Here is a 270,177-nt window from a genome sequence, read left to right as displayed (position 1 = left end):
GTAAGGGGTAAGTGAGTTCCCAAGGCGCACAGATAGTAAGCGGTCAAACCTGGCTGGCCCGGGGACCCCTGATTCCACGTCAAAGGTCTGGTTCACTATGCTCCCACCCTCTCGCCACACAACTGCCAGGAATTCCTCTCCGCTGCCCACCTTACAAGGGCAGCCTTTGCTCAAGAAACCACAGAGGCCCCCCTGCAAAGACAGAACTCCTGGCCTTGGCCTGCAGAGCCTTCCGCGCTCTGGTCCCTTTCCAGCCTCTGCTCTCACCCCAGCTTGAACTTGACACCTTCTGTGCCAGCCTCTCACACTAGCCCTGGCCCTTGACATTCTCTCTGGGCTCTCAGTCTTTGCACATTCTGTTCCCTTAGCTTGGGACAAATGCCCTTAACTTTCCCACCTGCCTACCAAAATCCAGCTTAGGTCATGACCAGGTCATGGATCACAGTATGCTCGCCTTTTCACACTCATTTAGCCTCGGCGCGTCATGGGCTGGGGGGTCTAGGCACTGGAGGAAAAGCCAAGCAAAGATGGTCTCTCACTTTTACCAGCTCTTTGGGGCTGATTAAGAATGGCTGCCATTCTTTACTTTCTTTTTTTTAAATAATGTTGGGTCCTGTACTAAGAAAATGTAAATGAATTAGCTCGCTCAAAGAAAAACCCCGTAAGATAGGCAGTTATCATCGTTTCTGTTTCAGATGAGAAAACGTGCTTGGAGAGGCGGTCACTTGCCCAGGGTCACACGATGACAACTAGCACGTGCATGGAACCCACCAGATGCCTACGGCACGAGAGTGAGACCCCCTCGGTCCTTACAACAACCAGATCAGTAGCAGCTCCGTCCGCATTACAGACGGGGAAAACCAGGGCCCAGCGTTTAGTAAGCACTCCAGATCACAGTTGTCATGGCAATAAAGAAGGGAGCCAGGACTCAAACCCAGGCCCTCTGGCACCAGCAGCCCGCACCCCACTGCCGCACTGTTGCCGCTGATTACACCAGGCCTCACACATCTGTCCAAGCTCCCTGTCCTTCAGAGGAAAACACGGGTCTGGTGAAGACTGTGGCCAAGGTCACGCAGCTTAATGAGGGAGTGTGGACTGAAACCTGGTTCTTCTGCCTTTGTGCTTTTTCCTTATCCCATGTGGCCCTTCGTGATTCCTTCCGGACCCCCCAGCCCACCCGCCTCCCCGCCTCCCTGCCTCCCCCAAACACGCTGAGCTTCTGGTCTGCAGCCTCTCAGCCAAACCTGTGGCTTGCCTTTGGGCTTTGTTTCTGATGGAGCCCCCTTGCTCTCTTAGCCAGACTGTATCAAATCGGATTCCCCTTTTCTGTCTGCTTCCTGATGGCCCACTGAGTGACCCCGGCTGGGCTGAATCCTGGGGGACGGAGGTGGACCCAGCCCTGACCCCCAGGAGCTGGATGACCCAGGGCCCTTGGCACGCATCCCATCAGAACTCTCTGAGCTCTGTGGGCCTGGGCCCCTGGGCTGGACGGATTGATGGCAGAGGCCCCTGCCATGGTCCTCACGACGGCAGGACCCACGGGAAGGAGGCCTGGACTTACTGGAGCCTTCTGCAGTCGCGCCCGCCTCAGGATGGCAGCCCTCCTCAGCTGCGTAAAGGCTGCCCTCTTCCTCAGGAGGTCATTGTAGAGGAACAGGGTCCGCTTCTTCTCTCGCTGGGGCCAGGGAGAGGAGGTCCGTGGTAGCGACAGTGCGCCCCGCGGCCTGGGTGGGGGGAGCTGGGTGCAGGCCTGTGAGCTTGGGAGGGTGTACCTTGGGGAAGTAGAAGGCGGCGATGACCCTCCGGAGCCGGTAGGCGAAGGCTTGGAGCAGGCAGAGGGGGAGCAGCAGGCCGATGGGGAGCACGGCTCTCACGTACGCGCTGGCGTCTAGGCGCACGGGCTGGGGCAGGCAGGCTGGGGTATGGGAGGGCCTGTCAGGGCTTGGCCAGGGCCCTGCGCTGGGCCGGGGGTGCAGGTTAGGTCTCTGACCACACTGCTGTCCTCCTGCCCCGCCCAGCCCCTGCAGAGTGGCACCGTCCACCCCATAGCTCCCAGGCTCAGGAGGCTCCGTGCCTGACGTGACACAGACGCGGGGGGTTCCCATCATGGCAGAAAGCTCTGGGGACAGCGCAGCTCTAGGGTGCTGGGACCCTCTGCCCCAAGGCCCCAGCCCCTACGGCCCTCTATCAACTTCTAGCAAGACACTCACGGTCTAGGGGAGGCCAGAGGGGCGCCCAAGGAGCATGGGTGGTTGGAGGGCAAGTCTGACTTGACGTTTCCTGCTCCGATCCCTACAACCCCAGCATGTTGAGCCCCCTCTTGCCATGCTTTGGAAAGACCCCGGCCCCCGCCCTCAGTTCCTGGGCGCAAATTTTCAGCATCGCTCACGCATGTTATTTGATTCCACCACTGTCTCTGAGGACGAGTTCAGGGCTCCAATGGTTTTCCGAAGAAGCCGGGCAAGCATGGAGTCCCCCCCGACTTTCACCTCCAATTTGTGGCTGCCTGAGGCCGTGGGGGTCAGGAAAGGGTTGCTGTTTAGGGGGTGGGGCAGGATGGGGACTGGAGGTTGCGGGGGCGGGGGTCAAGGCATAGAAATCTGCTGCATGGGACCTTCCGTCTGCTCACAGAATGCTAATCCTCCCTGTTGCAGATATAAGGGAGGCTTGGAAACCGAGGCCCCCAGGGGACAGCTGTCAGATTGCAGGGCTGAGATCTGACCCCAAGCAGATCATGGAGGAGCTGGAAGAAGTGGCTGCATGGGGAGGATGGGGGGCTCACTGCGGAAGGAGTACTGCAGGAAGGAGTGGTGGCGGATGGTGTCGAAGATGGAGTAGAGAGCCCAGTCCAGGCCACAGAGCAGCAGCAGCAGGAGCAGAACGGGCAGCGTCTCCGCAAGCTCCCTCACCTGCCGGAGGAGCTGCAGGGGCTGAGTGGGCCATCGTCACCCGCCCTGCATGGGGCCCTCTCTGCTGCCTCTGCCCTCGCCCCGAGAGGCCTGCAGGTAGATGCACGGGCCTGCCCCCATGGCCTCCTCACCACATTTCTCATTTCCGAGGCCTGCACGGAGGGATTGCAGGGGAAGATGACGGTTTTCTCCTCGGCTTTGCGGAGTGCCAGCAACGTCCGCTTGCCCTGGATAGGATGTCCAGCCAGTGAGGGACACCAGGGCCCTCTCCCCTTGCCCCTTTGCCCTCCCGGAGTGTGAAGTCACAAAAGACACGCGGCAGGGCGTTGGGGCGGGCTGTGCCCACTCACCAGCTTCTTCCTGCGCTCATCAATCTGACGGAAGTAGGTGCTGATGTAGATGTTGTCGAAGCGGATGTCACCATTATAGCTGTCCGTGTAGGAGAAGGACCTGCGCGCGAGGACATCTCCGTGTCCCCCAGCTTCCCCTCACCCACCCCCCACCGCAGGCTTCCTGGGTGCTGGGGAATTCCCCAGACCACCCAGCATGCGCCGAGCGCCATTTGTGCTCTAGGTGGGGACACCCCGCCAGCCGCCGGCCATCTCGTGCAGGGCGGGCGCCCACACAGGTGAGGAGACACAGGTGAAAAGGCATGGGGGTGGGGGGGGGTCACGTGCCTGAGCGGGAGGGGAGGTTTCCCAAGCAAGGATCCGCTGGCGGGATCTTGAGCAGAGGAAACACCAGGAGCAAAGGCACAGAGAGGTGGGAAGCCCCTCAAGGCTGCAGAAGCACCAGCCATTACGAGTGACTCCCACATCCACCTCTCGACCAAGCTGGCAGAACATCTCCTGGAGGTCACTTCAAGCAAAACTCACGCCCCCACCTATATTTCCCTTCTCCCCAACACACCCTCGAATATGGCAGTGTTTTCTGCGTACATAAGTGGCTCTCTGTGCAAGTCCCCAAGTCCCACATATGCTTCGGTTTCCTAAGGAAAACATGTTAATTATTGGAGATGTGTTTAAAGCTGCAAGTTGCTTTAAATGAGCTCTGTGACCTGTGAACCCTAAGTTCCAGGGGTTCTGGGACCCTGTACAAGTCCTCATCGAGGCCTCTGACACAGAACAGTCACTGCCAGGCCAGCCCGTGAGCGCCCCCATGTGGAAAGACCGGCGTGTGCCCTGCCTGTCCCGCCCTCGCGCCAGCTCTGCCCCCAGCCAGTGACCTCACCCAGGTTGAAAGCCTGGAAGCGGACTCTGTGCCTCCTTCCTTCCCTCCCCGAGCTGGCTTTGAGACCTGCTGCACCTTTCCCCTTCCTGCCTCCATCTCAGGCCGGCTTCCTGCCACGCCCTGCTCCGCCAGGCGCCCTAACCTCTGACCCACCTGGGCCTCCCAGCCTCCAGCCCTCAGGGCTTTGCAGACTCTTCTGGCCATGCCTGCGTCAGCCCAGTCCTTCAGCCCAGCCTCTGCCCTCCTCAGCCCACAGAAGCCTTGATCCCTGCCCAAGAGAACACCTTTCCTCTCCTTGACTGTGGCTTCCCATCTGCAGCCTTTTGAAACTCACGTATGGCCCTTGCAGGGGCCCGTCCTCAGCTCCCACCCCTGTCTTGGGAGCCAGGCCGTCTCACAGCCCTCAAACCGCCATGCCCCTTGGGCGCCCCTCTGGCCGCCCCTAGACCGCGAGCGTCTCGAGCGCGGGAAGAGAGCTGCTTCACTCTGTCTTCCCGCGGGGCCCTCAGCACACACACAACCGCTCGCTCACCTGCCCTACAGACAGAGCAGGAGCCCCCCCACCCCGCCGACCCGCAGCCCTTGCCTAGCCCCTGCCCATCTCGGGCATTTGGGGGTGGGGACAGGAAACAGAGGGTCCAGAGGTCAGCAGGGGAACAGAGCGAGGCTGGGGCAGCCCAGCTGGACGCCAGGCTGGGTGGGGTTGAGGACTTTGGTCCAAACGGAGGGAAAGTGGCTGCCAAGGCAGCAGGCGGCAGAAAATGAAAGCAGGGCTGGATGGCGGAGACGGGCAAAGTCAGAGCCAAGGGGAGTGCGCAGGGCGGGGGAACCATCAGAAGTCGGAGCTGAAAGGAAAAGAAGTCGGCGCTGGGATAAAGGCCGAAGGAGGCAGATAAATGAAGCCCGCTCTCTTTCAAGGTGGCGAGCACAGGACACGCATCTTCCACAGCGAGGCATCTCCTTCACTTCAACAACCCACATTCCGGCTCGGGGGTTTGGGCTGGGCTGCCAGCTGGCCAGGGTGGGGCCCCACCCCAGGGAGGAAGGGGCTGGGGGCTTGGGGGCGGCAAGGCTCACGCGCGGAGGACCAGCAGGAAGGTGCAGGAGAACAGCACATGCAGCAGCCCCAGGGCCCACTCCAGGCGGGCCTCCTGGTGGCGGACATAGTCCCGCAGCTCGGTGTTCACGTGCTCCCAGCTCCTGTTCAGGCCCAGCACGGCTGCCTGCTTCTCTTCCTGGTGGAGGTTACAGGTGCAGACACGGCCCTTCTTGGCGTCTCTGCCCTGGCGCCCCACTCCTGTCCCCCAGCTCTTCCCAGGACCTTCGGGACCCCCGTGTGGAGAGACAGAGTGCGGCTGGGCGCCTCACCCTCCTCCTCGAGGTCCTGCTCCCCTGCGACGCCCGTCTGGGTTGACATTCCCTCTTACATGGCTGGCCCAGAGTCAGGTCCCTGCCCCCTACAGGCTTGGCACTGCCCCTCTCCCTGTCCCCCGGCACCAGTACCATTCCTTCCGTGTCCCCCTCCGTCCTCCCTGTGCCCTCCTCCCACTCCCTTGCTCCCCCCAGCCCATCCACCCCTGCCTCCTACCTTGAGCTCAATAGTGGCCGAAAAGTCCCCCTCCAGGTCATGAATGGACTGGTTGAGGGAGTCATACGTCTGCCCAAAGTTGCCTTCCACGGGGATCCGTCTGCGGCACCACACCTCCATCGCTGCCAGAGTGGGGGGGCAGGTCAGGGGCCTGTGCCCGCCTCCCGCCTCCCTTCCTATCCCTGCCCCCCCCCATCTGCCTCTCTGCCCATGACCTCCTTCCATGCTGAGGCTTTCCCCTATCTGCGCTCCATGAATCCCATGTCCCGGGAATAAGGCCTGATTGTCCCTCATTTTTCTCACCTGTTTGTAACCATGCCAACTACTAATAATGATAGCAACGTTTATGAGAAAATGCCTTTGTGTGTCAGCTGTTACTTGCTTCACATGTATTCCTGCCTTAAATCCTCAGAACCCCCTAATGGGATAAGTACTATTATTAGGCCCGTCTCTCAGATGGAGACGGAACCAGCCCTGCTGTAGACCTTAGCTGGGGGTAGAGCCTGCTGGGGGAGGGGCTGGGCTCTCATGCCCCCGAGCCCTGCCCACCTGGTGGCTTTCCTGCCCCGCCCGCGACGCCCCAGCAGCCTCCCCGGACTGCGCTCCTGGCCCCCGTGCCCCGCCCCCCATCGCCTGCCGACCCTTGGCGATGCCACAGAAGAACTTGAACGTCATGGGCAAGCAGACCAGGTGTTTGAGCAGTGGGACCCAGACGCGCTGCAGGCACTGTTCGTGCTTCCGCTCAAACCAGCGGCGGCAGCTGAGGATGCCCTGATCCACCACGTCTGCGGAAGGGCAGGGGCAGGTGAGGCCGGCTGGCCTGGAGCCCCCGCCCCAGCCTGCACCCCGTGCCCCCCGCCCCCCCCCGCCCCAGCCTGCACCCCGTGCCCCCCGCCCCCCCGCCCCAGCCTGCACCCCGTGCCCCCCGCCCCCCTGCCCCAGCCTGCACCCGTGCCCCCCGCCCCTCACAGGAGCAGCGCAGCTTGGTCTTCAGCTCATACATCTTCTGCGTAGAGAGACGGCGCTTGGGAGGTCGGGCTCCGTGGGTCTCCGCACCGCGGGCTGTGCCCTCGGAGCCCGTGGTGTTCTCGAGCGTGAAGCCAGTGTCACTGTTCACCTGGGCATCCAGATCCTCGAAGGACTTGGAGATGTTCTGAGTCTTGGCTTTCAGTGACTCTTTGCTGCCCTGGGGTTGGGGGGTGAGGAAGGAGCGCTTGGGGGGATAGCAGAGGAGCCTGTCTCGCCCCTTTGGCCGAGCTCTGGGCTCTTCCCTCAGGCCAGGCGGAGCCCAGGCCCCGAGACAGCCTCTCACCCCGTGCTGCAATGTTCAGTCCTGGGGAACCCCCCACCCCCACCCTGCAACCTGTTGCTTCCGCTCTGCCCGCACCCAGCTCCCAGCTCCTCCGCCAGCCTCCATCTCAGATCCCCGCTAGTGACAGAAGGTTCCCTAGGCCCTGGGACTTCATTTAACCTCCCAGACCACTATGCCATCTCCAAGGCCCCAGTCCCGGTGTCCCCGATGTCAGCCCGTCTCCCCAGCTCCTCAACTCTCCAATTCTCCCACACTCCCAGCCTCCAGTCCTCCACAGCCCAATTCCGCAGTCCCCTGGGCCTCCAGGCTTCCTGAGTCCTCAAGGCCACGGCCCCCGATTTCCTGACATTCTAGTTCAGCGGCCCAGAGTACCGCCTACCCAGGTGTTTGGAAATGGGGGGTGCAGGTCCCGTGACTGGGGGCGGGGGCTTTCCCGGCATCTAGTGCCCAGGGCACGACCCGCAATGTCTGAGGACCGTCCAGCAAAAAACGCCAGTGGTGCCCCGTTGGGAAACTGAGTCCAGGGTCCCAGCTCCCAGCTCGTCACGCCGGCCCCCCGGGGAGAGGGGCGCAGGCCCTGGCGCACAGGGTCCTGACCAGCAGGTCCTTGAACACTGCCCGCAGTGGGGCCGTGGAGACGCGCCAGGCCGCCCGGGTGTTGTTGACCTGCAGCTCCACAGTGCAGCCCAGCGACGCGATGACCTCGTTCAGGTTGTAGCGCAGGTTGGCCGCGGGTCCTGGGGGAAGACGCCCAGCGGGTCTCCCTCCGGAGCTAGCCGCTTTCCGAAGGCCCCCTTTGCTCCCGCTGTGCATACGGTGACCACCTTCCAGAACCACGGGGCCCCGAAGCCCGGGAGAGGGCAGCCCATTCCTCTCCTGATTGTTTTTACCCGTGTGCAGTAAGGAGGCCCAGAGATGTGGAGGAACTCTCTCGGGGCACACAGCAAACTGGAGCACTTGGGATTACACTCCCATTCTTTCCCCTTCACCCGCCTGGGTCTCATCGGTGGCCCACCCAGGACCCTGTGTCAGTCACAAACTGGTCCCCGGGGACACACGCTCACCCTCGTAGATGGCAGCCAAGGCATATCCCAGCACGAAGAGCCGGCCCTCTTTGCCCAGCGTCTTGGGTACGAGCAGGAGGCTGGCACAGCGGATGTCCGGGGAGGTCCCCCAGCCCACGGCCCCCAAGCCTGTCAGGAGAGACCAGCAGCCGGTGAGTGCGCTGCCTGACCTACCAGGCTGAGCAGGGCACCCGCCCCCAGCTTCTTTCCGGAACCATCGCCGTACTGCCTTTGCCCCGTGTTCCACTCCGGTAGGCCTTCGAGGCCACGCACGCATGTGCTTCTTGCATAGCCATTTACGGAGTTCAGCTGTGCGGCAGCTCTGCAGGGGTGCGGAGGGGCGCCAGAGGTCCAGGAGCCCTGGCCAGTGACTGAGTGTGTGTGTGTGTGTGTTCGGGAAGGGGGGCTGAGTGTGTGCGCACGCGTTGTGTGTTCGGGAAGAGGGAAGCACTGCTCTTCTCCAGGCTGGCTTCGCACGCATCCCAGGTGCTGATGGGCCAGGGAGTGAGATTTTGGGAACCAGTCGCTGGTGCTCAGAGCCGCCTCCCTTCCCCATGCTCTGACCCCATCCCACTCACCATCTCCGTCCCTAATTTTAGCCTTAATCATGGACCTCCTGGTGTGTGTTAGCAGTTTCACGGGTGTCTCCCTGTGGTCTCCGCAAGGAGACAGAGAGCTCCTTGGAGCTTGTAATGCAGGGAGAGAGACAGCGAGTAAACAGATGACTACAGCCCCAAGTGCTAAGTGCACAAGGGAGGCGCTTCTCCGGGGCTGTGGGAGCTCGGCGGCGGGGGCGGGAGCGCGGGCGTGTCTGTGGGGAGGGTGGGGCTGGGAAGGCTGGACGAAGCGGCTGACGGCTGACGTGTTGGCTGGGGCTGGAAGATGAGTAAAGTGTAGTTAGGAGGCAGGACGGCCTTCCAGGCCAAAGGGACAGCATAGCTGGGCAGGAACCCGGCAGCTTCCTGCGGGATGGAGCGCTTGCCTTCGCCAAAGCAAAGTCCCTCCGCTTCTTCCTTCCATCTCTCTGGCCCTGCGGGGTCCCCGTAGCCTCTCATGGGGGCTGACTGGTCCCCTGCTTCCCCTCTGTACTCAGGTTTTCACAAAGCAGCCAGAGTGACCTTGTAAACACATCCTTCTGACCCTGTCCCTTCTCTGCTTCAAACCAGCCACGGACTTTCCACCACAGTTGGGATCCAATCCAACCTCCCTTAGCATGGTCCACGGACCCCGTGATGGGGCCCCTGCCTAGCTTCTGCGGGGCCACTAGCCCTTCGCCTCCCCCCCCCCCCCCAGGCCCGTGGCCGGCCCTGGAATCTGCCTCATTCTGGAAGCTCATTCTGCCTCTGCCAGGAGCGCTGCTCTTCACCTGGCTGGCTTCACCTGGTCCTACAGGTTTGCTGTGAGCCCTGTCTGGTGCCACCCGACGGGTGTCTGCCTCCTTCCTTGCTAACACAACTTGAGTTTCGTTCCAGGCCAACTGCCTGTCCCTGCCCCAGCCCCTGGGGGTAAATCTGGCTCTGTCTCACCCAGTCACGGTATAACAGGACATCAAAAGGGGTTTGTTCCGTGGTCTTGGCCTTCTGGCCCGGACTCAAGCTAAGGCAGTTGGCAAGTAGTTGCCCTACTTTCTACGGAGAGCCCTGCGGGGCTGCAGGCACCCTCTCTGGGCTCACCAGCAGGGCAAAACTAGTCTCTGGCCCTGTACCAACCAGTATACACAAAGACAAGACCAGAAATTGGAATTTTCTGGAAGAGAAGCAGTTGGAGTAGGCAGACATGGGAGGCGAGTGTGAGGAGAGGACGGGTGCTACTTCCAGGCCAAGTGAGAGACCTCCTGGACCGGCAGAGGCAGAAGCAGAGGGGCCTCCTGCTGGGCGCAGCACCCAGAGGCCACCGCTGGGCGGCCACCGGAGCCCAGAGTGGGGGGCGAGGTCAGGGCGGTGCTGGCAGGGCCTCTGGGAGGGTGGGGGGACATGACCTGGGATCCTTGCTTGCTTCTCAGCATGGCAGGGTTTTCTGCTCTTGCAGCCTGGCAGCCCTTTACACGAGGCCCCCACCCCAGTGCCGCCTCCAAGAAGCCTTCCCTGACTACCAGCCCCTTTCCCCTTCGCCCCCAGCTTCCTCTCATCATGCCCACTTGTCACCATCAGAAATGCTCTTGTTCCTTTCTTGTCCTTTTCTGCCAAACTGTCTCCACTGGGGGCCCCTCGACCCTGTTCACTGCTGAAAGCCCCAAGGCGGCTCAGTGAGTGCTGAATGAACGAACGAAGGAGTGAATGAATGAATGAACAGACTCTATCAGGAGGAGCAAGCGGCAAGGTCAGAGAGGTCAGGAGACATGGGCGCTGGGGTCTGACGGCTCCCGTGGGTCACATGGAGTCCTTCCGGCTTGGGGGGAGGGCCCTAGAGCACAAGGACTGGGTTTTCTTCCATAGACCGGGGCCTCTTCTCCCTGGATCTCCCCTCAAAGCCCAAGAGGAGGCTGGGGCCGGGAGGGTTCTTGGGTACAGAAGAAACAAGATCAGACCTCTCCTGGGCACCTAGGACTGTCTAGGCCTGCTCCACAGGCCTCCCGAGTGTCCCCGTCCTCGGCCAGCGCTCACCCACCAGGCTGTACAACGCCACCATCTTCTCGTCTTCGTAGATGTCCATAGGGTTCACCAGGAGCTGAAAGAGACCTGAGGGTGCAGGGTCAAGCCGAAGGCCCAAGACGGGTCCTACCCCGACTTCTGCCCCACACTCACCCATGGCCAGGAGCCCTCCAGTGCCTGCCCCCAGCAGGACAGCGGTGACGGGAAATGTGCCGGGCTGGCGCTGCAGGAACCGGCTGCAGGGGGCAGGCAGCCCCCAGCTCAGGAGCCTGTGCACTGCTGGGGGGCAAACACAGTGGGGCCAGCTTCTGGCTGCGACGTGCTTCCTTAGGGTCAGGGGCTTGCAGGGGGAGAGGCTGGGGGACCCTGGGGACCCAGGGCAGATGTGAGGGAGAGAAGAGGAAGGGGCTTGGCTAGAGGGGGCACTGGGGAGTGGGTGCTGGGGGACCCACGACGGGGGGAGGCTTGGGGTCCGAGGGGACAGACTGGATGAGAGGCCCTGAGGGGCTGGGCAGCCTTGGGAAAGGGCGGGGTCTCTGTGACTGACTCACTGGTGTGGGGGAGCTTCCTTCTTTGCCCCGTTGCTCCATCCTGATGAAGTGTGGTGGCCATGAGTCTGCTTTGGGGACCCTCTCTTGTCCCACAGTTGTCCTCAAGGATGTCCTTGGGTGCAAAGGTCTGCTTCTGTCCCCTCTGCTGCCCCCACAGCCTGGGTGAGGTCTGTCTTTTGCTCTCTGTGCTCTGAGACTTGGGAAAGAAGCTTAGAGGCGAGTCCCCCTCTCCAGTCCCGCAGCCGGTCAGGCACTCCGAGACGGATACAATGCAAGCCTCCGGAACCTTAGAATGTGGTGAGAAATTCCAGGACCCTGGCAGGGCCACAGAACCTGGTGGGCATCTCCTGGAGACGGGCCGACATCGGGTCTGAGCAGCCGCGCCCAGAGTCACGAAGGACACCATGCAGCCCTCGGGGGCAGCGGAGTCCAGCATGGCGCGGGCGGTGGTCTGCAGCCTGGGGGGGTTCAGCCTGGGCTTGTCCCTGGCCACGGCCTACGGGCTCCTGGAGCTGCTGGTGGAAGGACACAGCCCCTGGGGCTGCCTGGTGGGCACCCTCACTCTGGCCGCCTCCCTTAGCCTGGGCATGGGGTTCTCGCGCCAGGTCCGGGTCACTGTCTTCCTGCTGTTGCCCCAGGCCTTCTCCAGTGAGCGCGGGGTACCGGGGGTGGGGCGGGCCAGGGGGGTCTCGGGGTTTGAGGGAAATATTCTGGAAGCTTCTGTGAGAGGCCTGCAGACGCCCGTCGTTGTGTGTGCGAGGCCGTGGTCCTGTCCCGAAGCAGCTGTCTCCCCCAGAGCAGGGCCGGACGCTGCTGTTGGTGGCGGCCTTCGGGCTGGTGCTCCAGGGACCCTGTGCCAACGCGCTGCACAACTTCACCCGGGCCAGTGAGGCCGTGGCCTGTGGGGCCGAGCTGGCCTTGAATCAGACCGCCGCAGTGTTGGAGCGGGCCAAGCAGCCCCTTGTCAGTAAGGCCCCCACGGCCCCCTGGCGTGTGTGCTCGGCAGCCCTCCCTGCTGCCGGCCCCGGACCCTCGCCGCCAAGCGCCCAGTTAGACCCCCTACCCTTGCTCACTGGTCCACCCGCTGCAGACCACCTCCCAAATCCCCCAGGCCGCAGCCTCCTCTCCACTCCCTACGGGGAGCGGGGAGCGGTGGGGACGGCCAGCCCCACAGCGCCTCTGCCTCCACCCCTCAGGTGCCCTGAACAAGATTAAAGCCATCGCCCAGAAGGCTAAAGAGGTGGCTGACCGGGTCCGCAAGTTTTTTCGGTCAATCATGGACGGCGTGAAGCACGTGGGTCAGCACATTCAGCATGGCGGGGGTGGTTTTCTTTGGGGGGGGGTCAAAATTCACCCCGCCTCTTCACCCCTGCTCCGTCTGGGACTGGGGCCCCTCCTGGGTGCTGACTAGTCCCCGCTGGATACAGCACAGCCAGGCCCCTGACCATAGGCCTCTCCCGCTCTTGGTGCTGCCCCGGGTTCCCCACGCCTGGGGATGCGGGGGGGGGGGGCTCCAGGCCCGGTTACCAGCCCCCAGCTCTCCCCAGCCAGGGCCCTGCGGAACGTGTGGTTCTGGCTCCTGCATATCGGCGACGTGTGCAACGCGGAACTGGGCAACCCTTACCTCAAGTGCGCGCGGGTGTTCGAGGAGGCCAAGGACAGCTGCATGAAGGTCATACCGCAGGCCTACCACCTGTGCTACGTGCTCATGCCCTTCAAGCTCGTGCTCTGCGGACTGGCCAGCGGTGAGAGGGCGGGGAGCCCACACGTGCACAGTCGTTCGCAGGGCCCGGCCCGCTATGGGCCGGTGGGGGAGACGGAGGACCCCGTGTGCGGGGTGGGGTAATAGGGAGAAGCCGGAAGGTTTGGAGCCGGTGCAGAAGTCGGTAGGAGGAGCGAGAAGCCAGAAGACCCCGGAGGCAGCAGGGATCACGTGTCTTCGCCACTCCTGATGCTTAGTCTCCGGGTCCCAGTGGTCCAGGTGTTCTGCGTCATCCCCAAGTACGTCCAGCCCTTCCTGCGCAAGACCCTTGGCACCCGTGAGTGGCCCCCTCCCAGCCCTGCAGCGGGGGGTGCTCCTGGGCAGTGTCCCCTCACCAGGCCTGGAGTGCTCCCAGTCCTGAGTGAGAGTGCGGGAGCCAGAGGAGAGGTGCTGGGAAGGGACCCAGGAAAGCGAGGCCCAGCCAGGGGAAGGTGCCTCAGCAAAAGCTGGGCATTAGAGCGGGGGCGGGGAGAGGACCAGGGCCTCCTGCCCCGCCCCCTGCGCCCCCGCCCGGGGCAAGGCACTGAGATGGATGGTTACAGAGGTGGGGCCGTGGTGCCAGGCCTGCGGTGGTGGCAGCATGCACCGTGGGGGCTCTGTCCCCTCCTTCTCAGGGGGGTCCCTTGTCTGTGAACTGTGCTCGGGCCTCCCCCTCCTAACTCTTCCGGCTCCCCACTCCCCTGCACCTGCTGGCCCCAGCTGTGAGGAACTTAATTAACCGGGTGCGTGGGGAGTTCGAGTTCAACGTGACAGCCGCCCACCACTTCTCCGTGGACCTCAACGCCTCTCGGAGCCTGTCCCAGGTGGCCCTGGACCTCCAGGAAGCCGTGGGCATGAAGCTGCACCGTGTGCAAGAGGCCCGGGCTCTGATGGGCTACACCACGCCTCTGCTGCTCTCACTCCTCTACCTCCAGTGAGGGGCTGGGGGTGCCGGCGGGGGGCTGGGGCTGCAAGGCGCCAGCTCACTCCCATGGCCTCCCGGGAGGCCGGAGCTGGGGGCAGGGGTGGGGGCTGGGGAGGGTGGTGCCCTGCGGAGTCAGTGTGGTCTGGGGCGCTAAGGGTCCTCACGTGTACCCCACCAGAGCTCTGTTCTACCGGTACCGTTACCTGAACTGGGTCAGTTACGACAACGTGTACATCACCAGCCGATTCCTGCACATGGAGGCCGTCCGCGCGGCGGCGGGGCTGCCCACGGTGCTGCCACTCAGCGCCCACGAGGCCAGACACTACATCCAGCCAGGTGAGGGCCCCGGGGACCGGACAGAGACAGGGATGGAGGCCAGGGCCTCCCCTCCCCCGCAGCCCTGACCCTGGGCCCAGCACTGTCTCTGGGGAGTCCTCGGTCCAAAAGGGGAAAGGAGAGCGCCTCCCTGTACACAGACAGAAGGGCAGATGATGCTTCCGGGAGCCCTGGACATTCCGACAGAGGGAGCAGAGGCGGGGAGCGGATGCCAACCAAGGGAAGTGGGGCTTTGGGGGTGAGGCCAGGAGTGTAACGTGCTGACACATAGCCATGGCCTGGGGGGCTGGGCCAGCCATGCCCAGGAGGTAGGGCTCCTCTGGCCTCAGAGCCCCTTCCCACCCTCGCCCAGAGGCCCGCACAGCTGCCAGGCCAGATGCACAAACAGGCCCCGGCGTGGAATGGAGGGCACTGCCCCGGGGGGATGGGGGAGCACTCTCCTCACCCCCCACCCCCCACCCCTGCGCAGGCTCCGTGTACCTGTCCCGGTGGGAGCAGATCTTTTACGTCCTGGCAATCTCCGACCTCGTCCGGCACCTGCTCCTCGCACTGCTGCTGGTCTTCCTGGACTACGCTGTGTTCTGGGTGCTCGACCTGGCCCGGTACCAGCTGCAGGGGGAGATGGTGGCCCGCAGTGAGTGCCCGCAGGCCCCCCGCTGCAGCCCCCTTGGCCGGCATCCTCCCCATCCTCCCGGGTCCTGGGGGATCGCCTGGCTGTCCCAAGTCACCTTACCCATCAGTCCCGATTTTGCCCCCGCCAACTCTCTGCTCAGCCTGGGGACCCCTGTGTCCGCCTCCCGGTTACACCATACAGAGGAGTTAAACACACAGGGTGTGGAGGCAGACTGGCTCAATCCCAGCGGTGCCCTCTGTGAGGGGAGGACCTCGGGCCTGTTCCTGACCCCCCAGGGCTTCAGGCTCCTCATCTGAGCTGGGATGCTGGCCGCAGCAGCTCAGGTCGCTCTGAGGGCCACATGACACCATGTGTGGGAGTGCCTGGTAGGCCACTGCCAGCCTGCCTACACCACAGAATGCGGTTAATCTAATCCTAGGCCCACAGGCCCACAGAAGAAGTTTAAAAATGCCCAACACGATCATAACGCACTCAGTCCGGTGCCTGCTACACACGGCCCCGGACACATCGGCAGATGCTCGAAAACGAATGCTTCTGGGCAGTCGTGGAGGCAGGCATGGCCTCGCAGACCATCAAGGCCGTCTCAGATGGGGTTCTGGGGGCCAGGGGGCCCTGGCTGGGGGCCCGGGGCCATCTTTACGAGCTGCCCTGTCCCCACCGCCACCCTCCGGCACGCGTGGCCTTCCTGCCGCCCCGTCACGGCCCCTCACAGAGTGCCCTTATGCCAGGCCCAGTGTTGGTATCCATCACGGTGGAAGGCACTGGCTACGCAGGGAAGATTTACCACGACCTGGTGTCGGCATTTGATGTCCTGCAGCAAAGCAACATCAGTATCCTGTCCCAGCGCTGCCTCCTGCGCCCCTCGGAGCCCGACAGCACCGGCTATGTCGTCATCGGTACCAGCCTTGCCCCTGAGGGCACTGGGGGCACAGACTCCGTTCAGGGTGGGAGGGGCGCCAGCCGGCGAGGGGCGGTGTGGCTGGCACCTTGCGCCCACAGACGGCGGCTCACGGCACCTGCTGGGCCCCCAGGCATGATGTACGGTCTGTGCTTCTGCGTCACGCTGCTCGGCAGCTATGTCAGTAGGCTGCGACGGGTCATCTGTGCCGCCTACTACCCTTCGTGGGAGCAGGTGAGCGTCCACGGCCGGCCGCCGCCCCCTCTCGCCCAGGCGCTAAGCGCGTGGCTGTCTGTCTTGGTCTCGGGGAGCTCAGAGTCCTCACGAGCGCCAGTCCTCTCTCCGCTGGCTGAACTCCCGCACAGCACGTCCCCTGCACCGTGCTCTCCGGGCCCCAGGTGGGGCTGAGAGAAACGGCGCTTCTCAGGGCAGCGTTTGCTGAGAAGGAGCTTGCCCCAAGTTTTGTTAAGAGCATGGGGGGTGGGGTGCGTGCTGGCAGGTTGAGGTGTGAATGGAAACTCAGGGTCGTGCGCCCATTCACGAATCCTTCACTGAGCGTCTCGTGTAGGCCAGTCACTGCGCTGGCCCCTGGACGCCAGGATGAAGCAAACAGTCCGGGGCCAGACAGGCTTTTAACAGGGCATCGCAATTAAAAGGTGTTTTTATGAAGGAACGAATAAAGTGCTATGAACACGCAGAGGAGAGAATAGGTCACTCCACCTACAGGAGCCCAGGGGCTTCCCAAAGGGAGGGGCATTTGAGCCAAGCCTAGAGGGATCCATAGGAGTGGACAGAAGGCAAAGGCAGGGAGTGGGGATGGGTGCAGAGGGCATTCCGGGGAGAGGAGACGGGATCGAGGGGGATCGCAGCCCCGATCTCCCCCCACCAGGAGAGGACCCTCTACCTCTACAACCTACTTCTGAGCCGCCGAACCAGCCTGCCGGCCGCTCTGCAGCGAGCAGCGAGGCGGCGGGCAGCTGACCAGGGCCACACGAGTGGCCTCCAGGTGCTGGCCAGGCGGTGAGCCCACTGTCCTCCCTTACAGAAGTGGGGCAAGAGGGGACAGAAAAAGAGCTAGAGGTCAGAATGGATCACTGTCCTTCCTAAGTGTCCAGAGGTTTGGCCGAAGAGGGTGCCCATTCCATGCAATCCACGTACTGAGAGGGAGAGTTAGGGCTGAGAATTCTGGGGGGTGGGGAGTGAAGGGGGAGGCGGGCAGGACACAGAGGTTGCTCCTACAGGCACAGGGACGGAGGTCAGGCTGCAGCAAGGCCTGCCCCCGCCGCAGGGTGGTGTTGGGTGTGGGGTCCGCTGGCGGGGTGGCCGGCTCAGCGTCTGGACCCCCGCCCCAGGTTCCCCTGTCTGGGTCCTGTTGTCAGCCACTTCTGGAAGCTCCAGGACTACTGTCTGGGCTGCGGGCAGCCCCACGACCAGGAGGACACGGAGAGCTTTGTGTCCTGCAGTACCCCGGGCTGCCGAGGTAAGACCCCTGGGGGGTGTGCTCTCCCTGCGGGGACTCCCCCCAGTTGCGTGTGCGTGTGACAGTCAGCTGTGGTCCTTCCTCTGTGGACTTCCGGAACTCACCTTTTGGGCCCCTCCCTTCATTACTTCCTTCATTACTTCACTGCATGTTCTCACGTACAGAGAACCGTGAGGAGCTCATTTTCCCCGTGTTTGCCTCAGTTCTCCTGGTGGTGACAATTGGTTCACAAGTGGCATTGCAGCCTGTCCCTGGCTTGCCCCTCCACGAGGACGGTCCCCCCAGGGCTGGAGGCGGGGGAGCTCGGTGGGTGGGTGGGCTAGCTCAAACGCCCTTCCTGCCCTCCTGGCGTCTTGCAGGTCTCTTCTGCTCCACCTGTTTCCGTCTCCTGGACAATACCTGCTCTGTGTGCGCGGCTCCCCTCTCCCAGCAGGGGGGCCTGGACCTGGAGCTGTGAGTCTCCAGAGGGATGGGGTGGCTGTAGTCCTGGGGGTGGGGGCAGGAGCTGCCACCTGATGGGCGGCTTCTCCAGGGACTCCAGTGACGAGGAGGGCCCCCGGCTCTGGCTGGCTGCTGCTCGGACGAAGGGCCCTGAGCAGGAGTGGTTACTGCGGCAGCGGCTGCAGGAGGCCCTGGGCAGGACCCTCACTTCGGAGTCCAGCCCCGAGGTCAGGTGAGCGGAAAGCAGGACGCAGGGCCTGGGAGGTCTGAGCCTGTCTGTCATGTGTGCAATGGGCTTCTGGGGTGCCCGGCCCTCTGCTAGAGCTGCAGACAGAGGTGAAGGGCAGGGACGGAGGGGGATTTGTCCAGCCCCTGGCCTGGAGGAGCCCACCAAACAGTGGGCAGTGATAGCCGCACACAGGGATTCCCGGCCATGAGAGCGGTTGGTCAGGACAGGCAGTGGACAGAACGACGGGTTTGGAGGGGGTTTGTATTAATGAAGGCTTCAGGGAATAGGTGAAAAAGAGGTGGGTTTGGGGGCCAACCGGGTGTCCCTTGGGCTGAGGCGCAGAGGAGAGCATTCCAGGGTGGGGGGGAGCCAGGTGAGCTTGCAGAATGGGAAATATTTGGGGGGGAGGGGAGCCTAAGGGAGGCCGCGTGTGTCTGCTGAAGTCAGGGGCGGAGAGCCAGCTGAGTTCCCTACTTGCCGTCCGAAGATCCCCAGGAAATGGGCACATTCAAAGCTGTCTTCTAAGACAGTGAGCTAAGAAGGCAGTGAGAAGGTCGTGGGGCCTGAGGACGGAGGTGCTGAGGGTGGGGGTGGGTACGCTTGGCCTGCGTGGTGCTGGTGGAGAGGAGGGGCAGGTTCTGGGGAAAGAGGAATGGCTTAGCTGGAGAGCTTTGGGGTTTCTGTAGGGAAGCTTGCTGAAGATGTCCAGGGGCCAGTTACAAAAGGCCTGGGCTCTGGGCCTGGGCTTGAGTTATTAACAGGCTGTAGGGGAGAGGGGAGGTGAGGGCAGGGCAGGAGAGGCGAAGGGGAATGGGTGGAACCCTGAGGGGCTCAGGCACAAACCAAGCCTGGGAGAGGCCCCAGCAGGCGGAGCCGAGCACAGTACTGCTGAGATGGGCGACCAGGAGGAGGCCGCTGAAGCCTGGCCAGCGACTTTGGGGGGCTGAGAGGTCACTGGAGTGGCTGTGGGAACAATTCTCGTGGTCCCAGGAAAGCCCAAAGCAGGCCGGACCCTAATGGGTTGAAGGCTGATGGGTAGAGAAGACTCAGAAAGAAACAGCACATGGCCCAGTATCACGGCCCCAAGAAGCTTGATGATTCTCTTTGCAATGTAACGGCTGCAGTTGAAAAAGAGGAGGAAGTTAGCGCCACACCACAGGGGCAGGGCTGGCCGGGCAAGAGGGTTTAGGGTTAGCCAAGGAGAGGGAGAGCTGGGCCCTCCGGAGGTGAAAGAGGGGCACCCAAGGGATGGGGTCTGGGCCAGGTGGCCAGGCTGACCTTGGGGAGAGCAGCGTTCCTCTGAGCAGAGTGAGCCCCTTCCAGTCTGGGGGCCTTGCTTTTCCCTGGGGGGTCAGAGGGAAGGGAGCCCTACGGAGAGCACGAAGAAGGGGCTGAGAGTGGAAGAAACGTTTCAAGGAGTGGGTCTGGGAGGGCAAAAAACCTGCCTTGGGAGTGTGGGAGGCAGCTGGCTGGGGAGGTGAAGGGACTGGCAGGTGGCCTGAAAGGCCTAGATGACGCGTGAACCACAACTTGTCAGGACTGACTCCAGGATGCTCCGCGATGCGGCTTTCTTCAGGAAAAGTGGCACCATGAACAGGACTTGAGGGCTGAAGGCTTTTTCTGGGTGGATGGGGGGAAGCACAAGATGGGGAGAGAACTGGGGTATCTGCAGTAAGAGTGTTTGATGTGACTGGCCTTGGGGCAGAAAAGGGCCTGACACCCGGGGGAAGTCCAGGGTCTCTGTCTCCATGAGGCATTAGAGCAGGGTTAGTGGCCAGGAGGGACACAGAATGGGTCATGGTCAGGGAAAGTTCTGGGATAAATCCAGAGGGTGGCCAAGGTTGGGGGAGGTCCCAGGAGGAGCAAAGGCAGAGGACTTTATGGCCACGGAGGTCAAGGACCAGAAGGCCCGAGGGGTGGGGGGCCCCCCGTGAGGAAGGTGGGGGCCACATAAGCAGTTAGTCTGGTCCCGGCACCCTGCGTGAGTGCAACAGGTGTCCAGGGACATAGCTGTGGCCCCCAGGGAACGGGGTGCAGCTGCCCTGGCCTTTGCGGTGTGCCCTGTACCAACCAGCAAGTTTGAGAAAGACAAGCAGCCCCCACTTGGGAGGTCTGCATGGAGCCTGCTGCGGGTGCGTGCTGGTGTGAGTGGGCCGGCCGAGCGGTGAGCTGCAGGTTCGAGGGCAAGTGAGGCCCTATCTTCAGAGGATCCTGAGGCTGCACTGAAGTTAAAAGCAGGGGCATGGGGGTGGGGGAAGCGAGTCCTGAGCAGGTAGGCGTACCTCCAAGGTCACTACTGCCTCTGCCCTTACTAGCCATGTGACCTTGGGCAAGTGACCGCCCAAGGGTCCCTCAGCATCTGCCTAAGACTGGGGTCTCTCCAGCCACGGGCTGGTATCCGTGGGGAGCCAGGGGAGCAGCAGAGGCTGGTCAATCTGGACAGGGCGGGAATGCACCTGTGCAAACAGCATCGCTGACCGCGTCACTCCCTTGCGCTCCTCACTAGTGACCTGGACGAGGAGAAGGGGCCTCGGCAGAGGACACACAGGTAGCAGCCCCCACCTGAGGCCCAGTCTCTCAGGATTCCCAGCCTGCCTTGGCCCTCACTGACATCCTCAGAAATCCTCTGCCCTCAAAGCAGTCCCCCTCCAGCTTCAGAAGCCCAGCCCCTCAGTCTGTCCTCTCCTGATCTCTCCCACCTACCCCCAAAATAAAGGAACCAAAGGCAGACACAAGTGTGAATCTTAAATTATTATTATTTCTTCCTGTCCTTTACACCCGAGGTGGGGCAGGGGAAGAGGAGGGGAAGAGGAGAGGGGGGAATTGCCTCCCCCCCTAAGGCACTGAGTGGAGAAGCCGCAAGGGGGGAGGGGGGAGGTCACATTGTCCTCACTATCTGGGGCTAGGCCCCAGGTCTCCCCAGCCCTGGGCTCCCCCATCACCTGAAATGCTAAGATGAGGCCCAGGGCAACCCGACCTCCCCCAACCCCAATATATTACATCATCACTTTTTAAATAGATACAGGGACTGGTCCCGCTACCCCCCTCCCTGTGACACCCCCCTCACTATTGGGGGTACCTGGGCAGCTGTGCAAATGGGCATGAGGGTGCACGGGAGGAAGGGAGAGCACCGGGCCCCTTAACCTGCCCCTTTTAAGGAGGGGGAGGGGCCGCCAGGCCAGGGAGGGGAAATAGTGCAAGGCAGAGCCCAGGCCGCGACGGGGGCCAGCACCCAGCGAGGAAGGGGGCAGATACCCCCACCCCCAGCAGAATTGGGTAGTTAAAAATCTGAAACTAGATTTCAACAAGACCAACAGAAGAGGCTATGTACAGAACCGGGGTGGACTCAATCCTAAAGGAAGAGTGAGGGGATTACTCTCCGCGGCCCAACGGGCCGCCGGGCCCGCAAGGGACCCCCCCCTCCCCCAGCCCTTCCGCGCTTTCCCGGCGGAGCGCCCACTGCCCCGGCGCCCGCGGCTCAAGGGAGCGGCCGCCAGGGGGCGCCCGCCCCCGCGCTCCGCAGGCCCGCAGCCCCTCACCCCGTCCCCCAGCCCGCGCCGCGCCAGCCCGGGGGCGGCGTGAGTCAGGGGCGGCCCGGCGGCGGCTCCAGCTCGCACCTGGGCGGGAGGAGGAGAGGAGGGTAGGAGCCACCCGGCCCGCCCTGCCCTCTGGCCCCGGGGAGGGAGCGGCGGGAACAAGACATTCCCTGCCCGGGGACGCGGGAGGGGAGGGCAGGGCCGGGGCGGAGAGCCGAGCGGAGCGGGCCCCTCCCGCTGCCCCCAGGGGCGGGCGAGCCACTCAGGCCACCCCGCCCCCTTCTCCTCCAGGACCCCGTGACTCAGCGCTCGGAGCCTGGCGGGGGGTGGGGTGGGGTTGGGGGTGGGGGGGCGCGAGGACGGCTCCTTCCTGCAGGCCCAATCCCCCAGGCTTTCCAGATTCTACCTCGGTCTCCCCCACCTACCCTTCCTTCGCCGCCCCCCTTTGCATAATTCACTGCCAGGAAAAAGGAACAGAAAGCAGGAAGGAGGGGTCTCGGAAGGGAAGGGAGGGGCGGTCCTTCACCCCCTGACACAGCCAAACCCCTGGGGGCATGGGGGCGGGGCGAGGCTTTGGTCCCAAGCCCTCCACCCCCTAGAAACCCGCATAGCCGAAGAGGGACCCCACAAATCAGAAATACATTATTGCTTCTACTCCCCAGGAGCAGCCGGGGACAGGGACCCCACCTTTACAACAAACAGAGCTGTAAATAGAGACATACTATCATGTATCACTCCTTGGGAGATCACCCCAATCTGGGGAGCCTCGACCCCAAAACCTTCTCAGCTTGGAACTGGAATGAGGGCTCTGGGGGGGGGGGGAAGGGGCGAATTGCTGAAGCCAGGGAGGCCCAGCGCCCTGACCCCAGCTGTCCGTCCCGCATACTCCCACTGCTTGGCATGGGCGCCCCGGCCTGGCGCTGCTCCAGCCCAGCCACTCGGCCCTCTTTAAGAGGACTCCTCCATGGCACCTTCAGCCTGAGGCGTGCTGGGCGCCCCCTCCTCCTCGTCGTCATCAGGGGGTCCCAGGGTGGAGACCGGGGGCCCAGGAGGGGCCGACTGCTCCCAGAATCGAGCCAGAGAGAGGCGGAAGGTGTCCAGGTGGCCGTTGGAGAGGTCGAGGCCGGCAGGGGTCGGGGCGGCGGCAGAGGGCGGCGGGTAGTGGGGGGGCGCATCGTCCTTGCGGCGCCGCCGGGTGCGCACCTCCAGGCAGTTCTGGCCCTTGAGGTGGCGCTGCAGGTGGTCCTCCTTGGCGAAAGCCTTGTGGCACAGGTGGCACTCGTAGGGCCGGTCGCCCGTGTGCAGGTGCATGTGGTTCTTGAGGTCGTAGCTGTGCAGGAAGCGGGCCGGGCAGTGCGGGCAGGAGTAGGGGCGCTCTCCTGTGTGCTTCCGCATGTGGATCTTCAGCTTGTCGTTCCTGGGGGGCGGGGGGCGACAAGGGGGCCAGTCAGGCCCGCCAGCACCCTCTCCTGTGCCTCCAACAGCAAAGCTTTCCCGCGCCAAACCCACCCCCCTCGCCTTTCTTTCTACCGGCCTCCCACCTTGGGTGTCTCTGGTAGCTCTGGGAACCCCCACACCCCCAGTCCTGCCAGGACCACCTCCCCCCCCCCGTTGGCCCCTGCCGGGTCCCTTCCCCCCTGGTGCTCACCGGGTGAAGCGCACACCGCAGACTTCACAGGCGAAGGGCTTCTCCCCCGTGTGGGTCCTCATGTGGCGTGGCAGCTTGCCTGCCCCGTGGATGATCTTGTGGCAGACCGGGCACTCCTGGGGCATCTGGGAGCGGCGCTTGCGCACCAGCTTGTCCTGGCCGTCGAGGCCCGGCGCCAGGGCGTCCTGGTGCAGCGAGCTCAGGTAGGCCATCAGGTCAGGATCTATGGCGTCCTCATCAGAGCCCAGCTCCTCCGGGGACAGCGGGGGCCCACCTCCCTGCGCCATCCCGTAGGCAGAAGGGTACACCAGCTCCTCTTCTTCTTCCTCACCCTCGAAGGGCTCGTAACTCAGGGGCCCCTCAGGGGGTGAAGCAGTCCCCGCTGGAGGGCTGTAGCTGTCCCCCAGCCCGCTGCCCGCAGCGCCGCCCACTCTGCCCGCCACCTCCTCGTCCTCGTAGGTCAAGGGATGGGCGGGCGCCGTGGGCGCCTCGGGCACCAAGTGGTTCGCCCGCGCCCCCTTGGTCTGCAGGAAAGCTTTTCTGGGCTTGCGGCTGCGGCGGGCGACTGGCCGAGGGGGCGGCGGGGGGCGGCGGCGGGGGCGGGAGGGGCCCCTGGGGCGGGCTGTCTTCACCGCTGGGAGCTCCCGGGGCCGAGGCCGTGGCCGTGGCAAAGGCCTCCAGGTACTGGCGGGCGCGCTCGCAGTCGTCCTCGTCGGGGCCCGGAGCCTCGAGGCCGCTGCCCTGCAGGATCTCCACGCAGGCTGCGATGACGCACGGGATCTCCAGCAGCCGCGCGGCCTGCAGCACGGCCGGCATGTTGGCGCTGCTGGTGGTCAGCGTGGCCGTGTAGGCGAACTCCAGCAGGGCGCCCAGGGCCTCGGGGCCCACGAAGTCCAGCTCGCACACGCCGGCGCCCGCCCCCGCCGCCGCCCCGCCGCCGCCCCCCGGCCCCGCCGCCGCCCCGCCGCCCCCCTCGGTGAAGAGCTTCTTGAAGTAGTGGCTGCAGGCGGCCAGCACGGCCCGGTGCGTGCGGTATTCCAGGCCCTGCGTCCGGATGGTGAGGTCGCAGAGGTGGCCCAGCTGCCGCTGTTCATTGAGGCAGCTCAGGAGCTCACTGCTGTGGTCGGGGAATGGGATCCCGATGAGGTCGTCCTCAGGGCTCCCCATGTTTTCCTGCAGGGTGGTGAGAGCGGCAGGTGAAGGGCACTCAGCCCTGTGAGGGGCTCCAAGGGAGGAGCACCAGCCTTGGCCAACACTTCCCACCCGGGAGACTGCGCGCCAGCTACCCTCCTCAGGGCTTTACACCCAGCTCATCTTCCAGAACCCTCTGAAGGACTGATCAGCAGCCTTCTCACAGACAGGGAACTGACGGCACAGACAGGGGAGTGACTTTCCAAGTGAGGTCCAGCAGGGCGTTCAGACCCAGACCGTGGGCCCACAGTCGTGTCCCCAGCTGCTCTGCACAGTCCTGCCTGCCCCTGCGCATGCGTGGGAGCCCTGACCTGCTGGAGCCCCATCTGCTTGGCCTGCTCCACTCCCCATGCCTTCACAGGGAGCACTGGATGGGGAAACGGGTCCTGGCCCAGGCTTCGTGAAGGACTCAGGGCTCAATCATCTGAGAAGTGGGGTGACAGTCTATGATGGAGCCTCCCCACAGCCAGAGTGGCCAAGGACAGAGCTGAGACTCACGCTGGACCAAGGCCTGCTCCAGGCGCGGTCAGGTACATCAACCCAAGTTACCCCCACAGAGGGTCTGGCGCTCTGTAAAAGGCTCTGCAAACTCAGCAGCTTCCCAGCACCTTCACCTTCACCCTCCTCCTCCTCCTCCCCTCCCCCCCCCTACTAAAAGTTCATCTCCCCTTTTAGATTCCACCGCCCCCCCCCAGGCCAAAAGGGAAACACAGCTCCCAGCATCCCTCCCCCCACATCCTCCCCTCCCCCAGGGGGCCAAGGAGCAGCCACCCTTTGCTGGGGTGTCGCTGGCTGGCTCGGGTGCTTCCTGCCCCGCACAGATAAGCATCGTCCCCGCCCCCTCCCCCACTGCCAATAGGCCAAGTTCCAGTTCCACCCCTCCCCACTGCAGCTACCACCAGCACCTTCCCTCCCCATTCTTGGCCAGTCAGGAGAGCCCCCCTCTCCAGAGGGTCGTCTTCTACATGCTATGCTCTCCTCTTCAAGCTGCAGTACCCCAAGGCTGGTGCAGGGGCAGGAGGGCGATAGGTGGGCCTGGCCTGGAAGTGAGGAGAGCCGCTTGAGTCCTGGGTCTGCCGCTAGCTTGCTGAATGACCTTGGGTCAGTCCCTTCTGCCTGGGCATCGGTTTCCTCGGCTGTACAAGGAGTGGGTGGGAGTGGAGGTCCCAAGAGCTCAGCCCGTCGGCCTGGCATGGGGTAGGTGGGTCTGAGGCAAATGGAGACAGAGTTGGGGACCGGAAAGAGCGAGGCTCCGGAGTCAGCCAGGCTCAAGTCTGAACCCTCCATCTGTGGCCGACCAGCTTGGTGACTTACACACAGGAGCTAGTCTCTGAGCCTCGTTCCTAGCCTACAATAGGGGATAATTCCACCGGACCCGTAGGCTTGCGGTGACCGGTAAATGAGACCACGTGTGGGGGCCCAATAAACATTCTGGCCTTGGGAGGGAGAAACAAGGCCTCGCCCAGGGGCAGACTCCACTACACAGATGGCCTCTACTGGGAAACTGCTTGGGGACAGCTGGGTCTCCCTCCCTCAAATCACCCTAAAGAGTCAGGTTACCACCAGCTCCATGACCTTGGATCAGTCACTTCCTTTACTCAGGAGGCCGATTTCCTCCTCTGTAAGAGTAAAGGCTGACCGATGTGGTCCTTAGGGTGGGTCCCACTGACCCTGGTCAGTGTCTTCTTTGCCACTCCCAACAGCTGCTCAGACCTGGCCATTGAGGGAATAGGTTTTTTCAGGGAGCTGGGGAGTCAAGGACCACAGATTTCCCCTTTAGAACACAAGAAGTACATTGTTTCTGCCTGCCTCCCAGTCTGTCACCTTCTCTGTGACGCTGGGACTCCTGCATGGGTGCCCTCAGGGAGCAGCACCCACATGTCTCCCTTTTCCTGTATGTACACCCAAATGCCCTCAGCAAGCCCCTGCTCCCACCTGGAGTCCCCACACCGCTTCTCTCCCTGGGAGCAATCCCAGTTCCCTTTGGTTCTCCTGCCCACACTTTACAAACGGAGCAAGTGGCAAATGGCCCCAGGACTTAGGAACAAACAAAAACCGGGTGGGCAGCAGCAGCAGTGGGCACCCTCCTGGGCCCAGGCAGATCCTATCCCTCCCGAGGGGGATGGGTGGGGCTGTCCTCGCTGTCCATTGGCCTGGAGCTGGGCACCCGCAGGCACGTGGCTTGCCCCATCCCTCTCCCTCCTTCTCTCCCCACCCCACCCATTCCTGCTGCTGAGCCCGCCTCCTTTCTCCCACCCCAGGGCCGGTCTCCGCGGCAACTTGGTGTGGCAGGGTGCTGATTGGCTGACCCTGCTGTCAGGTCACAGGCTCAGGCTGGTTCACCACGCAGCAACTACACAGGGCGCTTGGGCAAGGGTGGGTGTTTAACCCCTTAGGCCCAACTCCAATGCCCATGGCCACGAGGTAGCAACAAAGGAGGGGAGAGGCAGAGGACACACTTAGGAAGGGGAGGTGTTAAGGTTCTCTAGCTTCTGGGAAACTCCCCCAGCCCTTACCCAGGGCTCTGGTGCCCATGCCAACTTAGGTGCTGCCTGGAACGATGCTGGTGCCAACCAGGCCAAGGGGGCAATCCTAGCCCCATCACCTGGGGGGTGGGGCACCAGTGCCAGGATGCCCACCCCACCTTGGGCACCCTTCCCACATCTGCATCCCAAAGGGCCCAGCCCCCTGACGCCCCATGAGGGCGGCCCATCCCCACCCAGCCTGGCATGCCCCCTCTTGCTAAGGCCTTGTGGGCATGGGTGTGTGTGGTGGTTGGGGGGGCAGCTGTGCCAGGGAACCGGGCAAGGTCTGTTTGGTCTGTTTGCCTGGTAGGGGGAAGAACTGGGGGCCCCGCCCCATCACTCCCCCTTTCCCGCCACCCCCCCAGGCTCCCCTCACTGTCAGGCCTGCTAGACCGGCCAAGCAGGTGGGCAGCTCTCTTGAAACTGGGCCCTGAGTCAACCCTGCCCCATCTTTGGTGGGGGGAAGACTCTGGGGCAAGAAAGGTAGGAGGGGGGCAAAGGTAGGAGCCCCTATCCCCTAACCCCTCAGTGCCCTAGGGCACACCTGCTGGGGTGTGTCCACCACCAAGAACCAAAAGGTGGAGAGCACTGGCCCTGACCTGAAGGGAAAAGGAGCCTGGAAGTCTTTGCAGGTGCTGACCTCAGGCAGTGTCCAGAGCAGGGCTGGGGCGCCAGGGCTGGGGCTCGAACCAGTGGAACAGCAGGGATACTGGCCCCCAAGGGGCAGATAGTGAAGCTGGCCCCCCTTCCCCACACCCTGGGGATTAGGAGAGTGAGGCTTAGTGTGGGGGGCAGCAGGCGGGACCAGGATTAGCAGCAGAGAAAATAGATATGGGGCTGAGACACAGGCACACAGACCCCCCCCACCACCACCATCTCCAGGTGCAGCCGCTCAGGGTGAGGGAGGGTGAGGTCTGTCTGTGACATCCTCCTCCAGGGTGATGGAGGCCTGTGGCGCTTCCCGGTGCCCACCCCCCACCTTGGCTAGCCACCCCCCCTTCTTACTTCTTTCTCCTTCTGCCCCCCACCCCCACCCCAACTCCAGCCTCAGGTTCTCTTCCTGTTTTTTTGGAGCTACGTTTGCACGCAGCCAAGGCTTTGGCCTGTGGCTGGACCAGGGGGGTGGGGAAGTAGGACAGCCAGTCCAAAGTCCTCAGGGACCCAGGAATCCTAGCTCCCCAGCTTCTCCTACGCTTCCCAGGGCCTCTGGAGCCCAGGGGCCGGAGCCACCTGGACTGCCCAGTTGGGAAGGGAGGATAAGGGGCTGAGGGAGTCCCCTGGAGGATGGTATGGGCTTGGAAGGCGAGGCCCCTGGCCCAGGGATGCCCCAGCATGTACCGAGCCCATGGGTCCGCACCCCAGCCCCTCTTAGTGAGTGCGTGCCCTACCCATCCCCCATATGCCGCTTCCCCCTCCTAACCTCACCACCCCCAGCACTCACACTTCCTGGGGGCCAGGCGGGGAAGGGAGACCGCAAGCCACGAAGGGGGAAGGAGGCCAGGGGAGTTGGCTGCTTCCCGGTGCTGTGGGGGTTAAGCCTCTCCTCCCTCAAAATCCCCAATTCCTGGTGCTCCCTGAAATGAGGCGATCTCCGTGCCGCTCCACATTTTCCTTCCCTGACACCTGCCTTAGCCCACAGGCCCGCAGGCCCGCACTGCGGGGTATGAGGGAAGATGGTAGAGGAGGGAAGGGGGGCAACTCCTTTCCCCAGCCTTCCTCCTTCACCTTTGGGGATGCTTGCCCAGCAGCCACTGTCCACTCCTGGCCCCCATTCTCAGCCTCCTCTTGCTGTCCCCTTGCTGACTGGCCAACCCTGTACCCTCACCACGACCATCCTTCGCTTTCCTCCCTTCAGCGGTGTCCAGCCTCCTGCCTCCACTCTGGGCATCCATGGCCCTTGGCCCCCAGGAGCCGCCTCGCAGCCCTCTCCTCGCTTTTCCCTCGGGTCTCCACTCCAGACTCTCCGGCTTCCTCCATTCCACCCTGCTCCCAGCATCAGTTCTCTTCTCCCCAGGGTGGCGGGCACAGAGAGAGGGGCCCGAGGAATCAAATCAAGGAGCCAGGCCTGCCTTCCAAGGCCTGGTCTTGCCATGGGATGGCTGTGTTCAGGGCACCCATGCCACCCTTCTGGAAGAAGCACAGGATTGAAATTTGGGGGCCAGTTGGGGAGGATGGGTGGCGGTGGGGGGAGCCGGTGTGGAGAGAGCGGATGTGGGGTGGGGTGGGGGGGACAACCTAGGCCTCTCTGCCCGTCAGAATTTCCAGCCCTGGAGGTGCTGGGCTTTCCCCAGAGGGTACCCACCCTGGGCCAGGCAACTGTGCACCTGGACAGACCCTGGCCATCAGGGTTCCCAGCGGGATCTGCCTGGGCAATGCCAGCTCCCCTTAGGGCCTGAGGAGACGGCACAAGGTGCCAGGGTCTGCCCTGGGCCCACCCCCTCCCCCCAGCCTAGCGTCTCCGGCTGGGTAACAGAGCCGGCTGGTAACCCCACACCCGCCAAGCCGCGGGCAGAAACCTGAGCCCCCCAGCCCCAGAGGACACCCCAGCCCGATCCCCGGAGCCCGGCTCCCTGCCAGCCTGTCCAACCTCCTGTCCTGGCCCAGCAATCCTTCGGCTCCTGTAGGCCCCTTCTGCTGCCCTGTCCTCCTGGGGCCCCTGAGTGCTGAAGCTTCCCCACACTTCAGCTCCTCAGACCCTCAGCTCCCTCAACCTTCCCGGAGAAGCTTGGACACACTCTTCCTAGCCTGTTTTTCAGTCCCTCTCTGACCCTTGGCCAATTCTAGGCCTCCAAGCCTCCCCTGGGGCCTGATCTCCCAAGCCAGAGCAGGGCCTACTCACCTGAACGCTGAGGGGCCTTGCCGGCAACTCCTCTTGGCCCCTGGGGGGAGCAGGTTGGGAGGGGTGGGGGAGGGCCGGGCTGGGGGGGGAGGTGGGGTGGCTGTTCCCCGCTCCAGCTCCCTCCTTCAAAGGGGCCGCCCACGACCTGGCCCAGCCCCTCCCCCCTACAGTCTTAACCCTCTGGGTGCTGTCCCCCCTCCCCCCAGCTTGGAGGGAGGGGTTACCAGAGGGCTGGCAGCGTGGGAGAGGGCCTAAAGTCTCTGCCTTCGGTGCCCGAAGCCCCAGCTGTACCCACCCCCGCTCGTCCTTACTCAGTCCTGAAAGGGGAAAAAGGTGAGTGTAGGCAAGGTAGGAGCTGGGACAGTCCAGGAGGACAGAGGTGAGGAGGAGCCACGGGAGAGGCTGCTGGAGGTGGGACCAGGAGAAGGAAGAAGGGAGGGGAGGGGACAGGAGGCGGCAGTGGCCAGAAGAGGGAGGAGGGGAACCCTGGACAGTCAGTGCCAGGGGTGACAGGTGCCCAGGTCCCAGCCCCTCGGGGCATGTGGCACCATAGGGGGCCACAGGGAGGCCCTCCAGACCCCAGTAGGCCCCTCAGACCCCTGGGAGCTGACCGAATTCTCCCCACCCTGTACTGGGCTGGGGCCCTCAGGGGCTGGGCAAGGCAGCACCCCGCCCTCCCCATGCCTCACCCCAAACCCACTCACATACCACAGTTCCTTGCCCGGGCGCCAGCCCCTGCCAACCAGGCCAGGGGGCAGCCCTTGTGCCAGCCCCCAATGGCCAGGGGGATCAGGGGGACGGAGCTGGCCTGAGGGGGGTGGACAGATGAGGGGAGCTGTGGGCACCGAAAGAGGAAGGAGCCAGGAGGGGGCATCTGCTGGGAAGCGCCTAGCCCCACCCCTTGCGCAAGCCGCTGCCACCCTGGCCGGTTGGGTGGGACCCGCCTGGGCCTGAGGGGCAACTCAGGAGGGCTCGGAGCCCAGAGATGGGTGGGCCACAAAGTTCCACTTAAGCAACTTCTAGGGTCTCTTATTCCTGGAATAAGGGGTGCCCTAATGTTCTGTAGACACTGGGCCAATCCAAGTCCTCCTGGGTTGGGGAGGACCACCGAAATGCCCCCTAAAACATCCCCTCCTCTTTCCCCCCAACAGCTGCTGGCTCAACGCCGCTGGCCTGCTGCCCCTCACCAGCTCCCGGCCCGGTTGGCACCTACCCACCAGGATGCTGGCAGTCCTGCCCTCCTCTCCCTCCTGCCCCCCTGCTACCAGCGCCCCATGCCAACTGTGGGCCTGGGTGGGGGAGGGTCACCCCTGTGCCTTGGTGCCAGTCAGGCGGGTCCAGTCCCCTAGGTCCTACAGATAAGGCCCAAGACCCTGTTCTTGAGCCGTCTCCTCAAGAGGCAGCACACAAGTCAGGGCCTCCACGGAGAGCCCAGGAGACTAGGGACAGCCCGGTGAGCACTTACGGAAAGCTCCGTTCCCCAAGGTGGGTGCCAGCCTCCCAGGATTCCCTCTGCCTAAGCATTTGCTTGGGCACCAAAGTCCCCGCAATTCCTGAGAGCCCTGGTGCCCACAGCCTGCAAGGGAGTGGGGTGGGGCTGCTCTCTGCCCTTTGATCCCCATAAAGGCAGGGAACCAGCCTGGAGGGCAGGGGGCAGGGAAGGGGTTCATGGGGCCCCTCCATTTCATCCCTGCCAGGGGCAGCAGGGCAGGGTGGGGGCATTTCTTGGGTGGGGCTCCAAGGTAAGAACGGTAGCACGTCCCAGAGGAGAGGGAGGTTAATCACGGGTCCTTGGTGTCACGTGGGCACAGGATGGTGAGAACAAGGTGGCGGGGGCGGGGGGGATGCAGAGGGTACCCATGTTCCAATTCATCCCAGTCCTGGCTTTTACTCCCATCTGGCAACATTTCCAGACTTCACCAAATTGAGAGGGCAAGGCCTACAACTCCCACTATGCACCACAATTGTTCTGCATGTACCTTGGGAGCTGTAGTTCCCAAGAGAAGTCCTGTGTTCTCTTCCCCAGAGCCTTGCTGATGGGAGTGGACGGAGGGCAGACCAGACTTGCTCAGAAATCTCCTTCGTGGAGGAGGTTAAAGGCTAGGAGGTCCATGGTGCAGGGGGAGAGGACCCCTTCTCCCAGGCAAAGGGGAGGAAAGGAGGAAGGAAGGAGGAGAGGATGTCTGTTGAAAGGGGCATATGGGTGGGGAGGAGTTGGGGGGGGTGGAAACAGGAAGGAAACTGAAGCCAGAGAAACATGAGGTCGAAAGCAAAGGCCTGGTGGAGCCTCACTCCGAAGCCTGGCAGGGACTGGGAAGGCATAAGAGGAATTAGGGATGCCAACTGGTAGCAAACTGGTGTGTTCACTGGGGTCACTGGCTCCATTTGCCTGCCACAAGCCCTCTTTGGCCTGGGGCACCCCCACCCCTGGAACCGGCACAGGTATTTGCTGGCTGGAGAGCTCTGAAGACCGACTTGGTTCTGGGATGCTAGCAGGCAGAGGTAGAGGTTGGGGGAGGTCGGGGCCAGGCCTCATGGGGAGTGTGGTGGAGGGAGGTATGTGTGGGGTTAGGCCCAGGTGTGAGTTGAAGGAATTGTGCTGGCAAATGAGGATGCGACCTTCCATGGTGGGGGGGGGGCAGTGAAGAGAGGGCTAAGTTGCCAAGGCCACCAGCCTCCCACCCACCTCAACTAAAGGGTGCAGTGAAGAGGCAGCCCTCTTTGGTCTGCCTGCGGCATTTGCTAAAGGTAGCTTTCCCTCTGGGCCAGGCAGCCTGTGAGCGTCAGAGGCGGCAACTCAGGGGGCCAGATGGCAGCTGGGTGCCTTTCCTTAGTGGGGGTGGAGGTCAGAAGTGGGCAGAGGCTCTGTTTCGAGGCCACTTTCTCTGGGCTCCCCAAGGCTCTGAGACAGATGCTTACAGGCCCCGGCTAAGACTCTTGCCAAGACCTGAGTGCACTGGGTGGGTGGGTTGGGGGGAGCCTTCCTTGCCCCTCCAAAGCCCTTGATAGTGGACAACAGTAGCTCTCACCCCTTCCCCCCAGTCCCCCAGGCCCGCCTTGGCGCTTGGCCGTCTGTGTGTTGGCAGGACTGGGGGTGGGGGGGCAGCAAGGCAACTTCAAACTGTCCGGGCAAAACGTCAAGTTTACTCACGAGTTTACTCAGCAGAAGGAGGGGGAAGAGGCTAGAGCGGGCACACCCCATGCCAGGGTCCTATCCGTCTCCTGTCCCCACCTTCCTACCCCCACTCTCCCCTTCAGCCCTAGGCCAAAACAGCCACAGGCCCCAAGGCCTGGTGGCAGGTCAGTCTTAACTCTCAGAAGGTCATGGAACCAAGCAGGCTGGAGGCAGGAAGCCCCGAAGCAGGTCCAGAGGCTCCTATCAGAGGGCAGTGCCCTGCCTGGAGCCCATTTACTACCCATCTTAGGGCCTTGGCCTTGGACCAGAACTGGGTCTCTTAGCCACCAAGAAGGGAGCAGTACCAGGCCAGGCTTCCTCCATGTGAGCAGTCCCCTGGGCAGTGACTTCTGACCCCAAATGACCGATCCTAGGCAGTGCCCCAGGCAGCGTGGTGCCATCTGGGAGGCCTTACGATCAGGGGTTGGTTCTCTCAGCCTTGGCTTGGAATGGGGGGCCAGCACCCTATCTGACCTACTTCCCTTTCCTCCCCACCTGCTTTCATTCTCTGCTTCTCTCCCCCAGCCTTCAATGTCCCCACCCCAGAGGCGCTCCGCCCCCCATGCCCGCTGGGCCCCCTCCCCCACCCTCCCCAGGGTGCCAAGTGCAAGCACACAAAGGACCCGATGGTGCATTGTTAGCCCAGCCCCCGCTGCCCGCCGCGCCCTCCCAGGGCGGGCACTAAGCCAAGGAGGAGCTGGGGGCCCTGGGTGCCAGGGGGCACCATGGGGAAGGGGGAAGAGGTCAACATCTGTCTCCCAGACACTGGGGTCCATATCAGCCAGAGCTGCGTAGTGATGAGAGTGCCCTATTAGAACAGGCCTCTGTCCCTGACACCTGAACCTGGTGGGCACTGCCTTCTTCCTTCCCTAGAGCCCCTTTCAGGTGACAGTGACCCCTTTCTGACCCCTGTGCTAAGGCTGGGGGATGTGGTACCCAAGGGAGGGGACAGTGTCTGGGGGTGCCAGCACGCTGCATCATGCCTGCAGCAACCACGTAACGGAGGCACGCTGGGGGAGCTGGGGTCCCGGGGGCCAGGGACAGGAGGCACTGACAGAGATTTCTTCTTGTTTCATCAGCTGCTCCAGGGGGAGCCCCCTGCCCTTCTCCCCAGTCACCACTGATGAGAAGCAGTAACTGCCACCCAAACTCAGTCACAAATACGTCCCTCTCCAGCCCTGCACAACACTCCTTGTGCCCACTCTCCCCTCCCAACCTGATGCCCACTCCATGCCAGCTATGCCAGCAGTGCCAGGCAGGTACAGGGGTGACCAAACCAGTTGGTGTGGGGGGGGGAGCAGGAGGCAACCCCATAATCCTCCAGGCCTCACCCCCCCCACACACGTACCCTCTGGGAACAGAGAGTCCCCATCCTGGTTTAACCCTTCACCGCTCAGTCTGGCTCCCCCAGCCCCCGCTGAACTGCCTCCGTCCTCTGGGAATAAGCTGGGGGAAGGGGAACGGCTGCGCTGACTCACTCCCGTTCTCAGCTGCAGCTAGGGGTCTGCAAGGCGCTCAGGCGGGGGTCAGTTCAAGAACGCCCTCCACCTGGCCCGGAAGCCAGGACAGCCTGCTGGTCTCCCCCTCTCCTCAGCACCCACTTCCGGTGTCCCAAACTAGGTCAGCAGCGCTCGTTTCCTGTGGGTCAGCTAGCACCCGCGCCTCTGCCCCTCCCCTGCTCCGGACCCAGGCTCCCCGCCCCCCCCCCCAGGGCGCCCCGAGGTCTCACCACGTCTCAGCCGCCCTTTGATACGTGGGGGTTGTGCGGGGCGGGGGGCAGGGGACCCGCCCTCTCTCCAAACACCAGCAGGGCCGGGGCGCCTGGGCAGGCACGTGTCCGGGCACAACCCGCTGCCCACGCCGCCCCCCCACTCCCGTTCCCCCCCCTCGCTCTGGCCGGGACACGTCGCTCTCTTACTTGGGGTGGGGTGGGAGGAGAGAGCGAAAGCTGGGAATGGAAAGCAGCGCCCCCCACCCCTTTGAATGGCAGCCCTCTGCCAGCGGCGCTCCCAGTAGCTTCCACGACTACACAGTAGCGACCCCCACTCTGTGGAGGGGCAGGTGCGCGCGCGCCAGCGGGGGGACGGGTGGGGGCAGAACTCCTCCCGGTCACCCGCCCTCGCTCTCGGGTTCTGGGGGCACGAGCCGGCCTGGGAAGGGTGGCGGCGGGACCGGCGCCTGAAGGAAGGGACTGGGACTGAGGGGTCGATCTGTGTCGCTCGGAGGTTGTCGCCGAGCCCCACTACTGGAGAGAGAGCGCGGCTCCGGAGGCGCAGGAAACCGAATAGTCCAGCCGGTAACTTTCCCCCCAGCCGCGGCTCCTCCTGCGCTCCCCCCGCCCCCAGTGCCACTGGCCCGGGTCCAGCCCACCGCGCCAGGGGGCGCGGGGGGGGCGCCTTGTCCTAGTTAGAGTCCGTCAGCGTTTCCATTCCCTCAGCTCGGGCGGGTCGGGGGTCTCCCCGCAAGTCACGGAGGAGACTGGGGGAGCGCTCGGCGCCGCCTCACCCTCTCTCCATCCCGGAGCAGCCGGTCTGTCTGATCCCAGAAGTGCAGAGAAAGTTTCTGGGGACCCTCCGCCCACCTTTCCTCGCAGTGAAAATCAATTCCAAAGATCCGGGGTTCCGGGAAGGCACAGGGAAGGGGAGTGGTGGGAGTCTGGTCTGCATGCGTGTGTGTGCGCGCGTGGGGGGGGGTCCCACTTACAGGACAGACGAAGGACACTGCAGTAGTCTCGCGTCTGGGGGACCCCGAGCCGGAGACAAAAGTAGGGTACACTCACCTCTCCGCCTTTGGGTCCGCCGGCCGGAACTGCTGAAGCACAGGGTGTGGAGACAAGCGCGTCCCCCGCAGGGCCCGGGGGCTTGGGGCCCTGCTCCGGTCCTGGTCAGAAGGCCGCGGTCAGTCGCTCGCTGCTCTCTGCTGGGGGGCTCCTCCTCCGCAGCCCTCGGCCTCCTCCTGCCGCCCGCCCCCCCCTCGGCCGCCGAGAACCGTACATTCACCTGGCTCCCACCCGCCCCCCCCTCAGGGCCCGCCTCACCTGTCCTGCTGTCTCACCTGTCCTCCCGCTGGCTTTCCCCCCATCCCTCCCCTCCCTCCCCCCGCCCCCTGCCACCCCCCAAACTCCCCCCCCAACCCTTAGCAACACCCTCTGTCACTTCCTGGTTTTTCACCCGCCCCCCCAGGTCCCCCTCCCTCCGCCCAATAAGGATATAAACTTCAACCCCTCGGTCCAGCCAGTCCCTGCAGGGCGCAGATGGGTCCCTCCCTCCCTTTTCGCTCCCTTCCTCCAAGCTTTTACTTTGCTTTCCGAGCCTTTCCCACCCTCCTCTTTTTCCCTCTTTCTTTCCTACGGTCTCTTTCTCCCTCCACCTGCCGCGGTCCCTCTCCCCCTCCCTCTCCCTCTTTCTCCTCTAGCCCCTATCTCTTCCAGTCCACCTTAACTCGGGCTCCGCCCCCGACCCCCATCCAGCCCTCCGCTGCGGCTCCGCCCCGCCCCCTGCACTCCACCGCCCTGCCCGCCCATTGGCCTGCGCACCCGCCCATCTCAAGTGGGTCCTGCCTAGCGTTCCGCCAGGGAGGGGGCGGAGCCGAGGGGCTGGCCTGAAACCTGGAGGAGGGAAAGGGGGAGGGGGCAGTGTCCGCAGTGGCCCGGGAACCCAGCGCCCCCATCAAGGGATCTGTCTCCGTGAGGGGCTTTTGTACGGTCACCTCCTCGGGAGGGAAGGGTATGAGAGGTTAAAGATAGGCTAGGTGGGGGTGAGGCCGGGACTTAAGGGATTGAAGGAGGGGGGGGGGTCCCGTGAGGGGCTATAATCAGGTCAGTGCCCCGGGAGGTAGGGGGAGGGGGAGCCACCAGGCCATCAGTTCCAGCTCCTACGCCCCACCCCGACTCTGAGGGAGCGGGGGAGTGGAAGCTGCGGGGACCCTGCGTCCCTCCCCACGCGTGACGGCGCCCCGCGGGGAGGGAACGGCGCCCCGGGCAAGCAGCCTCTGCGCTCCAGCCGGTGCCCGCTGCGGCCTTGGCATTGTCGGAGGGGAGGGGCCGGGTCCGCGAAGGGGGAAGGGGGAGGCGGAGGCTCACTCTCGCTCCTGCACCCCGCCTCCATCCCGCCTGTTCCCTAAGTGGAGAAACTGAGTCCGCGCGAAGGTGGGAACCTCTGGACCGGGATTCGTCCGATAACCCAGGTGGCCAGGGAAGCCTGGGTGTTTCCAGATGTGTGTGTGGGTTTGGGGGGGGGGTAAGATACGTACTTCAGTGCCCCCACAAGTGAGGAAGGTAGCCTGTGACGGACGCCTCCAACCCGGCTTGCAGCGCTAAGTACCCCGGAGAGCCCCTCCCACTAGTGTAAAACGGAATCAAATCCGGCTACCGCGGGCCAGGTTCCGCTCCCCGCGGCCGGCCGGGCCGAACCGGGTCCGACTCGCTTTCTCCTCCCCAGCCCCCTCCGCAGGGGGCCTCCCTCCCTTTCCAGCAGGTGGCTCCGCGGGACACCAGCTCAACCTGTTGGACCACAATGGGCGGCGCCAGGGGGGCCCTGGCCCTCACCCGGGCTGACCCGGGATCCCCGCGCAGGGGGAGGGGCGGAGTCCCGGTCCCTCCCTCCCTCCCGCTCCGGCCGTGACTCAGCCTCGGGGCCGCTGCCCTGCGCCCCAGCCAGGGGCGGAAAGTGTGAGGCGCCCCTGAGGGCCCAGGCCAAGCCAAACAGCCCCCCACCTCAGACATTATCTCACTGGAGAATTAGGGGGGCTGTAGGAAGGAGGGGGTAGCAGCGGGCCTGGGACGCTCCCGCTCGCTGAATCCGCTCCGGGTTTTCCTATCGTCCCTGTCCCCCTTGGGCCCCGAGGCCGGTCACTGCTCCAGGTTTTCTTCTCGGCCCCGCCGGACCGAGTCTGGTCGGTGAGGGCCCGGAGCCGGTGGGGTCCAGGCCAGGGTTTCTCTCTCCCTTCTCCAGCCGTCGGGGTCGTGCTAGCCTGGGGAAGAGTCGTGCGGGGGGCTAGACGGCAGAGCCAGCTGTGCACGCGTGAAACGGAGAGGGGGCTGCTTCGTGGAGGAGGGGGCACGGCCCAGGAAAAGGAGGGCGGGAAAGTGGCTCAGGGAGGGCAGAACCTGGGCCTCCGGAGCCAGTCCAAGGCCGGGCGTCTTGGCACCAGCCCCTCGGTACAGAGAAATGAAAGGCGCCCAGTGCCTCGGGCCCGCCCCGTCCCTCGTCTCTGAGGGTCGCCTCCGGACTCTTGCTGGACCCAGTCTGGATCTGTAGGCCAAGGGAATGCCACTCTCCACTGTCTGGACAGTTCTGGAACCTCCGGTTTGTTCCTCCGTGACACACCACCACCACCACCACCACCACCCACGTCTCTCTTCTGGTCCATACAGCTTCCTTCCTGGCTCAGAAGTCGGAGGGGGAACCCCGACTCGAAATTCCCGCCTCCCCTCCATCTCCTGGCCCTTACCGCGCCAAACCACAGACAGCCGCAGCCAGGAAACGCTGACTGGGGGCTGTGCCCCCTCCCACGAAACCCTGGCTGGGCCCCAGGGGCCCGCTGCCACCCCCGCCCGCCACCAGGCCTGGACTGGCACTGGGGTCTGGGGGGCAAGTGTGGGGCCTTGCAGGGGCCTCCTGGAGAGAGCAGGGCATCCCAGAGCCGCGCGTTCAGACATACATCTCAGGCGACCAGCTAGACCTAACTTTTGAGGGGAAAGTAGCAGGAGGTGGGTAAATACCTGGAGAGTGAGTGGTGTTTGGCCAAGGAGAAGGACGCCAGCCCGGGCTGGGAGTTAAGCCCTCCTAGGGAGGGCTGTGTACCTGGGGCTGGGGACAGCGGTTCTGAGTGACAGCCAGGTGCCGGGACTGCCTGGGCCACGTGCGCTCGGGGCAGCTGCAGAAGTTAGACGCTTGCAGAGCCTGGAGGGAGAGGGTTCTGGCGGAAGAGAGGCAAGGCTCTCTCTGGGCGGGGTCCTGAGTGAGTGGGTCTGGGGGCCTGTTTTGGAAGTGGGGGGGGTGCTGAGTTGGAAGCGGAGCGTCAGCCTGCCTTGGGCGCCCACCTCTTCCCCGCTCCCCCCTTGCCCGGGCTGCCTCCGCTTCCCTCGAAAAACCCGCCGCCCAGGAAACCGCCGGGGGCGCTCAGACCGCAGCCCCCCCCCGCCCGCCGCCCCCCGGCGCCCCCACCGCGACCGCCCAACCCACCTGAAGGGGCCGTGGCTGCCAGGGTTGCCCCCTCCCGCCGACTCCCCCCACACCTGCGGGCGCACTATTTATAACTCAGCGCCTATTCCGGGCCTCTGGGCGGGAGCCGGCTGCGACTGAGCGCTAATCGTCTCCGGGATCTCTGCGCCCCCCAGGGCCGGGGGAGATAAATTTAGCCTCAGGAAGCTCGGGGAACATTTTCCAAAACTCCACATCCCAGAGAAGGCGAAACAGAACCCCTCTGCCCTCAGCCTCCCTCCCGCCAGCCAGCAGGCGGCGCACGTGTCTCGGCTCCTCGAACCCAGCGGGGGTTTCGGGTGGCCGCGGAGAGGCTGGGACAGGTGAAGGACCGAAGGTACCGGGGGCGGCGGCCAGAGGGGCCCGAGAGTGGCCGGAAGAACCGGCACGTCTCCGAGGCTGGCAAAGACGGGAGCAGAAAGTCTCAGCTGGGAGTAACCGAGAACGGGGTTGGGGACTTTTGCCTTTCAAAGGGGAAATAACTGCTATGCAAACGAGATGCAAATAGGAATGCGAGGAAGAGCTTGTGCCCTTGGGGGTCTGCGCTCCAGCGCGGTTGGGACGACTGCCGCACCCCTCATCCCGCCCGCTTCTGAGTGTTGCTGGGAAAACACAGGGCCCAACTGAGATCATTACAAAAAAACCCGGTTTAGTGCGCGCCGCTCCCAGACCACTTCGCCAGGACCCTTGCCCTCCACCTGCCTTTCGCACACCATTGAGGGTCTAATATCCGACGTAATTAGTTAGGAATCCCGGGTATCAGACCGCACTTCCCAGTGCTGTCGCATTTGGGGGGGTCCCTTCCAGCTTCGCGGAGGCTCCTTCCCCGTTTTACCCCGCCCATTCCCCTACCCCTTGTGGCCACTGGAGGGCCCCTGAGCGCCCAGGGGTAAATAAGATCTTACTCGTCCCTCCCTATCTTGGCACTCTGCTCCCCTCTTCGGCTACCCTATGAGAGTAGTTTGACCACTCCAAACCCGAGCTTACTCTAGATGGGAAGAGAACCTTCCGGGGAAGTTGCTGCATCTGGAGGAGTGGGGAGGTGTAGACCAGGGAACCATCTCCTGGCCTGTGTGGTGTCGGTGAAAAGGACATAGCTGGGACCCTCAAAGGAGCCAGGGAAAGCAAGAGCAAGAGCTGCTTGGAGTTGAGGTGGGAGTCGGAATTGTGGGGTGGGTGCAGTGTGGGGGCGGTAGTCCTCTCCACACCTTGGCCTGCCCAGCCCCCCCTCCCAGGCACCGCTGCAGAAGAGGAGGGCTGGCTGGTCCAGAGAAGCCCTGAATCTGAGATGGGAACATCGGGGTTCACCAGCTGACTACCCCCACTGCAGTGTGCTGTGCACATGACACTTCTCATCTCTTGGCCCGTTTCCTTCAAGCTATCGTGGGAGGATTGCCCTCGCCCTGCCTGATTCTGAGGTGGACGTGTGTCAGTCTCCAAGCACTTTGTAGCGTGAAAAGGGCTCTCAGAGGGTGTGCAAGCTTTTCCTTGTTCTCCCCATCCCTCTCCTCAGCCTCTCTACCTTCAGGGCTCTCTGGACAGCTGACCCTGTCCTCGGGCCACCGCAGGTTGCTCCTCTGTTCCCTCTTTCCACTTCCTGGGCCCTGCCTCCACCACTTTCCCCGGGGGTCTTTGCCAGACACCCCCATCCCTGGCCAAGGCCCTTGCGCTCAGAACTCTCAGACTCCAGGCTCCACCTCCAGGGACCGTCCCATCTGGGTGGAAGTGGGGCCCAAGAGAGGAAAAGGAGGCAGGAAGCCAGAGCTTGAGTCAGGGTGGGGTTGACCAAGCAGGTGCAGGCTATGAGGGGGAGGCGGGAGCCCCACCCCCTTGTGGGAAAGTGACTTCTGTGTCCACTGCCACTGCTGACCTCTTTCTGGTTGAACCTTCCCCCTTCACCGCTGTGCCCTGGCATGAGGTGGGGCTCTGAAGGCCAGGCAAGAGCACTGATCTGATTGTGTGGGTGCCTAAGATCCCAAGCTGCTGGAATCAAAAGTAATCTTGAGGTGCGCCTGGGTGGTGCAGTCGGTTAAGCGTCAGACTCCTGGTCTTGGCTCAGGTGGTGATCTCAGGGGCGTGAGATGGAGCCCTGGGCAGGCTCTGCACTCAGCAGCGAGTCGGCTTGGGATCCCGCCCCACCCCCATGCTTGTGCTCTCGCTCACTCTCAAATAAATAAATCTTAAAAAAAAAGTCTTGAGCTGGAGTACTGTGGAGTTCTATGCTACCGCGAGAAAGAGGGCGCAGGCTCTTCGTGTGCTAATATGGAATCCTGTATGGGGCATGTGGAGGGAGACAAGCAAGATGCGGGGCTGTGTGCAGAGCACACATATGGGCTTAGGGTGCCTGGCTGGCTCAGTCTGTAGAGCAAGCGACTATGTTTTTTTTCCCCCTAAGTGGGCTCCACACTCAGCATGCAGCCCAATGCAGGGCTTGAACTCAAGACCCTGAGATGAAGACCCAAGCTGAGATCAAGAGTCGATGCTTAACTGACTGAGCCACCCGTGCGCCCTGAGTGCGTGATTCTTAATCTCAGGGTTATGAATTTAAGCCCCACATTGGGTGTACAGATTATTTAAAAATTAAAAAAATCTTAAAAAAAGAAAAAGAATGCGTATGCATTCATGGGGCGCCTGGGTGGCTCCATTGTTAAGTGTCTGCCTTCAGCTCAGGTCATGATCCTGGCATTCTGGGATCGAGCCCCGCATCGGGCTCCCTGCTCAGCGGGAAGCCTGCTTCTCCCTCTCCCTCTCCCCCTGCTTGTGTTCCCTCTTTCACTGTCTCTCTGTCAAATAAATAAATAAAATCTTAAAAAAAAAAAAAAAGAATGTGAATGCATTTAGGCCAGCCGCTACTCTCCACTACTCTGAACCACGGGCACTGGCCCGTTGGGCCCAGATTGTGCCTGTGGCTTCCTGATTGGGCTCTCCTGTCCAAGCCTTGCTCCCCAAAGTCTGTTCTCCACACAGCAGCCCGTGGGAACACCTGCAACAGCTTTCTCATTTCACTCCGCATGAAGCTCAGCCCTGCTTACCCTGGCTTGTGAGGCCCTCCACGACCTGCCCCACACCCTCCCACCTCAACGGTTTCTCTTTTCCAGAGCACCTATCACCTAATAACATCTCTACACTTGTCGTTCTGTTTATATTTTATTTCCTGGGTCTGTCCACGAGAACAGAAGCCCCCTGAGTGGCCAGGGGCCTGCTGTGATCACTGCCGTACTCCAGCACCCAGACCAGCGGACGGTGGGTGCTCAGTGACATTTGTTGAATGAACGAACACACGAAGATGCAGTCTGTGCTGCATAGACTGTCTCTGGAACGCTCTTCAAGGGACTGGTCGAGCTGACTAACTCCTCGGAAGAGAGCTGGGGGCGGATGGGGGGCAGGGGGAGAGTCGCTTCTCACCAGCACCACTCCTTACTCTGGTTCTATGTTACCTTTACAAAAAGAGACACCGTGTGCCCAGAGAAAAAGGACTTAACTCAGAAGTCGGGGGAAAAGCTGGTCCCTGGGAGTGAGGAGAGAGTTCCCTACACCATCTTCAGGCCTGCGCACCAGGAGAGGAGGGAGGGGCCTGGGCATGCCGGCTCTGAGGCTGTGGGGGCCTGTGAGTGGGCATGCCACCAAGCGTAAGCCGGGTACCGTAAGCGGCTGATTTACCTGCCACTAGGTGGGCATACTGCAGGGGAAGCACGTGTCAGGGGCCGCCAGGGGGAAGCGGAGTCAGTTCGGCTCCTTCTGGCTGTCTGTGCCTGTGCACTGTACTAAGCCTGAGGAACCCGCGTGGCCACACAGGCGCCTTTCTCTTGCAGCCTCCTGTGCGAGCTGGAGGAGCAAGGCTCAATGTCCTCTGTGAGCTGCGGACTAGCATCGGCCGTGCTTCTCCCAAGATCCTCAGAAGCAGGGAGCTGGCCAGACCGGGTCTTCTCTTGGGGTTCCCGGCCTAAGGCACAGGTCCTCCCAGAAGAAGGCCCCACCCAAACTGCACCCCTCCCTATCCACCAGTTGGGAGGAACCTGGCCTTTCCACCCTCCACCCTCCCCACCCAGGCACCAGTGACTCAGAAAACCTGGTTTTCAGTCTCAGTTCTATCCAGGACAACCTTCTTCCCTCCCTGGTCTGTACCCTGGCTCCCAGACCCTTCGAGTGCTGAGTTTTCCTGATTCCCTTTCAGACATTTAGAACTCTAGGCCTCAAGGCCTATTTATTTTACACACACACACACACACACACACACACACACACATCTATGTATGTATATATACACACACACATACATAGTTCAGTGATTCTCAAACAGGGCTAGCAGGGGCAGCCGATTCCTGGCACTAAGAGAGTATGGAGAAATCAACCATCTGGGCTGGTGGGCTCACTGTGCCAGGCTTGGAGAAATGCCAGCTCCTGCGGCAGTCTTCCTGGGGTCCCCGGCCTGCTGGCCGAGCTCCTGTGCCCCAGGGGTCCACCAGAGGTGGGGGCTGGGGATGGAGGCCCAGGCAGGCCGGACTGGCAGATGGCACACACCAGAAGCAGGGTCCGACTTCCCGCTGTGTCTGTGGCCCATCCTTGGGGGGGCATCGCTGGCTCTGGGAGTCCTGATGGGGGCTGGGCTGGGCACTAGAGCAGAGAATGGGAGGCTGAGAGGTGGGGTGGAGCACAGAGAGGCAGCCAGGCTTCCTGTCTGCCCCGCCCACCCCGCCCACCTGAGCCAAGCGCGGCTCCCTAATCCAGCAGCTGCTTGATGCACCAGCAGCACAGAAGGATGTAGACGACCTCCTTCAGGGTCTGCTGCAGGCCCTCCCATCCTGTGCCCATCTTCCAGACAGGCACCGGGAGCCCGGTGTCCCGCAGGGCCCTTCGGAAGGAGAACGGCAGGGCCTGTGCCAGGGGCTGTGTCCGGGGCTGCATGTGGGGCGGCAGCTCTGAGGCATGTGGGAGCCGCCTCCAGTCTTTTATCAACAGTGTCCCCACCCCCTCAGACCTCATGACTCTGGGGACAAAGGCCCCCGGGTCAGCACAGGGAAGGTTCTGGGCCCAAGAACGGGCTGAGTCAGCCTCTATGGACAGGGATGGAGGCTGGGGTTAGGAGGGGGAGGGAGGGCCCAGCCACGGCATCCTCCGTCCTCTGCAGCCAAGCCCGCTCAGCTTCCAGCCTGCGTCTCAAGACCTCGGGCCCGGCCTGTGTTGCCTGCCCCCCCCCCCCCGCCCCCGTGCTTGGCACAAGTCCCTGCTCCTGCCCTCTGGTGGGCTCCTGCTGAGGCTGGCATTCAGAACCTTCAGTGTGGGCTCCTTTCCAGTCTGTCCTCCACGCACCCCCCACCCCTGGCCCCCCGCGCGGGAGCACTGCCAGCTCAGAGGTGACAGAGCCCAGTGCTCTCTTGCTTCTCCCGTCCCCTGGCACAGGAAGACAGCCAGAACAGCGGCACACGAGAGGTACAGTTTATTGACCATTGACCGGCGACAACCCAGGACAGCCTCCTTCCCCGCTCCTGCAGGGGGCAGGCCTGCGAGGTCAAGTACGGGAGTTCCGCTCCTCATCCTCGTTCTCCAGTAGGTAGGCTGGGTGGTAGGTGGGCTGTCCTCCCGGGGTCAGGTACTTCAGGGCCGGGTTCCGCACCGTATTCTCCCGGCCCCCCAGCGACGTGTAGCTGGAGCCGGGAGAAGGGAGGCAAGTGTGGGGGGTGGCTCTCCCTCCCCCAGCACCCCGTCTTCCCCACAGCCGTTCTCCCCCAACACCCTTACCCTCGGTCGTACAGGATACAGTACGGGACAAACAGCTGACGCAGGAAGTCCCAGATATCTCTGTAGGTCCAGTCCTGGGAGGTCAGAGTGGAGTCACCAACTCTCCCTCATTTACCCCTTTCCACCTGGGAAGGGGCCCACCTACGCCCCTTCTGCTTCTTGGCCCCCAAGGGAGGGCCCCTATCAGATTCTCTGTCGGCCACGCAACGTGAACGAGAAAGCCTTCATCCTGCCCCCCAGCACCCTCCACGGCGTGTGTCCGTGTGAGGCAGCAGGACACACCACGCGGCGAGGGAAAGGGGCTCTAACTGCCCCGTCTGACGGGGGACCTGAACGTGCTTGGTGCGGTCAGGAACTGAAGGTCGAACTTTCATGGCCACAGAGTTCATCCTTTTAAAGTCCACCATTTAGTGGTTTTTGGTAATTCCTTATTTCACTCTAGCAAGCTGCACTCTGAGAAGCGGGTGGCTAGCAGCCACCATACGGGACAGCACAGACCTAGCGGGAGAAAGCACAGGCCTGCCCTCGGTGTTCAGTAAAGAACGCCCAGCAGGCTCAATGAGCCGACGGCACGGCCTCCCTCGGAAGATGGGGTTCTTCATCTGAGCCCCAGGCTCCAACCTCTCCCACGTGGGGAAGCCAGGGCGCACGATGGACAGGGCTTGGGATTGGAGGCCCCACAGCCTCTGCCCCGTTACCAGCAGTGGGCTGACGCGCATGAAGGCCGGCCAGCCAGGGTCGGTGGGGCTGAAAGGGCAGAGGCTGCGGGAGTAGGGGTCCGTGCGGCGGGTGCCCATCAGGACAGCCTCCAGCTGGGGGTGCCGCGTCTGCAGCTCGCTCAGGGCCTGCTTCATGTCGCCCTCGGCCTCCAGGACCTGCAGGTTGTACCTGGAAGGGAGAGGGCTGTGGTCAGAAGTGGGCACTGCGGAACCCCCCTCGGAGCCCCAGCCTCCGGGCCCCCGAGTACCTCTTGATGGTGTCCTGTAGGAACTGCTCCAGCTCTGGGAAAGGAGAGACGCTGCGGACATACAGGATCTGGAGGGGTTCCTGAGCACCAGGGCATTTCCTGGGTGGGAAGGGCACACTGGCTTGCGAGCGGGCAGGGAGATGCTCTCACACCGTTCACACTGTTCCCTCTGGCACCCCCCCGATGGACAGCCTCCCATTCTCTGCTCTCCGTGTCCTTCCCATCCAAGAGAACCCGCTTCCTCTGGGAAGCCCATTCTGAACTCTCACTTCTCAGATCGGGAGCACATAGCCCCATTTCGGGCATGTGAATGTCACCTCCCCAACAGGACTGTGACCTCCCAGTGGCTGGTCAGGATGGTGGCCTTCACGTCCACACCCAGGGCCACACACATGTCAGAAGCTCAATAAATGTGGTGGGGGAACAGAACTGGAGGTCACCAGTTCACCCTCCCAGCCCCCATCCAGCTGCCCTTTCCCTCCCTGCTTCCTCGGGTGAGGAGCTAGACGGGGGCAGATGGGCACCTCTGAGGTCCCGCCCCCAGGGGTCGGCTCACCGCTGCACGGCCGCGTGGAAGAGGTGCAGGAGTGCGGTGCAGTCCTTGCCTCCGTTGAAGCCCACGCAGAGGCGGGTGAGGTCGTACCGAGCCAGCGCAGTCTCGATGGTCTGCAGGGCGCCTGCCACCTTCTCCCCCAGAGAAGACCCTGCGAGCACACAGACAAGAAGCCATCAGATGGATGCACGTGGCTGTCAGAGGACAGTGCGGGCCACGCGGCTCTTGCTTAAAGTCTCCGTGGCTTCCCAGTGTCGGGGCGCTGGCTGGACTCCCTCATGCCCTTCAGGGTGTGCCCCCACCGGCCCTACAGCCCCACCTCAGTGCCTTCCCTCTGGGGGCCCTGGTTTCCTTCCACTCCCCTAATTTGCACACGGTTTGCTCTCGCCAACCTCCCGGTCAGGCCCAATCCTCCTTACCACTCCACTCACAAGGCACTTGCCCACTAGATTGTATGTAATATGTACCCAGGTCAGAGCTGACCTCCTGGCCCTGGAGGCCCCTCGTCACCGACATCTCGTGCCCGGGTACCTTTCTTGTTACGCGCCTGGCCCAGAAGGGCACGGTGTACGACTGTCCTGTCGAGCTACGCCCCTCCTACCCAGCACGGTGCTTCAGACAGCACACACGCGGCCTGCATTTACTGCGGGGCCATCTGCCACCCGCTCCCGGATTTGCAGGAAGCCTCCAACAGCCCCGGCGTTCCTGAGGCCTAGGGAGTCCCCCGGCCTGCCGCAAGCAGCCGCTCCCCACCAAGGCCCCTACCTGATTCTGCGAGTTTGTACACGGCCTCACTGGCCTGCTGCACGGCGTCGGGCACGTAGGGGACCAGAGACCCCGGGGGCAGACGGGCGGTCAGGTAGGCCAGGCATTCCTCCAGGGGCCCTTCCTCCTCTGCGTCCAGCGTCAGCTTCACCTGATAGTAGTTGCTGCCCCAGTCAGGATAGGAGCCCAGGCCGAGCCTGCGTCCAAAGTGGGCCTGGGCCTCGGCCAAGATGGGGGCGATAGAGGCCTCGTCGGCGGCCACATAGAGCTCCCGCAGGTGGAACTGCACAGCTGTGTTTTGGAACAGCCCCTTCAGCCCCTCCAGCACCCTCCGCAGCAGCTCTGGAATGCCTGGGAAGAGGTAGACGTTTCGGACGGAGACCAGCGGGAATTTGAAGGGCCGGCCTGTCTGAGGATCTGTGCCGTAGTGCAGGCGGGCGGAGGAGGGCACGAGAGACAGCTTCTCCCAGCCCTTCCCTCCGAGGGCCTTGATGGCGGCTTCCAGCTCAGGGTGTGGCTTGAGCTCGTCCCCAAAGGCCTGTGCTACTGCCTCGAAGGTCACGTCGTCGTGAGTGGGGCCGATGCCCCCTGCCGTGAGGACGTGGGTGAAGCGGCTGGAGAAAGAAGTGACCTCAGCCGCAATGGTGGCAACCTCATCAGGCACAACAGAGACTCGGCACACTTGGACCCCCAGGGAGCGCAGTGTCCGGCACAGAAAGTAGGTGTTGGTGTCCTGAGTGTGTCCCTGAGAGATGAGACGGGGACGGTGAGTGTCAATGCCGTGGGGATGAAGCACAAAGGGAGGGGGCAACAGATGCATCTGCCTGATGCTGGGGCACTGTGTTCTTGGGGGGGAGCTGCCTTGGGGGACCACACAGCCTGGACTGGGCACGGGAGTGAGAAAACCACGGGAACAGTCAGGGATGGCATGATCCACCTTGGGCCTCCCTCTCTGCACTTTGACCTTGACCTCGACCTCGTCTCTGCTCATGGATTCCATGGTCAGTTCTCTGTGGACAATCGCTCAGTTCCTCACCAACCCTGACAGTGTAGTCCCCTGGCTCCACGGACTTACTCGGCATCTCCACCATATTCCTGGCTGTTGTCACTTTGGTCAGTGGCTCCCCACTGTCCACAGCCAGTCGGGCCCTGCTGCTGTCAACTCTACTGAAACGTCTCCCCGTCTGCTCTCTTCTCTCTGTCCCTACTGCCACCACGCAGGTCCCTGGCACCTTATATCTGGACAGTGGCGATAGCCCCCTGGCCAGGCTCCCAGCCTCCAGTCACAGCACTCTGCCCCAGGCCTCCTGACTAACCTTTCTAATGTGCTGCCATGATTGCTCCACTCTTGGGCTCAAAAGCCATGTGTTGTTTCCAACCATGTACAGAATAAAGTTCAAATTCCTTTGCAGAATTTTTGAGGCTGTCTGTCTCTGGTGTGTATCCAACGTTCCTTCCCAGCCCCATCTCCTTCTACTTCTCTACAGGGAGCTTAGCGGGTAAGGGTTACTCTGGAGGAAGAGAAAATGGGGTTGGAATCCCACCTCCACCAGTCCCGAGCTCTGTAGTCTTGGGCAAGCTTCTTGGTCTCATAATCTATTAACTGAGATTTATAATAAAAGTATTAAACCTCATGGGAATGTTGTAAGGATCAGAAAGACCGCATATGTGATCTAATCAGCACACTGCCAGACGCTAGTAAACACTCAAAAGAGAAGGGTCAATATTGCTATTACAAACCTGATGCCTACCATGACTTCTCCTGAGACTTCCCTGATTGTTCAAAAGGGATTTCTTCCATCTAGTACTTTCCTTCTATTTTGCTTACTCACTCTGCTGAATGCCTTGGGTCATTTTCCCAACAGACTGGCTAGAACTCTTCCATGAGAGCACTGCACCCACACCTCCTTTACCCCATGGACTCACGTGGTTTCTGTAAAGCCCCTCCCACCGCTATAAACTGCTTGGCAAATTTTAGCAACTTTGCTACAAGTTTTCAACAGAGTAACTGAAAGAACGAGGGGTCACTTTCCCTCTAATAGGCTGGACTCACTCCAGGACTCTACTGCGGCAAGGGGGCTCCCACCCGGGGCGGCCTCCCCTCAACAGGAAGTGCAGCAGGCTCTTAAGGACAGGACCGCACCCTCCCCCCTCTTCTGGCCCAGACACACCTTGAGGATCTCATCTCCAACAATGATGATGCCCGCCGTCACGCTGCGCCCTGGGGGAGGTTCAAAGGCCCTAGATGCCATGGTCCTGCCTTCTCTGCCCCTCTGCAAGGCCCTCCAGGAGCCACCCAGGGCCCCAAATAGGGGTCGAAAGCACGGGAGTCGCGCCAGGTCTACAGGGCACTGGGGGCCATAGCCTGAAAATAGGGGGTTCTGGGGTCAAGGGAACCTGGAGGAGCCAGAGAGGACAATGGGGGAGCAGGAGTGCACGTTCGTCCTTAGAGGAAGACCTCGCAGGCCCTTGACAGGACTCCTTTATCCCCGCCTGTAAGAAACGTGTTCTGAAACCCCAGCCCTGTCCTCTTCACGCCTTCTAAGCTTGGCTCTAGGCTCCCTTAAATGTCCTGCTCTCCCGAGCACCTACCCCTTTGAATATGTCTTCTGCGCGCCGAGCTCGGCTCCTCTAGTCGGCTAGAGCTCGGCCATCTGCACCTTCAAATGCCTCCTCTCCTTGGGGCACCTGTTCCTTTAAGTGTCTCGACCCCTTTTAAACTACCCCCCGTTCCCGCTCCGCCCCGGACCGGAGCTCAGGCGCCTCTCCCGCAGGCGTCCGCACCCTTTCTGGCCTGGAGTCCCGACTCCCGGCCACGGTGCAGCCCGCCTCGCTCTCCCAGGTCCCCACCTGCCTCTCGGGCCCTTCCCCGGCTCGTGCCCTCTGCTCCCGCAAGTACCGGGCGGCGTCCGCACGCAGAGTCCCGCCTTACACCCGTACCTGCTCACAGCAGTTGGTCACCTTGGCTGTCGCTCAGACGACTTCCAAGGGCCTATTGGTGCAGCCGGCTGTCGCTCGCCCGCCTTAGCTAGGGGGCGGGAGGAGCGCCGGGTTGTCATTGGCGACAAGCACGTGGTCACCCCCACCCGGAACTGCGGGGGCCGGGCCGCCGGCGGGGGGCGGGGCGGGGCCCCACGGACCTGGGGCGCGGAAGGGGCGGTGGTGGGCGGTGCTCCAGGGACTTTGGGGTGCGCTTTGTGGGGCTGCAAGTAAAGGGAGGCGTGACTCTCACTTCTGTCCTGTTTTCAAATTCTTGTGTGCAGGTGCTGTCAGGCACTAACCCTAATTCTAGGCGCAGGGGCTGTTGCCAGAGGGATTTTACACTGTGCGGCATGCAAGTTGGAGGGACACCAAGTGTCAGCACTTATGAGGTAGGAAGATCTTGGAGGTGAGTTTTCATTCACCTCTATTATAAACGATAAAGCTATATATTTAACCCTCTTGACAAGAAAAAGCCTTGCCGCCCCCCCCCCCCGCCCTTGCTCTAGGATAGTTCTGTTTGAACATCACCTTTGCCCAATTACTGGTCTTACAGGCTCAAGTGAGGGCAGCCAACTAGGCCGTGCTGTGTATCCACTCGGATTCTTACATCGTCCTAGCTTACTCTCATTTCACTTGCCTTTGGTCTAAAAGTGCTTCTTAAAGTTTAACGTTTGATCTGGGACCTTTTTAAAAAATTTTTTTAAATTTGTAAGTAATCTCTATGCCCAAGGTGCAGTTTGAACTCACGACCCAGAGTCGAATGCTCTACCAGCTGAGCAAGCCAGGTGCTCCCATCTGGGACCTTCTTAATAGGCTGATTAGATCTCCCCCATTCAGGAAGTTTGGGGTAGAAGCCTGAGATCTGCATTTAACAAGCTCTCCTGTCATGCTGATGCTTCTGGTCCCTAGACTTTTTTCTGTAGTAAACCTCTAAAATTTATTCATCACTTGGAAAACAGCTGAATCACACCACCCTCCTTTTACTCTTCTAAAGCCCAAGATAGATGATGCCCATTTTAGAAATGGGCAACAGGCTAAGAAATGTTAAGGGATGCCACACAGCAACAACACTAAAGTGAAAGGAAGAGCCAGGCTTCTAGACCATTCTTTCTCAAGTAATAAACCCTGTGTGTTTTTTTTTTTTTTCAACAACCCCCAGATCAAGAGTTGCATGCTCTATGGACTGAGCCAGCCCAGAGCCCCTAAAAAATTTTTTTTCTAAAAAAGATTTTATCTATTTATTAGAGAGAGAGAGAGAGAGAAAGAGCACACAAATGGGGGGGGGGCAGGAGTTACAGGCAGAGGGAGCAGACTCCCTGCTGAGCAGGAAGCTGGATGCCAGGCTTGATCCCAGGACCCTGGGACCAGGACCCGAGCGGAAGGCAGATGCCCAACCAACCGAGACACCCAGACATCCAGTAAAAATTTTAAAGGCAAAACAAAAGTCCCACTTGTCTAATGATATGTCACATGATCCCTTATCTTTACTAGTAGTACGGGTAATATTTGGCCACCCCTCCCACAAAAATGCTCTGGTCCAATTCTTTATCAGAGGGTTCTCAAGCTTGAGTGGTCACCAGAATCACCTAGAGAGCTTGTCAAAACCTTGCTAGGTCCAGCCCTGAGTTCTGATTCAGTAGGTCTAGTGTGGAGTCCAGTAATTTGCATTTCTAACAAGGTTCCAGTGATGTGGATGCTTCTGGCTCAGGGACCACAACTGAACAACCGCCGTAGGAATAAATGGATGGAAGCTAGGGAGAAGGGTAAGATGCATTTCCTTTATTTTGTACTGTTATTCTCTCCACCCGACATGGGGCTGGAACTCTGCAAGCCTGAGATCGAGTCCGCTGCTCCACGCATTGAGCCAGCCAGGCGCCCCCTGGAGAAATGTTTTCTTGAACAACTACAGCTTACACCTGTTTTCTCAAAGTTAATACTCCAACTACCTGCATAAAAATGCTTGAAATTCCCCACCCGCCAAATGCTTCAAATTCCCACATCCAGGCCCCACCCCAGACCAATTAAGGCAGTATCTCTAAGGAATGACTTAGGTATCAGTACTTGCCACTAAAAACAGCCCAGGCTCCCCCCCACCCCTCCAGGCCACAGGTATGCCTGAGCCATAGGCCGGGCAGGAGGTGGAGCACAGGAGCAGCCTAGGGATGACAGCCTCCTCCCTTTACCCTCTTGTGACCTTCAAATATCAGGACTGCGCTACAGGCAGCATCCCTGACTGTAGGAAATGGTTAATGTGTTTTGATGAGATGATGTCTCTACATACTCTCTTCCTCAGGCTAACAGAGCCACATATATTTCAGAAATTTGACAGAAAGTCTGCTTAAAGTAGATTAAAAACCAGTTACCTGAATGTTGAAATAAACCTCATTATGAGCAAAGAGCTGAACTTCATTATCTAACCAAAAGGAATATAATCAGAAACATGATACTGAGTGTAATGCTCACCCTGATAGGGGAAAAAAAACGTTACAATTAAGGAATCAGATTATAAAAACTTCCTCTTTAATCAAGGCTTTTTAACATGGAACAGATTTCTTGAATAAAATGAAAAGTTTCCAATACATTGAAACAAACCACCGTACATACAACACCTGGCAGGAAACAAAACAAAACAGCAAGTTTACACAATCCCTGTAACAGCCATAGCTGCCTTCTCAGATGCTTCCTCCATCTACCAAGTGTGTTCTGCTGGGTACAGAGCTCAAGCATGGTTTCTGGGGTAACACTCAGCTGAGGCTGCAGCCCGAAGAGCGCTCATCTGGCTGGGCCATGGTGCTGTTGGCTCTGCTCAAGCAAAGCAGTCAGCAGCACAAACAGTGTACTGAACATCCTTTAAATATCAAAGTGAGAAACAAGAAGGCAACATAATGATGTCATCAGGAAGATGTTAGCAAGCGAGAACAGCTGTGTCAAGCTCGAGGCTGGACAGGGTGGCCAGCTTCATTTCTTCGGCTTCTTGGGCAGTGGCCGCCGGAACAGCAAGATGTGAGGTTCTGGAAGAGTGAATGACATCGAAGAGACACACTCGCCCTGGGCTCTGCACTTCCCAGATATCACCCGCTCAGATCTTTATGACTAAATTAAGATTTAAGCATACGGCCTTAGAAGCAGAGCCAGAAGCTGGGCCTGTCCGCCAAGCGGAGAACTGTTAGTGTCAGTTCCTTTGTTGTGTCTCTACAGCCCCAGGGATCCTGTATTAGCTTTGCCTGGCAGCTTGGGGTCTGGTGTCTTATCAAGGCATATGCTTTCCTTGGCATGTTTGGAACACATCTGAGAGTTCGCTTTCTGATGGAGAATGATGCAGGGGACACAATAGCTATGAGGGTATATGTGGCCTTAAGACAAAAAAGGGTACACTCGGACTGAACTAGAGATTAAAAGAGGTTTTTCAGGGACAGGCTGTCTCTGAACTTCCCAGATACTTTCCTTTTATTTTTGGTCACTCCAGTTTTTCTAGATGGCTGGTGAGGAGCCAATAAAGCACCCTTACCACCCCCCCCCCATTTCTCTGGGTTATACGATCTCATCATTCCGTGTTCCCCTCAGGGAAGGAGCCCTCCCTCCATGGTTACATTCAAACATCATACCAACCTGGTTCGTGGATCATGTAATGGACCCATCCCTGACTTTGCTGAACGCCAAGATTCCGCCATTCCGATTCAGACATCAGGTGGGTTTTAGGGACCAGCTTGGCGATATCCTTGGGCAACATAACATGCCTATTAACAGAAACATGGAAAGATGGGGGGAATTCACATCAGTACTGGGTGCAGTCTGTTAGACAAGAGCTTGCATACAAAGCTGAGAGGATAGAAAAGAAAAAATTGGTTTCTGATGGTAGGGAGTTTATATAATCTTATTGTGGGGTAGAGGCAACTAGAAATAAAGGCCAATTATGTAAATCCTCACCAAAGCATGTTAAAAAGCACACATTGATGAATAACTCAAGTGAGGGAGCACCTGTTTTCCTGCCTTACCGTAGAATGATAGAAGGGCAGCCCCACGGCACACACAGTGTTAATAATTAAAAGTAGTTTTGAAAAGGATTGGTTTGTGGAAGAAGGGCCTCTTGTGGAGCACCCTGTGGAAGAGCCATCACAAAGGATGAAATGTAAGTGTCTTACCCTCTAAAATCTACCCTTGATTTCATTTTCCTAACTTTGAAGAGAGTTGCCGTGACACTTCTTTTGGGAAACCCCGTGTTCTCCTAACCAAGGATAAGTCTCCTTTCATGGCAAAAAATTATTACTCTGACATGAATTGGGCTTATCCAGATAAACTCCATCATACTCAGTGAAAATATACTAGATGCTCTCCGTACTAGTAGCGGAGATCCTTTGCAAAGGCATAATTCTAATCTAAATACGTGAAGTGAGCGGCCATTCCGACAAGGCCCTGGCACAGGGACTGTCTTCAGTACCTAATCAGATCAGACTGACAACGCCACCAACAAACCCTGGCAACAGCCACCCCTGTCTTAAACCAAGACAGCATTGCCAGGACTTAAACTTCCAGGGCGATGAAGCTAGCCCTGCAAAGGGGTGATAAGCACGGAGTTTAGTTAGCGAGTTCAGACGTGGCTAAGAAAGCTAACCCGCCCACGGTCCAGTATGGGTCAGCACACACCGAGTCCCCGGAAAGCCCGGAGCCAGTCGGCTGGAAAAGAAACCCAAGCCTGGCAAGTCTCCATTCTATGTTCTTCATGGTGGAAGACGAGACACCAACTAGGCAGTCCGTGTAAGCGTCGCACTGAATGCCTGGAACGCCGGCTCGAGCAGTATTGCTCGTCTCCGATCTTCCGGCCTGGAATCGCGGCGCTGCATCTGTCAGACGCAATCCCGCAGCGAGTGCTACTTCCCCACACCGGTCCCTGTCCCAGCACAGCACCACCGCCTCCTCCCGAAACCCGGCAGGCTCTGCTCCGACTCTCTGGGTCGGGAGAGGCAGGGACCGTGCGCAGTGCTCACGCTCCGGGTCAGCTCCTGAGCCCGCGGCACCCCGGCGCCGGGTAAGACATCGCAGGTGCATCCAGAAGGGGCATCTAGCAGGCCCCCTCCCCAACAAGCCGCACACCCAAGCCCCCCGTGCCCGGGGAAGCTCAAAGAACGCTCCAGAACCCCGCCAGGGTGGAGGGGGTCAGCCTTGAACTCTAGCCACACCCCTCCTCTCGCTCCACAGCTCAGGGCCGACTTCGACTTCGCCGCCGCCAGGCCCTCGCGCATGCGCCCTGCTCTTCCCGCGACCGTCCCCGCCCGCGTCCCGTGAGTCTCTCGCGCATGCGTCGGTCCTATCGCTTCAGCCCCGGTGACTAACTCCTTTTGCCCTCACTTGTCAAAGTTCACGACCTCATTATGGCCCCCACGCCGGCACTAACCGGTACTCGAACTCCTCGTCGTCGTATTTGTCCGAATAGTAAATCTGTTTGTGCGACATGATCGATCAGTCTGAGGACCGTCAGGCCCGCGCCGCCAACCTCCAAACAACTCCCAGCAGCACGCGCTCCCACCCACTTTGGCCTCGCTTTCAAACACGCCGCCCGCGCTTCCTATTGGTCCCATTGGTTTAAGGTGGGACAACTCCACCTTCAAGCCTCGGATTGGCTTAGATTTGCTTCTCCTCGAGTCCTTATTGGAGTATACTTCTTACGTTCGTCAAGAACGAGCGTAGGTGAAAAGTACGCCTCTAATTGGCTATCCCTGCCCCCGTGCGCGTTCTCGCGCTGCCATTGGCTAACTCGGGAAAAAGTGGGACGGCTGAAGGAGGGACGCTGAGGTAGAGGGTCAGGGGTTAGTGAGGCCGGAAGTGAGTGCAATAAAGTTTCTTCAAGGAGGCCAGGCCGGGGAGAAAGTTGGAACGGCGACCTAAGGAGACAGTGGCGTGATCCGGAACCAAATCGAGCCGCGGTGCGGTGCGGAGACTCCATGAGGCCCTGGTGAGTTGGTCTTCTCCCTCTCTTTAGGTGACCCATTCCTCCACCCCGGAACCCCTCTCCCAGGACCCTACTTCCGGTCCTTATTCGTAAGTCCCGCCCCCTGAGACCCCCTCCCCGGAAGTCCCACCCCCATCTTCAGGGGGCTCCCCGAACCCCGACTTCTTTTCTGTTTATTGTCCACGACCCCACCCTGCCGCCCAGCTTTCCTGGAAGTCCCACCCCCGGACATGCTTCCAAGCCTTACTGCAAGAAACCTGACGGTAGTTCTTCCAATTCCCCGAGACCCCGCCTCCTGGCGACGGGTCCATCAAAAAGACTATCTCCCAGAAGGCCAGAGCCCCGCCCCTCGGCGGACGGGCCGGGCGCGGGAGGCCACGCCTCCCCAGGGGCCCCGCCCGAGGCCCCGCCCCTTCCCTGACCACGTCGGGCCGTCCGGGAGCCTCGCCTCCTGGAAGTCCCCGGTGCACGCGACTTAGGGGCCACGCCCCCTCGGGAGCGTTCCGAGTGGGACCCGGGTCCCCTCCTCAGAAGCGCTGTCTTGGGTCCCGAAACCCCTTGCAGACAGAGTTCCCTTTTCTCGTTTGGGCCTCGGCCCAGCTCTCCCAAGCGCTTCTGCTCCGGCAGGTGGGAAGGCCAAGTGCTCCGCCCGGTTCTGAGCAGTGCGAGGTCCGAAGCAGCCCTCTGTCTCCCCCTGCCCCCTGCTAAGGGTGGGCCCGCTGGAAGGGGGCTGGACTTGGGGTTTGGCGCGAGAGGGGGAGAGAGGCTTGCCCCTGGGTTCCCAGGCCCGGAGTTTCTCTGCCTAGGACCGACTCCGCCCCAGAGACAGCTGTAGGTCTCACACCTGCACCTCGGGAGCTGGTAGGGCCATGGGTTTGTTGGCGTGTGACCTGCGGGTGCGACAGGAGCGAAAGTTCTCTGCTGCCAGAAAACGGTGGCTTGGCGTGGGTGGAGGGGATAGTGACCTTTTTGCTGTTTGATTTTTTTTTTTTTGGAAGGGACTCCCCAGCCTCCACCGTTTCTTTGGCTCTTCCCCTCCCCCTAACCAGCGTTCTTGTCTGGGCATTCCTCCTGGTCCCGCTCGCCCAGCCTTCCCTTCTGGAAACATTCCTGAGGCTTTCGCCATTTCCTGCTACTTGCCTCCTCCTCCCTGCTGGGCCGAGAAGCCAGGAGCAGCTTCTCCCCCACACCCAGCCACCCCGACTTCCCAGTAGGCAATCTTCTTTCCTATGCAAATTTAAAGAGCCGACTTCCTCTTTCTCTCCTTCCAAACGCCCACACCTGTTGGTTGTTCCCTGCTCAGGATTGTGCGGGCTCCCGCAGGAGGAGGACGTCCTGGCCTGTGTGTGTGTGTGGGGGGGGGGGGTGCCAAGCCAGGGCAGAACTGCCTCCTTGATCTCTCTAGGCCTGAGCGCAGAAGGCCTGAGGAAATGGAGTGACTGAGACCAGGGAAATGAGTTTAGCACAGTATCGAGCACCATTTAAGCGTTAGTATTATTAATCGCTATAGTTTGCATCTTTGTATCTTCTGAAGTTTAAGAATAGGTAATACCAAGGTGAGCGTGGGGTAGTATGTATCTTCTACTACTTCTTGTTTGGTGACTTTGCCGGTTCCTCCACCAGAGCCATGTCTGGGAGCCGTGTGTGGAAGGCACGGGCTGCAGCTGTTACTGTGTCCAGCGCGTCCCTGGCACCCCTGGCACAGACTTGGCCTCTGCTCTCTTTATCCCTACATGGCCTGTAGCCCCCACTTCTCTTGGAGAACTGTTTCACTCTCTCACCTCCTCCAGCCGGAATCTGCCCCTGGTGTTGGGGGGCACTGTGCTCCGTGGTGGACACCTGTACCTTCCCTAGTCACCACTGCCGGGGGGGGGGTATGAACCTGCCTGGCAGGTCAGAGAGCTGCCACCTATCCGCCTAGCCGCCCTTGACAGCTGGGTTTGCTGACTAGGTCTGTGGAAGGGGGCACAAAAGAGTGCTTGGCTGGGGACCGCTGCTCCTTGCGGTAGAGCTCCTTGCGGTAGGGCTCCATCAGCCTGTCCTCTACCCCAGCTCCTGCCTGGTGACTCTTGGGTATGCCATCCAAGTTGGACTTTGTTCCCCTTACTTCTCCAGCTTTGCTCTTCCTCTTGGCCCCTCTCTGTGTCCACTGGGACCATGTCCCTCAGGACAACGTCCATCCTTTCCCCTTTTCTTAACCTCCTGTCCACAGCTGTGGTAGCAGAGGGTGCTAATGGCCCAGGCTCCCTGGGGCCGCCACCCCACTGTGTGGTAGTGCTGGGGGGGGGGCGCTGGCCTGGAGGAGGGGGACATTTGAGTGTTCCACCGGGACAGGAAGGGAAGTGCTGAGCTCAGGGATCCCCTCCCTTTTCCACCCCCAGCTCCCTCTGTTTCCTCTCTCATTCCCCCTACCCTCCCGCAGCTTCCTGCTCCCTTTGGCCTGCCCATGTCCTGTGTGGATTGATCCAGACCTCCTCTTATTTCCCTCCTTTCTTTCTCATTTCTACATCCTTCCCTCCCACCCCCACTTTACTCCTCCCCAGATTACTGGTGGTTTGTCTGGGGGCGGGGGCGGGGGTGGCAAGGAGAGCTCTATCCCTGCCCGAGTTCTAGGCTGGGGCTGTGGTGGGGGCTTAGCCCCTTAGAGCCTGTGAGTCAGCACTGTCCTCGGGATTGGTCTCTGGCCTTAGCTCTCCGCCCCTGGGGAGGAGCCAGGCAGCTCTGGGTCCAGCCTGTTCTCTTCTCTGCCAGAGAAGAGGCTCCACGCTGGGCGGGGATGGGGCCCAAAACTCTCTGGGTCTGAGCTGGGGGCGCTGGCGCCACTTGTCCCTCTCCTTCCCCAGGATCCTTGAGATCCCTGGGCCCTAGAGGTCCGGTCAGACTAAGGGCCTGGGGATGCCCCCTGCCTGGCCCCCTTGCCCTGACTGGCAGGGGGGCCAGGCTGGGCAGCAGCCTCCCTCTCACTGCCGCCATGGATCTCCTGCCCCCCAAGCCCAAGTACAACCCACTTCGGAATGAGTCTCTGTCATCGCTGGAGGAGGGGGCTTCAGGGTCCACCCCACCGGAGGAGCTGCCTTCCCCATCAGCTTCGTCCCTGGGGCCCATCCTGCCACCTCTGCCTGGGGATGATAGTCCCACTACCCTGTGCTCCTTCTTCCCCCGGATGAGCAACCTGAAGCTGGCCAACCCAGCCGGGGGGCGCCCGGGGCCAAAGGGGGAGCCAGGAAGGGCAGCGGAGGATGGGGAGGGGATCGTAGGGGCGGCCAAGCCAGACTCAGGCCCCCTGCCCCTCCTCCAGGACATGAACAAGCTGAGTGGAGGCGGCGGGCGCAGGACTCGGGTGGAAGGGGGCCAGCTGGGGGGCGAGGAGTGGACCCGCCACGGGAGCTTTGTCAATAAGCCCACGCGGGGCTGGCTGCATCCCAACGACAAAGTCATGGGACCAGGGGTTTCCTACCTGGTTCGGGTGAGTGAACATCCTCCCATTCCACCCTCCCTCCTCCCTCCCAGACCCCTCCGGTTCCTTTGCTCTTTCCAGCTTTACTGGAGCGTCCTGTTTTCTGCTCTTCCCAGCACCTCCCTTGGTTTCAGGGTCCTGTTTCTCATACCTTTCTTGCTCTGCCTGCACCCCATCCTTCTTGTGACTCCCCCATCCTGCCATGCTTAGCACAAAGCCCAGCACGTTGCAGCCCCTTAGTAAGTGTTGGAATGAGTGAATCTTGATTGTGTTCTCCAGCCTCCTCCCTCTGGGGATGTCACTCCACTCCCACCCCTGCTCCCTCCCACCCCCAGTGTCCGTCACTGCCCTCCACATTCTCTTCCCAGATGCCCGAGGCCCTCCTAGCTTGCCCTTTCCTCTGCTCCTCATTTCCTGTGGTCTTGCACATTGAAGGGTGTAGCCGCAGGCAGTGGGCAAAACTTCTTTGCCTTTACTCTTCCTTTACGGAGCTCGGAGCTCGTAGGGAAAAGGCCCAGGGCTCTTTGTGAAGGGGTGGGGGGAGGCGGCTGACTTGTTCCCCTCCATCCCTCCCTCAGTACATGGGCTGTGTGGAGGTCCTGCAGTCAATGCGTGCCTTGGACTTCAACACCCGCACCCAGGTCACCAGGTTAGTGGGGAGGGGGCAGGTGGGGGGAGTCCAGGATTGGTGAGTGGAGCAGGGGAGTGGGCCTTGGTTGCTTGCTAGCCATGGGTTATCTTTAGGTAAAGGGGATTGAGAGAAAGTTAGGGGAGTGAGTTGAAGTCTGAGTGAAAAGAAGCACCTCTGGTCTGGATCCTTCTTACTTATGAGTCCTGTGAGTGATGGGGGAGGTGGCAGAGCCAGCTGGTAGCTGGAGCCTGAGTATAAAATGGGGTGGATGGAAGGTTGCTGCTGCCTTTGGGAAGGGAATGGGACATTTGGTAGCTGGAAGGGGGTGGGGCCAGACCCACTGAGGCCCTAACCCAATCAGCCAGGAAGTGGCCTCTCCGTGTCATCAAATATTAAAGGCCCTTAATTCAATCCACCACGACAAAGAGCCTGGAGTGCCCCTGGAGTCTGGCCTGGTCTTCCCCTCCCCCTGCCCTGTGGCAGCCCCAGCTGGGTGGGAGGCAGGCTCTGGGTCTGAGGACCCCTCTCTCCCCAGGGAGGCCATCAGTCTGGTGTGTGAGGCTGTGCCCGGTGCCAAGGGGGCAACAAGGAGGAGAAAGGTACCTGGGGCTGATGGGGCTGATGGGGCTGGGGGTGCTGGTGGGAAATGAAAGGGAGCAGGGGGAAGATAAGCATGGGACCTGTGGGGAGAAGGTCAAAAGGCGGAAGGTGGAGGATTCGTGGTGTGGGGAACCCCCCGCTTCTGAGACCCTTGGGCCCTTCCCTAGCCCTGTAGCCGCCCGCTCAGTTCCATCCTGGGGAGGAGTAACCTGAAATTTGCCGGGATGCCCATCACTCTCACCGTCTCCACCAGCAGCCTCAACCTCATGGCCGCAGACTGCAAACAGGTTGGTGGCGTTGGGCGAGGGGGCCAGAAACGCTGCTGGGAGGGCTGAGCAGGGACTTGGTTCCCAGGCCAGGAGCTAAGACAGGAAGGAAGGAAGAGCTTTAGGGGGACCTGGGCTAAGAAGCCAAAAGGGTGGGACTGACACTGCAGGGCTCTGGGAGGGGGCTGGGGGTACCCACGTGTGTGCCCACGTGTGGGCCCTGAGGCTGCCTGACCCATGTCGTTCCCTTCCTTCTCTGTCCCCTGCCCTAACCCTCAGATCATCGCCAACCACCACATGCAGTCTATCTCGTTTGCGTCCGGTGGGGACCCGGTGAGTTGGGGAACAGGGCAGTGGGGGGAGAGTAGGGGCCTCACCAGTTGGAAAAGAGGGTGTGCTGGGATCGAAGTGGTATCTGGAAAGGCCTGGGTTGTGCAGGGGTCAGGGGTGAGGTGGGCTGTAAAACTGAGCTAAGGGGCTGCTTCTGACCCTGCCCACCCCAGGACACAGCCGAGTACGTCGCCTATGTTGCCAAAGACCCGGTGAATCAGAGAGGTGAGGCGTGGTGGGGAGCGCTGGGTGGGGCCGGCTGTCCGTGAGGCAGGTGAGCAGGACCTGGGGAGCTAAGCAGGGGCTCCTGCCGGAAAGACAAGGGCCCCTGGTTGCGCCTCCTCCCAGCAGTCTGCCTCAGGGCTCATGGGCCGCCTCTGCTGTGCCCCCAGCCTGTCACATCCTGGAGTGTCCCGAAGGGCTCGCTCAGGATGTCATCAGCACCATCGGCCAGGCCTTCGAGTTGCGCTTCAAACAATACCTCAGGAACCCGCCCAAGCTGGTCACCCCTCACGACAGGTGAGCAGGTGCAGGGGGTGTGGGGCCGCTCCTGGGCGCTGGCCCAAACTGAGAAGGCAGGTCTGCTCCACTGCCCACACTCGAGCTCCGAGAGGGTCGGGGGTTGGGGGGATAACCTGTGTGCCTGTTTCCCACTTCCTGCCATTCTTATGTTTCCTGGAGCCATCGGGAAAGTCTGGCCAGGCCCTGCTGCAGCCCTGCTCTTCCTCTCGCGTGCCAGGCCACCGCGCTGCCGGCCTATCTCTCTTGCCCATTTCTCCATCCTTAGTTTTTCATTTTCCTGCCCGTAGGAGCCACCAAGAGTCTGGGTGAGGGAGGATGTCTTTTTCCTGAGATCTCTGCCTTTCTTTACCACCTTAGGGCCATTAGCTGTTGAGTATTTAGAGAAGATTAAAATATTCTGGAGCAGATACCTTCTTTCTACCTTGTGCTTTCCCTCCCTCTTGGGAGATAGCATGATACTCGAGGGCGCGAACTCTAAAGTCAAATCTGATGTTACAGCCCAGCTCTACCACCCTTTAATTGTGAAACCACAGGCCAGTTTCTCTGCCTCTGACCCTCATCTCTCATCTCTGTCACTGGAGAAGGAAGTAATAGCTATCTTGCAGGGCTGTCGGGAGGATGGACCGACTGTGTATAGAAAACAGCCAGCCTCAGGCCCACCCTGCAGGAAGTACCCAGCCCATGGCCACTGTCTGTGCCCTCCCTCCCTCCCTCCTGTCCCTCTCAGGATGGCCGGTTTTGATGGCTCAGCTTGGGATGAGGAGGAGGAAGAGCCACCTGACCACCAGTACTATAATGATTTCCCGGGGAAGGAACCCCCTCTTGGGGGAGTGGTGGACATGAGGCTTCGGGAAGGAGCCCCCCTGGGGGCTGCTCGGTCCACTCCACCTGGTGTCCAGACCCCCAGCCACCTGGGAGCAACGCTGGTAAGTTACTTGGATGGAGGTGGGCTGGGCCTGGGTTGGGAGTGGCCGGTTTGGGCTTCTGGTCTCATCTTATTTTTGTCCTTGCAGCCTGTGGGGCAGCCTGTCGGGGGAGACCCAGAAATTCGCAAACAGATGCCACCTCCACCACCCTGCCCAGGTGTGAAGGGAGCTGGGAGGGGAGAGTCGGGGATGCAGGAGGCAGGGCTGGGGTCACCGTGACGCCTCCCTTTCCTCAGCAGGTAAAGAGCTCTTTGATGATCCTTCCTATGTCAACGTCCAGAACCTAGACAAGGCCCGGCAAGCAGGGGGTGGGGCTGGGCCCCCCAATCCTGCCATCAATGGCAGCGCGCCCAGAGACCTCTTTGACATGAGTGAGTGCGCCTCTCTCCTTTTCTGCATTTCCATCTTCCCACTCGGTTCCTCCTCTTCTGCCCTGCTCTCTCCTTCCTGGCCTCCCCTTCCTGAAGGTCTGGGTCCTGGCCTGTGTTGTGCCAGTTGCCTCTCTCAGCCTTCTCTCTGAACCCCCAGAGCCCTTCGAAGATGCCCTTCGGGTGCCTCCACCTACCCAGGCCGTGGCCATGGCTGAGCAGCTCCGAGGGGAGCCCTGGTTCCACGGGAAGCTGAGCCGGCGGGAGGCTGAAGCACTGCTGCAGCTCAACGGGGACTTCCTGGTGCGGGAGAGCACGACCACGCCGGGCCAGTACGTGCTCACCGGCTTGCAGAGTGGGCAGCCCAAGCACCTGCTGCTGGTGGACCCTGAGGGCGTGGTGAGTGTAGCAGGGGTGTGTGTTGGGCGGGGTGGGGGGGGGCAGAAAGGGCGGTGCAGCACGTTCCTGTGTAGCCATGCATCTCCCCTCGCTGCCCCCGCTTTCCCTGCTTGCCATGTGCATATGGGCACCCTTACCGGCGGGATGGCATCCTTCCCTTCTCACACCCCTGAGCCTGAGCTCTGTTCCTTTCAGTCCTCAGTTCCCCAGCCCTGATTTGCATCTGAGCTAGGAGGTGTTCAACTTGCCTGAGCCCCTCTTTTGACAAACGAGGAAACCATCCTGGAGAGGTGGTGATGCCCAGCATGGGACAGTTAGAGTCTAGAAACCCCAAGTCTCCTTTTGCAAGAGGAGCCAGGGGCCTCCCCAGCATCTCCAGACTCAGGGCTTAGCCCAGCGTCCTGTCACCTATTTGCATTGCCCCACTGTCCCTAACTTTGGTCTCCTTTCTACAGCAATCCCAGCCTCCCTTCCCCATCTTTTTCGTAGTATGTGTTCTCCTCTGAGACATGCCACCTTCCAGGTCAGAAGAGTAGATGTCCCCCAGCTTCACAGTTTCTGGGGCTAATGTCCTCTCTGCCCACTCTCAGAGCTAGCTGTGGATTACCTTTCTAGAGAAGCCTCAGTGATCGGGACGACAGCGCTCCCAGTCCTTTTCCCCTTCCTCAACCCCCTTGAATATTCCCATTTCTGCAGTCTTGGGGCAGAGGTCTTACTTGACTCCTCACCTGAATTAACCCCTTCCTTCCCACTCCTCAGGTTCGGACAAAGGATCACCGCTTTGAGAGTGTCAGCCACCTCATCAGCTACCATGTGGACAATCACTTGCCCATCATCTCTGCAGGCAGTGAACTATGTCTACAGCAGCCCGTTGAGCGGAAGCTGTGATCCATCTCAGTGCTTTCTCCCCGAAGGGGCCCGCCCACCCCTTCCACCCTATTCCTTGATTCTCAGGACCTCATTTGGGAGTGTTCTGGGGGCTTGGCCTTGTGTTGGAGCCAGGGATAGTGTGGACATGGCTCAGCATCCAGCTGAATGAGAGGGTTTGTCAGAAGCCTGGGGTAGAATCCTGTTTCTCCCCGAACTTTACCAAAGTATTACTGTACAGAGTGGCTCCCTTCCCTGGGCCTTTCCTGTGCCAATCTGATACCCCCTTCCCCAAGAAGGTGGGTGCTGGAGGCCTAGGCAGCGTGCCTCCTTGAAGTGAGAAAGGCCTAATGGGGCAATCACCTTTCCAGGGAAGGGGGAATGAATCACACCTTTCGTCTACCCCTGGGCTCAGGGTACCCCCGACTCCTCTCAACAACCCTCCCTCCCAGTGGTTAAACTTTGTGCCTTTGACCATCTCCTAGGTCTGAAGATATTTTATGCAAAGAGTTTTGAGCCCCTGAGGTCGAGGGTGGGGGTGCTGACACCTTCTTGGCTTCTGGGACCCTGTCCTCTCCTTGCTCAGCATCCCCTCCAGTTTAGGTTGGGAGAACAGAGGCAGGAATGGCAGCTGTCCCCTTTCCCTGGGGATAGGCAACCCTTAGAGATTGCCTCAGAGCCCCCCTTCCTGGCCAATGGGGAGATGGACCCCTCCCTTGCTCAGTGCCTCCTGGCCAGGAGGTGCCCCTCACCCAAGGGGTCTGTATATACATTTCATAAGTCGTTCCGTTCCCCCCCCCATGTTGCATGCATCTTATACTCTACAGCCAAAGCATAGCCCTTGGTCCTGCAGCCTCTACCCCTGCCTCCTCCTGCTGGGGTGGGGGGCGGTGACTGGATTCCGGCTTCCTGAACTTTTAACTCTCCCAGGTGGATTTGTGGAGGCAGGAAGGGGGACATGGAGGCGAAAGCAGTAGACAATCCCCAAATACCATCTGTAGATTTGGGAAGGCATTTATTTTTATTTTATATGCATATGTTTTAGGGCTGTAGGTTTATTTTCCTTATTTGTTTTCCATGGCTTGAGCACAAAATGACAATAATCAATTACGTGTACACATCACCTCTGACTTGTCGAAGCCCTTTTACAATGATTGGCATTTTCTCCTCCCAGCCTTTGAGGCAGTTGGGCCGACAGCATTCTCTTTTCTGCCAGAGACCTGGGGCTCTGAGCCGCAGATCCTGAGCTAGGACTGGAAGGAGGAGGTGGGAGGCCCCAGGGCTGTGACGGGCCCTGGTAGAGGCCGCCTGCGCCACCTCGCCAGCCCGGAGCCCGTCCTGCCGCTGCGAGTTTAGGTCTCGGTCCTGGCCTTTTCGTTTCGTTGGGGTGTCTCCACGGGTCTCACTTATACCAAAGGGAAATCCTCTTCATTAAAGTCCCTATTTCTTGTACCTCGGCCTCGTAGTCCTTGTCGCTGCCCGTACTCGACCGCGGCGCCGGTCCCGTGGAGGGGGCCGGTGGGGGGGCGGCCCCTCCCGCACGGACGTGTCCCCGCATCCAGCCCCGCCCCGGGCCGCGCCGCGCACCCCCTCGGCTGCCCGGTGGTCCGGCCCAGGCCCCGCCCCCTCGCCGCGCGGTGGTGGTGACCGCGCCGACTTCCGCTTCCGGCTGCCGCTGCCGCCGCCGCCGCCGCTGCTGCTGCTGCTGCTGTGGCCGCGGGCAGGCGGCTGGCGCTCCGCTCGCCGCCTGGCCTGGCCGCTCCTCGCGGGCGCCCTGACTCCCCTCCCGGCGATGGTGCCGCCCGAGGGCGCGTCCGTCCCCCGCCGCCGCTGACCCCGGCCCCCCCGCCCCATGGCCGCCTCGGCGCCGCCCCCACCGGACAAGCTGGAGGGAGGTGGCGGCCCCGCACCGCCCCCTGCGCCGCCCGGCACCGGGAGGAAGCAGGGCAAGGCCGGTGAGAGCGCCGAGGGGCTGGGCCCGCCGAGCTCTCGGGGGACCGCGGGGGGGGGGGAGCTGGCGGGCGGGGGGCAGATGGGGGTTCCGGGGGCCCGAAGGGAGGTTCGGGCGGGAGGGGCGGGGGTCGGGGGTCGCAGATGGAGGACCCCGGGTTTGGGAGACACCCGGATCGCCGGAGCCCCTGGGGAGTCGGGGGGGGGAGGTCTCTGGTTTAAGAGAAGAGGCGGCCGAGAGTGTGGTCGTTGTGGTCGTGCAGCGCGTCTCGTAAGGCACCTTTGTTCGTATTTGTGAAGTCAACGGGCAAGCGCTCGTCCAAGTTAGGAGAGCTCCTCCGGGCGCGCCCGGGAGGCTGGAGGTGGGGGCAGCCTCAGGGAAACGTGTTTGTGTGCCGCGCTTCCAGGTCTGCAGATGAAGAGCCCGGAGAAGAAGCGAAGGAAGTCAAACACTCAGGTGAGTGCTGCTTGCCGGTGGGGTCGTTCCTGGCCCCCACTGCCGTGTGTGTGTGTATCTTGCCTCAGGTACAGCGGGCAGAGAAAGCTACTCTGCTTCTGGCCGTTTCCCTCCACTTCTAACAAATGTGTGTGTGGGGGGGTGAGGCCGTGGGACCACTGACCTTATCAGTCAGGCCTGGAGCCTCCCCCCCCCCCCCCCCCCCCGTCTTTCCTGTCCTGGTTCCCTCCTGGGAGATGACAGCTACCGTTTACTGAGGTTTTTTTCTAATGACTTCTCCGGCACTCTGTGCTAATGGTGCTTTAACAGTTTTGGGAGAGAGGCATTATTCCTGTTTTACAGATGAGGAATCTGAGGCTTTAAAAAGCGGAATACCTGCTCGGGGGTCTTGAGTTTCTTCAGAGACAGACCTAGGATTTCGGCACAGTTCTGCCTGCTTTCTCCACCCTCTGTTTCTCTGTTACCGTCTGAGGTCTGTCTCTGTGTCCGAGCTGGCTGTTAGGAGCCCGAGTCCAGAACACGTTCTGTGTTTCTGCTGCTCTCCTGGTTTTTAGCTCTTTCCATCCTTGACTCTCTGTCCCTCATTTGTTCCCCACTAGGGCCCTGCATATTCACATCTGACGGAGTTTGCACCACCCCCGACTCCCATGGTGGATCACCTGGTTGCATCCAACCCTTTTGAGGATGACTTCGGAGCCCCTAAGGTGGGGGGTGCAGCCCCTCCATTCCTTGGCAGTCCTGTCCCCTTTGGAGGCTTCCGGGTACAGGGGGGCATGGCAGGCCAGGTACCCCCAGGCTACGGCACTGCAGGTGGAGGGGGCGCTCAGCCTCTTCGTCGACAGCCGCCCCCTTTCCCTCCCAACCCTATGGGCCCTGCTTTCAACATGCCCCCCCAGGGCCCTGGCTACCCACCTGCAGGCAACATGAACTTTCCTAGCCAACCCTTCAACCAGCCTTTGGGTCAGAACTTCAGTCCTCCTGGTGGGCAGATGATGCCAGGCCCAGTGGGGGGATTTGGCCCCATGATCTCACCCACCATGGGACAACCTCCCAGAGGGGAGCTGGGTCCCCCTTCTCTCCCCCAACGCTTTGCCCAGCCAGGAGCACCTTTTGGCCCTTCTCCTCTCCAGAGACCTGGTCAGGGGCTCCCCAGCCTGCCCCCCAACACAAGTCCCTTCCCTGGCCCAGACCCTGGCTTTCCTGGCCCTGGTGGTGAGGATGGGGGAAAGCCCTTGAATCCTCCTGCCCCCACTGCTTTTCCCCAGGAGCCTCACTCAGGCTCCCCAGCTGCTGCTGTTAACGGGAATCAGCCCAGTTTCCCCCCAAACAGCAGTGGGCGGGGTGGGGGGACTCCGGACGCCAACAGCTTGGCACCCCCCAGCAAGGCGGGTGGGGGCTCGGGGCCTCAGCCTCCCCCAGGCCTGGTGTACCCATGTGGCGCCTGTCGCAGTGAGGTGAACGATGACCAGGACGCCATCCTGTGTGAGGCCTCCTGCCAGAAGTGGTTCCACCGTGAGTGCACGGGCATGACGGAGAGCGCATACGGGCTGCTGACCACCGAGGCCTCTGCTGTCTGGGCCTGTGATCTCTGCCTCAAGACCAAGGAGATCCAGTCTGTGTACATCCGTGAGGGTGTGGGGCAGCTGGTGGCTGCTAATGATGGGTGACGCCGGCCAGGGGGATGGTTTCCAAGTCTGGCTCTTGGTCCTTGTTTCCACTGGCTTCCCATCCCCCTGGGGCAGAAACACAGTGACTCCTGGGGGCGGAGAAGGAACTGAGGTGGGCAGGCGGAAGAGCCTGGATTGCTCACTTTTCTGGAAACTTAGATGTACATGTTGAGATCGACAGATCCAGGGAACCAAAGCCCTGCCGAGCATTGTGGTGGCTCCAGTCCCCGAAAGGCCGAGGGGTGTGGCTGCAAGAGAAGAGAGGCTGGAGGAAGATCTGGAGGGCAGGGGTCTCCTCCGTGCAGATGATGGATACCGCAGCACCCGTGCCTGACGCGCCTAGCTAGCCCCACAGCTGCAGCCTTAGTGTTTGGAGTGACGTGTTAAAGGGTTCTGGCCAGAGGAGTTGGGGTCCCATCCCTGCAGTAGCCTTTTCATGGGCTTTAGGAGACAGCTTTAGGGAATAAATGGGGAATTTTCCTTTTTCTCACCCTCTTCCCTCATCCCAAGACCTACCCAAGTCCTACCCCCTCAGAGAACCAAATAGCTTGAAGGGAGAACTCTTGGCTGGGGCACTTTCTCGGTGATTGGGGCTTCAAGACCGTGGGTAAGAGATGCTGTCCGGACATGTGTCCCTCATACCAAAGCCACTGGCCCTTTCTCAGCCTCTCTTGGGCTTTTCTCCTAATGACCATATTTTTGCCAAAAATTGGGATATGCGGTCTGGCAGACCGGGATATTTGAAGTTCAGACTGTCCTGGAGTGTGGACTCTGCTTGAACGGCCCTCCGCGCCTTGCCCATTGTTGCGCGGTCCTGCCCGCACTGGTCTAGAGCTTTTGGGATCTGTATTCCTCTGCCTCCCTGGCTCGATTGAAGGAAAGCTTGGAAAGGCACAGAACCCTTATACCTCATCTCCTGATAGAAGGATCCCTGTCCCAGCCCGTGGGTAAGGGAGGCAGTGGGACGGTCATTGCTGTGGTCCTGAGATGCAGTCCAGAGTCTGGGTCTGTTTTGCTTCTCTTTCCCTGCCTTTCTGTCTTCTTGGGCCCAGTGATCTAGCGGTTACTCCTCTCAGCCAGAGGCCTGCACTGGGCTTCATGTGTTCATATGTTATTTTTTAGGCACTGCCTGCCAGAGATGGGCTGGGGGCCTGGTAGGAACCCTGCACTGCAGCTCAAGCACACATTCCTCAGTGGGGTGGGTAAGGCAGGCACAGGTGTGGCCCAGAGAGGAGCTAGTGGTCCTTGGTCCCCTGCCCCCTTCTCTTGGGACCCTAGGCTGTGAAGACTTAGCAAATGTACCCGCAGAATGTGTTTGTCTGCCCAGGTGGGGCAGCCGCTTTGAGGCTGTGGGAAAGAAGGGAGGGGTTTCTGGGCTTCTCTCTTCCAGCCCGGGGTGGGGTGGGGACCCCCGAGCTTTGTGTTGTGTTTGTGGTTCTGTTGATCCTTTTTTATCTGTTGCTATTTTTGTGATGTCTTCCTCCCCAATCCCCGTCTCTGCCTTTTGTAAGTGGCTCCTGGGGGAGGGGGCCTGCTCAATCCTTCTCTCCCTCTCACTCCACTACTTTTTGGAAGAAAAGGGGGGGCGGTGGCAGAGATGTGGTGGTTGGGGGTCTTTTGTACGGTTGGATTAATAAAAGGACTTGAAAACCCAGACAAGGACTCCTGCTGATCTGCGCACAAAGGTTGGAATGAGCCTCTCACCGGTGGGAAGGATGCTCGAGGGGCGAGGATATGTATGTGCCCCAGGGCTCCTGGCAGCGGGACTGGCAGAGATTCGGGCCCCTGAGCTGATCCTGGTACTAGTCGAGGAGCCCAGGGAGGCCCGGGTGCGCCAAATCCCCGCCCCCCTCCTCCCGTCCCTGCTGTGAGAACGCGTTTCCTTTCTGGGCACATTCCTGGGCCAGGCCTGCAGCCAGGGCCTCGGGGACAAACGCTGTTAGTGCTTCTGGGTTTAGCGCCCCTTCCCCACATCCCCATTGTGGGCGTTAGCGGTCAAGTGTAGTGGGAAGGGGCTGCCCTTGGTCTAGCAGATTTCATTTGGGGACGCTTCCCAGACCCCCACAGCCTCCCCTTTTAGAAGCGTAGCAGTGGCATCCTTTGCACCGGAGCTGGGTGAGAACGGCAGGAGAGCTATTTCCAACCAGCGGCTGACCGTGTCCCCTCCCCCATCCTGCAGCTGTGTCTGCCTGTCCTACGGTCGACCTTGCCCCTTGGCCCTGCTGTCTCGGGAGGTGCGCCCCTCTCCCTTTCAGTTGGGTCTTCCCTCTAGAAACTGTCTAGACGCCGGGGGAGGAGGGGAGGTCTCCCCAAATGCAGTTTGCTGCGAGCCCAGTCCGCCCCGGGGACGTGGGCCGGGGTTCGGGCCGGTGCAGGTCCTCCTCGCCAGCCCTGCCTCTCAACGCCAGCTCTTATTGGCCGAAAGTTTCCGCCCCCTCAGGGAAGTTGACCTTCCATTGGCCAGTCCCAGTCACGTGAGCTTCCCTCCCTCCCTGCGGGACCGTAAACCCGCGGCGGCAGCAACAGGTCGGCCGAAGACCGAAGACGCGCTCAGGTGAGGCCCTTCGGGGCGGGGGCCCCCCGGACCCCCCGCGGGACCGGGGCGCGCAGCCGGGCGTGCGCTCCGCCGGGGACCCGGGCGCTGCGCGTCGCTGCTGGGCCGGGGCGGGGGGGGGGGCGCCCTGGGCGGCCGTCCTCGAGACGGGAACCGGCGCGGGTGCCGCGGGCGGGGGCTCCTCTGCTCTGGAGGTTTGGGGAGCCACTCGGAGGGGCTGAGTTTCGCCAGTCAGAGGGGGAGAGCTCCCCCTTTAGCTGTCTTTTAGAAATAGCAGAAGTGCCGACAAGCCCGAAAGTGTGTTTTTGTTGGATCCTGCCTGGGTGGGGAGGGGGTGGAGGCGGAGAGGTCGGCGAGAAAGAGATCTGGAAACAGCGCGGGGAGGGGTGGAGGTTAGACCGAGGAAGGAACTTCCTAATAAGGCAAAGAGATGCTGGCGGGGGAGAACGGGGCTAGCTTGTGGAGTCTCGGGTGAACTCAGCCGCGAGAGAGAGGTAGCCGAGTTCGGGACCCTGAGGGCAGGGGTTCCAGACTGTCTCCTTTTGGGTCTTGTTGACCCAGATACCGTAGCTGGTTTCCATGGAGACGGTGGGTCTGACATCACCCGGGTTGCCATGGTGCCTGGTTCTGGAGGACCGGAGCAGGCGGTACACAGCCAGGGATAAACAGGGACTGCAGCCCAGGCTGCTGCCACTTCCTTCCTGCCACCACCTGTTAGCAGTCACACGCAGCGGCTGGGGACGGGGAGACAATGACAGCCCAGTGTGTGTGTGTGGGGGGCGGCCGCTAGCCCAGTGTGTATGGGGCGGGGGCGGCCGCTCAGGGGATGCTGGCAGAAGCTGGCCAGGGCGTCCTGTGGGTGCTGTTAGTGCCAGGGAGGCATGGGTGTTGGGGAAGACACCGTGAGCTGTCCTTCCCAGCCGTGGATCTCGAAGGGCCACAGGTCATTAGGGCCCCGTGCAGGAGGACTTGCACCAGCTCAAACAGAAGGGGGCCGCGTGGGGGTGTCATACTGCCATACTTCTTCCCAAGCCTCCCTTCCCTTCCTGGGGTGTGCTTACCGAGCCCTTTCCACTTGCCGCCCTTTTGGCCCCTCAGGAAACAGTCACTTATCATCCGAAGGACCACAGTCCAAGACTTGAGGGGATGGCTCATCTCCCCCTTGCCTAACCCTAACCCTAACCCCGATCCTGCCGAGTCAGAGTGGATCAGTGAGGGGCAGGCCCACAGCCGTGCTGTCTGCTGCTTTGCAAACTGTGACGTCTTTATAACAGAGTTGTCATGAAAGCCTTTCCCCATGGCCTTCACGTTCCCCGAGATGAAACTCTGCGGACTGCAGAGAAGGGAAACAGGGTTTAGAGTGGAGCGTCCACATGACAAGGAGTTTTACTAAGGGCACGTTCGGATGGAGCTAAGCTCTGCCTGTTCTCCTCAGGCCTGGCTGCACACGGGGACTGTCTGGGAGGGTTTAAAAAAGACCCAGGCCTGAGCCTGACCCTGAGACCAGTTGAATCAGACTCCAAGGGAATTCTCGTGTGCGGCCAGTGCTGGGGATCCCTGAACCAGACCGTGTATAGGGCTGGTGCTGGCTGGGAGGGTGGGCAGGAGTCCTGTCTTCTGGTCCCTGGCTGGGGAGGTGGTGATGGTGGGAGAGCCTGGGGTGGTTACTTTCCTCGCTCCTCTCCTCAGCTGCTCATCCTCGGCAAAGTCGAGTTAGCCAACCTGTATGGCCTTCATCTTCCCTGACTCTAATCTGAGGGCCTGGCCTGGTTGGCCCCCAGAGCCTTTCCAGCCCCGTGCTTTGACCTTTTGGGGTCAGCCCAGTCTCCCAAGGCCCCTTTGGTCCCTGGGAGGGGTACACTGCCCTGTGGCTGTTGGCAGGTTTTGCTTTTGCAAGGCTGCTACTGCCCAGAACAGTTGAGGTGGTAGGGCTAGAGGGTTGGTTTTGGAAGCTGCCGCCTGGCCCTGGGGACCCAGCCAAGGCTGCTCTCTGCATCCTGCCTTTGCTGAAGGGAACTGGGGTTCTGAAGAGCGCTTTTCTCCGCAGGCGGCAGCGACGGCAGCTTCAGGGTCCTCAGCAGCTATGGCTTCCTGCCCAGACTCTGACAACAGCTGGGTGCTTGCCGGCTCGGAGGTAGGGACAGCAGGCCTGGGAACCCCCGGAAGAGAGGTCCCTGCAGGCCTGGGCTGCTCCTGGGTCTGTGCCCTTCCTTGGTGCCTACGGTCACCTGCATCACCTCCTGCCGGCTGCTAGGGGAGCTCCAGGGGCAGGAGGAGGGAGATCAGGCCCCAGGAGTCAGGTGGCGGGACTTGGACTGGGTCTTGAAAGAAGGGTACCATGGGGTCACCTGCAAGAAGTAGGGGACTGGCGTGAGCAGGGGGTCTGGGGCAACAACAGGAAAGCCATTCTGAGGGAGACTGAGGCAGTCCACGGGATGAGGTGGCGAAGTGGGCTAGACTGTGTTGGAATGAAGCCGGGACGGAGCCTGGGAACCCCCAAAGACCCAGGCAGGCGGGCGTCTTCCTGAGGGGGACTCACAGAAGGGCTTTGGGTGGAAGCGACTCAGGACAGTCGTTGCCCTGGCACAGGGCCAGCCACCCTGTGGGTGGGGTGAACAGGGGAGCATTTTGAAGGTCCTGGGGTGTAGCTGGTGGTTGGCAGGGCAGGAAGCCAGTGAACTCCGGTGTCCCCAAAGCCACTGAGAAGGGAGGAGGGGGTCATCAAGGGCCCTGAGCCCTTGCAACTTGGTGTGTTAGCACTGCTGGGAGGGGAGGAGGGAAGGGGTGGGAGTGAGGAAGCTGGCCTCGGGGAGGTGCTGGGGGGGGCACAGGGCCTGGGGCACAAGGGCAGAGGAGAGGGACAGACACTCTCTTCCAGAGCCCTGGCCTCCTGTGGGGGCCTTTGCTGACTGCTGGACATTTTACCTCTCTGTCCTCCCCTGTAAAAAGGGGGTCGTGATCCCTGGCTTATAGGGGTGGCCACGAGAGAAATTGGAAATTGCAAAGAACATACTCAGGTGGAGAATGATTCTTGGAGGGGTGGCAGGAGCCCTGGACGGGGGAGCAGGTGGCCGGCCTGCCGAGGAGGGATGCGCAGGGAGGGAGAGCCTGGGTGGGGCTGGGGTGAGTTGTGTTCGGCCAGCGGCTGCCAGGAGAGGGGCATGTGGGGCAGGGGGAGAGGCTGGGAAAAGCCTGGGAGATGCAGGTGAGGAGGGCGGCCCGTGGTGTGGACAGCCACAGGGAAGCAGAGGGGGACGTGCCGTTGACCCTTAGGCACCCGGGGGCTTCGTCCTCTTGCTGTCCAGGCAGTCGCCAGGTTTCATTGGTGGGGGTGGGGAGACCCAGGCTTCAGCCGGCTTCTGTTGGGGGGGTGAGGATGGGGGCACCAGGTTTGTGTGTCATATAGTGTCTCGGTCCAGTGGCACTTTTTCACTGAACAGAAACAGCCCCGGAAGGTTCTGCACAGCAGCAAGTGAGATTAGGGAACGGCCCAACCCCACGTCCAGCCGACGCCCGCCACCCACCTTGCCTCAGCTCACCACTGCGTGTAGTAGATTTTTGTGAGATGTGGGTGGGGGTCGCCGAGCCGTGCGGCGGGGCCCGGGGACCCCAGCAGAGCCCCCCGTGCCCCTGGACTCGTCCTGCTGTGCTCCCTCTGCAGCAGCCTTCTGCCTGCACCCCTTCCCCCAGAGCCTGCCCGTGGAGACCCTGGGCCCGGAATCCACGGTGGACGCAGAACTGGAGAGTGCTCCCCAGGCCCTCGGGAGCCCCTCCAAGACAGCTGTGGGAGAGTTAGCTGGGGCTGAGGACGGAGGAGGTAACAGGGCTCCCGGGGGGTGGGGGCCCATTTCCTCCGGGAAAGGGGGTTTGGTCCGTCGTATTTCCTGGGTTGGTCGTGGTCTAAACCCTTCCTGCCGCGTCCTGTCCTGGTGTTTTCCTGCCGGTCCGGCCTGGTAGGGCCTGCAGGAGCCAGAGGGCTGTGTGGAAAGGTCAGTGGTGTTTTTCCTGGGTCTTCCTTCCTCCACAGAGACCGTTTTCCAGGGCGAAAGCGCCCAGTCTGGTCCCATTCTGCCAGAGAAGACTGAGGCTGAGGTGAGGACCCTCAGTGGCTGGGGGAGGGCAGCAGGGAGGGGCCTGGAGTGCTCATGGCCGTGTCTGCTCAGGATGACCTGGAAGGCAATGGCTGTACTGGGGGGCCCCTTGGCCCGGGAGACACACTGGTCCAGGGAGACTCGGACGAGGCCTCCGTGGCGGCAGGCCTGGGGCCGGACACAGAGGACCCGGAGGATCAGAGCCCCCCAGGTAGCCTGCCTTCATCGCCCAGCGCAGGTGAGATGTGCCCCTCTTTATTCTCCTTCTGGAAGGAACGGGGGCCGAGTGCTCGCTGCCGAGCATGGCTCTGGTCCAGGCCCTAGGCCTTAGCGGCTTCATGGTCCCCTCACGCTGCGTCAGTGAGTCCTCACCACTAGTCCTGAGATCCCTGAGGCTCAGAGAGGTTACGAGATGTGACCAAGGCCACATCGCTGGTAAGCGGCAGGGCCTGGGTCTGCTGGACTCTCTCCCCTCTGCTGCGGGGCTGCCTCTCCTCGTGCGTCTAGATTCAGCTGTCGTCCCGAGTCCCCGTCATGTGTCCGCTGGCCCAGGAGACGAGGGAGGGGGGTGCTGCACGGCCTCTGTGAGAGGCAGTATTGTCTGAGCCAAAATGCAAGTCAGACCAAGAGAGCAGGAGGAAGAGCCAGAATTACGGCGCCCCTCGGAGGGGGAGGGCGGTTCAGAGCGGGGGCGGGGGGGGGGCAGGTTGAGGGAAGGGTGAGGGGGCGGGTGCGCTTGGGGAACGGTTCACACTGGAGGGGATGTGGAGCGCAGCCTTGAGAGACAGCAGGCTCTGGGTCAGTGGGGTCGGAGGAAGAGAATGTTCCGGGCCAAGGCTGTAGCATCTGCAAAGGGATAGGGCCACCTGTCCTGCGCTAAGGAGCAGCATATGAACCCGTGTGTGTTGAGGGGTGACAGGTGGAGGGAGAGGCTGGGGCCACGTAGGGGACAAGTGCAGATTCGAGGCACGTGGTGTCAAGTTGTCTGGGTGTGAGGTGAACAGGGAGGGCTTAGGCAGCCAGACGGTAGCAGTGGTGCTTTCTCTGTGTGGGGGTGGGGCGGGGGCCGGACCCCAGAAGAGAACCAGCGTGGAGGACAGTGTGCTGAGAGTTTGGTCCCCGGTGACAACAGGCAGTCATCCAGGTCAGGAGCTACTGGCTGGGGGCTAGGAAGTCGGCGGTGGGGGGTGACAGCGTGCAGTGAGATGGCCAGTCCCCCAAGCACTCCCACCTTTAGGCCAGGAAGAGCCAGGAGGGCCCGAGAGGCAGTGGCCAGGCGGACGGGAGCTGCCAAGGGAGCTTGAGGTGAGGCACGTGGGGGAGGAAGGGGGCTGATTGAGGGTAGGGCTGCTCCTTGAGTTTGCAGATCCAAAGGCTGGTGCCCCCCACTCACCTGGGCGGGGCAGTCACAGCTGCTCAGGTGGATGTGCCAGGGTCCCCACGCGTCCCCGCCTGCGGTCTCTGCCTGCGTCGTTCTCCGGTTCCCTCACTGCCTTGTCCGCGTCCCTTGCTCCAGCGTGGTCCAGGGAGGAGACCCGCTGCTCCAGCAGCGAGGACGACACTGACATGGACGTGGAGGGTCTGCGGAGACGGCGGGGGCGGGAGCCTAGCGCCCCTCAGCCTGTGGGGACCCTGGGCCTGGAGGACCAGGCCAGAGGCGAGGGTGCAGGCTGGGAGCTGGGCATCTCCCTCAACTTGTGCCTCCTTGGGGCCCTGGTTCTGCTGGGCCTGGGGATCTTCCTCTGCTCTGGTGAGTGGCACCTCCCCTGCTGGGGCCCTGCCTGCTACACCGCAGCCCCCCCCCTTGCCCCCTACCCCGTCCTCTGTGGGCCTCACCACACTGCACTGTCTCCATCTCAGGTGGTCTGTTGGAGTGGGACAGTGGTGAGTGGGGACGGGGCCTGGCTTGTCCCTGCTGGGCCCTGAGGGAGGCTGCTGGGCGCAGTTCTCTGGGGTGGACGTCGGGGTGCTGGGGCTGGCCATCCGTGACTCAGTGATTGACCTTTTGGCTGTTCGTGTGGACACTGGGCCCCTTCCCTGCTGGCCGTCTTGGCTGTGGGGTCCAGGTCCGGGGCAGGAGGGCGACTGCGTGCATGTGTGGAGGGGAGGGAGTGGGCAGGGGAGGGGTCTGGTGTGCGCTGGGGCAGTGCAGGACTTGGCCCTCCTGTAGGGCCCGTGGAGGAAGTGGAACAGGTCTTCCCGGACACGGGGTTGGATACGGAGGTGCGGGACGCTGCGGGGGATGGGCAGGTATGCTCCCGTGTGCCCAGAGCGGGGCGGGGCCTGCTGGGGAGATCCAGGGCCGCCAGGGCCGTGGGGCAGGAGGGCATCACTGGCTCCTTTGCCCTCAGGATGGGGCCCCGGGACCCTCTGACAGTGTCCCCAGCCTGCAGAGCATGGCCCTGCTGCTGGACAGACTGGCCAAGGAGAACCAGGACATCCGGCTGCTGCAGGCCCAGCTGCAGGTGCGCACGTGCGGGAGGGCGCCCCCTCAGCCAGGTGCCGGCCTCGTGTCCTACCCCGGAGCTGTCTTTGCTCACCCCCACCTCAGCCCTCTCGGCCCCTGGAGAGCCTGTTCACACTCCTCCCGCCCAAGCCCAGGCCCAGGCCCAGGTCCCCGTGCCCGTTGCCCGAGGCTCGCCCACGCCGACTGGTGGCTCTGGTTTGCCTGGCGCAATGCGAGAACCTGCCTGGGCTCCAAGGGAGGGCAGCGCGTGATCACTTAACACTCTCTGTTCCGGGCGGGGGAGGCGGGAAGGGCAGGGAGGGCCACATTTGGCTCATCTCAGGTGAATCGAAGTGTGTGCTTGTAGGACACGGGAGCCGAGGTCTGTGAGGGAATTTGGGGGTCCCAGGCTCTGGGGCAGGTTGTGGGGGGCAAGGAGGAGAAGAACCAAACTCTCTGAGTGGCCAGGCCCCGGGAGGGGGTAGGAGGCCCTGGGCCGGCCCTGACAGGACCTCCTGTGGCCCCTTCCACCCCAGGCTCAGAAGGAGGAGCTTCAGAGCCTGATGCAGCAGCCCCAAGAGCTGGCAGAGGAGAACGCCCGGCTGCGCGGGGCCCTGCGGCGGGGCGAGTCCTCCCAGCGCGCCCTGCAGTCAGAGCTACAGCAGCTGCGGGCCCGGCTGCAGGGGCTGGAGGCGGACTGCGTCCGGGGCCCTGACGGGGTGTGCTCCGGCTGGGGCACGGGCCCTCAGGGTGGCAGGGTCGCCGAGGAGCGAGGCCCCAGGGAGCAGGAGCCAGGGCCTGGCTTCCTGGAGCAGAAGGAACGGCTAGAGGCTGAGGCCCGGGCCTTGAGGCAAGAGCTGGAGAGGCAGCGACAGCTGCTGGGGTCTGTGCAGCAGGACCTGGAGCAGAGCTTGAGGGGCGCGGGCCGAGGGGACCCAGCGCGTGCTGGCCTGACCGAGCTGGGCCACAGACTGGCCCAGAAGCTACAGGGCCTGGAGAAATGGGGCCAGCACCCTGGGGTCCGTGCCAATGCCTCAGAGGCCCGCTTCCAGAGTTCCAGGGAAGGGAGTGGAAAGGAGAAGTGGCGGGATGGGCCGGGGGACCACAGCGCTGAGCCCTGGAAGCACAAGAAGGAGGGGTCTGGCAGGGAAAGAAAGAAGAGCTGGCAGGGTGAGGAGGACAGGGAGCTGGCTGGGAGGGGGAAGGAGGAGGGTAAGCCACGGGAGGGGGAGCGGGGCAGCAAGAAGGATGGCAAGCGACAGGGCCCCAAGGAGCCCCCTAGGAAGAGTGGGAGCCCGCGCTCCTCCGCGGACAGGCAGAAGCACCCTCAGTGGAAAGAGGGGGCTAAAGACGGGCATGAGCCCCTGCCACTGTGGGCAGGGCTGTCGAGGCACAAGTACCGGGCGCCCCAGGGCTGCTCAGGCGTGCACGAGTGTGCCCGGCAGGAGGGTCTGGCCTTTGGTGTGGAGCTGGTCCCGGTGCGGCATCAGGAGCTGGCCTCTCTGCTGACGACTTACTTGGCGCGGCTGCCCTGGGCCGGGCAGCTGACCAAGGAGCTGCCCCTCTCGCCTGCTTACTTCGGCGAGGACGGCATCTTCCGCCACGACCGCCTGCGCTTCCGGGACTTTGTGGATGCCTTGGAGGACAGCCTGGAGGAGGTGGCTGTGAGACAGACTGGTGATGATGACGAGGTGGATGATTTTGAGAGTTTCATCTTTAGCCACTTTTTTGGAGACAAAGCACTGAAGAAGAGGTGGGCGGCTGGGCCCGGGGGTGGAGGGGGGGTGACCGAAGGAGCAGGGGCCCTGAGGAGGGGTCTGTTTCAGCCAGTTTCAACACCCAGCTGGCTCCCCTTGGAGCAGCATCTGGAGACTTGCCTGTCTTCTGGGAGGTCGGGGAGCTGCCCGTGTTCACCCCATGTTAGTCTGGGCGGCCCCTCCTGGGCCAGGGGGGATTTTTCCTCTCAAGTTGTTCTGTCCCACTCAGACCTGCAGCGTCCGGGGGGTAAGAGGGTTCCTTCGCCTTCCTGCCACCCTGACTGGGGACTTCATCCTGGGGTAGTGGTCTGGTCCCTTCTCATTGCACAGCATCGTCCTCTGAAGATCTCTTCCTGCCCCCACCCTGTGTCCCCCACAGGTCAGGGAAGAAGGACAGACACTTGCGGAACCCGGGGAGGGGCTGAGGCCTGGTGTCCCCTGGCCCCGGGGACCATGGAGTCTTCGTCTCCTCTGGCCCAAGGGGAGCGGAATCACTGATGCCACGGCTGCTGGGAAAAGGCCTTAGCGATCTTCCTGCCTTCTGTCTCTGCAAATATGTGCAACTGCGGGCTGTGACTGGGGGGGGGGGGGGGCGGCGGAATTCTCATTCTGCAGCCACAGCTCTCATCTTCCCGTGTGTGCGTGCCCCCCACGGTGGGCCCTTGGCTCCACACACGGACCTGTGCGCTTGGGGTGGGACTGGGGTTGCTGGCTGGAGGCCCAGCACGGGGACTTTCCCTGGGGTTTTGTTAGATGTGGAAGCAGCCGTCCCCTGTGGAGGGGGGTGAAGCCCCCTTTTTACTCCTTGCTTCTCACGTGGCTGCACCTCCCGTGTGAACTGTAGTCTCAGACCCCAGTTCAGTGCTGTTGGAGCTGTGGGGTGGGGTGGGGGCTCTGTCACCAGGGTGGTATTGGAGCACAGGGGCCCCCACACCCACCTTGTCCCCCACGCCACCCTCCCAGCCACGATGGGCCCTTGGGACTGGCACTCCCCACTCTGCTTGCACCCACCTTGGGGCCGCTCTGGGAGATGGAGAAAGTGAGCATGGGCTTTGGGGTGTGGTCTGGGTACATTCTTCCCCGGGAGCCTTGGGTTTCTGATCCTCAAAATAGCGGATTGGATGGCTGGGGAGAGATTAAATAAAGCAATGTAAGCACAATGCCTGTTCAGTGTTTGGCACTCAAAAGCTGTCAGTCTAGGGTGTGGAGGAGGGAGGCGGCCCCCCCAGGCTTCTGGGTTGGGTGCGCCGGGAGCCACTAGGTGGCGCCGTGCCTCCACGTTTGCTGTAGACCTCGCCTCCCCCACCACTTAGTGCCCTAACTGCGGACCCTGCCCCGCCCGGCCTGCGCGCTCCCAGATCCCAGACCCCGTTGGGCTCCTCCTTAGGAAGTCGTTCCCGACGAGCCCCCTTGATTGCCCTGGACGTCCCCCGGGCGTGTGTCTGTCTCCCCGGGTGGCCTGCCGAGGCTGCCCGGGCTGGGAAACCGCCGGCACCGGAGCCACATGATGCGGTGTGACTTCGGGCAGGGGAGAGGGCCTGCGGGTTCCAGGGCGGGGCTGGGGTGGATGGCAGGTGCTTCGCGGGGTGGGGCCCGCTGGCTGCTAAAGGGCTATAAGTCAGTGGGCTCATGGGAGGGGGCTGGGGGCAGGGGCCTGAACCCGGAGCGCGCCAGTCCGCGGCTATGAGGTCTGGGGTAAGAGGGCGTGTTAACGTGGCGCCCAGCGGAGCTGCGTTCTCCGGCAGGAGGGACTCGTTAGACCTAAGGAAGGCTCCTCCCAGGCAGAGGGTCAGTGACTGGGGCTGGCGGTCGTCAGGAAACGAGTCTTGTGGAGCGTGGTTGGGAGGACCCTGGATAGGCTGGCCTGTGTCAGCCTGTTCCCGTTCCTGGTCTAACCCAGGTGCTCAGAATTTACGCTGCTTCACAGCTTGACCGGTCAGCTTGGGCTTCCAGAGCTGGGATTCAGGCTAGAAGGGAGGCCAGGTTCCTCATCCTGGGGAGGGGGCACAGCCTGGCCTCCCTGGCTTCCCAGAGGGTCTGGGTGCTTTTGGCTTCTCTGCTTCTTTTCCAGGGCCCATTTCCTTCATTTGCATGACAAACTCAGGGAGGCTGGGAAGAGCCCCCAAGCCCCCCCTTCTTACCCGCTTGGAGAGTAGCAGTGCTGAGCTGGCTGTCTCAGAAACTGCTAAATCAGGGCGAACAAGAGAGAAGGGGAGCAGCCTGGCGGCCAGACGGTTTAGGTGACGGTTCAGGATTCTCCCACAAGCCCACCTGCAAGGCCACGGAGGAGGTTTGCTGGGGGGAGGGGGGAGGGTGCCACCGAGGGCATTAGGGGCAGGGCACCTGTATGAAGGAAGGTGCACGTAGGTGCTGTGTCCCTGGTGGAAGGGACCAGCTGTGAAACGGGGGTAGTTAGGAGGTGCCAGCCAACAGCCCAGGAGGGGGTAACGCAGGCCTGACTTGGACCATGCATTAGAGTGGGCCCTCCTTGGATGGGCCTAGGCCAGGGGACAGTGGAGGGGGTGTCGAGGACTCCAGCTTCCCAGCCCTGGTACAGGTGGGTGATCACGTCCCCCTGCAGTGCAGGGAAAGGAGGAGCTGGTGTCACAGGGGTGGGGTGGAAAGGGGGAAGCAGCGGGGCTGGACTTTGCAGGATATGGGAGATGGAGAGAGCCAGCCTCCCAGCAGGTCACCCACTACTCCAGACATGTGTGTGTCCCCTCTCCCCATTCCCTTCAAGGCAGGGCCCCTTGGAGAAGTTCTGACCACTGTCACTTAACCTTACTGAGCCTGAGGGGAGTGACTTGTCCCCTGAGGTCGTCACTGAGACCCTGTCCACAGTCAGAGGGGCGGTTGTCAGGCTGGGGCAGGGCAGACAGGAACCGAAGTCAGGTACTGTGGAGAGGAAAGCATCAGCCCCCTTCGGAAGGTCCGTCACCTGTGGGCCACGCAGACCATGCTTGCTGATCTAGACGGCAGCCTTGGGCCCTGGCTGAGGCAGCCTGTGGGGGCAGGCAGTGACAGAAACCGTGGCATGAGGCCCGCCCAGCAACAGGCTGCCCCTCTTATCCACTCGGGCTGAAAACTCAGTCACCTGTCCAACAGTTGTACGCGCAGCAGGTCCCTGGGCCCCCGGGCTGGCATCACCGCTGTGCTTGGCAAGCGTGAGTGTGGCGCTGGGGAGAAGCACAGGGAAGCGGCTCCCCGGGTGGCCTGCCGAGGCTGCCCGGGCTGGGAAACCGCCAGCACCGGAGCCACGCAAGCTCTGCTCCTCCGCTCACAGCTCCTGACTCTGAGGCCAGTCTGTTCACCTCCTTTAATAAAATAAAAACCAACCTGTGTCACTAAAAAAATGTGGAATGAAATCAGTAAATTACTTTCAGTGGCCATGGATGTGGGGTCAGTTCCCCAGCTCCAAAGCTGACATTCAGTGCACAATCTTCTAACAGAAGAACAAAAATAGTTCTCTAAATGATGAATCTTTAAAAAAATCTTGTGTAGGGGACGCCTGGGTGGCTCAGTTCGTGAAGCATCTGCCTTCCTCTCGGGTCATGATCCCAGGGTCCTGGGATGGAGTCTGGCATCCTGCATCGCATGGGGCTCCACCCGCTCCACGGGGAGTCTGCCTCTCCCTCTGTCTGCCGCTCCCCCTGCTTGTGCTCTCTCCCTCTCTCTCTGACAAATAAATAAAATCTTAAAAAAAAAAAAGGTCTGCCTTTTTAGTGAGGGGTGACTCTCCGGGGTGCTTGTGTTCCTGAGTCCTGGGGCCACTTCTCTGTAGTCCGAGGCCGGCACTGGCTTCTTCAAGCCTCGTCTTCTGCAACCCCCATGAGGCAGCGTGGTCCGGCATCTCCCAAGAACTCCGGCCACGCCTTCCTGGCTCATCTGTGCTTCTACCAGACCATCCCGCCCCTCCCCTCTTTGCTGCCTTACCCTCAGCAGCACCCCGGCCTGCAGACCCGGCCATCCACCTGAGGAGTGCCTCTGTTTGGGCAGAGCGGTACGGCTTTCAAAGGCTTTTCATGCATACTAACTTAAATTTGAATTCTTTTGGTTGTGGCAGGAAGGAAGAGCAGAGGAGCACAAAGTTTCAAGGGCTAGCGGTGTCCCTGCAAGGGAAGCACGGCTCTGGGGAGTAGGTGTGCGAGTGGCCTTGGAGAGCAGAGCGCCTGAGTGTGTGACTCCGCAGGCCGAACGGCTTCGGGTGACCACAAGGCCCAGGGTATTCCATGGGAGCTGGTGTCTGAGGAGGAGGAAGAACCCTCTGGCCATCTGAGGTCAAGGGTCACCATGCAGGCAATGAGGCCATGGGGAGTGGTGACAGGAGCCAGTGGCCAAGCTGCAGTGAGTGGGAAGGAGTCTTGGGATCGCTGGCTGTGGGCACTAATGAGTGAAAAGGCTGCCCAGCCAGGTGGTTAGGAGCCTTGCAGGGGCCAGAGTTTTCCAAGAGACAAGGGAATAAAGGGCAGGAAGCTGAAATGGGAAGGAGGGAGGCCGCAGACATGAAGTCTGTGCTGAGATATGAGGGTGGAGGGCAGTGGGCACAGTGAGATGCAGTTGGGGCAGGGGGCAGGAGGGGTACTCGCAGAAGCGGTTAGGAGATTTCTGATCACTATTGGGAATTCTCGGGAGCTCCTGACAGCAGGGACGGGAGAGGCACGAGTGTGATTTGGGTCAGGTGAAGGAAGGACTTGGGGCGGAGTCCTGAGTCCTTTCTAGTGATGGAAGAGGGATTTGAGCTTTCTGTGGAGCTCGGAATAAATGCGTACTGAAGGTGTGCTGGAAAATCGGATCCCATGTTGAATTCTAAAACCACAGAGTGCTCAGAATAAAGAGCAGCTCCACATCTGGATGATGCTGGAGAATTGACCTACTGTATTTTTCTCATTTCCTTCTCACTGCAGCCCTGTGAGACGGGCGTTATCAACGATGAGCTCAGAGTGAGTCGCTGAAGATCCGGAGAAGCGTCCGAGCTGGATTAAAGCCCCACTGTGTGCTGCCTTCTGAGCGCACGGATGAGTGCGGTAATTGCAGAGTGGCCACAAAACCAAACCAAACACAGGACCTTCCCGAAGCCCGTCCTGTCCGCATCCGGCCGTGCCCATCTCTGCTTGGCTTCTCGGTCTCGGGTTCTCCGCAGCAGGTGCCCACGCCGCCCCTCTTCCCTGACGGACTTCGCGGCTCGCAGTAGCGGACAAGCTCAGACATGCAGGCCCACGAGTCCTAGCTAAGGGCGACGGCGCTCACTGCTCTGGGCCGACCCTGCTGCGGGCTTTCGGGGAGCGGAGGGACCCCCGCATCTCCTGGCTGCGGACCGGACTCCGGATAACACGGGGTCGTCTGGCCCGGGCTGGCTCCCAAGCCCCTTCAGCGCATTGCACCGACGCCAGCGCGCCAGGGCCAGCTCCTTCCCACCCCCTCCAGCCCGCGCACCCGCCCGCGGCAGCTCCCGCGCCAGCTCGGGTGCCAGCAAACCCACGCGGCCCGCCCCTCCCGCGTGACGTCACTGACACGCCCCTGGCGCCACAGCTTCCAGCCCCTCCGGGAGGACCCACGTTCACCGCGGGGCACCGACGGGGTCTCTTTAGCACGTGCGCTTCAATGCTCACACAAGGACGCAGGCTTGAAGACCTGTTCAGCGTGATCGCGTTTGCTCTTTCCCCCTAGTATTTGCAGGGTTGCGTGGCACGCAACGTGAGGCTCACCTCCGGGCATTTCAAGGCGTCACCCCCTAGAAGGAGAATGGTTGTGTCCGGGTGACGTCAGGCTTTGGGCGGGGCGGCCGTGCCAAGGGAGCTCCGTGAGGGAGCGCCCTTCCGGCGGAGCCACGCCCTCCGTCGGCGTGCGGCGGCGGGGGGCGTGTCCGCGGACGGCCCTCTCTGCGGCTGCGCGGTCGCTGCCCCGGTGGGTCCAAGCGCGGGCGGGATCCTGCACGGCGGCGGGGAGGTGGCTTTATGGCTCCGCGGGGAGGCGTCCCGCGCCTGGTGCTGCTGGTTAGCGGGAAGAGGAAGTCCGGGAAGGACTTCGTGGCTGAGGCGCTGCGGAGCAGGTGTCTGCGGGGCGGAGGGGAGCCAGGTGGCGCGAGGGCTGGGCTCGGGGTGGCGTCCGCGGGCGTCCCGGAGCAGGTGACGGGTGCAGGGGCGGCCGCCCGGCTTCGTGGAGCCTGCAGGGCGGGAGTCCATCAAACCCCAGGACCCCTTCGTCAGGCGCCGGGTTGGGGTACTAGGCAGTAGTAGAAACCAGCCCCCATCCTGCCAGGGCCACAAAGGGATCCCCAGATCCAGGACTCAGATTATGCTTTCGTCCGGCTCCCAGGAGTGCGTCCCCTCGGCTCTAGCTCCCGGCCTCAGTGTTCTGTCTCAGCGAGGTGCTGTGGGTGGGAGCAGTTCTGCCGGATTGGGGGGGGGGCTCGACAAGGTCTTAGGGGGCTTCCACCAGGGACCCTTGGCTGCGTTTCTCCTTGCCGCCACACAAGAGTCAAATAGTGGCCGGAAGCAGTCTGTGCAGCTGCACCCCTGGGGTTCACAGCCTGACTCTCCACCTACTCGTTTGTGGTCTTGCGCGATTCTTACCCATTGGCATCTCTTGTCATCTGTGAAATGGGGTCATAATAGGCGCTTGTAAGGATTGCAGGAGTAATGCATGCAAGAGCTTACAACAGTTCTTGGCACCTAGTAAAGACACAGGAGCGGAGTGGTGGCTGTTATTTTCATTTTCGCGGTTTGGCATCAGTATTTACTGCGTTCCTTTGGGTGCGTGGGTTTGCACCCTCAGGTCCCTCCTCTGGGTGGTGGAGGTAAGAGCGCCTATCTCACTGGGTCTGTGTTGAAGAGAGCCCGTGAGCATCTCAAGGGCAGGGCAGGAGCCGTGTGGTACCCGGGTCCAAATTCTGCACCCCACGAATGGCTGATGGAGTATGTTGAACAAGGGAAAGAATGAGTGATTTACGTTGTGGTGACCACGTTTGTGGAGACCGAGGCTGAGGGCCCCCAGTAACCTCATCCAGGGAACATTGCCCGCATAATCCTAATCATGTTTGTCTTACTTGTTAGCCTCAGGACTGTTTGCACATTCCTGTTTTCTAATAATCCTGTAGGAGATGGAACATAAAGTGCTATCCCCGCTTTCTAGGTGAAGAGTCAGGGTCTGGGAGGAGGAGATGTGACAAGTTACAGAGATACTGTAGTAGAAATGCGATCTGAGAGGGGTGCCTGTGACTGGCTCTTGATCTCAGGGTCATGAGTTCAAGCCCCTAGGAGCCTACTGAAAAAAACAGAAAAAAAAAAAAAAAAAAAAAAGAAAGAAGGAAAGAAAGAAAGAAAAAAAGGAAAGGGGACCTCAATGCTCTGGACTTGTCGGGGGCCTGGAAACTAGGTTAACCGGGTTTGGCTCTCCCTGTCCTTCAGGCTCGGCGAGGATGTCTGTGCCGTCCTCCGGCTCTCTGGTCCACTCAAGGAACAGTACGCTCAGGTAGGTGGTGGGTCTGTGGCATCAGGTGGGTCGGAAGGTGCCAGCTAACTGCCTTCGGCTGCTGTGTTGGCTGTCGTCACGACCACGGTCCCTACGACCACGGTCGGCAGAGTGGTGGCCAGCTCTCGCTTTTCTGTGGCTCGGCCTTTTGGGCATTTTCACCTTAAGCTTCTGGCCACCTCCCCAGAGTGTGTTCAGGGAAGTGTGTCCAGCAAAGGCTGGAGAAATGAGTTGCCAGCTCTGAGGCCGGGTTATTAGTGAGGGTCTGGAATTCTTCCCTTAGACGTTGAATCCCCTGGGGCATCAAGATATATCATTAAGTGGAAAAGCAAGATATAGAGCCCCGCACAGAGAACGCTGCATTTGTATAAAAATGGAGAACGATCATAAATGTATTTGCTTATATTTTCAGCCACGTAACAAGTATTTATGGGGTGCTTGGCATGTGAGAAGCCAGGGCAGGGTACATCGGGGACTGTGTCATTGGCTGCCTCCAGGAAGGGGAGCAGTGGTGGGAGAGAGATCTTTCACTGTAAACAAAGATGTATCTTCTGAATTTTGAACCATGTGGATTAAAAAAGAGATTGTAAAAAAATAAATGGGACCTCTTAGAGCCTCAGCATTCAGACAGGAGGGTGAGACCAGCTTCCCACACTGTGAGGAGCGTTCGTTGCTTACATTTCTGCCCTTGACTTCTGAGTGCTTCTGTCCAGGGACCTGTGCTCACGGCCCCCTGGTCAGTTGGCCTGAGTTTGGGGTTCTGGGGCCACACAGAATGAATTTGTGTTCCTCCTTCCATGCATCAGTCCTCTATCCATGGGCAGTATTCTGTACCATTTGATCTTCTCCCACCAGCTAAACAGGCCCATTCATAGGATGGCAGCCTGGGGGGGGGGGTCCTGGGGAGAACAAGTGCAGGAATTTAAAAATTTTTTTAGTGGGAAATTTTCCCAGATGAAGTTGGATGAAGAAATTCCTTCTATCTAGTAGACAGACCGGGAGGGACTCTGATGGGGGGAGGGGCAGGGGGACAGAGGGGGAGGAGGAGGTGCCGAGCCTACCCACTGGGGCCTGGGCACTTCCGAGAACCCCAGGGCTCCAAGGAGCAGTTTGGAAACCACTGTTCTACTTCCAGAGTTCCCAAATTAGCCCCTACTCCAGACCTATGCGCCAGGCTGGCATGGGGGTCAGGGGGGCAGTGGGCAAGAGTTTTGCATTTTTTTTTTTTTTAAAGATTTTTTATTTATTTATTCGACAGAGATAGAGACAGCCAGCGAGAGGGAACACAAGCAGGGGGAGTGGGAGAGGAAGAAGCAGGCTCATAGTGGAAGAGCCTGATGTGGGGCTCGATCCCACAACGCCGGGATCACGCCCTGAGCTGAAGGCAGATGTTTAACCGCTGTGCCACCCAGGCGCCCCAAGAGTTTTGCATTTTTTAAAGAATGTTATTTATTTGAGATGGCCTGAGAGAGAGAGAGAAAGAGCACAAGAAGCGGGGGTGATGTGGCACAGGGCTCGATCCCAGGACCCTGGGATCATGACCTGAGCTGAAGCAGACGCTTCACCTACTGAGCCCCCCAGGAGCATCAGGAGTTGGCATTTTAAAACCTCAGTAGGTAACTGATAGGCCAGCCTAATCCCTACGACTCCCATTCCCATTTAAAAACCAATCACAGTGCCTGTTTGGCTTAGTGGGTGGAGCCTGAGACTCAATCAGTTGAGAGTTCAAGCCCCATGTTGGGTATGGAGCCTACTTTAAAAACCGTCCAAAATGAAATGTTAATGCATTGTTTTCTTAAGTCACAATGGGAAATATAATTGAAAAGCAGAACATAAGGCTCCTGGTGGCCACTCCTCCCCTGCGCTCAGGAGTACACGGGGAGCTAGTTTACCAAAGGAGGTGGCTGCTGGCCTCACCTTGGAGCAGGGCACGGGAAGGTGACTGGACCTGCGGGGTCACGGCCTTCCGTTTGCAGATGAAGAAACTGAGTCCAAGAAGGTCTAGCTGCAGTGAGTTAGGAGAGGAGCTGGATGCTGCCCTGAGTGACGAGTTTCAGACCCCTTTCTGCTCCGGGGCCCCCTGGGAGGACCCCTCCTGTCCTCAGTGTCCCTGGGGAAGGGAAGGCTAGCCAGGATGGTCTGAGTAGCCCCTCCTGCCCCAGGAGTGCCTGGAGCCAGATGGAGTGATGCTGTTTCCGCCGAGGAGCCAGGAACTTGGGGGTGGGGGGATAGGAGGGAGACAGGGAAGCCTGGAGCAGACGATGCCGGAGGGGCTGGGGGAGGACGAGGCATGCACCGTTTTCAGGTTTCTCACTGTGGTTGAAGGCTAAGCCTGTGCCCAGGGGATGCAGACTAATTTCGGGATTCGCTTAAGCCAGAAGTAATTGGGGAGGTAAAGCTGTTGCAAAAGAGAAAAACCACATCACACATTTTAAAGACAAACCGAAACAATTCTGGATTACCCTGAGCTTTTCTTCCATCTGCTGCTCTTTGGGATTTCTCAGTTTCTAGCATCCTTTCCCTGCAGACCTCGGTCTTGGTGGCAGCCTCCTAGTCCTTGCATCACCCCTGCAGGGGTGGGAGGGGGAGGGGTGGGGGTGGGGGTGAGGGTGGGGATGGCCCTTGCCCTGTTTCAGGAGAGACCGGTGAGGCGGAGGCTGGCGGTGCAGACACTGTGTGCTTTGGGCAGGAGCACGGCCTGGACTTGCAGAGACTCCTGGACGCCAGCGCCTACAAGGAGGCCTATCGGAGCGACATGATCCGCTGGGGGGAGGAGAAGCGCCAGGTCGACCCAGGCTTCTTCTGCAGGAAGGTTGTGGAGGGCGTCTTCCAGCCCGTTTGGGTGAGTGGGCTCGGGCACGGCCTTTGGTCTCTCGCTTTCTCCATCCACGTCTTCACTGCCTTTCTCTCCCGCGGAGTCAAACTGACAGTCTCAGCTCCTGCCCTGGTCCTGGCTTCCGCTCTCATCCCCTACGGTCCCTTCACCACCCAGCAGCCAGGAACAATCCAAGACAGGTCACTGCTCTGTTGAGAACCTTCGTCTGTTGTTCTGTTGAACCACACTGAAACCGTAACGCAGACTTCTAGGCCTCGAGTGATCAGGTCCTGCTGCCCTGTTAGCCTCCCTGCTCCTTATGCAGGGACCTTCTCTTCGTTCCTCAAGTCAGGCTCCTTCTGGAGTCAGGGCCTTTGTGAGTGTTCTGCCTGCTGGAGACACTGCTTCTTTCCCTCTTCACCGGGTTCACTCTAGTTCGGCTTCCATGCCACCTCCACCAGGAAGCCTTCCCTGATACCCGAGCCTTAAGTGATGCTTGCTGTGCGGTGCTCCCATAGCACCTCACCCCTTTCCGACCTCCTGGTTGGAACACTGGCGGCCAGTATTCTCTCCACATACCCAGCCCGGCTCCCGGTGATTTGGGGGTACATCAGTGCAAACATACAAGGAAGTTCCTGCTCTCAGGGCATTTACGGTATAACTGGGGCTGGAGGGAGGGAGGCCCTAAACAAACATAGAATATGTCAGGTGGGGGTAAATACTAAGGGGCCAAAACAAAGCAGGGCTGTGACGGCATTTGAGCAGGCCTGCAGGAGGTGAGGGACTGAGGCAAGCGGGTATTCGTGGGTGGGGGGGCAAGTGGCAGGAGGTGAGGCAGGTGCTGTGGAAGAGTGGGGCGGGGCTTATTGGAGGCACCTGTGCCCAGGAGAGGCGTGGCTGTCGGGAGGGGGCAGGAGAGGAATCAGAGGCCAGGGCGTGGGTCTTTCCAGCGGGGCGGAGGGGCTCCGCTTAGATGTGGGGACAAGGCAGGCTGTGCACAGGCTGTGGACCACGGGTGGGCTGGCTGCGTGGTGTGAGGCGGGAGGCAGTACCAAGGGTTTGGTTCTGAGCGGCCGGACAGATGGAGTTGTTGTTTTCTGAGCCAGGAAAGGTGTGGGGAGAGAACCGGAAGTTCTGTGTCACTGCTGAGCGCCGATCGCACTGCTGTGCGGGAAGCTGCCCGTTTGGCGCCTCTCTCTCCCCCTAGCCTGGGCTCTGAGGGCCTGAGCACCAGGTCCGTGCTGCTCCCCACGCCGGCCGAGCACCCACACACAGGTGTTTGCTATGACACGTATGTAGTTGTTGGGGAGTGAACATGTCAGCATCACGAGCAGCTGCTGGCCTCATCACTGCTTCGCTGGTTCGGGAACGCGTGCTCCTGAGTGCCGCGGGGTGCTGCTGGGAGTGACACCAAGTCCTTCCGTCGTGGAGCGCACTCCAGGGAGGGAGACACCGACCACGGACAGCCTAGTAGATAGTGGCCATTTCAGGGGTCCTTACTGCTTAGAGGAGGGTACATGCGTATCTGGCCCAAGGGGGCAGGAGGAGAGCCAGGGGGTAGGAAGCCTCCCATAGGAGGGACACCGGGGAAGAGATGTCCACCCGTGCGGGAGCCTGGCCTGTGCTTCTCCTCCATCCCCGAGGAGGACGTGGTTGGCGTGTTTGAGAGACAGGAGACCAGCTGGGTGCGGTGGAGGGAATTGGGGAATATTATGGGAAGTAGGTATCAGATTGTGTAGGGCCTTGGAAGCTGGGCATAGACTTTGGATTTTCTTAGAATGATGGGAGGCCTCTGAGAGGTTTAGGGCAGTGGCCTGACAAAATCAGACTCAGGTTTTAGACCGTGCTGGGGAGGTGGGGCCAGTTAGAGCATCTTCGTTTCTGGCCTCAGTATGTTCATCTGTAAAACGAGTGTGTTGGACCCGCTGATCTGACCTCCAAGCCTGAGGCCTCTTCTTCAGCTCAGCAGTAACCCCAGAACGTGGCGTGTCTGTGGAAGAGCCATGTGGGCAGTGCGGGCTGCGGCAGCCTGGAGGGTGGCCTGCAAAGTGGGGGGACAGTGGGTGGCCCTGGGGGAGGGGGCAACACCTGTCTGGGTTCGGCATCCCAGCCCTGTGTACCTGCTTGTGTGGAGGGGGACCGGGTCTTCCCGCCACCCCAGGGCCCTGTCCCTCTGCCCTGTGTCCTGTTGGTCACCTGCCTGTGCTCTTTCCTGCAGCTGGTGAGTGACACACGGAGGGTTTCGGACATCCAGTGGTTTCGGGAGGCCTATGGGGCTTTGACACAGACGGTGCGCGTGGTGGCCTTGGAGCAGAGCCGACAGCAACGGGGCTGGGTGTTTACTGCAGGTGAGCTGTGCACAGCCTTTGTCCCCGGCCACCCGCTCCCACGCTCTCCGTCTGCTCTCTTCCTGGCAGGCTGTGGGGGACTGAGTGAGGGAGTGTAACAGGGGATCTGGGGCCTGGGGCTCAGGACTGTCCCAGATTAGAGACTGGAGTCAGGTGGGGGAGGGTGTCCTTGGGGCTGATGGCTCCCCCCGACCTTGGCCTGGTGCCCTTGCCTGGGCTGTCTTCTCTAGGCCAATGGGACCTGCCGCTGGGTCCTTCCCCTCTGCTTTCCAGGTGTTTGATGAGCAGCGTGTCTGTGTGGGGTGGGCAAGCCTGGGACCTGCCCTTTGGCTTCTCTTGTGCCTAAGGTCCTGGGACCCAGCGGGCACCCCTCTGTATGGCTGCCATCCCCTGGGTGTCTACCATGGGCCGGGCCTTTGCTGGAGTTTTGTATGCGCAATCTCACACCACGGTCCGTAAACCTGGCCGGGAGACGCCTCCCCAGAGGATAGAATCAAAGGCTTCACAAAAAATGAGAGCCGCCTGCCCCGCTGGGTTGTCTGTGGTCTCAGAAGACCCGTCTACCCTCTGTGGCTAGTGACCAGTGAAGGGCAGAGTCAGTGGACACTCGGGGGGCTCAGGTCGCTGTGGGGTGGGTGCAGGTGGCTCTCTGGTGGCAGAAGGGAGGCCGGGAGGGGGCGGCTCCATCTGGGGCCAGCAGGCCTCCATGCCCGGCGTCCTCCCACATGGACGCGGCCTGACCTCTCCATGCCTCCTGCACAGGGGTGGACGATGCTGAGTCAGAGTGTGGCCTGGACAACTTTGGGGCCTTCGATTGGGTCGTTGAGAACCATGGGGACGAGCAGCGCCTGGAGGAACAGCTGGAGGACCTGGTGGCCTTTGTCCACTCCAGACTCTAGCGCCAGGTCCCAGGAGCACCGGGCGCCTCGCTTCTGCTGGACGCGGGGTCTCTGACGCTGCCTGAGGTGGGGAGCGCACAGAGGGATAGGTTTATGGGGTCCGGCCGATGTCAGACAAGTCAGGACACCCCTGGGGACCTTGTTTCTTTGTGCAGAGGACCGCCCTGCCTCTTCAGGAGGAGACTGAAGGCAAAGGGGGTCCCCGGTGCCACGGCCGTCAGTCTGTGCGGCCTGGCTCCCGTCTGGACACCCTTAGCCCAGGGCTCCCCTGTGTGGGTGCTAATAAACCCCCTGAGCACACACTCCGCTGGACGTGTCTCATTTCCTGGATGCCAACGCGGCTGGCGTGGGCTCTGAAGGGCTGGGGGCGTCCTGGGGGCTGTGGGCCCTGCTCGGTCTCCCACCTGGGCTGCCACATCCTGCAGAGGTTGGCCCGGGCCACGCAGGAGAAGGGCCTGTTTGTGTGGGAGGCAGGATTGGGGTCTGAGGGTCTCGTCTTCTGGGACGGCCCCACGAGAGGTTCCAGGTGCCACGGAAAGTGCCACCAGCAAGTACCCAGAGGGACTGAGGTACCACAGAGCCGCAGAGTGCCAGAGATCCACGGGCTCCTGGTAACCGTGGCATGGCCCGGGCAGGGCACATCACCGCATGGGGCCTCAGCGCACTCACACGTGGCTTTCGACTTGACCTGTTGTATTTATTTTATTTACTGATTTTTATTTAACTTATTTATTTTTCAAATATTTTATTTACTTATTTGAGAGCACGAGCAGGGGGAGCAGCAGACTCCCTGCTGAGTGCGGAGCCCGACGTGGGGCTCGAGCCCAGGACCCTGGGAGCATGACCTGAGCCGAAGGCAGATACCCACTGAGCCCCCCAGGTGCCCCTTAAAGCATTTTTAGAATCAATGAAAAAGAACAGACTGGATCAGAAAGTACTGACTGGACTTGGCGCTCTGAGTTGTGGCCTTAGCAGCCCCAGTGGCAGTGTAACGACCCGTGTCTTCAGGCTTGCTGTTTGCCACGCAGACGTGGGTGTTCTCATTCCCACTGCCCCGGAACAACCCGAGGGCCCCGGGACAGCAGAGCCAGCACGGGGCCAGCGTGTGTGCTGGAAGCCTGTGTTTCTCCGCCGTCCCCGGCACGGTCCTTCGGGTCAGGGACGCTGGCCACCTCCTCAGACCGGAGGGCGGCCGTCCCCGTGTGCACACGAGATTCAGAGCTCAGGAGGGGGTGCGCCCAGAGAGGGCTCGCGTGTGGTTCTTCCTCCCGGCTCAGTGACGTGGGATCCACACATGACCCCGTGTAGGGCGGCGACTGGATGCACAGATGTGTTGTGAGAGCGTCAGCACCCCCATCGCCGCACGTCATCCTCGTGTGTGCGTGTGTGAACCACATTTTCTGTATCTGTTCATCTGTCCGTGGACGTTTCGCTGTTTCCATGTCTTGGCTGCGGTGAGTGTGTGGTGCAGCTGTGTCCTTGGCGTAGGGCTTTCCTTCCCTACAGACACATGTCCAGCAGTGGGATTGCTGGGTCATCGCCGAGAGTACTTCAGTCTAACGTCAAGGAGGCAGGGATGGCGCACGGAGGGGGGCTGGCCCGCCTGACACGTCCCTGTCCCGGAAGCAGTGCTTACCTGGCTCCTGGCTCCGGGGAGTTTTGGAAGGCCAGCAGGTCCATCCCCCCCTTTGACAGGTTGGCACTGATGCCTCCTAAAATGGGAGGCCCCGGTGGCTAACCCGAGTCACTTCTGCTGGATTTGAAGTTCCTCTGTACTTAAAAAAATTTGGTATTTGTCTAAATATCAAAATCCAGAATAACCCTAACTTTTGGTTCTCTGTGAGGACGAGGGCTTTAGCTGCTTGATTTCAAGGCAGTCTCCCCACCCTGCTGGCTTTTGCGGACTTTGTGGTTATGGTATCAGCACGGCTCTGAAGTTGTTTTTTATGTCACCCGTTTGTTATTCTAACGATGATTCGTAGCCGTGACATTGTCTTAAACATTTATCCTATTCCATTTCTTTTTTTTTTTTTTTTTTAAGATTTTATTTATTTGACAGAGACAGCCAGCGAGAGAGGGAACACAAGCAGGGGGAGTGGGAGAGGGAGAAGCAGGCTCCCAGCAGAGGAGCCTGATGTGGGGCTCGATCCCAGAACGCCGGGATCACGCCCTGTGCCGAAGGCAGACGCTTAACCACTGTGCCACCCAGGCGCCCCTATCCTATTCCATTTCTAAGCAGCTTTGTTGAGATATAATGGGTTGTAGTAACCGTGAATAATTGAAGTGTACAATTTAATAAGCTTTGACATTTGTATAGCCAACAGAACAGTCACCACAGTCACGGTGGACACGTGGCCGTCACCTTCGTCCCCAGGCCACCGCTGATCGGCTTTCTGTCTCAATAGGTCAGTTTGCATTTTCAGTAATTGTGTATCAAGGAATCGTACAGTATACGTCTTTTTTGTCTCGTTTCTTTCCCTCAGCGTAACTATTCTGAGAGCCGTCACGTTATTGCACTGTCAGTAGTTTACTCCGTCTCGTTGCCGGTACGTGGTACGAATAACCCGCAGCTGATCTTTTCACTGTGATCATTTGGGTTGTTTCCCGTGTTTGGATGTGACCAATAAAGCGACTGTGAATGTTCCTGTGCAGATTTCTCTGTGGACGTGTGCTTTCGTTTCTGCGGGTTACACACCTGTTTTCAAAGCGGTCGCGGTGGTTTCCAGGTGCCGTGCCCTGGGCTGCTATGCCGAGCGCGAGCCAATTGCTTCCCATCCTCGCCGATACTTGGTATGGTCCGTCTGGTTGTGGCCATTCTGGTGGTGGTATCTCCATGGCATTTTATTTGCAGTTCCCTGATTAATCTGACACGAACCCCACGTTCAGTTTTGATCAAATCTAGCTGGGAACAGAGTGGGACATCCTCTACCGGATAGAGTACATTGACGACACCCCTGTGGCTTCGTGGTGCCAGACGGCGTGCCCCCCTCAACGTCTGTTCCTCGTGCTGCCGGCGGAGGTCCCTGTCCGTGCGGTACTGTAGGAAGAAGGAAAAGGCATCCGGATCGGGAGGGAAGAAGCAAAACTGCCTGCGTTCATAGATGAAGGGTCACCTGTGTGGACACTGGATGGAACGTCCAGGGAAGCTACTTGAGCCGGTGGGTGATTTCGGTGGGATTGCAGGGTACAAGCTCGCTTTATAAACATCAGCTGTACTAGATTTAGTAGCAGCGAACAATCAAAAATGGAAATAAATTATGGAATTACAATGGCATAGAAATGTGAAATAGGGGTGAGTCTGGTAGCAGATGTGCACACCAGAAACAGTGAAGCGTTGCCGGGAGATTGAAGGACCTGCGCGGACGGATGACACCGTGTCGAGAGACTGGACTCAAAGTGAAAATGCTCACTTTTGAATATCTTTACTGATCCTTTTAAACATTATTTTTATCAGGGCGCCTGGGTGGCTCAGTCAGTTAAGTGTTGACTCTTGGTTTCAGCTCAGGTCATGATCTCAGGGTCATGGGATCGAGCCCCACCTGAGGCTCTGTGCTCAGGATTCTTTCTCTCCCTCTCCCTCTGCCCCTCCACACCCCTCATGTGCTCTCTTTTTCTCTGTCTCAAAACAAAATAAAAACTATTTTTATTGAAGTATATCTGACGCTCAGTGTCACATCAGCTTCACGAGTCATTACAACACGACGGTGCCCCCGACTGCGCCCTGTGCTGCGCCGTCCATCCCCGGCTCACTCATTCCAGGGTTGGGAGCCTGTGCCTGCCTGTCCCCCCATATCACTCCTCCCCCCACGTCCCCTCCCAGCAACTTCACCCCTCCCCCGCTTCATCCCTCCCCCACACCCCCCCTCCTGCCATGCCACCCCTTCCCCACGCCCCCTCCCATGTACCCACCCCACCTCACCCCTCTCCCATCACCCCTCCCAGTGACTTCACCCCTCCCCCCAAGACCCCCTCCCCCCATCCCACAACCACCAGTTCCCTGCGTTTGTGGGTCTGTTTCTGGCTTTTGTTTGGTTTGTTTGTTCTTGATATTCCACATGTGAGTGAAATCACGTGGTATCTCTGGAATGTGCTGATCTCAGGTGTGCATTTCTCCACTTCCCGGTCAGTCCCCACCTCCTGGAGGCGTAGAACAGTTTTGCCTGTTGTAGAATTTCACATAAGTGGTTAACATCCAATTTTAAAACATGTTTAGAACAATAATTTATTTCTAAGATTTAACTGGTTTACTGCTCACTTTGGTCCTTTCATGATACCTCAGCTTCCCCATTTTTGAATTTTGTATTTTAATTCCTCTCCAGACAGTTGATGTGTCTTCAAAGATTTTTTTCACAAAGGGCGTGTGGGCGACTCTCTTCTGAACCCCTGTGAGTGACAGCATTGCTCCGTGTTGCCCGTGCGCATGGACGCTGCCGTGGCTGGCGTGGGGTCGTGACCTGGTTCCGCTGTCTGCCACAGTCGGTCTGAGGCCACCTTGACTTTTGTTCCTATGAAGGTAACTTCCTTTCTCCATCTGGATGCTTGTGGAAGTTTTTTTTACCTTCATTTTTGAAATTCAAATTCTGGCATTCTCCAAGGCAGAGCATGGACGTATCTTACGAGAAAAACGTTGGTGCTCATTGTTCCCTGTAAAGCGTGACTAACGAGATGGACGTCTGGATGGACCGCCAGCGGGCTTCTCGGCAGTGTGGCCTCTGCCAGGCGTCTGGATGCTCTTTGCATTGAGGAGCTGGTCTCCGGGATGGTGAATTCTCACCCTGAAACTGGATGTGGATTTTAGAATGAGCCAAAGGAGATTTGGTGCTAAGTTCCCGTGAGGGGACCAGGTGAGGCCCGTACTTTTTGGCGAGCATAAACGCTGCCTGTGATGTTAACTGCGCTAAAGCTTCCTGCAAGCCAGTTCTTAGGGATTTAAAAAGTTGTTTATCATCCGTGCCTCGGGGCCTTTGCATATGCTGTCCTCTGCTGGGAGTGCCCCTCCTGTGGCTCAGGCTTGGACCTGTCACTCCCAGAGGGTCCTGCTGTGTGTTCTCGCTGCCCCACCCCCCGTTAGCCAGGCAGGAAATGGTTTCCTGTTTCTTGACTCTGTGCTGATAACCGTGTGTGGAAATGGAAGACTTCTAGAAGTGTTGGAAACAATGCAGTGGCCTGAGCTCACTGCCCCAAAGTAGCCAACATTCAACAAGGCTGTCGCAAAAACATAAAGGCCCTGACCTTTAGTGTCGAACCGTCTGTGTGACGGACATGCTCCTGCTAGTGCCGATTTCACACCGCCAACGTGATGTCCACCGATGACACATGGGCTCTTGCAGGAGGGTCCCAGCGAGCTACCATATGAGCACACGCCTCCCTGGCTTTCCCGCCATGGGGCCCCGGCTTTCTGTGCCATGCGGCCCCCTGCGGTGATGTGTCCCCTGCTCCCGTCAGGTCATCCTCGTCCTCATTGCACAGCAAGCAGGAGGCCCACACCGGAGGCTTCTCCGAGGTGGCAGAGTTTCCCCGTCTATTCCTGGTTCATAATGTCTGGAGCTCGCTGGCCGCCCCCCCACCCCCCAAGGGGCCAGACAGGGCTCCCCCAGTCTTCACTGGGGACATCCCTGCGGGCAGCCAAGATGTGACCAGTGCTGGCCTTTGTCATGTTCACTGTGACCTGATGAACAGGTGACGGGGAGCTGAACCGCCTTCACGGTAGCAGATCCGTGGCTCCCGCTGTCTGACAGCCACATGAGGCCAGGAGCCCCTCTGTCCATCTTAGGGCTTTAACCTTTTTCTTCTAGGTGGGTCCAGAGCGCATCGAGACCAGGCGGAGTTCCTCGGGAGCACAGGCTGAGGGCCGCGAGGGCCCCAGGAGGTGACAGGCAGGCCTGCTGCCTGCGTCTGTCTGCCTTTGTCCTAAATGGCCTCAGCTGCGTGTGGGAGGTCTGTGCTAGGGGCTGTGTGAGGTTTCTGAGGGCGACCGAGACGTGTGATGTCACAGAATACACATATTTTAACGGGCCCGAGATCTCGCTCCATGTCCTTCGCTTACAGATGAGGAAGCTGAGGCCCCGGTAGGGGGACTGGTTCGCTCTCGGTCAGCTGTCAAGTGGTGGGACTCCAGGACCACGTCCTGGGGCTCCTGAGTCCCCAGCCGGGGCTTCATATCCCCAAGGGAGCCTGAGACTGGCCCCTTTCCCCCGCGGCGGAGACAGAGAAGGTCTGGCTTGAGCCCGGGGAGCTGGGGCTGGGTCCTTTTTTCCTGGGCTTTACAGACTCCCCCGAGGAGGCCGAGGCCGCTGGCGTGTCTTGTGTAGTGAATCAAGCTGTACAAGGGGCCACAGGGCCACTTCCTGGAGGGGACACTCCTGGCGTGCTGGGAGAAGGAGCGGAGAGACGGCCCGTCGGCGCTGTTCCTCAGGCTGGGGCTCGGGAGGCGGAGGCCCTGCCCTGCACTAGGCCACTGTCCGTCTGGGCGCTGAGGGTGTCTGCCAGGTCGTGACATCCAGACCCGAGCCAGCCGCACGGGGGTCCCTCGGGCTCGGGCTCGGGCTGCCGCGGCTGGCTGGTCCCAGAGAGGACTGCAGGTGGGGGCCGGGCACCGTTCCCACGGTCCAGGATGTGCCGGGAGCTGCACAGCGAGTCCTGCTGGGCATGGGCTGCGCGGGCCAGGACGGGCAGGGAGCCGCCCACAGCCACGTCAGCACCTGCCCCGTCACCGCCGGCACCACGCGGGGGCTCAGACCTTGCTTTTGCCGTGTGGGCATCGCGCTTTCCTGTTTACTCCGTGCGCTCAGAGGGTGATTTAAGTTCCCTTTTGCGATAGCGCTATTCTTGTTCCCATTTTAAAACTGAAGACGCGGGGGACACAGATGAGGGGACTCCGGGCAGTGCTCTCTGCGGGAGCTCGCACGAGTCAGGCCCCTCTGTGCCTCGGCCTTGCCCTGTGGGAGCGCTGGCCCCAGACCGTGCGGCCGGAAACTGGGGTGGGCTGGAATTGAGCTGCTATTCCGATTTTAGTGTTTCCCCCCCACCTAGTGGGTATTTGTGGGGCAAAGTTGGCATTTTTGGAAAATGAGCTCTTATTAAGAAGTAAAGGGAAACCCAGAAATACAGAAATGGGTGTGAGCACCAGTCAGAGGGCTGGCGCCAGGTCTGCGATGCTGAGCCTCCGATGGGCTGGCCTGGCCTCACCACACCTCCCCCTCAGCGCGTCTGGCTGGCCTAGACTTTCACAGCCCCCACCCCCCAGCAGGTCCCCTGCCACCTGCTCTGGGAGTGGGCCCGGAGCACGCGCCCCCTGACGGACTGTCTGAGCCCACCTTGACCTAGGAGGGTGCGGCCGTCCGGAGTCCGCCCCAGGGCAGGCTCCGCTGCACCCCTTCCCACCGTACGGAGCACGCCTGTGCTGTCCTAGTAACCGGCGAGCCGCGTCGGGGCTCATCTGTCTCGCGTTTCCTGCTGTCAGTCGGTCTCCACAGGCCTCACCTTCGTGACGTGGGTGGGATTGAACGCGACCAGCTTGGCAAGCAGTAGTCCATTATGCGAGCTCCTGCCAAGCTGGAGCCCGTTCCGCCCTCCTCTCCACATGTTCCTCACGGTCTCTGGCGGCCACGGCAGCCGGCCCCCGCTGGGTCAGGGTTCTGTTCGGCGTGTGCCATTCGGTCCTGGTCATGTGCTACCTCCATCCCTCTATGCCCCTCCCCAGGGCACGGCGTCCCGCAGACCCCTTCATCCAGCCTCGCAGCCCCCGATGTCTGCTCAGCAGTGCTCCCGGCGACTGTCTGCGCTCTGCAAGGTCAGGGCCTGGTCCCCTGCCTCACGCAGCCACCCACAGTTAGCACAGTGCCGATGGGTGGCAGGCGGGCAGGACATACCGTCGAAGAGGTGAATGAGACCGTGAACCTGAGGGGGTTGGGAGGCCATGACTGGGACCGCGGAGTGACGGGGCTCTGGGGCACACTGGTCCCTTAGCTCAGAGCCCAGACACACCGTGGTGGTGTGGCCATACCAGGAGGGCTGGGCAGCTGATGGCAGCCAGAGAGGGTCTGAGCCCCAGCCTGTGTCCCCAACGCCCCAACTAGCCTGCACGCTCCCTCCTGCCCCTCTGGCCTTGGGGTAGAGAGCCTGCCCTTGGTTCTCCCGCACACTTAGCTCCCTTGTGCCCGTACCCCCATCCGGGACTGTGCCGCCTCAAGTAGCCCCTCTCCCTCGGATTTCCCAGTCGCTCCGTCTTCCGCTGTCCTGAAAGGCTTCCCCTCTGTCTGCTGACCCACAGGCACCAGCTCAGTCCTCCCCTTTGCTCCTGAACACTTGGCAATTCGACCCCTGCTCCCAACTCTAGGAAGCAGCTTCTTGAAGGTCACCCGCCAAGGACACGGCGTTTCTGTCCTGCTCATGATTTGCGGGCGTCCCTGTGTGAGCACCCCCCCCTTGAATCCTCCCGCCTCCGGCCGCCTGGTCTGTCTGTGCCTCCTCCTCTCTTCTGTTCTAGGAGCGCGGGTGCTCCTCAGGCCCTGGGCTCTGTTCTGTCCCTTCGCTCACGGTGAGTGTGTCGTGCCGTGACGGGCTGGCTTCTGAGTGTCTTCTCCGCACGGGTGTCCGACTGGCTGTGCTCATGCTCGTCCTCAGAGCCGCTCCTGCCCTTCAGTGAGGGCTGCCGGCGCTCACACTGGAGCAGGGCGCCCGGCTGAGACTGAACCTGCGGATTTTTGGAACCTAGATGACTTGAGAAGGGGGAGCTGTCACCAGAGTCACGAGACGTCTTTGTTGTGTGACTTCCATTCCCTTTTGGATCAGGCAGTTCCCTTGTTTCAGGGAGATGGCCCAAAGGCGCCCTTTGCCTGCGCACGTGTGCAGTGGGCGCTCACCTGCTGCTCCTGGGGGCGAGCGGTCGTGGCCCTGGGCGCACTTGCTGTGGCCCAGCCTCGGACAGGCTGCGTCTGACAGCCTCGCGCTTTGGGGGCCGTGGGCGGAGATGTCTTCAGTCTGGGAATTGAGCTGCAGACAGTGTGTGCTCTGGGGTGCCGAGTGTGTTCTCGTCGGGCCTCCAGAGGCAGGTGAAGGGGCCGCTGGCGGGACCCCCGGGTACGTGAACTCCTCGCCTGGAGGAGAGACAGGCCAGAGCGGCTGGGCCCCGGGCACCTGCGGGACTGGCCGGGCTGTGGCGTCCGGCCTGTGTGAGTGTGTTGTTGCCTCTCACTGCAGCGGAGGCCGCATGAGGTCGGCCGAGCGCCTGCCAGAGCCTCCAGGTGAAGTGGTGCGTGGTCAGGACTGTGTGAGGCCACACGTGCGGCCACAGAACCACAGGACCTTCTCTTGGGCGAGCTGGGGTTTCTCCCACAGGACGCTCTTGGGTCAGGAAGGCAGGTTTTCGCCTGGTTATTGGGGAACCTCTTCCTTCCCTGTGCAGGCTGGCTGGGGGCACACTACCGAGGGGCCTGTGGCTCTGGGGGGGCTCTGCTTTAGCGGCGGGGTCGTCTGTGGTCTGCATGGGGCCCAGCCAGTGGGCCTGCCTGCAGGTTTGTGGGGTTGGGGCAAGAGGCCCACGTCCTGCATGTCCAGATATTGATGGGTTATAAATAAAACTAACAAACCATCAAATGAAGTATGTTCCAATCTCTTACTTTGACAAATATACTTTTATAATGACGAAATTGGAAAATACGTAACTCATAGTTGGCAGAATACTAAAATCGATTGCATTTAATTTTGATTATGCGTGTCTGGGTGTGCTGTTAGGGGCCAGAGACAACTGGATAGGTAATAAAGATAAACAGCCTTCATAACTGATGATATAATTTTCCACAATGTTTGCTTTTCTTGTCCTTATTTTAGCAAAAAAAATCACACATTATATTGACCAAGATTTTACCTAATTTGTGTGCTGTTGATCGCAATGATCTAAAAGATAAAAGTACAAAGAACACTTTCCAAAATACAGAATTTGAATTTTTCATTACAATGTAAATTGATGTAAACATAAGCATTAAAAAATTAAAATTAATTTCCATATATTTTCAAAGAAATTCCTTTTCTTCTAAAATAGTCATCTGCTAAATAAAAGGCAAAATACTCGCTTGAGTGAATTAATATAGAAAATTTAAAGCAAAAAAAATTTTTTTTTAGAAAGGGAAGGAGAGAAAGGGTGCGTGTGAGTGGGGGTGAGGAGTGGGGGAGGGGTGGAGGGAGAGAGAATCTCAAGGAGAATTCCTGCTGAGCCTGGAGACTTGACGTGGGGCTTGATCCCATGACCCTGAGATCATGACCTGAGCCGAAATCGAGTCGGACACTTAAGTGACAGAGCCACCCAGGCACCCCAAAGCAAAACTTTTTAATAAAGTTGATGATTTTGAGTTTTTATGAAAATTTAAGCCTTCTGAGATGCTTTTATAAAAGTGAAATTATTTGCCGTTCTGGTTTTCAGGGCTCATCCGGTAGCCAACATGAACAATCAGTCTCGAGCTCTATGCTTTTACAGCAGACCTACATATTTATAAATTTAGAGATTTTATTTATTTATGTAGAGAGAGCGGGTGAGCGGGGAGGGGTTGGAGGGAGAGAGAATCTCAAGCAGACTCCCCGCCGAGCGCAGAGCCTGACACGGGCTCAGTCTCACGACCCGAGATCATGACCTGAGCTGAAGCCCAGACTCAGAGCTTAACCGCCTGAGCCACTCCAGCTCCCCATATTTACAAATTGAGGAGCACTACGAACGACTTAAATTAGAAAGTATTCTCAGCCGCTGTGTGCACGCTCTTGCACAGTTGGGACTGAGACGGGACGGAAGCAGGGCGGCGCTGGGCTGCGGGGGACACCTGCTGCCTCATCTGGGGGAGGAGCCCGAGAAGCCAGTCCGTTTGCGCTTTCTTCCGCCCCGCGCTCCCCACGGAAGCCCGCCCTGCCCTGGACGCGGGTCCCTCCAGGCCGGCAGTCCACAGGACGCCGCCATCAGGTGGCGCCCGGGAAGGAGGGTGCCTGTGTGTCTGCAGTTATTACAGCAGCCACGTGACCGTGTTCACTTCCCACGCGGCTCACCCTTGAATGTGGACGCTTCTGTGGTTTGGGGTGTATCACAGCCTCGTGCAGCCGTCACCGCCCACTCCAGGGTTTTTGTCACCATCACAAGGAATTCTGTGCCCGTCAGCAGTGGCTCCCCGTCCTCCCCTTCCCCAAGTCCCTCCTATCTGTCTGTCCGGATCTGTCTGCATGGACATTTAAAATACTGGAATCCTCTACTCTGTGGCCTTTTGTGACTGGCTTCTTTCACCAAGAACGATGTTTTTGAGTCTATGCCGAAGCGTGTGCTTCATTCCTTCTGACGGCTGTTTGAATGGACCACATTTTGAGTCTCTGTCGTCTGTGGACTTTTGTGTTGTGCCCGTGTTTTGGCCCTCGTGAACGATGCTGCTGTGAACGTTCCTGTACAGTTTCTGTGTGGACGTCGGTTTCCTGTGCTCTCGGGGACGTTTCTGGGAGTAGACTCGCGGGGTTGCACGTGTGTGCACGAGTGTGTGCGGGGCCCAGGTGTGAGGGTGGTGCTGGCAGCCGGGTCTCTGCTCTGCAGGGGGGATCAAGGGAAAGGCTTTTGTCACCCTGGGGCTGAGTGGCCAGAGAAGGGTGTGGCCAGAGTGGAGGCCATCATCCGAGGGAGAGGCCAGTCATACTTGGGGTGTTGGCGTGAAGCGCGACCTTGTTTTGTGGTTCTAGTCTGCTGGTGTGCGAACACATTAGTCAGGAGGCCGTCATATCCAGGCTTCAGTTTTGTGGCACAGGTTCCGTGGTCCCTGCCTCCTGGTCCACAGACCTGCATCTTCCTCCTCCCTCCCCTCTGCCCTGGCCTGGGTCCTCCTGCCAGGCATGACCTCTCGTTTGCCCTTTGTATTTTCTGATGACGAAAGTAGTGCACGGATACACAAATGTTGTGGAAATACAAAGCATGGAAGGCAGAGCCCCCCATGCCGAGCCCCCCAGAAATAGCCGTCATTAGCGATTGAGTGTCTTCTCTCCCAAGGCGTATGCACACACAAACACACTATCGTTTCTTTTCAAAAACAGAAATAGGGTAGTGTTGTACGTAATGTTCGTCTTGTAACATGTTTTTTCTCCTTTATTGAAATACATGAGACGTCTTTCCATGAAAATGCAAATAAATCTGCCTCCTTTTTCTGTGTGTCCTCTGTTGTGCGGCCCTGCAGCAGCCCTGTAATCAGTCCCCTATTGTGGACATTTGGGACGTTTCCAAGTTTCTGCATCGCAAACAGTGAATGTCTTTGTGTACCTATCTCTTTACACAGTTGTGGGAGTTTTTCTTAGGATAAACTCCCAGAAGGGGGAATGCTGGGTGGGAGGACACAACCACTGCCTGTTTTAAGTAGATACAAAATCTCCATCTAAAAGCTTTGCAGACTTTGTACTGTCTTGGGCCGTTCACAGAACGCGCTCCCTGCCCTTCCCGGGCCGGGCGTTACGGGCGCTGCCGGTTTGTGTGGTCTTCGCCTGTCTCTGCGGGCTGTCCTCTTGTTCCGAAGTCCCCGCCACACCCAGCTTCTCTCCTTTTGCCTAATAATCTGTCCAGCACCAACGTTTTTGTTTGTCCGTTTGGGTTTTTTTTTTTTTTTTTTAGAGAGGGCGGGAGGAGAGGCACACAGGGACAAGGAGAGGGAGAATCTAAGCAGGCTCCACGCCCAGCACGGAGCCCGACAAGGGCTCCATCTCACCACCCTGAGATCACGACCTGAGCGGAAATCAAATCGGACGCTTAACCGACTGAGCCACCCGGGAGCCCCGTCCAGCACCGAATTCTAATTATGAACTTGCCAACTCAAAAGACCCGTTCATTCAATCAACAAACCGTTGTGGGCTGTTATTTCGTGTCCGGCCCCAACCAGGCCTAGCACCGTGCAAAGACGACGAGGTCCTGCCACTGTGGAGCTCACTTCCTGTCGCGGGAGACAGATGACAAACAGGCGAGGAAGCCAACGGCGGCCAGTGGCAGCGGCTGCCCGGAGAGCTGATGTAGGCCGTGCTGGCTACAGGCTGGTGGAGACTGGCTGGTCTCCAGAAAAGAATTTCTGGGGAAAACCAGGTCCGGGAAGATCACGGGAGGCGAGGGACAGTGTGTGCGGAGGCCAGAAGGTCGGAGGGAAAGGGGCCCGGGCGGCTGGCGTGGCACGGTGCGGGCGGGTGCCGGGAGGTCCCTCTTCCTGGGGACGCAGCATGGGTTGTAGCGGCAAGAGAGCAGGGAGGCCCGTCAGGAGGGACCATGGCGGCTTGGGCAAGGCGCAGGCGGTGCTGGGGGAGAGGAGTGGACGGAGTTTGGACGCGGTGGACGGTGGTGTCATTTGTGGAGGTGGGATGGACTGAGGGGGAGGACATCCAGACTTCTGCCCAAGGCGGCCTTTGAGGTGCTCGTTACACGCTCACATGGGGACACCCTACGGGCAGTTGGGTATTGAGTCGGCGGTTCCAGGGAGCCCAGAGCTCTAGGTTTGGAGCCACAAGTGTACAGATGGAATTTCCAACCTGGGAACAGGAGGCGGTTGGCCAGGGCGTGTATAGACAGAAGTGAGAATGGCCCTGGGCCCTCCAACGTGGAAAGGTCAAGCCAAGGAAGAAGAGCTCATGAAGTAGGAGGCTGAGGGGATCCAGATCAGGAAAATACGGAGTAGGGAGCCAAGAGAATAAGCAGATTCAAGGAGGGAAGGGTCCGCGGTGCAGCAGGCTGGCGGGTGGCCGCTGCTGGACCTGGGTGGGGGTGAGCCCTCGGACCTGCACAGCTAGTGAGTGGCGGGTGTGGGCCGAGTTTCACTGTGGATGGGAGGAGCGGGGCACTACCTGGAAGGCTATGAGGCCAAGGGAGGGTTTTCAAAGTTGGGGGACAGTACGGTTGGTGTGGACATGCTGACAGGTGGCTTGGGGGGGAAAGGAGAAATTGATGAGAGACAGGATGGGGCAGGAGCCAAGTCCTTGAGAAGTGAGAAGGGTCGGGCCGGGCCAGGAGGCTCCTCACAGGATCGGGGCAGAGGGTGAGCTGGGTGTGGAGGAGTTGGCGGTTTGCTGCAGAGGGATGAACGAGCTCCTGCCAGGTCGCACCAGGAAGCAGGAGCAAGGTCCCGGGTGAGGTGGGGGTGGGGAGGACAGTGGGGGAGACGTGCGGTGGGAGGGGCGAGGGACGGATGACCCGGGAGACGTCCTTCCAGGGAAGCGTATTGGGTTCACAGGGCAGGTGGGCCCCCACCTGGGATTGAAACCCCACTGTCCCCAGCTGTTTGTTTATTCGTGGGAAGCTCTGTCTTCCTGCCAGGACCAGCTTTTCCACGGCTCAAGCTTTGGTCCTTCCCTTCCTCGGTGGGGTGTCTGAGGTGGAAATCTGGGGTCCTGAGCCAGAGGGATGGAAGGAAGAGGGAAGCGAGGGCTGGGCGTGCTTCGTGGGTGCTGGGCTGCGGCAGGGGCCCTGGCTGGGCCCACCTGGGCCGCGCTGGTGGTGGAGCTGGCCTCCTGGTTCTCTTGTTCGGGTGAGGCCGGGCAGGAGAGAGGAGGAGGTTTCAGGGGTGATTCCCGTGTGGGAAAGGAAGCAGGGCTGCTGGTGCCGGGGGGGCAGAAGGCTGGGAGCTGGGAGCTCTGGCTCCTGCCGAGTGGTCGGCAGTTGCCCTTCCCCTGACCCCTGGACCCTGCCGAGTGTGGGGTCAGCTAGAAGCCCTGGGTCCCGCGCCCGTGGGGGGACCGTTTGCCCATGGCGGCGGCTGTCAGGCTGGCCCAGGGTGAGCGCCAGCCTGTGGGAGGAGCACAGACCAGCCCGAGGCTCCCCCGGAGGGATCTGAGGCTCAGACTCATCAGCACTTGCCCCAGGCCTCACTTTGGTAGCTGAGCCCCCGCAGGGTCCTCAGGGGCGGGGGGCCCTAGATTTCTGGAAGGACAGGACACCCTGCCGTTCAGTGAGGTTGGCTGCTGTTGGCGTGGTGGACAGGCCAGGTGGTGAGGATTGTTTTCTGAGAATCTGTAGACAAGGCAGTGCAGGGCCCAAGAATAGGCCCCAAAGCCTGTGTCACATCGCAGCTCTGGCGGGCGGCGGCCTGGTGACCTGGAGCAAGCCGTTCCGGGTCCCCATCTGCCGCCTGCTCTCAGGGCCGCCGCGGTCACGTGCGGGTGCTCATCACTGGGACACTAACAGGCCACGTCGAAGGCCAGATTTCGATCTCAGACCGAGGGAGAAAGGATGGCTCTTCTCCTTTCCTCCTTCTCCTTCTTCTTCTTCTTCTTCTTCTTTTTTTTAAAGATTTTATTCATTTATTTGAGAGAGAGGGAGAGCGAGTGCACAAGTGGGGGGCGGGGGCGGCAGAGGCAGAGGGAGCAGACTCCCCACCGAGCAGGAGCCCGAGGCGGCACTCGATCCCAGGACCCTGAGATCATGACCTGAGCCAAAGGCAGACGCTTAACCGACTGAGCCCCCCAGGCGCCCAGGATTGCTTTTCAAAAGGAAAGAGGATTCATTGTACTTATTTGGGGATTGCGTGACCATGTGGATTTGGGGTTGTCGGCTGGTCGCAGAAGGGCACAGGGAGGCTGTGGGTGAGGCCGCTGGCCATGTTCTTTGTGTCCTGGGGTTTCCCCCGCCGAGTCTCCTGGGTTCTTTGCATTTCCTGACAGAGGAGCCAGCTCGCTGGGTAGCTGCCATCTGCCCTGCCCAACGGGAATGGGGATGCGGGGGGTGGGGGTGGCGGCTGTAGGGAGGCGGGCACCCTCCAGTCACCTGCAGGTCACAGCCACTGCCCGGCACACTCAGCCTCCGTCAGTCTCCCCTTTCTGGATTCTTGGTGAACGCCTACTCATCTCATAGGTCAAAGCTGGAGGGTCTCCCTGTGGGAAGACACCCCCCCCCCGCCCCCGTGTTACCAGATGAGATTAATGGCCTTCTTCCTTGTTCCTGTGTCAGTGAGGATGCTCGACTGCAAGTAACAGAGGCAAATGAACTCAAATGCACTGACACGGTGAAGAGGATTTGTCATCTCGGATGACTGCGGATTTCAGGAGTAACTTGCTTCAGGCGCCGTGTGGTCTGGACACGGCCTGGTTGCCATCAGCTCTCTGGACTCCGGCCTCTGGTGTGTTGGCTTTGGTCTCAGATTGACTTCCGCCAGGGAGGCGTGATGGCCGCACATTCGTCCTGATTCCGTGCAGGCAGACAGGGAGCGCGTCTCCCCGCGCAGCCCCGGGCAGAAGTCCTGAGCCCCGCTGTGCTTGCGCTGGTCAGTGAGGGAAGCCCCGAGTGGACGGATGCAGGCCGGCGGGTCTTCCTCTTCCTGAACTAGGCAGCGTGCGGCACAAAAGCTGGAGTTGCGCCGGTGGGGACCACGTTGGGAGTGGCGGGGGTCGGTCTAACCCGACTCGGGGCTGCTGCGGAGGAGAGGCGGGGCTCCCAGAGGGAGAGCTTGGGGAGGAGAAGGGGCGATGGCTGCTGGGGGTGCCGCCCGCTCTCGGCCGGGAGCTGTGCTGTCCGGCCGCCGGCCCCTCTTCCCCTCGAGGAGGCCCCCTGTGTCGCGGGCTGTGCTTTCCGCGTGGTTACCGTTGGTTTATGGCTTCGGTGCCTTCCCAGTCCCAACTCCAGCCCAGCCCAGCATACGAAGACTCTCTCCCGTGTTCCCCGCTAGCCTGTGGAAAGCCTGTCCTCCGTCTGCCGAGCTGCCTGGGCCCGCTCGCTGGCATCCACACCCTCGCGGGTGTGGGGCTCTTTCTGGGATCGGTTCAGTGTCGTGGATCTTTTTGTCTGGTTTTGTCCCAGCGCCGCACTGTCTCAATGATTTCGGCTCGGTAACAGGTCTGGAAACCAGGTAGCGTGAATCCTCCCACTTTCTTCCTCAAGGTTGTTTTGGCTTTCTTAGGTCCTTTTCATTTCCGCGCCAGCTTTAGAATAAGCTCCTAAGTACTAGTGAAGAAGTGTGTGGCGGCTGCAGCGGGATCGCATGGACCCTGTAGATTGTTCTGAGAGCTGGGTTCTCACCGGTGTTGGGTCTCTGACCCGCGACCGTGGCGGACCATGTCCCTCCATTCATTCGTATCTTGAATTTCTCCCAGCAGCGTTTCATAATTTCTGGAGCACAGACGGTGCACGTCCTTTAGTAGCTCTGTCCCTATTTCATGTTTTTGATGCCATTGTAATTGGCGTTGTTTATTTCAATTTTTGATTGTTTATTGTTCGTATGTAGAAATACAAGTAAGTTTTGTATTTTGATCTTAGAGCCTGCAAATTTGTCAAACTCACTTACCAGTTCCAGTAGCTTTTTTGGAGAGTTTCTTCGAATTTTGTCCATAGATCATTATCATGACATCTCTGAAAAAAGAGTTTCACTTCTTCCTTTCTAATCTGGATGCTTTTAATTTCTTCTTCTTGTCTTGCTGAACTGGATGGAGCCTCACGTCAGGGAGGTCGTGAGAGTGGATGTGAACAATTCTCCATCTCAGGAGGAAGCTCTTACGTTGAACGTTAAGTATGCTGTTCATGGTAGGCTTTTCGTAACATCCTTTACCAGGTTGAGACAGTTTGTTCCATTCCTAGTTTTCTGAGTGTTTTCTTTTTTTTTTTTTAATCAGGGTTTTGCATTGCATTTTATTAAATACATCTTCTGCAACTGTAGTAGCATCTTATTTTTTTTTGTTTTAGTTTGTTAATAAAGTGAGTTATGTGGATTGATTTTCAGGCCTTAAGCCAACCTTGCTTTCCTTGGCTAAATCCCACTTGATCATGTGTTTTATCATTTTTATATATCGTTGGATTGAATTTGCTGTGTTTTGCTTTAGGATTTTTGTGCCTATGTTATGAGGAATTTTGATCTGCATTTTTTTTCTTATCATGTCTTTGTCATATTTTGGTGTCATGGCAATTCTAGCCTCACGGAATGAGCTACTAATATTTCCTGCTCCTCAGTTTTCTGGAGGTCGCCGAACCTGCCTAGGGCTGGGCTTTCCTTGTGGGAAGCCTTTAAACTAGAAATTCCACTTCTTTACTAGACGTAGGATTGTTCACGTTATTTATGTCTTCCCGTGTGACCTTTGGTAGTTGGTATCTTTCACACTAAGCTCTCTGTTGAGCTGACCAGTGTAGCATTGTTCACTGTCTCCCCAACGTCCCTTCTGTATCTGAGAATCCTTGGGGTGTTCCCTTCTCAAACCCGAGATCGACAGATTTTCGTTTTTTTTTCTGGTTGGTCTGGCTAGAGAGTCATTAATTTTTTTTAAAATTTCTCAAAGATCTGGCTTTTGATGCTTTTATGCTTTCTATTTCAGAGATTTGCACCCTGATATTCCTTTCTTTCGTTTACTTAGGATTATTTTGCCTTTTACTCCCTAATTTCTTTTTTTAGGATTTTATTTATTTATTTGGCAGAGGGAGAGAGAGCACAAGTAAGGGCAGCTGGCAGAGGGAGAAGCAGGCCCCACCCTGAGCAGGGAGCCCCATGTGGGACTTGATTCCAGGACCCTGAGATCATGACCTGAGCCCAAGGCAGACACTTCACTGACTGAGCCACCCAGGCACCCCTTTCCCTCTAATTTCTTTTTTTTAAAGATTTTATTTATTTATTTGACAGAGACAGAGACAGCCAGCGAGAGAGGGAACACAAGTAAGGGGAGTGGAAGAAGAAGAAGCAGGCTCCTAGCGGAGGAGCCTGATGTGGGGCTCGATCCCATAACGCCGGGATCATGCCCTGAGCCGAAGGCAGACGCTTAACTGCTGTGCCACCCAGGCGCCCCTTTCCCTCTAATTTCTTAACATAAAAGCTATAAAGTCACTAATCGAGACCTTCATTCTCCTGTAATACACGTGTTTGGTGATTCTGTGCAAATTATTATTTGTTGTGTTTTCTTTTCATTCAAAATACTTTTTTTTTAAAGATTTTATTTATTCATTCAAAATACTTTCTATTGTCTCGTTTGATTTCCTTCCCGACCCATGGGTCCTTCAGAAGTGTGTCGTTAGTTTGCAGATGTTGGAGGCTTTTGCCATCTTTCTTCTACTGATTTCTAATTCCGTCATCGTCAGAGAATACTTTGAGACTTGTCTGTGGCTCCTGATGGAGGCTGTGTGGGGCCTGTCACTGTCACCTGGGCTGGTAGAGCCTTGTTTGCTTCTGTACCTTTCTGATTTTTCCTTCATCTGCTTCATTCTTATTCCCTTTCCCCTCTTTTTTCTGCTTACTCCCTTCTTGCTCCTTTCCCCTCACGTGCCTCCTTCCCTGGGACATTTGGCCCCGTGGGAAGCCCCTGAGCAAATCTTGGGTTTGGTTCTAAGGAGGTAGGGGACAGTGGCTGTTGGGTCTGTTTCACCCCGTCTGACTGTCTCCCAATGTGGTCAGACATCTGAGCACGTCGGTGCTTTGATCAAAGCCTCCAGTGGCTTCCTGTGACTCCTGACTGAAGCCCAAGTCCCGCCTGCCTTTCCGGCCTCCTGTCCTGCTCCTCCCTGCCTCGCACCGGCCTCCTGGTCTCGGGCCTCCGTCCCACACTGTGCCTTCACACTGCAGCCAGAGCGCACGGCTGCCACTGGCTTAAATCCCTTGATGTTCTCCGCTCCCTGGTCTCACTGCCTGTTCTGCTCACCAGGCCCCTCACACCTGCCTCTCTGACCGCCTGTCCCGAGGACCCGCACACTCACGTGAGCCCAGCCGTGGGGGGTTAGCTCCACTCTCCCCGCGTGTGACTGGAAGCTTGCTCTCTGCCCGAAGTGAGACTCTCCTCACTTCTGTCCCAGCTGGCTCATGGGTCTTGGGGTCCTGTCTGTGGGAACCCAGCTTCACGGCCCCTGGAAATGCCCCCCCCCCCGGCTTCACGGCCCCTGGAAATGCCTCCCCAGCTTCACGGCCCCTGGAAATGCCCCTCCCAGCTTCATGGCCCCTGGAAGTGCACCCCCCCAGCTTCACGGCCCCTGGAAATGCACCCTCCAGCTTCACGGCTCCTGGAAATGCCTCCCCAGCTTCACGGCCCCTGGAAATGCCCCTCCCAGCTTCATGGCCCCTGGAAGTGCGCCCCCCCAGCTTCACGGCCCCTGGAAATGCCCCCCCCCAGCTTCACGGCCCCTGGAAATGCCCCCCCCAGCTTCACGGCCCCTGGAAATGCCCCCCCCAGCTTCACGGCCCCTGGAAATGCACCCCCCCCAGCTTCACGGCCCCTGGAAATGCCCCCCCCCCAGCTTTCCAGGGCTGAGCAGGTGCCTCTTCTCCCCGACGTCACAGCCCCGGCTCCGAACTGTATTTGTCACTAAAGGTTTTGGGACGCCCCTCTGCTCCAGGCCCAAGGAAGACAGGAGCCCACTCTCTGGAGCTGCTGCTTAGGGAGCGTCGGGTGGGAGGGCCCCCGGGCTCCGCACACACTGTGTTGTTCCCACCCACACGGTGCCAGGCAGGACAGGAGTGGACACCAGAGGCCCTGCCTTAACCTGTGAATGGCTTCCCTGCGGATGTGACAGTCCACGGAGGGGAGGACGGGGTGGCCAGGTGGGGTGGGAAGGTGGCTCCGGGAGTACAGCGTGGCCCAGGGGCCACAGGTGCACGAGGGAGGACTTGGCTTTTATCCCGAGAGCTCTGGGAAACTCTACGGGCAGAAGCAGAGAGGCAAGTCATCAGATTTGCATCTTCAGGGGATTTCTCTGCTGTTTGATGGAGGGGCTTTGAGGGCTGCAGGGGTGGCAGTGGGCCAGGTGGGTGTGAGGGATGTGACTGGACCGAGGGGTAGGGCAGCGGGAGGGCGATGTTGCGAGCTGTCAGGTGCTGGACACCCCTGCCGTCTGAGGGGCTGGGGCCCTGCCTGAGGGGGACGCTGGGCACAGGGTGGTGTGGGGAGCATGTCGGGAGCCTTGGGGGACAGAAAGGTGAGCTCCTCAAGGAGGGACACACAGTAGCACCCCTGATTCTCTGGCGTGGGGCCACAGGGGCGAGCGAACTACTGGACAGACGCTCCCGGGCTTGCCCAGCACACAAGAGCTGCCCTCGGGCCACGGGGAGCCCCCTTCTGTTCTTTCTCACCCAGCTGGCTACCCCAGATGAGAGTGGACAGGCACGGAGTAGCCGTGGGTGTGTGCTGTGAGGGAGGTGGGGGGGCCTTGTCGCTCCTTGGCATTTACCACCGGGCCGGGCCACAGTCTGCCCCGCGGTGCTCTGGCCCGAGGACTCGGAACACCGTGCCACCGCTAACACGTGACATTCCCAGGTTTCCCCAGAGGCTCTGGGTTCTGTTTTGCAGTGGTGGCATACAACACGCAGAAGGCACGGCTCACCCACCACCTGGCTGGGCCCCGTTTGTTCATTCGTTCACCCGCCACGTGCCGGCCTCCATGGAGGGCTCGGAGGGTCGTGGCGACAGGACGGGCTGGTCCTGCCCCTGGGCTCACTTCACATGCATCCAGACCCCAGCAGCGCTGTCTTTAGCGGGCGGGTTCCGGAGCACGTGATCCTCCCTTCCAGCTGTGCTGGCGGAGGTGTGGCCCCTCCAGAGTCTGTGGGTGGTGCTGCTGGTGGAAATGTCCTCTCCAGCCACACTCGCCTAGACGTTCCCAGCAATGACGCTTAGAGTGGCCAGAGGCTGACCAGTGCCTGGGTGTCGTGAATGGCTGAGAGCGCCACGCACCTGCGAAGGGGAGCTTGGCGTTCCCTGACAAAAACGCCAGGCATGTGGGATTATTGTTGATGTGTCATTGATTGTTATTGATTATGTCAATGTGTTAACAAGATGAGATTTAGTGTATCCGTGAGGTTTCCTATAATGAAGTAAGCAAAACACGACCTCTCAGGTTACGGGCTCATCGCAACCGCTTGCAAACCCGTGTTTGTGTGCTGTGCTTGCAGTTGTGCGAGGAAGACACAAGGCACAGCGAAGACTGAAGATGGCTGCATATTAACAATACTTGATTTATGCAGGTGGATTATACGTGATTTTTCTGCTTTATTGTTTTCTACTCGTTCCAAATTTTTATAATGAGCGAGCATTACTATGAAAATTCAGAAAAGTAAATAAAACACTGAAGCCCTGCTATGTTTGCCAACGGGCGTAGATTAGAAGAGCATTTCCTGGGTATAAGGAGAGCGTGGGGAGCACTCGGTTCTGTCGTCCGGCGTGTGGAATGACACACACTCCGGTGTACGAGAGGCAGGCTGGGCAGGCGCTCAGCGCGCTCTGGCCCCAAAGTCCCGGGATTCAGTGTGACTCCGTACGAGTCGAGAAGCTCACAGTCTAGTCAGGAAGTCAGACTGACTGAGTCACGTGTGCGTACAGAGGTCCTGTCGGTTCCCGGCGTCCCACACGCCAGGGCCACACACGTGTAGTTACGATGCCACGTGAGGCTCGGCAGCCAGGAAATGCGGATCAAACCCACCATGACGTAACACCTCACACCAGTCAGAACGCTGAGAGCAGCCACTCGGGAGACGACCGAGGTTGGCGGGGACGCGGAGAAGGCGGATCCCTCTTACGCTGTGGTGGGAACGGGCTGGTGCAGCCGCTCTGGGAAACAGTGTGGAGGGTCCTCAAGACGGCGAGAAGGGAGCTACCCTCCCACCCAGCAGTTGCACTCCTGGGTGTTTGCCCCAAAGATACAGACTAGTGACACGAAGGGGCCCCTGCACCCCAGTGTTCATAGCAGCAATGTCCACGATAGCAAACTGGAGAAGGAGCCCAGATGTCCGCCGACAGATGAGTGGACAAAGATGCGGTTCATACTCATGATGGAATACCACTCAGCCGTCAAAAAAATGAGATCTTACCATGGCAACAACGTGGATGGAACTCGAAGGTATTCTGCTAAACGAAGTCAGTCAGAGAAAGACAATTATATGATCTCGCTGACACATGGAGTTTAAGAAACAAAACAGGCTCGTAGGGGAAGAGAGGGAAAAATAAAACAAGACGAAATCGGAGACAGAGACAAACCATAAGAGACCTTTTTCTTTTTTTAAAGATTTTATTTATTTATTAGAGAGAGAGCGAGCGCACAAGCAGGGGGAGCAGCAGAGGGAGAGGGAGAAGCAGGCTCCCTGCTGAGCAGGGAGCCCGACGTGGGGCTCGATCCCAGGACCCTGAGATCACGACCTGAGCTGAAGGCAGACGCTTCACCGACTGAGCCCCCCAGGCGCCCCCCATGAGAGACTCTTAACTCTAGGAAACAAACGGAGGGTTGCTGGAGGGCAGGGTGTGGGGGCCGGGGTAACTGGGTGATGGGGGTTAAGGAGGGCACGGGGTGGGGCGAGCACTGGGTGCTGTGTGTAAGTGAGGGGTCACTCGCCTCTACCTCTGAAACCAGTAACGCAGTGTGTGTTGGTCAGTGGGGTTTAGTAGAAAAGCCAGTGCCACGTGCGAAGTCCCCGGGTGGCTCCACCAAGTGTCGAGGCCCCCGGCAGAGGAAGCCGCTGAGCCTGTTGGGGCTGCGAAAATCAGGAAGGGCCTGCACGGAAGGCTCATCGGTCTCGAGGGGCGGGTAGGAGCTCTCCAGGCAGCCTGCAGGGGGAAACAGAGCTCGCGCTGTGCCGGGCGTGATTTTCGGAGATGCCTAGCGGGCTGTGAGGGAAGACGGGAGGAGTGGACTGTGTCCTCAGCCCAGCCGTGGGGCGCAGGGGAAGAAGGTCAAAGGTCCCTGTGCTCGAGTTAGAACAGCCCTGTGCGCCCCGGCCGCTTCCTCCTCGGCCCTTCCCTACCGCCTGGTCCAGGAACTGGAAACATCTGGATCCTGCTGGCCTGGAAGGCCAGCGTGTGACCCCTGGATTTCTGTCCTCAGTGGCAAGGTGACCCACGGCTGGAAGTTCCCACGGTCACTGTTAGTGTTAACAAGAGTCCCTGAGAGGGAGGTAGTGGGGTCTGCCAAGCTCTGTGGTTCTTTCTCTTTTCTCACAGCCTCCCCCTCGGTGCCCTCCTTCCTCTGCCCTCCCCCTCATCCCCCCTTTGTCCGGCCTCCTCTGCCTGTCCCCTCTGCGCCCCTCGGCCTGCCTGCCGACTGCTGGTTCTGCCAGTGGTGCTCTATCTCCCTGGCTCCACGCACCTTTTTCTTTCTCACGTCCTGCCTGTCTCTGTGTCACTCCCTCAGTTTTCTCCAAAAGGGGAGCCCCAACTTGCCCCCGAGGGCATGTGGAGAGGGCAGGCTTGGTGGGCGCTCTGAACTCGTCTGAACTCCCTCGACAAGCATCTTTCTTGAAGGAGCCTGGATTCGTGGTGTGAAAATACAAAGGCTCTTTCACTCGGGCCCTCGCGTACCCCTGCTCGAGCGGAAACATCTCCAGATGGATCATCATCAGGTTTCCCACAGGAAATTAAAGACCTCGGCACCGTGCAGCTGCTCCCGTCACCTGCGCAGCCCGCCGGGCTTCACGACGGGCCTCGCGGCCCTGGCGTGTGCAGGCCACATCTTTAATAAGATTTCTTCCCCAGATCTGTCTAATGACGTTGGACGTGTGTGTCTTCTAGGTAAGCGAGCTCACAATAAGGCCAGCACCTCGCCCCTCCTTATCTGAGGCACAGAGACACTGAGGGGCCGGTCCTGGGGAGCTGCCTGGGGGAAGAGTCCTTACGATGACGGGCATCCAGTTCCCTGGCTGGTCTGGCCGACACAGTGCAGGGCTCACTTCTGCCTTGAATCCCCTCTTTGTCAACACTCGTCCTGTCAACATCTGGTTCACAGGAAGACAGGCCCCAATCTAGCCAACATGGCCATCCCAGCCCCCGTGGCCAGAGGTTGGCTTAGCTGTGAGTATGTAACCTGTTTTTGACCAGTGATACGGGAAGGATGGTTTTCCTCACTATTAAAAGGAAATCCAAGACAGGGTGTGTCTCTTTCTTGTTTCTGGACTTTGAAGGGTGGTGATGGGATGCCTGGAGGCGCCGCAGCCATCTTGTGATCTTGAGGGAGTGGCCAACGTGCTGAGGACAGTGGGGCAGAAAGTCGGAAACAACCTGTGTTCATGGTGACACATGCCACCAAGTGAATGGCCCCGGGAACTGTCTTACCTCTCAAGTTCTTAGTGTGTGGGGTAGTAAATGTCCTTGATTTAAACTCTCTCAAGTTGGGTTTTCTTTACTGGCAACTGAGAGCATCTCAGCGGATGTAGACGGAGGTCCCAGACGGGCCCGCCATGTTTTAGAGAAGTATGAGTTCACAGATGGAAGGCTGGGGTGGGGAAATGAGCCTTGGAACTGGGTTGCTTCACGTTGGAGTGGCAGCCTTGCTGTCCCCTGGTGTGACAAGTCACGGACAAGTCACTTAGGCTTCCTGAGCTGGAGCTTCCTTGGCTCGATGTGAGTGTCAAGAACCACACACTCAACAGTGGCCTGTCCGCCCCCCCCCCCCCGCCAGCCCCCATCTGTTTTTCTTTCAGCTATTTTTAAAGGGACCAAGAGGGGCCAGGCACAGAGAGCTGTTTAATGACGTTTCAACGCTGGGGAAAATTTCATGTGGAGACCGAGTCCCTTACCCACCGTCGCTCCCAGTACAAATCACGCCTCTAATGCCAGCGACAGCGCTGAGGGGGAGGCAGGTACACCCAACTCTCAGTTCTCCATGGTGATGAGGGCCGTGGATGGTTGGAAACGGCAGATAATCCCCGAGCCTGCTTTGAGTCACTGGCTTCCGCCGCCCCCCACCGTCACTTTTCTGGTGCAGCTGACAAACTGCCACGTGGACCCGTGTCTCTCTTCCCTCTTCCGGTGCATCCGCGGCAAAGCTGCTTCAGAATGGCCGAGGCCGGGCCGGTGGAGGGGAAGCAAGGGGTACAGGGGCCCTCCAGCCGGGAGCGGCCTGGGACCTGCCTGGCTGAGCGTGGCCTTGGGGTTAGGCTCCATGTATCCTGGTTAGTCTGACCCCACTTCCTCCAAGCTCGTTTGGAGCTCGAAGACGGGAAGTTGCGGGACCCTCCAGGCGGGAGTGCCCACCAGAGACGCAGGCTCCCCCCACCCCCCCAGGCGGGCCCTGTGCAGGCCGCTGCGCCCAGCTGAGGTCACGAGCCCTTTCGGTGCCTTTCCCTGCGCTGCAGTTTCCTGATCGGGCAGCAGGGGCCTTCCTTACTTACCTACACTCCCCTAACCTTCCCAGAAGAGGGAGGAAAAGCAGGAGAGATGGAAGAGAACGTTTGTTGAGGACCTAGCCCCTGCTGGCGGCTTGCTGAGGGCTCTCCCCACCCACGACGTCATGAGGAGAGCACGTCTTTCCAGGTAGAGCTGGTCCAGCCTTACATAGGACTCCTGGCTGCTTGCTTGTCTCTGGCAATCTGTTCTGGAAGATTCCTGCCTTGGTGCCGATAACATACAAATCAGTTTCCTGCAGTCCCAGACCTGGGGGGTCAGGTCTCCCCGGATCTCTTGTGATCTTGTCCTTTCTCTCTACACTGGAAGTCCCATCGGCCAAGATCGTGGGTCTGAGAGCGCTTGGTCCCCTAAAAGTCCTTTGCCGGGCCAGGGGGAGCTGGAGGCTTTCTCGGCAGATGTGCCCGCTGATGGAGTCGGTGCGGGGCAGAAGCAGCTCTGGGAAGGTCTTGGGGCTGCCTTCTTCCTTCCCTTCCCCGGCCTCCTGGCTGGTTCAGAGCTTCTCCAATGGCTGTGGAAGCAAGAAGTAAGTTCAGAGCCTCTGGCCTTTCTTGCGCGCCGGGGCTCACATTCGCCTGTTCCGGGAGGCTTAATCACTCGGTTTGCAGGAGGAAAAAGGCCTTGTGCCAAGAAAAGACGATTAGCACTCACCAGGCCTCCCAGGACACCCCCAAGGCCACAGGGGACGCCGGAGCTGCGACTGGACACAAACTGTGCTCTGCAAACACAATTCAGAAGCGAGAGGGGGCGGGCTTTCCTCCATTGTGGGGAGTCACCCCTAGTTAGAATAACGGCGGACTGTTGGCGCACATCGTTTCTGGATGGACAACCTCATCCCATTCCTGTCCGGAAAAAGTGACTTTCAAACGCCAGACGGGAAAATGGCCAAGACGAGGGTGCTGGGCCTTGAGAGTCTGAAGCTCAGGTGTTGAGTCTTGGGCAAGGCCACGGCCTCTCTGGGTCCCTGTGTCTCCTTCTGCTACGAGGGCAACAAGGAGTGCCTCACAGAGTGTCATAGGGTCCCGAATGCTGGCTGGGTCTGGGGACAGGGCAACAGATGGAGTGTCCTCCCGCAGCCCTCACCTCCCTCCTCCCCGTCTGATGACAGGCAACCTGGAAATGCCCAGTAAACATGTTCTCTCATGCCCTGACCCTCAGCATCTCCGGGGCCATGAGCAGGAAGATTCCCTGGGTGGAGGGCAGGGCCAGGTCTGGAAGGCCCCTTGCTCTCCCTGGGTCCCGTGCCCTCCAAGCTGCTGCTTGCTCTCTTTCCATGCCTGAGCCCTCCCGCAGCTGCCGTTCCATTCGAGAAACTTGCCAGGGGCTCCGCCGTGGCCTCGGGAAGTCCCAGGCCTGGGTGCGGTTCTGCCCGAAGGGGGTTCCTTCGCTGCAGTAAACACTGGGGCAGCAGGGCTGGGAGTCCCCCCCCCCCCCCCGTCTGAATGGCAGACCCTCCACTCTCCGGCCCCGACGCTTGCCACAAGGACTGTCCTTGAGTGTCCTCGTGGCCAGGACGGGCCGCGATGTGTGCTTTTATTGAGCGTGGGTCGGAGTTCTGCTCGTTACAAAATCGGTGCTGGAGTGAGTCACTGCTAGTGAATGAGCCTAGCAGGCTGCGTCGCACCCGCTCTCGGGGGCCTCTGGGGCCCTCTTTTCAAGGTTAGCTCTGGAACACCCGTTACAGAGTCTGGAGGAGGGACAGCTCTCTGTTTTGCTTCCCCGTATCTTATGGCAGAAATACAAACACGAGAGAGATAAATGTGGGGATTTGGCAAAATCTTTGATCCCACCCTCCGTCTGTCTCTACACGTATGCACGTGTATTCGTGTATGTGCCGGAGTTTGCGTGGACTTCCCCATATCTGTGTCTATCTCCAGGGCCTTTCGGATGGAGATGGGCTTCCCTGGTCTGTTCACATTCTTCCTCCAGGGTTAACGCACATGGGAAGGGGGTTTTTGCGGCAGTGGTCAGGGCGAGGGAAAGCTAACTCTGTCCTCCTTGTGGCTGCCCCTGAGTGAGGAGGTTCATGTGCCCAATGACTTACAAGGCCTAGCCTGCTTTCCCAGAAGCCCTCTCTTTAAAGGTTCCTTGTGGCTACCGGGATGCTGCAGGGGGAGGCCAGCCGTGCCCTGCCCAGTGGCACGTGGCCTTTGGTTGAAAACAGTGAAAGGGTGCTCCACATGGGACCGTCCTGTCCGGTTGGACCTGAGTCTGTGAGCGTGTGGAGTGTCGTGGTCTTGGTGACCTGGTCCAGTGTGCAGGTGGGCAGCTGTAGGACACGGATAGAGGCAACAGTATTGAGATTTCAAGGGGGGCAGTCCGGTGGCAGTGTCAGATCTCTTGGAGGGGACGTTCGTGGAGGTATTATGCTCTGGCCCTCGGGGCGAAGACAGTACTGGGGGGCACAGTTCTCTGGCCACACAGTGGGAGCTGACTGAGGGGTGCATGCTGCGTCCTTGTGCTGGGGAAGCCAGCGGTGTGGTGGCTATTGGACCTGCGGTGAGGACAAGGAAGGGGGCTGTGTGGCCGTGTGGAGCCGGGGAGCTCCTTCCACGGGGCAGCAGAGTGGCCAGCAGTCCAGCTCGGGAAAGCTCCTGGAGTCATGGCTGCTCTCCTGTGAGGGCAAAGGGCTGGCAAGGTCTTTCCTCTGCACGCCCTCCCTCTGCCCCGTACCCATGCCCGAGAGGTGCTGGCCGAGTGATTCGTGTACGATTTGATGGGCAGTCTGTTAAGACACTATTGCTTTTCTCATTCTGGCTAAACCAACTTTGGTTCTGCCCGGCTCCCTGCACAGGTCGAGCTTCTTGCTTCCCATTTTGTGCGATTTCCATTTTGTTGCTCCCCCTTCCCTCAGCTCATCTGAGACTGCTTCTCCTGCTGCTTGTGCCCGAGCTGCCTGCAAAGCCTCCCGCTGCCTCCCTGCCTCCGGGCCTGGCAGCCAGGCACGGGGACTCCAGCAGGGAGGGCTGCGGATTATTCCCGAGGAGGGACAGTGTCCATAGCAACCCTCCGGCTTCCACTCCATCGGAGACAAGGGGGCAAAGGAGGGAGGTGAGCCAGATGCCTGCCCTTCTGCATTATTCATATCGAAGTGCTGGGCCCAGAGGCCGGGTGTAGCTGGGGGCCTGGGCCCCCCGCTGCTCGTGGCTCGGGCTCCCTGGCAGGGAGGGGCAGGGTGGGCTGTGCTCTGGCAGCCGCAGCAGCGGAGAGAGGAGAGGGCCCTGGAGCGGGCCCCCTCCCAGCTCGGGGAGGCCTTCTGCTGGGAGGGGCGGGTCTTGAAGCACCCCTGTGGCCCCTCACCCTCCCCTTCCATGGCTTCAGGCTGCCTCCCCTGGGATGGCACCAGGCGTGCTCTCTTCTTCGCCCCTGGAAAACCTCAAGGCCCTGCCAAGTAGGAGCCCCCTGGAAATGTTCACCAGGGTGATCCTGGCACCAGCAGAGTCCGGGCCCCCACAGGAGGAGTCAGGAAGTGAGGGTGGGGCAGGCTGCGTCTGGGATCCCGGGCCTCCCAGGGTGCCTGGAGAGCAGGGCACCTGCCACCAGCAGAGGGCGCCACACTCCTCACAAACCCACCCAGGTGGCTTTGCCCCAGGTGGGGCGTATCAGCCCACTGGGGCCTTCATCTCAGAGCCAGAGCTGGGCGGGGAGCCCCCAGGACCCTCCTGCCTTAGCCGCCCCCGCCAACTGCAGTCTGGGGCCCCCAGTGCTGGCTTGCTCGGAGGGCTCAGGCCCCACCCTAACTCCGCAGGAGGGGGTTCAGCAAGGGCTGCAGAGAGCTCGCTGCCTCCCTCCGTGCGGTGCAGGGGGTGGGGCAGGCGCTACCCCCACCCCCTGCTCTAGGCCCTCCCCCTGAGCAGCTCAGGTGCCCGTTCTGGGTTTGTGAAGCTGTTAGAGGTCATTTGTCTCCTTGAGCCTTTGGGACGGGGGCCGGGACAGGATCCGTGCCGGGCACTCTTCGGGGCACATGGGACTCAGCCGTGAGCAAACCAGACAGCAGTCCCGGCCCCGTGAAGCTGGAGCTCTGGGGTGGGAGGCTGCCATCCCCTACACTGCAGAGTGGGCTGGCAGCGGACACACCCTGCTGACCCAGGGCGGGCTGGTGACCGCTTGCTCTGCTGACGCAATCCTGAGCGTGGAGGCCTTGGCGCCTGCCCGGACTCCAGGCAGGAGGCTCCAATGCTGTGCCCGGGCCCTGGTGCTCACGGGCAGCACTTTCTAGTTTGCAAAGTATGTGGGCCTCCAGCAGCTCCTCGTGGGCCTGGCAGAACATCGCGGTGACAAAAGTGTTGGCGCCCTGTACCCAGTTCCCATGCTTTCTTTCCGGACATGCTGTTGGCACCTTTTGTTTGACCCTTGGCCCCTCGAGTAAATGAACGTGGCATCCGGACTGACTCATCGGCTAGAACAGCACATTGTCACAGCAAAGCTGCGGGGGAGGGGTCAGGAGAAGCACTGGAGACTGTGTCTTGATTGTCACAAACCAGTTGTGGAGGGAGTGCGGACGGGGCCGGGTCTACGGGGGCACCTGCTCTTGGGTCATCGGTGGGAACCAGAGGGGTCAGGCTCCCAGCCCAAGGTTTCCTGGTGTCTCCACTCCATCCTCAGCCCGCACCCAGGGCGGGAGCAGCTCGCCAGCCTCTGCCAGACAGGCGCCCGCGGGGCTGCTCTGAAACTTTCCCTGCTCTCTGGTCTGAGGCAGTTTCACCGAGAACCTGGACGGAAGCTGAGCAGGCCACCTTTCTCTGGAAGGGGAAGAGGCCCGGTGCCGGAGGCTGCATGGAGAGGGTGACCTGTGACTGGACAGACCTTCTGGCTGCAGGCTGGGCGTCTTGCCTCCTCTGAGAACAAGAGCAAGCCAGCTCCCTTCCCAGAAACTTAGCTGGGTTCTCTACTCTGTGGAATGACGGGGATGCTAACCCTACCCCACTGGCTGGTTGAAGTCACACACGCACAGAGCCAGCCCTCCGTAGATGCGCCAGGGTGGGGGTCGGAAGGCCGTATGTCCCTATCACAGTCAGATCCAGCAAAGCAGGGTGCTGGTGGAGACAATGCCAAAGAGGCCTCAGCTCCCACAGGAGGCGGGGAGTGGCTGGGGGGCGCCCTGCCTCCCTCGCGCAGTCGCGGCTTGGGGAAAGGTGGGTGGGCTTTAGTGGAGAGAGGCCCCCCCCACCCGGGGTCTGGTCGTTCAGGGACTCAGACAAAGGAAGCAGTGACAGGAGAGCTTTGCTGACCAGTCGGTAAGGGGCGAGCCACAGGTGTAGGGCCAGAGGGCCCTGACCTCTCGCTTCTCATTGCTTCAACGCAGTTTGGGTGTGGGGCGCAGTGTCGTGTGTGCACACGTTACCATTTGTACCATAAGCTTCTGTCACCACGGGGCTCATGGTGTGAATTAAAACAGAGAGGAGAGACATGAACACAGACAGCTCCAATACAAGCAAGAGGTGAAAAGCGTCCCCAGAAAGATACGAGGAAAGTGCGAAGGGAATTCAGAAGAGGGAGATGATGTCACACTGGGGGAAGGAGCAGAGCAGGGCAGGTCTGAGTGCTCTCCTTAAATTCCAGTAGGACTCTATACGGGGGCCGGGAATGGCATTCCTGGCAGCATGAGTGGGAAAGAGCGTGAGTCTAGGGTCAGCGGGATTCAGGTTCAAATCCACGACTAACTGGTGACCCAGACGAGTCTCTTAAACCTTCCTAAACTTTAGTTTACAGGGGTGAGAGTGTAACGCGTGGAGCAATAGAACCTTCCTGGCCCACCTTCCAGGGCTGCTGGGAGGTGGAAATGGAGTATTTATGTGAAAGTGCTGGGCAAACACTGGAATTGCTTTTATTATTAAAGCATTAATGGGGCGCCTGGGTGGCTCAGTTGGTTGGGCATCTGACTCTTGGTTTTGGCTCGGGTTGTGATCTTGGAGTCGTGAGATCAAGCCCCACATTGGGCTCCATGCTCAGGGGGGAGTCTGCTTGGGATTATCTCCCTCTGCTCCTCCCTGTGCTTCCTCTCTCTCTCTCTTCCTGAAATAAATGAATAAATCTTAAAAAAAAAAAAACAAAAGCAGTAACTGATCTAGGGACAAAGCTCCGAGATAAGAACATAGTAACGACTGAACCTGGACGGGCTAAGGAACTGTTCAGTCCAGAGCTGTCTCTGCCCCAGCCATCCAGGGTCTGAGGGAGGGCATGGTTGACTATATGATATTGTCTATCCCTGGAAAGTTAAGGATATCCCTTAAATACACAGGCTTTTCTAAAAACCCACTATTATCTATCACTATATCTACACTCTATCCATCTGCCCATCCATATCTATCCATCCATCCATCCACCCACCTATCCATGCATCATCCATCCATCTGTTCATCTATCCATCCATCCACTTATCTACCCATCCACCCCTCCATCATCCACCCACCCACCTACCCACCCGTCCACCATCCATCCATCCATCCACCTATCCACAAACCTATCATCCATCCACCCATCTATCATCCATCCATTGACCCACCTATCCACCCCTCCATCATCCATCCATCCATACATCCACCCATCCATCCATTCATTCATCCATCCACCCACCCATCCACCCATCTATCACCCATCCATCGACCCACTTATTTACCCATCCATCATCCACCCACCCATCCATCCATCCATCCACCCATCCATCCATTCATCCATCTACCCATCCACCATCCATCCGTCTATCCACTCATCCGTCCATCCATCCACCCACCCATCCACGTGTCCATCACCCATCCATCCATTCATCATCCATCTGCCCACCTATCCATCCATCTGTTATCCATCCACTCTTCCACCCATTCAGCCATCCAGTAAATCTTTAATGAATATATCCATGACCAGACACCTTGCTTAGTTCTGAGGATACAGAAAAAAATTAGACCCCTTCTCTGTGCTCATTGAGTTCATAGTCTATTGGGAAAAACAACTATATAAACTGCATAAATCATCTTTTTCTTAAACCTATTTTCAGTCAGTTTTACCTTTTGGGAATAACAATTTCCACAGATCACAGACTATGGGATTTTAAGATCTTAGTGACCTCAGGTGTTGTCTCTTCTATTTCACTCATTTTACTGATGGGGAAACTGCGGTCATTATTTGACGTGGAAAATACTACAACTTCCTTTTATTCGCCTCCAAATGACCTCTCCTGGGTTTCAGTCTCCGTTTAGTTCAATTCATCTTTATTAAGCATCTATTATGGGCAGGAGCTGTGGATCCAGTGCTGGAGAAGACCTCATCCCAGTCCTCAAGAAGGTCAGAGTCGAGGGGGAAAAGGACACACAAAGAGATAACAGCTATACTGCTTGATAAAGACAGGGACAGAGGTGAGCACAGAGTGTGAAAATATGGATGAAGGGCCCCCGATCTGGATTTGAGGAGCTCAAGGGAGTCTTCCTAGAAGGAGGACCTGTGAGTCATCTCTTGAAGGGCATAAAGGAATGTGTTAGATGGAGACGTAGGGAAGGGCATGGCGGACAGAAGGAAGCATAGCTTGCTGGAGGAGCTAGAAGAAGATGGTGTTGTTGGGGTATAAGGAGGGAGGCGGTGAGGGGTGAGTGGAGAGGACGGGGGGGGGCAAGCGGCAGCAGGCCTGATGTGCAGCTGGTGGCCAAAGGCCGCCTCTTCCTCCCCGGGGGTTGCAGAGCCCATCCTCGCTCACGTTCCCTGTACTCCCTGAGCTTAGCCTCCGCACCGCGCTCCCTCGCCTTCGTCTTTGTACGGTCACACCTGCATTTATTGCCCGTTGCTTGATTGCGCTTTACAGATGCTTTTTTTTTTTTTTAAATAAATGGAAGGTTTGTGGCAAGCCTGCATCGAGCAAGTCTATCAGTGCCATTTTTCCAACAGTATGTGCTCACTCTGTGTCTCTGTGTCATATTTTGGTAATTTTTGCAATATTTCAAACTTTTTCATTATTCTATTTGTTATGATGATCTGTGATCAGTGAATACGACTTGCTGAAAGCTCGGGTGATGGTTAGCATTTTTTAGCAATAAAGTATTTTTTTTTTAAAGATTTTAAGTAATCTCTACCCCCAACATGGGGCTTGAACTTACAACCCCAAGATCAAGAGTTGCCTGCTCCTCCAACCGAGCCAGCCAGGTGCCCTGCAATAAAGTATGTTTTAATTAAGGTAAATACATTGGTTGTTAGACATCATGCTATTGCACACTTAACAGACTACAGTGTAGTGTAAACATAACTTATGTGCACCAAAAAACTTACTTGACTTGCTTTATTGCCATACTCGCTTATTGCAGGGGTCTGGGCCGAGCCCACGCTGTCTCTGAGGTGAGCCTGTAGACCAGGAGGCCTACTTTGTTGGAAGGAAGAGCCCAGCCTTCACGGTGTCGCTCCAGACCCACGACTTCTGTGAGACCTCTATTGATTACCTTCCGTCTTCCGTGAACTCTGTTGTCTGGACCACACTTTGGGATCTCTGTTGTGGTTCCTCGTCATCCCATGTGAGTGTAGCTTGCCTCTGCAGTGAGCCCTGAGGGCTGACGATGTGAGTCATATGGTAACGTTTAGTTTAATCCATACCAGTAAGACTGAATCCTATTGCTGTGGGTTTCAGGACAGATGGAAAGTGCTGGGGTTTGGGGGTTGGATGGACCTGGATTTGATTCCAGCTGTGCCGCTAGTTACTAGTTAATAACTGTAGGCAAGTTTTAAAACCTGCCTAATGCCTCAGTTTGCTCATCTGTAAAATGGTTGAGGGCTCCCAAGGGTTGTTCTGAAGACCAGTTCTAGCTGGGGGCTAGGGGAGGTGCTGGGGCTTCCCGACAAGGAGGGTTGGGACACGCAGCAGTGGAGAGAAGAGAAGAGGGATGGAAGGATGGAAGACCTGATGTGGTCAGGCCCCAGGGCTGAGCAGCTCCCCATGTGGTCTGGGGGGATGGCCCACTCATACCGACCGGCACCAAACCCTCCTCCAAACCCCGTGCGACAGGGACTTCATTTGAAGAGTGGGAAGCTGACGGTTAGAAGGCAGTGATCCTGCCTGTGGTCACGTGGCCATGGTGTGGCCGAGAGGACTCCCACCCGGGCTGTGTGCCACTGAAGGTCAGGCTCTGCTGTCCCCACCCCGACAGGGCGGCTGCGGGCGTGTGAGCTCCTTCAGTATCTTAGCTGTCGCCCTGCAGCCCATTTCCAGATGAGTCTGCAGTCCGTCTTCGGCCCTGGCACAGCCTGGTCCTGCCCCCCTCCCCAGGCTGTTTCTCACCCCCACCGTGACAGCGGGACACACTCTAACAGTCTCTGGATCCAGGTGGCACAACCGGGAGAGCCAGAGGCAGGAGGCTGGCCCAAAAAAGGTCAGCTGAGGCAGAAGGCAGGTCACGGCGGTGAAGTGGGCACAGAAACGCCCAGGCCTGGAGTCTGTCCCTGAAAATTGATTTTTTCACAGCCCAGATGCTGTATCTGGCACTGAGAACCAATACTAACAGCACGTTCTGTTACTAACATAGTAATGATAATTTATTAGGAAATCATTAAGCCTAAGTATGTGATTTGGAGCCTGGAACCAAACAGGTGCTCTAGTTTGGGGGATGGGAGGAGGGAAAGCAAGAAGACAGAGGGAGAGGGGAAGGGGAGGGTGGGTGGGCTCTGGAGGGCCTGTACCACCATGGGAAACCACGGGAGCCCGCAAGCTTGTGTCTGACCCTGGCACGATGACTTGTAGGGGCCGTGGGGGTGCAGGGGGATGACCATGTCACTGACAATAATAACAATCAGGATTATTGTGTGTACATGGAATTATTCAGGTTTCTGGGGTTGTGGCTCAGATTACAAGTAATATTTAGTTCTTAATCATCAGGGCCAATAGGGGATTGGAGAGGAGAGACTGGCATACATAGGGTCCTCTGGGCCCATTTGTGGGGGCTCTGCCCACTTGCTGCTCACCGTTCCAGAGAGCTGCTTTAGAGACCCACTGTGCGTGTGTGCATGCAGGGGTGTTTGTGGGCCAGTGTGTGTACGCGTGTGCGACAGTGTCTGCTCTCCTACTCTCTCCCCTTCTTATTCAGGGAAGCAGCTGGATGGAGGCGATCAATCCTCCCTCTTAGAACCCCAGATGTGCCTGGGGAATCCCATAATGACCCTTCCTCACTGGTCCCTAAGTCAGCTGTGGTTGGAAGTGGATAGGCATTCAGCTCTGGTCCCGTGTCTTTGGAACTCCCTTTGCACACAGTGGGAGCTTCATAAATACTTGATGAGGGCTCTGCACCTGGGAAGCCAGCAGCTGTTGCCCGCTCGGACTCTCAGCCCCACCGGGCAGATCAGGTGGGGGGACCCCGCGGGTCTTTAGTCTCCGGGCCAGAGGCTCTGCTGACGCCATGCCCCGCAGGAGCCCCCAGCTCCCGTCCTGCTTTGGAAGGCCAGCTCTTCCTCCACTGCGTCTCTCGGGTTCCTTCCCACATCTTCGGAGCTGCCTTCCTGGAGCTGAGCGTCAGGGTGGGAAGGCAGCCTGGGAGAGGGTGTGGGAGCCGTGGCTAAGACCCACCTGGGTTTGAATCCCACCACCCTCAATGACCAGCCACGCACGTCTGCCAGCTGACTTGTCTGTGCTTGTGTGATTTTCTCCCTTCAGTTTTCATCTGTGAAAGGAGAATGATGACATCATTGCACGGGGTTGAAGTGAGGGCTGCCAATGACAGGGGCGCCCTGCACACTCACTGCGGCGTTCACTAGGTGAGCTCACGCACCTGGGGTCAGGACGGCGACCCTGAAGCAGTTGCTCAACGTCGCCGAGCATCAGTCTGCGCCGGGAACACGAGGCCCGCCGCCGCTGGCGTTTGGAGGTCTACCTGTGGTAGACCCCGGCCATCAGCGACCGTTGGTCTTCCCGCTTCCCGCCCCCACGTCAGTGTGCGCGGCTGCCCTCGTCGGGAGGCCGCGCTCCTCCCCCCAGCGTCCCGCGTGCGCGCGCGTCCCTGTCGCCGTGGCCCGCGGGCTCCTGCCGCACCTGTCGCAGGAGGGAGGGCCGGCCCCGGGCGGGCGGCGGGGACTACAGCTCCCAGCCCTCGCTGCGCGGCCCGGAGAGGGGGCCGCGGGCGGCAGGGCCCGCCCACGGGGAGGAGCCTGCTCGGGGGCGTGGCCAGGAGGCGGTGGAGACCCGAGCCGAGCCAATGAGCGCCGCGGCCACGAAGTGGGCTTGGCTTGCCGTGTAGCGCCGGCCGCAGGAGGGGAGCAAAGCTGTTGAGCCCGCGAGGAGTGAGGCTGAGCCTGGCCCTGCGCGCTCCCAGAGGTCCACCTCCTGAGCCCGAGTTCCTTCTCCGCCGCCTCTTGCTCCAGGCCCCTCCTTCCCAGTGCAATGCATCCTTGAGTGGCGGCGTCTGGACCCCAGGCAGCCCCAGAGAACCGAAGCCAGAGAAAGAAGACTGGGGCCAAGACGACTGGTGGGGGCTTGGATGCCTGGCTTTCTCTGAGGACATCTTTGGAGCGAGGGTGGCTTTGGGGTGGGGTATTGTGCTGCAGGGAATCCAGCCAGGCCCCAAGATGGACACTTCTGGGCACTTCCATGACTCGGGGGTGGGGGACCTGGATGAAGACCCCAAGTGTCCCTGTCCATCCTCTGGGGATGAGCAGCAGCAGCAGCCGCCGGCAGCGGCCCCCCAGCAGCCCCCGGGACCCCAGGTGCCGCCTCAGCCCGTGCAGCTCCAGCAGCCGCCGCCGCCGCCACCGCATCCCTTGTCTCTGCTCGCCCAACTCCAGAGCCAGCCCGTGCAGCCCGGCCTGCTGCACTCCTCTCCCACGACGCTCAGGGGCCCCCCTTCGGCCAACTCCACCGCCGTCCTCCACCCTTCCTCCAGGCAGGGCAGCCAGCTCAATGTCAATGACCACTTGCTTGGCCACTCTCCAAGCTCCACAGCCACAAGTGGGCCCGGTGGAGGCGGCCGGCACCGGCAGGCCAGCCCCCTGGTGCACCGGCGGGACAGCAACCCCTTCACGGAGATCGCCATGAGCTCCTGCAAGTACAGTGGTGGGGTCATGAAGCCACTCAGCCGGCTCAGCGCCTCCCGGAGGAACCTCATTGAGGCAGAGCCCGAAGGCCAGCCCCTCCAGCTCTTCAGCCCCAGCAACCCCCCCGAGATCATCGTCTCCTCCCGGGAGGACAACCATGCCCACCAGACCCTGCTCCACCACCCCAACGCCACCCACAACCACCAGCACGCCGGCACCACCCCCAGCAGCACCACCTTCCCCAAAGCCAACAAGCGGAAAAACCAGAACATTGGCTATAAGCTGGGACACAGGAGGGCCCTGTTTGAAAAGAGGAAGCGGCTCAGTGACTATGCTCTGATTTTTGGGATGTTTGGAATTGTTGTTATGGTGATAGAGACCGAGCTCTCTTGGGGTTTGTACTCAAAGGTAGGGGCTGCGGTTTCTCTTTATACCTTGAACAAAAGGAATATGTAGGTAGCAACAGAGAGAGAGAGAGAGAGAGAGAGAGAGATAGATTGATGGAGGGGAGAGGCGGTGGTGGGAGAGGCGTTTGCTCAATTATATGGAACACCCTAACTTCCCATGGTTTTCTTTCTGAATCCCGGGAGAATTCATTGCTCGCTTTCTTGGGGGGGCATCCCCGTACACTGTGTCTGTTGCAGACTGTGTGTTAGGGAGGAGGAAAGATTCCCTTCTGAGACATCGTTTTCCTCCCGGTTCACTCGTACCAAAGCGGAGCCCAGCGGCTTAACGCACCAATTAATTACACTCTGCCTTGATGTGCCTGCCAGTTCCTGCGACTTCCCTCCTCTTCTCCCCGCCCTGCTCCACTCCATTTTCCCGAGGATGGGAGAGAAATCAATGTCTGGGTGGGGGGTGGGGACTCCATCCTATCCCTTCTCTCTCTGGCTTCTCCCTCTCTTCCCAAGTTTCTGTTTTCCTCCTCGTCCCTGACAGACTTTGGGCGAAATAGCAGAGCACCGGTGACCCGAGTCCCTTGGGGGCTTGGGTGGAAGTGGGTGGAGGGGCCCTGCGGTCCTTTCCCTCAGGAGCAAGCACTCAGCAGAAGCCTGCTGCCTGTAAACAGCCACTAACAAAAGCGGCTACAGGTGTCCCCAGCAGAGCAGGTGGGCGCCGCCTTGGCCTCAGCCCAGGGAGCGCCTCTTCTTCAGATGGGATGACAGGGCTTCCCGGGCGAGAGCCCGCGCCCTGGGCCCGCCTCTCGGGATCAGTACGGTGGAGCGTGTGCACACCCGGCTGAGGCCACGGCTTGGCTTTAGCCTCAGCCTGGGCTTGGAAATCGCGGCCTCCAGGGGCATGGGGATGGAGGCAGGTGGGTTTCCGCTAGCTCTCTGCCTGCTGGGGGCCCTCGCTCTGCGGGCTGGAGGGCCAGGGGCCCCGGCACTCACTGGACAAGTGGATTTCTTCCCACTCTCCCCCTCACCCCCAGCTTGTTGTGGGGGGAGGGTGTATGTGAGTGCGTGTGTGCGTGCTTGCTTGTCCCTTGGATTTCTCTTATTCGTCATTTTGGGCAGGGGTGGCTGGGAGGGGCTCAGCTGTTGGAGGTTTCAAATAGACCTTGTTCAGGCTGGGCACAGCTGCTGTGGGACTGCCACATTCCTTGTTGAAATCCAGCCGCAAAAACCCAGGAGGTGCTGATCGGATTTCCCTCATTCCCAGCCTCTCTCTCCAGCAGGCAAGGGCAGACCTGTCAGGCCACCTGAGTAGCTGGCACCACGACTTCCGTGCACGCGGAGGGTCCCCCAGGGACCCGCTGCTCAGACGGGGCTGAGCCCTCAGAGGGCAGCCCCTGGAAGCTGCCTGCATCCGAATAGTGCGAGGATTTGAGCCCCTCAGAGAGCAGAAGTGAGCGGGGTTTCCCCGGGAACGGCGGCTCACTTAGTCATCCCCGTACAAGCCTCTGAGCCTGCTGCTGTCTCGGGGCTGCCTCTCCTGCCGGTGCTTGTGGGGGGTGGGGAGGGGCTGCCACCCTCGGCACAGCCCTGGCTCCCCCCAGCCCCCCGTGGGGACCAGGAGCCCTCGCCGAGGGAGACTGATGAAGGCCCAAGTGCTAGGGGGTGAGGGCAAGAGGCGAGACCAGCACGCCAGGGACCCCCGTGGTCAGAGCTCTGAAGGGAATGGCTCCTTCTGGGGACGCTGTCCTCATGGGGCGGGTTTGGGCACCTTGGTCTTAATGCCACGGGAGGGTTGTCGCTGGCAGGAAGGGGTCTGGAGCAGGGGCCACCCTGAAGGCGTGTTCAGGGAAAGGGCCTTACTCAGAGCCGGGGAGAGCAGACTTTGGTGTGAAAGAAGGGGGAGGTGAGGCCGTCCACGGGGCTGGGCTTCACCCGGTTCTAAGTTGCTGACCCTCATGGCAGCGTGAGGAGTGGTGACCAGGAAGGTCCTGCCTGCCCCAGCTGGAGAGGGGGCCACCTGTGTGTCCCTGGGACAGCGTGGGTTGTAATCAGCAGGGCTGCCCAGCTCCCTAGCCTTTCCATCTGCCCCTCAGTGCACTGAGTCATTCTGGGACCGGCATTTTCGGGGCGTCTCCTGTGTCAGGCCCTGTGGAGCCGGGACGGGTAAGGCAGCTATCCCTCACCGCTCCCAGTTGCAAACAGGATCATTTTAAAGAATCAGAGTGAAGTTTGAATCCCAGCTCTGCCACTTCCAGAGCTGTGACCCTGGACGAGGCGCGCAGCTTTGGCGAGCCCGTCTCCCCGGCTGTCAGTGGGGAGAGTGAATGTGGTAAATGTGAGGCTCCAACACGGGGCCTGTTGTCACTGTTATTAATAGTGATGATGAGAGGAGAGATGTCTTTCCCCCCCGACCCTGGCTCCGGAATCAGCCAGGCCCTGGACAGGTCCAGGAGCTGATGCTTGTCAATGCCGTGAGAAGTTGCGTCCTGTCGGGGAGAAGTTCTGAGGAGGGGCTGGGTCTTCTGCCTGGAAACAGCCTGTCATCATGGCTGTGCTTTAAGGAAGGGCACGTCTGTCCCCAGCCTCCCTAGCCTGTCACGGGCTCTACTGTGGCAGGGGGTTTGGGTTAGGAGGGAGGGCAGCGTGGCTGTCCGGTGGGCCCTGGGCTGCAGTGTCTTTAGCGGGAGGACTCTGTGTGTCTGGCTGGCTTTGTTGACAGTGTGGAGGGGGCCCAGGCAGACTGGCGAGCTCTGCACCGGGGGGGAGGGGGGAGGGTGCTTCAGTCTCAGAGACCCTTGGGAGGAGGACACGCGTTGTCCCCAAGCGATGGAAGGCCGCTAGCCTGTGCCGGAGCTGCCGCTTTCTGGAGCTCCCTTTCCTTCCACAGGGCTGTGGACCCCCATCTGTGTCTCTGGCTGATATCTGTTGCTGGGGAGGAATTTGCCACGTGGACCTGGCTCCCTTGAGAAGGAACGTGGCCTGCCCTGAGCCTATTCAGAGTTAATGCAGAAGGGGGCCAGCGCGGGGCGGTAAGCGGCCCTCAGTCCCCTGCGCACACGCCCCAGGTGACGCCAGGTGCAGATAACAGGAGAGCCCAGGCGGTGAGGCCCGCGGGCAGAGAGGGGCCGGAGGTGGCCCTCGTGGGCGCACTGGTGCGGGGCTGCCCCTGAACTGAGCAGGGAGTTCAGGCTTAAAAAAAAAAAAAACAGGTGGATTTGCCCCAAGGGCTTAGACGCCTGACAGGGCCAGGCCTAGAGGTCCTGCTGAGAACTGAGTGACTTGGTCTCTGCCACATCTGCGCCAGTCAGAATTCACACAGCGCGTCTTCGGGGGTCCTTCTTGGCATTCTGTGGTCTTCCAGAGCTGGTTGGAGGCCGTGAACTGCCTGCTGTGCTCTGTCCACGGGGTCAAGGGAGAGCCGGGGCCGGCCCCTGTCCTCCCCGAGCTGCGGACTCCCCAGCCCCAGCCTGCCAGCAGCAGGGAGTCCGGCTGGCAAGTCCCCGTGGGCCTGTGTCTCAGGGACCTCTGGGCTCAGGCTGCAGGGCCACCTCAGGGGCGGCTGGGAAATGCCGGTACGACAAGGCAGCTCTCCGTATCCCTGTTTGTGCCCGACCTCCAACCCCCCCCCCCCCGGGCTCACCACCCAACTGGGTCTCACCTCCTGGACACAGCTGACCCCTGCCCGCCCCGCCAGCTGCCCCTGCAGTGGGGCACTTCCCACCACCCCTGCCTGGCCCTGCTGCTGGGCCCACCCAGGCCGTGGGCGGGGAGTCGGGGCCGGTGCTCCCCGGCTGCCCTGTCCCCCCATGCATGGCTCCCTGTCCTCCCTTACAACACCTCGTGATGGCCCGTCTGCACACCAGGGGAGCTTGGTCTCCTGGCCATTTACTCTTCAAGGAAAATGGGGTCCCTTAGGGCCAACGTGTTGTGGGTGTTTGCTGACCTCACAGAGGTCAGGGCCTCCGCCCTCAGCCTCCACCCCAAACGGCTGAGTAGGGTTGCGGGTCCCAGCTCTCTGAGCCCCGAGAGCCCGCTTTCCCTGGCCACAGAGGGCTTGTGAGCGGAGGGCAGAGCAGCAGGTGGGAGAACGGCCCGCACCTCCTGCCAGACCCAGGAGCCCTTTGGGGTAGGTGGGCGGCTGTCAGGGACGTCCTGACGTTTGGGAGGAGACCCCCGAGGTGGTCTCGGGGATGTTGACATCTGAATGGGACAGACCCCTCCACGGACCCTCCCTGTGTGGCGGCCTGCGGGACAGGGTTGCGGGAGGTGGGAGGGTCTGAGCCCGGCGTGGGTTTTCCTCTGAGGTCGTGCTCCGTGTCTGGGCCCAGGGCGGGCAAGAGCAGGTCTGAGAACATGGAAGCAAGGGTTTGCTCCCACCCAGGGTGGTGGTGACCCTATTGACCACCCTCGTGGCCCGCCCACAAATGACCGCAGCGTTGGTAACCCCGGAGGGACGACTCGGCAGAGTGCATGCCTGTCCTTGGCGCGTCATCACGCTGTTTATAGCTGTCCGGGAAGACTTTGGGGTGCGTGCCGACACCCCTTCCTCCCGGCCGCGTCCCCTGCGGCTGGGCACAGCGCTGTCGCTGGGCGTGTGCCCGCTGCCCGGGCTGCCTGGGAAGCTGGGGGCTGCCTCCCGCGGCCCTTCCCAAGCTTTCAGGGAGGGGCACCGGCCCGGCCAGGGTCCAAAGATCTGCTTTGAGTAATAGAAGGTAAAGAAACCTAAAATGGAAAGAAATTGGAGGGAGCTCAGGAGAGCGGCTGCGGCCTGGCCAAGGCGCGGGGTCAGCGGGGTTGCGTGGCCGTTATTTGTACAGCACATCTGGGGGAGAATGTGTGTGACAGAGTGGGGTGGTGAGGGCCTCGCGATGAAACACGCCTTACTCCGCTGGGCCGTGGCAGACCCGCTTTTCTGTTTCTTTCCAAAGTCCAGAGGGAGAGAAAGAGACCAGAAAACCAGCTATTCCTTTTTAAATAATGAGGGTGGGGGATTCTGAGACCACACTGTTCTCAGGAGCCTGGGGAGGAGGTTCTGTGCCTTTTCTTCTGCTGAGCAAAGTCCGGAGGAGGCCAATGGGTTCCGAGGTGCCCAGGGCCCACCTCCCCTGCCCCCCAGGAGCTCCCCGGGCGGTGAGGGCCAGGCCGGCGGGAAGGCTGGGGGCCGGCACTGCCCACGAGCGCTGAGACAGGGGGCTCTCTGCAGCGCTGGGGCCGTGGTCCTTGGTTCTGGAGTCCTGGGAGTGGGTGTGGTCACGGCCCCCTGTCCCCTCCAGAGTGTCCCCAGGCCGGGCTGCACTGTGAGCTGCTGCGGCGCTGGGATGAGCCCCTGGGCCCACCTGACTACCGAGTGGAGGCCTTTTCCCTTGCCTGCTGCTGCTGCAGAAGCAGCTGGTCATTCGTCCAAGAGGCTGATCAAGGTGGACGGGCTGCGGCCCGTGACGCCGCCAAATACTGGGCCAGGAGGAACTTCCATGGGGGAGGCAGGAAGGGGGAGACCCGAGTCCTGGGGGATGCCAGTGTGGGGCCCCAGGGCAGCCTGGGTCCAGGGTGAGATTGTGCACAGGCCCAGGGTCCGTGTGGAGGCCCGCTGGTATGGCCCCGGGGCGATGCCAGCCAGGCTGGGATGGGGAAGGTGTGGGGTTTATGGACAGGAGCCCATAGCGCCGAGGCCCCCCGCAGCTGGCGGAACTCCCGCCCTCCCTTGGGGCGCCTCTCCCTCCCCAGCACTGGCTGCCAGGCTCTTACTGGGGCGACCCGCCAGGTTCCATGCTTGCCTTCCTCGTGACCTCACCGTGGCCCTGGGGTCACTGCCACCAGCCACAGGTAGAAAACTGAGCTGCACAGGGGTGTGTGGACTGTGCCCGGGGCCCCTCAGGAGAGATGGTTTTAGAGCCGGGTCCAGGTCTCCAGCCCCTGCTCGTCTCCCTGTTCCCAACCCTGCCACAGACCTCTGCGGGGCACTGGAGCGAGGGAACCTCTGCAGGCTTCTCCATCCCTGCTTCTGGAGTTTTCTTCTTCACCCCCGAGTCCCAGCTCCCTCCTTCCCTGGCGTGAGGCTGTGTTTGACTCTGTCAGGGCAATAAGTGTTAAAGAGTGGCCCGTCTGCTTCCCCTCCTGCTTCCGACTCACCATGTGGCCATTGTCCGGGGGCCCTTGGCCTCTCTGAGCCTCTGTTTCTTGGGTTCAGAAATGAGGGCAGGGTTCTCACGCTGACCCCACCCCCACCCCCTCTCCACGCTTTCTGGCCCCAGGACATGTGCGTTTGCTCCACTGCGAAGACCACAGGCCACAGTCCTCAAGCTCTGTTGTCGGGGCCAGGCCTACACCCAGAGGCACCCATCCAGGCTGCCCTCAGCGTCTGCTGGTGGTGTTGGGGGCGCGGAGGAAGGGTTAGCACTTCGGGGTACTGGGAAGGCTCCCTGTGGACAGTGGGTGGTCCCCCCCCCCCAGGATTAACCAGGCAAGGGTGGGGGCAGGGGGCTGGAGCAGTCCCTGCTGTGGGGCAGCGCACAGGGTGGGGAGGGAGGACAGGGAGCGCGGGGACGTTCCTGGGGCCAGGTCTCACCCTGGAGGTTCTCCGCAGGGAGCAGAGTGCTCGTGCCAAGGGCATGGGGGTGACTTAATGTTTCGTTGGTATCTGCAGTTTCCAGGAGCTCAGCGTCTGCACTGAAGACCTGATGCTCTTCGTTTCTCAGAGTTGATAGGAACTGGCAGAGCCGAGCTAGCATGGTGGTCAAGGGCTTGGGCTCTGGGTTTGAGTTCAGACTCGGTGACCTATGGTGGTGGGTCTCCAGGGAGTTTCCTGAATTTGAAGCCATTTCTCCGACGTCAAGAGGGACCCCCAGCCTCTGCCTGTCGCTAGCACCTGGTACAGAGTCAGGCACACGCTGAGCCCTGACACCTGCCAGCGGCTGCTTTTATGAACCCAGTGCTTAGAAGATGCTCTTGTTAACCCACAGCTGCCCAGAGGGCCTGGAGGGGCCCGAGTGTGTACGTCACCCTCTGCACCGGGCGCTGTAGGGGAGGCCCTGGAAGAGGCGAGCACATGTGACCAGTGCCCCTTCTCATCCAACTCGTGGCCTCCCCTTGGATGACAAGCCACTCGTAGTGTTTCTGGATGGGCCCCCTGGGTGTGTCCATACAAGCGAGGGAAAGCACGATGTTCCCTGGAAGGTGGGGCTGTCGCGGTGGCCCGGCTTCGGCTTCTGGAGCCTTCCTGCCTCAGGGGACCCAGTTGTCCTAACCCACAGTCAGCAATCTGTGGCCTGGGCACAGCTAATTGGGTGTGTCCACGCAAACGGGACAGGTGGAGGGAACAAAAATAAGGCCGTGGAGTCAGGCCAGAGCCTGAGAGTCCAGGAGGAAGGTCAGGGGGACACGCGATGACCATGCAGAACGAGGCGGGGTGCGTGGCACGGCAGGGGGCGGGCCCGTGAGGAGGCCGTCCTGGGACAGAAACAGGGCACCAAGGAGACTCGGGGACTTTCTCGTGTGTCTTCAAGATGCAGGCTTTCGGGAGACTTGGCGTAGGGAGTGCAGGGCTGTGGGGCGTGTGCACAGACGGGCTCCTTTCTCGCTCCCTGCAGTGGGCAGCCGCTAGTCTCCCAGCCGGCCCCCCGGGGTGTGAAGAGCCGCCGGGTGGGGAGGGGCAGGCCAGGGGTCAGGGCCTGCCCCTCGTGGGGACCTTGGCCACCAGGTAACAGGAGTTGTACTCTGAGCAGAGCCGAGGTGGCACTAAGAGAACAATGTGCAATCGATGTGTGAAATAATACGTAAATTGGCATCTGTTATGCTTGACTCAGCTCGTGGGGCATTTTTCTTAAGGGACAGGCATGATGTCCGTGTCACATGAGCAGGAAAGCTGTCTTAAAGGCCGCTCCCACAGGGCTGAGCCCCCCGGTGCCTACCCCCCGGAGCTCACGGGCTCCCGGCCAGCCGGTGGCGTCTCTAGGAACTGTGGTTTGCTCTCTAGCTTGAACTCATCAATGGGGAAACCCACAAAGGTGGGTGCCTGCCAGGGGTAGAAGGGAAGGAGCCCCCGCGGGAGCAGGGACCGGTCAGGCCCAGCCCCTCGCTACTGGGGGGCCGTCAGGCCAGTGACGCCAGCTCCCCAAGCCTCACTTTCGCGTTTGTGCACGGAGGGAGTGGTGTTCAACAGCCCAGCGAGAACGCAGTGTGCATGGGGCTCCTGGTGGCTGGTGCACCCCGGGCTGCCAATAAGGGGAGTCCTTCCTCACGCCTTTGCCTGACTTGGCACCTGCCGGCGTCCGCACGGGGATTTTGCAGAGCTTTTCTCCTTTTTAAGAAGATTCCTGATTTTAGCAAATTGGAGCTTAGCCATTTCCTCTCTTTTCTAGCTTCCAATGGGCCGGATGCTGGCTCGGTCTGCTGGGGCCCAAATGGCTCCCACACGTGGGAGCATCGGGAGCCACTGACTTAGGTGATGTCCCCTCCCTCCAAGATCAGGGTGAGGCTGAGCATGTCACTCTGGGTCGGGCTCAGAGCTGGATAGGGTTGGTGGCACGAAGGGGACACCTTCTCTGGGGAACTGGGGGCATTCCTGGCCAGGTGTGGAATCATACCTATAAGCTGGATAGCCAAGTTCCACAGGCCCGCCAGGCATGAGGAAGGCAAGGCGGGGGCCATCCCCCTCTTTACAGGACCTCAAGGCCCAGAGAAGTTATGTGACTTGTTCAAGGCCACTCAGCATTGCAAGTGGCTGGGGTGCAGCCAGAATCCGGGACGTCTGGGTTTTAGTCCCACTGGACACCTGGGTGGCAGGCCCTGTTCTAGGCTCCAGGACTGCAAAGGTCTGTGTGCGTAAGAACCTGAGTCAGTTGCAGGGGTCTCTCCTCAATGAAACGGGTGCCTTTCCACCGGCTCTTCCTAAAACAGCTCAGGCTTTCAACACAAGTCTGTGGTCAAATCCTGACTGTGTACAATTTTGCTATGTGGCCTTGAGCCGTGGCCTCTTTGTCTGGAAAGTGGGACCATCACTCGTCTTGCCCAGGGTGGAGATGGGGGATTCGGTGTGGCGTGGACCTGGCCCCGGGGGCTCCCTGGCCCATGTGGGTCTCCAAGGCTTGGCTTTTCTTCCCAGAGCCCAGTGGCCACAGGATCCCAGGGGATCCTTCAGCTGGTCCCGTGACTCCTGCCCCCCCTGCTCTGGGCTGGACCTGGTGTTTGCATGAGATACCTTCCCTGCTCCTGGGGGTACGATGGCGCTGAGCCTGGTGGGAGGACATTTGGCACAAGACACTAGACGGGGTCCATGCCTTCCACCCGCGAGGGGAGGATCCCTGCAGGGTGAGATGACTTGGGTGGGGCCAAGAGCTGGTCCAGGGTGGAGGCTGGGCCGTGAGGGTTTCCCCCGTGGGTGGACAGTTGTATATAATTCTGCTGTCCTCAGCGGCTCAGGAGAACGTGCTCCTCTCATAAAATGGAAACTTCTTCGCCGTCCCTAAAAATGGCTCCAAAGCAACCCCGTGTCTTATTCAGGAGTGAAGACAAGGACAGATGAGGAAGGAGAAGAAAATGAACAGTACTAAGGGTCTTCCATACGCTTGTCTCACGTGGTCCCCACAGCTGTCCTCGTTTGACAGATGACCCACCCAAGGCTCAGAGAGGTCAGGGAACTTGCCCGGGGCCTCACAGCCAGGAAGGAGTGGAGCTGTGATTTGAAGCCGGGAGTGTCCTCCATGCCCGTGCCCCCGTGGCTCCTCCTGGCCTGGGCCACTTCAAGCTGTTCTTGCTCCTTGAAGGCATCCGTGGCGCCCACCGCACCCCCGTTACCCTGGCCCCTCGCAGCCCTGCCAGCCTCACCTGGAGCCTCAGCGGGTGACTGGAGCTCGGTGCGGGGGAGGGCGTTGATTTAGAAGCAGAGGTTTTTGATGCTCCAGGAACCCCGGGATGTTGGCGTGTGGGCTGGGCTCTGGGGCTGAGGTCCCCCACGGGCTCCGCAGGGGTCAGCTGAGCAGCCAGTGTGGACTGTGGTGTTCTTGTCCCCGCTCCCCGGTGTCCGGCTGCGCAACCCTGGGGAGAAAATCAGCCTCCGCGAGCCTCGGCCTCCAGCCCATGAGTGGGGATGACAGGGCTTCACCCCCACCGTCACGGGGGCACGGTCTCACCGTAAAGGGAGGTCAGTGCCCGGCGCTACCATGTGTTTTCTCCCTGTGTGACCTGAAGACTGCAAACACTGACGTACTCACCAGGACCCAAAGGATGAGATGGAGCCCCGACCCCGGGCCCCTGCCACATCCGGGTCATGAAGCCTGGTGCCTGTGGCAGCCCTCTCCCCTCTGTGGGTCCTGCTTGTGTCCACCCCACTGTCCTCAGCAGCCCTCCATCTTCGGCTGTAGCCACGCAGGAGGCCGACAGGTGCCGGGTGTCCTGCTGGGTTCTGGGGTCCAACGCAGAAAGAGACCTGGGGCTCACGGGCTGGTTGGGGAAGGTGACCACGTTGTAAGGGACAGAAGCAGGAGCATGTGGCCTGGATCTGACCCCCAGCTTGAGGCTGGGTCTCCCGCTTGGCCTGTTCCCCCCCCCACTACAACCACATCTCTCTACGTCTGCCATCCGCCTGCGGCTGCCTCCTAGATGGCTCTGCTACTCCTGTTCCCCAGGAGAGCCTGGCCTCCGGAGAACACAGCACATCTGGGTTTGAATCCTGCCTCTGTCACTTCCAGCCTGCATGGCTTGGGGCGAGTTGCCTTCATTCTTCTCTTCTGTTTCCTTGGGGGTTCATCGTAACCCTATGTCTGGGGCAGCGTGGGGGTTAAATGGGGCGCCACTGCGGGCAGAGCGCGTGACGTGGTTTTCAGCCCATGCTGACCACCAGCGGAGGGAGACATGGGTGCAGAGGAAGGCCCTGGACTGGGGTGGCTAGGCCTGGCTTCTGGCCTCAGTTTTGTCATCTGGAAAATGGGAGAAGTGAGGTGGTGGCTAAAACAGCTCCTCCAGGAGGGAGGCGAGGGCCAGATGGGGCCAGGGAGTGAGCGGGGGACGGTGGTCTGAGGTTTAGTCCCAGGGGCTGGGAGCGAAGCCTGCCAGGGCGTTGTGGCTAAGTGGGTTTTGTCACTCTCAGGAAGCAGCTGAGAGAGACAGGCCCTTCTGGCCGGCCTCCCTCCCTGCAGGCCAGCCTCCCTCCCTGCAGGCCGGCCCTTGGCTTGAGGCCTGTTCACTCCTGAGCTCTCCTAGCAGCAGGGATTTAATTACTATAATGTAAGTAGCCATGGCTTGAGGCCTTCTGGCGGAAGGGGAACAGATTTGTCTTCTCACTGGGAGAATAAAAATCGATGGGAAGGAGAGGAAATGTACCTTCCCCTGCAGTGCCCACGGTGGCTGCTGGGCAGCGTTCCTGGGGGCATGGAGAGGGGCCGTGTCCGATGCAAGGACCCTTGCTACTTGCTTTTGCCTTCCATGGCATGACTCCGCCAGGCTGCCTCTGTTTCTCCGGTGATTCTGCTAACAGACCGGCCTACTAGGAGCACAAGCACCTACTGTGTGTCCGGCATGCCCTGAGAAACCCCAGCCGCGTGGGGAGCCCAGGCGGTCACTCTGACCGTTGTTGAATGTCTATTATGAGCCACATCGTTCGGGGCACCGCAGGGATCGTGGGAGAGACCACAGCGGCCTCCAGGAGCGTCCGTGATCGTGGGTAAAATGGACGTTGAACTGTGTGATGTGGTCACGCGCTCTGGGGAAGGTGTTAAATGCTATCAAGAGAATCGAAGCGCGGTGGGAAGTCAGGGGAGAATAGTGATCTGACTAAGCGCAGGCGAAGGCCTCCCTGGGGGTGACATTGGATGAAGGGTCGTCTGGAGGTAAGGAGGAGGAAGTGCGGCAGGGAAGGCCGGGTCGGGTGGGTGCCCGCTGCACAAACACAGGCCGCCCGGAGCCTCGCGCTGCCCAGGAGCCATGTGGATGTGGAAGTGAAGACGTAATCCGTGGAAGGCATTACTGATAGTTTGTGCTCTGTTTTTCATACCGAGTCTTTGAAATCCAGTGTGTGCCTTACAGCTCCCGCCATCAGTGCAAATACCGGACCTGAGTCAGGGCTCAGAACTCACGGTGGAAGCGGCCGCCGCGCGTGCCCCAGCTGTTGCAGACACAGCTACACGCTTCCCAATAAATAAACAGACGGCCGATTTTTTAAAAAGATTTATTTATTTATTTTAGAGAGAGAAAGAAGGCAAGCGGGCGAGGGGCAGAGAGACAGAATCCCAAGCAGACTCCCCACAGAGCTTGGAGTCTGAGGTCACGACCTGAGCCCAAACCAAGAGTCAGATGCTTAACCAACTGCCACCCATGCGCCCCCAACTATCAATTTTTAAGCGTGAATTATTGGAAATACATTTAAAAATCCTGTTGTGCTGGCCACGTGGCAGGGCCCGGTGGTCATGTGGCCGGTGTCCACTGTGTGGGACAGTGAGGTCTCAAGGCTGCGGGGGTCTGCGAGGCCGGCTCCCTGAGTGATGAGGGGCCCGGGGGTGTGTGGGGGGCATTGCAGGCTCTGTGGGGTGAGGGCCGGCTGGGTGAGTGCCATGGTGCCCAGTGGGCAGGGGCGGGGGGACAGTGAGACGTGGTTGGGTCCTTGGAATCCTGGGGAGGAGGTCATCCCTGGCAGACTGGATGTGGGGTATGGTGATGCTGGGGAGGTGGGGAGAAAGGGGGAGTCAGGAGGCTGCCAAGCAAGTGCAAGGATGGAGTTTCCGCTAACCAGTATGGAGACTGGGGGGGGGAACAGTTTTGGGGGGAAGATGGGATTTGGGGTTAGACTGAGATTGAGGTGTGTTGGTGGGTAGCACGTGCCCCAGTGATGGTGGGAGGTCGGAGGACAGTGCCTGGGTGTGGGGGGATCTGCCTGGGCCCCTGCCCGTGAAGGATGGCTCCCCTCCCATTCCAGAGGACAGTTTGTGGCACCTTGGGCTATGTTTAAAAAAAGTTCATCTGAGTTCTTTGTGCCTTCAGGACCACCACACTCACTTCTTGGAGGCCCCTGGAGGTTGCCAGGTCTTTCTGGGTCAGAGCCACGTTTCAAGGTCGTGTTTTCCTGCTCTAGGCCGACCCCAGAACAGTTTGATGACGCAAAAGGGTCACACATGGTTGGAAGCTCCACCAGCATGGCTGGGAGGCCTGAGTTTACGAGCAGTCACCGGGACAGTGCACAGCTCTGCAGACCCGCACCTGTGGGTTTCCAGCACGCCCGCTCCCGGTCTCGGGCCAGGAGGAGGGAGAGGCAGCACGAGCTCCTCGGGGCCGGCCTGCCCCACGCTCACCGGCTGTGCAGCCGAGTGTCCAGGGCTCTGGGGGCCATGCAGGGAGCTGCCACAGCTGGCCCCTCACAGCTGGGAGGGGACTCGGGAAAGGGGCCGAGAGTGGCTCTTCAGGCCTTCTCCGTCGTCTGCCGATGCTGGGACCTGGGCCTGGAGCGCAAGCATCTCAGGACCTGCTTGGCCAAGGCCACTCTGTTCCGGCTGCCCAGGCCTGCAGGGCACAGGCCTTTGGACCTGGGACCAGATCCGGACCCTGACCCTTATTGGCTGGGGGACTTTGCTGACTTGCTGTTTGAGCCCGTGTGCCCACCTGGTGAAAGGGGTGGTGGTCCCCACCTTGCAGCTTCACAAAACGGTGTTAATGCAGGGCCTCAGCCCCTCGACCAGATGCCTGGTAAGTGCTGGCTCTTGGCACCTATGTGTGCCCTTGCTCCTTCCTGGGCCGCCTGTTGTGCCCCGAGGGAGGGGGTGAAGCAGAGGATGCCATATGAACTGGAGCAAGAACGGGGGAGAGCAAACAGTGCCCCCCCCCCGACACCTGGGACCCAACTCTGTGCCTCTAGGTCAGGGCTTCTCACCTGGGGCAAGTCTGCTCCCCGGGGACACTTAGCCATGTCTGTTGATGTCTTTGGTTGTCACAAGTAGGAGAGGGATGTTGCTGGGGTGGGGGCGGGGGTGCTGGTAAGCAGCCTGTGGCACACCAGCATTCCCACGACAAGAATCACTTGGCCCCAAAAGTCACCCAGGTTGGGAGACCCTGCTTTGGGTGACTCACCCTCACAGGCTCTCAGGGTGAGTGAGAACAAGACACAGTGCGACACCCTAACCTGGCTCCCCCACTTTGCTCACGGGCAGCCCTTGTTGCCATGGGCTCCGGGCCAGGAGTGGGAGGCCTGGGTCAAGACCGGACTCAGCAGGGCGTTTCCTGGTTCCTGGTGTCTGTGTCTGCCTCCCTGCCGGTCGGATCCGGTCCGTCATCTGTACAGCTGTTGGCGCTGTCCTGGGGGCAGGGGGGCACGGGGATTGTTACCCCAGCCCTAAGGGGACTTCTGGGGAGGGGGAGCCCAGGACCCCCTCTGCCCCTGCCAGACCCACTTCATCTGGCCTCTTGTTTTGTGTTTCGTTGTACAGGTGGAACTAGTCTCCATTTGGGAGAGATGGAATTTGCAGGAAAATGCAGGGCTATTATTTCTGTGCCGTGTGAGTGGGAGACAGAACTGGGTGAGCGGCAGATTTCCTGGCAGGGAGAGACAGCTGAGTGCGCCAGCCCGGGCATTGCTAGGATCCTTCTGGGGTGAGTGGGCCAGGGTTCCCCAGTGGCCGCCTCAGGAAGTCAGTGTTTGCTCTGAGCTCTGAGCCCTGGGGACTGACAGGACCCACAGGGGCGGAAGGGTCTATACCCATGTGCTGAGGGTCTCAGGACAGTCTCCTGGGCAGACTTCCACAGATGCCCCTTCTGTGCTGGGCACTGGCCTTGGAGTTGCTGGGGGGCACGGAGGTGGACCGTTCGTGGCTGGGGGTGGTCAGGCTGCCACGGCTCCCAGGACGAGGCAGCCTGTGGCAGGTGCAGCCTGTGTTGAGGGCGCATCTGTGAGTCTTCATGTCTAGAGGCTTCTCAGAGGAGGTGAGGGGTGCGCTGGGCTGTGAAGGACAGTGAGGCTTGGTGAGGCCAAGGGGAAGAGCCTTCCAAGCTGAAGGGACCGTCTGGCCGAGGCCCAGCATTGGACAGTGCCAGGTGTTCTCAGGGAGAAACGGAGGAGACAGGCTTTCCTGGAAGTGTTGGGAACAAAAGATTGGAAAGGGCCGTGGAAGCGGATCACGGGGGCCTTGCCAGGCAGGGCAGGAGTTGGCAGTTTGGTCTAAGGGCACAGAGTGTGGCGGGAGCATTTGAGCAATACGGTGGTGTGGTCCCGCCGCTGCAGGGGATGGGTTGTAGGAAGGTGGAAACAGGGAGGCTGGCTGGAAGGGTATTGCCACCGTTTGAGAGAAGTGAAGGGACACAAGATGCGGGGGCAGGTCATGTGTGGGGCTTGACATTTCTCCGCCCCAGGGAGCCAGGCTGTGTGTGAGGGTCGAGGCCAGGGCTGTGGGCTGATGCCCTCCCTGCTCTGCTCGAAGCCCAGCCCTTTCTTAGAGCACAGGGGCTGCAAGCCCCCCAATCTGCCTGCCCCGGGCTTGGGGCCTCTCGGGCCACTAGCCCCTCAGGAGGTGGGGCACGGCCTCTCCTGCTCGTTCGCGGAGCCTGGGCGGAGTCACGGCAGGCGGCGTGTTCACACGCTCTGTGCTGGCGAGCTGCCGGTCCCCCAAGAGCTGTGTGCGTGTGTGAGCTGGGGTACAGCGCTTACCCACAGGGTGGTTGTGTGAGGGCGTTAGATAAGAGCACAGCTGTGCTGTTCTTCACTCAACAAACGGCCGCTATGTCTCACGGATAAGAGGTGGCGACTGCCCGAGACGGGGCCCGTGGGGCAGGATCGTGTTGCCTTTAAAAGACACGGAGATTGGGGAAGTGATCGAGATCCTGAGTTTTGCCTTGGATGTGTCGGCTTTGGGGGGCTCGGGGATCCCAGGAGGATGCCCTGCTGGGGTCTTCTCCTTGTGTGGTTGACGCGATGGACCCTGACTAGGTCCCCCATGAGCCCAGTGTGGTGCCCAGAGAGAGGTCAGCATGGCCAGCCTGGCCTTGGCCCAGAGGTTGGCTCAGCTCCGGCTCCAGAGGGGCAAGGGCCCTGAGTTTGGGGTCGATGACCTGGTATCTATCGGGATGACCTGGGCAGAAGCCTGGGTTCTCCGAAGGGCAGCGTCTCCCACACAGCAGGGACGGTTGTCAGGCAGATGCCGTGAGGTGAGGGATGTGGGTCCCCCCACGGCACCGGGCACAGGGGCTCTGGGCGGATGTCTGCCCAGGAATGAGGGGAGGCTGGGGTGGGGGGCAGGGGGCGGGTGGTCGGCAGGGCAACCCCAGGGCACAGGGTGGGCTCTGCCCGCCGTTACCAGGATGGCGTCAACCTTGCCATCTGCCTCGGTGTGTGTGGGCGGTGGGGAGGGCGGGGCTGGGTCTGGGGGCCACTGTGGAGCCTGCCTCACGGCACCGCGACGGATCTAGATGGGTAGACGGCACCAGGGACGGACAGAGCCTTCGTTCACACGCAGCGCTCCTGGTTCACACGGAGCACTCCTGGCGTAAGTCCAGCAGGCTGCTGGCAGAGTCGCCCTGAGGGCAGAGTCGCCCCAAGGGTGGTCTGGGGGGCACCGGGGCCCAGCAGGGAGAGGCGGAGCTTCCGGGAGAGGGCAGTGCTGAGGGGCTGCGGCCACCTCCGGGCCTAGGGGCGTCAGGGGCGGGCAGGGGCGCAGTCCGCTGAGGGGGGGCAGACACGAGGGGACGCTGTCTGCGGAGAGTATAGAAAAATAAATACAGTGGAGTAAAAGCCAGTCTGCGTTTTATTATTACCCACAGCGGCTCTTCTGTACAAGGTCAGTAACAAAACCCTCTCGGGCGGAGGGGAGGTCCTCGACCCGGATACTAGCGCGACTTCCGTACTATCGGGAGGGGACCTCCGGCGAGTGGCAGGGCCAGCAGAGCTGATGCTGAGTGAGCCTTCGGGACTGCGGCCCCTGGGGTCTGGGGCCCGGAGACCCCCCGCAGGAAAGAGGGCAGAGGGCAGGGAAGGGGGAGGCATGCAGGCTGCAGAGGCCTTGCCAGGCCCTTTGGAGGTGGGCGGGAAGAGGGCGTGTGTGCCCCCACCGAAGATTCCAGAAGGAAAGCCCCCGCCAGGGACTGGCAGGCTGCCCCTTGCCCCCAGGAGGGGCGGCGGGAGAACGGCTGGATTCACGGTTCTCCACCTTGCGGAACAAGGGTGGGCGTGAGGAGTGACATGAGCGCTCTCGGAGTTTTGTTGCCGTGATTTAAACGGGGCTGTGGCAGGGCCCATGGGGAAGGGTTGTGGGAGCGTCTGTCTCTAGACTGGAAAGCCTCAGTGGCCCGGACGAGGTGGGGACAGTGTCCCTGGGACTGGCTGAGGCCCAGGGCCCCAGGACGGTGTGCTCGGCCTCTTTCCTGCCCGAGCCCTTGGAGGGCTCCAGAGGACAGCAAGGTCGGGTCCGCTTTGGAGCCCGACACCTTCCTCCTGCTGTAGCTGAAGCAGACAGCTGCTAGTGAGGACGGGCCTCTGCGCACCGTGTGGGGCCCTGCAGGGAGGACAGTGGGGAGCTCGGGGGCCGGGGCGGGGGCAGTCCCTCTTCTGGATCTGCCCCCCGGGGCAGGTGCCTCTGGTCCCATTTGGAGCCCCCGGGGAACCAGGGGTGGGCCGACGAGGGGCTGTTGGAGGCTTTTGGCTGAGGGCCGGGCCACGCTGAGCCCTCACGGCAGGCCACACGGCACATGGCAGTGTGGGCGGGATGTGCTGCGGGAATGGCAGACAGGGTTTACCCAGCAGCGGGTCAATTCTGAACAGAAGGGCGGTGTTGGGAAGGGTTCTGAGGGGCGGTGTGAGCCTGATGGCGAGAGTGCTGGGGCTGGTTTGTGATGTCTGTCCTGGGCAGGCTGGAGGACGGACAGGACGTCTGCGCACCCAGCCCCGACTCTAGAGCAGTGGGAAGGGTGCGGGGCCATGTCTGTTCTTCAGCGAGCAGCTGCAGCGGCCCTGGGCCCCGGTTTCCTGATCTCTAGAACGACGGTGAAGATGTCACCCTTGCGACATAACAGGCTTCCCGTGCGGACCAAGGGAGAGGGCGGAGTGAGAGCACTTAGCAGAAGGCCGGGGGCCTTCTCGTGGCTCAGTCACCCAGGGACCCCAAACACCCTGAGAGCAGTCCCGTCTGCAGTCTGCCTTCTCTGTCCCCCAGGGCCCGGAGTACTCTCCCACCGTGGCCGAGGTGGCCCATGACCCCAGGGAAGTCTCGTGGGTCCTGTCACCCCCCTCTCTCCCACTTAACGTTCGGGGACTCTCTCTGTGTTGAATGAGGAAAGGACAGGAGATCCCTCCTCTTGAGTCTTACTCTCCATTAAAGATTGCAAATGGCCTCATAAACTCTAGAAGCCTGATGAGAGCACATTAGTTTAATAACGCATGACTGATGCGAATCTGTGCAGTCCCTTGATTTTCATCCTGGGGGGCCTGGAAGGCCGTGGGGAGGGGGCGCCTGTTCTCTCCGGCGGGCCCTTGCCCCCTCCCCGCTGGCCTGCTGTCCGTCCCCCTGTCTGCGGCCAGGCGCTGGCCCCCCGCCACCCCTCCTGCCCGGACCGCTTTCCCCGGGAGTCCCCAGGGCCACTGCGTTGCTGGCGTCTCTCATCAGAGGAACGTAGCCTTTCCTCAGCGTCAAGGGGCGTGTGGCCGAGAGCCCTGCGAGGACTCCCTGGCTGCCCTCTGGCCATCTCTGGGCAGTGCTTTCGAGGGTCTCTGCATCTGGCTGCGAGGCGGCCCCACCTCCCGCACGTCCCCCTGCCTCCCTGACCCTCGCCCATCTCTGGACTTCAGACGTGGTGAGGGCTGAGGTGGGGAGATGGGCACATGAGGTCGGGCGCCTGGAGGTGGGGGAAGCCTCTCTGGACTGGGCAGCTTCTTGCTCCGGACGGGGGGCGGGCGTCCGCAGGGAGGCTGCAGGGGTGAGCCCAGCCGGGCAGTGGGCATCCCGCCCCTGTCAGGGCTGCAGACGGGCTGGTGTTCAGCTCAGCGCCTCATGCAGAGCGGGGGCCGCACTCCGAACGCCAGAGCTCAGCCTGGGCGTGGGGAACGTGGACACGACATGAAACTCACAGCTGTCGTTTACTGACCACCCCCCCACCCCGCCCCGTGGCAGGCCCTGCGCTGAGCCACTCCACACACGCACCTCACTTAATGTTCACGGCGCTTGGGGAAGCCAGTGCTTGGACGCCCCACCGTATAGACCAGTGAATGCAGGCTTGGTCCTCCTGCGGTTGAGTGACTGCGGGCTGAAGCCAGACCTCCTGCCTCTGCTGACACCAGCCCTGACCCTTCCCTGAGGGTCTTAGGGTAGCAGCGGTGAGAGCAGATGGTGGGCGTGGTGCAGCGTGATGGGTGCAAGGAGGGAGGTGTGCCAGGAACAGTCGCAAGGGGAATTAATTATGGAAGGGCCAGGAAGGCTCATGGAGGGGTGGTCCTGAACAGCCCCGTGGAAGCCAGGTTCCGTGTGGCTTCTGGGAGGAAGCCAGGGCAGGCAGCAGGTCAGCGGTTGGGGCAGGGGGCGGGGGCTTGCAGGCTGACCCCAGATGTCAGCACATCCTGCCCCACTCCAGGGGTGGTACTGGGTCGGGTGGACCCCAGGACTGCCACCCCAGTCCTGCTCCGGGGGTTGTGGTTGGGGCAGGCAGGCGGGGCAGGTGTGGGATGTGACCCCAGGGGCTCGTCTCCTCGGCCCCCTCCTCAGTTCCTCCCCAGCCTGGCCAGTCCCCCTGAGGCTGGGGGTCTGTGGGTGCCCTGACTGTGTGTGGCCTCTGTTGGCCTGCGGGGGGCCGTGGGTGTTCCTATGCCCACAATTGCTCAGACCCTAGAATGGGGGATCTGAGGTTCAGAGAGGGGAGCTGACTTGCCCCGAGGCACACAGCCTGTGAAGGAGCAGACCAACCGTGGGTTTCTGGTCTGAGCCCTCCCGGGCCCCTCCCTCACTTGCCCCTTCCCTGGTCTCCTCTGCAACAGAGTGAGTGACTCCGTGGGCTCACCCACATACACCTTGGAGCGTTTCCCTCGCACCCTGCCGTGCTCTCGGGATCTCGGAGGAGGAAGGGGCAGACCCAGCGCTGCCTCCAGGGTCCTTGTCCTGGGGGTGCTTGGATGCGTGGGAGGCCGAGTGGGGCACAGCTCCTGGCAGATCAGAAAGACTTTCTGCAGGAGTTTGGAGTTCGGGGGGCCTCATGCTGGATTCGCAGCAGTGTGGGCAGAATGCTGACACCCTGGCTCCTGTGCCGTGTGACTTTGGGCAAGTTCTCAGCTGTTCTGAGGATCGATTTCCTTAGCAATTGGGGGTCACGGTGACACGAACCTCGGTGGTTCCCAAACTTTGCCCCATTTTGGAATCACCTGGGGGTCTCCACCCTGCATGTGCCCAGCGTCCAGCCCCCCCCCCCCATGGTCTTGGCCCAGGTGCCACCTGGTGTCATGGTTTTTGGAAACTCCCCAGGGGACACTAACGATCTGCAAAGTCTGGAGCTGCAATCAGGGGTCTGTGGGGTTAAAGGAGGTGATGCAGACCCTGGGAGGACCCAGCAGAGGGAGGTGATTGTTTTGTCATTCCTCTCCTTGCTCCACTTAATGTGGGGTCTGGAGGGTGGGGAAGGGCTTGCCCATCTGTCTGTGGCCCATCTTTACTCAAAAAGCCCCCTTAACCCTGGGGTCACTTAGGCAGGGTGGCTCCTGGTGGCTTTGGGGACCGGAGCACTGGACCCCACGAGGCCTCGGGGAGGCAGAAGCCCGAGGTGCTGGCCTGCGGTATATGGGCCTGGAGTTGGTGCCCGATCGGGGGATCCGGGCAGGTTGTCGGTGGGGACGCGGTGGGGGGAGGGGCATGGGCGGAGGCGTGAGGGACTCCAGACCCCTGGGTGGTCCCCGGAAGCTGTGGTGTGCTGGGCTGACCTGAAGGAGAAGGGGTCATGGTCTTTCTCCCTCAGGCGGTTGCTCCTTGCTCTTTTTCCTTTGAATGACGGAGACTGAATTTAGCAGACAGGGGCCAGGAGGGGAAGTGAGAAGGGGGTCCTTGGTCTCGTACCCAGCTCCAGCTCCAGGGAGGGGGCTGTGGAGCATTTTGTGAGCCACAGACCACATTTCCACTTTCTGCTCCATCCACAGATCCTACCCTCGCAAATGCCTTTGATTTCCGTTGCTTTTCACCTCCCGCCCCCAAACACAGTGAATCTTTGAATAGCACAGTCCCTTTGGATCTCTGACCGATCGGTCACCAAATCCGACCCCAAGTGTACTCAGAATAGACGCTTTTAATAAAATATATTACCTTTAAGCCGGGGTAAACCTGTGGAATTTGTGCATTTCTTTTAGAGCGTCTCCACAAATTTTACGATATTGAAATTGCCACCCAGTGACCTTTTGGGAAATACTAGATAAATTACAAGACACAAATAGATAAACCAAACAGGGAAGTCCTGTTTCTAGTGCTGCTCCTGCCCGATTTCTCAGGCTGAGTCTAGAAACCCCTGACTCCCCGAGCGCCCCCGCCAGCCTCCCGGCGGGAGCAGGTATCCGCTCTGGACTCAGCTCCCCACACCGCGCCCCGTGCGTTCACCTCTGCTCTCCATCAGCCAAAACTAGTCCCTTGGTGACAGGGTCCCCAGAAATGCTCCCAGGGGCCAGAACTGCTTTGGAAAGACGCAGGTGCTCTGCTGTGGGTCTGCCCCGGGCACATGGCGGGGACCCCTCGGTCGTGGCAGGTGACAGCTGATCCTGGCTGAGCCCAGTGGCCGTTGTGTGGAACGTTCTTGGGGTCTGGGCCGGGCCTTGGTCGCCCGTGTGGGCATCTTCTTCACCCACAGGTCAGGTGCTGGTCCTCCTGCCCCGTGGGCACCTGCCTCCCTACCCGTTGGCGATGGTGGGCGATGCCCAGCAGGTGTACTCTCCTGTTCATACTTGGAGTGGGGAAAACAGAATTTCGAAGGGAAATGGTCCCTCAAACCAAGTCTGCGAGCCCTGAGGGGCCTTCCGGGAACTCACGGCTCCTTTCCGTCATGGGAGCTGCTTGCTCCTCTGGGAGCCGGACATGCGGAGTGGGAATGGGTGGGGGTGGTGGGCACGACGTCACTGGCTGCCCGAGGGCAGCTAATTGCAGTTCCCTCGTGGGCGGGCCGCAGCCACGTGTGGACGGCTCATTTCACGAGTAAGCGAGGCCAGCCCGGCCGCTGTGCTGTCACCGTTCTGTGACCTGCCCCTCCATTGGCTGGAGGCATTGCCCACGCCTGCCGGGCCCCGCTGCGGTTTTCCCTGCACAGGCACCGCCTCCCTTCCCCCTTGGTTGTGGCCGGACACCCACACCCTCACGCTCGGGGAGGGAGGAGAGGAGAAAGAAAATTGGGGCTTAGACAGTATCCTGAGGCTGCTGGCCCTTCTGTAGGTGGAGAAGCTCCATGAGGAACGGGAAGAGCCCCTTCCCGTGCTGCCCCAGGGGCCACTCACGTCTTCATTTGATAATTAATTCAACAGACACTCCTGGGGTTTTTCTCACATACCAGGCACTGTGCCGGGTGCTGGGGGTGCAGAGACACCGAGAGGTGACCGAGAGCTGGTTCCTGTGCTCCCAGAGCTCGCAGCAGGGAAACAGGTGCTCTCCCGGGGGCCGTGGGGAGTCACAGGCCCACAGCGGGGTCTTGAAGGTCGCCTGGGGAACGTGTCGGGCCAGGAGGGGAAGGTCAGTGGTGTGAGTGAGGCTGGGGAGGTGAGCAGGACCCCAGTCATGCAGGTGCCTTGCTTGGGGGCCCAGCTTTATCCTGCGGGCCCTGGAGACACAGAGGGATTTAGGTGGACGGGAGGCACAATTTGTGTTCAGGAGTGCAGGGGTTGGGGTCTCGAGCTCGCATCCAGATGTGGGCCCAGCAGCTGGGTGACTTTGGCCAAGTCCTGGCGTGTGAGACGGGCATCCTCCAGCACTGACACAGCCCATCCACCTCTGGCCACCTGACCCATGTCTCCTGGCTGTCCCCCCTCACGCACAGCTGGTGGCAGCTGGAGGGAACAGGGTGAGTTCCCCAGGAAGAATGCGCCCTCCTGACCCCCGTGGCTCACACCACCTGGCCCTTTCCAGCCCTGCAGGAACGCCCACCTGGCTCCCCACCGCCTGGGGCCCAGCTGGGTTTCTTCAGTGAGACCATTCGTTCTACGGGTCGCCCCAGCCCCCTGGCCCCAGGTGACACCAGCAGCTGACTTGGGGTGGCTGCCCAGCACCTTGCTGACGGCGTGGAGATGGCTGTGGGTGGAAGGACAGGCTCTCCTCCAGGAGTGTCATTCCTTCCATGGTCTTGGTGCCAGGTCCCAGAACTTCTCCAGGGCGAGGAGCCCGGGTGGGGGCTGCCTGGGATTCCTGTTTTCCTAGTCTATGCTCACAGCTGTTATGTTTAAAGGCTTAAACAATGTGTCTAAGCAAGTAAGTATCTGTTTAGTCTGTGGGATGGGGACAGTGACGGTAGCTCCGCACCCCCCGCCCTTGCCAGTCCCGCGTGCACGGCCTGGACGGCTGGACCTGTAATGGGGTCGTTTGCCTCACTCCTCCCTCCTGTCATTCATTCGTTGATCAAGTATTTATTGAGTACCAGGCAATGGGGACAGAGAAATCGGATCTGGACCCTGCACAGAGCAGCCCAGAGTCTGGGGTGACCACCCCTGGGAGCCCAGGGGCTGCAGGGTCTCAGGGGGCCCCGGCATGGAGTTTGGTTCAGACCTAGACCCGTGAGCTGACGATCGCCAACCCTGGTCTTGGGAAACAGGGACACAGCTGTGGGGCAAGATGGGGGAAAGGGGCACAGCAGAGGGGAGGCAGCACGTTATCCGACAGGCACCCACAGCGTCCCCGGGCCCTGCTGCGGCTCACAGCCACAGCCGGCAAGGACCCCTCGGAGGGACAGGCCCCGTGGTGGCTCAGCTCCACCCTGGCAAGCTGGGCCAAGGACTGCTCATGTCCCTTGGTGCCTCGGTTTCCCACCTGTAAACTGAGGCTCTGGGCTGGAGGGGGATTGCGGCGATCTGCTCTGAACCAGTGTTCTGGGCCCAGAGCAGGACCCAGCTGATCTGGGGCAGGAGCTCCTCAAGAGGAAGTGTCCCCATCTCAACACCGAGAGACACCCAGAGGGGCTGTGGGCAGTCCGGCCATCTCCTCGCCAGCCACAGCCACCTGCTGGGCTCTCCCAGCTCAGCCCCGAACCAAGGGGCTCAGGGTCTCCATGTCTGTATATTTTTCTGGTGCGAACATACTCTTCTTGGAGTTTCTGTCTTTGCTTTTTCTTTCTGTCAGTAAGAAAGGCTCCAGGTCCAGGACGACTCTGCAAGGAAGCCCGCACGGACTGACTCCTCGTGCCCTGCCTCCCTGTGCCCTCAGGTGCTGTCCCACCTGCCTGGCGCTGGGCTGTCAGGCCGCTGAAGCCCGAGGAGCACATCCCCATGGGCTCCTAGACAGCTCCCCCTCACGGGTCTGTAAAGAAAGCAATGTTTTGGCAACACGGTGTTAGAAGATTTGGGGTCCCGAGCTGTGTGACCCTGAGTAATTGTGCGAATACCCCACGTCTCAGTTTTCCCATCTATGAGATGGGAATGGCTCTCCCTATCTCCCAGAAATCAAATAGAAAACCAGGCCAAAAGCTCTGTAAACAGGAAAACCTTCGCTGAGATGCAGGACACAGTGATCCAGTAGCAAATACGTTCCGATTTTCGGCCCTCTCCATCACTGCAGCCTCCTGAGAAGTTCAGGTTGGCGAGGGAAGGCAGGCGAGGCCCGTGATTGTCCACGGCAGATGGAATAGCCAGAAGGGAATGCCGGAGAGTCGCTATGGATGCGGGTGCTGCAGCTCTGAGTCCACTAATGAGGCTTGATCTGGAAAATGATGCCTGTCCGCGAGCCTGGGGCAGGGACCGTGGCCGAGGGTCGGCTAACGGCAGCTTGAAATCCTGCTGTCCCACTGCTTGTGGTGGACGTGGAAGCTGGGAGGCATGGGCAGCCGGGCCCTCAGGCCTCCCAGACCCGACGGCAGATGCTCTGTATGTGGGGTGATGGTTCGTTTCTTTGTCCAGACGGGGAGACTTTGGGGAGTAGCGTGTTCATAATTACCGTTTGTATTAATAATTATGCCAGGCAGCAGGCATAAAGCGGCCCCCCGGCCGCTGGGGGCATAGCCACCCCGTGCACAGACCCTGGGGTGTTCACTGCCTGGTCTGCCTCACAAGAACTCCGGAAGGAAGAAAGGGCTCTTCCTGTGTGTTGGTAGATGTTAAAGATGGGGTTGGAGTGGACCGGTCCAGCTGTGGGCTTCGGCCTGGCTTCCCCGTGGCCGGCCCCATGCAGAGGCGGCTGCCTGGCTGCCCAGGTGTCCGCGCCCGAGCCTGGAATCGGGAAGCTCCTCCACTTACCTTGGGATCTCACCAAATTGCGCAGCCTCTCTGTGCCTCAGTTTCCTTACTTGTCAAGCGGGGACAACAGCTCCTTGTTGTGAGGATTAGGTGAGATCCTGTGTGAAGATGGGTGGACTCAGGCTTTGACAGGTCATAGGTCCCGAGAAATCCTGTGGCGTTTGCACCCTCAGGCAGTCCCCAGAATCCGCGGGTCCTGTCTGGAGCAGCGCTGGTGTGAGCCCACTCCGGTGGCTGAGCTCCTGCCGTGAGGTCGGGGAGGTCAGGTTCTGCAGGAAGCAGATAAACGCCCGGAGGAATGGAGGTTCGAGACTCCCCCAGGTGCAGAGGGTCCTGTGTGAGGCGGGGCTGCGTCCAGGGACCCTCAGGCCGCGAGAGCCGTGAAGCTCTGCGCAGACAGGCGGCCCGGCCAGCCTCTTCTGGGCCCGCCGGGGCGCTTGCTCGGACACGGGAGGAGACGTGGCTCGTGGGGTGCCCACTGCTGGAACGGACGGCACCGCCAAGCCTAAGGTGGGCCACAGTTTGGTGCCGGGGGGGGGGCGCCAGGAGAGGCCCTGTGGCCTCTTCGCAGCCCGAGCTGGGTCTGCGTTACTCCCCTCAAGGTCGTCCCGCATTCGCGGGCAATCGGGGCCTGTGGCAACGGCTGGGAGGCCACTGAGCCGAGTTTCTGCACAGCAGTCCTTCCATTGCTGGCCGGCGCCAGCGAGCCCACTGTTCATGCCAACTGGTTACCTTTCCAGACTGTTTCCTTTTATGTTTAAGTTCTTATATTTTTAAGCAAACACAAGACGGAGAAGCTACAGTACGTCAGGGTTGTTTCCCCCGATTTGCCCTGAGTAAGCCGCGGAAGAAAGAGCCACACCCCAGATCTTGGACGACGGCAGGGGGTCAGACGGCTCTAACGACAGGCCCAGCCCCCGGAAGACTCCGGGCAAGATTAGCACTTTCTGCTCCTGGTGTGTGGCCTGGAGCAGGACAGAAGGACAGAGCCCCTCTCGGGCTCATTTCCTTGCCCTGAAAGTGGGGGAGTGGGGCTAGGTGACCTCGAAGGCCCCTTCCAGCTCCGTCTGTGCACCCGTGGTGGGACGAGGCTGTGGGAAGGAGGGAGGTGGTGCCGTCCTTGGCACCCTGCTCCCGGCAGCCCAGCCCGGGTGTACGCGGGGAACACGGACAGGGCTCTTCCTTACCTGGGAGGCTCTGGTCGGCCTTCAGAGACACCGTGGAGCCGGCCCCGCCCTTGTTTTCTCACCATGTGGGATTCCTGGGCGTCTTAGGATTTGCAGTTGGCCCAAACATTGCCAGGCGCAGGGATGACTTTGCCCATGTGGGGATGGAAACGGGCTTGCTTCGGCACCAGGCTGGGCGTGGACAGAGAATCCCACTGTTCTCTGATGAGGCCGGGAGTACCGAGGCCCTGGTGTCACTTCTGCCCCAGTGACAGAGGCGGGGCTGGAAGCAGAAGAGGGAAGAGAATGGGAAGGAGGGGGGTGAGGGGCGGGGGTGGTCTGCAGGCCCACCTGGCATCCTCGGGACCAGCACGTGCTTCTCTGCCCCTCCGGAGATGCGAAGCAACACTTTTATTTCAAGTCACGTGCTTCCGAGGGCAATCTTGCGATGCGTCCCAGGGCAGGTGGGGGGGGCCAGGCCCGGTGGGCTGGTTCGGTTCTAGCCGGGAACCCAGTGTGTGCACACACAGCCTCCTGCAGAGCAGTGATTTCCTGCTGTTTTATTGGCTTGGGGGCCAGATGGGCTTTAATAAGAGCCCGTAAAGCTACTTCAAAGCCGGCCATCCAGAAAGCATGGTTATTTGTTTCAAACATTCTAGAATGCTTCAGAAGGTGGGGCCTTCTGCCAGCTGGAAGAAAGGTGGGAGCACGGCCTTCGTGAGGGGAGCAGTGCTGTTTGTTCACGGTGACAGGAAACCGAGCGGTCTTCCCCAGGGCTCTGCCACACCGGGGGGCGAAGAAAGGTTGCGTGGTTCTCTGTGACTTGGGACCCTGAGCCTCCAGGACAGATGCTCACAGGAGCCTCTGTCAGGTGTGGTCAGCACCTGCCGAAGACATGCATAGTGGCAGGTGTGGACCTGTCAGGGTGGGAGAAGGCTGCTGCAGCTCTGGCAGCACGGGAATGAGGCAGGTGCCCGAAGGCCCAGGGCGTGCCCCTTGCACAGGCCGGGGGGGAGGAAAGGTCATCGGGAGCAAAGTGTTTACTGGAGAAGGAGACACAGTGGCCGGGTGAGAAATTGAAAGTGATGTCCAGGACTGGGATCTGGGCTTATAGAGAACCCATAAATTCAGGGTTGTTTCATTTTCATAAACAGAGAAGACAAGGTGGGTGGGGTTGCCCAGCACCTGGGTTCTAAGCTCTGTTTTCGACCCGGGCTGGTGCTGGACAGGTGCTGATCCAGCCTCACTGGGCCTCCATGTCCTCACACAGAGGAAGCATGTGCAGCTCGCTGAGCTCCAAGGATGCCTCTGGGCGTGGCGGTCTGTACCTTGGGGAGGGTCTCTCCGATCCAGCACGGCACCGGCGTCTCCGATACTGCAGTCAAAGTGAGGCTTCAGTCACATTGGTTTGTTTAGCTTTACTGGGAGCAGAACACCCAAGCAGGGAGAATCCAGGTCTTTGAGAAAGTCAGAGCCTTCCAAAGTAGTGATGGGTGGCCTTGGTAGAAAGCGAGTTCCCCGTCCCTGGAGGTAATCAAGCAGACGGAATGACCACATGTTCTTTAGATGGCTTCTAAGTGTTCTTTTCGCTCTAAGGTTCTGGGGCTGCACACACTTACATGTGTGGTTGCCTGTTTGGCAGTGTCTCCTGAAGGCCGTGGTGGTGGCCCCAGCTTTCTGGAATTTTCTGGTGCCCCTGGAGCAGCAGGTGCCATCCCTGGCCTGCACAGTAGAATCACTGGAGTATTTAAAATGCCAGTGCCCGGGCCTCACCTGGACTGGTGCCAAGGTCCCTCAGTGTTAGAGGGGGCTGGGCTGGCGGTGCCTGGCGGGCTCCCCTCCGGCCCCCGCCCTGCCTGACGGGGTTGGGAGATAACCCCCCCGGTCTCATTCCGCCTTGGTGTAGCGCTCAGGTCGGAGGCTGTCTGGATTGACCCTTCCGTCCACTCCCCAGCAAACGTTTGTAAAGTGCTCCCCTGATTCTGGAAGAGTCCTCGGTGCGCGAACTTTCGGCTCCCTGACCTCCTCGTTGCGTAGCTGTACCTGGCACACGGCAGGCACGTCACAAACGTTCGATGGGATCACGCGGAACCTTTGCCAGTGTTGTAAGTGGGGCAGGAAAGTATAGACAGGCATGTGGGAGCGCACACTAGGTCAGCTCCCTCTGCTCAGACCTCGCAGAGGAGGCCGTCTCCTCATTGGAATTATGTTTGTGGCCTGCGGGTGACCCATCCGACTTGGTATTTTGGTGCCATCGTCTCCCAAATGACCTTTTTTCTTTCCTTGGGGCGTCGAGCAGAGGAGAACCAGGGCCTGGGGTGGGTCATTTCCTCCTAATTGATGTCCTGGCCGTCGTGCCGGCTTCACTAAGCATCACGTGGTCCCTCCACTCAGACCCGAATGTCCTTGTTATTAACTGCCTGGTGTCCCGGACATCAGGCTCTGTCTCTTCTGGGAATGGCCAGGCCACCGAGAAATGCCCTGGCCAACTCGACTGGATGGGTTTTATTTTGGGACCGCTGGCTTGCTTCAGTGTGCGCCTTCCCGCCTGCCCTCCCCACACCAGGCCCGGCCTGAGGCTGCTCCTGGTCTTCCGTGCCCGAAGCCGACGGGGCCTCGGGGGTGACATGACGGGGGCCTCGTCAGGGGGAAGGCGAGACAGGGGATCGGTCCCACTGGGGAGGCTGGGCCTGGAAGGTCCACGTGCTGAGACTCCGGCTCCCCCGGGGGGCCCCCTGCCTCCTCCTCGCTCAGGGGCGGTGGGCAAGTGCATGAGCGTCCCTGGGCCCTGGGGTTGCTCAGAGGGTCCGGGGCAGTGACCACAGCGCCCGGCCGTGTCACGCACACTCTGCGCTTCTAGCTCCCGTGTCTGCAAAGTCAGGAGGGGAGTGTCCACGTGCTTCCCACGTCTCAGAAATGCGCCACCTTTGTTCCGAGAGTCAGCTTCCGCTAGTGTTTATTGACCTACCAGGTGCCTGACGACACCCTACACACGGGGCTGTGGCGGTGGACGAAGGGAAACCCCTGTCCTTCTGGGGCGTCCACACTGGCACTCAGGCCAGCACACCTCAGTGGGCAAATCAGGCTCCCGTGGCAGAAGGAGCCGTGCGGACGGCGATGCGGGAGGGTCCGCTCACGAAGGGCGTGGGGCCCAGGCGGGCTGGCGGGCGCTCGGTGCGGAGGCCACCCTGCATCACATCCAGGCGGGGAGCCGAGCCCCCAGCTCGGATGCTGGTATCACCCAGGGTCTAAGGACGGAGCGAGAAGCTGTCTTCCCACGGGCACAGGTCCTGGCCCCGCTCCTGCCCCCATCAGCCGGCTCACGGTGTCCCTGCCGGCATCTGGGCCAGAGGGAAGGGTGGCCGGCTTAGCCTCAGCTCTGTGCTCCCTGAGAATATGCCTTGGGCACCCCAGACTCCGTGTGAGAGCCAGATTCTCTGGGGAGAAGGTGCTGTCTGCGCTTCTCACCTCACATTCAGGACGTGGGGTTGGGGCACCTCGTCTGGTCCTCGTCATGCCCTGGTCACTGAAAGGACCACCTGTAGGCTTCTCTACAACCGGGCTTCTTGCCCATTTCTGACCATCCCAGCCCAGCTTCTCCAGGCCCTGCCCACCTGCCCCTTCCTCTGCCTGGTGGGGTTCAGGCTTAGCAGGTGGGGGTGGAGGAGGTGGGACATGCCTGGCATTTTACGAGTACCCGGCACAGGGTCTGGTCGTGGCTGAGCGCTCAGGAAATATTTACAGGGAGAATGGGGGACTGGATGAGCACCTGGCCTGCCGCAGACAGCCAAAGGTGCTTTTCTGAAATGTGGGAGCAGCTTTGTAAATTGCCAGAACCTTAAAAAGCTGATTTGGGAGGTGCATTGGGCAGCCCTGACTGAGGACCAGCTGGGGCACCAGGTGGGCGGTGGGCGGTGGGCCTGGGCCCGGGCTGAGGCAGGAGCCCCGCGGCGATGGGCGAGAGAGTGGACAGGGGTGGGGGAGCCAGGGAGGGGCAGAGGCGTGGCGCAGGTTCAGAGAGCCTTGCCCAGGACGGGGCTTCCCTCACGGTCCAGGGCTGGGTCCGACGTGCGCAGTGTTCGAGCAAGAGTGTCTAACTGGGACAACCCTGCCAGAGCCAGAGGATTACGCTGATGCTGAATGTCAGTCAAGGGCGGGGCCTCGCTGTGAGACTGAAGGGAAGGTTGACCTGATCGGACAGAAAACATTTCTAAAACTGTGATTTCCCAGATCGAATGCACAGCATGCAGGTGTTCGTTCAGCAAAAGCAGACCTCAGATGACGTCTTCTCTTCCCCCTCGGGGTCCCGAACAGTGACTGGAACCACAAATGGACCACAGTTGTAGGAGCGCGTGTGCACACACACTTGGGGGCACGCTCCTCCTTGCTTAAGCTTGTATTTGTCCCCATGGGACGCTGCTTTCCGGTTATTTTCAAATGTCCCGAACAGTCACGCACACTCAGGACTTCAGCGTCTGTGGGAAGACGTACGGTAATTGTTACAATCCTGTCCTGTCCTTGGAAGCTACGAGGCTGGCACAGAAGCCGGGGACACACTCACCCACACTCCACACAGCCTCGGGGCAGGACGGGCTGGCACAGGACAGGCAGAGTGGTTCTGAGAGTCCTCGCTGCAGAAACTGGAGGTTGAGGGGCGTGACCGGAGGGCAGACAGGGGTGCCCGTGCATGGGCGGGGCACGGGATCCGAGGGCACAGATCGGGAGTGCATCCTGGCTTCTTGAATCCTGCCTCGCCACATTGGGTAGCTTCCCAGCCTCTCTGTTCCGTCCTCTAAACGTGGATCGATGAGGCCCTGGCGTGGTAGGCCCCTCCGTAGTGCTATAGGCCAGCCCGACGTCATCGGCGAGAGGTCCAGGTGTGTGAAGGGCTCGCCGGTGGGTGGGGGTCCCTTGCAGGAATGCAACACGCCTTCCCACCCTGCTAGGAATCCCCTCTGCGGCCCAGGTGGATGGCTGAGGCCAGCCTCCGCGAGGACGGCCGAACCGTCTCAGTCGGGGGGGGGGGGGAGGCAGAATGGTATGGAGCAAAATCTGGCATATAGCTAAACTCAGGGTTAGTTGTGCGACCTTGGAAAAGTCACTTTGTCTCTCTGACTCTCAGTTTCTTTATCAGGACAATGGAGGCATGGTGGCCTTGTCTGTAGGGGTAGGATGTGAGAAGCCTCGTCTGGCACCTGGTACACAGTCAGTGCTCAATAAATGTTAAGTAAAAGTGAAAGTCCTGTTAGTAAGTAATTTTCAGAAGCATTTGTCAAGTGCCTGTTGTACTGGCGCTCAGAGGTGGCATGGAGCAGAGCCGCGTTCCAGGGTCCGCGGGCTCTCCCTGGCTGGTGGTACGGCCGTGCGCAGCGGGTGGTGCCCTCCGTCGCTTTATATGGTGCAATGCGATATTGTCAGTCGTTTTCACGTTAAAAAAAAAAAAAAGTAAAACATTGAAAAATAATTGGGAAGACCACCTATGCAGCCTTGGTGTCTGGGTTTTTCACCAGATGCTGTGGGCCTTTCCTCTTCACATATCCTCTACAGAAATGGTTTTAAGTGGCTACCTAGTGGCCTGTCACTGGCTATTCTCAGAGTTATTTAACCGCTTGATAGTGTTGGGCATTTAGGTGTAAATGACTTAAAATGCCTCATCGGTGGGGATGTCTTTCCTAAGCATTCCTGTGTGTTAGGGTCACTGCTCTGTTGTTGAGCAGCTCTGACTTGCAGGGGAGAGGGCTGGCCGGGAGTCAGGACCCCCTCCCAGCCTCGCAGCCCTCTGGCCCCTCAGATGGGAGCCTGTGGGGCAGAGCGGGTGGCAGGTGCCCCGTGTGGGGTCTGGCTGCTAATTTGCTGGCTACCGTCACCCAAAGAACTGTATCAATTTCAAGCTTCATTGGAGTTGAGGCAGCAAAGACGGCAATTCAACATTTTTAACAAATAGAAAACATGTCTAGTCCAGCCAGACTTTGACATGTTTTCCAGCTATTAAAAATTGTTGATGGTTTATTTTTCATTGACACGTAGTAGAAAATGCCAGGAAGTCTGCAAAGAGCCAGGGGTCCCGCGGCTCCAGGGCAAAGCTCGTCTCCCCGCGGGGCTGGAGATGACCAGAACCAAGAAGCAGGTGGAAGGTGCCTCTTATGTAAAGGCTTTGAGTTTTGGAACAAAAGGAAGAGGCTCAAAGGAGGGGAGACAGCATCTGGCCCCTTTCCCTCCACCTCTTCCTCTAAAAATGATGGAAATAGACTTGGATTCTGATTTTAGTTCATTTCTGCCAAAAGAAATAAATTAGATGTTGAAATGTGCAGCCGATCCCAGGCCCTTCCTGGGGGGGGGGGGTGATGCTCCCCAGATGCCCCCAGACCCCTCGGAGGGAGAAGTTAGGGTCGTTTCTGGCTCAGGAGTGGTGGGACCCGTCTCTGCTGATTCCTGTAGGGAGGTTTGTCTTGTCCTGAGACAGTCCGAGTTCAGGGCCTGCTGTGTTCAGCTGTCTGCAGGTCAGACCTCTAGGCTAGGCTGGTGTCTCCAGCACCCAGTCACGCTTTCACAGACGGGAAGCTTCCTGCGGGCTGCACCTGGGCTCTGTGCCCACGCGTGTGCGGAGCAAGCGGCCGCACGCTGCTCTTCGTGACGCTGTGGACCACGGAGGCTCCGTGAAAGCTGGCTTCGGTGTAGACCGCTGTCTGGGCAGGGTGAATGGAGACCTCCCTGCCCGTGCAGAAGCCGGATCGGAAGCTTCTGGCAGGCAGGGCGCCCTGTGAACGCCCTACATCTCTGCACGGTGTCGTGCATCTGCCGTGCTCCGCGGGAGAGGGGGCTGAAACTGTCAGGGAGGAAGGCAGGCTGGCAGGCAGGGAGGCACTAGTGCATTCGTTGTCCTCGGTCCCGGGCACCAGCCTGTGCCTGGCGCGAAGTGGGCCCCACCCGGTGCTTGTAGCAGATACCCGAATGTTGGATTGACAGACCCCAGGGAGAGGTTCCTTCTGTCTCAGCCTGCGGGGCTGGGGGCGGGGAGTGTGGAGCTGGGTCTCTGCAGGTCCGAGCCCTCCCCTGACTCCAGAGCTTGCCGTACTGGACACCACCACCCAACCCTGCAGACCTGAGCTGCTGTCACTCTGACTGTGAGAGCGTTTGGGCGGTGCAGCCACTCTCCTTCCATTGAGCCCCCCAGCCCTGCGGTAGGCTCCCCTTGACAATGCGTCACCTCCTACCTTGGAGTTACCTTCCATTACTGTCTCGAGCTGTCATTTGGATCAGCTTAAGTGGGTACGACCTTGGCTTTGGCTGTTTCTCGGTGCTGAGACGGCCTCAGGGCCTGAGGGCAGGGCTCTGGGCTTGAGTCAGAGACCTTGGCTTTGAACTCTGGCACCAGCCACTCACCCCCTGAGCCTCCCCGTGTAACGTCTGTGATTTGGGAGAGAGGCCAGGGGCGGTCATGAGGATGGAGGAGAGCAAACATGGGAACCCACCTTGTAGACTCTGAGGCGCTCTACGGGGGTCAGGGTGGTTATGAGCCCAGCTCGTGAGCACAGGGCTGCTGCTGGGACGCCAGCCTCTCCGGGGAGTGGGTGCTTGGAGGTGCTGCCTGGCTCATGGGCTCCCTCTGCTCAGGCTGTGTTCCCACCTTCCCTTGGGACCACAGTCGTCCCTACTTCCTGGCTTCCAGATGCCCAGCAGGGCACCGCGTCCCAGCCTGGAAGCCCTGACTGCAGCGAGTGCCGAGGGAGTAACGGCGGTAGCCAGCCCTCCCCCTGCCAGGCGCTGGCCCACGGACTTTACATCTGCAAGGGCCTTTATTTTCCTGGCAGCCCTCGAGGCAGGTACTCATGTTACCCCCACTGGACACAAGAGACAGAGAGGTGGAGCGGGCAGCCTAAGGTCACACAGCCCGGAAGGGGCCCCATCCAGAGCTCGTGCTTCCTGGAGATTCTTGCCGCTGCCCTGAGGCTGCTGGAAGATGCTGTGAGCGCTGGGGGTGGCCCCCCCTCCTGCCCCGTCCTCCACAGGGGGGACCCCTCCCAGCAGCTCCTCTGCCACCCTTGCCTCCCTCCCTGCTCTTGACCTAACCTGGAGGTGAGAACACCTGCCAGGACATTCTGATTCATGCGGGAGAAAACCCTGCATTGTCAGAGATGGAAGGAGCCTCAGGAATCCTCTGGTTCAGGTTTGTTCCGAGAGGAGAGAGGCCCAGGCTGGCAAGAGGTGGATGCCCTAACCCTAGAAAAGCAGCACAAAAAGGAATTATGTTCACACGACTTACGAGCACGGAGGCAAAACTCTAAACGAGCCATCAGCAGACTGAGCCACGGAGAGCAAATGCGATCCGCTCTGCCCAAGCACCGTCAGTCCCTGGAGTGCAAATAGGCTTTAACTCTAGAAAACAGAGGCTGGGGAGGGGGTTCCTTAGCCCATGTGGCCCCAGGCCCAGCCCAGGGCAGGGCAGGGCCTGGTGGCCATGCTCCTGAGCCCCCTCCCGCTTTGCAGAGCACTGCGACTGGCCCCCTTCCTGACTGTCCTAATTCTCTTCCCGTTTCTCCTGCAGGACTCCATGTTTTCGCTGGCCCTGAAATGCCTTATCAGTCTGTCCACCATCATCCTTTTGGGTTTGATCATCGCCTACCACACGCGGGAGGTCCAGGTAGGTGCCGGCCCCTCTTCGCCCCCCTTGGTGTCTGACATCGGGGCTCTTCCCTTCTGGTTTGGACCCTAAGGAGAGAGGGAACTGGGGTTGCCCTGGGCCTTCAGAACAGTTGTGACAGTCTTCATTTGGGGGTCCCAGAAGCGAACATGGCCTCATGGTGTGGGGGGCAGTCCTGGTCAGGACCCCACTGCACTGTGAGAGCCCCATAGGAGTTCCCTTGCCTTTTCTGCCTCTTGCTGGACCCTTTCAGAGCTTGAGCCCTGCCTCCCCATTGAGGCAGACGTGTTAGTGTCCCTTGCACACACACGCTTTGGATCAAATACCACCGGCAGTCTGTATTTCTCAGTCTGTATTTCTCTGAAGGCTGGGAAGGAGTCACTTTCTCAGTAGAATACAAGTCTGACGGGGGTGAGGGGCTGCTGTTTCTTCGTGCTCAGAAGTGACTCGGCCCCCAGAGAAGTCTGGCTGGGCCTCTGGGTGCACTTCCGGGCCGCGGACAGGCAGCCCCTCTGGGCTGGAGTGTGGGGTGAGCAGACGTGCAGCGTCTTCTCAGGACACTGGGTCCCCCATCGCCCCGCCCGCTGGCTGACCCCCTCCCTGCACGCTGGGTAGTTCTGGAGCCTCCAGACGCTTCTCCTCACATGCATGGGAGCCTGGATGTAATCCCGGTCCCTGGGCTGGAGGAGGGCCGCCGGCCGCCCATCTGGGCCCCAGGCGACAGGCCGACAAAGACCAGAGCTCACGGTCAGAAAAACTGGGTTGAGTCTTGGCCGGGACATCTTCCCACACTGTCTTTGGCCAGCCCTGCGACCTTTCTCCGTCTGTCTGGAACACCTTTCGCAGAGGACAGGACAAGGAGTGCTCTGTGAGCCGGAAACGCTATGCAAATCTCGTCCCCGTTGTTCCGGGGCTTTCTGGGCGGGGTGGCTGCGCAGGCAGTGGCATGCAGGGGTCAGGGACCCTGGGCGGGCCTGCATGGCTCGCGGCCACCATGGCAGGGCTCCAGGCTGTGGATGACCAGAGGACACTGACCTAGAAGCCGCGACTCTCCGGGGCTCACAGGTGCTCAGATGGACGTGTGCTCTGAGGGCCGTGTCCACCCACCGCCAAGCAGCTTCCTTCTCGGAGTCGGAACTGCGTGGCGCTGGTGGCCTGTGAGCCAGACCGCGGTCCAGTCAGCCCCCTGCGGGAGCCAGCCCAGGCAGGAGGGACCGGGTCCTACCCTGCCCCAAACCAGTTGTGGGCCCAGCGATTCCCTCGACCCCTCTGAACCCCCGTATCCTCATCTGCAGGGAGCCCATTTGCTACGTACCACCCTGACCTGTGCGGAAGGCGTCACCCAGGCCCAAGAGAAAAGGCAGAATCCTGGAGCTCAGCTGTGACCCCAGCTTGAGGGAGGGGAACGAGGAGCGGGTCCCAGCCTCAGCCCTGCGCCCGTGAGCCTGACTATGGCTTCTTCCTGCTCCAGGCAGTGGGACTGCAAGGGCTGGCACCCCGTCCTCTGAGTCTTGTGGGGTCCGGGTTCCCAGCTCTGGGCTGTAGCCTCGGCTCTCAGACCTGGCCCAGCCCAGCCTGGCGCAGTGCCACCAGCTCGCTCGGTGCCCTTTGTCCCAACGCGGCTCACACCCAGTCTCCGCTTCACTGTAATTGTGGGCAGAGAGGACACTGTGCCAGCTGCTTTATTTTGGCCTGGCCCTCACAGTTTGGAGAAACAAAGTGAAACCAGTGGCATTGAGTCCTGGCTCAGACACTTCAGTGTGCCTGACTTCGGGGCAGCGACAGCTTCTCTGGGCCTCAGTTTCCCTATGGAAGTATGGACGTCCTATCACCCATTTTGCTGGACTCTGAGAGGGTTGGTAACAGTGGAGTCCAGGGTGGGCGTTTGTGAAATGGAAGCCGGTGCTCTTCCTATGACCTCTGCTCCCCCACTTCCAGCTGGGCACCCTCCTGCAGGAGGCTGGACCCCCTGCCCTGGCCCGGGCTTGCCTGCACTCTCAGCCACCAGAGCTATATACTGTGGCCTCGTGGCCCCCCCATCATGTGGGGACTCATCAGTACCTGGCTCCCTCTGTCCCCTTATCTTTTCAGTAAAGCAATTTCTGCACAGAGCTGGACCTTCTCCTGCCCGAGGGACGCAGGGATGGTTTGGGTTCCGGCAGTTGGCATGGGAGGCCTTGATCCTACAGGGACTCCTCGGACGCACCTCGCCCGACCACAGTGCAGTTTCCTGTTCTGTGTCTTTTTCCCCACACTTAGGGATGGTGATGTCATGAATCTTTGTATTTCCGGGGACCTACGGGGTCTGACAAAGAGCAGGGTCTGCTGTGCCTGCTTTGAGTAAAAGGGCGTTGGGTGCAAAATGTCCAGTGTCCAAGCACTTGGGACTCTTCCTTAGCTCTGTGGTCTTGGGCCTCAGTGTCCCCATCTGTTAACTGGGTATCCTAAGCCTCCTCGTTCTGTAATGTTCTGGTTTAGGTCTGGGCGCAGCAGCAGCTGGGGGAGGGCAGCGCTGGGAACACCTGCAGGGGTGGGGGAAAGGCCAGCTGCGGGAAGCAGGGTAGGGGCTTGTGTGGAGGACGAGCGCACCAGTTCCCTCGGCCGCACCAGTTGCTGTGGACGTGGCTCATTTTTAGCAGGGGCCACATGACCGCGTCCCCCCTCCCCGCCCTAGACATTTGCATCTAGGCCCCTCGGCCCTGGCACACGGGAGACTGGGGTGCCTTCTGGAATCGTGTTCCTAGTGTCTGTTTGGGTGGCTTGTGTTTTCGAGGCAGAGTTCTGAAACTGGGTAGCTCTTAACGAACCCTGGCTTCCTGTCGTGTAACCTCGGGCTTGGAAGGCTCCCAGAGGTGACCGGGTGCCCGCCCTGTGCAGGAACCCCCTGTACCTCTGTGGGCTCTGTCTGTGACAGGGAGCCGCTGCCTCTTGAGGGGGCTCTCCGCTGGGCGAGGGGGGCTCTCCTCTGATGGGCAGCGTGGGTTTTTGGAAAGTCTGCCCTCCACTGCGAGGACGCGGGCCTCCCCGGAACGTCCACTCAGCCCCTGCAGGGAGAAGCAGGTGCCCACGTCGCCCACAAGGCAGCTCTGTCGTTTGAAGGTGGCTGCCCCATTTCTCCTCAGGTTTTTCTGCTTGGCTTTCTGGAGCACAGAGATTTTAAAGGCTCAGACATCTCAGGCCAGTGTGACCTGGAAAGAAATGAAAACACAAAAACAATGCATTTCATTTATTTACCAAAACTTTGAGAACAGCGCTCTCCCCGGGAGAGTCCTCTGACCGCGGTCTGGCCTCACCCCCACCCCGCGGGCAGCACCCGCCTCCCATCCCCAGGCCGCAGTCCCACATGCCAGAGGCCGCTGGCGCAGACACACTGAACTCCTTGTCCCCCACTCTTGCACTGGCCACACACGTGGTGGGGGCCACTCTGTGCTGAGCCTGGCGTGGGAGCCCAGTGCTCTGCCCTGGAAACCCCGAAATCACCTTTGTTCCCCCGAGGGGTTGCCACGCTTGAGTGAAGCCACGGCTCTGACCAATGTCTCTGGTACCATCCCAGAAGGCAGGGTAGCAGGGGGCAGGGAACGTGGACTTGAGGGTAGCCGGATGTGGGTTCAAATCATGCTCTTTGTCACATTTTAGTGTCTCTGGTGGTCTTTAGCAAGTTACTTCATCCCTCTTAGCCAATTTCCTTTCTGTAAAATGGGGCTGATAATAGCACCTACTACAAAGGGTTATTGTGCATTAGAGAGTTTATGCAAAACACCTTAGCTTAACCAAGGACATGTTTGCTTGGCAGACAGGGTGGACAGGACATCTCAAAATAAACCAAGGCCCTGAGACGGGAAACTGCAGCGTGCACCCTGCTGTCTCCGGGACGAGGTCCTGGGCAAGAGGACTTAGATGGGTCCATGGAGTTCGGGCAGTGCCGGCGGGAGCCTCTGTGCCCCAGGGAAGGGTTTCAAGATGGTGACGCCCTGAACCAGGACGAGACAAGAGCCAGGCCAGCAGGGGCTGTGCATCAGGAACGTTGAGCTCATGGAATTGCCCAGACCTGGTCACCTCTCAGGATGGAGGTGCTGTCTGCAGAGAGGGGAGGCATCTCCCTGATGCTGGGGTCGCTCGCGGGGCTGGGAGTACCCGTCAGACTGAAGCCACAGAAGGAGGTTGAGGTGGAAGTGATAGCCCAATCAGTGAAAGACTGGCCGAGTCTGAGGTCTTGCAGGGTGGGGCCAGGAGGAACCTAGGCATCTTCAGGCCAGGGCTCCAGGGGCCCGGTGGGGCGGGGGTTGAGAGGAGACAGGGCAGGCCCCTGGAGGAGAAGGAACAGTCAGGGAGGCCAGGGGAGAGCCAGGAGGCAGAAGTGTTGGTTATGGCCCAGGGAGGTCGAGGATGGGCGGTGGCAGGGTCCATGTGCCCCTCATCCCCTGGGAATGGCAGTCACAGGGCCGTGGTGGGAGGTGAGACAGCGCGTGCAGGCCAGTCTTCTATCTGACATGTTTGGCTGTGAATGCAGGAAGGCAGAATGGCAGCTGGAGAGGACACAGTGCTAAGGGAGGGGTGTTTGATCCATTTTTATAGAGACTGCATGTGTCATCAGCTGCCAGGAAGGGGCCAGTTGAGAGGGGGAGGAAATAGTGGGCCAGGTTCTGGTCCAGTAGCCTGCAGGAGCCTGCAGGAGGGGGCGGGGCTCGCTCGCCAGGGGAGGAGCCTGTCGGAGGCGGGGCTTGCTCACCTGGGGAGAAGCCTGCAGGAGGGGGCGGGGCTCACTCACCCTTCTCCCGGGGAGAAGGTGCCCTGGCTCAGAGTGGGGGGCCAGTGGGGGGGGGCACACCCATTCTGGAAGTAGAAGCAGAGCCTGGTGAGCACTGGGCAGCAAGGTGCAGGGCACAGGGCATGGGCAGAAGATTCACCCCGTCCAGCCCAGCGTGTGTATGGGAACCTCGGAGGTGGTTAACCTCAGTCTGTGGTTACTGGTCATATTCAGAATCAAAGGGGTGAGGTAGCCACTCCTGTTTGGGGGTGCCAATCTTCCAGAGGTTTCTAGCCTACTTCTGACCTGATAAGAATGCAATGACAGTAACAAAATATGGGCTTCCAACCGCATGGGTTGAAACACAGGGTCCTATGAAACGGGACACTTGTGATTTAATAAGTGTGTATAAGTGGGCGTTTTTGTTAAATGCCAGTAAGTTCTAGGCTGACAGGGAAATAACTTCAAATTATAGGACATAAATTATATTCAAGAGATGGCTCACATTACGGAGGGGCTCACCTCCCATGGCGTGATGAGCCCACAGGGCCGAGCGCCCTCCTGGGTGTGTGTAACAGGCCATCGCAGGGACACGGCCACCTGGGGTGCAGGAGGCGTTCCTGGCCCGGATGCTTCGAGGCCCTGCTGCTGAAGGAGTTGGTGGTGTCTCCCATTGGGGAACGGGAGGACAGTTCAGGCTAGGTCTGGCTCTGGGCCCTCACCCTCCCTCTCCCTGTGGAAGAAGGTCCCTCTGAACTCACCCCCCCCCCGACCCCCCGAGGACTACCTGGTCAGGCGCTGGGAATCCAGAAATAATTCAGGCCGTTCCCTGCCTTTGAAGCTGCTCATCCTAGACCTTGACGCACTGGGACCAGGCTGAGCAGTGCCATGACATGAGATGTGTGTGATGCTGTGTGGCCACAGAGGGCAAGGCAGGTGTCACAGGGAGATGAGGGTGTGGCTGAGTCCTGTGTTCATCGGGAGCAGAGACCTTGTATGTTTGGACGAAACTGGCCTGGCGCATTTCAGGGCAGTGGAGAAAGAAGAGAAGGAAGGGGTGTCTGTCCTCCAAGGGAGGTGATGGCTGCCTGACCCCAGTGGGGTGGGGTCTCTGTCCCTGAAGGCCTCCGGGAGCATTTTCTAGGGGTGGGTGTCTCTGGCTGGCTGACGGATTTCACTTGCCTTCACTGGCTCCAAGATGGGCCAGTGGCCCAGGCACTCCCTTTGGACTGAACAGATTGGGGACCCCTGAGACCCCAAGGCCTCCAGGAGTGTCCCCGGCCACCCCATGCCGCGGGCTGGGAGCTGGCTTGGAGCTGGCTCCGACCCCTGCATTGAGTGTCTGGTGTCGAATCGTCACCCCGTGTCTTGCCCGCGCCCGCTCTCTGCTCTGAGTCCCTGTGGAGGGGACGACGTGACTCACTGTTGAGTCCCAGAGCTGGAGCGCCTGCTGGAGCAGGTGTCCGGAGAGAACAACGGAAGGAATGAGGACAAGCGTGGGGCGGGCAGGCAGACGCATTCTCCCCTCAGTAGGAGAGCAAAGAGCCTGTGTGGCCGACTGACCCCGCGGCCACAGCCCTGTTCTGGCCTCTGCGGCTGCGTGGTGCGGGTCTGTGAGCTGGCCACTCCTGCGGGGCCTCCTTCCCTACCACCCTCACTGGTCCCTGCCTCTCCCCTGTGCCACCGGCCATCGATTGCCATAGTTACTACACTAGCCCTGGCAGTCTCTGTGTGACATTTTGGGTTTATTTGCTAAATATTTGAACACTTGGGTTTAACCCTTTCTGCTTTAAAGAGGGCTTCCCTTCTCTGCTGCCCTCCCGGAGCCCGTGGGGCCTGTGTGTGGTGTCTCAGATGCCCATACTGTCGTTTCGTCACTTGGAAATGTCACCCTGTCTCATGTGCCTCGACAGGGCGCGAGCAGCGTCTGTTAGCAGGTATGAAGCCGCAGCCCCGGGTGTGTTGAGACTTGCCCCGCCTGCATGGCCAGTGTGGCCAGTACCAGCCTGCAGAGTCAGCCCGCCCGAGCTCTGGTGACTTCCAGGCAGAGGCCTCTCACCAGGTCCTCCAGAAGCTTCCTCAGCTCCAGGAGTCCGACATGGTGCGGGTGTCCTCTGCCCGTGAACCCTCGCGGGGCCCGATCTCTGCGTGAGCCCGGACGAGAGCAGGAGGGAGTGCCCCTGTCAGCCTCGGTGCTGTCCTCTGTGGAGTGAGCGGGCTAGACCAGATGACCTCTCAGGCCTCCGTTGGCATCCAGGATTCCGTGTCCCTAGGGTGCCCAGTAGCGGGGAGAGAGACCGAGGGAGGGAGCCGTGATGGGCCTGGTAACAAGGAGGCCTTCATGCGGAGCTGTCCAAGCAGCCTTGCCCTTCTGCCCGCCTGGCCTCTGCCCAGAAAGGGAGCGGACTCTCGCCTCAGAATAGCCTTCAACCTGAGGTAGGAAAAATCGCAGACAGTTCTTTGGCTCCAACGTCTTAGAGTTTAAAGGTGACTCTTGTTACGTCTCTTACAAGTATGAACTGGTTGGACATCTAAAAGCTTTTAGGATAATTGAAGTAAGTGACCGACTTCCCTTCCCAGTGCCAACTCCCAGTCTCCTTCCATGAGGACGGACGCCCATTTGCCACAGGCCCCAGGGGCGAGCGCTGGGCGGTACAGAATATCCCATAACCCTGTAGGGCCTGTGTGTGCTGCCCGTGACTTTCCTAGCATTAATCCGTCCCATGTAGTATCATTGTTGCCACTGTCTTCAAATGATGCCCTTCCCCAACTCGGCAGTCCTCCGTCAGGCCTGGGCGGCAGAGCCCCTGTGCTTTGCCTGGGTCCTGAGGCCACTGAAGCCCCCTGCCTGGGGCTGTGTGTTTTGAGAGCCCCAAGGCTCCCAGCCTTCTCCCAGCCACCTCTGTGGCTGTCCCTGCTGTGCCAGTCACGGCATGGGACATGATGGGGTGCACTGATTCTGAACAGCGGGCTCTCTGCAGATTAGGGGAGTTCCTAGTGCTCTGGATGATTGTTGTTGAGTTGGACCACCAAGAAAATTCTGAGCAGAAGTCCCAGTGTCCCAAACGGCAGGACTCTCGAAAAAAGGTGGTCAAAATCACCACTGCTGAGATTCTCCAAAACTCTATCATTGGAGAAGACATGAACTGCGCTTGGTTATCTTTGAACGGAAGAATTCAGGCCAGCTGAGTCATGCAGAGCCCCGCTCCCTCTGAACACGGCAGATACGAACGTGTGGGGCTGTGGGAGGGCACTGGCCTGTGGTCTCTGGATGCTGGGCCACGTTGTGAGTCTGTTGCCTTAATGTGTTTTTATTTTTTATTTTTATTTTTTTAAAGATTTTTTATTTATTTATAGACAGCCAGCGAGAGAGGGAACACAGGCAGGGGGAGTGGGAGAGAAAGAAGCAGGCTCCCAGCAGAGGAGCCCCATGTGGGACTCGATCCCGGAACGCCGGGATCACGCCCTGAGCCAAAGGCAGACGCCTAACGACTGCGCCACCCAGGCGCCCCTTAATGTGTTTTTAAAAACACGTGGTAAAGCATACATAACGCACCATTTACCCTCTGAATGGCTTCTAAGCCTACGGCTCCGTGGCAGTGAGTCCCCGCATGCGGCTGCGCAGCTGTCCCCACCGTCCACCCCCAGAGCTGACTTTGTCGTTTTGTATGTAACCTTACGCCACTCGATGGCCCATGGGCGTGGGCGCCCCTCCAAGGCCCCTGGCTCCTGCCAGCATGCCCTGCTCAGACCTGGATGCTTCCTTCCCTGTCCCAGCACCCTCATGGCCCGGGCCTGCGCTCCGATCCCAAGTTCAGGTTTGGAAAGTGGTTTGGAAAGCCGCAAATGTCAGCGATGGCCCCTCCACTTGCTGGTCTCCTGCATGCTGGGGTTGTGCCTTTGTGACCTCAGGGGGGCCTCGTCATAGTCCTGGGAGGTGGGTTCTCTTGTTATCCCTGTTTTACAGGGAAGGCAGCCGAGGCCTCGAGGCCAGTGAGGCGCCCAGTGTCACGTGGCAGGTCGCCGTCCCCAGCCCTGATAGGCTTCAGCGTCTCGGGGAGAGAGCTCCATCTGCAGACTGTGTCTCCCATCCCTGCTCCCACAGGGCCCAGAGGCAGCCAGGAAGTTGGGCTGAGCCAGGTGGGCTCCCCTCCAAAAGGGGCGACAGTTACCATGACAGCCCAGAGTGGGACCTCGGCTGGACCAGCCCGTGCTGCAGCAGCACCTGTCCCTCTGTCCCAGCCGCCCCTCTAGGAGGAACCCCAGCCTCTGCTCTGCTCCACGGAGGCCCCTCTGCTTAGTAGAAACCCTTTCCTTATCCTGCTTTCCCTGTTGTCCTCCCCTTGGGTCCCAGGCCTGCCTCAGGATGAGGCCCGCACCCTTAGGGTGGTAACGCCAGCCGTCTGAGCTGGGACACAGCCTCCCGTCCCGTCCCTGCCAGGCTGGAGTTTTCCTGGCTGCCTGGCCGGGCCCCTCCCGGGTCTTCTTCTTTCCTGCCCCTGCCTTCCGAGGGGCCAGCTCCCGATCCTTGTGCCCACTTGCTGCTTCCCTGGACCCACAGTGTCCCTGCCTGTCCCTGGGCCCCAGAGCCAAGGCCTGCCTGGGGTGCACCTGGCCTTTCTTGAGACCCTGAGCCTTGGCCTGTCAGTGGCCTGGGGCGGGGGCAGGCTTCTGCAGCTTCCTCTTTCCCCCCATACTTCCTCGTCCTTCAGGCTCTCCTGTGGTAAGGGGCCAGCAGCCTCCCCCCCAGGCCTCCTTGGTTGGACTTCCCAGGGTCTTCCCCTCCCCAGATGAAACATCCCCAACTTCCCTGGTGTGGTGAGGGACCCTGTCTGCCTGGCCCCTGCTGCTCCGCACTCTGCCCACTTGGTCTGCACCTGCCAAGGCCTGTGAGCTGGTCAGTACAGAGCGCCATGCACCTGCTTTCTTATTCTGTTCCTGCAGCCAAAGACAGTTGGCGCCGTTGACCAGCATCCAGCTGGTTAGTGAACATTGAATCTCATGTTTACGAAAACCTTCTCTCTGTCACAGAGCTGCTAAGACAGTGGTTCCACACCCCTGACCCCAGTCCCCTATCCTCGCTTGTATAGTTGGCTTTTTGGGGGAAAAGCCTCATCTTTGGTTTGCCTTTTAGGCAACCCCCCTTTGCTCAGCTCGTCCCTCTAGCCTGTCTCTTGTGTGTGTGTTCAGGGCCTCCCTGCTTCCTGTCCTCCTATGTTCGGTGAGCCTGACTACAATCGCTTCATCCAAACCATTGATACAAATGTGGAACCAGAAATGGCATCTGGGAGATAATCTTCCTTTCGGTGGATTAAAGACAGAAGGAGTGGAGAAAAAGGAATTCAAGTGTTTGCAGATCTTTCTTGTCCTAAGCATTCTATGGCCTCCCCTCCGGCTGTGGTTTTACGCTCCTCCCCAGCGCCCCCCCAGCATAAGCTTGGCTCTGCCTTCACAGAGCCCGTGCTGCCTGAGCCGCGTGCCACGCGGGCGCCGGGCTGTGGGCGCGGTGGCTGGGGCATCTGCACGACCGCCGGCGGGGCACCTGGCCGCCACGGGACTGGGTGGGCACGGCGTTGCCCCAGCATCCCGCGTCACAGCGGTGTGCTTCCGCGGCAGCCCCGAAGCAGCTCCCAGCCGCAGCCGCCGGGCTCGGCCATGACTGCCCACCTGTGGACACCGGGGATCCGCGGCCAGCGCGGTGGGGCCGTCCTCCAGGTGCAGAGCAGTCGCGGCCTCTGGCTCGGCTCCCCCAGGCCGCCCTGAGGGGCTCTGCTCTGCTGTGTTGGCGCCCCGCAGGCCCTGCCCCGCCCTGGCCTCTGTTCCCTCACTTGTGCCCCTGGGGCAGGGCGTAAATGCTCCCAAGGTTCGTCCAGGCCTCTCTGGTGCCTCTTGCCAGAATGTGCTGGAAACCTAGTTGGTTTGAGGGCAAAGAGAAATGACCACCACTGTGTGTGGAATTGGGGGGGAGGTAGTGGGCAGGGCGGTATTTGTCTTCCTGTGCTGTTAGAAATAGCAACTGTTCTCTACCTCCCCTGAGGACTGGACAAAAGGTGATTATTTCATTTGACACAGAGCTATTGAAGGTCTGTTCTGAGCCAGGCACCGCGGGGACGGCAAGGTCCCTGCCCTAAAGGGGCTTGTGATCTAACAGGGAGATAAGCACTCACGTCTCACCACTGCCTCGGCTGCCGACAATGGGACAATGGCAGACTGCGGGGGTGGTGGGCACAGCAAGGACCCCCTGGCTGCCATGCTGGCCGGTTGGGATGGGCCTGCAGGGCTGGGCAGAGCTCCTGGGCTCGGGTGGGGTGAGGTGCTTTAGGGAAGGGACCTGCTCGGGCAGGTGTGGAGCAGGGAATGGGGGGTGCAGGTGTCTTGCGGCAGTGGTGAGAAGTGGGGGTGAAGGGAGCTGGTGAGCAGGAGTGGGGGTGGCCGGGCACCCACGTGTACAGCAGTGGCCATCCATTCCCGTCCACCAGAATGGGCTCAGGGACGGGCAAGCCAGGGAGCTCCTCGCCCATGCATTAGCAAAGCACTGAATAGGAGACTGGAAGGCCTCACTCTCAGTGCTGACACCCAGGGGGTGGGGGAAGACTGGGGATTATGGTGGAGCCCCCGTCGCTGGGGCCCCTCGTCCCAGGCCAGCACCTGTGCTGACACAGCCCAGCGCAGGCTAGAGGAAGTGGTGATGGGTCTCCATTCTTGGGAGATCTGTAGGAATAAGGAGGGCAGCTCCTTGGCGCACTCCGGCTCACCAGTGAAAGCCACAGGAAGTAAGGCTGCTGGGCTCCACATCCTCCCTGGCCGGACAGGACCTCACTGGGAGCCAGGGCCTCATGGGGCCTGCTCTGTCGGACCCACATCTAAAAAGATGTGGAGCAGGAACTGAGCTGGTGGGGCTTTACAAGAACCTTAGAGTTCTGCAATTTTGCTCTTCCCTTATTGTTCCCAAACTCAGCCGCGACCTAAGAATACACTGTTCCAAGCAGCCTGGAGACCCAGCTACCCAGGGCAGGGCCTTTGCATGCTTGCTTTGCCTGCAGCATTCCACCTGCAGGCTTGGGGATGCACGGTGACTGCAAGGCCACCCTCCCAGAGTGCTGGTGGATCGGGCTCCCATCCCCGAGGCCTGGCTGTCACCCACAGGGTCAGTGACATCACCCAAGGCTGGTGTGGGGTCTTCTCAGTTTGTAGCGGGCTTCAAGGGAGCAAACACAGGGAGGTGGCTGTCCAGGAGCCGCTGCCATGGAGCAGAAGCTGCCGTGGCTCCTGCCGCCCGTGGCTCCTGCTGCTCGTGGCGGCTGCCCAGACACAGGCTTCCTCTCCTTCCTTCCCTCTGACCTCTCGTCGGCACGGTCTACACCTGCCTTGTTACGGTTCCGCCCTCTCCTGCCGGCTCTGCTGGCTTTCTCGCTCCAGCCTTGCCCCTCTTTCCCATCTGAACATGTGTCTGTCGCCATGGGCTGGCTTCACGTGCGTGGCTTTCAAGCCGGATTGACAGGGCTGAGCCTTACAGCCAGCACTGCCTAGCTCTGGAAACAGAACCAGGAGGACGCCGAGGTCAGGGTCGCGCAGCAGAGAACATTCTGATCTGGGTGTCCCTTCAGGGTAAATTTAGTTTGTGGGGCTGGTGCAGCATTCCAGTGTGGTGGGAGTCCTTGTACGCACGGCGGGGAGGGAGCGCGTCTTCCTCACCTGCCCGGTCCGCGCAGGGGCCATGGGAAGCGCCCGGTGCCTGACCGTCATGCAGGACTGCGATGACCGCCGCTCGAACCTGTGTGAGAGTTCTTCATTTGGCACCAGATTTCCTTCGGGCCTCTTTCTAGTCTAGTTGTTGGTGGTTCTTGGGGCTTCCACGTTTTCATGGCTAGCGCATTCCAAGGTGGAAATGCAGGTTAATAGTGTGTGCTATGTGTTCTCACGCTGCCAGGACCAAATCAATAGCGACTGAGGTATTAATTGGGCCTTTATGAACAGAAGGTGAAATGTGGGAGAGCGGAATCGAGTTGGAACCTCAGCTCTGCGGCTAAGGGGCACGGCGGACGAGGCGCGGACGAGGCGTGGAGCTGCCCTGTGTCCGTGTCTCTGTCTGTGTAACGGGATCACAGTGGCCACACAGGACCGCTGAGAGCGCCAGAACCGGGCGCAAGGTGCACGACAGCCTGGTGCACACCAGGGGGTGATGGATGTGTAGCCAGGATGTGGACCCTCCTGGCCAATGAGATCGCGGCTGCAAACCCAAGCCGTCTGCCCGCTGGTCCCGCTCCTGCCTGCTGGTGGCAACTACCGAGGCCTGTGAGGTGGCGTCTCTGAGGCCCTGGCTGACCGATCCGTGGTGCTTTCTTTCTTTCTTTTTTTTTTTTAAAGATTTTATTTATTTATTTGACAGAGAGACAGCCAGCGAGAGAGGGAACACAAGCAGGGGGAGTGGGAGAGGAAGAAGCAGGCTCATAGTGGAGGAGCCTGATGTGGGGCTCGATCCCACAATGCTGGGATCACACCCTGAGCCGAAGGCAGACGCCCAACCGCTGTGCCACCCAGGCGCCCCAACCGTGGTGCTTTCTTAGCTGGTGGTCAGGAGCGCTCCCTGGGGACTCCCTTCCCACCCCTCCCCCGCTGCCACCCCTCCCACCTGGTTTCCTGTTGTTTCTTGGAACAGAGTCAGGAAGCAGAGCCTGGTCCGTGCTGTGTTACTGGGCATTGCAGGGCTGTAGGAAGCTGCCTGCCCTGTCTCAGAAGGACTGGCGAGGCCCCACCTGCCTGCTCAGTGCTGGTGTGTGGGCCTGGGCCCCTCGGCCAGCTCGGGAGCTGGGGTGCAGAGAGGGGGCCGCCCCTGAGAGGACGGCCATGGTACACACAGTGACAGCAGCTAATCGTGACGAGGCGTTAAGAGCAGAGCTCCATGTTTTCAGACTTCATCTCATCTTCACACTGCCTCCAGTTTCTTCTCACTCATCCTGTATCAGTCCCCTGCAGCTGCTGTAACAAATTATTATCCATTTGGAGGCTGAAAACAGCACACATTTCTTGTCACGTAGTTCTGGAGGTCTGGAGTCCGAAATGGGTCCCGCCGGGTGGCCTGCCTCTAGAGGCTCCAGGGGCCTCTGTCTCCTTGCCTCTCCCCGCTCCCAGAAGCTGGCGCCTTTCCAGCCGTTCTCACATCTGATCGCGGACACCGACGCCTCTTGCCTCTCTCATGGAAGGACCATCACGTTGTGCCGACCGGATAATCCAGGATAATCTCCCCATTTTCTAGTCACCTGATTACCATGCTAATTCCGTCTGCGTCCATAAGTCCCCTTTGCCTGTAGGGTGATATTCACAGGTTCTGGCGATTAGGATGTGGACAGTTAGGGGGCCGTTATCCTGCCCCTATCTGCAGATGAGGATTCTGGGTTAGATAGCGTGCCCAAGTCACAAGCTGCATGGTCTGAAACCCGCCAGCTCTCTCCAAGGCTCCCCAGCAAACCAGAGAAAATGCACCCCCAGGATGGCCCTGAATGGCAGGGGGAGTTTCCACACACCAGTTAATCCCTAGCGGAAGAGCCACTTCTCTGGTGAGACTCAGCAGGCTCTGGGCCAGCGGTCCTCAAGTTTGGCTCTATCACCCAGCAACCACCCTTTATGTATTTATTTATATGTTTTTTTAAAGATTTCTTCCTCTCTTTCCTTCCTTCCTTCCCCTTTCCTTCCTTTCTTCCTTTCTTTCTCTCTTTCTCTTTCTCCCTTTTCTTTCTTTCTTTCTTTCTTTCTTTCTTTCTTTCTTTCTTTCTTTCTTTCTTTCTTTCTTTCTTTCTCCCTTTCTTTCTTTCTTTCTTTCTTTCTTTCTTTCTTTCTTTCTTTCCCTCTCTCTCTCTCTCTCTCTCTCTTTCTTTCTTCTTTCCTGTGCAAAGGCAGGGAGGGGCAGAGGGAGAGAGAATCCCAAGCAGACGCCCCCTTGAGCAGGGAGCCCCACGCAGGGCCCAATCCTAAGACCCTGAGATCATGACCTCAGTGGAAACCAAGAGTCTTGGTTAATAGTGAGCCTCACTGCTTTATCGACTGAGCCACCCAAGTGCCCGGAGCAATCACCCTTTAAAATAATGCTGGGACCCAAGTCCCACCCCAGGGACTGGATTTAATTGCTCCGGGGAGGCACTAGGCATAAGGATTCCCAGGCTCCCCAGGTGGTTCTATTTTTTTTTTTTTTAAGATTTTTTGTTTATTCATTTGAGACAGAGAAAGACAGAGAGAGAGGCAGAGGGAGAAGCAGACTCCTCACTGAGCAGGGAGCCCGATGTGAGGCTTGATCCCAGGACCCTGAGATCATGACCCGAGCCAAAGGCAGACATTCAACCGACTGAGCCCCCCCAGGCACCCCTCCCAGGTGATTTGAAAGTGCAGCAGAATGTGGGTCATTGCTCCGAGCTAGTCCATGGCCTGCCTGCCCCACAGATGCAGCCTTACCTGACCCTGCGGACGCTCCCTCTTGCCCCGAACTGTGCTCTGGGGCCCTTGTCCTGAGTGACCCTGTCTCCCCTGCTGCTCCTTCGGACCCGACTGCACAGAGGACCCCGGGAGCAGGCCTGTTTGCCTCCTGCGCCTCTCAGACCCCTCTGCAGGGCTGTCTGCAGAGTTGGTTTTATTAATTTCCCCTTTGCATGTTATATTTCTGTGAAGGGTCTCTCCTAGAAGATACAATAAACTGGTTTTTAGGACATCCTCACTGATGCGGAAATTTGGGGTTCGAAGCCAACAGCTAAGAAAGAATTCTTGAGACGTCTTTGGTGCAAAAAGGTGGTTTTATTAAAGCATGGGGACGGGACCGGTGGGCAGAAAGAGCTGCACCAGGGTCACGAGGAGTGCCCCATTATAGACTTTCAAGTCGGGAGGGGGTCAGGGAGAGCACAAGCCTCCCAGGTGTTTCAGAAACAAGGTTTCCAGGCCCCCGAGGGGGTGAGCTATTGTTAGGAAAGGTCCTTTATGGCTGTTTAGTAAAAACTCAGTGTGAGACCCTTCAGGTGAATATCAGTGGGTCATAGCTTGGGGGTGATTGCCAACAGGTATCTTGGGGGGTAGGGATAGAGGAAGGTTCCAAAGGAATCTCTATTATGTTAAAGTAGCCTCACAGGGTCCTGGGGGTTGGGCTAAGGTTGCCTTTTGCCTTTAGCAAAGTTCAACTTGAGGCTGCTGGGTCCCTAGAGGAAGGTCCCTCTGCCTGTTTCAAGGACTTGTCGATGGGCTGTGGGCAGTAAGGACATTTGATTTTTTCTTTTGCCTTTGCTCCCATGTCACTCATCACTCGTCAGCTCAGCTTGAGAGCCCGCGTGTGTGGCGTCTGACTGGAGGTCGGACTCTGGAGCCCGGCGGCCAGGGTTCACATCCCAGGCCTGCCAGCTCCTGCCCGTGAGCTTGGGGCAAGTTATCGCATCTCTCAGGGGCCTCACCTATATGATAGGGATAATCGTGGTCCTCACCTAGGGTTGGTGTGACAGTGAATGGTTTTATCTGTGTAAAAGGGATGAGACTGCCTGGCACACAGTAGGACTACGTGAGTATTGCTAGTGTCCTTCTCTTAACTGAGCCCCGTTGGACTCAGTGGAATTCAGCAAACCCAGGTTACGTCCTTGGTGCCAGGACAGGAACGAGGACGATGTGCTCCCTGCCCTCAAACAGCTTGTGGTCTCGGGAGGGAGTGAGGGGTGTTGAGAAGGGGACGGAGGGGAACATTTGGACACCCAGTTGCAGAACAGTGTTGAGTGTGAACCGAACTGCCATGGGGTCATAAAGAGAGGGCCACCCATGATGTGGGGACTCGAGGACCGCGGAGGGGAAGGTGCTGGTTTCCCGTCCACACCTCCGACTAGGTCTGTGAGCTGTGGATTCCGGTGAACCGTGCTAGCACTTGCAAGGTGTGAGTGATTGAGTGGTGCCCACTTCCTGCTGCAAACGGCCCGGCACAGAGGCAGGGGCAGGCTCTCTGCAGGGACGGGCGCACAGCCCCCTCTCAGCTCCCCTGCTTGCAGCTGGAGTCCAGAGCCTCAGGAGGGAGGACGTGCCGTGCAAGTGAGGGGCAATCCCAGCAATGCACGGGCAGGGCAGTGGGCCCCAAATACCGCCAGGGGCAGGGACAGACATGCCCGCGTGGGGAGCTGGGCGGTGCGGTTGGCGGGAGAGGCACTTGAGGGAGGAGCCCCTCTGTCCCGCCCGCCCACGTGGCTCCCGCGCTGCGCTCAGCCTTGGCCCGCGCTGCCGGCAGCTGCGGCGATGGACCAGCTGCGGGAACAGCTGTTGCTGCCGCTGGGCTGTGCTCCCCCTGGCGTGCTTCCCAGCCCGCTTGGCTGAACACGCTTCACAACAGGACTCAACACTCCTCGGGTTCCAGCTGTAAAACGCGCTCAGAGAAGGACGTTCCTGTCGGCCCCCTGAGGACAGTGGGGTGGACGCTTGATAGGGTTGTAGGTGTTCTGGTTTTGAGGACAATCACCTGGTGAGGACAGACAGAAGTAGATGAGCGTGTTTCTAAGGGCCGTCGTGGGAGCCAGGAGTGATACAGGTCATCTCCAAAGTGACAGGTGTCGCTTCTGACCTGCAGCTCAGGGGTTCTAGTGTCAGAAACATTCAGATGTGCGTTTGGTGAAGCAGCCTGGCTGTTCAGCTGCAGCCCTGATGTGACTTGTCACCACAGGTTTGCCGTCTCCTGGAGCCTGTTTGGAGGCCCCCCCCAGTCCCGCCGTTGCACCTTGCAGGTGGACACAGATGTCCACTCTTCCTGGCCGAGTCTCTGGAGTCTGCACAGGGAAGGGGAGCCCCCAGGCTTATTGGTGGGCAGGGTGCCAGGGCCCAGCCTGAGACCAAAGCCCGGTGCCCACAGCTGGAGCCGAGGCAGGCGACCCAGGGCTCCGTCCCCAACGGTAGGCACTTGGCGTGGCCTGCGCGAGCCTGAGCGGCCCCTGACCTGCCATGTGCAGCGGGAAGGGACCTCACAGAGAGGGGCCAGCTCTCTAACAGCCATCCAGAACCACTCCCCAAAGGGAGGCCGAGGAGGTGGCCTCCGAGTGACCGCCAGAAGCAGGAGCAGTGGGGCCGGCTGCTGGAGTCGGCACGCGGGCCACGCAGAGAGATTCGGGCTTCCTTGGGTTGAATCAGATGCCCGGCTCTGGCTGGAGGGTTTCAGTCAACAGATCCCATCTCCTCTGTCATAGTTTAGGTATATGTTTTGCCTCCTGTGCTTGGGTTATAAATTCTCGTCTGGAAACACCTTCCGTGACGTCCAGGGAAAGCCACTCCCCAGGCCTGGACTCTAGGCCCTGTGGTCACACAGCACAGACCAGCTCTTACTGCCTCCCCCTGCGTGAATGCGAGCTCTCCTCCTCCCCAGCCCAGAGCCAGCGAGCCCCGCACACGGGCAGGGCGCGCCCCTTCTCACAGGCCTGGGTGAGCGCAGGGCGGCCAGCGCGGAGGAGCGCGGGGCCCACGCGCACAGGCGGCCAGGCCGGTGGGCCTCTGCCTCCTCTTTGCTCTGGAGCCCTGGGCTAATTGCTTCAGCCCGTCTGCCTTGGTTCCCTCAGCTGTGAAGCGGGGTCCGTGGGGGCTGCGACCATCGGAACGTACAGAATGTGCTCGGCAGAGCGTCTGGCCCAGGGCGCGACTTCAGCGCGGGGACTGCTGTCAGCTCTGTTCCACGAGCGCCCGCACTCAGCAGGGCAGGTGCCTGTCCTGGAAGCCGCAAGGGGCAGGGGAGCAAGTGCTGAGCTCTGATCTTGTCCCTGCTCTGGCAGGCGCGGCCCTGTCCTCTCCCCGCGGCAAACAGAGCCCCAGAGGCCAAGGGCTTAGGTCACACGTCCTCACGTCCTCATGGGGCGTCCGGCCCTCAGGCCCTTCCAGGAGCTCCTCCCGGTCCTGCACTGGGGGCTGCGAGCAGCTGTGCCTCCAGCAGCCCTCCCCCGGCCCCCGTGCTTGCTCCCGAGCCGCTCCCAGGCAGGTGCGCTTAAAAATAAGTCGTGAAAGTGGCATTTGTTTGAAGCGTAAGAGATGTCACTCAGAAAGGGGTTTTGTTCCTCCTGTGTAAAAGATGAGAAATAGCTTATCTGGTTAAAGAACTTTTTTGGTCGGTTCTTCTTTCAGGGGGCGGGAGCGAGCGTCCTCTGTCCTTTCGGCCAGGCTCCAGGGAAGAATGACCGTGGCTTCAGAGCCTCTCCGGGCTGGGCTTTCTCATTGATCTCTTTCCCTCGAGTGAATGGGTTCTACAGAAGCTGCAGAGAGATTTCCCCTAATGATCGTGGGCAGAACAGAATAAAAAGGGATTCTGGGGGTATCTTGGGACCTTAAGTGCTGCCACACGCCGACACTTCATTTCGGAACACAAAGGGCCTTCTCCCTTTCTCCCAAGATAAACGGTTTTCTTCAGTCAGGGACAGTGAGGGAAGAAGCAGGGCTTTCCACATAAAACTGAAAGACTGTCCCGGGGTGTGGGAAGGGTCTTCCCCCGCCCCCTTGTTCTGGACTCCCCCAGAGTCTCCAACAAAGGAGGCTGGAGGCTGGAGTCCCCTAGCCAGCTCGGTGGACAGAGTCATTACCTGTTTCCTCCTAACAGGTGTCTCTTGGGGAGGCCTGGAGTCTAGGGAAGGAATTCCTGCTTCCTGGGCCCTCGGGAAAACCCGTTCTCAGACTGCCTGGCATCACAATCGATGCCCAGGAGGGGGTACCAGTGCTGGTCTGCAAGGGGCTTTCCCTGTGGGGCCCGCATCCCGGCCAGCTGTGACAAGGCCAGCTCTGGAGCTCCGCCCTGTGACCCCACATCAAAGCCTGGCCCTTGGCGTCCACCCGCTATTGAGGGGTTGGGTCAGAAAAGTGCCCTGAGCCAGCTGTGGCTGCCCTGTCGTGTCCCGCGGTGGAGAGAGCCGCCGCTCCGTGAGGATGGAGGGAGGCCGCTGTGGTGCGCCAGCATCAGCACAGGGCCCTGCCCCAGCGTGGGTTCCACGGATACCGCCCACAGTCGAGTGGAGGAAGGATGAAAGAACTCACAGCTTCTTCTCCAGCAGGGGTGGCTGGTTCCTCGTCGGTCCAGGCCTGGTCTGCTGGGCTGGGTCAGGGCCACGGGGAGGACAGGCTTTCCTTTATTTCAGAGTGAGCTGCATATACGGCCCGTTTTGTAAGAATACAGCAACTGTCTGGTCCGGGGTGAAAAGCCCCAGATGCCCCAGCCCTCAGAGCCATTTCAAGTGCAGCTGCACAGGGATTTGGGGGGCCTCTCCGGGGTCCTGCGCTCTGCGGCCTGGGGCAGGCCAGGACCAACCTGCGGTCAGCCGTGGACTCCCTGTCCCCAGGGCACCTGGGTGCTCCGGCGGGGGCGCTGGGGGCTCTCCCATCCCTTCCAGCAGCCCCTCTTCAGGGCATTTACCGCTGAATTCCCACGTGACCCTGTGCAGGGGAGGGGACAGGACCCCTGGCAGCTCCACCGTGTGGGCCTGGAGTCTCTGGCTGCTCTGACCAGCTGGTTCACAGAGGCTGTCAACACTGGGGCCCTGACCAGGACAGGGCAAATGCCCGGCCCTGCTGGGCACTCACCCAATGAGTAGCAGTGACCTTGAGCCTTTGACCCTATCACAGACGATGACCCAGGCTGTCCGCTGACTGCGCTGAGACTGGCGAGCATGTGGCTCTTGTCATCTCTGTTGGATGGAATTCACAGTCCTGCGATGGTGAAAGTCAGTGTGTGCGGTGTGCTTGGTGTGTGTGTGACCCAGCATATTAACGTAAGAGGAATACGTGGCCGTGAGGGTCACACGACTGAGCTCCCGTCCGCACGGCCCTGGCGAGGTCCAGGGACTGAGCACCTGGAGGAGGACACCAGGGTCTGGGCTCTGGCTCTGCCCCTTCCTACCCGCTGGCCTCAGGCAAGGATGGTGCGTTGCCGAGCCGGCTCTGCCGGCTGCTTCTCCTCTTCCTCCTCCTCCTCTTCCTTCTCCTCCTCTTCCTTCTCCTCCTCTTCCTTCTCCTCCTCTTCCTCTTCCTCCTCCTCCTCCGCTCCCCCTCCTCCTCCGCTCCCCCTCCTCCTCCACTCCTCCTCTTCCTCCTCCTCCTCTTCCTCCTCCTCCTCCTCCTCTTCCTCCTCTCCCTCCTCCTCTGCTACCCCCCTCCTCCTCTCCCTCCTCCTCCGCTCCCCCCTCCTCCTCTGGTCCCTCCCCCTCCCCCTCCTCCTCCTCATGTGGGCTGAACTGCTGGCAGCTGTGAGGTGTGCAGGCAGGTCCCCCCGCCCCCCGCCCGCTCGCTCACTCCCTCGTGGGGATGATGCTTCCTGCAGAGGTGGCCCCCGAACTAGCCTTGTCTCTGTGCAGGAGTGAACCTGATGGACAGTCCTGCGTCTGGGGCCCGGGGTCGAAGGCCCAGCATGGTCTTCAGCGTGGGAGGCATCCAGGCGGAGGCTCGGCTTTATTTCCTGCCTTGTCGCTTGCTGTTTCTGGGTACTACTAGTGCCCTCCTGTCTGTGAACGGGGACGATGACACCCCCAGGCTGTGGTCGGGACCCGCCCCGCTAGCCCGAGCCAAGTACTTGGCGTAGGTCCATGCCTACCTGTTTCCTCTCTCCCTCCCTCCCTTCCGTCCTCACTTCCTCACCTCCTCCCTTCCTTCCTGGGTTTTCAAGCCAGGTCCAAGGCTGGCAAGCCTTGGTGACCCCACCAGGCCTGATGCTGTGCAGCCAGGCCGATGGGGCAGGGGCTGGGACTTGGGGACGCTGCTGGTGCTCCCACACCCCCCTCTTCCCAGCAGGTGTACCCGGGCCTCTGGTTTCTTTTGCGTGGTGACCGTGAAGCTGAGGGTTACACACATAGGCTGCGGTACTGGGCTGGCTTTTCCCTGTGGTCCTGTCCAGGCCAAGTCCATGTGGAGCCAGAGAATCCTGGAGAGGGCCTCAGGGATCACCTTCAGACCACCCTCCTCACTGAACGGAGGAGAGACTGAGGCCTCTGGGGGAGGACACTTGCCCAAGTCCACACAGCAAGTTACAAAGAGTTGTTCCAGGCCAGAGCTGGGCTTCCACTCCAAGTGCTCAGCCGTCCAGGTGTCCAGGCGTCTGGGCGTCCAGGTCGGACTGACCACCACCCCCTGAGCTTCTGCCACAAGCCAGGCATTGTGCTGCATTCAGTTCATGCCCCATTCAGCGCATTTCCAGGCACTGGGGATACGATCATGAGCATGACAGGTAGATCCCAGCGCTTCCGGCCTGAGGGGAGGGACAGGGACAGGCAATCGTGAGAATCAGGTGAGCCACTGTAAATTCAGACGAGGACAATGAACAAAACTGGGCAGTGTTGAGAAGGGGGGCCGATTGGGGGGGCTTCAAGGAGAGCCTCTTTGAGCTGGTGACTTCGGTGTCATGAGATTTATTTCTACCCACGTACCTCCTTCCCCGTGTAATTTAATACTGCCTCTCAGGTGACTGAGGCTCAGAGGGGTTCATTAACTTCCCCGATCACCCAGCTGGTTCGTGGAAGAGCCAGAACTGGAGCCCTGCTCTGTCTGCCTCCAGAGTCAGAGTTTTCCCCTGTCTTCGATGGTCCCCAGGAATCCACACAACCCTGCCCAGGTGTGCGTGGTCATATGTGACCACTTATCTGAGCATTAGAAGACCCCAAGGCAAGGCTGTCCCTGCCTCCTATTCTTGGGGAAGGGATGGGGTGGGCACGCAGGGTGGCCTTTCTCCCTCTTCTCTCGGGACTGGCCTCATCGGTCATGAGATGGCACCGTCCAAAGAGCAGCTTTTTCAGGTCACAGGTTGTCCCAGGCTCTTTATGAAGCCAGGCAGAGCAGCCCCTGCTTACACGCACACCAGGCTGACACGCTGGAGTCCCAGCTCCCAGGTGCCTTCTTCATTTCCCAGTGTAGTCCCTGTTTTGACTCCAGCAGCTTTCGTTCACCGCGAAAGCCAACCACAGTCAGAAGCCGCATCCTGCCTTCTGCATGCCTGCCCTTGGTGGACAAGCGCCCAGAGCAGGGGCACACCAGGCTGTCTGGGTGGTGTCGGTGCACCAGGGGGACTCGTGCCGGGCAGGGCCTCGTCCCCTGCCGCCCCCCACCGGGCACCCAGGCCCAGACACTGCTGACCTGCTGCTTTATGGACACAACAGTTCTCGAAACACGACTGTCTCCCGAACTGCAAATTTATGACCAGTTCACTGTGAGCCTTTGTGGACAGATAAATGGTAGGCTGGGCACACATGCACCTAAATTTTTCAGTCAATTAGAAATTATATCTAAACACCTCTGTGTGCGTGAGAGCGTGTGTGTATGGCGGTGTCAGCCGCGTGGCCGGCACTAGCCTGGCGGTTGGAGTACGGAGACGTGAGGAGTGCCAGCTCGGCCCTCAGCCTGCTTGCAGACGGGGAGGGATGACGCTCCGGACTGCAATTCCAGGGAGACCGACTGACCACAAAGAGCTGTGGAGACCAGAATTCAGAAAAGGGAGAAGGCCTGAGGATTCAGATAGGAGGTGGAGACCAGGACAAGGGTCCTGGGGGGCTCCCAAGAATTTATGAGCTCCCTGGCATTGCTGAGCCTGTATCTTCTATGATAGGACACCCCGTGCTTGTGGCACTCGCGGTCTCCACCCGTCTCCCCACGCTGGGTCTGCCGTGCATTGTTAGGGGGCCTCTGGCCAGCACCCCCTGCCTTCTCGCCCTCCCTCATGCCCCCCCCCTCCAGTGCTGCCGGGGAATCCAACAGACACACGCACCTGACTTTCTTTGTCCTCGTCCGAGAACCCTCAGCCCTCTGTCCTGCAGTGTGGCATCTGGGGCCCTCCAGGAGCTGGCCCTGCCCGGCCCCGCTCTGCAGTCACGCGTGGGCCGGTCCCCCCGGAGCTCCCCGCACCGGGCCCTGTCTCTGAGCCTTACCTCGGGCCACCCTCCTCACCACTGCCCTCTGCACGGCACGCTCCAGCCTCGGCTGTCCCAGGCGGGGAGCCCCCCAGCCTCAGGCGCACAGACCTGTCCTGCTGCAGCTTTTGGGAATAAATCACTCCTTGTTCGTGTGACTGTTCCTCTCTGGGGAGTTCTTTGGGGCCTTTGAGGCTCCTGCTTCCCTGAGCACCCCCTCCCATGCCTACCCAACAAATGAACGATCTACCACTCCCACTGTCCTTTCAGATGTTAGCTGGGAAGGTCCTGCAGCTGAGCCTCCCCCTCGAAGAAGGCTTCTCCTTACGGTGTGGTCAGCAGGCAGGGCCTCGTCATGGTCCCTGCAGAGGGGGCCCTGCTGTGTGCTCTGTCTTACGTGTCCTCATATGTTCACAGAGGGCTTTCTTTCAGGCGCTCGGCCTAGGGCAGCCGGGTTCTTTCTCAGAAGCCGGTCAGTGAAGGGATGGGGCTTCCGAATCACAAAGGTGACCCAATGTCAGAGCGTTTGTATAACCGACAGCCGCACAAGTCCTGAGGCCACAGAGACGGGCCCCGGCCATGGCGGGATGTCGTTCGCACAGATTCCACGAGCGTTTCAGAGAATGTTCTTTGAGATGCATGAGTGACCCAAGGTGGCACCTGCCTCATTAACCAAAGTGAGGGCTACTTACGGAGCCGTCCAGCTGTGGGGACCCAGCCATGACCACTCACGGAACAAATGGCCTCCCTTGTGACCCTGAGCACACGCCCACAGAGACGGGGCAAGAAGCAGCTCTGTAGGTCAGTGTGCAGCGTTCTCCTGCATCCTCAGGGTGGGGCCGGCCACAGGACAGGCCCGCCGCTGAGGTCGGTGCTGCACCCACAGCAGACATCACTAATCGATCCCCGCATTCTTTCTAGATGAGCTCAGATGTCTTCCCAGAACTCTTCTCACAGAGCTTTCTGGGCGCTGGCCTCGTCTGGGGCCAACATGAGAAAGGAGCCCAGTGTCGGCTCCTAAGCTGGTGTTTCCTCCTCCTGCTGCCCCTCAATGCCCGGTGCCCAGCCTCCCACCCGCTGCTCCTGCCCCCGCGCACCCCGGCCCGAGCACCCACTCCACATGGGCCTCCGTGCAGCTGGGTGGCCTGGCCGTCCAGACCCACGTCCGCGTCGGCCGCTTCCACCGTCCGAGCCTTTCCTCCCAGCGGGCCCGACCTAGTTCCTCACTCTGAAAACAGGTGCTGCAGGAAAGGCTTGAGGCCTGGGTCCTGGACACAGAGGACCTCACAGGGGCCCCGCCTGGGCTTCATTCATCGGCCTCTTTATTAAGCACCTAGTGTTGTGGGTGGGCTCTGGGGGGACAGCAGAGGCAGAAACTGATGTGGCCTCCATCCTCAAGCAGCTGGCAGCCTCATAAGGGGCAGACCTTGGTCGGGTAGCTGCACGAGCAACCGTGGGACTGCACGGGAGAAGTGCCACCCGGAGCCCAGGATGGACCAGCTAATGGGGACGAAGAGGCACCAAACTAAGGGAAGAGTGTGGTAAGCTGGGGGAGCAGCATGCAGAGAGGCCGCGTGCCAGCAAGGAGAGCTCGCTGGCCTGGAAGGTGGCCAGTGTGGCTGAAGTGGAGAGCGGGGACGGGACAGGACCCACAGAGGGGCTGCAGGGAAGGCCCACCCCCGGGGCCCGCAGGCCCTGAGCGGACAGATGACTGGTCCTCATCTGCACAACAGAAAGCCCGGAGCAGAACCACGGCTCTATGTCTGCGGCTTCTGGGACAGGGCCTCCCGCATGTCCTCGGTGGGCAGCGAAGGCCCGCAGGTAGGGAGCGGCGGGCCCCCGGGGCTGGCCTGGTAACCGGGGGTCTTCGGCAGCCCCTGACTGAGTCAGCGAAGTCCCTGTTCCGGTCCTTCGTGCAGGTGTTTTATGCAGGAGTTTTGTCTTCTATTTCTGCCCCCGCCCCTTCGCAGTTTGGGTAGTAGTTCCCACCTCTTGAATAAGTTACAAGACTTAATGTTGATTTGGTGCTTGCTTTCTTTATTATAAGTATTATTAATGATTAATTGAAAATGTAAAGTTCACATTAGCAGCTGTCATGAATGGTGATCCTGTCATGTGGTTTATACCTTTCAAATGGGGTCTGTCAGTTCCCAAGCCTGTGGCTTTGTCTGTTGGCTGCCACCCTCTTGGGCTGCCCCCACGGCCCTCCTCCCCCTCTGCGGTAGGTGCAGGCATGGAAATCCAGGTGTGAGCTTTGCAATGTCATCCTCTCTAGGGAGCAGGCATGGGGCCCCTGGCCGTGGTGCAGGTGCGCGCCTCCCCCAGCCCTGGGCCTCGCTGTGGGTAGACACCCAGGCAGCTGCCGGCTGCCGAAAACCTCCCTCGTTTTGCAACTCCGACTTCCCGTTCACTGGTGTGCGTGTCTGACACCTCACTTGGCACGTGGTTTATCAGCTTTTAAATAGCCCCTTCTTTCTGGATTGAACTGTGTCCATTTGGAACTGGCAGACTGGCTTCTAGGCGCTTGTGCTGAGTGTGTCCTGTGCGGGATGGTTTTGGGTCGGGGGCTCCCTGCTCCTGCAGCAGGGCCAAGGACCGCACCCAGGGAGCTGCCCGTGACCCGGCTGGAGGGGGGGTGGTGTACAGAGAAGCCTTTCGTTTTGCCGACACCTTCAGGGACAGAAAAGGTCTCAAAATTCTACCTGGATCACAGGCAAGGAAAGGTACTTCCATCCAAACAGACTGGAAAGGACTTTCTTTCCCAGATGGATGGGTCTGGATTCTATTTAGAAAATACTTCCCTGTAGGGAATTTCTCTGATGTCCCTCCTTCCCCTCCCCCTGCAAGGTTTGGCATCTTTGTAACCAAAATCCCTGTTGCTGTAGTTAAAGCCTCTTTGGGACCAGTTACACTGGAGTAAAGGATGGATACAACAGAACATGCAAATTTCCTCTCCTTTTAAAGAGAACTATGTCCCATGGATATTACCTGAATAAAGTCGTAGGTTCATTATTGCTTCTCTGGGATTGTAATTGGGAAGGACGCTTGCAGAAATCCCTGTGAAAATCTTCTGTGCTCTGTGTGGGGAGGTCAGGTCCTACCGGTTTCCTGTGGAACATTCTGGTTCCCATTGTTACCCTGTATTTATAGACCGGGCTCCACTAAGAGCCCACCTTCTTCTGTCGCTGGATGAAAGGCTATTTCATACAATTCCCTGGTGGGGGGGAGGGTCTGGCTGCAGACGCAGCACAGGTTGGGGGGACGAGAAGGGTGGGCCAGCTGACCCTCCACAAAGGGATGCCCGATAGCAACATCAGGGAGTTCCCTTTCCAGACCCCACGGTGGAGACGGGACTTTCGCTCCTCCACCTGCACCCCACTCCCAGTTCTGCACCCCCCGTGGCCCACCTCCGTGGATGGTTACCTCCACCTGCTGCTCTGGCTTGGGTTTTCTTGCAATCACGGCGTTCCCTCTGCTCCCCGCCCCCCGGCCCCGCGGAAGGATGCCTTTACGGACGGGATGTTCTTAGACGGTTGGTAGGCGTCTGAGAGGCTGGCACGGTGCCTGGAGGGATGCGAGCCGAGTCTCGGAGTAGGCGTGGTTCTTCCTGCTGAGTCCCTGCACGCCGCAGGGAGATTCAGAAAGCCTCAGGTATCTTATAACCCCATTCGTTTGGCAACAGGGGAACACAACTGTCACAAAGCCGTGCACTTTCAGCCACGGGAGAGGCATGGCATCGCTCTCAAGTTATGTGCAAGATTCCCGTCGGAGCGCCTGCTCCCTTCGGACATCTGTCTGAAGCCTGGGCAAGAGCCCTCGTTCTCTCTCACAGCAGCAACCGGACACTCATCCTGTCTGCCTCCACCCCCCTCCCCGTGCTCAGGGCTTCGATTGTTTTTGTCTTTACGCGTGGGGTAGCTGTTTAATGGCTTCTAGAAGTGCCGCCCCCCGCCCCGGTTCAGAGGTCACGGGCAGATGGCTGTGGAGCCCCCCTCGCACGGGCCACAGGAAGGGACAGACATGGCCCTGCCTTGCCTGGACTCTCAGATTAAGCAAGTGGTCCTTTTTTTAAATTGTGGTAAAACACGCGACTTCACGTTTACCATCTCAACCACTTTAAGTGCCCGCTTCAGGGCACCAAATGGGTTCACACGGTTGTACCATGACCGCGGCCGGCCGCCCCCAGGACCCCTCACTCTGCAAAACCGAACCTCCGTGCCCATCGGACACTGACTGCCGGCCCCTCCTGCCCCAGCCCTGGCGGCCGCCACCTCCTTTCTGTCTCTGCGGGTCTGACGACTCAAAGTCCTCACGGCATCACGTGTTTGTGTTTATTGTGACCGGCGGCTGGGGGGGGATTGTGGTATTTCACTTAGTGTAAAGTCCTCGATGTTCGTCCACGTCGTAGCGCCGGGTAGAATCTCCCTCCTTCTCAAGGCTGAGCGACGAGTCTCTACCTCGTCTCGCTCCTCCGTCCATCCTTCGGTGGCAGGTACTCGGGCGACGTTTCCACCTCTGGTTTTTGTGAATATAACTGCGGTGAACACAGGGGCGCCAAAACCTCTTCAGGATTTTGCTCTCGGGACGGAGCCCCCCGAACGGGGTGCCTCTGAACTCCCAGGAAGGTCTGCAAATGGTGGCCTGTGAGTGCGTCTTGTGGGGGGCAAGTCCAGAGCCCTCGTCAGGTTTTCGGGGGGCTGGGGTGCCAGAGGGCTTGTCTAGAATGGAGCCACAGCAGCGCCTGCTTCAAACCCCCGAGGCACCGCACACCCGCGGCCCTCCAGCGGCAGGCGCAGGCGCAGCGGCCAGTCCTCCTTGTCTGTCCTAGCTGCGCCCCTGGCCGCTTGGGTGACCCTTGGCAGTTCATGGACTTCTCAGAGGCTCAGCCTTCCAGTCTGTAGAATGACGACACCCTCCAGCATGTTCTTAAAACTAAGCTCGCGTAGCACAGGGGAGAAAAGCACGGTGTGATGGGCTGAATAACGGCCCCCCCCCAAGGACCCAGGCACAGTCCCTGAAATCGGCGAGTATTACCTGAGGTGGCAAAAGGGGCTTAGCAGGTGTGCTCACATTTGGGATCTTGAGACAGGGAGGTAATGCTGGATTTTCCGGGTGGACCCTAGTGGTGGTCGGAAGTGTCCTTACGAAAGGGAGTCGGAGAGGAAGTGCGAGGTGTGGGAACTCCGAGGGGTTCGGAGACTCGGTGACAGGAGAGGAAGTGCGAGGTGTGGGAACTCCCCGGGAAGCAGGAGGGGCAGGAAAGGGCGCGGAGCGGGGGCCCAGGAGGGTCAGGCCTGCCCACAGCCTTGGCTTCAGTCCCGGGAGGCTGATTTCAGACTTCCGATCTCTAGAACTGCAGGAGCAGAACTCGCGTCGTTTCAGGTCCTGACTTTTGTGCTGACCTGTTACAGCATCGGTGGCGCAAATACACGTGGACTCTGGAGCCAGACGGCCTGCGCTGGGTCCAGGCTCCACCACTGCCCAGCTGCGTGACCTTGGGTGACCTTGGGCAAGTCACTAACTCATCCTGCCTCAGTCTCCTCGTCCTTAGATTCGATGATCACAGGGCCCACCGCACCGGGTTGTTTTGGGGGTTAAAGGCGCTGGTGTTTGCGGAGCACTGAGAGCCGTGCCCGCAACCTGGTGCGGACTGTGTCCTGTTCGTCACGTCATTTCCCACCAAGCCCGCGGTGCTGGCTGACGAGAGCCTGGCGCCCAGAGCTGCCTCGGCCTCGGTGGCGGCTCCAGGGTGCCCACGGCACCTGTTGAGGGAGGCCAGCGTGTGTGGCTGTCCTGGTCCACAGGAGCGCGGGTGCCTGACGGCACCCCGTGCCCCCCACTTCCCAGTCTGCCTTGACGCGCACACTAGAGTCAGGTGGGAAACTGCGTCTCAGAGGCCAGCAGGCTCCTTTTCCTTAGGGATTCTCAGAACCTTCAGTATGCAGACGAGCCCAGGGACTCTCCAGGAGACATTCCCAAACATGCGCCCTGGGCCCCCTTCCCATGGCTAGTGCCCGCAGAAGCCCCGGCCTGAGGCAGCCACAGCAGGAGGGTGGAGGTAGGATGGGCCATCTGAGAAGGAGGGGCAGAGTCCTGTTGGCCCGACCTGGGAACAATCTAGAAAATACAGCTACTGCTGTTGTATATACCCCACCCCCCCACAGACACAGTCAGAAAGGATTATGGGCAGACCCCTATGTTCAGGGCCTGGGGCCAGCCTCAGTGGCAGTACCCAAGCCCCCAGCCCCGAATCCCTACCATCCCCCACTCATGCATTGCCCTGAGGACTCCCAGGCACCTCCCAGCCCCCAGGCCCGAGCCCCGCCTGCCCCCCCCCCCCTTGGCCACCTCTCAGGCTTAGAGCCGCATACAGGTCGCTGTGGTCTGCCTACCAGAGCACAGCTGGGGAAGGGGCATGCAGGCCGTGGAGGCAGGCTCAGACGGGGAATTCGGGGTCCTGGATATCCGAAGGTGGCTGGCAAGGTGGGGAGGACACGGCTCTGTAGACCGGAGGAGGCATGGAGCATGGCCCTCTGTGTAGGGGACCTGGAGCAGGAGCCCCAGGGGTCTACGTCCAGGGCGGTGCCAGGAGTGGACGCGGAGCAAATAGTGCCCGCCCTTCTTCCGCCCCTCGACGCCCAGCTGGTCGCCTCCACAACCTCGTCTTTGCTTGTGCCCGCTAATTTCCAAGCCCCCAGCTGGGCAAGAACGTACATCCTCGTCTCCACCGTGCCCCGTGGGGCCTGGCACATGGTGGCCAAGTCCCCCATGAGGCTTCACCACCAGTAGCCATGTGGTGACTGTGGCCCCTGTGCTTGTCCCTGCCCCTCCCTCCTGAACAGGGGGAACGCTGGAGCGAGTTTTATGTCTGCAGTTGGAAGGAAGACCACCTCCTCCTGGAGCCCAGGCCTCTGGCCGCGTGGGCGGGTGGGCACGGTGGCCTTCCCTGCCTGCAGCCTGAGTGCGCCCAGGCGCCGAGCCTCGAAGGAGTTCTTGCGGAATTCCTTTCCACGGGGTGGCTTGGCCAGACGGGCTGTGGGGCGGTGATGACGCTGGCCCGGGGGATGGCCTTTCGAGGGGAGCCCAGCCGGGCTTTGTTCCTGGGCCTCAAAGCTCTCTGTGGAGGACGACAGGGAGGGAAGGGCTCAGGAGACTGATGTCCCTCCGAGAACGACCATGAAACATCCCCACTGGGCTCAGCTGGTAGGTTCCCCGGGGCAGTTCTTCGCAAGAAATGCTTTCTTGGGTTTTCAGGATTATAAGAGCAATATGAGCTTGTTTTCACCCAAATGTGTTCTCGCTGTTACAGGGAAAGAGCCAGTAGCTTCCCTGGTTCTTAGCCCGCATCCTTGTCCTCGGGGCGCCGGCACTCACGGCGGGGACCAGACGCCCAAGGGCTCGCCCCGTCCACGTGCGCAGACGGGCACCCGGAGGTTTGGCTTCTACGTGCTGCTGTTTGCTCTTTTTTTTAAAAAAAAGGACTCACACAGTACCCACTACACTGCGATTTTCACTTTTTACGTAATACTGTAACACGAATATTTCCGAAGTCAATACCCATCAGTCCCCTTCGTTTTTATTTATTTATTTTTAAAGATTTCATTTATTTATTTGACAGAGAGACAGCCAGCGAGAGAGGGAGCACAAGCAGGGGGAGTGGGAGAGGAAGAAGCAGGCCCATAGCGGAAGAGCCTGATGTGGGGCTCGATCCCATAACGCTGGGATCACGCCCTGAGCCGAAGGCAGACGCTTAACCGCTGTGCCACCCAGGCGCCCCGACCCCTTAGTTTTTAAAACCAGCTGCCGGCGGTTCCGCAGTGTGAGCACCGTGACCTACGCGGCTGTTCCTCGGATGCGAGTTCAGGTCGTGTCCTCGCTGGCTTTCTTCTTTCTTTTTTCTTCTTCTTTTTAATTATTAGCAGTTGTTATTAGCAATTCTCTTTAAATACTCTGGTTTCTTTATCTTGCACATATGTTGCAAAAGACGATTTTGCCTCGGGACAGTTACAGAAATGGTGAACAATTAAAATGTTTTCCTTTAGAGTCACAATGACATCGTCCTCAGACCTTAACTGTCCCCTTTTCAGAGAATCTGCCACCATCTGCACATTCACTGGGGCAGCCCGCGTTTGCTGAGCCTGTGAGGGGTGGCCTGTGCGTGTCCTGCCCAGAGGCCATCTGTCCTCCAGGAGCCCCGTGGGAGCGGGGGTGGGAGTTGGGGGGGCAGGCTCAGTGACAAGCAGCTGCAAACCTCTGGTCCCGCGGCTCGGGTCGGGGCCAATGTCTTACTAGATGAGAGTGTGGACTCCAGATTCAAATCCTGTCTCCACCGCTCACTCGCTGTGCAGTCTTGGGGACGTCAGCCCTGTAAACGGGGGGCCGCTGTGAGGACTAAGACGGACCTGGGTCAAGCCAAGCACCCGCCTCCACCGAGCAGGACAGCTCCGCTGAGCGGGGGGCTCGGCGGTCCCCCAGCTGACGGCATGTCAGTCATTTGGGGAACAAACACTGCCCCCCACCACGAGCACCTGGTCCTGACCTGGTTCCTCACTCCCCCGATTGCAGAAAAATCCAGAAGCTTCTTTATTTTTAGCAAACATGCCCCCTGAGCCAGGATGAAGGACCCCCTGCGCAGTAGTAAACAGGCCCCGGGAGGGCACGGCTGTTCCGCACGTGCTCGGCAGGAGGGGTTCCCGTGTCAAAAGCAAATGGAAACTATCAGAAACTCCCTGTGCAGAAAACAGTCTTTCTCAGCCCGATGCAGCGGGTGCTCAGGAATCTTCTCACCCCCTGACCCGCCAGAGGCACCCGCTGACCTGGCCTGCATGGACAAACCCCAGGACGCGGAGCCTGGACGGGACACATGCTCAGGGTTGTCGGCCCCGGCTTGGGAGCCTGGACCTGCTCCTTGTTAACTGTGTGGCTTGAACACGTTACTTAACCTCTCTGCGCCTCGGTTTCCCTATCTGTATAATGGGAATGATGACACCTACCCCAGAGCCCTGTTCAGGGCTAAATGAGGTAATGCCCGAGCACAGGGAGGCTGCAGTACGTGGTGTCTGGTGTAATGGGGGACGGAGATGGCCGGCACCCCACTGCTCCCGCCCCACATCCCCCGAAGTTGGGGTTAGCACTGCAGACCTTTCCTGGCTACTATTTGAGGATTGGCTCTGTGGCGGCATGGGGCACAGGGCTGGGGAGTCCCGGGGAGGGCACCCGACTCTGCCTGCAGAAGGAGAGACTTGATCTGGGTCCTCCGCGGTGAGAGGAGTGCCTTGGGGAGGACGTGGACAGGAGGGAGCCGCTTGTACAGAACTCAGAGGGACACAAGTTCTGGGATCGTGAGTGACTCGGGTTGGCTGGAACGAGATGCCAGGGTGGCAGGGGGGCCACGTGGGGCCATGTGGGGGAAGGGCCCCCTTCCAAGTACAGCTGGGAGGTTGGATTGGCCCCAACCGCTCCGGGGAGCCCCCGAAAGCCTCTCGTGGCCGGGAAGGGGCTCCGTCTGGTTTGCGTTCTCCATCACTTGCTCCAGCAGCAACGGAAGATGGAAGATACCAGGCTGTGGCCACTGGAACCCAAGGGTGGGCCCCCTGCTCGTGCTTCAGGTAGAATTGGGCACAAGCTCCCGCCCCACACAAGGCCGTACCTGGTGTCTCCCCAGAGGTCTCTGGGGACCCTTGGGGACTCCGTGTCTCTCTTGGCAGCTCCTCTGGTGACAGACTCCCACTGAATTCTCAGCCCCGTCCTGCATGTGGGGACCCCTGCGGGCACCGGTCACCTCCTGGGCCCTTTCCCCCAGGACCCATGATCGAGGCCTTGTCTGTGCTCGGGAGCAAGGGCCGGGGGTGATGTTGCCGGTGGCACGACCGACAACATGGCCTTGAACTCGTGACTCTTCCTGCCTCCAGGCAGTGACAGCGGCTTCTGAGCGGGCTCTGCCCTCCCACCTGGGCCAGGTGCTCCTCAGCCACCACTGACCCTCTCCTCCTGACCCCCCAGCCTGCCACCCCCAGCCTCCAGCTCGCCTGCTCATTTCTGGGGCAGGCCATGTAAGGCCGGTGTAGGTCTGCTCTGAACCACCCCAGCTGTGCCCAAAGGAATCCTCTTCATTAGCAAACATGCTGCGGGGGGGGGGTCTCTTCCCACTGGGGGCTCCCCACCAGATCTACGCACCGGAGGGGCTGGGCACGATCGGGAAAGGTGACAGGAGCATGTCTTGTGGAAATGAAAGCGCTTGTCTTAGCTCCACAGAGGGAGAGCGGTGTGGACGGCTGACCGGCACGTGGGGCCCCCAGAGTGCTGCGGACCCAGCCCGCGGTAGCCGTGTATTGATTCTGCGGTCAGTGAAGATTCTTCGCGAAGAAGTGGCCTTGAACCTTCTTTACGAGGAGCAAAGTAGAACTCAGACTGGCTGGTCCCTAACCTAGTGGGTCGGCAGGTGACGGCGAGGGCCTGGGGGGCCTGGTTTGGCCTCCATGGGTTCTACGGGAACACTACGGCTTCCTCGCGGAGACAGCGTGTGCGGGATCACCTGTGTTGGCCCGCAGTCGGGCTTCTGGCACACGGGAACACACGGGAACATTACTGTGGGCTGCATCGCGCCCCCCGCACGTCCCGTGTCAAAGCCCTCACCCACAGTGTAACTGGCTGCCGAGATGGGATCTTCGGGAGTAATTAAGGCTAAACGAAGGCTCAAGAGCGGCCTAGCCGATAGGACCACTTAGAAGACCAGCAATGTCCTCGAGGCCTCTGCCGCGTGTGGGGGAGGGGCGCTCGCCGGAGCCTGGCCGAGGCTGCTCTGCGCTGGGACTCCCGGCCGCTGGGCGATGACCCAGCCGCTCAGCTGTTTAACCGCCGGTCTGTGGTGCTTCGTAACAGCCGCCCGGGCTGACTAACACAGACACACGTTCAACCCACGGGCCGTCTGTCTTCAGGGAGTGGTGACCAAGTGTCTGTGGCTCTGCTGGGCGTGGGCTGGTGGTCTCCCCGTCCCTGGATGCAGCTCCCCCCGATGGCTTCTGGGCCCCATCTGCTGCCACCCTGGCTTATTTCCCATGCTGGCCTTCTTTCTTTGTTCTCTCAAATGCTCCCAGCCCCACCGTGCCGGGGGCCCTTGCACCTGCTGTCCCTGCCTGTGCCGCGTGTCCTTGCAGGCTCACCTTTCACAGGTGTGCCCCTCAGAGAGCTGCCTGGGCGGTCCGCCTGGGACCGCACTCCTGCAGCCAGGCTGCTCTCTCAACACCTCTGCCGCGTCTTAGTCCCCTCCGACCAGGCAGGCACCCTGAAGTTCACCATTTACCTGTTTATTATCTGTTTTTTCTCCACTTGAATGTAAGCTCCCTGAGGAAAGAGGCCTTGTCTACTTGTCCCTGGTCTATCCCTAGAGCTTAGCTTGGAGGCTGTCACATAATAGGGACTCAACCCACATTGAATGAACGATTGAATGAATGAATGAATCAATCAATCAATGAACGAACGAGCGAACTGATCTGGGTCAAGTTTTATGCCCGGGCATCAGCATCTCTTGACCTAGACCCAAAGCCCCTTGATTTCCAGCACCAGGCCTTCCCCTTCATTGCAGCCAGAGGCCAGCTGGTCCCGCCAAAGGATTTCCAACAGAAAGGTTGTCAGAAGTGTATGGGGCCGCCACGGAGGGCTAGGCTGGAGGCGCTGGTGAACAGTTGGTCTCCCAATGCTTTTCTCTACCCTTTCGACTGGAACAGCTCACACTTATCTGTTCCCCATACTGGGCTTCTGTGAAAAGTCTCATTAGAAGAAATGGCTCCACAGCTAAGAGAAAACAGAAAGTCACAAACGGACCCATCCTTCCATGTTCCAGATGAGGGATTGGAGGGTCAGAGAGGGACAGGGACTTGCCCACACGTGGACAGTTAGTGGCAAAATGCTCATCCCGGTGGTGTCATGGCCAGGGGTCAAAGAATTCTTGTTTTGTGCATGAAACATACTTGCTTTCTCAGTTTCCATCACTGGCTTTCATTCTCCAAGAACTGGGGACAAGAAAGGATTTATGGTCAGCACTTGTCCCTGGCCGTCCCACACAAACCTCAGGCTCAGAAGTCCCGTGGCTCTTGCACACACCAAGGGAGCCCGTGGGTAGACTCTGCTGGGCCGAGAGCCCCCGTGGAACACAAGGCACAGCACTTTCCGACGGGGAGGGTTTCTTGGAAGGACACGGAGCTGGCTAGCGCACCCCCTGCCCGCTGAGAGTCTTGGTGGCGGTGGAATCACATACGTTCCTGGCAGCCCATGTTCTCGCCGGCCTCGTTCAGAGGTACGTTTTGTATACCTTTGCTTTTTCCCCCTTCCTCCCTTTCTTCAGCGGGCTCCATGGCACCTTCACAGACTGGAAATTTTGTTAACCATCACTGCAAACCCAGACATGAATTTCATCCCTGGTAATCAGCTCTTGTCCTTGGGGAAACCTAATTAGGTATTACAGGACTTGTGATCTTGTTTCCATGGGAACCCCCATAGTAATGGTGTACATGCATAATATATGCTCCAGGATTTAAAAGATGTATATTTTATATAATATATATATTAAATATATACGTATGTATAATATAAAATTACTGAATTTTAAGAAATCTTTTATTTTTTCTTTTGCTTTTTTTTCTGCATATATTTTTTTAAATGATGAAAATCTTCCCTGGAGTTTTTCTCCCACAGAGAGAGAACAGTAGAGAACACAAAAGGCCTTTTCCACTTCCTCTCCTTTAATTTAAAAAAATTCATAGTTGCATGAGAATTAAAGTTTTTCAGGTTAGTCAGAAAATGTCTAAGCAGGATCTCCCCTAACAGCTGAGAACATTTTGATGAAAGATGTTCCTTATATAAAGAACCTGAAAGACCTCAGGCTTTCAAAATAGAACAGTGAAGCTGGCGAATCCAGTGAATCAACTCCAAACTTATTTTGCCTAAAAGGAAAAAAAAAAGGCTGGTTTCCTGTGTGTCTCCGAGGGGAGGGCAGGTGCTCTGCCGCCAGGGTCACTGGGCAGGCTCCAGGATGGGCCCCTGGCCGCCAGTCCCGACCCCGCCGCCCCGTGTGGGCTCGAGATGCCACGTAGGCCCCTGTCCTGAGGGACCAGATGGGCCTTGGGTGGCGGCCCTGTGGGAGCCGATGAACCGCACACTCGCTCTGGGAGCAGCTCAGAGGCAGGTGTGCAGACTGGTCTGACCCAGGCAGGGCCACAGGTGGACGGACCCGTGCACCACAGCTCCTGTGCGAGGGTTTCTGGAGAATTCGCAAGTAAGGGAAATTGGGGCTTTTTTATACCTCTACCTGGCCGTTCAACGAAAGGACGCTCACACTGACCTCCTCACTCATTGCGGGCTAAGCAGTTTACCCCCGATTCTGCCGGCAGGAGTGGCTGCTCCTGCAGGTCCCCCCCCCCACCCGCCAGTTGTCTTGCCTTTGTTCTTCGGTTCTACTGGCTGACTTCCTCACACGTGAGGGGCACTTAGCCTGCAAAATAACTAAACTGCTTGCAAAACAGCTTTTTCAAGGCATGGAGTTATTCTCAGATCTATGAAATGATGTATCCCCAGGATGGGGTAGGGGTGGGGGAAGCTGGTGTGCCTTGTCATGGTCCCCTCCCCAGATGGTTGCTCGGTTACTTGAGACAGACTGACCCGCCCGGACGGGGGAGCCGTGGCAGTGCCTCTGGACGCTCGAGGGAAATGTGGGGCACTGCGGGCAGACTGGCCAACTCTTCCAACACGTGTGCTCCGTACGTGCGTGAGCTGGGTTTGCCATGTGTTACTTCTGTTGCATAAGAAAGCACCCCCAAATCAACGTCTTGAAGCGACACTCCCTCCCTCATGAGTGTGGGTCGGCAATCTGGCCTGGTCTCCCCTGGGGTCGTGCAGCCGGTACTGGCTGCAGGCGGGGGTGACAGGGAAAACGGGTGTCCAGAGCAGGCCCCACTGCACGGACCCTTCCCGACCCCTACACCCCACTGGCCAAAGAAAGGCACATGGCTGAGTTCAGATTCCAGGGGCTGAGAGATGGACGGCACCTCGCGCTGGGAGCAGAGGCGAAGCGTGGTGTAAAGAAGTGAGCAAGGGGATGGGGGGTCCTTTGAATAAGTGGCCACACACGTGTGTGTGACAGGCCTTCCAGGCCCTGTCTCGCCCAGAAGCTTCCCAGACGCACCCTCGGCCTGCCTCTCACAGTAGAGCTACTGGAGGTTAGAAGCTGATTCCCCCTGGACGTGTGTATTTATGTCCCCACCGTGTCCCCACCTGGTTGGTTCTTTTTATTGAGGAATAACTGACAAGTTAAACTGTGTACATTCCAAGTCTGCATCGTGGAATGACCGCCCCAGGCCAGTTCATGAACACAATCGTCCCCCACATCGTTACCTTCTCGGTAGAGAGCACGGAAGATCTACTCCCTCAGCAGATCTCCAGGACTGTGCGTGGTCCCCGACTTATGACGGTTTGACTCACGAGTCTCAGACTTCGCGATGCTGTGAAAGTGCTGGGCACTCAGTAGAAAGCAGCGCTTGAACTGTGGACAGGGGTCTTTTTCTGGGCTGGGAACACATGAGACGGCCCTCCCTCGTGATGCGTGGGGGCGGCCCCTGGGGTCAGCCGCGGGCACACTGACGGGCCCTCTGCCCGCACACAGGCGTCTGCTTGCCACTTCCGGTGCGGCCTTGAGACACGACGGGAGGCAGCCAGCGCCCGTGAGTCTGCAGACGGCAGGCCAGCGCCCGTGAGTCTGCAGACGGCAGGCCAGCCCCCGTGAGTTTGCAGACGGCAGGCTAGCGCCCGTGCTCGGGGCTCGGTTAGGGTCGGCCAGGCTAAGCTGCGATGTTTGGTGGGTCGGGAGCCCTTTGTCTGTCAAGGAGCATCTGCAGGCGGTTCTTACCAGCGGTTCTGCTGAACGGAGTTGAGTTGAGTTGACTTGGTTCTCCTTTCTCTCTAATTACAAGCTCCGTGAAGGGACGTGTGGGGTCGTGCTGTCACATTAAGTCTCCTTCCTGAAGCTCTCAGGTGACCCTCACACCTGAAACTCCTCCAGGTTCTCAGAACCACTAGTTGAGTGGAGGAAGGACCAGCTGTGGAGCCAGCTCCGTGCCGGGCGCTCCGAGCAGGAGACGCCCGGGCTCGTGGGCCTGGCACTGGGCCCTGCTCCTTCAGGCTGGCCAGACCCAAATGACTGAGGTCACTCTTGTAGGCTTAGGAGGCAGAAACTCCCAGCAACGGGGACAATGGGGCAGTCCTTCCCCACGTGGGGAAGCCAGCGTTTGAGGGCCACTGTAGGAGGAAGCCCCTGGGTCAGCCCGGGGCCTCTGAGGCTTCTGCTCCGTGACTGCCCAGAGCTGAGCTCAAGAGGGCTCCCTGGCGCCGCTGCCCCCACATCACGTCGGTGTGCTTCCACCACCCTCAGACGGGCTGCCCCAGAGCCGGCGCTGCGTGGCTGGGACCACAGCGCAGGGGAGGACAGTCCTTTGCTGGAGTTGCTTCCCCTTCCCCTCACCCCTCTGGCCCAGTGCTGCTTGAGATCCCGGTTCCCGAGAAGCTCCAGAACTTTTTAAGGCTTTATTTATTTATTCCAGATTGGACCACCCCTGGGAACGGAGGGCGCCCTGCCCGTGGTGTAAGGTGGACTGTTAGGTACTTCACTGGCCACAGGCTTAGGAATGCGTCTTTCACAGGAATTCCCATCCTGGTGGTCGACAAGGGGCACTGGCCATCTGTCCTCTTTTTCACTTGACACAGTCATCCAACTACACACCCTTTAGTCGCTAAAGCTCCAGTGCCTGCCCACCGTGCGCCAGCTGCCGTCCCAGGGGCTGGGGAGAGAGGAGACGCACCAGGAGTAGGTCCTGTCGCTGGAGAGCTCACGAGCCTCACGAACACCCAAGAGGTGGGAGCTGCCAAACCAGAGGGTCTTCAGAGGAGACCATCTGACCTGCCCCTCACTCCTCAGAGGAGGAGACTGAGCCCAAGAGAGGGGCGCTCAGCCGTGCCGGCTCCCACAGTAAGCAGCTGTTTCCGTTCACTGAACACCTGCTCCGTGTGCAGAACGGGGCTGGGTACTGGAGGCGCCACAGGGAACAAGGAGGGCACGGCCCCTGTCCCTCGAGAGGCCGGCTGTGTTGGTGGCTCCCGGTCTGGGAGACACTTTAGAGTCAGCTGAGAGCTCGAGGAAACATCCCAATGCCAGTGCCTCACACTCAGAGGCTCCCATCTGCTTGGTCTGGGCGCGCCCAGGTACGGGTGTTTTCAACAAACTCTGCGAGTGGGTCTAGCGTTCCAGGGGAGAGACAGACAAGGAGCAAGGAAGCACGATGGGCGTGCACCGAGACCTGCAGTGCGCAGGGGACACGCGGGGTGCTGAGCGAGAACGTGGCGGGGTGGGGACTGCCCAGGGCGAGAGCAGCGGGGCTGCCCTGTGGCCCAGTGGGCATAAGGGGGTCCTCGTGCGGCACAGCCGTGGAATCTCTGGGGCACATCGGCCACCCTGCAGACCCACAGACCCCTGCCCCGGAGCCCCACCTGGCAGCGAGCAGATCCAGCCCCCAGCCCACCCACGCCCCCCATGGACACACACTGCTTATGCGTGCCCACAGGCCGTTTTTAGAGTAGCTGGTAAAGCACATTTCCTGTGTTATCTGTATTACTGGATCCCAACGCTAATCCCGTGAGACGGGCAGGCTCGTGATGAATAGTTCCGTGACAGAGAGGCAGGAACAGGCTCAGAGAAGTGCATGACCTGCCGAAGGTCACACAGCTAATAACTGGATGTGGAGACTCCGGGTAGCTCGCCCGCCTCTGCTCCTCTGCCACCCCGCCCCCCCTCTGTCCGCACCAGGAAACTGAACCCCGCGGGGGCACGTGAGAGGGGTGTCAGCGCCCGCCTTCCTGTCAATCTGGGCAGAGCCGTGATGTGCCCCCTCTCGTAACATGGAGGGCCTACAGTCTCCCTCCCTATCGGGGAGTCAGAGAGGTCTGTGACTCGTCTTGGGTTCCTGCCCACAGTGAACCCGGTTACTATGGTAACCCGATGCAATTCTTTATTATAGGGTGGATGGTTTTCGTTTTGTATTTGAAGAGTCTGGCCAGCAGTCACGTTGCCATGGCTTGGCCCGTTGGTGGCAGTTAGGAGCAGAGGGGACCCACCGAGCAGCCGTTAGGGCATTTCTGTGTCTGCAGATGGTGGAAAGCTGTGTCTGGAAGCCCCCCTCCCCCCGCCGGCTCAGCTGCACTGGGGAAGGCGGGAGGGGGGTCCTGGCAGGCTGCTGGGCTGAGTACCCTCTCCTGGCTAGGAGTCACACCTTCCTCACGAGAACCGCTGAGCCCCGGCTGGTCCCCCCCGGGGAACAGCTCAGGGCTGTTTTGTCGAGCCTCGACTCCTCAGGGACCTCCTTGGGGCCGAGGCCTGGGCCTGCCCCATATGTGGGCCCCAGCCCGGCCAGGGCTGGCCACACAGCAGGTGCTCACCTTAGTGGTGTGGCCGCAGGGGCCTCCGCTGCAAGGAGGGTGAGGGCTTCCTGGATGCCAGGCGGGCTTCTGACCCCCGTGCACGTGGACCCAGAGCAGCATCACAGGGCCGGCCGCCAGCCGGGGTAGCCTGAGGCACAGAGAGGGTCACTAAGGTACCCCCATCACAGAGCTAGTTGGCTCTGGGGTCGGCATTCTGACCCAGGCAGTGTGGCTCCAGGATCCCCACCGCGGACACTCTGCTGCAGGGGGAGAGGAATGCAGGGAGCCTGGGGGTTCGTCCTGTAGGAACCATGACTGGTTCGCCTCCTCACCCCCTCCAGGGCCCTTTTAACAAGAAGGAGTGGTTCTTCCTCTCTTCTTGGAACAGCTAGTTCGGCGCGCCTCAGGCAGGCAGGGGCCCGGGGAGCAGTTTGGAGAGGCCAGCAGGGCGCCCAGCACACGGCCCCGAGGTGAGCCCCGCCGCTCTAACGGGCTGTCTGCTCCCGCCAGCTCTTCGTGATCGACAACGGCGCGGACGACTGGCGGATCGCCATGACGTACGAGCGGATCCTGCACATCGGCCTGGAGATGCTGGTGTGCGCCATCCACCCCATCCCCGGCGAGTACAAGTTCTTCTGGACAGCGCGCCTGGCCTTCTCGTACACGCCGTCGCGGGCGGAGGCGGACGTGGACATCATCCTGTCCATCCCCATGTTCCTGCGTCTGTACCTGATCGCGCGCGTGATGCTGCTGCACAGCAAGCTGTTCACCGACGCGTCGTCGCGCAGCATCGGCGCGCTCAACAAGATCAACTTCAACACGCGCTTCGTCATGAAGACGCTCATGACCATCTGCCCCGGCACCGTGCTGCTGGTGTTCAGCATCTCGCTGTGGATCATCGCCGCCTGGACCGTCCGCGTCTGCGAGAGGTACGCGCGCTCCGGGGCGGGGGTGGGGCGGGGGCACGTGCGCCCCGAGGTCGGCAGGTGCCCGTGCACCTGGGGGAGGGGCCGGGAGGGGCCGGGCCGCAGGTACGCCAGGGGCCGCGCCTGCCGTCTCCCCTGTAAACCGGTGCCGCGCGTTCTGTGCGTCCTTCGCTGCCCTTCCTCACCGACACTTTGCGACTCTGTGTTACGGCTTCCTCTCGGACGGGAGCGCGCTCACCAGCATATGCAAGGCTTCGGGAAGTCCTCCAGGAAGGAAACTGGTTTAATTTTGTTTAGTCCAGATATTCTCAAAAGTATTCACCCCAAAACCCTTACCGTTGTACACTGTTGATCCCTCGCTACCCGCCGTGTGGTCCACACACCAGCAGCTCGTTAGAATGTGGGACCTTGGGCGTCATCCCAGAGCTACTAAGTAGAATTTGCATGTTAACAAGTTCACCTGGTGATTTGCGTGCACCTAAAATTTTGAGAAGCACGGTACGGGAGGAACATACTTTGGGAAACACCATTTCAGGAGCTGCTGCTGGGCAAGAAGTTCACCTGCAAGATGACCTCATAGAGACCCACCTGTAACGCAGAGTGCCAGCCCCTTGGAACTGCCATCCTTGAGGCTCAGGGGCTGGACAAGGCCACCTCCCTCCACTGCCACCCTCATGCTGGCCTTGCTAACACCTGTCCCTTTCAAGTTAGCCCTGCGTATTCATTTTAATCTGATTTCCCATGTGGAGTCTGAGCACATCTGTTAGAAACCTGGATTCTCTCCCTAAGTGGCTGTGAGGCGTTGGGCAAGTCACTTCACCTCTCTGGGCCTCAGTGTCCTTGTTTTAGAATGAGGATCTCTTGAGAAGGAACAAAGAGAAGTTCACTTGAGAGGAGTTATTTTTATCATGTGGGGAGGCCCGGGCAAGCACCCTGGGTAGTTTACACGGATCTGGCAGTCCCGCTCAGTTTGCCGATAGCTGCATCGCTGATCTTCCAGGCACCAGTGTCCCAGCAGAGACAAAGCAAGAGACAGAAGTGTGGAGGAGAGTTAGCTAAAAACATCTCACGTCGGTACGTTGAGCCACATTTCCCACCTATTTGGAGATGTTCTATTTGCAGGTATTTGGCCAACACACACACAGACAGACCGAGAGGGTGTCCTTCTGCAGCCACAAGGGCTCCTTAGCATGACGGGGTCAGTCCCCGTGAGCCTGTGCAGGGTTGGGAGACATTTCTTGTGTGCAAAGCCCCGGGGACATGTGATGCCCACCCCCTCAGAACCCCACCCTGTGAGCTGGGACACAGCATCTGCTCCGGGGGGCAGGGGCGGGAGAGCAGACGCTCTCTGCAGCGGGGAAAGCTGGTGCTTAGATTCCAGCCCTACATCCCTCGACACACTCCGGCCTGAGCAACATCGTGCTGGCCACTGTACTTCCCTGGACATCGGTTCTGTCACCTGCAAGCTGGGGTCGTAATCCCTCCTTTCCAGGGTTTGTTGTTGCAATGAAACGAGGTAGTGTGTGGGCCTGCCCCCTGCAGAACAGTGGTCGTGGAAATCAACCGTCCTAATGGACGGCTGCTGGTAACTCTTGGGAATTCCGCGGCTGCTTCATATAAAGGGAACCAGCCAGTTCCTACCACAGGTAGGCCCCTGCCTTCCTGTTCTCCTTTCTAATTGGTTGGAGCCGAGTCTTCCAACAACTGTAATTGAATTTGCAAAGCCCTTTCCGGTGTTTGAAACCTTCCCCGTCCTCACACCAACCCCGCTTGGCATGTGTGCTCACGCCATTGTTCAGACGAGCACATGCGCCGAACGCGGAACGAAGTGTAGGCAAGTGAGTTTCATTGTTTATTGAACCTGCCACAAGTCGGTGACTATTTTTTACCCCAAAATAAGCATGCTTCCAAGTGTACAGTTTGCAAAGTACTCAGTTGCCTTCTCTTTGGCATTGAAGGGCCCGCCAAGGCTTCTGAGCTGAGGCTGGGTCCGCTGGCTCCCCGCAGCCTGCCAGGGCTCTGCCCGAAGTCCCAGCAAAGGCACAGAGAAACAATGAGCCAATCCAAGCCCTCGCGCCGGTCCCCCTTCTCCTGTGACCAAATGGCTTCTGCTCAGATGGAACCCGAGGCACATCACAGCTTTGGTGGGTGTCGTTGTCTCACCTGTGTTCCCGGCTCTCCCTCCGGTCCTGTGTGACATGCCTTCTGTGGGTCCCCTCTGTTGCCTTCCATAGGCCCGTATGGAGGTGCTGCAACCGTGCCCGCATTAGAGCTGAGGAAACGGGCAGCGAGCAGCAGCCTGAGGTCGCAGGGCTCGGAGCTGTGGCCTGGAATTTCCTGGGGACTCCGCGGCCCGGGAGTCTCAAGGCCGCTCGGCTGGTGCTTAGATCCCAGGCCCCTGCTGTCTGTGCTTGTGACCTTTATCGCTGTCTTCGGGGCTGACTTGGTAAATTCCCAGGCAGCCGAGCACCACCCTCATGCCCGCTCCTGACCATGGGCCTTCCCGCCCCTGGGGCTGTCAGCGGCCAAGCCCCTCCCCTGAGCTGCTGCAGGGCTCAGCCTCTGCCAGGTCAAGGGCACCGGGAGCATCCATGACTGGTCCGTGTAGGAGTGTCAAGGCCCAGCCCCCTCACCTCCTGCAGGCGGGCTCCTGCGGGGCCTTCCCTGCTCCAAGGCCCCCTGAAGGGTCGCCCGAGGCCCCCTCTGACAGCTTGGCTTCATCTTTCCCTCTGCCCTACCTGCCGCTCGCCCCCAGGGGCTGATGCTGAGAGCAGCCCCAATAAAGCTCCGGCAGGAGACTCTTTCTCAGGAGTCTGGCCTACGGAACTGTGAAAACACGTATAAATAAGCATGTTTTCTCCGCTGAAGCGCTTGTCTTACAGTGACCAAGCAGTTTCTTTCAGAACCCAGCGTAGACAATCGCTGTCCTTTCCCAGCGCCCAGTGCTAGAGAAGGGGGCAGAGCTCTTGACACAGGAGCCATCCAAACACAGACCAGACAGAAACTGGACGCGGGGCTGCTCTGGGGGGATAGCAGCAGCCGGCCAGGCAGGAGGGTGATGTGGGCACAGTGGCCGTGCTGTGGCCCAGCTGACCGGAGGGTGACGCTGGCACCTCAGACGGCAGAGAGGGTGCGTGACTTGCCCAAGGTCACATAGCAGCCTGGCAGGTTCTAGAAAGACTCCTGCCTGCTGATTCCCAGGGCGGACCTTGTTCACATTCCAGGCGCCTTTCATCAGTCTGGTCTTATCTCTGGTTGTATACACACACTTCTGAAGTTGCTATGGAAATCCCTCCTCAGCAAGACGCATTTGAAAAGACATTTCTCATCTCTTAGGTTGGCTTTTATGTGACAGGAAAGGTTTTTCACGTTTCCTCCTTCTGAGGAAGAGAGGGAGTTGGCAATCACGCAGCACCGTCCGCTCTGGGGAGGGCAGCTCCTGGTTGCCTGGAGGGCAGTGACAACACAGGCTTGTTTTCCTTGGACCCCAGAGCGGCCTTCCATCAGCGGCTGCCGGCCTGACAGTTGTGGCCCTCCGCGTTCTCTGGGATTCTCCTGGCCGCGTGCCCGCCTCCCACAGGCCTCCCAGAGCCCATCCGGGGAAGCTCCTCATTAAACACTCTCACATGCGCGCAGCCTGGCGGGTGGAGAGCCCCATCTTGGGGCTGCAGGCTGGAGAAGTGGGCTTTCCTGGCCCGCCCTCAGCAGAGGCCTGCCAGCTCACGGGCGAATGTTTATCTCCCTGCGGGTGGCAAAGAGGCCTCGCAGAGCACAGATAAAGCGGACTGTCTTGTGATCCCAAGCCAGGTTTTGTAAACCGCCTCCAGACTCTTTAACGGAATCCCTTTGGACTTTCCCTCCTGGGGCTCCAAGCTCTGCACACGGCCAGCCTGTCAACAGGTCTTCAGTGGTGATGGCGTGAATTTTCATCTGTTTCTATATGTTCGTATTCTCATGAGCAACTGGATTCTGGAGGCCCTGCCCCTGGAACTGAAGGAAAACAGCTACTGGCCCCTTCTTTCTCTCGTTCAGAGCCACCCTTCCCATCGCAGGAGGATACAGAGGCTTCCTTCCCCCACCCTCGTTGCCCGTGTCTCGGACAGCTGCCCTGCTCTGGTCTGCGCAAGCCAGAAGCCAGGAAGGGAGAACAGCCCCCCACCCCTGCATCTCCTTCCCACGAAGTCCTACCGCCTCTAGCAGGGGACCTCAGCTCCAAGAATGGGTAGGGACACGGTCTACAGCGGGACCCATGGTGTGGGGTTGACACAGCCCCCAGGCCGAGGCCTCGTGGGCTGGGCAGAGCTGAGAGCAGGGCCCCTTCGGCTGGAGGCACAGCGGCTACTGTGCAGCACGGGCACCGAGCCCCACGGGGGTCAGAGCTTCTATTCATAGTGATTGTTATTTCAAAACTTAGGATTTAAAACCAAAAAAAAAAAAATGTATGTATTTATTTATTTGAGAGAGAGAGAGAGAGCATGGGGGGGGGTAGGGCAGAGGGAGAGGGAGACGAGCAGATTCCCCACTGAGTCTGGAGGCCCAGGAGGGGCTCCATCTCACAGCCCTGAGGTCATGACCTGAGCTGAAATCAGGAGTCAGATGCTCAACCAGCTGAGCCCCCCCCCAGGAGCCCCTGCAAAGCGGAAGCTTTAAGTATTCAGTAAGTGCGTCGACAGTAATACATGCGTGCAACTAGGAATAAATATACATGTGGCAGCGGAGGGCACACACTGAGAATCTTTGTACTGATAGGAGTGCGTGGTTTTAAAAGCTTGCCGACCACTGCTTTGGGGTATCAGAGGACCCGTTAGTGAGGACGGGGAAGTACCCGCCACATTGAATGAAGCCTGCCCTCTAGCTGAAGGAAGGAGAAGTCAGTGGCCCTGGGGGCGGGTGGGGAGCCCAAGGGGTCTGGGCAGATCCCTCTAAGGGCACAGTGAGTTCCTGGCAGAGTGTGGGGGGAGGGGGATCCTCCCCAAGGCCCTGGAACCGGATTTGCTAATTAAGAAAGAGGACAGTAATTGTAGAGGCAGGAGAATGCTTCAGAGAGAGAGAGAGAGAGAGAGAGAGAGAGGCGGGGAGGGAAGAGCGTCGCTAAGGAGGCCGTGATTTCTGCGCCAGCGACGAGGGAGCAGACATGAAAGGGAACTGTGTTTGGTTCACATAAGCACAGGGTTCCAGAAAACTAAAACTGTCTTAGCACAAAGAAGATTCACATCGGAGGCACTGAATTTTTTAAAATGTGGAATGTGGAGGACGCACTTAAAAGTTCTTTCAGAATGTGGAACAGAACACAGATGAGAGGTGCACGATAGGTCAGAACCAGAGGCCCTACAGTCAGGGCTGAACCCGAGAACTAGAGTTATTTTGGAGGAAGAAACCAGGATAATCTGGATAACAGCATAATCAAAGACATACATCAAGAAAACTTTTCTAGAACTGGTGGCCTGGGGGTGGTGGGAGGTTAAGATTAGGCAGATGGAAACAGCTGTTCTCAGTCACAACAGGGACGCAACGTCATACCTAGACATATCCTAATAAACTGTTTTTCTGGAAAATTTACTGACTCTAAAGGTTAAGCAATCATAGGACACAGGGGCAGCATGGAACAGACCTTCCTCAGGAACCCTAAATTGCAGACAGTAGCGTCAATCCTGTCGGGGAAACAAGAACAAAAGTCACCCTTGGAGTTTTGTGGGCTCAGAAGGGAAACAAGCTGCACGTTTGGGCGAATGAATCACAATTAAGGTCTTAGTGCAATGGTGTGAAAGAAAGACAGGTGGACAGCACTGAAGCCAGGGAAACATGAAATCCAGATACATTTGACCATGACTGCAAAACCAAATTCTAACGTCAAACAAAAAGTAGGTTCTGGAAAGAGTAGATGTGTGATAAAAGATTCCATAACAATTAGAGTGTTGCGAACCTCCAGATTAAAAAATTGAGAGAAGTCTAAGAAGGATTAGATTTCTCTTGTGCTAAATTCATCATCTTAGGTAGGAGAGAACGTTAAAAACCCTATCATTCAGTTTTAATAATTGGAGAAATAGAGTTTAAATCATTTTTCAAACCTAAAGGTAATCGCAGGTAGAAGTTTTGAGGTGTGACGATAGGATAGCAGTAGCATCAGCCGAGTATTGTTTTACTTAACCTGCACCCCAGCTCCGTGAGGCGTGGGGGCCACTGTGATCTCCGCTCCCCGTGGGAGGAAACTGAGGCAGGGAGAGGTCAAAGCAGCACACCGGGTCCCAGAGCTGGGGAGTGGCAGACGTGAGACCCCAGAACCCTGCCGAGAGCCCCACTTTCCCTACCTTGAGAACGTTCGCTCCCCACATCCCTGCGGGAGACACACACACACACACACACACAACGGCAGGGACAGAAAGACAAAGAAGTAGGAAGAATTGAGAAACACAGAAAGCATGAAGGAAGATGAGAAAAAACAAACTCACAATTTATAACAGTCAACATAATTGAGTTTCCCTCCCCTGTTAGAAGGCAGTGTCTCTTAGGATGGGATTTAAAAGCAAAATTTGATTTCATGCTGTTTACAGAAGAGGTTCCTAAAGCGGAAAGACCTAGAAAAATAAATGAACAGCAGAGATTTATTAGGGAAGTACAAACCAAAGGGCAACTGAATAGAAGTCCTCATTTTAAACCAACTTGAATTCAAAGCAAACAGCATTAAATGGTCTAGAAGGACCATTTAATATGGATAAAAGTACCGTACACAGCAAACTGTGAACTTTTATGCAAAAATAAACAAGGAGCTAGAGACCTGAATTAATAACTGTTTTAATAATTGATAAATATTGAACTTTGTAGCCCATAAACAAATAATACATCTTCTTTTTAAGCATTCATGGAACATTACAAAAAATTGATCAACTTCTTGGCCACATGTTTCAAAATATCAGAAAAAATCTTCAGACATATTTTCTAACCACAAGACCATAAAAATTCAATTAAAAGGAAACTTTAGGGGAACTTTTAAAGTAATCTCCTTAGCTACAACTTGGCCAAAAAAGAATTATTCAAAACCACCATTAAACAACGATGACACTGTGTACCCAAACTCGGTGTGACCAAAGTTTTATGCACAGGAAAAATATCCTGAAAGTTTCTTATTTAAAAAAAATGAAGCATGAAAATAAATAGAATAAGCTGAAATTCACTAGGAGAAGAAAACCTCAGGAGAACAGATTATAAGACAGGAGTTAATAAAGTGAAAAAAAGAATTCACACATCCCAAATGATATCAGCTTCTAATAAATTTAATCAAGAAAAAGCTAGAGGGGCGCCTGGGTAGCGCAGTTGTTAGGCGTCTGCCTTCGGCTCAGGGCGTGATCCCGGCGTTCCGGGATCGAGTCCCACATCGGGCTCCTCTGCTAGGAGCCTGCTTCTTCCTCTCTCACTCGCCTGCTCTGTTCCCTCTCTCGCTGGCTGTCTCTCTGTCACATAAATAAATAAAAAATCTTTAAAAAAAAAAAAAAAGAAAAAGCTAGAAGACACAAAATTAGGAATTTTAAGGGGGAGTAAGTACTGATTCTGAGGCTGTTTTAATAAATAAATGAGAGTAGCTTCACTTGTTTTGAAAGAGAAGACCATTGGGGGGGGACTTTGCTGGATATTAAAATGTATTATAAAACGAAAGTAATTAAGTCCCTGCAGCATTACTGAAAAAGCAGTAATGAGAGATCAATGAAACCTAATGGGAAGCCCCAAATAAGCCCTAGTATGTAAGAACCCAGTGATGAGAGGGAAAACCAATTAGGAAGCCACAGGTTCTCCAGTAAATGTTAATGGGGAGATTGGAGATTAGGTACCTGGACGAAAAATCAAATCAAAGCCCGCCTCTCACCAGCTACCGAGAAAACTGCAGCCACGAGCAAAGCTGTAGAGAACAAAGTGAACATTTCGTCAATCCTGCGATGGAAAGAACGTAAAATCTCAGAAGACACATGAAGGAGAAGACTTTTGTATCTGCTGACATCATACGTACAATTTTATTTTATTTTATTTTATTTTTAAAGATTTTATTTATTTATTAGAGAGAGATAGAGACAGCCAGCGAGAGAGGGAGCACAAGCAGGGGGAGTGGGAGAGGAAGAAGCAGGCTCATAGCGGAAGAGCCTGATGTGGGGCTCGATCCCAGAACGCCACGCTTAACCGCTGTGCCACCCAGGCGCCCCGACATACGTACGATTTTAGATTCCTGTCCTCCAAAAAATACACACTTCTTTTAAAAGCGAATGTTACACTAGAGAAAATATTTGCAGCAAACATGATGAAAAGTAAATATCCCTGTTATGCAAAGCAGTCTCAAAAGCCAATCAGAAAAATTCAACTCAGTTAAAAAAAAAAAAAGGCTAAACAACATCGGAGAACCGCGTTGGAAGAAACACAGACGTCCAGCTTCCCCAGTCACAGACCGCGGATGAAGGCTACGTGGAGAGTGACAGCTTCCCCGGAATTGACACAGACGTGAATGAGGGTGATGCATGCCAGAGAAAGCTGTTCTTGCTGGCGGGGGGGGGGGGGCTGTCGCTTCTCCCGCAGGAGGGCTCGAGGAGAAGCATCCTGGGGAAGACGTCCGACAGCAGGTCTTGGGGGCCTTCACGACTTTGCAATTTCAACCGGTAATTCCTTCCAGGACGCTGTTCGAACGGGATGATCGATTGGTGTCAACATTTTTCAGCATGCGCCCCCCCCCAATAGTGGAGAATCAGAAACCACAGAAATGGCTGGGATTTGGGCGGTTAATCGCATTATAGCGCGTCCGCACGATGCGCACTTAGGCGACAAGGTAAAAACCAGCCTCCTGAAGCCCGCGGGCAGGAAAATAGTCATGGTATAGTGTTTGAAAAAGGAGGACAAAAATAGTATTCTATAGGGTGTTGCCAGTTTAAAATCGATACCAGACGCATAGAAAATGCTTGGAAACGCATAAATATTGCGTTTTCTCTGCGGGATGTGACGGGCGATTTCCCCCATTACGTTCTATTGTATTTTCTGCAATGAAAACGCATGACTTTATGTGCTCGTGTTTATTTTTTTAATGGAAAAAGGTAGCAGTTGCTTTTTTCTCCCTCCACAAAACCCCTCTTCATCTTGCACAGGAACTCGTGTTTTAGGTCAACAGAGCTTGGAAAGTGAGCTTGCATGGCTCGGGTTTACATACGATTTTTCTCAGAAGAGAGTCAAGTTCCTTCCCAAGGCCCCCTTCCCGCCTGGCAGCCAGCGGCCTTGGTGGGCAGGGCGGCGTCCGTGAACCGGGGCAAGTCCTCCTTCCCGGGCGGGTGTGGCGCTTACAGCCCCTCTGTAGCCGCGGGACGTTCCTGGGAGGACCTAGAGCTGGCGTCCGGGCAGGTGGAGTCTGCAGGTGAGCTGTGACCAGACGCAGGACTCCAGGGGGTCTTCAGCATCGGCTGGGGGCTGGCCGGACTCAGGGGCCCGCCAATGTGGACAGGTGGTATCCGTGGGAAAGAGCTGCTGCTGGGAGCGCGGACAGGTGGGGCTGGCGGGCGGGGTCTGCACAGGGTGGGCAGAGAGGGCAGGTGGGGGCCGGCGGGCGGGGTCTGCACGGGGCGGGGCGGGGAGGGCGGGCAGGTGGGGGCCGGCGGGCGGGGTCTGCACGGGGTGGGGCGGGCAGCGCGGACAGGTGGGGCCGGAGGGCGGGGTCTGCACGGGGCGGGGCGGGCAGCGCGGACTGGTGGGGGCCGGAGGGTGGGGTCTGCACCGGGCGTGGTGGGCAGAGGGCAGGTGGGGGCGGGCGGGCGGAGTCTGCACGGGGCGGGGCGGGGAGGCAGGGCAGGTGGGGGCCGGCGGGCGGGGTCTGCACGGGGCGGGGCGGGGAGCGCGGACAGGTGGGGCCGGAGGGTGGGGTATGCACCCGGCGCGGTGGGCAGAGGGCAGGTGGGGGCGGGCGGGCGGAGTCTGCACGGGGCGGGGCGGGGAGGCCGGGCAGGTGGGGCCGGGGGGCGGGGTCTGCACGGGGCGGGGCGGGCAGCGCGGACAGGTGGGGGCGGGCGGGCGGAGTCTGCACGGGGCGGGGCAGGGAGGCCGGGCAGGTGGGGCCGGGGGGCGGGGTCTGCACGGGGCGGGGCCTCCGTGCGCTGTGGGATTCAGGATAGACAGAGAGGTGACGCCGTGCCGGCAGACAGTCCCCAGTGACTCGGGGCGGGGCCTCTGCTCCAGGGCTGCTTCCCGTTCCGGACCTAGCAGCCCACCTTCCGCAGTCAGGTGCTCGTCGCGCACTTTCTCCAACTTGACTCCCGTGCCGCGCGCTCCTCGTTCTCGGTGACTCCGCTTCCACGTTGGCGGGGATTTTGCGCTCTTCGACACTGAAGCATGAAACGGTTCGTTTGTGACCAGTGTATTTGTGCTTTTATACTAAATAATAATAAGTTATTTATATACTAACGGATGACACCTCTTAGGAGAGTGGAAATTTGGGGACATGAGAAATGTCGGTAAGGTCAGCATTCCGAAGCACGGAGTTTGGGACATGGGTGCGAACTGAACTCCTATCTTTCCAGTCAAGTCAGTCCCTAAATTACTCCAGCCTGGGTTGCGCTAAACCCTGGGTTTCCCTAACCTCTCTCTGCTGGGAAGGGTTAGGGTCTGTTTGGGGCAGGACTTTGCCTTAGGAAGACCAGACCAAGCACTAGCCTTCTTCTCCAGCTGGGAAGGACTCCTCCACCGGGATCGGAGAGACGAAGCCCTACAGAAATGGGTTAGGATGACCGTCTTCCCCGTTCTGCCAGTGGAAGCACACGGCTGTGCCCTGCCGAGGGAAGCCGTGGGGCTCTTACAGGGATGCCTAAGGGCCTCGGGCTTCATTCTGACCCCTGGGGCCCTGGGGGAGGCAACAGGACCACAAGTCCTCCGAGTGAGCAAAGGTGAGGGGAGGGAGGGGTTCCTGGAGGCCACGTCAGCCACTGCTACGTGTGGGCTGGCATTAGTCAAGACAGGAAAACCACATTCTGTCAGCTTTTCCACTTTGGGTTGTTTTGTTTGTCCTTGGTGACCCCATTGTGCCCTGCACCCCTAGGGAAGGCGCCCACCAGCAAGGGACAGGGCCTCACCCACAGCCTTCGAGTGTGCGATGGTCTAGGACGAGTCAATGTGCTCTCCCCACCACCCTGGCTCCTGCCCCCTCTGTGCCACACCCACGCTGCTGTGGGGCCCTGCGGTCCAGCTCCCACCACCGCCGAGGGGAGATTTTCATGGGATTTTCTCCTGAGACTTGGCCACAGGCCCCCAGAGGCTGAGCTGGGAAGGAATAGGGGCAAGCACACATTCTGCTCCAAATGGCACCTCACTGAGCGCTCCCCGCACACGCTCCCCTCTACCTGGATCCCTACTCACCCCCCCCAGGCGTTTAGGAGCAACCACATCCGGGTTAGAATCCACAAGTCCTGACACACCTGGTCATGCTGTTCTCCCCAGAGGCTCACGGGAGCTGCCTGCCAGCTAGGCCCCTGCAGGCCAGCCCGGACGTGCTGCTATGGGCCTGACGGACTGGGCCCCCACCACAGGGGGGGCACAAGGCCTGGTTAGCAAAACTCCTTCTGGAAATTTTAAACATGTTTCAACTGAGCCAACACACACACAGCAGTGTGAGTGCCCAGAGGCTGAGTCCCGTGAGGGATGCGGCCTGAACTCAGGGCCAAGGACCGTCTGGCGCCTGGTTGTACGCGTACTCAACCTGACCAGACTCCGCTTCTACTGAGCGCACCCTGGGACGAGGAGCTCACCACTTCAAAAGACAGCTCCGGCCTAGAAGTACTGTCCTGATAGTGGTTAAAATTGAACTGTAGTTTGTGACTTGGGTCCTAACTCTGTTTTTTGTATCAACACAAAAGGAAGTCAAGCAACACGGTTGATTGACCATGACCATCTGAGCAGATGTGGGCTTGGGCCTTGCTTGGGCTTGCTCTCTTTGGCGGGCGACCCCGTGGGCCTCAGGACATCTGGGAAATGGGATCATTCGCAGAAAGCCCCTGGCAGAGGGCACAGCGCTCAGCACAGTGTGGCCTCTGGTGAAGCAGACTGGTACCCCTCTTCCACTGGAGGCCCTAACTGTTTGAGAACGTGTCTCCCTTCTTGAAACGAACGGTCTCTGCTCCTTGGACAGGTTGTCACAGGGCTCTGTTCTGATCAGGCCGCTGTCTCTGGCTCATCCTTCTCCCTGGTCATCTGTGTCCCCATTTGTGGGGATCCCAGACTGAATTCAGCAGCCCTTGTGTTAGGTAAATTCCCATCTTCTCGCTGTCATTCTCCCTTTTTATAAAGATTTTATTTTTTTGAGAGAGAGAGAGCATGATCTGGGGGAGGGGGAGAGGGGAGAAGGAGAAGCAGACTCCCTGCTCAGCAGGGAGCCCGAGGGGGGGCTCAATCCCGGGATCCCGGGATCATGACCTAAGCTGAAGACAGACGCATAAGCAACTGAGCCACTGTGAGCGCAGCCCGTGGGAAGGGCCCAGGCCCCCAGGGCAGGCACAATGGGCTGGGAACTGCGGAGGGAGACCCAGGGCGGCCGGCCCCTGCTCTGGGTGGGCGCCTTTGACAGCACTGCCACCCAGTGCGGCCCACCACTTGACAGGAGTCACGGCTGAGGTGAAGGCCAGAAGGCCGATAAGCCATGTGGAGATAAGGCAGGGCCCTGGATGTCCAGACGCCCGTGTCCTGCTCCCAGCTTTAGCAAGGGGTGGGGGTCTCGCCTGGGGGTCCAGCCCTCTGCCTCGGCTCTCCCTCTGATAAAAACAGTAGTTCATCCGACCAGTGGCCTGAGCATTGAGTGTTGAGCTCTCCTCCTCGGCTCTCCGGACCGTCCCTCCAGTCTGTCCTCTAGCAGCTCTGCCTCCTTGACCTGGGTGTGCTGCGTTCTCCACCATCCCCGTCACCGAGAGCCCACGCACCGGCTCACGAATGCGCCGCACCTGCCAGCCCCTCCCCTGAGTGGCGACGCCCTGTTATGACTAGTTTGCTAAGGAACAACGTTAGTAATCCTGTCGAGTCCCGCTGGTCACCAGCACTGTGTTAGGAGTCAGCTACTGTCAGAAAACAGGACATAGGGCTTTTCCCGCACGGAGAGTCTACCCGGGAAAAGTGGTAACGAGAAACAAGCGATGTCAAATCCGTGCTGCTTTCTGCGAAGGAGCTAACCCAAGGTTGCAATGACTCGCTGGGACCTGCTTGGAAGGTCGTTCTAGGGAGGATATGGGCTGACACCTGAGGAGCCATTTACAGACCAAGGGGGAGAGCGGCGTGTACAAAGGCCCTGGGCTGATGACGAGCATGGAGTGTGGAGTCACCCAAAGGAAGGGGATGGACAGGCGTGTGGCTGTGGCAGGGCCTGGGCCGCAGAGGGGGCAGGAGGCCCAGGGCAGGGGCCCAGGGCTGTGTTAAGGGGTCGAAGCCAAGTGCTGTGGGAAGCCTCTGAAGATGTTTAGCTGGTCCATTCCGAGAGTATCGCTGTGGCACCTCCAGGGAGGAAACACCGGCAGTGGGGAGGAAGTCACTGGGGCGGTGAGTGAGGCGCCGTTGCAGGGGAGGAGAGGCGGAGCTGGAGTGCTCCCCTGCCTCCAGAGCACATCACGCTGAATCACATGCATTTTCTTGTGTGCTGAGTGTCCCGACATCAGGTCTCCGTGCTGAATCGTCATGCTGCTTCTAATTTCTCCCTGCTTGTCTGTGTTTGTCTTCTTTCTCTCAGGAGCTTTATCAGTTAGTGCTGGCTTTTGGTTGCAAAGGACAGGAAATACAAAATAGTTGTAGCTTAAACAAAGTAGAAGTTTCTTTGTTGTGCAAAAAAGGCTGGACAGGGTCAATCCAGAGCAGGTGTGGTGCCCCAGAGCATCAGAGACCCAGGCTCCTTCTCTCTTGTTGCCCTGTCAGCCTTGGGTCATGGTTTCTTCCTCAGAGTTCAGGAAGGCTGCAGGAGCTCCGGCCATCCCATTTATTTCCACCCTGAAGGAGGGAGGAGGGAACAAAATCAGATGTGCTTTCTCTTTAAAGACATTTCCTGGAAGTAACACTTGTCATTTTCACTTGCCTTCATTGGTCAATTGCCTGGATGGAAAAATGTGGTCTGTATTATGGATAGCCATGGCTCGTTCCTGGGTTCTTTGACTGGTGAAGCAGGGAAGGGCTGTTGGGTCACGAGTCTCTTAGGCTCGACACCGTTCGGCATCCCTGCGCCCATCCCCCTCCCTCCAGCTGCATGCAGGCGTCAAGGCCCGTGGTTCTTATTCTGCAATCTCTCTCCAGGGCATCTTTTCCCACTGCCTCCCTGATGCAGAGCTCTGCCGTCGTACGCGGGCCCGTCGAAGGAGCTCCTCTGGCTTCACACTGTACCATCACAAGGCACGTCCTGCTACCCCTAGGACCTGTCACTGCTCCCTCTAGATTAGTCCACGTTCCCCACTTCAACGTCAGGGCCCTCAGCAGCCCGACCCTCGTCCGCCCATGATAAAACTGTGACGTTCGATTTCAGTACCATGAGCACCGTAACAACACCTCTCATCTCTAAATGTCAGGTTCCTTGTGCGCAGGCTCGAAGGCAGTGGTGCCCAAGTCTGAAAGCCCAGACTCGCAGCCTGGCTCAACCGAGGACCGAGCCGTGTGGCCGTGGGCAAGTCACTTCCCTCCGTTAATTAAGACAAGCGTCTAGGCCTGTAGCTGGATCCTGACAAGCGGGGGTCCTTTCTGTCCCTGAGTCTCATTCTTCTGATCTGTGGGTTGGAGCTACAGCCCCCAGGAGGGTTATGAAACTCAAACAAGAGGAGGTGAAAAAGCCGGGAAGACCACAAACTCCAGGGTCGTGTTCTCCCGCTTTCCTGTGGCCCTGGGAGGGGACCAGAGCCCCCATCCTGGGGATAAGGGCCTGGCAGCTAACCGGGCTCCGTGATCCGTCCTGTCCCCCGACTTGCAGGGCAGCAGAGACCCGGGACCCTGGGGTCCTGACTGCCCGCTGCAGGCCTCTCAGGGTGTTGGTTAAATTGGGGGGTTGTCTTACATGACTGTGTTGGGACCGAGGGAGAAAGAGCAAAATGTACGAAGAAAGTGTAGGGTTTTTTTGAAGTTTGGGCCATGAAGTCACTTTACAGTTTGTTTGAGGGTACGCTCTCTGGGACCAAAACAGAGATTGTGGTTGGTACTGTTGACACCCTGGGTTTTCGCGGGAAGCCACTTCCTGTTAGCCACTTCCGCAGGTCATGCGGCCCTTCGCCTTCAAGGCCACGTGTCGGTTTGGGGGTGGAGGAGTGCTGGAGACGGGCTAGACACTTTCTGAGAACGTCTATGTCAGAATTAATAAAGTAAACACGTACATTGTCAAACTCATGGCGTTAAGTAAACATAAATGTAGTTAACTGGTTGGAGCTTCGTAATTATTTTGTCAAGCTTCACACATGAAACCGCTCCCACTTAGTTACCAGCATCCTTAATTTGTTTTGTTCCTGTTTATAATTTAAAGTGTGGGTTTTATTTAGGGATAAATGTGTCTTGAGGCTTTTCATTAGTTTAGAAATTAGACGGTACCCTCCCAAGGTTGCCAGACTGTCCCTGTGACCGAATCAGGCCGAGTGCCAGGGCTGCTGGGCTGTGGGCCCGGGGCCTGGAGCCGAGGAGGGGCGGGGTCGTCCTTGGTGAGGTGCTGGCTTCTCGCATACGGCATCCCATTTAACGCTCACGGGAACCTTTCGTAGTGTCTTCTCCGTGTCCGTCTGTGTGTCCCGGATGGAAGGACAGGCCCAGGGCAGTGCAGGGCCTTGCTCACCGTGGTGTGAGTTCGTTCGCTTGACTGCTCTCGCCCAGCAGAAGGTGAGTGTGTAAGAAAGGGTCCACCAGAGCGCCCAGCGCTTGCAGGAGGAGAGGGAAGAAGGAACACATCCCATTGTTCACAGCTGGCACCGGCTCCTGCCCGGAGAGGGCCATCGTCCTGCAGGCCTCTCCCCGGGTCCCTTGGTGGCTGGGCGTCACCTGGCCTGGGCACCCCCGGCCTGGCCCTCCCTGACCCACTCAGGGCTCCAAGGCTCCAGTGCCCAAGGCTGCCCGAGCTAACTAGCAAACAAACCTGTGTTTGGGGGAGCGGGTGACGATGATGGCGGGGAGATCCTTGTTTCGGGACAGTTGTGTTTCCTGGAGAGTCTGTGGGGAATCGTGCTATTGTTCAGGGCGCGTTTATTAAAATCACTCGCCAGGTGAAAAGAGAAGCCGCTAGGTGCGCGTTTGCTGCAGGAACCGTCACCATCAGCAGCCCCGGCGCTAATCACGACGGATTCGATCCAAAAATAAATAAATAAATAAATAAATAAATAAAAGAGGCCTTTCCTGCATGTCTGCGTCTCTGCTCCCTCGTTTCAGCGAGCCGGGTTCTCCTCCCCGTCTGTCGGCTTCCCGGCTTGACAGCCGTCGGGCTTTGACTCCGCTCTCTCTGCTGCTCCTGGGCACCACCTGCTCCTGGGCACCACCTGCTCCGCCCCTCCTCTGCGGTTTTGTCCAGAGAAGGGTCAGAGGTGGGTTGCAGTTTCCAGGCAGTGTTTGTTGCCTGGCAACGCGTAAAGAGCATCTTCTGTGACGCTGTTTCCTGTAAAGCAGAGTGGAGCTGGGCGCCGGGATGAAGGAGCCGGGGCCTCGCGGGGCTGCCAGGGAGGAGGAAGGGGACAGAGGCAGCCGGGCTAGCATGGCGGCCTGAGGGCAGGCACGCCCGGCTCCCCCTCACCTGCCCTGTTGCAGGAATCTTGTGTGTTCAGGGGTCGAAGGTCTCAGCGAGGGGCCCGGAGAGGCTCCATGTAGCAGGGCAGCTCCTTGCAGGGGTGAGGGGAAGCTGGGTCAAGGCCGCTTCCACTGACTGCCTCGTGTTCCCCACAGGACACCGAAGGCCACCTGTCTGTGAAGACACCTGGGGTCTGTCTGTGGTCGGTACCCAGCCACAAGCACCCAGAGCCTGGGCAGGAGCTGGGGGAAGGGCAGAATGTGATCAAGAAACCCCCACCTTCGAGCTGGAAGGGGCTCTGGAGCTCACTGAGCCACATTCTCCCCTTTTACGGATCAGGGAACCCAGGCCCAGAGGACAGAAGTGACTTGCCCAGAGTCCCACAGCAAGTCGGAGAGAGTTTGAGACCCCAGCCGAGGGTCTTTCTCCTGGGGCGGACCGCGGGCGTACATGGCTGGTACCTCGGGCGGAAGAGGCAGCGGGGTGGTGAGGGCACAGCGCGCTGGTCCTACCAGGCCCCTCTCCAGCCTCGGTCTCTTCACCTGAAAGGAATGAGGTTGGACGGGCTGGAGGTAGCCCCAAGGCTCAGTGACTCCCAGGGACAAAGATGACCCAACAGGCAACATGCCTCCTGCCCAGGTCTTCACCGCGAGTCCGTGTCTTTCCCTTCTGGACAGTCCTGGGCTCTGGGCTGACGTTCCCCAGGAGAAGCCCATTCTGCGGGCAGAGACCCTGCACGCAGACACTTGTCACTGAGCCTCCTGGGAATCTGTGTCCTCCCCAGCGGGCCCCTTGAGGCAGTCCGGGTGGGGGCTGCAGCTCCGTCCCGTGTGGGCACCAGGCTGGGAAGGCGCTATCAGAACTTGCAGCCGCCGGGAGCTGGAGGGCCCTGCGGCCCCGTGGCGAGGCCCCCTCAGTTCACAGATGAGCAGATGCGGCAGCGAGGGGTCACCTGACGCCGTGCCCTTCAGGCCCCCCAGGGCCCATCTCTTCTCCTGTCGTGCCCCTTGCTCCCCTCCAGCAAGAACGTCTCAGCTCTAGAGGCCAAAAACATGAACCTGGACGCGGAGGGCAGTCCGGCCCCAGCTGCATCCTCTCGTTCTGCTCCCGAGGCCGCAGAGACAAGCACGGAGAGGCGCACAAGCCGTTTGGCCTGCGCCCCAGGACGTGAGCCTCTCCTTCCAGCTGCCGCTTTCCGAGATCTTGGGAGACTTACAAGTTCCTCCAGCAAGAAAGTCTCCCCTTGGCAGGAAGAGTTGGGTGTGTGCTAGCTGGCTCCGCTCCTTTCGCCACATGGTACGAGCTTCAGAATTTGCATTATTTCTGACGTGTTCCAGGACTTTCCATCTAATCATGTCAGCCAAGGTCTGGGTGGTTTGGCTGTGGGACAGGTGGGCCTGGACCAGCCCCTGAGACCCAGCCTCCCCCAGACTTGTCACTCTTCTGACCAGGGCCCACCACCAGAAGTCCAAGGGCACGTGCCACCTGCATGCCCAGGCCTGTGGAAAGAGGTTGGAGACAGCCACACTCCACATGTAGGCAGCTGGTGGTCAGGGAGAATCCTGCAGCCCTGGGCCCCACAGCCACGTCCCTCTCCTCTTGGGCGCCCGCTCTTTTCTGTGGCAGGGGAGGCTGTCCAAGCAGAGCTCCCACGCCCTAACTGGAAGCCTCACTGCTCTGGGAAACAGCAACAAGAAAACTTCTGTCCAGGGCATTTCTTCATCCTCTTCCTCTTTGTTCTTGGTCCCCGGGTGGTCCCCACCTCCTTCCCACACTAACACAGCCCAGGCAAGACTGCAGCTCTGTGCCCTCCTCAACATTTGCTCTCCTGGGGAGCTGCCTGCCTTTAATTCTCTTTGGAAAGTGTAACTGAGAGGAGAAAGACACCCTTCTTTCCTTTGAGGTTCCAACCAGGACCACCGCCTACACGGCATTGCCCTCCAGGGGGCGGCGTTCACATTGACGTCTCCATGAATGGTGCTCCTTGGAGTTGCACAGTGTACAACCTGCACCGCTGAACAGGGCAGCCCTGGCTCCGGCTTGCTCCCTTGTGAGGCCAGCTCATTGCAATACAGATCTAGGATCAGGTACCCAAGAAAGGCAGACTTCCCAGCAGTCTCCAGTCAATTACTCTGGGCCTCCACTTCCTCAAAGGCATGATATGGTCGAAGATGGGGCTGTGGAATCAGCCAAGCCAAGCTCACACTTAGGCTCTGCCATGTGGTAGATGTTTTATTATGTGCAAGTTCCCAACTACAACTGAGCCTGAGTTTCCAGTTCAAGAAACCAGGAAATGACGATACGAACCTTGTTACCGCGAAGATTAAGATAATGTACAGAGGCTGGCCCGTGTTGCACCTGGCCCGCGCTTGACAAACGGTAACGATTATTGTTATTTTGTACAATAGAGCTACATCTCCAGGCCTACCTGCCTCACAGAAAGCGTCCCAGAAACAGAGTGAGATGAGAAACAGACCATCTCTAAGGTCTTGAAGGAAATGCTTTACAAGAATCCCAGCCGCAGGGATTCTTGTCTCTGTGTATGAAAAACTTTGCTTCCGAGTCAGCGCTGTGACTGATGGTGGATGTCGGGAAACGTCCCAACCAGGAGCAAAACAGCGCACGTGTGGCAGACCGGGTAGGCGGTGCTGAATGAAAACCAGGGGCAGCAGCTGTGAGAGAAAGCAGAGGCCCACAGAGGGGAGGGAGGTGAGACCAGATTTAATGTCCCCCCCTCCCTGAAACCCTGGCCTCACGGGCTGGCCCGGGGCCATGCAGAAGGGCGATCCCAGGAGCAAGCACACCATTAGATCCCATGGGGGAAGGTGACACAGAGGAAAAGAATGAGGGAGAAGACAGAGCACAGAGGCTCTAGAAGGAACAACAGAAGCAGGGGAGCGCGGCCTGGGGTGCAGGTGACCCACCATGCAGGCAAGAGGCACCCATGGCTCTTGGGCTCCACTCTTCAGAGCCCTGGGCTGTGGACTTTGACAGAACCTCTTTATTGGCCCTGCCTCTCCCCCACCTGGAGGCCCCCCCCCTCCTCCCCCTGCTCGTCCTAGGTGGCGTGCGTGTCCCGTCCTCAGAGTCCCCCCAGGGGCACCGCGCCGCTCCTGGGTGCTCACGTCTCAATTGCAACTTGGCCTTTTTTGTTTTCGTGTTATTGGTCGGCCTCCCTCCTGGGAATGTAAGTTGCACAAAGTAGGTGCCCAGTCTGGTGCGTAGTAGGGGCTTGTTCATAGCTGTCGACCTAATGAACTCATCCCTTAAGCCAAGTCTGGTGCGTAGTAGGGGCTCGTTCATAGCTGTCGACCTAATGAACTCATTCGTCAAGCCCAGTCTGGTGCGAGGTAGGGGCTCATTCATAGCTGTCGACCTAATGAACTCATCCCTCAAGCCAAGTCTGGTGCGTAGTAGGGGCTCGTTCATAGCTGTCGACCTAATGAACTCATCCATCAAGCCAAGTCTGGTGCATAGTAGGGGCTCGTTCATAGCTGTCGACCTAATGAACTCATCCCTCAAGCCAAGTCTGGTGCATAGTAGGGGCTCGTTCATAGCTGTCGACCTAATGAACTCATTCGTCAAGCCCAGTCTGGTGCGAGGTAGGGGCTCATTCATAGCTGTCGACCTAATGAACTCATTCGTCAAGCCAAGTCTGGTGCGTAGTAGGGGCTCGTTCATAGCTGTCGACCTAATGAACTCATTCGTCAAGCCCAGTCTGGTGCGAGGTAGGGGCTCATTCATAGCTGTCGACCTAATGAACTCATTCGTCAAGCCAAGTCTGGTGCGTAGTAGGGGCTCGTTCATAGCTGTCGACCTAATGAACTCATCCCTCAAGCCAAGTCTGGTGAGTAGTAGGGGCTCGTTCATAGCTGTCGACCTAATGAACTCATCCCTCAAGCCAAGTCTGGTGCATAGTAGGGGCTTGTTCATAGCTGTCGACCTAATGAACTCATCCCTCAAGCCAAGTCTGGTGCATAGTAGGGGCTCATTCATAGCTGTCGACCTAATGAACTCATCCCTCAAGCCAAGTCTGGTGAGTAGTAGGGGCTCGTTCATAGCTGTCGACCTAATGAACTCATCCCTCAAGCCAAGTCTGGTGCGTAGTAGGGGCTTGTTCATAGCTGTCGACCTAATGAACTCATCCCTCAAGCCAAGTCTGGTGCATAGTAGGGGCTCATTCATAGCTGTCGACCTAATGAACTCATCCATTAAGCCCTGGCACATGCCAGGCACTGAGCAGGCCCTTATATTTTACCATCGGCAGGACCTCAGGGAGCGGTGCGTCTTACAGAAGGAAGGCCGATGGGGAGGGGCCCGCGCCGCACCTGGGCCGTGTAGCCGACAGCCGGCAGTGCTGGGTCCCGCGCCCCGTGCCCTCTCCCGCAGCCACCTCCAAATACCGTGGAGGACGCGCTTCCCATGCTCCAGTGCTTCTCCCAAACATATTGTTTTTCTCCATTTTCATGCATTTTTATGAAACATTTCCAAATCAGGAAACATGGAAATATTTTTTAATAAGAAGAAAGAAAACATTGCAAATAGAGAAACTGACTCAGAAGGGTTTGCCAGATAGCCATCTGGCTTTTAATTTAATAACCATTCAGGGAGGCTGACAGCGTTCCCCTTTGTGAAGGAAGCAGCCTGTGGAAGTAACGGTGCCTCCGTTGGCAAACTGGAGACGTTGGGCAAATATGTCAGCAGAACAAAGGGAGGAAGAGCCCCAAGAGAAGAGAAGTGCCCACCGAGGGAGGCTGAGCTTGGCGTTCTTGCTTGGACCTCCCGCCACGGCCTGTCAAGACAGGTCGCTCCAGATGGGTGACACCAACCCCATGTCCCGAGTCTTCCACATTTGGCAAAAGTCTGCAGAGAAAACTGCCAGAGGAGACGTGCATGTCAGCACATGTGTGAGGAAATCCACACCAAACTGTCCGCAGAAGGGCCACGAGCCATGTCTGCTCGGTGGCGAGTCGCAGCTGGCTTGTGGAGGCTGTTGTGCTTCTTGGTGGTGGTGGGTTTCTCCCCCTTTCAAAATCACTAGAGGCCCTGCGCCCATGCTGGTAGCTCTCGGGGCTGGAAATAAAAGATTAGACTTGCTTTGGAAAGATCCAGGGCTATTGCCTTGAGTTATCAGTAGAAGGAAGCATCCTTCCTTCCCTAAGTTCAAAGCGAGCTCTTAACGCCTGGGACGCCGGATCTAGCGATAAAGTGCATTATCTGTGTGCACGCACCGTCCTGGGCGTGAGGGCTGCTGGGCTCGCGGGCAGCCTGGGTCCCCAAAGCCGTTCATTTCACTCTTCAAGATGTTTATAAGGGAAATGGGTTTTAAGAAAAGAAAGAACTTTCCTTTTTTCTTTGCCTTGATGTGAATTCACCTGCAGTCGCAAGAAAGGGCCCATGAGCTGCTCTCTGCTCAGCTGCCGTCACGGGTCAGTGGCTCTCCCCCCATCGAGCATTTCCCAGAGCCTCTGAAACCGGCTCACAGAACACCCTTAGGACACAGCAGCGACCCCCCGAAGCTGGACTCACCCCTCCAGCCTTCTGAGGGTGCTCCATCGTTAGCCGGTGGTATCGCGGTGTGGACAGAGGCAGGGGCAGGAGTGAGACCCAGAGCTCACGAGAGCGCCGCCGGGAGCCAGAGCTTGTCGCGCTCGCTCACGCCGGCCTCCATCCCCCTGGCAGGGCCTGGGCAGGGGCTCTGCCACAGGAGTGGGTGGCCACGGCGCCCCTCGCCCCACCCCGCCCCTGCTCACGGCAGCTGCCATTTTTAGGGTCAGCCTTTCACTCACTTCTCTGAGAAGCTGGTGTGGCCAGTTACTCTCCTGAGCTGCTCGTTGCTTCATGATAAAACCGGGGCGAGAGCCCCTGTCCTCAACCTTGTCCTGCTGGCTTGTGATAAAGACAAAATGGGATCATTCACTCATTCATTCATTCAACAAATATTTACTGAGTGCTAGAAATACGGCAGCAGGCAAAGTAGGGGCCGTCCTGTCCTTCATGAGGCTTATGTTCTAACGGGGTTGACAGCCAAGAAACACAGAGCTTACCCAGTATATATTATGTCAGGTGGGGATCTGTGCACGGGGCAAGGGGACGGGGCAGGTTGCAGTTGTAACTGGGGTCGACAGGGGACCTGAGAGCCTGACGTCGAGCAAAGACCTGAAAGCATGTGAGGTGAGCGCCTTCTGGGGAAGAAGAGCAGGACCCAGAGTCGAGCAGGAGTAAAGCAGACACCAGGTGGCAGGAGCAGAGCCATGAAGGGCGGCTCACGGACTGTGGGGTCAGAGAGGCCCCCAGGGTGGGGGTGCCATAGGCCTTCGTGGGCCCCCATCAGGGCTCCGGCTTCTGCTCTGAGAGACAGGAATTTCTGACACGGTCTGTCTTGCTTTCTGAAAGGACCACCTGGCTGCTGTTGGTGGAGGGGTGGGTGGGGGTCGCAAGGGCCGAAGCAGATCGGTTGGGGGACGGCTGTCACGGTCCTGGTGAGAGGACAGGCCTGGACTAGGTGGCAGCTGCAGAGGCGGTGGGGACCGGTCCGATTTTGGACATACTCTGTGGATGGAGCAGACAGGATTGATAGAGAGAGATAAGGGGTCCAAACCGCAAATCATCACAGAGGGAAGGGGCAGCGCCGAGTAAGAGAGCCTGGGAGGAGTCACATTTTTCCTGCAGTGCCGTGAGCCTGTTGTCCCCCAGGATGCCCCTGTCCCTGGGTGTGAGTCCCGGGTGGGCGAGCCCCCAGGTGGGAGGAGCCCCGGGTGGGCGGAGTCCTGGTGGGAGAGGCTCTGGGTGGGAGGGGTCCAGTGTGGGATGAGCCCAGAGTGGGATGGGTCCTGTTGGGATGAGTCTGGATGGGAGGGGTCCCAGGGGGAGAAGGCGCAAAGGGGAGGGGGCGGCGAGGGGGTCGTGATCATCAAGAGGCAGTCTCACACCTGGCTGTGTAGTGGACAAAGCCCTTCCTTGTCCCCACACCCTGTGAGATGGTCAGGGCAGACATTACACTCCGCTTCCCCAGCGAGGAAGCTGATCCTGAGACAGTGAAGTACTTTGTTCTAGGTCACACACCCATTAGAACTTGAAAGGCAGGCTTTGGGCTCCAGATTCTGCGTTCTTTCTGCAGTGAGGAGCCTGGGCGGTGGTGATGGAGATGGTCCTAGCACCAGAGCCAACACTGCTGGTAGACAGTGGGCCAGGCACTGTTCCGTTTGGAAATACCAGCTCATCCAACCCCAGCGGTCACTCTGTGCATGTTGTACAGTTATCCCCTTTTACAGACAGCAAAACTGAGGACAAGGGCATGCAGACACTAAGGGGCAAACCCAGATTCGAACCTAGGCAGTCTGGCCCTGCAGCCCGTGCACAGCCTGGGGTGTCCCGCACAGTGCAGGCAGCACGTGGACAGTGCAAAGGCTGGGCGGTATGGGGTTAGAGGCTAAGAGCTCACTGTGGCTGGGGGGGGGGGGGCGGATAAGATTTGAGCTGGCTCTAGAAGCGTCCCTTAGAAGGGTCAGTGAGGACAGTGGCAGGCGTCATGGGAGCGAGAAAAGCGGTATACCCAAGGGGAGCATGCTGCAGAGAATGCTGAAGAGGAGGCCAGCCGAAGGAGCCAAGAGGGATGGTCAGAGCAGGAGGAAACCAGGACAGCCAGCTGTCGCCAGGGCCAAAGGAGCAGGCTCTGAGAAGGGAGGCATCAGCAGTATTGAAGCACACCAGGGGGTCAAGTCGAGGGATCGAGGGGTCCATGATGTTGGGGTTTTTGTTGGGGAACTTAAGCACAGGATCCACGGCTCAGGGGACCTGGGGTCTGACTGTGTGATGCTGGACGGTGAGTGGAAGGTGAGGACAAGGCAGTGCACTTAGCTTGATCCCTAACATCTCCAGCAAACAGACCAGACCCAGAATGAATGTCCATCAAATCACTAAGATCCACGTGAAAAGAGTCAGGTCACAGCTACTGGCAAGGAGCTGAGTTCTCTTTATTGGCGAGAACTGACTCCAAGACCAAGGGATTCGGCAGCCAACAGAACTCCACCTGCTGAAAAGAGCAGCTGTAGTCACCTCAACGTGCTTCGTGCTTCGCGGAATTCCTGAAGCAAGCATCACTTTCCCACGGGACAGGAAAAGTCACAAGCAGGCCGTATTCAGTCCACAAATACTAACTGAGCGCCTGTTCTGTGCTAGGCCCTGAGAAGATACGTGGAAAAGGCTACAAAGAGGAGTAGAAAGGAGTCGCAGCGGTTGACATGCAGGCTGATGAAACAGAATAGAGAGCCCAGAAATATATCACTTCCATGTAAAATCCATATGACGGGGGGGGGGGCACTGCTCGTCGTGTGGGCCGAGGATGACTGGTTATCCACACGACAGAAAGGAAGGCATATCCCTACCTCACACCGTATGCAAAATCGATTCCAGGTGAATTAAAGACTTAAGTGTGAAAGACAACATGTAGAAACATTTAAAAGTCTTATAACTGCAGGAAGACAAGTATTTCTTTTAAAAAATTATATGTCACTGGTTATAAGCGAACAGGATGATAATTCAGCTACAGTAAAATTCAAAACTTCTATTTATCAAAAATACTATAAAGGAAAAAAAAGACAGGCACAAACTGGAAAAAGAATTTTCAACACAAAAACTGACAAAGTTTTTCTTTAGAATATAAAAAGAACTCTTAGAACCCATGAGAAAAACAGACAAAAACAAAGCAATGGGAAAATGGGCAAAAGTCAGGAATGATACTTCACAGAAGAGGAAACGGGACAAATAAACATATGAAAGGATACTCAGCTTTCATCGGAGAAACACCGAGTAAACCACGATGAGTACCAGTTTGTTTACCCACTAGTTTGCCAAAACTTGTCGGACGATGGTGAGTGTTGATGAGGACACAGAGCGACAGGAAAGTTGTAATCCTGCCGGCGGAAGCCTAACGGTGCTGCTGCCATTTTGGACAATCGTTGGTGTTTCCTGACGAAGTTAAGTACGTACACGCCCTAAAAGCCCGCAAGCCCACGGTTAGGTGCGTGGCCCAGAGACGCTTAAGGCAATGCTCCAGGAACGATGCTTAAGGTTGTCGACAGCGGTATTGCTCACTGGAGGAGAAAACTGGAGACCAGACGTCCACCCCCAGGTGAATGAATACACACAGCATCACGTCCAGGACAGGAAGTCCCGTGGCCACACAGGTCAGCCCACGAGCCGCGTGCAAGTGTGCAGCTCATAGAAGCGCTCCCCGTGCCAGCTGTCTGTTGCTGTGTAGCAAGCTGTCCCGTAATTTAGCAGCTTCGAACAGCAGGTGTTTCCTATCACGGTTGCTAAAGGTCGGGGAATCAGGGGCAGCTTAAAAGGGTGCCTCTGGCTCAGAGTCTCTCCTGAGGTTGTGGCCAAGCTGCTGGCCCGGTTGTGGGCTCCTCTCTAGGCTCAAGAGAAGGGTCTCTGCTTCCAGGCTCACTCCGAGGCCTGTGGGTGGGCCGTGGCCCCTCGCCACCCCGGCCTCTCCACGGGGTCACGTCGCGGCAGGGCAAGTGGCTTCTCCCAAGGTAGACATGACCTGAGACAGAGGCTGTGGTCTTCTTATGGGATTTCAGAGGTGACAGCCCGTCACTTCTGCCACGTGTTAGAAACAACCGATAGGTCCAGCCACGGGCAGAAGGAGGAGGGGGACCGCTGGGGACTGTCCTCTTGGCGTGTGACTTCATTTTTATGGCACTCGGAGACAGGCCGCTAAACCGTGTGCCGTTCAGGCATGTGCACCTGTGTGGAAGGGCCACAGTGATCGCCAGCTCAGGATGCGGAGCCCAGAACGGAGTGCAGGGGGCCATCCCGCAGGCGGCTGGCGCGGTAAGCTCGGGGACGCTTCTTTCGTGTCTATGCTTCATAACTGAATTTTACGTGACATGCATTGTGGTTTTTTCTCTTGGGCTTGGTTTTATGTTTGATATCATGGAAGTTCCACAAGGTTGCACCTTGGAGTCGGTGGTTCGTGCCGGTTCTTCCCACCTGCCGTTCTCCAGCGGGAGCTGTCTGCCGGCCTTGTGCCCCTCGCTGCTCGCGGTGCGGGCTTGTGCTGCTGGTCTCCAAAGCTTCCTGTTGGCGCCATCCGCTTGCTTCCCACGTGGGAGGTGAGGATGTGGCCCCCCGGCCTCCCATCACCGTCCCGGCCTCCCCTAATCCTAGTTGACGTCACGTCCTGCCAGCACACACGTGCTCTGTTCCTACCTGTGCCGTCAGGAAAGGATGGTGACACCTCTCCGGCCAACTTGTTTCTCCTGGTGAATCACCGTGTCGGTTCGTGTGCTCAGTTCTTTCCTGTATTAATCGCTGACTCAGCTCCACGTTCGGGCGGCGGCCCCACCTTTTCTCAGGATCTTCAGGCACATTCGATTTTCTATCAATTCTGTCTTCTTGGAGAAATGTCTCCCAGGGCCTCTGACCTGCTCCAGCCTGGCACTCGGCCAGCATCCAAGGACCACCGGGCCCCGTCCCCCTGGGCCTCTGTCCCCCTGGGCCTCACTTCCACTGTCCTCCCGGGTCTCACCCCCTCTGTCCCAGGCTCCCTCCTTCTTGGTTCACCCTTTCATGCTGGTGACACAGCTTCTGTGGCTTCGTGTGAAGGGCGCAGAGGAGGCCAGTCTCTGAGTCCTGCAGGTCTGAGCATGTCTCCGCTCTCCCTTCAGACTCCACAATACCTTGGCTGCTTTGGAAATACTTTCCCTTTAGAATTTCGAAACCGTTGTTCCAGGCCTGCTGGCTTCCAGTGTTGCTGTCAGCTAGTCCAAAGTTACCCTGATTTCTGGTTCATTGTATTTGACCTCCCCCTCCCTCCCTCTCTCCTTCTATCTCCCTCCCCATCTCTCCCTCTCTCCCTCCCTCTCTCCCCCTCCCACCCTCTCCCTCCCTCTCTCCCTCACTGGCTCTGGAACTCCCACAGCAGCTCTCCTTCCCCCTGTGTTCTGAAATTTCACAGTAATGTGCCTCAGTGTGGGTCTTTTCATCCACTGCGCTGGGGACAGGGGGCCCTCAATCTAGAAACTTACGTCCTTCAGTTCTGGAAAATTTTTTTGATGATTTCTTTAAGATTACTTCTCTCCTCCTCCTCCATTTTTCCAGTTCTCTTTCTGAAACTGTTATTATTTGAATTGGCAGATGGGTTCAGTGATTTTCTCCTATTTTCATCTCTGCCTTTTGGGAGACCCCTCCACTGACCCCCAGCCCTTCTAGAAAGACCCCCTTGTCCAGTGTCGCCTTGCATCTCCTGGGGCCAGAGTGTCGTCTCTCTCACGGTGTTGACTCAGGACAGGGTTACCCCACATGCTCTTCCCTGGTCTGCACGGGATCCAAAGTCCTGTTTCTTTGTTGAACTGACTCGGTCTGTGGCTTTCACGTTAGAGACTCTCCTCGGGTTTCTGGGGACCCCGGTTGTCTGCCCGTGTGGAAGGTCTGAGGGGCATGTGCGTTTAATTTGCCGCCAAGTGTCACGTGGTCGCCTGTATCTACCATTTGCCTCATAATATTAAAAAATGAAAAAAAAATAGTCCACACTCTAATGAGAAATTAATAACTATAATAACATCCTTAAAAAACACACACGCCTTTCCTCCCTAGCCCTTAAAGAAAAAGATGGTTCTCTGAAAAATTCCCTGTTGCGAAAAATAGCATGACATGAGTCCATGGATGTGTGACCGGTGCAAACCACGGCACTATCGCGAATAGGTTTGAAAACACCTTCTCCTCTCCACGCCCACAGCCCTCGATCCCCAGCCCTCGCGGCGGCTCATCGCCTCCCGCCCGGTGAGCCGCACGCCTCTGTCTCCATGACGCGGGACAGTGGGTGTCTCCGTGACCCCCAGAGGGGACAGCACTCAAGTCTGACAAGCGAAGCGTGAGTGGCGTCCGCAAGACCTGCTTCTACTCCCCACACGATTAGCAGCAATAGGGTGGTGTGTGTGAATGAAAAAGGAACCCGCAAGAACATAAAGGAATTTGAAGAAAAATAAAACCGTGAATCGAGCATCAAGGTGACGAGACAGCTCCCTGTTGCTGCTACCCACGCTGACCTCTCATTTCTTCCTCTCGGCGGCCACTCACGTGTGAGCAGGGCCTGCGGGCTGCTGAACGCCAGCGACACTCGGCTAAGCCTCGGGTTTGCAAGGAGAGGGACGCTGTGAGGCCCTCACGCACGGCCGCGCCAGGAACGTGGGCAGAAGACAGGCCACAGACTAAGCCCAGACACGTGGTCGGCGTCCACGGGGCTGACGAAGGCGGTCGCCTGCGGCCGTCGCTTCTCCTTGGGCACCTGCAGACCTTCCAGCAGGTCCGTGTAGGGCCCGCCGCCGTCATCACTCCACAGGCAGCTGTGGGACGAGTCTTTCTCAGCTACCCAGTGTCCCGTGTCCCGTCCGTGTCCAAGAATGGACAGTAGCTTCCCTCATCCCCGTATCAAACGGCTCTGCAGCCAAACTTCACGACACGTCTCCTCGCTCCCCGGCTGGCACACCGCCCCCTCCATATTTCTCAGTAGACGTTTCTCAGACGGACGGCACCAGCACCTGGACAGGGACTGAGTGCCACGTGCTGGGGCGGAGCGCGGGGCAGGTGCTGCCCGTGGGGCACGGCCCTCCTAGCAGCAGACAGGGGAGCCGGCTGCCAGACTTGGGTCGCTGGCCCACAGCGTGGAGCCACTTGAGCAGACGTGGGACTTGAAGCTGGGTGAGCGGAGGCCAAGGCCACAAGCTCATGTCCTCTCTGCCCTGAGCCCCAACCTCGCCGTCCTCACGCCTGACCCGAGACGTCTTCAGGACGAACCGGTGACCCCGGCTCTGCTCACATGCACATTTATGTATGTGTCGCGGGCTTGCAGCATGGGGCTCTCTCTGAGCGAGCCCCACGTTCAGTCTGTCACTGAGTCCGGCTGCTTCACAGACTCCGAAGCCCACCCCTCCCGGGAAGGATGCCCTGCCACCAGCTCGGTGCAGGCCCTGGGTGAGGGGGGGTCTGCCGCCACGCACCCCCCCCCCCAGGGCAGCGCACAGCAGTGGAAGGGACAGGGGCTGAGGGGATGGGAGCGGGAGGCACCTGGGACAGGAGCAGGGCACGCTCTGTCTTGGGGATCCGAGTGGGCGGCACCAACCTGTACCACTTCCGCCCGTGTGGGCTGACGGGCAGACGCAGGCGGAGGAGGCAGCCAACCAGGAGAGGGCAGGTGGGGCGGCAGGAAGAGGGCAGGTGGGCATCTTAGCAGCGGGGCTCGGCGAGGGGATGCCTGTCCTTGCAGTGTTCCCCTGGAGTTCTGGGTGCACATGCCCTGGTGCAGACAGCTTGGAAAGGCCAACGCACGCATCTCTGTTTGCTGGTACAGGTGTCAGGCTGGGGCCGGACAGCCCACTGCCAATGTGCTCCCTCGAATCTGTTCAGGCCAGGCTCCGGTGGGTGGTGAAGGCTCTCCGCTGCACCTCCCTCCCAGCACCTTGCACCTGCTTCCCACCTGGCTACCTCACCTCTGTGTCCTAGCTTTTAAAGCATCCTGTGAAGTCCCTCGTGTGCGGTCCAGGCAGATCCTGTTAGCAAACACTCTGAACAAGGACCCACCTTCGTCTGCCCTGCCACCCCAGGGGCAACCGGGCCCACCTGCCGCCCGGGAGTCGAGCCCCGTTCTTTCAGGAGGATGTTCCCTCTGCCTGAACACCCTTGCTCCTGGCCTGCCTGGAAACTCCAGCCTCTCACTAGCCTGCCTATGTTTGGGTCAAGGTCGCTGCCCGTTCTCCCCTGTCCACCCACTTCTGCAAATGTCAGCATCCTCCCCGGCCCTCGCCGGAGCTGAGAGCCCTGGGGGCAGGGGCTGTGTGCTGTTGGTCTTTGTATGTCAGCATAGAGCCTGGCACACAGCTGGCTTGGTGTCTGGGGATGAGAGGAGGCAGGGAAAGGACAGGGCGCGGTGGGCCCCGGACAGAGCAAATGGGGGCAGTACCGTTCCAGCGGGCGCCTCCCAGGGTGGGGAGCCCAGAGCCCCGTCCAACTCAGCAGGGGGACCATCAGCGCCCCTGCAAACAGCCCTGAGAGCCCCGTGGCGACAGCCTCCCTCTGCGCCCCGGGCAGGTGCCCCTTCTCTGGGATTACAGAAAATTGCTAAGTGTGTTTGGTGATTTGTTTGACGGTCTCCCCTGTTCAGGGGCCTGTGATTTCAGATCAGTCACATCCACACACACTGTCGCTGAGAAGGGAACATCGGAGCTTTATTCCCGCGACCTTCCATCCAGAGCTGTTTCACCAGGCACGGTGTGCCTCTGGGGGCAGGCCGGCGGCGGGCGGGCGCCTTGGTCGCCACCACCTGCAGTGTCCACCTCAGCAAGACCCGTTTCCTCCCCAGCAAGGACCCATCCTCCCACAGCCTTTACCCTGGGGCCGCGCTCCTTCCACTAAAGTCCTGTCTCCCCCTCGGCAGGTACCATGACCAGCAGGACGTCACCAGTAACTTCCTGGGCGCCATGTGGCTCATCTCCATCACATTCCTGTCCATCGGGTACGGGGACATGGTGCCCCACACGTACTGTGGGAAGGGCGTCTGTCTGCTCACCGGCATCATGGTGAGTACCTGCCTCCGCCCACCACCTCCTTCCCTCGGAGCTGCGGGACTGGAGGGGTCCACCCAGCAGGTCCCGCCTGGACGCTGCTGCACGGGGGGAAGGGCAGATGCTTCTCATGGGTTTAGTTTCCTTTTCTAGCAGGGGACTCTGTCCCGGTTCCAGATAGTTAATGGCCTGTTCACAGCACCCCCCCCCCCCGTACGGGCCGGGCAACGCTGGCCTGGGTCTGACCCTGCACTCCCACCCGCCTATGGTCCACTCACCCCAGTAAGCGTCAGGGCTTACACTAAACTGCTCCCTTCCTGCCCAGACACCCCGCAGACTTGGCCCCACGTCTGAGAAAGCTTAGCCTGAAGTCACGGCGGGGGGACCGGGCAGGGCCCTGAGCCTGTGACAAGTGGGAACGGAAGGCCTGCCCTGCGCTCCTCACAGGCTGCCGGTGAGGGTGGACAGCTACGCTGTCTGCAGTGAGGGGCCACAGGCCACTGGCGCCCACCACCGCTCCTGCACTGGCCCCGAGATGCGTGGCTGGCCTCGCGTCTCGGGGGGACAGGCAGCCACTGCTCTGGGACTCCGAGGCTCAGAGGAGAAAGCACGCAGTGAAGCCAGGGGTGGGGTTGATGAGGTTGGGGAATATACGTGAGGTTCAGTGGGGTTGAGTCGAGAGCCGACGACCAAGAGAGAATTCTTGAGGCGTCTTTGGTGCAAAATGGTGGTTTATTAAAGCACGGGGACAGGACCCGTGGGCAGAAAGAGCTGCTGCCCCGGGGTGGTGAGGAATGGCCCATTATATACCCTCAAGTTGGGAGGGGGCTAGGGATAGCGTAAGTCTCTAGGGAATTTTGGAAGCAAGGTTTCCAGGACCTTGAGGGGGCTAGCTACTGTTGGGAAAAGTTCATTCATTACCGTCTAATAAAATCTGAGTCATGAGACCCTTCATAGGTATATCGGTGGGCCGTATGCTGGGGGGATGATTGCCAACACGTATCTTGGGGGGTTAGAGATAAAGGAAGTTTCCAAAGGAATTTTTATACGTTAAAGTAGACTAACAGGATCTTGGTGGAGGGGAGGGACTCAGGCCAGGACTGCCTTTTGCCCTTAGCAAAGTATTAACATGGAGGCCGCTGAGTTCCTAGAGGAATGTCACCATGCCTGTTTCAAGGACTTGTCAATGGGCTGTAGGCAGTAAGGACTGTTCCTTTGTCCTTTAGGGCAGCCAGGAGTGCCTGAGGAATGTTGCATACATCCCATGGTGGGGGGGGGGGTTGCAGGGTGTCAGCTTCTGCTTTGTCCTCAGCTTGCCTTCCCTTCCCTCATCAGGGTGTGAGGGTGCACAGGCCCGCGGCTCGGCTCCAGGTCCCCCGTGGACACCACAGCCCAGAGGAGCCCCTCTGCAACCCCCACACTTGGGTGAAAATCTTTCCTTCTGGTGCCCCTCAGACTTTTCCGTCTGAAAGGGAACTATTCCTTTCCTCAGCAAAAAGGGGGCTAAATCCTCATCAGGGGTGGGGTGACAAGGCAGCTGAGTGCGAGGCCCCTCGGAGCAGCCCCCCCCCCCCAGCAGGAGAGCCCAGCACTGCCATCTCCTGCCCGGACACAGCCCTCTCCTTCTGCGCCCTGAAGCCCCTTCCCACAGAAGCTTGGCCCAGGGGCTTAGAAGCCCTGGCTCAGCGGTGAAGCAGAGGCTTAGCGCCGGCGGGGAAATCCTGGGTGAGCGGAAGGCCTCAGAACAAAGGCCTCCCATCCGTAGGTAGGCGTCTGTCTGACGGGACTCCAGCTGCCACCAGGAACCAGGCAACGACCCTTCCTTCCAGAAAGTAGTGAAATGCTGCCCGAAGGCCAGAGCCTTCCTGTCTCAGCGGCTCCCGGGCCGGGCTCTGTGCCTCAGGACCGGCTCTCGGGGGATGAGCCCCGCTCCCCCTCAGCACCGAGCTGCGCCCCGTCTCCCGGGCTGTGCTCTGACCAACCCGCAGGAGGCAGGACCCCCGGCCCCACGTCAGCTCCTGGGGATGGGGGGTCTTCGGCACGGGGTTTACTCCTGGGCCTGCAGCGTCTGCTCCGAGCCCCGAGGGCTGTCCTCCTGGAGCGAGGTGCGGTCAGAGCGGAGGGCCAGACCCCCTCCCTTATTAAAACACGGTGCAGGCCCTTCCTCTTCTCTTTCCCTAAAACCCTGCCGCGTAAATCTGAGCCTGTCGTGTTCAGGCGCCCTGTGTTCATGGTCAGTGTTCTCACCCAGGTCCAGGTCAGTGGCCTCCCTTGGGGTCGGCCCCACTGAAGAACCTGGTGGCGTTTTTCTAATGAATGTGACTTTTCTAGCTGAGTCATTCTTGCCAGGGTTTGGCAGTGCGAGCCGCCCTTCCCCTCCCCCGCCTCCCCCGGCGCCTCTGCCGGCAGTGACAGGTGCCGCACTCCAGGTAGGGCTCCCCGTGCGGTTGCCATGGACACCTGGCGGCAAGGCCGCGGGAGGGGAGGGAAGGGGCTGTGTGTGCGTGGCTGTGAATTGTCTTAATCATTGTTTTCTCCTGGCAGTCCCAGAAACGGTGTCGTTATCAACCCTTAGGCAGGGTCTGTGGTTGTCTGAGCAACCTGACGTTGTTGGCCCAGACCTGGTGTGTTCCAGGGGTTCGGCCACTGCGGATCGGTCAAAGTCCGGCATCTTTCCTGAAGAATGTCCTGAGACAGGGCAGTCGGAGAAAGCTATCCGTGGTCAGTCTCCAGAACCGGGCGTGGCGGCCCCCTTAGGGCCACCCGTGGAAGCCTTTCGGCTCCGCAGGCATCTGGGAGCACGTGGGGCCCCCAGGACCACTCGGTGGGAGCCCCGCGTCAGGACAGCGAAGCCCGCACTCACTCTGTGGACCCTTCCTGAGTTTGGGACAAACAGACGAAAGCTGTAGGACGTCTGCTGGGGACCCAAGCTCCCCCCACGGCCTCAGGAGAGATGCTCTTTGAATGTGGGGGCGCGTTCTGAGTCGCTCTGGAAGGAGGCTCAGCCTCTCCCTGAAACACCTTGCTTTCAAACCAGCTGTGCCGTGGAGTTGGCTACAGAAACAGAGCTGCCCAAGGCCTCCAGGCTTCCCTCTGCCATTTGGCACCATCCTTGATGCTCGAGAGGAGGCAGGCCTGGTGTGGAGGACCCAAGCTGCGGATGAGTTGGCGGGTTCACCCGCCCTGGCCACTCCTTTCTCCACCCGCTCCTCGAACCCGGTCGAGGGGGACGCTGCCCGTCCTACCCTTCCTGGGGAGCAGGAGCTGGCCAGATGAGACCCGGGAATCCAGCTGCTGTCAGCTGTGACCAAGGACTTGGCACACTGGAAGGCAAAAGTCTGAGTCATGGATTTGCTCCGTCGTGTGACCCCATGGACATCACACCAGCAGCTGCTTACCCCTTTCTGTCCCACGCCGTCCTCCTCACGGGCCCCTCTGCCCACGCAAGGATGGCGGGAGCCGGCCGAGGCCTGTGTGCCCTGTCTCCTAAAGTCTCCCCAGGCTGGGACGAGGCCCTGCCCACTGGACCCCACCGTCCCAGGGGAACACAGGCGATCGTTACCGCACTTAGGGGAGAGCACCGTAGGGGGGAGGGGCTCCCATGACCCGTCCTTCATCTCCACCAAAGAGCCAAAATTGACCATTACCTTATTTTTTCTTTTTTAAAGATTGATTTATTTATTTTAGAGAGAGACGGAAGTAGAGAATCTCAAGCAGACTCCTCGATGAGTGCGGAGCTGGTCTTGGGGCTCGATCTCACAAGCCTGAGATCAGGACCTGAGCAAAAATCAAACGGTTTAACCAACTGAGCCAGACAGGTGCCCCTTGACCGACCTTCTGACTCAAGTCTTGCCTCCTTCTTCCTCCTGCCTTCCCCTCCTCCTGCGCTCCTCCCGGGCTGTTCAGGGCGCAGCCACGGTGTTCCCTGTCCGGTCTCTGCTCCAGCTCGCTCTCTCTCTGCACCCCTCCCCTCCCTTCCGTCCCCCCCCCAGACTTTGGCAGCTACCCACCACTTTCTGAAGGTTCCTGATGTCTGACCCCATCTTCACAAGGTTGCGTCTTAATGGAAATGACCAAATGAGGCTTCATTACTGGCAACTTCCTTAATTACATCCAGCTGATGGATTTTCTAGAAGAAAAATAAAGTTGAGAGTATTCACGGCTATCTCTTCAGGTTAGACTTAGCGGTTAAGAACCAGTGCCCTCCAGAGAAACAGTCACAAGGGAGTCTTGGCATCTTTAAGTCAAAAGAAATGGAAAACTTAATCCAGTCCACCCTCCTGTCTCCATGCAGAAATTCATCTTCATCGTATAAAATAGATGGTTCCTTAGTTAAAACATTTTGGCTTCCAATTAGAAGCCCCCTGCATTTAAGCAGCTGGGCTGTGAGCCATGGCAGGGGCCAGGGACCCTCTCCTGGACCCTGGAAATCCAGGATGGTGCACAACGGATCATTTGATGGGATCCCCAGAGCAGTGTGGTGAGTGGGGGACCCCTCCTCGGCACCTCTGCCCCCCCCAGCTTGTAGGGACGATTGAAGTAGAGCTCTGCTCTCCTGGCCCCAGGGGAGGCGAGGGAGAACGGAGCCTGGGGAGGGCCCTCCAAGTGATGCCCCATTTTTAATACTATGATACGTCCTGTTTGGGCTTGGAACTCCCCACGAAGGGGAGGGATCGTACTCGGCCTGGTTGAGGGGAGGGAGCACCCCTCTTCCCTTCAGAACAGCTCCTTTTAAGCTCTGTGTTGCTTTTGGAGGCTTGATTAAATCAACGACAGCCATGGGCCAGGCTGTCCAACGTCCCTTAAAAACTGGGCACAGTCTTCTGCAAGACACAGATGCCGAGAAGACACAGCCATCCCCAAGCAAGAGAGGAAGATGAGGTCGGAGAAGGAAATTCACACCGACCCGGTCCTTGTCAGTTAGTTGTGCTGGAAGCGGGCGGTTGGCCAAAGGTACCAGGAAACAGGAAATTAGTCCAGAGCAAATGCCGTGAAGAGCTGGGGGAGGGCATTGCCCCTTCAGCCAAAGCCTTACACTAGCCGGGCCTTGCTGACCGGGGCGGAGCCGGCCCGTCTCGCCACACGCACTCCTCCCAACTGCAGTGCGCCTTGTGTACCTTTGAGAAACGTCTCTCTCGGTTTCTGACCCATTCTGTTAGACTGATGAGCCAGAAACATCGTCGATGGAGCCCTTTGGCCCTGGGACCTCCAAGTGCTATGCCAGGCTATGGCAGCCACAGCGACAGTTTGGCATCTAGAGGCGAAGTTCCTCTTCGCCCATGAGGGAGGGCAGGGCAGTCCAGACCAGTGTGCAGGGCAGGGCGAGGGCAGGGCGTGGCAGGGGCAGGGGCGAGGCAGGGGCAGAGCAGGGTGAGGGCAGGGCACGGCAGGGGCAGGGGGAGGCAGAGCAGGGCAAGGCAGGGGCGAGGCAGGAGTGGAGCAGGGTGAGGCAGGGGTGAGGCAGGGCAGGACTGACTACTGTCCCTGCAGAGGGATGAGCCGGCGTCGGACCTCTGCGTCCCTGAGCTCGCAGGCAGGCGGGGAAGCACACCCTCCAGGACTCAGACTCCGTGGGGAGGAAGTGGGAATGTACCACTCCACTCATTTCCAGGACAGTCAGGCTGGCGCCCCAAGGGCCCACGGAGGGGGTTCTGTGGGACCCCTGTGTGCCCCGCAGAATCAGAACATCGCTTGGGGAAGTACTGAGGGCTGCCGCGGGCTCCCTCCAGCCCTGGTCTGGGGCAGGAGCCGTGTGTGTCCCCACAGTGTTTCTGGCGAGTGTCCTGGACGAATGGAGAAGGAGCTCGGTCCTCCCGCTAAGTCGCAGCCTGGACCTTCGAGTACAAAGACCCGAGTGAGGGACAACCCCTGTTCCAGAGTGTGCACACTCATGCCAACCCTGTTCCCCTGGGGCATGGTGTGGGGGGTGCAGACTGGGGGGTGCAGTGTGGGGCATAGTGGGGGCACATTGGGGGTACAGTGGGGGGCGCAGTGGGGTGCAGTGTGGGGGCACAGTGGGGGGTGCAGTCCAGGGTGGAGTGTGGAGTGCATGGCAGGAGCTGCACCGCCCTGACTCTGGTGTCAGCATGGCCTTCCCTCTTCCCGGCCCCTGGTCTGGAGCGGGGGTGGGCTTGGATAAACAAGAGGGAGACAGGTTCCAGTGTCCAGACCGTCCGCCCGCACAGCCTTGCCCAAGACCGACTGTCTGCTATTGTAAATTCCCTGGAGCCTCAGCCCCACCCGGCTCCATTAGCAACTGGCTGGTCCTCTGAAGACTCAGTGGTCTCCCCTCCCCTGGAGGGAGGTCAGCTCCGCAGCTAAGCCGAGAGCCTGGCAGGCCCTCCGTGGGGGTGGCCACCAGGGCCCGACCGGCCAGAGACCCCAAGCACCCACGGGCTCCTGGAACCCCACAGTCTTCTGCCTGCAGCTTGCCTTGTAATCACGCCCCCCTCTGTCCCCCACAGGGTGCAGGCTGCACTGCCCTCGTGGTGGCCGTGGTGGCCCGAAAGCTGGAGCTCACCAAGGCAGAGAAGCACGTCCACAACTTCATGATGGACACGCAGCTCACCAAGCGGGTAAGAACCACCGTCCACGCCTGAGCGTCACTCAAGCCCAGTGTGCGAGCCGGCCTCAAGGAGACGGCCGAGTGCCATAGGTCAGGGCCACACCTCTCCACGGGGGCGGGGCCAGGAGTCCAGACACCTGCGAACGGCCTCCACACGAGGGGCGCGACCCCTCAGCACCCCGGGCTCCTGCCTTCCACTAAATCGTGTGCGCGGTTCAGACAGCCAGAAAGTTTTCCTGACAACTGAATGGTGCGTCGGTGGCATAACCCACCCCCTCCCCTAATGGCCCTGAGCCAGTCACCCCGCGTGAAGCAGCATTTCTGTTCAGGCTCAGACAACGGTAGGAAGGGCAGAGTCTTGTCTACACTGAACGTGGGGCTCGAACTCCGACCCTGAGATCAAGAGTCACACGCTCCTCTGACTGAGCCGGCCGGGCGCCCCAGGAAGGGCAGTAGAGTCTTAAAAGTGATATTGTATTTAAATCCAATTCTTTAAAAAAAATCATTGAAGACTTTCCTCACAGCAGAGCCCACATTTCTAATGATGTTCATCGAGGTGTCGTCATCCTTTCACCCACGGGGGCTTCTGGGCAATGCTCTTCACTTGCGGTTGGGGAGGAGACGTGCAGGAACGGGGAGCTGGGTCAGCGGCTGGAAGTCTGCCACCCACCGAACTGTCAGAGAAGAGACAGAAACCGGTCCTTCCAGGACAGCAGCCGGACGAGCGAGGCAGGAGCCGTTCCTTAATGACCGCTTTTATGGAGAACTCTCCAGAGCTGCAGGCCGAACGGAGGTCAGCAAGAGGATGCCTTGCAAGACTCCTCTTTCTGCGACGAGCGTCAGACTCCGTGCTGGGGTCTGGGCCACGGTGGCCCGTCTTCCTGGTTCAGGACCGAAGTGGCTTAGGGGGCCCATGAGCCCCTAGGTGCTGGTTTGGGTTTTTGAACGCTATAGAAGAGACTCTGATGACCGCTGCAGCCCAGGAAAACAGTGTTAGCAATAGAGTCGGAGGCAGGAGGGAGAACAGAGGCAGGGAGGCCAGCGCCGGGGAGGCAGCCGGAAGACGCGTGGTTGCCCAGGCCTCTGCGCTTCTCAGCAGAATTATTTATGGGGTTTGATTGTCTGTTCTTTGATTCCATGTATTGGGTTCTTTAAAGAGGCTCCACAGATTTGCAAGGGGGTGGGTCCCAGCAGGTATCCCCGCCTTGCTGGCAGGCAGACAGGTGCACAGGGCCCGTCGTGGCCCCGATGAACAACAGAAGGCGTGATGTAGCCTCAAGATGGCAGAACGGAGGGCTGTTCCCACAGTGTCCTGAGTGGGATTCACCCAGAAGCCTGTGGCCCAGCAGTCTTCTTCAGCCCCACAACATGCACACGAGTCCATTTCGGCACCAAGCAAATTACCCCGTGATTGGCACCGCCGTGTGTAGACACACTTGCACCCGGTGCTGGGGTGGCTGGGGGGAGGCAGGGGTGAGGGCGGGCGGCTCTGCCTCCAGCCCCTTCCCTGCAGCTGCTTCCTTAGAGCAGAGACTGGCAGTGGCATATTCTGGTCCGCTCCGTGAAATCAACAATATACTTTGTATTTCATGCCATTCCCGCACTTTCTCCATTTTTCACCCCATAAATCAGACGGTAGAGGAAAATAAACCGAGGCGAGCCCGCTCCCTCGTGTGACAGGAAAATGAACAGTTTGTCTGCAGTCTGACTGTGGAAGGAGCTGACGCTGTGGTCGCTGATTCCCATCCTTCAAAAATAATTCCATAAATCCTCCTCCAAGCCACTTACTTTTTGAAAAGTAGGACTGAAAATCAAATCAACACATATCTGTGGCTCATCCATGAGCACCAGGTATCTTTTAAGCTGAATACATCTCACTTTTCTGAGAACACTTAAATATGTCGGAATGTCCCTTTAATGTCTAGTATCTTCTCCCAGAGGAGCAAGCAATGCGAAGGGGCGAGCAGCTCCTGCAGAGCGAGGATTCTCGCGGGCCTGGCGGGCCTGGGGCTTCCAGAGGCTCCTCTCCAAAACCTTGGCTGGAAGGAAGGTACTGGTGAGCTGCGGGAGCCCTGGCCTCAGCTCCCCCGGGCTGTGAGGGAGCCCAGACCCTCTCCCTGCCCCCACACCCCCGCCCGTCCCCTCCGCCCCCCCCCCTCGCGCCCAGAGCCCAGCGGGGGTGAGCGCAGTGTCTCCTGAGACCTCAGCGAAGCGCCAGAGAAAGACCCAGGCTCGGAGGAGCCGACCGCGGCGTGACCAGAAGCCTCTCAAGAGCGGACCGGTAGTGCCTTCCACAGATAAAAGCAACCTATTCTGACAAGTGCAGGCAAACCTAATTCTTCAAACACCTAAGCAAACAGAGAGAGAGAGAGAGAAGAATTGTAATTTATTCATCCTAAAAATACGCGGAAGTTCGAGCTGATCCGTCCTGCCGGTCTTGCTGTAAGGGCACCAGCCCCGGGTGGGCCGTGAGAGTCACACGGCTTTATGCCTTTGCTGTGCGAGCAGAGAGGTGGCAGGGCCTGCTGGTGGCACGGGGAGGAGCTCAGTCCCGCTTCTCCTGAACCCGCGGCCCTCCTCATGTCACTTGTGTAACTTGTCAACTCTTTCCGGCACTTAGTGCGATCAGACCTTCCCTCAGTGACCTCACAGGGTCACTGCCGTTATTCCAGAACTATCATTTCTGGCTGCCCTCTGGGCCGGTACTTAACATATATGTAAATGCCACACAGAGAGACTGGAAAAAAGATGTGTGCTCCCCGTCTTTCCCCCCATGCAATGCTGCGTGTCCCCATCTCTCCGTTTTATGGAACTAACCATACCCACCGTCAGGTCACCCGCTGGACACCACCCTCTGCTCCGGGGACACCAAGATGGGCACCAGGCAGTTCCTGCCCCCTAACCAGCAGGGCAGGCTGCGCACGGACAGGAGACGTTCTGTTTGCCACGTCTACTCTCCACGTCGGGCCTCAGGCAGCGTCACAGCGTGGGCCCTTGGCTGAGGACTGTCTGTCCTTATCCGTGAGGGGTTCTTGCCCCAAATACTTTACCTAAGACCGTTTCCCCATGAGGTCAGTGAGTGAGACCCAAACCAAGACCAAAACCTGTCTTTCCTACCCTAGTTCCCTCTCCTGTCTTCCCTGGTCTCTAACATGGGAACTTACAGCATCTGGGACTGTCCTCTGCCCCGGGCCCCCGGGGCCTGAGCTGCTCCCACACTCTGGCTTCTCCAGGCCCTCTGCTCACCACACTTCGAGCTGTCACGGGTGCTTGCTCCCTCCCCCTTCGTGAGTCTCCCTGACCCTAGTCTTTCTGCTCTTTGCTTCCCTGTGGGTCCCCTGAGGCTCCAAGACTTAGCTATGAACATATCACCACCCTGCTCAAAACCCTTGGACCCACTCATCAGTGCTAAAGAAACCTTTTCTTTAATTGTGAGCCTATGTAGAAGTTTTATCACAGTCCTGCTGAAAATACATTCTCTTCCAGCAGGCTGATGCAAGGATTTACTCATCACAGATCTTAATCTCTTAAAAACTTACCAAGTAATCGACTGATGGTATCAAATACTAATCCTCCCCCAGAAAGGGCCTGTGAATGATCTCGGTCACAGAGCTCTGTCCCAGACAGGTTGGGGACAGTTTTCTTCAATAAGAGTACTACAAACACTGAGCTTCTGAGCGGGAGGGAGTCCTAGGGACAAGACTCAGGTCCAGAGACGGGCGAGGGTGGGCGCCCAGCCACCGCAGGTGCCTGCATCCCAGCTGGGGCGGCCGCACACTCTCAGGCCTGCCCGCAGCCTCCAGCCACAGCCCTGTGGGTTTTCCGGAGCAGTCGGTTCCTGGGAACTTGGCACGGTGCTTAGGGTCCCGGGCCTGCGGGTCAGAAAGGCCAGCCCGCTAGCACACCAGCCGAGTATCACATCGATAGCAATGTACAAGGAAGCACCGTCCATCACCATGTCGCACGGGGCAAGGAGCTCCAAACTCCACTGTCGGACCACAGAGACCCACCCCTCCTCACTCCCTCCCCCAGCTCCCGACAGCCACAGGGCAGAGCCAGTTCCAAGCCTTGAGGCCGGCTTCCCGGGGCTTCCCCGGAGGAGCAGAGAAGCCTGAGAAGGGGCACGGGACAGGACAGGACGGGCTGGAGAGAGGGTGGGAGCGGAGAGAGAAAAGGAAGCCAGAGGGAGGTCTGTGAGGGTCAGGGTGAGTCCGCAGGGCAAGGCCCTCCTCCCCAGCCGTGTCTCAGGGACTCTTTCAGTCAAGTGTGTGAAGAAGGGCCAACCCGCAGGTTCTCGGGCTGTGATGCTCTCCAGCCCTTGGTTCAGCTAAATCTGACCCGGGGATGCGTGGGGGGGAGGGGGAGCTCCTTGAACTGACTTTTGGACACTTGCCAGGTCTGCATCCTCTCCCATCCCTTCTCCAGCACCGCCCCCCCGCCCCGAGCTTTCTGGCAGCTACTGGGCATGCTAGTACATTCCTCCCTGGAGGGTCACAGGGTGGTGGGGGGCTCCCTGAGGCTTCCGGAGGCACCTGTCCCAGGCTGTCCCGTGTCCCCCTGCAGCGGGAGGGGTGACCAGAGCAAGCCATGGGCGTGGGCGATCGGGCCAAGAGCTCAAGGAGCAGACAAGTGTGTTCTGTGACGTTTTCTCTGGTTGGGGGTGGGGGGCAGGGAGGAAGATCATGTCCAGTGGGGGGAGGACACCGGTGGAGCTGCCACGAGCTGAAGAGCCCGTGGCCAGGCTCTGTGCCCAGGGGTCCCCGTGCAATCGCTGAGCCTTGCTGTCTCTCCCCCTGAAGCTCTCAGTCCCCGATACTTCCTACTGATACTAGAGGCCACGTCCCATCTGGCTGAGACCGAGCCGTCGAGAGCAGGTGTGCTCCCGACTTGTTCACCACAGCGTCTTCAGCCCCAGGACGGGGTTTGCGTGGTAGGTGCTCCTTGCTGTTTGAAGGAATGAGAAAGTAAACTGAGTCTCACGGAGGTTCAGTAGCAGGGCGGAAGAGGGGGTCCAGTGCCAGCCCTCAGGAGGCTTCTCTGAGGGCTGAGGAAGCGGTGGACACAGCCTGGCACACCGCAAGTGCTCGGGCCCCCGCCACAGGGGACGCACACATGTGTTGGGTCAAGAGCGTGCGGACCCCAGCAAGCACTCAGCTGTGTGCTCGCATGTTTGGGGAACAGAAGAGCCAGCCTTCCGCGTGCAGGCAGGACCCCTCCGACGGCGGCCAGCCTCGCTCAGCCCTTCCCGGCCCCTGATCTCTCCCAGCCCCATCCCCGCCCCAAGGGCAGCTTTTGGCCCTGGCGCGCCTGCCCTCCAGGAGAGCTCAGTGGTACCAAGCCCCTCTCAGGAGCTCAGCGGATCCCAGGAGGGGCACACGACCTCCACGGCTCCCTCCGCAGGACGTTCCAAGCCATCAGCCACGTGAGGGCCCTGGCTGTGGCATTTACTGTCAGCGTCGGAGGGCACGGTGCCGTCCGAAGCCTGTGTCTGCCCTGCAGGAGTTGACCTGCTTAGCTCTGTGCCAGGCCGGCCGCTGTCAGTTCACTTCGAGTCCGCACCGAGGCTGGCGTTTCACATTGCTTTCCCGAACACACAGGGGCCTCCGGTCCAACCCAGAAAGATGCTGCGGCCGCCTGTGTCCGCTACCCAGGCCCAGCCGTGACTTCACAGCCTCACGCTTGGCCTCCCCGCTCTGTTACGTGGCTAAGTGAGGGCCCTGAGGAGTAAAAGAAAACATGCAAATGTCTTTCCAAGTCCTTGATCCTGGGAAATGGGAAATGGTGTTGTTTGTGTAGAGAGGCTGTCTGGTCAGGTCGCTCTTCGGAGCACACGAAAACCGTATGTTCTCCCTGCACGTGGCTCCCGTGCGACTCCGGCCCTCGTGCCCGACCTCTGACACCGCGCCCTCCTATTCTAAACGGGTTTGGGCTCGTGGTCGTAACTAACGTGCGTGTGTGCGCTTTAGTTTACCAGTCGTAGCTTCACGGTGTCCGTCTGTGGCTCGGTTTCTTCCTCTGTCAAATGGGGATCATCCCAGTCCCTGCCCAGGGAGTTTGTGGCGAGGGGTGGCCGAGATGCGTGTGCGGTGCTCGGCCCCGAGCCCGGAGCCCCATCCGCTTTGCTCTAACTGCCTCCGCTGGGCCTCCCCACAGCCTGAGGATTTATTTTCCCACCTGATAGATAATTATTCCCAAACTGCTCAATAACCCAAAGAGCGAGGTCGAGCCGGCAGGCTGTCTGGTTTCGCGGCCTGCTCCTCACCAACATGGAGACAAGCGTGGAAGGCCACCCGCACCGGCGTCCCGTGGCTCCACCAGCCTTCCAGGAGGACACGTGCAGCGCAGGGGCTCTGCTGGTCGCCCTAACTGCCGAGAGAGGGTTTTTTTCCCGTTTTTCTGTGAGGCCTTCCTTGGAAGCTAAGCCCCCAGGAAGACTGAGGGTTCACCCATCAGGAGACGTGGGCAGTGGTAGGCCATCTGCAGAGGGAGCCGGGGTGGTGGGGGGCTCCGGAGGGCCCCCTGGTCCGGGGGGCTCCCATCCTCGCCGGGCGGGGACAGACCCGGCCTCCACTGCCCCCCTGGACAGTCTCCCTCTCCAGCGTCCGCTCACCACCACCTGCTTCCTGTCAGGGAAGCAGCACCAGAAGTGGGCAATGAGTCGTCGAAAGCCATTTTCACAGTGGATTTTTACCGAACAGAAAAGCAGTGTTTATGTCACTTAGACATTTCTGAGAAGACTTAGCTGTTCTTTTAAAAACATCACTTCAGCGCCAATGAAAAATACAATCCAGGCTCGGTAATAAATTTTTGAAACAGACACACATAGAAGTTATCAGCCTGCGCAACAGTGCTTCCCGGGCCTTCCCACACGCCTCCACATCTCGCCATGTCCCATCTGCCGTGTCGGCCAGAAGACACGGGCCTGTACTCCCCGGTTTCACTAAAATCTTTTCTGGCTGGTGACTCGGTTTCTTCTAGGCCGTCCGCCGGACTCCCAGGCCCCGGGCCTGTGGGCCTGGGCCAATCCACGCAGCTCACGGAAACGGGAACCGTTCATCAATGTTTAGCTCATGCCTAATAAGAACTGTTTCCTCTTGCTCTTGTCACTAATTGCCGAGGACGTCTGTGTTTGGATGAAAACTTTGTCCCCTGCCATCTGGATGCCGTCGATCCGTCCCAGCTCCGAAGAGAGCCGGCGAGATCCGCTGTTTCCATGCCAACCGAGGCTGGCGTCACGTGTCGGAGCGCGTGGCTGCGGAGACACCAGCCTTGGCCGGGACGCCGCGTTGGCTTCACACCTAAATCTCTTCACTGATTTTCAGACGCTGCTTTGCAATGATGTCAATTTCAAGCCACTTACATTTACGTGTAAAATTACAGTGTAAATGTTTTTGGCCATTTGGGAAAGGACATGATGGGCTTGCTCAGGCCTCTCGCTCCATTTGTGGGAAAGACGTTTCCTCAAAGAGGCCTTTTAAGAGCTCCAGCTGACAGGAAATCTGTTCGGTCTCTGAATCCAAGAGAGGTACCCTGTGCAGTGAGAGGAGATCTTAGTGGAGCGTGGAGCTCTGCTCCCCGCAGGGCGTCCCGGCCCCCGCGTCTGGGGGACGCGGCCCAGGGGGCAGTCTGAAATAATTCAGAAACAGCTCTGGCCCGTCGGCCGCGTCCACAACCGGAGTCATAGGAGATGAGTCGTGACCCTCCTTTCTAAGAGCTCATGAATCAGATCTCTGCAGAACCGTGTCCTTATAAGGTAGATGGATTAGCCAACGCGAAAACCAGAGCGCACGAAACTGGGAAAATGAACCTGAGGGTGGCGCGCCTTCTTTGTCTTTCCCCAGATCAAGAACGCGGCCGCCAACGTCCTCCGGGAAACGTGGCTGATCTACAAACACACGAAGCTGCTCAAGAAGATCGACCACGCCAAAGTCAGGAAGCACCAGCGCAAGTTCCTGCAGGCCATCCACCAGTGAGTAGCGGGCGCCTCCGTCCGCGCCTTCCGGACTGGGCACGCGGCAGACCCGTGCGCGGCACCCCAGCCGGGCCCAGGCCTTGTCTGTCCACGTGTCGCGCCCGCAGCTGGTGGGCCCCAGGCAGGTGGCTGTGGAGGGAGAAGAGTAAGAGCCGGTGGGGACGCCCTGTCCTCCTGACGACCCCCCACCACGTGGCACCCGGGAGTGGAGCCAACTGTGCCCAGCGCTCTCCAGAAGACAGGCACTTGAAAGTAGGGTGGAGAAGTAGCGATGAAGGGGGTCTGGGGAGGACGGCATGCAGGTGGCACCAAGGCAGGGAGATGGCCTGAGGGTAGTGGGCGAGGAGGCGGAAGTCACTGCATGGAGATGAGATTCGCTCTCCTGGGGACCAGGGTAGCCTGTGATCGAGGCCCCCACGATCGAGGCCCTGTGATGGAGGTTCCCGTGATCGAGGCCCCATGATGGGGGCCCCGTGATGGAGGCCCCGTGATGGAGGCCCCCAGGCCGGGTCCCAGAGTCAGGTGCACTGATGCAGGCGGGGCTGAGCTGTCGTGGGCACTTGGAGAGTGTCGCTCTCACGACTCTTCCCCCAGGCTGAGGAGCGTCAAAATGGAGCAGAGGAAGCTGAGCGACCAAGCCAACACCCTGGTGGACCTTTCCAAGGTGAGTGCGGAACCGGGCGCATTCTTAGGTGCCAGCACTTGGCCTCCCCCGTGTGGCTGCGAGGACCCGGCCACGTCCCAGCTACATGATGCAGGGCCAGGAGAGCAAGGACAGCGCCTCCTTGGGGAAGCACGTCCAGGCTGGAGTTCCTGACAGGAGTTCTGTGGCTGGAAAACCGGCTGTGGTTGCCGTGCGGCCGCGGGTCTGTCCGTACGCACAGTTCAGCAGCCTCCTCCTGACTGACGCGGCCGCACAGTGACACCCCAAGAATGAGCTCAGGCGTGCCCGGGGCCCACTTGGGGACATGGGGGCCACGCTGCCCGTCACTCAGTAACGACTGGCAATTCATCTTCTTGCCTCCTCTAATCCTTACAGACCCGCTTTTCTGGCCCCAAATTGTTGGGGGGTGGCATTGTTTTACTTCTCAAGAGGCAGGCCCCCCACAGTGAGCATGAAAGTGCCAAGAAAGAGAGCCCTCCTGTGGGAGCCCAGGGCTTGACGCATTCTGACGCAGACCTGCGGTAAATCCCGTCAAGAAACTCCCTCCCCTCTGGCAAACCACAGAAGGGAAGAAGGGAAGGCCACGCTGCTGGCCGAGCCTGGTGGCTGCTTCCCCTCCGCAGCCCCTCCCCTCACGGCCCCTTGACAAAGATTATACGTCAAGTGTCCAGCCCAGGGCCAGGCTGGCAGAACATTCCAGCAGATGTCAGTTACCATAATGGAACGTTCTCTGGCTGAGCCAGAGGCTCTCCCTCAGGGGAATTAGCACCCTTTGAAAAGAGGCACAATCAGGGAAATTGCTGGCTGCCAGGCCTCGTGCGGGCGCCTTGTTGAATGAAGGGATCAAGCCCAAGCAGGGGCCTCCCCAGCTGGGGGCAGGGAGGGGCGGTTGGGGGCTGCGGGAGGGGAAGGCGAGGTCACACAGGTGGGGAGGCCGTGAGGCCTGTGTGCTGGGGGCCCGGCACTGCCGTGGAGCCAGGGCCCCAGAGCCTGGACATGGGGGGACAGAAGGGGACACTGGACTGCAGGAGGAAACCCCCAGGGTCTTGGGCACGGCGATAACACCCTTGGGTATCAGGAAGCACTAGAAGTGGGTTTACAAATGGAGGCGTTCCCTACAATGACAGAAAGAAGCCTCATTCTGGGCAGGGCCTCAGAGCGCCTGGCCAGACTCAAGGGAGGGGCCACGGAGAACGGGCCACAGGCAGCCCTCATGTCCCGGGAACCCTCCCCCTCTCCCTGCTCTCCTGTGCAAGAGTCTGCTTCAGGTCTGTCCCCTGCTGTCCCCTCTCCACTGTGACTTCTGTCTCCGGGCAGACCGAGGCGCCCCCGTCCAGAGAGCAGATGCTCTCGCTGTGGCCACAGGCGAGGACGCCTTGGTCTCCTGGTGATCTTAGCTCTAAACTCTCGGGGATGAGGTGACTGGCTCGGACCGGCCAGCTGTGGCCAGGAAGAGGCTCGTGCAGGGCGAACCTGGCTGGGGACCCACCCAGCACGATGCGGGAATATTCAGCCCCATGCCATGCCCCCAGACTTTCTCCTACAAGCAGCGGGCTCTCCTGCCTCCCCCTCACCTGGCAGGACACACTGTCGCTGATGTTCTCCTGGGAACATCAGACAAACGGACTTTCAAGCCTGCGTTGGTTCAGTATGGCCACAGCGCCTCACAGAGACGCAGCCCGTGAAGAGCAGGCTGAAGGAACAACTCTGTGAATCACGTGGGCAAAGAAGCCCCATCAGTAACCTGCAGCGAGTCACCTGGAAGGAGCGGCGTGCAGGGAAGGGCGAAGGGGGCCTCTGCAGGGCTGCCGTGGGGACAGGTGCGAGCCCAGGAGGGGGTCAGCCGCTCAGCGTATTTGGGTCCATATGCCCGCCCAACCGCACCCCTGCACCTCGTCCCCAGGCAGTGGAGCAGAGGACACATGCTGCATCCTCCCAGCTCGCCACCTTCCCACCCCTGCTCTTGGGTCCTCGCTAGATGAAGAAAATGGCACGTGGCCTCCAAATATTATTTGCTAGATTGAAAGGCGACCTTATAGGCTGGCATTGCTGGGAGGACTTCGTCTGTTTGCTGGCTTCGATTTCTGTCTGTAATTCCCAGCATCTGAGGATCCGGTGAGACGGTACCTGTGAAAGTGCTTTGTAAACGCATGGGGTTTTGGGATGGTAGTTCTCCTTGTGAATACAGATGAGGAAGGAACAGAGTAGCCGCCCTGAGGTCGGGCAGCTGGCCAGCGGCCGCCGGGGTGCCGAGACCCAGGGGCCCGGGCCCTGTCCAGGCAAATGAGTGGTCTGGACGTTCCGGGAACCTTGTGCCCCTCGACGGAAGTCCTGGATTGTTAATTAGTGAAGGCAACACGTTTCCTTCCGAAGTCTGGCCTCCCCCCCGCCCCCCCGGGGCGTCCTGCGCTCCCAGGCAGAGCTGCCTTTCTCCCACCTCGGCAAGGCCCCTTCCCCGCCCCCTCTCCAGCTCTCATACTTCACCACCTCCCTTTGCTCTGCTTTTCCCTCTCACCTTGATCCCTACTCCCGTGGCCGTGGCTCCAGGGTTTTCTGTGTCTCGCTGCAGTAACTTGGAGTTTCAGGCAAACAGGATGAGGATGTTACCGGCACAGGACCAGATGCCCCAAGGGCCACGTTACCTGGGAGGGGCAGGGGGGCACGGAGCAATGGCCACGGCAGCCACAGGGACGGGGAGCCATAGGGGCTGAGGGCTCGCACCAGGGGCTGAGGGCTCGCACAGCGGTCACTTGTTAATTTACAGAGAAGTGTAGCTGTCACATAGGTGAGCTTTCCTGGGGCCAACTCAGGAAACCAAAGTACAATCAGAAAGTGGCCTGACGAGGGAGGCATGAGAGCCACGGGACGGGACTGGGAGGGCACCCGTGGGAGGTACGGGTTGGAGCTCAGGTGGCTCGACGCCATTAAAGGAGCCGGATTTGAGGGGCATAGGTGGGCTCGGTGGGGCTTTGTGCTGGGGCGGTGGGGGGCGCCCAGGTCTGTGGTGGGGTGGCGGGAGGGAATGGCGCCCGGGCCTGAGCCCCCACTGTCAGCTCTCCTCTGACCCACTTTTATGACTTCACTCTCAGAAGGCAAGTGTATTGCTACTTTTAAGTTCCATTTGTGTTTCAGCTCCCTGGGGCTCCCCCGTTTGGCCCCCGTGTCTTGGCCTCACGCAGGGCTCACTCGCAGGCAGTCCCGGGCTGGGGCCATCGGGCTCTCCCTTCCTTTCCTTCAGCCACACAGGTCTCGTTGGTAAACACTGAGAACCCTTCTAGGTACCTGGCCATGATCCATGGTGTGACGCGTCTGTCCCCATCAGTGGAATTCCCATGTTGGGCCAAGGATGGCAGGGGCCCACGCCAGCCTCACTCATCCGTTTGCTCTACTGACATCTTTCAGGGGCAGCCTTGCACAGCAGACCCTCTCCAGGAGTGTTGATGTATGTTTGTGTGTCTGTTAGCTGATCTCCTACAAGCCAGGTGCACACAGCAGGCAAAGCTCACTGCCCTGAAGGAGGGAGGGTCCCTCCCAGTGGGTGCCGGCAGACCACCCCGGAGCAGCAGAATTCGCTAGTGCAACAGAGGGTGGGAGAAAAGGGGGAGGCTGAGCAAGTTAGCAGGATCAGGAGTGGGGGTGGGGTGCAGTGTTAAGCAGGGCACGGGAGATGGGGCAGGTCGCCGGGACACGGGGAGACAGCAGTGAGGTGGGAGGTTTACTGGGGGGCCCATTCGGGAGCAAAGGAGACGGGACAGGGCGGAGGGGGCAGTCTGGACCTAGACAGATGGACAAAGGCCTCAGCGGCCCATGGGAGCTCTGGGGGTGGACTGGCCCTGCGGGGATGTCCCAGATGGGACAGCAGCCCTCCTCGAGGACCAGGCAGTGAGGAGGGGCCGTGACCCCAACCCCATGGGGCAGCTCCTTGTGGCTGTGAACCAGGCCAGTGATGAGTCCCGGCGTCCACCATCTCTTCTGGCTGCTGTGCTGAAAACCGCACGGAAGCAATAGTGCCATGACCATGTGTGGTTATTACTCACTCCTATTTTATAAGGAAACCAAGGTCCAGACTCGTACTTGAACTGTGGACGGTGCCTTCTCTTTGACGCTGAGTCTTGTGCAGCCTCTGAGCCGAGAGCTCGGGTCAGCAAGGACATGAGGACCGGCCGAGACTCGCCCGCCTTCCTCCCCATGACGCGTGTTTCCTGGTGGCTTGTTGCCGGCCCCCTGCCCCCACTGCAGTTGCAGGTTCCGGCCTGCACCTCCAGGCCCTCTCCCGGTGGGCCGGCCCGGACGCGCTGGTGCGGACGTGCTCCCCGCGTTTCACTTTTCCTGTTGCGGGCCCTGCGATGACCTGCAGTGTCCGTCTGTCCGTACAGATGCAGAACATCATGTACGACCTGATCACAGAGCTCAACGATCGGAGCGAGGACCTGGAGAAGCAGATCGGCAGCCTGGAGTCCAAGCTGGAACACCTGGCCGCGGGCTTCAGCTCCCTGCCCCTCCTCATCGCCGACGCCCTGCGCCAGCAGCAGCAGCTCCTGTCCGCCCTCGCCGAGGCCCGGGGCGGTGCCACGGGCACCACCCACACGCCCCCAGCCTCCGACAGCCCCCTCGGGGTCAGCTCCACCTCCTTCCCGACCCCGTACACAAGTTCAAGCAGTTGCTAAATTAACCCCCACTCCAGAAGCATTACCCATAGGTCTTAAGATGCAAATCAACTCTCTCCTGGTCACTTTGCCATCAAGGACCCATCGGACCAGGGACCGTAACGAGGAGAGACCGAGCTAATTACCCAAGTCGTGTTCCTTCAGTGCGTGTTCGATATGCCTTGAAACCAGAAATCTAATCTCTGTTTAGGTGCCTCTACTTGGGAGCAGGAAGAGGAGGTGACGGACGTGGCACCCCCGGCAGCGCCCTTGCGGCAGACCTGGTGCAGAGCAGAAACCCACGCTCCATCTCAGGTCTCACGTGGGGGGCGGGGTGGGGGGCAGGTGCACCGAAGCAGCCAACACAGAAGGAGCCCAGAAGAGGGTCCCACGGGGGTGGCGTCGGGCTTGGGCGGGGGTTCCTCACCACTGGGGTCCTGAGCACGCCCCTCTCCATGCCTTTGGTCTCAGGAAGCCTCTGGAAGACAAAAGGCAAGGAGAGCTACCACAACTTGCCAAAACAGACGTTCTTTCTTCCCGTACCTTAACCAGTCATAAAACCCAATTTAGACTAAAAAAAAAAAAAAAAAAAAAAAGACAAATAAAAAGCCAGATATTCCTGTGTGTTTGCCAGTGTGTGCACGCACACACCCCACATTCAGCACCGGCCTTTCCTTGTGTGAGCTTGACCCAAACAGAAAGGGAGCTGGTACCTTACCCTGCACACAGTAGGCACTAAATGCGTGTGGGCTTGGTGTGAATCTGAATGTGGGTGCTTTCAGCTCAGGTAGTTTGCCGGGGTTGGGGACGCTCTGAGCTTCGCTGGAGATGCGGCTCCTTCAGACCCGATCCCGGTGCCCACCCTGGACACGCTCCACCCGCACTTGGTTTGAGATGAACGCCGAGCCACACTTGCTGGCCTTCTGGAGAGAGAGGCAGGCTTCTAAGAATAACAGCCTGTGCAGAGTATTCTCCTGTCCAAACCGCGGTGTTCCGGGGGAGCAGGTGCCGCGTGGGTGCAGGCGGGGCGGGGCGTGCGCACAGGTGCGCCGTGAGGAGGGGCTGGTCTGGGGCTCCGCTCAGCCCGCTTAACCAGCGGCGGTGCTCCCGCCCGGGCTGTGAGGAGTGCAGCGGGGTCCAGCGCCTCCCCGCAGAGCTGCGGAGCAGGCGCCCGCGGTGGGGAGCGGCCCGGGTGGCCCCTTCTCCCCGACCTGAGACCTCCTGAGGGAGAGTCTGAGAACGAAGGAGCCCTTCGGGAGCTTGTGGGTAAGGTGAGGTGGCGTGGATGGGTCAGCAGCCGTTCCCGCTGTGCCATACTGATCTTGGTGCAAACACTGTTCGCCTTTGTCTCGAACTCCCAGAACTTGAGAAACACCCAGATTAGCGCAGTGACCGGCATGGGGGGGAGGCACGTGGGCGCCATCTTTCATTGCTCTGAGTGTGGCCGCCGGCCACATCCGTGTGCTTCCTCGCTCTTCTCAGTGTGCGGCCTTTGGCTGCAGCTGGTGGGGACTTAGACGAGACTGTGGAAGGTTTCATCTGGTTCGGGTGACGCGTCCGGTGTTGTCTGTGTGTGGTGGTTCTGCGGGCCTTCCCTGTGCACGGGACATTGTCGCTTCCCTGACGTCAGAGCTGGGACAGGTCTTCTGGGGACGAGGGGACCACTAGACGGCCAGAGGTGGATGACCCTAGAGCCCAGCTACTAGTCCAAGAAGATCTGGTCTCTTGCTAAACTTCCTCTTTTATCTGTTTTCACTGCTGTTGTTCCCCACACGGTCTTGTTTCGTCTCGGTGACTCCTGGGAACATTGCCATTGGCTGCTTTGCAGATGCCACACTTGCTGCTGACTCTTTATTTTTTTTACTTGTTCTTTTAACTATTGATTATCTGAAAGATCACCCTCCTTTTTTATGTCCCAAGAATGGTGCTCCCGTCTCAGTGACAGTGCAGCCAACCCGATAAACAGATGTGCACGCAGATGAGATGACCGTGCAGTGTCTTTGTGGCCAGAGTTCTGTCTTACAAGGTGGAGACCACAGACAGGTCGTCCTGCACATGCCAACCCTGGTCACTGACCCCCAGCCCCCCCATTCCCTCTTGTGCACCCTTCCGTTCCGCTGTAACCGTGACGTGTGTGTCCACACGTGTGCACACACTGACACATAGAGGGATTTAGTCTTAACCTCAAGTAAACGACATGCAAGATGGCCCTGCCACCCCCCCCATTGACCCGCCCAGGTCTGTGGATAATTCTGTAACCCCTCATTCATGCTATGCACCTAAGTGAACCCCAAAGACTGGGCGAGCAGCCCTGGTAAAGGGGGGGCTGGAATGCTGTCCAGCAGCAGTGGCCACTGGCGTCCCAGGAACATGTGGACATTTGTGGCACGACTTGGCCTATCGGTAGTGCAATAGTGGGGTGTGGTTTCTTTCCTTGGCAAAAGAATACTTAATCTTCAAAAAACGGTGATCATATCTGCTTCTTGATCTTGCGGTGGTGACTGGGAGGCTGCTTCCCTGTACCAGTGTTTCAGCTCTACGTGGGGAAGTTACCCAGGCTCCTGTGAGTGCAGTCAACCCCGACGACCTCAGTATTGATTACCCGAAGTGTAGACCCCTCCAAGTTTTCTCCCTACGGCCCATCCTTCAGCTAATTCCGCTGTGCCTCAGCATCGCAGTCAGATGGGAAAAGGCGGCAGGTGCCTTATTGTTCCTTATTCTCAGATCTGGTGGTGGAGGTGGTTTCATTAGCTACTCGAGCATTGGCCATCTGTAAAAACTATTCATTACAATAGCCTCACTCTAATACTGAACCGACTTGAGTTCTGCCCAGTCCTGAGGGCTGACCCAGTGGCAGAACCCCGCTATGACTTTTCTGATAACTTAGTGACAGGTAGAATACCCTAATAGTCCCCGAAATATCTAGACACTTGAATAAAAACTACAGAGCCACCCCTCACCACGTAAGCCATACTCTAGCCTCACGTACTGTAAAGCCAGGGATGTACTGTGATACTTAAGACCACTGGTCTCCGTGGGATTTCAGGACGTAGCATCAGTTGGTAAACTATACCAGACTGAGGACTCCCTCCTCCTTAGACCGAAGTCCCAATACAAATCTGCACCTTTGGGTCGAAGGCCACGTCTGTCTGACCATCATCAATAAATTGTCATGAAGTGTCTGAACTGCTCTCGCCCTGCTCCTAATATGCAGCTTCATGCCAGCACATCTCTAAGAACGCTTCGTGCAATGCCGGGGAGCAAGAGGGTGATGCCCTGGGGCACTGCTGACCCCTGGCCTCAGCAGGTGCTGGTGACGTAGCAGCAAGTTCATCCAGCAGGAGGCACGGAGGACCCAGGCGCCAGCAAATTCCCAGCGAGCACCTGCTGCTCTCTTTATTTATTAGAGGCCGGGAAGGAGCAGCAGTGAAGAAATCAGGTTGTCATGTGTTTGAGGATTTCCCCCTTAGATTTCCAGTGATTTCCATGTGAGTAAAGGAAGGAAAAAGGAAGGAAGTTAGAGACACAGAATCGAGTAAATAAGCTCTAAGGCTGACCCACATCTTTGGCCAATTAGTGTAACCGCCTCATACCTCAGTTTCTCCGTGCGTAGAATGAAGACGACAGTTAATGTCCTTGCAGTCAACAGCAGCCAGACGGCGTTCCCGTCCCACACCCTGGGGTAGTGCATCGGAATGTCCTCAACAGTTACCACAAAGTGATTATTCCGTGTCAGCTACGTAGCGAACGCAGCAGGGAGAAATGCGGGACTGGCACATAGGACCGCTCTCCTCCTTTAGGGTGCCCCTCCCCCAACAGTGCACCCCAAATTAGGAATCAGTGTTTCATCCCAGAACAAATGGTGTTACTCTCACAACCGAGACACTAGGAAGTCATTGCACCACCAGTAGGTTCCTGCTCTTTAAGTTACTGCTTTTAAACCCCCAGATGCGTCCCCAGTTCTAGAGTCTTTCTACTTCCCTGAAAGTTGTTTCAAAGCAGAGTAAGGATCCGTTAGTGGCCGCCGTGCCGCCCCCATGGACTCGGCGGCAGCACTGGGTTTCAGTACCTTAGACAGCCGTCTGGGGGGGTCTCCCGGTCGGCGTGGGGCAGCCCCCCACCCTAGTCGGCCAGCATGGCCATGCCCTGGACACTATCCCTTCTTCCTCTGCTGCTGCCAAAGTAAGCGTGGAGTGGGAATGGGGCCATCGATGCCACCAAGAAGGGGTGTCCCAGGGACTGCGGCGTGGACTGCCGGCCCCTGTCGGTGAGTATAGGTGAGTGCCCGTCATCCGGAAGGCTTGCGCCAGGCTGCGTGAGTAGACGTTAACATTAAACTCCTGTCAGACAAGTCATGTGTAGGTTTTGCACCAAAATAGACGGAAGCTTCTTCCGGAGCACTCAGTGCAGTGCTGTACAGACATGCACAGGTCGAGAAAACCGGAAGCTGTGATCTGTGTTTCTCACACCAGTACTGGAAACGCCCAGACATGAACTGGAGTCCCTTCTGAGCAAAACTATTATCAAAGCTTCAACGTACGACCTCCGAATCTAGGTGCCAAGTGCTGTACTGACAGTTGTTTACACGCCTGAGAAGCGCATTCTGGAAGCTGTGCCGTGGGCTTGGACCGTGTGTTCAAACAAAAGGAATGTTGTGACCAACCAAGCTGATGGAGGAAAAGCACAAAATTCAACACCAACCCGTAGTTAGGATCCCAAAGAAATGCTGAATTTATAGCCAAAAAAAAAAAAAAAGAAAAGAAAAAGAAATCAGTGACAAATCAAACACAAATCTGCCTGGAACAGCCAACGTGCAGGTTCCCAGGGGAAGGACAGGACATCGATGACATTCTCCAGCTGTGTCACAGGGTCTCAACCAGGACTGATCCAACTTCATCAGACATTTTAGCAGCCCGACGACTCACTTTGGTCCCAGACTCCACGTTCTGCGCCGAGCAGAAGAGAACAACAGGAGAGAGAGCACATTTCCATGGTGAACTCGTAAACTGAAGTGTGTGTGTTCAGAACCATGTGAGCTTCGATGTGAATTTGCGTCTTGCCTCTGGACTGCTTGCTATTTTTTAATGATAGGAGAAAGCATAACAGTTTATTTTAAATATGAAATATATTGCTATATTATAAAATATATTGTAACTTTCACTGAACATTTTGTATCCAGCTAGTCCCGCGCAGGCCCAGTGCCGCCTGCTCTCCGACGGCTGTTTCTGAGTACATATCACCGCGCGGCTGCGGACGCCCAGACCCAGGGGCTCAGCTCCACAGCTGCCGTATTCTAATTCCCTAGACCTGCCCGTTAGAGACTAAAGAACCTTGTTCCCAACGTAGCAGAGTACTTGTACCCGGAACTCTGTCAAGCCATTTCAGAGGAGATTTTAAAGCCATGGCTCCCTTAGTGGCTGCCGAGCCATTTAATCCGTGTGCAGCTTCTTCCCGTGCAAACGCCAAGGCCCCGTTAGGCAAGCGATAGGAGCCTCAAACTGAGCCGCCCGGTTTCCCTTTGGGAATGTCAGACTTGGGCATAAGGAAGAGCCTTGTTCTCCTGTGACACAAGACTCAAAGTTCTAGGCCCTAGGCGTTTGTCTCTGCCAGAGTCAAACCAGAATGGGAGCCTCACTTATGCAGGCCCAGGGAGTGAGACCCCAGGGTGCGAATGAGCTCTTCTCAGCTGGCGGGACCCTGGAGGAAGCAGGCTTGCCCGTGTTTATCCACCACTTAGAGGGGAGCACAGCTCCTGGGCGAGTGAGGGAGGCAACAGGACACGCACAGCAAGACCCAGCAAGGTGCTGGGCTTCCCTTTCTGCTGCCTTAGCAGGGAGGAAAGGAACTTCCGCCAAGGTGTTGCCTTCAGTGGCAGAATTGGGGGAAGTTCTCTGCTTGAGCGACTCATGCACTCCATTCCCTCCTTGTCAGAATTGCAGTTTTGCAGTTGAGACGCATGTAGAATTTCTCACTTCCCTCCTCTGAATGACAGAGGGACTATTTCTAGATGAAAACAGGATGTGTTTCGTTACAGAACAAAGGTTTTCTAGAATCGGTGGTCCCCTTGTGTGTCAGCATCACCATGGGCTGATATTGCTCGGGTGGAAACCTGGGAGCATCAGGGCACCTGAGCTTGTGTTCTCAAACCGGGAAGTCACACGGCTGGACTGAGAGAGCAAGACAACAGGCTTTCTCCCGGGGAGGGCTGGGATCCTGTCGAACTCTGGTACTGGTTACTCTGAAGGAGAAATACGCGGACACCCAGCTCCGGTCTGCCTGTGTAGCTGGGAGCTCAGTTGCACACACAGTTTACTTTTATTGAACCAAGTGCTCTCAGCGTCTGCTAGTCCCCAATTACATGTGAGGCTGGGTTCCATTAAAGCCATCAGAACTCCAGGCCACCTGTTTTTAGCAGGTTACTCACTCGCTTGTAATGGAAATTAGTTTATGCTCAATTTTATAATTAACCGATGAATGTACTGGTGGTAATTGATTTGTCTCCTAATACTTTTCTGCTACAAAATAGAACTGTCTCCTTTGGCTTTTTCTTCCAGCACTTCTCAGACTAAGAACTTTTTCATTTATAGAGAGCAAATATATTCAGATTTTCCCCTCGAAGTCATTATTCAGTCTAGATCAGAAAACCAATGCAAATTCCTGATTTGGGGAAAGCAGACCTCTCGATGGTGGTTCAGATAAATGGCCATACACTAACCCTTGCTATTTGAAGTGTGGTCTACAGACCAGCAGCGTCAGCGTCACCTGGGAACTTAGAAATGCAGACTCTTGGGCCCCATGCCAGACCTGCTTAATCCAATTGGCATTTTAACAAGATCCCCAAGTGATCTGTATACACATTAAATATTGAAAAGCTCTGGCCTCACCACACAGCAATGGTAACCAACGTCATTAATAGCTGGAAAATTAAACCATTTGTTCTTTGACCCTCAGTTACAGAATTACTTGATGAAGTAAAGTCCTGTATGACCACAAGATAAGAACAAATGCACCTTAACATTTCCATTCGAGGTCATAGAACATGGCTGGTGTACAAAGGGGGGCAGCCTTTTTCCAGTCTAATTTTTAAAAAGCTTGCTTTGTAGCCTTGGGCTGCTTCAAAGTCCCCTTTTTAGGTTTCTGGGTTTAGCCTATGCTGGCAGGGCCATCGGAATATCAGGCGGCCCCCCAGGCAGGTCCCCCTGGAAGGGTACCCAGTCCCTGCTTGGCACAGGACAGAAATAGCAGCATCTGGGCTCCTTCTTTGAGAAATTCAGCATCCCCCCAATGAGGACTCGCCTCCCGAGGAAAATTAGCAAGAGAAGTTCGTTTAACCATCTAGAGACATTCCTAATCTCTTTTCAAACCAGTCCTCTTAAGCATGACCCCAACCAGGGACACTCCAAGGTGAGCAAGGAAAAATGTGGATTGTGATATTGGCACCACAAATCGATATGTACCCAGAAACAGTTATGTTCTAAATTAATGGCTTTAACCTGTTCATTGTAAAAAGTGCCTTGGACTTCGATCTAAAGAGGTCAGTATAAATATGTGTGTGTGTGTGACATATGTAGGCAAATATTTACATATTTATACATCCGCAGGTGCACACACATGTACCCACATTCATATGCTGTGTACATACACATATATAAATGCTTCATGATATGTCCTATTGCTATTCGCACTCCATTTATTTTGTCTGGTCTTATGTTATTTGTTTAGTGACACCTTTACATAGAGAGGTTCTATTCAGGACATTGATGTATTTTTTTGTTTGTTTTTTTACTTTTTATTAAAAAGGTAAAGGATATTTAAAAAAAAAAAGTCAAGTGCCTGAAGGTTTTGAATGGAATTGTGGTAAATTTTCTCAGGTCACCAAAGAGGAAACTGATCTTTCCTTTGGAAAATACTTCTCTGCTGCAGTGACTATTGTTTCCCCTCAGTGGGAGCTGATAAATACCACCGGTTACAGTGATGAAGTAATTTTGTTGTGATTCACTCTGTGGTCTCCATAAAGCAACAGCAACAATTGCTCGGGCCAGTGCCCAGTCTTCTTCACGCATCAGTGTCAGAAGGGCTTGGTCTTTACGTGCTGTGCACAGCGTGGGCATTAGGCTGACTAAATTGTAGGGGCAGGGTTTTGACCAGTTCTAAATAATGTGTGTTTTCAATGCCCGCACAGAAGGACATGTGGGAAGTTCCTTCCTCAGTTAGGTGGGAAGCTGTCCTAGAGGTGGGCACAGGGGTCCTAGGGAACTTTCTAGGCTCCTGTGCACTGTCTTTCTACAATAAACCAACCATCTGGACCAATCAGCTTCTCTACCTTAGCTAAAGGTCTTGTCTTTCCACAGTGTAACAGCTTGTAAGGGACCAACCTCCCTGGTTAGAAGCCCCCAGGGATCAAGGGAGAATCTCCAGGTTGCCATTGCTCTGCTCGTGTGCTCAAGGAGTCATTTTACTTTTTTAAGCCAACAAAATCTCTCCGGCTCTCTGCCCAGGTGGTGACAGCCTCATGACAGCCAGGGCCACCCCAAAGAGGTGATGTCCCATTCACAGCAGCATCAGAAGAGACATCACAATGGCAGAGGGAACCAGAAAGACAAAGGGTCTCTGCAGCTACCCCCACAGCTATCCCCACAGGTGCTCCCACAGCTGCCCCCACCGCTGTCCCCACAGCTGCCCCCACAGCTCTCCCCACAGATGCCCCCACACTGTCCCCACAGCTGCCCCCACCGCTGTCCCCACAGATGCCCCCACAGCTCTCCCCACAGATGCCCCCACAGCTGTCCTCACAGCTCTCTTCACAGCTCTCCCCACAGATGCCCCCACAGCTGTCCCCACAGATGCCCCCACAGCTGTCCCCACAGATGCCCCCACAGATGCCCCCACAGCTGCCCCCACAGCTCTCCCCACAGATGCCCCCACAGCTGTCCTCACAGCTCTCTTCACAGCTCTCCCCACAGATGCCCCCACAGCTGTCCCCACAGATGCCCCCACAGCTGTCCCCACAGATGCCCCCACAGATGCCCCCACAGCTGCCCCCACAGCTCTCCCCACAGATGCCCCCACAGCTGTCCTCACAGCTCTCTTCACAGCTCTCCCCACAGATGCCCCCACAGCTGTCCCCACAGATGCCCCCACAGCTGTTCCCACAGCTGTCCCCACAGATGCCCCCACAGCTGCCCCCACAGCTCTCCCCACAGATGCCCCCACAGCTCTCCCCACAGATGCCCCGACAGATGCCCCCACAGCTGTCCCCACAGATGCCCCCACAGCTGTCCCCACAGATGCTCCCACAGCTGTCCTCACAGCTGTCCCCACAGATGCCCCCTCAATGGTTAGTTGCCACCGTGAAGTGTACGACAAGTACCCCTCCCGGTGCCCGCTGGGAGCCCGGGCTGGAGAGAACTGGCTGTGAGGCAGCTGTGGGCCCCGCGGAGACCAGGCCCGGGTGCGGAGCGCTGCGAGCGGCAGGAAGGTGCAGGCTCAGAGCCCCGGGCGGGAGAGCGCCGTCGGGGCCGGGCTGAGTCTGTGGCCCCAGCGCTTCCCGCCGCCCAGGAGGCCGGGAACGGGGCACTGGGAACGTCCCCGCGGGCCCGCTGCGATGTGACGCATGAGCTAAGCACCGGGGAGCGGACTCAAGCCGGCGCCGGGCGCCTCGGTCGCGTCTTCCTGCCCCAGGACGACAGCTGTGAAAACAGGGATTTGTAAAGGAGGAAATCTTAATTTAGGTCGGAAGAGCGCCGCCTGGAAAAGGCTGCCTCTTCAAGGCCAGGATTGCCCTGGTGTTGACGGAGGCGCCTGACTCAGGAGAGCGCCCCCCGCCCCCTGCGGCTTGTAGACACCCCGGCTCCACCGCCTGCGTGCACACGGGGCCCCGGCAGGTCCGGCAGGTCCGCGCCCCACTCGTTCCACAGAGGTGAGCAGGGATTTCAACCTTGGCTTCACGCTGGAATCCACCCCCCTCCCAGAGCCTTCTGGAAACACCAAGGTCAGTGCCCCTGGCCCCTGGCGCTTGAGAAGGCAGAGTCGGGGGGGCTGCCTGGGCATTGCCCTGAAGCCCCCCGGCGGTCCTAAGAGGCACCCAGCGTTGAGCACTGACCAGGGCCTGCTGACGTGAGAGCCCCAGCACCCAGCCTGGCCAGTGCTCCCGGGATCAAGGAGCTCTGGGGTGAGATTCGTATACAGACCGGGGTCTGCTTGTAGCTCTGCTCCTTCTCAGTTCCGCTCACGTCTCTTCCGTTCCGGCCCCTCGAGCCTCTGCTAGTTCGGCCTTCGGGCCCTGCAAGGCTGCCAGCTGCCTGTGGGCCCGGCTGCCCCGCCTCCGGCTTCCTCCGGGCACAGTCTGTCCGGGTGGGGTCTCTCCTGGGCCTCCGCCGGGCAGGGCCACCCCGACATTTTCATTAGGCTGAAAAGGTTACAATTAAAAGTAACAGCCTTGCTGGCAGGTGTCTCACTAGACCAAACACGAAAATAGGGTAACCCGCCATGTTATACTCTTCGATCTCTTCCTAACTGCGTTTAACCATTAAATAAAACGTTGTCTTCTGTCTGAACGAAAACTTGATGCAGTGTTACATTATCATAGCTGTGAAAGCTGGAAACTCAAAGTGGGGCAGTTCCCCAATGTAGACGATGCTGTGACAT

General features: G+C 59.3%; 11 protein-coding genes and 1 long non-coding RNA gene across 22 annotated transcripts in view; 7 read left to right on the top strand and 5 right to left on the bottom strand.

The window, feature by feature from the left end:
- LOC123783480 (uncharacterized) overlaps positions 1 to 3,925 on the top strand; it is a 4,622-nt gene extending 697 nt beyond the window's left edge. Inside the window, exons 2-4 of the long non-coding RNA XR_006777219.2 lie at positions 1 to 7; positions 696 to 1,694; positions 2,655 to 3,925. The exon at positions 1 to 7 is cut by the window's left edge and continues 77 nt beyond it. This is a non-coding gene — a long non-coding RNA (uncharacterized LOC123783480). The remainder of the gene's footprint in view (positions 8 to 695; positions 1,695 to 2,654) is intronic.
- The window catches only part of DCST1 (DC-STAMP domain containing 1), a 12,880-nt gene extending 566 nt beyond the window's left edge, over positions 1 to 12,314 (bottom strand). Inside the window, exons 1-15 of the mRNA XM_045784247.2 lie at positions 11,246 to 12,314; positions 10,848 to 10,973; positions 10,707 to 10,781; positions 8,104 to 8,232; positions 7,637 to 7,776; positions 6,697 to 6,913; positions 6,369 to 6,512; positions 5,728 to 5,849; positions 5,217 to 5,374; positions 3,260 to 3,359; positions 3,041 to 3,136; positions 2,783 to 2,909; positions 2,390 to 2,506; positions 1,773 to 1,915; positions 1,562 to 1,675 (exon numbers count right to left, since the gene is read on the bottom strand). Of these exons, the coding sequence (XP_045640203.2) occupies positions 1,562 to 1,675; positions 1,773 to 1,915; positions 2,390 to 2,506; positions 2,783 to 2,909; positions 3,041 to 3,136; positions 3,260 to 3,359; positions 5,217 to 5,374; positions 5,728 to 5,849; positions 6,369 to 6,512; positions 6,697 to 6,913; positions 7,637 to 7,776; positions 8,104 to 8,232; positions 10,707 to 10,781; positions 10,848 to 10,973; positions 11,246 to 11,681 (2,244 nt within the window). The 5' untranslated portion in view covers positions 11,682 to 12,314. The remainder of the gene's footprint in view (positions 1 to 1,561; positions 1,676 to 1,772; positions 1,916 to 2,389; positions 2,507 to 2,782; positions 2,910 to 3,040; positions 3,137 to 3,259; positions 3,360 to 5,216; positions 5,375 to 5,727; positions 5,850 to 6,368; positions 6,513 to 6,696; positions 6,914 to 7,636; positions 7,777 to 8,103; positions 8,233 to 10,706; positions 10,782 to 10,847; positions 10,974 to 11,245) is intronic.
- Positions 12,315 to 13,196: 882 nt separating this feature from the next.
- Positions 13,197 to 20,540, top strand: DCST2 (DC-STAMP domain containing 2). Its single transcript, XM_045784199.2, has 10 exons — positions 13,197 to 13,284; positions 13,707 to 13,920; positions 14,090 to 14,247; positions 14,717 to 14,881; positions 15,610 to 16,013; positions 16,669 to 16,799; positions 17,132 to 17,259; positions 17,619 to 17,712; positions 17,792 to 17,932; positions 20,436 to 20,540. The coding sequence occupies exons 1-10, from the start codon at positions 13,197 to 13,199 to the stop codon at positions 20,479 to 20,481; spliced, it is 1,569 nt and encodes a 522-aa protein (XP_045640155.2). The 3' UTR covers positions 20,482 to 20,540.
- Positions 20,541 to 20,661: 121 nt separating this feature from the next.
- On the bottom strand, positions 20,662 to 35,960 carry ZBTB7B (zinc finger and BTB domain containing 7B). Its single transcript, XM_045784158.2, is given in 5 exon segments — positions 20,662 to 22,882; positions 23,114 to 23,706; positions 23,708 to 24,286; positions 35,623 to 35,723; positions 35,898 to 35,960. Coding segments are annotated over 3 exon segments (1,635 nt in total). The 5' UTR covers positions 24,281 to 24,286; positions 35,623 to 35,723; positions 35,898 to 35,960; the 3' UTR covers positions 20,662 to 22,413.
- Positions 35,961 to 43,101: 7,141 nt separating this feature from the next.
- Positions 43,102 to 44,001, bottom strand: LENEP (lens epithelial protein). Its single transcript, XM_045784243.2, has 2 exons — positions 43,747 to 44,001; positions 43,102 to 43,660 (listed from the first exon to the last, which is right to left on the bottom strand). The coding sequence occupies exon 1, from the start codon at positions 43,949 to 43,951 to the stop codon at positions 43,766 to 43,768; it is 186 nt and encodes a 61-aa protein (XP_045640199.1). The 5' UTR covers positions 43,952 to 44,001; the 3' UTR covers positions 43,102 to 43,660; positions 43,747 to 43,765.
- A 467-nt stretch (positions 44,002 to 44,468) lies between these two features.
- FLAD1 (flavin adenine dinucleotide synthetase 1) lies at positions 44,469 to 50,006 on the bottom strand. 6 transcript variants are annotated; one of them, XR_015721405.1, is made up of 8 exons: positions 49,663 to 49,914; positions 49,242 to 49,291; positions 48,387 to 48,581; positions 47,071 to 47,815; positions 46,309 to 46,456; positions 45,753 to 45,851; positions 44,786 to 45,673; positions 44,616 to 44,691 (listed from the first exon to the last, which is right to left on the bottom strand). XR_015721405.1 is itself a non-coding variant. In XM_045784173.2 (7 exons), the coding sequence occupies exons 1-7, from the start codon at positions 49,320 to 49,322 to the stop codon at positions 44,556 to 44,558; spliced, it is 1,473 nt and encodes a 490-aa protein (XP_045640129.2). In that variant the 5' UTR covers positions 49,323 to 49,914; the 3' UTR covers positions 44,469 to 44,555. The 6 variants fall into 6 exon arrangements, 1 of the variants encoding a protein (XP_045640129.2); XM_045784173.2 differs by lacking the exon at positions 48,387 to 48,581 and having other exon boundaries at positions 44,469 to 44,691; positions 44,786 to 44,859; positions 45,484 to 45,673; positions 49,242 to 49,914; XR_015721403.1 differs by lacking the exons at positions 48,387 to 48,581; positions 49,663 to 49,914 and adding an exon at positions 49,921 to 50,006 and having other exon boundaries at positions 49,242 to 49,435.
- Positions 50,007 to 52,550: 2,544 nt separating this feature from the next.
- CKS1B (CDC28 protein kinase regulatory subunit 1B) lies at positions 52,551 to 55,599 on the bottom strand. The gene is made up of 3 exons (XM_045784231.2): positions 55,445 to 55,599; positions 53,662 to 53,789; positions 52,551 to 53,063 (listed from the first exon to the last, which is right to left on the bottom strand). Exons 1-3 carry the CDS (start codon positions 55,501 to 55,503, stop codon positions 53,011 to 53,013), a joined length of 240 nt encoding a protein of 79 aa, XP_045640187.1. The 5' UTR covers positions 55,504 to 55,599; the 3' UTR covers positions 52,551 to 53,010.
- A 236-nt stretch (positions 55,600 to 55,835) lies between these two features.
- Positions 55,836 to 65,817, top strand: SHC1 (SHC adaptor protein 1). 3 transcript variants are annotated; one of them, XM_045784151.2, is made up of 13 exons: positions 55,836 to 56,002; positions 59,298 to 59,465; positions 60,035 to 60,105; positions 60,623 to 60,686; positions 60,855 to 60,974; positions 61,233 to 61,286; positions 61,457 to 61,508; positions 61,676 to 61,802; positions 62,533 to 62,731; positions 62,819 to 62,888; positions 62,968 to 63,102; positions 63,260 to 63,498; positions 64,258 to 65,817. In XM_045784151.2, exons 2-13 carry the CDS (start codon positions 59,301 to 59,303, stop codon positions 64,384 to 64,386), a joined length of 1,425 nt encoding a protein of 474 aa, XP_045640107.2. In that variant the 5' UTR covers positions 55,836 to 56,002; positions 59,298 to 59,300; the 3' UTR covers positions 64,387 to 65,817. The 3 variants fall into 3 exon arrangements, with proteins under 3 accessions (XP_045640107.2, XP_045640106.2, XP_045640105.2); XM_045784150.2 differs by lacking the exon at positions 55,836 to 56,002 and having other exon boundaries at positions 56,698 to 59,465; positions 62,971 to 63,102; XM_045784149.2 differs by lacking the exon at positions 55,836 to 56,002 and having other exon boundaries at positions 56,698 to 59,465.
- A 212-nt stretch (positions 65,818 to 66,029) lies between these two features.
- PYGO2 (pygopus family PHD finger 2) lies at positions 66,030 to 70,098 on the top strand. The gene is made up of 3 exons (XM_045784201.2): positions 66,030 to 66,320; positions 66,723 to 66,772; positions 67,372 to 70,098. The coding sequence occupies exons 1-3, from the start codon at positions 66,218 to 66,220 to the stop codon at positions 68,437 to 68,439; spliced, it is 1,221 nt and encodes a 406-aa protein (XP_045640157.1). The 5' UTR covers positions 66,030 to 66,217; the 3' UTR covers positions 68,440 to 70,098.
- Positions 70,099 to 70,878: 780 nt separating this feature from the next.
- On the top strand, positions 70,879 to 80,447 carry PBXIP1 (PBX homeobox interacting protein 1). 2 transcript variants are annotated; one of them, XM_045784129.2, is made up of 11 exons: positions 70,879 to 70,993; positions 73,041 to 73,127; positions 74,684 to 74,810; positions 75,021 to 75,085; positions 75,157 to 75,322; positions 76,601 to 76,834; positions 76,945 to 76,968; positions 77,255 to 77,334; positions 77,436 to 77,549; positions 78,067 to 79,283; positions 79,667 to 80,447. In XM_045784129.2, the coding sequence occupies exons 2-11, from the start codon at positions 73,077 to 73,079 to the stop codon at positions 79,710 to 79,712; spliced, it is 2,124 nt and encodes a 707-aa protein (XP_045640085.2). In that variant the 5' UTR covers positions 70,879 to 70,993; positions 73,041 to 73,076; the 3' UTR covers positions 79,713 to 80,447. The 2 variants fall into 2 exon arrangements, with proteins under 2 accessions (XP_045640085.2, XP_045640086.2); XM_045784130.2 differs by lacking the exon at positions 76,945 to 76,968.
- PMVK (phosphomevalonate kinase) lies at positions 70,927 to 93,124 on the top strand. 2 transcript variants are annotated; one of them, XM_045784224.2, is made up of 6 exons: positions 70,927 to 70,993; positions 84,192 to 84,430; positions 86,694 to 86,757; positions 89,447 to 89,599; positions 91,791 to 91,920; positions 92,683 to 93,124. In XM_045784224.2, the coding sequence occupies exons 2-6, from the start codon at positions 84,303 to 84,305 to the stop codon at positions 92,817 to 92,819; spliced, it is 612 nt and encodes a 203-aa protein (XP_045640180.1). In that variant the 5' UTR covers positions 70,927 to 70,993; positions 84,192 to 84,302; the 3' UTR covers positions 92,820 to 93,124. The 2 variants fall into 2 exon arrangements, with proteins under 2 accessions (XP_045640180.1, XP_045640181.1); XM_045784225.2 differs by lacking the exons at positions 70,927 to 70,993; positions 84,192 to 84,430 and adding an exon at positions 85,175 to 85,336.
- Positions 93,125 to 130,065: 36,941 nt separating this feature from the next.
- KCNN3 (potassium calcium-activated channel subfamily N member 3) lies at positions 130,066 to 267,206 on the top strand. 2 transcript variants are annotated; one of them, XM_045784128.2, is made up of 9 exons: positions 130,066 to 131,261; positions 166,308 to 166,403; positions 207,978 to 208,396; positions 239,557 to 239,698; positions 246,148 to 246,258; positions 254,090 to 254,217; positions 254,815 to 254,884; positions 259,261 to 259,500; positions 259,742 to 267,206. In XM_045784128.2, the coding sequence occupies exons 1-9, from the start codon at positions 130,389 to 130,391 to the stop codon at positions 259,772 to 259,774; spliced, it is 2,112 nt and encodes a 703-aa protein (XP_045640084.1). In that variant the 5' UTR covers positions 130,066 to 130,388; the 3' UTR covers positions 259,775 to 267,206. The 2 variants fall into 2 exon arrangements, with proteins under 2 accessions (XP_045640084.1, XP_045640083.1); XM_045784127.2 differs by having other exon boundaries at positions 259,261 to 267,206.
- Positions 267,207 to 270,177: the final 2,971 nt, after the last annotated feature.

This window comes from Ursus americanus, chromosome 2 (assembly GCF_024610735.1).
Source record: "Ursus americanus isolate L20-20 chromosome 2, mUrsAme1.1.p, whole genome shotgun sequence".
In the NCBI taxonomy this organism is placed as follows: domain Eukaryota; kingdom Metazoa; phylum Chordata; class Mammalia; order Carnivora; family Ursidae; genus Ursus; species Ursus americanus.
Note: the sequence above shows the minus strand (reverse complement) of the source record. Positions and strands in the feature narration are given on the sequence as shown.

What these genes read in the sequence shown, in the direction of transcription:
- SHC1 (XM_045784149.2), top strand. Translation starts at nt 58,971, where the DNA reads ATGGATCTCCTGCCCCCCAAGCCCAAGTACAACCCACTTCGGAATGAG. An exon ending in GGGCAACAAGGAGGAGAAAG is followed by an intron (nt 60,687 to 60,854) that starts GTACCTGGGGCT and finishes GCCCTTCCCTAG; the next exon opens with CCCTGTAGCCGCCCGCTCAG. An exon ending in TGGCCGCAGACTGCAAACAG is followed by an intron (nt 60,975 to 61,232) that starts GTTGGTGGCGTT and finishes CCTAACCCTCAG; the next exon opens with ATCATCGCCAACCACCACAT.
- CKS1B (XM_045784231.2), bottom strand. Translation starts at nt 55,503, where the DNA reads ATGTCGCACAAACAGATTTACTATTCGGACAAATACGACGACGAGGAG. An exon ending in GACGAGGAGTTCGAGTACCG is followed by an intron (nt 53,790 to 55,444) that starts GTTAGTGCCGGC and finishes TTCTGTTAATAG; the next exon opens with GCATGTTATGTTGCCCAAGG. An exon ending in TTACATGATCCACGAACCAG is followed by an intron (nt 53,064 to 53,661) that starts GTTGGTATGATG and finishes TCACTCTTCCAG; the next exon opens with AACCTCACATCTTGCTGTTC.
- DCST2 (XM_045784199.2), top strand. Translation starts at nt 13,197, where the DNA reads ATGCTTAGTCTCCGGGTCCCAGTGGTCCAGGTGTTCTGCGTCATCCCC. An exon ending in CTCTCACTCCTCTACCTCCA is followed by an intron (nt 13,921 to 14,089) that starts GTGAGGGGCTGG and finishes GTACCCCACCAG; the next exon opens with AGCTCTGTTCTACCGGTACC. An exon ending in CAGACACTACATCCAGCCAG is followed by an intron (nt 14,248 to 14,716) that starts GTGAGGGCCCCG and finishes ACCCCTGCGCAG; the next exon opens with GCTCCGTGTACCTGTCCCGG.
- LENEP (XM_045784243.2), bottom strand. Translation starts at nt 43,951, where the DNA reads ATGCAGCCCCGGACACAGCCCCTGGCACAGGCCCTGCCGTTCTCCTTC.
- PYGO2 (XM_045784201.2), top strand. Translation starts at nt 66,218, where the DNA reads ATGGCCGCCTCGGCGCCGCCCCCACCGGACAAGCTGGAGGGAGGTGGC. An exon ending in GAGGAAGCAGGGCAAGGCCG is followed by an intron (nt 66,321 to 66,722) that starts GTGAGAGCGCCG and finishes CCGCGCTTCCAG; the next exon opens with GTCTGCAGATGAAGAGCCCG. An exon ending in GAAGGAAGTCAAACACTCAG is followed by an intron (nt 66,773 to 67,371) that starts GTGAGTGCTGCT and finishes GTTCCCCACTAG; the next exon opens with GGCCCTGCATATTCACATCT.
- KCNN3 (XM_045784127.2), top strand. Translation starts at nt 130,389, where the DNA reads ATGGACACTTCTGGGCACTTCCATGACTCGGGGGTGGGGGACCTGGAT. An exon ending in ACCGTCCGCGTCTGCGAGAG is followed by an intron (nt 208,397 to 239,556) that starts GTACGCGCGCTC and finishes CCCCCTCGGCAG; the next exon opens with GTACCATGACCAGCAGGACG. An exon ending in CCCTGGTGGACCTTTCCAAG is followed by an intron (nt 254,885 to 259,260) that starts GTGAGTGCGGAA and finishes CTGTCCGTACAG; the next exon opens with ATGCAGAACATCATGTACGA.
- FLAD1 (XM_045784173.2), bottom strand. Translation starts at nt 49,322, where the DNA reads ATGGCATCTAGGGCCTTTGAACCTCCCCCAGGGCGCAGCGTGACGGCG. An exon ending in GTACAAACTCGCAGAATCAG is followed by an intron (nt 46,457 to 47,070) that starts GTAGGGGCCTTG and finishes GTGTGCTCGCAG; the next exon opens with GGTCTTCTCTGGGGGAGAAG. An exon ending in CTACAGGACACCATCAAGAG is followed by an intron (nt 45,674 to 45,752) that starts GTACTCGGGGGC and finishes TCTCCCTTCCAG; the next exon opens with GTACAACCTGCAGGTCCTGG.
- PMVK (XM_045784224.2), top strand. Translation starts at nt 84,303, where the DNA reads ATGAGTGCGGTAATTGCAGAGTGGCCACAAAACCAAACCAAACACAGG. An exon ending in TCTCGGGTTCTCCGCAGCAG is followed by an intron (nt 84,431 to 86,693) that starts GTGCCCACGCCG and finishes CCTGTCCTTCAG; the next exon opens with GCTCGGCGAGGATGTCTGTG. An exon ending in GGGCTGGGTGTTTACTGCAG is followed by an intron (nt 91,921 to 92,682) that starts GTGAGCTGTGCA and finishes CCTCCTGCACAG; the next exon opens with GGGTGGACGATGCTGAGTCA.
- PBXIP1 (XM_045784129.2), top strand. Translation starts at nt 73,077, where the DNA reads ATGGCTTCCTGCCCAGACTCTGACAACAGCTGGGTGCTTGCCGGCTCG. An exon ending in GGGTGCTTGCCGGCTCGGAG is followed by an intron (nt 73,128 to 74,683) that starts GTAGGGACAGCA and finishes CCCTTCCCCCAG; the next exon opens with AGCCTGCCCGTGGAGACCCT. An exon ending in TGCTGCAGGCCCAGCTGCAG is followed by an intron (nt 77,550 to 78,066) that starts GTGCGCACGTGC and finishes CTTCCACCCCAG; the next exon opens with GCTCAGAAGGAGGAGCTTCA.